Here is a 227,248-nt window from a genome sequence, read left to right as displayed (position 1 = left end):
CCGGAAGTGACCTTTTTAAACCGGAAGTGACCCCAAATAAACCGGAAGTGACATCAGCTAGACCGGAAGTGCCTCTTATCAAACCGGAAGTGACCCAAATAGACCGGAAGTGACCCAAATCAAACCGGAAGTGACCTTATTTCAACATTAACTGCCCTAAATAGCTACATTAGGCGCTAACTTTTGCATTTATTGTCCGATTGAACCCGTTTCAACATTTTAACCCCAAAAGTGAACCTCCTGAAGCCGTTTTTTATCGTTTTGTTCCAAATTTCAAAAAATTTTGGCGCAATTGTTTTTTCTTTTAATTCCCACTCATTCTCTATGGGGATTCAAGATTTGCTCTAACTTCTACATTATTTAACCGTTTCAACCCGTTCCAACTTTCAACTGTTCATCTTTTGCCTACCTATTCCACAATCTCCCACTTACCAAAAATTCCAAACTTTCAAATTTGAAATTCAACCAAATTCACCAAAATTTTGTATTACACTTCCATTTTCCACATTTCTCAAGAAATTCAACTAATTTCAACATCATTCGGCATCATTCCCCAAGAAGTGATTCAAAGTATTCGCCTTCACACGCAATTTCTCCAGAAATTGCATTTTCTAGTTATTGTGTGAAGGCGATGGCCTTCACACATATGTTATTCTACACCATTCTCTATTATTATTATTATATTTTATTCTCCACACTTTTTTGTCCCGCTTCTTCTTCCACATAATTCATCCGATTCACTCCATTCCACTTTTGACGTATTCCAAATATTCACGAGATGAGCGCTTCCATTTTTCTCGTTCCGAAAATTTTCCGATTTCGCAAAATTCGCGAATTTACGACAAATTTTTCCCCATTCATTCTTAATGGCAGATTCGACATTTCACATTTACGTCATTCCACTTTTAAATTCACCTGATTCAGCACATTCAAGCCATATTCGGAATGATTCTCGACATTCCCAAAATTGCCAAATTCAAAAATTTCACGTTTTCACGTTAAAATTTTCGACAAAATTTCACGAAATTTCGTTTTTCACCTCTAGTTTCTACATTTTTCAACCGATTCAACCCATTCCAATTTTCAATTGTTCATCTTTTGCCTGCCTATTCCACAACTTTTCACCTACCAAAAATTCCAAAATTTCAAATTTGAAATTCAACCAAATTCTCCAAAATTTCGTTTTTCTACTCTAACTTCTACGTTTTTCAACCGATTCAACCCATTCCAACTTTCAACTGTTCATCTTATCCTACCTATTCCACAACCTCCCATTTACCAAAAATTCTAAATATGAAATTCAACCAAATTTTTCAAAATTTCGTTTTTCTACTCTAATTTCTACATTTTTCAACCGATTCTACCCATACCAACTTTCAACTGTTCATCTTTTGCCTACCTATTCCACAACTTCCCACTTATCAAAAATTCCAAATTTGAAATTCAACCAAATTCTCCAAAATTTCGTTTTTCTAATCTAATTTCTACATTGTTCAACCGATTCAACCCATTCCAACTTTCAACTCTTCATATTTTGCCTACCTATTCCACAACTTCCAACTTACCAAAAATTCCAGATTTGAAATTCAACCAAATTCTCCAACATTTTGATTTTCTACTCTAATTTCTACATTGTTCAACCAATTCAACCCATTCCAACTTTCAACTCTTCATCTTTTGCCTACCTATTCCACAACTTCCGACTTACCAAAAATTCCAAATTTGAAATTCAACCAAGTTCTCCAAAATTTCGTTTTTTTACTCTAATTTCTACATTGTTCAACCGGTTCAACCCATTCCAACTTTCAACTTTTCATCTTTTGCCTACCTATTCCACAATTTCCCACTGACCAAAAATTCCAAATTTGAAATTCAACCAAATTCTGCAAAATTTAGTTTTTCTACTCTAACTTCTACATTGTTCAACCAATTCAACCCATTCCAACTTTCAACTCTTCATCTTTTGCCTTCCTATTCTAAAACTTCCCACTTAACAAAAATTCCAAATTTGAAATTCAACCAAATTTTTCAAAATTTCGTTTTTCTACTCTAATCTTTACATTTTTCAACCGATTCAACTCATTCCAACTTTCAACTGTTCATCTTTTGCCTACCTATTCCACAACTTCCCATTTACAAAAATTCCAAATTTGGAATTCAAACAAATTCTCCAAAATTTCGTTTTTCTAGTCTGATTTCTACATTTTTCAACCGATTGTACCCATTCCAACTTTCAACTCTTCATCTTTAGCCTAACTATTCCACAACTTCCCACTTACCAAAAATTCCAAATTTGAAATTCAACCAAATTCTCCAACATTTTGTTTTTCTACTCTAATTTCTGCATTGTTCAACCAATTCAACCCATTCCAACTTTCAACTCTTCATCTTTTGCCTACCTATTCCACAACTTCCGACTTACCAAAAATTCCAAATTTGAAATTCAACCAAGTTCTCCAAAATTTCGATTTTTTACTCTAATTTCTACATTGTTCAACCGATTCAACCCATTCCAACTTTCAACTCTTCATCTTTTGCCTACCTATTCCACAACTTCCCACTAACCAAAAATTTCAAATTTGAAATTCAACCAAATTCTGAAAAATTTAGTTTTTCTACTCTAACTTCTACATTGTTCAACCAATTCAACCCATTCCAACTTTCAACTCTTCATCTTTTGCCTACCTATTCTAAAACTTCCCACTTAACAAAAATTCCAAATTTGAAATTCAACCGAATTTTTTCAAAATTTCGTTTTTCTACTCTAATCTTTACATTTTTCAACCGATTCAACTCATTCCAACTTTCACCTGTTCATCTTTTGCCTACCTATTCCACAACTTCCCATTTACCAAAAAATCCAAATTTGGAATTCAAACAAATTCTCCAAAATTTCGTTTTTCTAGTCTGATTTCTACATTTTTCAACCGATTCTACCCATTCCAACTTTCAACTCTTCATCTTTAGCCTAACTATTCCACAACTTCCCACTTACCAAAAATTCCAAATTTGAAATTCAACCAAATTCTCCAACATTTTTTTTCTACTCTAATTTCTACATTGTTCAACCGATTCAACCCATTCCAACTTTCAACTGTTCATCTTTTGCCTACCTATTCTACAACTTCCAACTTACCAAAAATTACAAATTTGAAATTCAACCAAATTCTCCAAAATTTCGTTTTCTACTCTCATTTCTACATTTCTCTACCGATTCAACCCATTCCAACTTTCAAGTATTCATATTTTGCCTACCTATTCCACAACTTCCCTTTACAAAAAATTCCAAATTTTCAAATTTGAAATTCAACCAAATTCTCCAAAAATTTGTTTTTCTACTCTAATTTCTACATTTTTCAACCGATTCAACCCATTCCAACTTTCAACTCTTCATGTTTTTCCTACCTATTCCCCAAATTCCCACTTACCATAAATTCCACATTTTCAGATTCGAAATTCAACCAAATCCTCTAAAATTCCACCAAATTCTCCAAAATTCCGTTTTTCACCTCTGTTTTCTACATTTCTCAAGTAATTCAACTCATTTCAACATCATTCGGCATCATTCCCCAAGAAGTGAGTCAAAGTCTTCGCCTTCACACGCAATTTCTCCAGAAATTGCATTTTCTAGTTATTATTATTCTTCTATTTTATTCCCGCCACTTTTTTGTCCCGCTTCTTCTTCCACATAATTCATCCGATTCACTCCGTTCCACTTTTGACGTATTCCAAATATTCACGAGATGAGCGCTTCCATTTTTCTCGTTCCGAAAATTTTCCGATTTCGCAAAATTCGCGAATTTACGACAAATTTTTCCCCATTCATTCTCAATGGCAGATTCGACATTTCACATTTACGTCATTCCCCTTTTAAATTCACCTCATTCAGCACATTCAAACCACATTCGGAATGATTCTCGACATTCCCAAAATTCCCAAATTCAAAAATTTCACGTTTTCACGTTAAAAATTCCGACAAAATTTCACGAAATTTCGTTTTTCACCTTTAATTTCTACATTTTTCGACCGATTCAACCCGTTCCAACTTCCAACTGTTCATCTTTTGCCTACCTATTCCACAACTTCCCACTTACAAAAAAATTCCAAATTTTCAAATTTGAAATTCAACCAAATTCTTCGTAATTTCGTTTTTCTACTCTAATTTCTACATTTTTCAACCGATTCAACCCATTCCAACTTTCAACTGTTCATCTTTTGCCTGCCTACTCCACAACTTCTCACCTACCAAAAATTCCAAAATTTCAAATTTGAAATTCAACCAAACTCTCCAAAATGTCGTTTTTCTACTCTAACTTCTACGTTTTTCAACCGATTCAACCCATTCCAACTTTCAACTGTTCATCTTTTGCCTACCTATTTCACACCTTCCCACTTACCAAAATTTCCAAATTTTCAATTTTGAAATTCACACCAAATTCTACAAAATTTGGTTTTTCTACTCTAATTTCGACATTTTTCAACCGATTCAACCCATTCCAACTTTATTCACTTTGGTCACCTCATCCTTACCATATTCACCCCCTTCACCCCCACTTCCACTATGCTTACAAAATTCAACCCTTGACCCCCACTTCCAGTGTGGCGGCCATCTTGGATTGACCCTGAAGTGCTCCCAATGAACCTAGAATGAACCGGAAGTGCCCCAAATCGAACCGGAAGTGACCTTAGGTAAACAGGAAGTGACCTCAGGCAAACCGGAAGTGACCCCAAATCAAACCGGAAGTGACCTTTTTAAACCGGAAGTGACCTTTTTAAACCGGAAGTGACCCCAAATAAACCGGAAGTGACCTCAGCTAGACCGGAAGTGCCTCTAATCAAACCGGAAGTGACCCAAATAGACCGGAAGTGACCCAAATCAAACCGGAAGTGACCTTAGGTAAACAGGAAGTGACCTCAGGTAAACCGGAAGTGACCCCAAATCAAACCGGAAGTGACCTTTTTAAACCGGAAGTGACCTTTTTAAACCGGAAGTGACCCCAAATAAACCGGAAGTGACCTCAGCTAGACCGGAAGTGCCTCTAATCAAACCGGAAGTGACCCAAATAGACCGGAAGTGGCCCAAATCAAACCGGAAGTGACCCCAAATGAACCGGAAGTGACCTCAAGTAAACCGGAAGTGACCCCAAATCAAACCGGAAGTGACCTTTTTAAACCGGAAGTGACCTTTTTAAACCGGAAGTGACCCCAAATAAACCGGAAGTGACCTCAGCTAGACCGGAAGTGCCTCTATTCAAACCGGAAGTGACTCAAATAGACCGGAAGTGACCCAAATCAAACCGGAAGTGACCCCAAATGAACCGGAAGTGACCCCAGGTAAACCGGAATTGACCCCAAATCAAACCGGAAGTGAGCTTTTTAAACCGGAAGTGACCTTTTTAAACCGGAAGTGACCCCAAATGAACCGGAAGTGACCTCAAGTAAACCGGAAGTGACCCCAAATCAAACCGGAAGTGACCTTTTTAAACCGGAAGTGACCTTTTTAAACCAGAAGTGACCTCAGCTAGACCGGAAGTGCCTCTAATCAAACCGGAAGTGACCCAAATAGACCGGAAGTGACCTTATTTCAACATTAACTGCCCTAAATAGCTACATTAGGTGCTAACTTTTGTATTTATTGCCCGATTGAACCCGTTTCAACATTTTGACCCCAGAAGTGAACCTCCTGAAGCCGCTTTTTTTCGTTTTGTTCCAAATTTCAAAAAATTTTGGCGCAATTGCTTTTTCTTTTAATTCCCACTCATTCTCTAAGGGGATTCATGATTTGCTCTAACTTCTACATTATTTAACCGTTTCAACCCGTTCCAACTTTCAACTGTTCATCTTTTGCCTACCTATTCCACAACCTCCCACTTACCAAAAATTCCAAACTTTCAAATTTGAAATTCAACCAAATTCTCCAAAATTTTGTATTACACTTCTATTTTCACATTTCTCAAGAAATTCAACTAATTTCAACATCATTCGGCATCATTCCCCAAGAAGTGATTCAAAGTATTCGCCTTCACACGCAATTTCTCCAGAAATTGCATTTTCTAGTTGTGTGAAGGCGATGGCCTTCACACATATGTTATTCTACACCATTCTCTATTATTATTATTATTATTATTATTATTCTTCTATTTTATTCCCGCCACTTTTTTGTCCCGCTTCTTCTTCCACATAATTCATCCGATTCACTCCGTTCCACTTTTGACGTATTCCAAATATTCACGAGATGAGGGCTTCCATTTTTCTCGTTCCGAAAATTTTCCGATTTCGCAAAATTCGCGAATTTACGACAAATTTTTCCCCATTCATTCTCAATGGCAGATTCGACATTTCACATTTACGTCATTCCCCTTTTAAATTCACCTCATTCAGCACATTCAAACCACATTCGTAATGATTCTCGACATTCCCAAAATTCCCAAATTCAAAAATTTCACGTTTTCACGTTAAAAATTCCGACAAAATTTCACGAAATTTCGTTTTTCACCTCTAATTTCTACATTTTTCGACCGATTCAACCCGTTCCAACTTCCAACTGTTCATCTTTTGCCTACCTATTCCACAACTTCCCACTTACAAAAAAATTCCAAATTTTCAAATTTGAAATTCAACCAAATTCTTCGTAATTTCGTTTTTCTACTCTAATTTCTACATTTTTCAACCGATTCAACCCATTCCAACTTTCAACTGTTCATCTTTTGCCTGCCTATTCCACAACTTCTCACCTATCAAAAATTCCAAAATTTCAAATTTGAAATTCAACCAAATTCTCCAAAATTTCGTTTTTCTACTCTAACTTCTACGTTTTTCAACCGATTCAACCCATTCCAACTTTCAACTGTTCATCTTTTGCCTACCTATTCCACACCTTCCCACTTACCAAAATTTCCAAATTTTCAATTTTGAAATTCAACCAAATTCTACAAAATTTGGTTATTCTACTCTAATTTCTACATTTTTCAACCGATTCAACCCATTCCAACTTTATTCACTTTGGTCACCTCATCCTTACCATATTCACCCCCTTCACCCCCACTTCCACTATGCTTACAAAATTCAACCCTTGACCCCCACTTCCAGTGTGGCGGCCATCTTGGATTGACCCTGAAGTGCTCCCAATGAACCTAGAATGAACCGGAAGTGCCCCAAATCGAACCGGAAGTGACCTTAGGTAAACAGGAAGTGACCTCAGGTAAACCGGAAGTGACCCCAAATCAAACCGGAAGTGACCTTTTTAAACCGGAAGTGACCTTTTTAAACCGGAAGTGACCCCAAATAAACCGGAAGTGACCTCAGCTAGACCGGAAGTGCCTCTAATCAAACCGGAAGTGACCCAAATAGACCGGAAGTGACCCAAATCAAACCGGAAGTGACCCCAAATGAACCGGAAGTGACCTCAAGTAAACTGGAAGTGACCCCAAATCAAACCGGAAGTGACCTTTTTAAACCGGAAGTGACCTTTTTAAACCGGAAGTGACCCCAAATAAACCGGAAGTGACATCAGCTAGACCGGAAGTGCCTCTTATCAAACCGGAAGTGACCCAAATAGACCGGAAGTGACCCAAATCAAACCGGAAGTGACCTTATTTCAACATTAACTGCCCTAAATAGCTACATTAGGCGCTAACTTTTGCATTTATTGTCCGATTGAACCCGTTTCAACATTTTAACCCCAAAAGTGAACCTCCTGAAGCCGTTTTTTATCGTTTTGTTCCAAATTTCAAAAAATTTTGGCGCAATTGTTTTTTCTTTTAATTCCCACTCATTCTCTATGGGGATTCAAGATTTGCTCTAACTTCTACATTATTTAACCGTTTCAACCCGTTCCAACTTTCAACTGTTCATCTTTTGCCTACCTATTCCACAATCTCCCACTTACCAAAAATTCCAAACTTTCAAATTTGAAATTCAACCAAATTCACCAAAATTTTGTATTACACTTCCATTTTCCACATTTCTCAAGAAATTCAACTAATTTCAACATCATTCGGCATCATTCCCCAAGAAGTGATTCAAAGTATTCGCCTTCACACGCAATTTCTCCAGAAATTGCATTTTCTAGTTATTGTGTGAAGGCGATGGCCTTCACACATATGTTATTCTACACCATTCTCTATTATTATTATTATATTTTATTCTCCACACTTTTTTGTCCCGCTTCTTCTTCCACATAATTCATCCGATTCACTCCATTCCACTTTTGACGTATTCCAAATATTCACGAGATGAGCGCTTCCATTTTTCTCGTTCCGAAAATTTTCCGATTTCGCAAAATTCGCGAATTTACGACAAATTTTTCCCCATTCATTCTTAATGGCAGATTCGACATTTCACATTTACGTCATTCCACTTTTAAATTCACCTGATTCAGCACATTCAAGCCATATTCGGAATGATTCTCGACATTCCCAAAATTGCCAAATTCAAAAATTTCACGTTTTCACGTTAAAATTTTCGACAAAATTTCACGAAATTTCGTTTTTCACCTCTAGTTTCTACATTTTTCAACCGATTCAACCCATTCCAATTTTCAATTGTTCATCTTTTGCCTGCCTATTCCACAACTTTTCACCTACCAAAAATTCCAAAATTTCAAATTTGAAATTCAACCAAATTCTCCAAAATTTCGTTTTTCTACTCTAACTTCTACGTTTTTCAACCGATTCAACCCATTCCAACTTTCAACTGTTCATCTTATCCTACCTATTCCACAACCTCCCATTTACCAAAAATTCTAAATATGAAATTCAACCAAATTTTTCAAAATTTCGTTTTTCTACTCTAATTTCTACATTTTTCAACCGATTCTACCCATACCAACTTTCAACTGTTCATCTTTTGCCTACCTATTCCACAACTTCCCACTTATCAAAAATTCCAAATTTGAAATTCAACCAAATTCTCCAAAATTTCGTTTTTCTAATCTAATTTCTACATTGTTCAACCGATTCAACCCATTCCAACTTTCAACTCTTCATATTTTGCCTACCTATTCCACAACTTCCAACTTACCAAAAATTCCAGATTTGAAATTCAACCAAATTCTCCAACATTTTGATTTTCTACTCTAATTTCTACATTGTTCAACCAATTCAACCCATTCCAACTTTCAACTCTTCATCTTTTGCCTACCTATTCCACAACTTCCGACTTACCAAAAATTCCAAATTTGAAATTCAACCAAGTTCTCCAAAATTTCGTTTTTTTACTCTAATTTCTACATTGTTCAACCGGTTCAACCCATTCCAACTTTCAACTTTTCATCTTTTGCCTACCTATTCCACAATTTCCCACTGACCAAAAATTCCAAATTTGAAATTCAACCAAATTCTGCAAAATTTAGTTTTTCTACTCTAACTTCTACATTGTTCAACCAATTCAACCCATTCCAACTTTCAACTCTTCATCTTTTGCCTTCCTATTCTAAAACTTCCCACTTAACAAAAATTCCAAATTTGAAATTCAACCAAATTTTTCAAAATTTCGTTTTTCTACTCTAATCTTTACATTTTTCAACCGATTCAACTCATTCCAACTTTCAACTGTTCATCTTTTGCCTACCTATTCCACAACTTCCCATTTACAAAAATTCCAAATTTGGAATTCAAACAAATTCTCCAAAATTTCGTTTTTCTAGTCTGATTTCTACATTTTTCAACCGATTGTACCCATTCCAACTTTCAACTCTTCATCTTTAGCCTAACTATTCCACAACTTCCCACTTACCAAAAATTCCAAATTTGAAATTCAACCAAATTCTCCAACATTTTGTTTTTCTACTCTAATTTCTGCATTGTTCAACCAATTCAACCCATTCCAACTTTCAACTCTTCATCTTTTGCCTACCTATTCCACAACTTCCGACTTACCAAAAATTCCAAATTTGAAATTCAACCAAGTTCTCCAAAATTTAGATTTTTTACTCTAATTTCTACATTGTTCAACCGATTCAACCCATTCCAACTTTCAACTCTTCATCTTTTGCCTACCTATTCCACAACTTCCCACTAACCAAAAATTTCAAATTTGAAATTCAACCAAATTCTGAAAAATTTAGTTTTTCTACTCTAACTTCTACATTGTTCAACCAATTCAACCCATTCCAACTTTCAACTCTTCATCTTTTGCCTACCTATTCTAAAACTTCCCACTTAACAAAAATTCCAAATTTGAAATTCAACCGAATTTTTTCAAAATTTCGTTTTTCTACTCTAATCTTTACATTTTTCAACCGATTCAACTCATTCCAACTTTCACCTGTTCATCTTTTGCCTACCTATTCCACAACTTCCCATTTACCAAAAAATCCAAATTTGGAATTCAAACAAATTCTCCAAAATTTCGTTTTTCTAGTCTGATTTCTACATTTTTCAACCGATTCTACCCATTCCAACTTTCAACTCTTCATCTTTAGCCTAACTATTCCACAACTTCCCACTTACCAAAAATTCCAAATTTGAAATTCAACCAAATTCTCCAACATTTTTTTTCTACTCTAATTTCTACATTGTTCAACCGATTCAACCCATTCCAACTTTCAACTGTTCATCTTTTGCCTACCTATTCTACAACTTCCAACTTACCAAAAATTACAAATTTGAAATTCAACCAAATTCTCCAAAATTTCGTTTTCTACTCTCATTTCTACATTTCTCTACCGATTCAACCCATTCCAACTTTCAAGTATTCATATTTTGCCTACCTATTCCACAACTTCCCTTTACAAAAAATTCCAAATTTTCAAATTTGAAATTCAACCAAATTCTCCAAAAATTTGTTTTTCTACTCTAATTTCTACATTTTTCAACCGATTCAACCCATTCCAACTTTCAACTCTTCATGTTTTTCCTACCTATTCCCCAAATTCCCACTTACCATAAATTCCACATTTTCAGATTCGAAATTCAACCAAATCCTCTAAAATTCCACCAAATTCTCCAAAATTCCGTTTTTCACCTCTGTTTTCTACATTTCTCAAGTAATTCAACTCATTTCAACATCATTCGGCATCATTCCCCAAGAAGTGAGTCAAAGTCTTCGCCTTCACACGCAATTTCTCCAGAAATTGCATTTTCTAGTTATTATTATTCTTCTATTTTATTCCCGCCACTTTTTTGTCCCGCTTCTTCTTCCACATAATTCATCCGATTCACTCCGTTCCACTTTTGACGTATTCCAAATATTCACGAGATGAGCGCTTCCATTTTTCTCGTTCCGAAAATTTTCCGATTTCGCAAAATTCGCGAATTTACGACAAATTTTTCCCCATTCATTCTCAATGGCAGATTCGACATTTCACATTTACGTCATTCCCCTTTTAAATTCACCTCATTCAGCACATTCAAACCACATTCGGAATGATTCTCGACATTCCCAAAATTCCCAAATTCAAAAATTTCACGTTTTCACGTTAAAAATTCCGACAAAATTTCACGAAATTTCGTTTTTCACCTTTAATTTCTACATTTTTCGACCGATTCAACCCGTTCCAACTTCCAACTGTTCATCTTTTGCCTACCTATTCCACAACTTCCCACTTACAAAAAAATTCCAAATTTTCAAATTTGAAATTCAACCAAATTCTTCGTAATTTCGTTTTTCTACTCTAATTTCTACATTTTTCAACCGATTCAACCCATTCCAACTTTCAACTGTTCATCTTTTGCCTGCCTACTCCACAACTTCTCACCTACCAAAAATTCCAAAATTTCAAATTTGAAATTCAACCAAACTCTCCAAAATGTCGTTTTTCTACTCTAACTTCTACGTTTTTCAACCGATTCAACCCATTCCAACTTTCAACTGTTCATCTTTTGCCTACCTATTTCACACCTTCCCACTTACCAAAATTTCCAAATTTTCAATTTTGAAATTCACACCAAATTCTACAAAATTTGGTTTTTCTACTCTAATTTCGACATTTTTCAACCGATTCAACCCATTCCAACTTTATTCACTTTGGTCACCTCATCCTTACCATATTCACCCCCTTCACCCCCACTTCCACTATGCTTACAAAATTCAACCCTTGACCCCCACTTCCAGTGTGGCGGCCATCTTGGATTGACCCTGAAGTGCTCCCAATGAACCTAGAATGAACCGGAAGTGCCCCAAATCGAACCGGAAGTGACCTTAGGTAAACAGGAAGTGACCTCAGGCAAACCGGAAGTGACCCCAAATCAAACCGGAAGTGACCTTTTTAAACCGGAAGTGACCTTTTTAAACCGGAAGTGACCCCAAATAAACCGGAAGTGACCTCAGCTAGACCGGAAGTGCCTCTAATCAAACCGGAAGTGACCCAAATAGACCGGAAGTGACCCAAATCAAACCGGAAGTGACCTTAGGTAAACAGGAAGTGACCTCAGGTAAACCGGAAGTGACCCCAAATCAAACCGGAAGTGACCTTTTTAAACCGGAAGTGACCTTTTTAAACCGGAAGTGACCCCAAATAAACCGGAAGTGACCTCAGCTAGACCGGAAGTGCCTCTAATCAAACCGGAAGTGACCCAAATAGACCGGAAGTGGCCCAAATCAAACCGGAAGTGACCCCCAAATGAACCGGAAGTGACCTCAAGTAAACCGGAAGTGACCCCAAATCAAACCGGAAGTGACCTTTTTAAACCGGAAGTGACCTTTTTAAACCGGAAGTGACCCCAAATAAACCGGAAGTGACCTCAGCTAGACCGGAAGTGCCTCTATTCAAACCGGAAGTGACTCAAATAGACCGGAAGTGACCCAAATCAAACCGGAAGTGACCCCAAATGAACCGGAAGTGACCCCAGGTAAACCGGAATTGACCCCAAATCAAACCGGAAGTGAGCTTTTTAAACCGGAAGTGACCTTTTTAAACCGGAAGTGACCCCAAATGAACCGGAAGTGACCTCAAGTAAACCGGAAGTGACCCCAAATCAAACCGGAAGTGACCTTTTTAAACCGGAAGTGACCTTTTTAAACCAGAAGTGACCTCAGCTAGACCGGAAGTGCCTCTAATCAAACCGGAAGTGACCCAAATAGACCGGAAGTGACCTTATTTCAACATTAACTGCCCTAAATAGCTACATTAGGTGCTAACTTTTGTATTTATTGCCCGATTGAACCCGTTTCAACATTTTGACCCCAGAAGTGAACCTCCTGAAGCCGCTTTTTTTCGTTTTGTTCCAAATTTCAAAAAATTTTGGCGCAATTGCTTTTTCTTTTAATTCCCACTCATTCTCTAAGGGGATTCATGATTTGCTCTAACTTCTACATTATTTAACCGTTTCAACCCGTTCCAACTTTCAACTGTTCATCTTTTGCCTACCTATTCCACAACCTCCCACTTACCAAAAATTCCAAACTTTCAAATTTGAAATTCAACCAAATTCTCCAAAATTTTGTATTACACTTCTATTTTCACATTTCTCAAGAAATTCAACTAATTTCAACATCATTCGGCATCATTCCCCAAGAAGTGATTCAAAGTATTCGCCTTCACACGCAATTTCTCCAGAAATTGCATTTTCTAGTTGTGTGAAGGCGATGGCCTTCACACATATGTTATTCTACACCATTCTCTATTATTATTATTATTATTATTATTATTCTTCTATTTTATTCCCGCCACTTTTTTGTCCCGCTTCTTCTTCCACATAATTCATCCGATTCACTCCGTTCCACTTTTGACGTATTCCAAATATTCACGAGATGAGGGCTTCCATTTTTCTCGTTCCGAAAATTTTCCGATTTCGCAAAATTCGCGAATTTACGACAAATTTTTCCCCATTCATTCTCAATGGCAGATTCGACATTTCACATTTACGTCATTCCCCTTTTAAATTCACCTCATTCAGCACATTCAAACCACATTCGTAATGATTCTCGACATTCCCAAAATTCCCAAATTCAAAAATTTCACGTTTTCACGTTAAAAATTCCGACAAAATTTCACGAAATTTCGTTTTTCACCTCTAATTTCTACATTTTTCGACCGATTCAACCCGTTCCAACTTCCAACTGTTCATCTTTTGCCTACCTATTCCACAACTTCCCACTTACAAAAAAATTCCAAATTTTCAAATTTGAAATTCAACCAAATTCTTCGTAATTTCGTTTTTCTACTCTAATTTCTACATTTTTCAACCGATTCAACCCATTCCAACTTTCAACTGTTCATCTTTTGCCTGCCTATTCCACAACTTCTCACCTATCAAAAATTCCAAAATTTCAAATTTGAAATTCAACCAAATTCTCCAAAATTTCGTTTTTCTACTCTAACTTCTACGTTTTTCAACCGATTCAACCCATTCCAACTTTCAACTGTTCATCTTTTGCCTACCTATTCCACACCTTCCCACTTACCAAAATTTCCAAATTTTCAATTTTGAAATTCAACCAAATTCTACAAAATTTGGTTATTCTACTCTAATTTCTACATTTTTCAACCGATTCAACCCATTCCAACTTTATTCACTTTGGTCACCTCATCCTTACCATATTCACCCCCTTCACCCCCACTTCCACTATGCTTACAAAATTCAACCCTTGACCCCCACTTCCAGTGTGGCGGCCATCTTGGATTGACCCTGAAGTGCTCCCAATGAACCTAGAATGAACCGGAAGTGCCCCAAATCGAACCGGAAGTGACCTTAGGTAAACAGGAAGTGACCTCAGGTAAACCGGAAGTGACCCCAAATCAAACCGGAAGTGACCTTTTTAAACCGGAAGTGACCTTTTTAAACCGGAAGTGACCCCAAATAAACCGGAAGTGACCTCAGCTAGACCGGAAGTGCCTCTAATCAAACCGGAAGTGACCCAAATAGACCGGAAGTGACCCAAATCAAACCGGAAGTGACCCCAAATGAACCGGAAGTGACCTCAAGTAAACTGGAAGTGACCCCAAATCAAACCGGAAGTGACCTTTTTAAACCGGAAGTGACCTTTTTAAACCGGAAGTGACCCCAAATAAACCGGAAGTGACATCAGCTAGACCGGAAGTGCCTCTTATCAAACCGGAAGTGACCCAAATAGACCGGAAGTGACCCAAATCAAACCGGAAGTGACCTTATTTCAACATTAACTGCCCTAAATAGCTACATTAGGCGCTAACTTTTGCATTTATTGTCCGATTGAACCCGTTTCAACATTTTAACCCCAAAAGTGAACCTCCTGAAGCCGTTTTTTATCGTTTTGTTCCAAATTTCAAAAAATTTTGGCGCAATTGTTTTTTCTTTTAATTCCCACTCATTCTCTATGGGGATTCAAGATTTGCTCTAACTTCTACATTATTTAACCGTTTCAACCCGTTCCAACTTTCAACTGTTCATCTTTTGCCTACCTATTCCACAATCTCCCACTTACCAAAAATTCCAAACTTTCAAATTTGAAATTCAACCAAATTCACCAAAATTTTGTATTACACTTCCATTTTCCACATTTCTCAAGAAATTCAACTAATTTCAACATCATTCGGCATCATTCCCCAAGAAGTGATTCAAAGTATTCGCCTTCACACGCAATTTCTCCAGAAATTGCATTTTCTAGTTATTGTGTGAAGGCGATGGCCTTCACACATATGTTATTCTACACCATTCTCTATTATTATTATTATATTTTATTCTCCACACTTTTTTGTCCCGCTTCTTCTTCCACATAATTCATCCGATTCACTCCATTCCACTTTTGACGTATTCCAAATATTCACGAGATGAGCGCTTCCATTTTTCTCGTTCCGAAAATTTTCCGATTTCGCAAAATTCGCGAATTTACGACAAATTTTTCCCCATTCATTCTTAATGGCAGATTCGACATTTCACATTTACGTCATTCCACTTTTAAATTCACCTGATTCAGCACATTCAAGCCATATTCGGAATGATTCTCGACATTCCCAAAATTGCCAAATTCAAAAATTTCACGTTTTCACGTTAAAATTTTCGACAAAATTTCACGAAATTTCGTTTTTCACCTCTAGTTTCTACATTTTTCAACCGATTCAACCCATTCCAATTTTCAATTGTTCATCTTTTGCCTGCCTATTCCACAACTTTTCACCTACCAAAAATTCCAAAATTTCAAATTTGAAATTCAACCAAATTCTCCAAAATTTCGTTTTTCTACTCTAACTTCTACGTTTTTCAACCGATTCAACCCATTCCAACTTTCAACTGTTCATCTTATCCTACCTATTCCACAACCTCCCATTTACCAAAAATTCTAAATATGAAATTCAACCAAATTTTTCAAAATTTCGTTTTTCTACTCTAATTTCTACATTTTTCAACCGATTCTACCCATACCAACTTTCAACTGTTCATCTTTTGCCTACCTATTCCACAACTTCCCACTTATCAAAAATTCCAAATTTGAAATTCAACCAAATTCTCCAAAATTTCGTTTTTCTAATCTAATTTCTACATTGTTCAACCGATTCAACCCATTCCAACTTTCAACTCTTCATATTTTGCCTACCTATTCCACAACTTCCAACTTACCAAAAATTCCAGATTTGAAATTCAACCAAATTCTCCAACATTTTGATTTTCTACTCTAATTTCTACATTGTTCAACCAATTCAACCCATTCCAACTTTCAACTCTTCATCTTTTGCCTACCTATTCCACAACTTCCGACTTACCAAAAATTCCAAATTTGAAATTCAACCAAGTTCTCCAAAATTTCGTTTTTTTACTCTAATTTCTACATTGTTCAACCGGTTCAACCCATTCCAACTTTCAACTTTTCATCTTTTGCCTACCTATTCCACAATTTCCCACTGACCAAAAATTCCAAATTTGAAATTCAACCAAATTCTGCAAAATTTAGTTTTTCTACTCTAACTTCTACATTGTTCAACCAATTCAACCCATTCCAACTTTCAACTCTTCATCTTTTGCCTTCCTATTCTAAAACTTCCCACTTAACAAAAATTCCAAATTTGAAATTCAACCAAATTTTTCAAAATTTCGTTTTTCTACTCTAATCTTTACATTTTTCAACCGATTCAACTCATTCCAACTTTCAACTGTTCATCTTTTGCCTACCTATTCCACAACTTCCCATTTACAAAAATTCCAAATTTGGAATTCAAACAAATTCTCCAAAATTTCGTTTTTCTAGTCTGATTTCTACATTTTTCAACCGATTGTACCCATTCCAACTTTCAACTCTTCATCTTTAGCCTAACTATTCCACAACTTCCCACTTACCAAAAATTCCAAATTTGAAATTCAACCAAATTCTCCAACATTTTGTTTTTCTACTCTAATTTCTGCATTGTTCAACCAATTCAACCCATTCCAACTTTCAACTCTTCATCTTTTGCCTACCTATTCCACAACTTCCGACTTACCAAAAATTCCAAATTTGAAATTCAACCAAGTTCTCCAAAATTTCGATTTTTTACTCTAATTTCTACATTGTTCAACCGATTCAACCCATTCCAACTTTCAACTCTTCATCTTTTGCCTACCTATTCCACAACTTCCCACTAACCAAAAATTTCAAATTTGAAATTCAACCAAATTCTGAAAAATTTAGTTTTTCTACTCTAACTTCTACATTGTTCAACCAATTCAACCCATTCCAACTTTCAACTCTTCATCTTTTGCCTACCTATTCTAAAACTTCCCACTTAACAAAAATTCCAAATTTGAAATTCAACCGAATTTTTTCAAAATTTCGTTTTTCTACTCTAATCTTTACATTTTTCAACCGATTCAACTCATTCCAACTTTCACCTGTTCATCTTTTGCCTACCTATTCCACAACTTCCCATTTACCAAAAAATCCAAATTTGGAATTCAAACAAATTCTCCAAAATTTCGTTTTTCTAGTCTGATTTCTACATTTTTCAACCGATTCTACCCATTCCAACTTTCAACTCTTCATCTTTAGCCTAACTATTCCACAACTTCCCACTTACCAAAAATTCCAAATTTGAAATTCAACCAAATTCTCCAACATTTTTTTTCTACTCTAATTTCTACATTGTTCAACCGATTCAACCCATTCCAACTTTCAACTGTTCATCTTTTGCCTACCTATTCTACAACTTCCAACTTACCAAAAATTACAAATTTGAAATTCAACCAAATTCTCCAAAATTTCGTTTTCTACTCTCATTTCTACATTTCTCTACCGATTCAACCCATTCCAACTTTCAAGTATTCATATTTTGCCTACCTATTCCACAACTTCCCTTTACAAAAAATTCCAAATTTTCAAATTTGAAATTCAACCAAATTCTCCAAAAATTTGTTTTTCTACTCTAATTTCTACATTTTTCAACCGATTCAACCCATTCCAACTTTCAACTCTTCATGTTTTTCCTACCTATTCCCCAAATTCCCACTTACCATAAATTCCACATTTTCAGATTCGAAATTCAACCAAATCCTCTAAAATTCCACCAAATTCTCCAAAATTCCGTTTTTCACCTCTGTTTTCTACATTTCTCAAGTAATTCAACTCATTTCAACATCATTCGGCATCATTCCCCAAGAAGTGAGTCAAAGTCTTCGCCTTCACACGCAATTTCTCCAGAAATTGCATTTTCTAGTTATTATTATTCTTCTATTTTATTCCCGCCACTTTTTTGTCCCGCTTCTTCTTCCACATAATTCATCCGATTCACTCCGTTCCACTTTTGACGTATTCCAAATATTCACGAGATGAGCGCTTCCATTTTTCTCGTTCCGAAAATTTTCCGATTTCGCAAAATTCGCGAATTTACGACAAATTTTTCCCCATTCATTCTCAATGGCAGATTCGACATTTCACATTTACGTCATTCCCCTTTTAAATTCACCTCATTCAGCACATTCAAACCACATTCGGAATGATTCTCGACATTCCCAAAATTCCCAAATTCAAAAATTTCACGTTTTCACGTTAAAAATTCCGACAAAATTTCACGAAATTTCGTTTTTCACCTTTAATTTCTACATTTTTCGACCGATTCAACCCGTTCCAACTTCCAACTGTTCATCTTTTGCCTACCTATTCCACAACTTCCCACTTACAAAAAAATTCCAAATTTTCAAATTTGAAATTCAACCAAATTCTTCGTAATTTCGTTTTTCTACTCTAATTTCTACATTTTTCAACCGATTCAACCCATTCCAACTTTCAACTGTTCATCTTTTGCCTGCCTACTCCACAACTTCTCACCTACCAAAAATTCCAAAATTTCAAATTTGAAATTCAACCAAACTCTCCAAAATGTCGTTTTTCTACTCTAACTTCTACGTTTTTCAACCGATTCAACCCATTCCAACTTTCAACTGTTCATCTTTTGCCTACCTATTTCACACCTTCCCACTTACCAAAATTTCCAAATTTTCAATTTTGAAATTCACACCAAATTCTACAAAATTTGGTTTTTCTACTCTAATTTCGACATTTTTCAACCGATTCAACCCATTCCAACTTTATTCACTTTGGTCACCTCATCCTTACCATATTCACCCCCTTCACCCCCACTTCCACTATGCTTACAAAATTCAACCCTTGACCCCCACTTCCAGTGTGGCGGCCATCTTGGATTGACCCTGAAGTGCTCCCAATGAACCTAGAATGAACCGGAAGTGCCCCAAATCGAACCGGAAGTGACCTTAGGTAAACAGGAAGTGACCTCAGGCAAACCGGAAGTGACCCCAAATCAAACCGGAAGTGACCTTTTTAAACCGGAAGTGACCTTTTTAAACCGGAAGTGACCCCAAATAAACCGGAAGTGACCTCAGCTAGACCGGAAGTGCCTCTAATCAAACCGGAAGTGACCCAAATAGACCGGAAGTGACCCAAATCAAACCGGAAGTGACCTTAGGTAAACAGGAAGTGACCTCAGGTAAACCGGAAGTGACCCCAAATCAAACCGGAAGTGACCTTTTTAAACCGGAAGTGACCTTTTTAAACCGGAAGTGACCCCAAATAAACCGGAAGTGACCTCAGCTAGACCGGAAGTGCCTCTAATCAAACCGGAAGTGACCCAAATAGACCGGAAGTGGCCCAAATCAAACCGGAAGTGACCCCAAATGAACCGGAAGTGACCTCAAGTAAACCGGAAGTGACCCCAAATCAAACCGGAAGTGACCTTTTTAAACCGGAAGTGACCTTTTTAAACCGGAAGTGACCCCAAATAAACCGGAAGTGACCTCAGCTAGACCGGAAGTGCCTCTATTCAAACCGGAAGTGACTCAAATAGACCGGAAGTGACCCAAATCAAACCGGAAGTGACCCCAAATGAACCGGAAGTGACCCCAGGTAAACCGGAATTGACCCCAAATCAAACCGGAAGTGAGCTTTTTAAACCGGAAGTGACCTTTTTAAACCGGAAGTGACCCCAAATGAACCGGAAGTGACCTCAAGTAAACCGGAAGTGACCCCAAATCAAACCGGAAGTGACCTTTTTAAACCGGAAGTGACCTTTTTAAACCAGAAGTGACCTCAGCTAGACCGGAAGTGCCTCTAATCAAACCGGAAGTGACCCAAATAGACCGGAAGTGACCTTATTTCAACATTAACTGCCCTAAATAGCTACATTAGGTGCTAACTTTTGTATTTATTGCCCGATTGAACCCGTTTCAACATTTTGACCCCAGAAGTGAACCTCCTGAAGCCGCTTTTTTTCGTTTTGTTCCAAATTTCAAAAAATTTTGGCGCAATTGCTTTTTCTTTTAATTCCCACTCATTCTCTAAGGGGATTCATGATTTGCTCTAACTTCTACATTATTTAACCGTTTCAACCCGTTCCAACTTTCAACTGTTCATCTTTTGCCTACCTATTCCACAACCTCCCACTTACCAAAAATTCCAAACTTTCAAATTTGAAATTCAACCAAATTCTCCAAAATTTTGTATTACACTTCTATTTTCACATTTCTCAAGAAATTCAACTAATTTCAACATCATTCGGCATCATTCCCCAAGAAGTGATTCAAAGTATTCGCCTTCACACGCAATTTCTCCAGAAATTGCATTTTCTAGTTGTGTGAAGGCGATGGCCTTCACACATATGTTATTCTACACCATTCTCTATTATTATTATTATTATTATTATTATTCTTCTATTTTATTCCCGCCACTTTTTTGTCCCGCTTCTTCTTCCACATAATTCATCCGATTCACTCCGTTCCACTTTTGACGTATTCCAAATATTCACGAGATGAGGGCTTCCATTTTTCTCGTTCCGAAAATTTTCCGATTTCGCAAAATTCGCGAATTTACGACAAATTTTTCCCCATTCATTCTCAATGGCAGATTCGACATTTCACATTTACGTCATTCCCCTTTTAAATTCACCTCATTCAGCACATTCAAACCACATTCGTAATGATTCTCGACATTCCCAAAATTCCCAAATTCAAAAATTTCACGTTTTCACGTTAAAAATTCCGACAAAATTTCACGAAATTTCGTTTTTCACCTCTAATTTCTACATTTTTCGACCGATTCAACCCGTTCCAACTTCCAACTGTTCATCTTTTGCCTACCTATTCCACAACTTCCCACTTACAAAAAAATTCCAAATTTTCAAATTTGAAATTCAACCAAATTCTTCGTAATTTCGTTTTTCTACTCTAATTTCTACATTTTTCAACCGATTCAACCCATTCCAACTTTCAACTGTTCATCTTTTGCCTGCCTATTCCACAACTTCTCACCTATCAAAAATTCCAAAATTTCAAATTTGAAATTCAACCAAATTCTCCAAAATTTCGTTTTTCTACTCTAACTTCTACGTTTTTCAACCGATTCAACCCATTCCAACTTTCAACTGTTCATCTTTTGCCTACCTATTCCACACCTTCCCACTTACCAAAATTTCCAAATTTTCAATTTTGAAATTCAACCAAATTCTACAAAATTTGGTTATTCTACTCTAATTTCTACATTTTTCAACCGATTCAACCCATTCCAACTTTATTCACTTTGGTCACCTCATCCTTACCATATTCACCCCCTTCACCCCCACTTCCACTATGCTTACAAAATTCAACCCTTGACCCCCACTTCCAGTGTGGCGGCCATCTTGGATTGACCCTGAAGTGCTCCCAATGAACCTAGAATGAACCGGAAGTGCCCCAAATCGAACCGGAAGTGACCTTAGGTAAACAGGAAGTGACCTCAGGTAAACCGGAAGTGACCCCAAATCAAACCGGAAGTGACCTTTTTAAACCGGAAGTGACCTTTTTAAACCGGAAGTGACCCCAAATAAACCGGAAGTGACCTCAGCTAGACCGGAAGTGCCTCTAATCAAACCGGAAGTGACCCAAATAGACCGGAAGTGACCCAAATCAAACCGGAAGTGACCCCAAATGAACCGGAAGTGACCTCAAGTAAACTGGAAGTGACCCCAAATCAAACCGGAAGTGACCTTTTTAAACCGGAAGTGACCTTTTTAAACCGGAAGTGACCCCAAATAAACCGGAAGTGACATCAGCTAGACCGGAAGTGCCTCTTATCAAACCGGAAGTGACCCAAATAGACCGGAAGTGACCCAAATCAAACCGGAAGTGACCTTATTTCAACATTAACTGCCCTAAATAGCTACATTAGGCGCTAACTTTTGCATTTATTGTCCGATTGAACCCGTTTCAACATTTTAACCCCAAAAGTGAACCTCCTGAAGCCGTTTTTTATCGTTTTGTTCCAAATTTCAAAAAATTTTGGCGCAATTGTTTTTTCTTTTAATTCCCACTCATTCTCTATGGGGATTCAAGATTTGCTCTAACTTCTACATTATTTAACCGTTTCAACCCGTTCCAACTTTCAACTGTTCATCTTTTGCCTACCTATTCCACAATCTCCCACTTACCAAAAATTCCAAACTTTCAAATTTGAAATTCAACCAAATTCACCAAAATTTTGTATTACACTTCCATTTTCCACATTTCTCAAGAAATTCAACTAATTTCAACATCATTCGGCATCATTCCCCAAGAAGTGATTCAAAGTATTCGCCTTCACACGCAATTTCTCCAGAAATTGCATTTTCTAGTTATTGTGTGAAGGCGATGGCCTTCACACATATGTTATTCTACACCATTCTCTATTATTATTATTATATTTTATTCTCCACACTTTTTTGTCCCGCTTCTTCTTCCACATAATTCATCCGATTCACTCCATTCCACTTTTGACGTATTCCAAATATTCACGAGATGAGCGCTTCCATTTTTCTCGTTCCGAAAATTTTCCGATTTCGCAAAATTCGCGAATTTACGACAAATTTTTCCCCATTCATTCTTAATGGCAGATTCGACATTTCACATTTACGTCATTCCACTTTTAAATTCACCTGATTCAGCACATTCAAGCCATATTCGGAATGATTCTCGACATTCCCAAAATTGCCAAATTCAAAAATTTCACGTTTTCACGTTAAAATTTTCGACAAAATTTCACGAAATTTCGTTTTTCACCTCTAGTTTCTACATTTTTCAACCGATTCAACCCATTCCAATTTTCAATTGTTCATCTTTTGCCTGCCTATTCCACAACTTTTCACCTACCAAAAATTCCAAAATTTCAAATTTGAAATTCAACCAAATTCTCCAAAATTTCGTTTTTCTACTCTAACTTCTACGTTTTTCAACCGATTCAACCCATTCCAACTTTCAACTGTTCATCTTATCCTACCTATTCCACAACCTCCCATTTACCAAAAATTCTAAATATGAAATTCAACCAAATTTTTCAAAATTTCGTTTTTCTACTCTAATTTCTACATTTTTCAACCGATTCTACCCATACCAACTTTCAACTGTTCATCTTTTGCCTACCTATTCCACAACTTCCCACTTATCAAAAATTCCAAATTTGAAATTCAACCAAATTCTCCAAAATTTCGTTTTTCTAATCTAATTTCTACATTGTTCAACCGATTCAACCCATTCCAACTTTCAACTCTTCATATTTTGCCTACCTATTCCACAACTTCCAACTTACCAAAAATTCCAGATTTGAAATTCAACCAAATTCTCCAACATTTTGATTTTCTACTCTAATTTCTACATTGTTCAACCAATTCAACCCATTCCAACTTTCAACTCTTCATCTTTTGCCTACCTATTCCACAACTTCCGACTTACCAAAAATTCCAAATTTGAAATTCAACCAAGTTCTCCAAAATTTCGTTTTTTTACTCTAATTTCTACATTGTTCAACCGGTTCAACCCATTCCAACTTTCAACTTTTCATCTTTTGCCTACCTATTCCACAATTTCCCACTGACCAAAAATTCCAAATTTGAAATTCAACCAAATTCTGCAAAATTTAGTTTTTCTACTCTAACTTCTACATTGTTCAACCAATTCAACCCATTCCAACTTTCAACTCTTCATCTTTTGCCTTCCTATTCTAAAACTTCCCACTTAACAAAAATTCCAAATTTGAAATTCAACCAAATTTTTCAAAATTTCGTTTTTCTACTCTAATCTTTACATTTTTCAACCGATTCAACTCATTCCAACTTTCAACTGTTCATCTTTTGCCTACCTATTCCACAACTTCCCATTTACAAAAATTCCAAATTTGGAATTCAAACAAATTCTCCAAAATTTCGTTTTTCTAGTCTGATTTCTACATTTTTCAACCGATTGTACCCATTCCAACTTTCAACTCTTCATCTTTAGCCTAACTATTCCACAACTTCCCACTTACCAAAAATTCCAAATTTGAAATTCAACCAAATTCTCCAACATTTTGTTTTTCTACTCTAATTTCTGCATTGTTCAACCAATTCAACCCATTCCAACTTTCAACTCTTCATCTTTTGCCTACCTATTCCACAACTTCCGACTTACCAAAAATTCCAAATTTGAAATTCAACCAAGTTCTCCAAAATTTCGATTTTTTACTCTAATTTCTACATTGTTCAACCGATTCAACCCATTCCAACTTTCAACTCTTCATCTTTTGCCTACCTATTCCACAACTTCCCACTAACCAAAAATTTCAAATTTGAAATTCAACCAAATTCTGAAAAATTTAGTTTTTCTACTCTAACTTCTACATTGTTCAACCAATTCAACCCATTCCAACTTTCAACTCTTCATCTTTTGCCTACCTATTCTAAAACTTCCCACTTAACAAAAATTCCAAATTTGAAATTCAACCGAATTTTTTCAAAATTTCGTTTTTCTACTCTAATCTTTACATTTTTCAACCGATTCAACTCATTCCAACTTTCACCTGTTCATCTTTTGCCTACCTATTCCACAACTTCCCATTTACCAAAAAATCCAAATTTGGAATTCAAACAAATTCTCCAAAATTTCGTTTTTCTAGTCTGATTTCTACATTTTTCAACCGATTCTACCCATTCCAACTTTCAACTCTTCATCTTTAGCCTAACTATTCCACAACTTCCCACTTACCAAAAATTCCAAATTTGAAATTCAACCAAATTCTCCAACATTTTTTTTCTACTCTAATTTCTACATTGTTCAACCGATTCAACCCATTCCAACTTTCAACTGTTCATCTTTTGCCTACCTATTCTACAACTTCCAACTTACCAAAAATTACAAATTTGAAATTCAACCAAATTCTCCAAAATTTCGTTTTCTACTCTCATTTCTACATTTCTCTACCGATTCAACCCATTCCAACTTTCAAGTATTCATATTTTGCCTACCTATTCCACAACTTCCCTTTACAAAAAATTCCAAATTTTCAAATTTGAAATTCAACCAAATTCTCCAAAAATTTGTTTTTCTACTCTAATTTCTACATTTTTCAACCGATTCAACCCATTCCAACTTTCAACTCTTCATGTTTTTCCTACCTATTCCCCAAATTCCCACTTACCATAAATTCCACATTTTCAGATTCGAAATTCAACCAAATCCTCTAAAATTCCACCAAATTCTCCAAAATTCCGTTTTTCACCTCTGTTTTCTACATTTCTCAAGTAATTCAACTCATTTCAACATCATTCGGCATCATTCCCCAAGAAGTGAGTCAAAGTCTTCGCCTTCACACGCAATTTCTCCAGAAATTGCATTTTCTAGTTATTATTATTCTTCTATTTTATTCCCGCCACTTTTTTGTCCCGCTTCTTCTTCCACATAATTCATCCGATTCACTCCGTTCCACTTTTGACGTATTCCAAATATTCACGAGATGAGCGCTTCCATTTTTCTCGTTCCGAAAATTTTCCGATTTCGCAAAATTCGCGAATTTACGACAAATTTTTCCCCATTCATTCTCAATGGCAGATTCGACATTTCACATTTACGTCATTCCCCTTTTAAATTCACCTCATTCAGCACATTCAAACCACATTCGGAATGATTCTCGACATTCCCAAAATTCCCAAATTCAAAAATTTCACGTTTTCACGTTAAAAATTCCGACAAAATTTCACGAAATTTCGTTTTTCACCTTTAATTTCTACATTTTTCGACCGATTCAACCCGTTCCAACTTCCAACTGTTCATCTTTTGCCTACCTATTCCACAACTTCCCACTTACAAAAAAATTCCAAATTTTCAAATTTGAAATTCAACCAAATTCTTCGTAATTTCGTTTTTCTACTCTAATTTCTACATTTTTCAACCGATTCAACCCATTCCAACTTTCAACTGTTCATCTTTTGCCTGCCTACTCCACAACTTCTCACCTACCAAAAATTCCAAAATTTCAAATTTGAAATTCAACCAAACTCTCCAAAATGTCGTTTTTCTACTCTAACTTCTACGTTTTTCAACCGATTCAACCCATTCCAACTTTCAACTGTTCATCTTTTGCCTACCTATTTCACACCTTCCCACTTACCAAAATTTCCAAATTTTCAATTTTGAAATTCACACCAAATTCTACAAAATTTGGTTTTTCTACTCTAATTTCGACATTTTTCAACCGATTCAACCCATTCCAACTTTATTCACTTTGGTCACCTCATCCTTACCATATTCACCCCCTTCACCCCCACTTCCACTATGCTTACAAAATTCAACCCTTGACCCCCACTTCCAGTGTGGCGGCCATCTTGGATTGACCCTGAAGTGCTCCCAATGAACCTAGAATGAACCGGAAGTGCCCCAAATCGAACCGGAAGTGACCTTAGGTAAACAGGAAGTGACCTCAGGCAAACCGGAAGTGACCCCAAATCAAACCGGAAGTGACCTTTTTAAACCGGAAGTGACCTTTTTAAACCGGAAGTGACCCCAAATAAACCGGAAGTGACCTCAGCTAGACCGGAAGTGCCTCTAATCAAACCGGAAGTGACCCAAATAGACCGGAAGTGACCCAAATCAAACCGGAAGTGACCTTAGGTAAACAGGAAGTGACCTCAGGTAAACCGGAAGTGACCCCAAATCAAACCGGAAGTGACCTTTTTAAACCGGAAGTGACCTTTTTAAACCGGAAGTGACCCCAAATAAACCGGAAGTGACCTCAGCTAGACCGGAAGTGCCTCTAATCAAACCGGAAGTGACCCAAATAGACCGGAAGTGGCCCAAATCAAACCGGAAGTGACCCCAAATGAACCGGAAGTGACCTCAAGTAAACCGGAAGTGACCCCAAATCAAACCGGAAGTGACCTTTTTAAACCGGAAGTGACCTTTTTAAACCGGAAGTGACCCCAAATAAACCGGAAGTGACCTCAGCTAGACCGGAAGTGCCTCTATTCAAACCGGAAGTGACTCAAATAGACCGGAAGTGACCCAAATCAAACCGGAAGTGACCCCAAATGAACCGGAAGTGACCCCAGGTAAACCGGAATTGACCCCAAATCAAACCGGAAGTGAGCTTTTTAAACCGGAAGTGACCTTTTTAAACCGGAAGTGACCCCAAATGAACCGGAAGTGACCTCAAGTAAACCGGAAGTGACCCCAAATCAAACCGGAAGTGACCTTTTTAAACCGGAAGTGACCTTTTTAAACCAGAAGTGACCTCAGCTAGACCGGAAGTGCCTCTAATCAAACCGGAAGTGACCCAAATAGACCGGAAGTGACCTTATTTCAACATTAACTGCCCTAAATAGCTACATTAGGTGCTAACTTTTGTATTTATTGCCCGATTGAACCCGTTTCAACATTTTGACCCCAGAAGTGAACCTCCTGAAGCCGCTTTTTTTCGTTTTGTTCCAAATTTCAAAAAATTTTGGCGCAATTGCTTTTTCTTTTAATTCCCACTCATTCTCTAAGGGGATTCATGATTTGCTCTAACTTCTACATTATTTAACCGTTTCAACCCGTTCCAACTTTCAACTGTTCATCTTTTGCCTACCTATTCCACAACCTCCCACTTACCAAAAATTCCAAACTTTCAAATTTGAAATTCAACCAAATTCTCCAAAATTTTGTATTACACTTCTATTTTCACATTTCTCAAGAAATTCAACTAATTTCAACATCATTCGGCATCATTCCCCAAGAAGTGATTCAAAGTATTCGCCTTCACACGCAATTTCTCCAGAAATTGCATTTTCTAGTTGTGTGAAGGCGATGGCCTTCACACATATGTTATTCTACACCATTCTCTATTATTATTATTATTATTATTATTATTATTCTATTTTATTCCCGCCACTTTTTTGTCCCGCTTCTTCTTCCACATAATTCATCCGATTCACTCCGTTCCACTTTTGACGTATTCCAAATATTCACGAGATGAGGGCTTCCATTTTTCTCGTTCCGAAAATTTTCCGATTTCGCAAAATTCGCGAATTTACGACAAATTTTTCCCCATTCATTCTCAATGGCAGATTCGACATTTCACATTTACGTCATTCCCCTTTTAAATTCACCTCATTCAGCACATTCAAACCACATTCGTAATGATTCTCGACATTCCCAAAATTCCCAAATTCAAAAATTTCACGTTTTCACGTTAAAAATTCCGACAAAATTTCACGAAATTTCGTTTTTCACCTCTAATTTCTACATTTTTCGACCGATTCAACCCGTTCCAACTTCCAACTGTTCATCTTTTGCCTACCTATTCCACAACTTCCCACTTACAAAAAAATTCCAAATTTTCAAATTTGAAATTCAACCAAATTCTTCGTAATTTCGTTTTTCTACTCTAATTTCTACATTTTTCAACCGATTCAACCCATTCCAACTTTCAACTGTTCATCTTTTGCCTGCCTATTCCACAACTTCTCACCTATCAAAAATTCCAAAATTTCAAATTTGAAATTCAACCAAATTCTCCAAAATTTCGTTTTTCTACTCTAACTTCTACGTTTTTCAACCGATTCAACCCATTCCAACTTTCAACTGTTCATCTTTTGCCTACCTATTCCACACCTTCCCACTTACCAAAATTTCCAAATTTTCAATTTTGAAATTCAACCAAATTCTACAAAATTTGGTTATTCTACTCTAATTTCTACATTTTTCAACCGATTCAACCCATTCCAACTTTATTCACTTTGGTCACCTCATCCTTACCATATTCACCCCCTTCACCCCCACTTCCACTATGCTTACAAAATTCAACCCTTGACCCCCACTTCCAGTGTGGCGGCCATCTTGGATTGACCCTGAAGTGCTCCCAATGAACCTAGAATGAACCGGAAGTGCCCCAAATCGAACCGGAAGTGACCTTAGGTAAACAGGAAGTGACCTCAGGTAAACCGGAAGTGACCCCAAATCAAACCGGAAGTGACCTTTTTAAACCGGAAGTGACCTTTTTAAACCGGAAGTGACCCCAAATAAACCGGAAGTGACCTCAGCTAGACCGGAAGTGCCTCTAATCAAACCGGAAGTGACCCAAATAGACCGGAAGTGACCCAAATCAAACCGGAAGTGACCCCAAATGAACCGGAAGTGACCTCAAGTAAACTGGAAGTGACCCCAAATCAAACCGGAAGTGACCTTTTTAAACCGGAAGTGACCCCAAATAAACCGGAAGTGACATCAGCTAGACCGGAAGTGCCTCTTATCAAACCGGAAGTGACCCAAATAGACCGGAAGTGACCCAAATCAAACCGGAAGTGACCTTATTTCAACATTAACTGCCCTAAATAGCTACATTAGGTGCTAACTTTTGTATTTATTGCCCGATTGAACCCGTTTCAACATTTTGACCCCAGAAGTGAACCTCCTGAAGCCGCTTTTTTTCGTTTTGTTCCAAATTTCAAAAAATTTTGGCGCAATTGCTTTTTCTTTTAATTCCCACTCATTCTCTAAGGGGATTCATGATTTGCTCTAACTTCTACATTATTTAACCGTTTCAACCCGTTCCAACTTTCAACTGTTCATCTTTTGCCTACCTATTCCACAACCTCCCACTTACCAAAAATTCCAAACTTTCAAATTTGAAATTCAACCAAATTCTCCAAAATTTTGTATTACACTTCTATTTTCACATTTCTCAAGAAATTCAACTAATTTCAACATCATTCGGCATCATTCCCCAAGAAGTGATTCAAAGTATTCGCCTTCACACGCAATTTCTCCAGAAATTGCATTTTCTAGTTGTGTGAAGGCGATGGCCTTCACACATATGTTATTCTACACCATTCTCTATTATTATTATTATTGTGTGAAGGCGATGGCCTTCACACATATGTTATTCTACACCATTCTCTATTATTATTATTGTGTGAAGGCGATGGCCTTCACACATATGTTATTCTACACCATTCTCTATTATTGTGTGAAGGCGATGGCCTTCACACATATGTTATTCTACACCATTCTCTATTATTATTATTATTATTATTGTGTGAAGGCGATGGCCTTCACACATATGTTATTCTACACCATTCTCTATTATTATTATTATTATTATATTTTATTCTCCACACTTTTTTGTCCCGCTTCTTCTTCCACATAATTCATCCGATTCACTCCGTTCCACTTTTGACGTATTCCAAATATTCACGAGATGAGCGCTTCCATTTTTCTCGTTCCGAAAATTTTCCGATTTCGCAAAATTCGCGAATTTACGACAAATTTTTCCCCATTCATTCTCAATGGCAGATTCGACATTTCACATTTACGTCATTCCCCTTTTAAATTCACCTCATTCAGCACATTCAAACCACATTCGGAATGATTCTCGACATTCCCAAAATTCCCAAATTCAAAAATTTCACGTTTTCACGTTAAAAATTTCGACAAAATTTCACAAAATTTGGTTTTTCACCTCTAATTTCTACATTCTTTGACCGATTCAACCCATTCCAACTTTCAACTGTTCATCTTTTGCCTACCTATTCCACACCTTCCCACTTACCAAAATTTCCCAAAATTTTATTTTGAAATTCACACCAAATTCTACAAAATTTAGTTTTTTCACTCTAAATTCTACATTTTTCAACCGATTCAACCCATTCCAACTTTATTCACTTTGGTCACTTCATCCTTACCATATTCACCCCTTCACCCCCACTTCCACTATGCTTACACAATTCAACCCTTGACCCCCACTTCCAGTGTGGCGGCCATCTTGGATTGACCCTGAAGTGCTCCCAATGAACCTAGAATGAACCGGAAGTGCCCCAATTCGAACCGGAAGTGACCTTAGGTAAACAGGAAGTGACCTCAGGTAAACCGGAAGTGACCCCAAATCAAACCGGAAGTGACCCAAATCAAACCGGAAGTGACCCCAAATGAACCGGAAGTGACCCCAGGTAAACCGGAAGTGACCCAAAATCAAACAGGAAGTGACCTTTTTAAACCGGAAGTGACCTTTTTAAACCGGAAGTGACCCCAAATAAACCGGAAGTGACCTCAGCTAGACCGGAAGTGCCTCTTATCAAACCGGAAGTGACCCAAATAGACCGGAAGTGACCCAAATCAAACCGGAAGTGACCCCAAATGAACCGGAAGTGACCTCAAGTAAACCGGAAGTGACCCCAAATCAAACCGGAAGTGACCTTTTTAAACCGGAAGTGACCTTTTTAAACCGGAAGTGACCTCAGCTAGACCGGAAGTGCCTCTTATCAAACCGGAAGTGACCCAAATAGACCGGAAGTGACCCAAATCAAACCGGAAGTGACCTTATTTCAACATTAACTGCCCTAAATAGCTACATTAGGCGCTAACTTTTGCATTTATTGTCCGATTGAACCCGTTTCAACATTTTAACCCCAAAAGTGAACCCCCTGAAGCCGTTTTTTATCGTTTTGTTCCAAATTTCAAAAAATGTTGGCGCAATTGTTTTTTCTTTTAATTCCCACTCATTCTCTATGGGGATTCAAGATTTGCTCTAACTTCTACATTATTTAACCGTTTCAACCCGTTCCAACTTTCAACTGTTCATCTTTTGCCTACCTATTCCAAAATCTCCCACTTACCAAAAATTCCAAACTTTCAAATTTGAAATTCAACCAAATTCACTAAAATTTTGTATTACACTTCTATTTTCCACATTTCTCAAGAAATTCAACTAATTTCAACATCATTCGGCATCATTCCCCAAGAAGTGATTCAAAGTATTCGCCTTCACACGCAATTTCTCCAGAAATTGCATTTTCTAGTTATTATTATTCTTCTATTTTATTCCCGCCACTTTTTTGTCCCGCTTCTTCTTCCACATAATTCATCCGATTCACTCCGTTCCACTTTTGACGTATTCCAAATATTCACGAGATGAGCGCTTCCATTTTTCTCGTTCCGAAAATTTTCCGATTTCGCAAAATTCGCGAATTTACGACAAATTTTTCCCCATTCATTCTCAATGGCAGATTCGACATTTCACATTTACGTCATTCCCCTTTTAAATTCACCTCATTCAGCACATTCAAATCACATTCGGAATGATTCTCGACATTCCCAAAATTCCCAAATTCAAAAATTTCACGTTTTCACGTTAAAAATTTCGACAAAATTTCACAAAATTTGGTTTTTCACCTCTAATTTCTACATTCTTTGACCGATTCAACCCATTCCAACTTTCAACTGTTCATCTTTTGCCTACCTATTCCACACCTTCCCACTTACCAAAATTTCCCAAAATTTTATTTTGAAATTCACACCAAATTCTACAAAATTTTTTCACTCTAAATTCTACATTTTTCAACCGATTCAACCCATTCCAACTTTATTCACTTTGGTCACTTCATCCTTACCATATTCACCCCTTCACCCCCACTTCCACTATGCTTACACAATTCAACCCTTGACCCCCACTTCCAGTGTGGCGGCCATCTTGGATTGACCCTGAAGTGCTCCCAATGAACCTAGAATGAACCGGAAGTGCCCCAATTCGAACCGGAAGTGACCTTAGGTAAACAGGAAGTGACCTCAGGTAAACCGGAAGTGACCCCAAATCAAACCGGAAGTGACCCAAATCAAACCGGAAGTGACCCCAAATGAACCGGAAGTGACCCCAGGTAAACCGGAAGTGACCCCAAATCAAACCGGAAGTGACCTTTTTAAACCGGAAGTGACCTTTTTAAACCGGAAGTGACCCCAAATAAACCGGAAGTGACCTCAGCAAGACCGGAAGTGCCTCTTATCAAACCGGAAGTGACCCAAATAGACCGGAAGTGACCCAAATAAAACCGGAAGTGACCCCAAATCAAACCGGAAGTGACCTTTTTAAACCGGAAGTGACCTTTTTAAACCGGAAGTGACCCCAAATAAACCGGAAGTGACCTCAGCTAGACCGGAAGTGCCTCTTATCAAACCGGAAGTGACCCAAATAGACCGGAAGTGACCCAAATAAAACCGGAAGTGACCCCAAATGAACCGGAAGTGACCTCAAGTAAACCGGAAGTGACCCCAAATCAAACCGGAAGTGACCTTTTTAAACCGGAAGTGACCTTTTTAAACCGGAAGTGACCCCAAATAAACCGGAAGTGACCTCAGCTAGACCGGAAGTGCCTCTTATCAAACCGGAAGTGACCCAAATAGACCGGAAGTGACCCAAATCAAACCGGAAGTGACCTTATTTCAACATTAACTGCCCTAAATAGCTACATTAGGCGCTAACTTTTGCATTTATTGTCCGATTGAACCCGTTTCAACATTTTAACCCCAAAAGTGAACCTCCTGAAGCCGTTTTTTATCGTTTTGTTCCAAATTTCAAAAAATTTTGGCGCAATTGTTTTTTCTTTTAATTCCCACTCATTCTCTATGGGGATTCAAGATTTGCTCTAACTTCTACAATATTTAACCGTTTCAACCCGTTCCAACTTTCAACTGTTCATCTTTTGCCTACCTATTCCACAATCTCCCACTTACCAAAAATTCCAAACTTTCAAATTTGAAATTCAACCAAATTCACCAAAATTCTGTAGTACACTTCTATTTTCCACATTTCTCAAGAAATTCAACAAATTTCAACATCATTCGGCATCATTCCCCAAGAAGTGATTCAAAGTATTCGCCTTCACACGCAATTTCTCCAGAAATTGCATTTTCTAGTTGTGTGAAGGCGATGGCCTTCACACATATGTTATTCTACACCATTCTCTATTATTATTATTATTATTATTATTCTATTTTATTCCCGCCACTTTTTTGTCCCGCTTCTTCTTCCACATAATTCATCCGATTCACTCCGTTCCACTTTTGACGTATTCCAAATATTCACGAGATGAGCGCTTCCATTTTTCTCGTTCCGAAAATTTTCCGATTTCGCAAAATTCGCGAATTTACGACAAATTTTTCCCCATTCATTCTCAATGGCAGATTCGACATTTCACATTTACGTCATTCCCCTTTTAAATTCACCTCATTCAGCACATTCAAACCACATTCGGAATGATTCTCGACATTCCCAAAATTCCCAAATTCAAAAATTTCACGTTTTCTCGTTAAAAATTCCGACAAAATTTCACGAAATTTCGTTTTTCACCTCTAATTTCTACATTTTTCGACCGATTCAACCCATTCCAACTTCCAACTGTTCATCTTTTGCCTACCTATTCCACAACTTCCCACTTACAAAAAAATTCCAAATTTTCAAATTTGAAATTCAACCAAATTCTTCGTAATTTCGTTTTTCTACTCTAATTTCTACATTTTTCAACCGATTCAACCCATTCCAACTTTCAACTGTTCATCTTTTGCCTGCCTATTCCACAACTTCTCACCTACCAAAAGTTCCAAAATTTCAAATTTGAAATTCAACCAAATTCTCCAAAATTTCGTTTTTCTACTCTAACTTCTACGTTTTTCAACCGATTCAACCCATTCCAACTTTCAACTGTTCATCTTTTGCCTACCTATTCCACACCTTCCCACTTACCAAAATTTCCAAATTTTCAATTTTGAAATTCAACAAAATTCTACAAAATTTGGTTTTTCTACTCTAATTTCTACATTTTTCAACCGATTCAACCCATTCCAACTTTATTCACTTTGGTCACCTCATCCTTACCATATTCACCCCCTTCACCCCCACTTCCACTATGCTTACAAAATTCAACCCTTGACCCCCACTTCCAGTGTGGCGGCCATCTTGGATTGACCCTGAAGTGCTCCCAATGAACCTAGAATGAACCGGAAGTGCCCCAAATCAAACCGGAAGTGACCTTAGGTAAACAGGAAGTGACCTCAGGTAAACCGGAAGTGACCCCAAATCAAACCGGAAGTGACCTTTTTAAACCGGAAGTGACCTTTTTAAACCGGAAGTGACCCCAAATAAACCGGAAGTGACCTCAGCTAGACCGGAAGTGCCTCTAATCAAACCGGAAGTGACCCAAATAGACCGGAAGTGACCCAAATCAAACCGGAAGTGACCCCAAATGAACCGGAAGTGACCTCAAGTAAACTGGAAGTGACCCCAAATCAAACCGGAAGTGACCTTTTTAAACCGGAAGTGACCTTTTTAAACCGGAAGTGACCCCAAATAAACCGGAAGTGACCTCAGCTAGACCGGAAGTGCCTCTTATCAAACCGGAAGTGACCCAAATAGACCGGAAGTGACCCAAATCAAACCGGAAGTGACCTTATTTCAACATTAACTGCCCTAAATAGCTACATTAGGCGCTAACTTTTGCATTTATTGTCCGATTGAACCCGTTTCAACATTTTAACCCCAAAAGTGAACCTCCTGAAGCCGTTTTTTATCGTTTTGTTCCAAATTTCAAAAAATTTTGGCGCAATTGTTTTTTCTTTTAATTCCCACTCATTCTCTATGGGGATTCAAGATTTGCTCTAACTTCTACATTATTTAACCGTTTCAACCCGTTCCAACTTTCAACTGTTCATCTTTTGCCTACCTATTCCACAATCTCCCACTTACCAAAAATTCCAAACTTTCAAATTTGAAATTCAACCAAATTCACCAAAATTTTGTATTACACTTCCATTTTCCACATTTCTCAAGAAATTCAACTAATTTCAACATCATTCGGCATCATTCCCCAAGAAGTGATTCAAAGTATTCGCCTTCACACGCAATTTCTCCAGAAATTGCATTTTCTAGTTATTATTATTATTATTATATTTTATTCTCCACACTTTTTTGTCCCGCTTCTTCTTCCACATTCTTCATCCGATTCACTCCGTTCCACTTTTGACGTATTCCAAATATTCACGAGATGAGCGCTTCCATTTTTCTCGTTCCGAAAATTTTCCGATTTCGCAAAATTCGCGAATTTACGACAAATTTTTCCCCATTCATTCTCAATGGCAGATTCGACATTTCACATTTACGTCATTCCCCTTTTAAATTCACCTCATTCAGCACATTCAAACCACATTCGGAATGATTCTCGACATTCCCAAAATTCCCAAATTCAAAAATTTCACGTTTTCACGTTAAAAATTCCGACAAAATTTAACGAAATTTCGTTTTTCACCTCTAATTTCTACATTTTTCGACCGATTCAACCCATTCCAACTTCCAACTGTTCATCTTTTGCCTACCTATTCCACAACTTCCCACTTACAAAAAAATTCCAAATTTTCAAATTTGAAATTCAACCAAATTCTTCGTAATTTCCTTTTTCTACTCTAATTTCTACATTTTTCAACCGATTCAACCCATTCCAACTTTCAACTGTTCATCTTTTGCCTGCCTATTCCACAACTTCTCACATACCAAATATTCAAAATTTTCCAAATTTGAAATTCAACCAAATTCTCCAAAATTTCGTTTTTCTACTCTAACTTCTACATTTTTCAACCGATTCAACTCATTCCAACTTTCAACTGTTCATCTTTTGCCAACCTATTCCACAACTTCCCATTTGCCAAAAATTCCAAATTTGAAATTCAACCAAATTTTTCGTAATTTCGTTTTTCTACTCTAATTTCTACATTTTTCAACCGATTCTACTCATTCCAACTTTCAAGTGTTCATCTTTTGCCTACCTATTCCACAACGTCCCACTTACCAAAAATTCCAAATTTGAAATTCAACCAAATTCTCCAAAATTTCATTTTTCTACTCTAATTTCTACATTGTTCAACTGATTCAACCCATTCCAACTTTCAACTGTTCATCTTTTGCCTACCTATTCCACAACTTCCCGTTTACCAAAAATTCCAAATTTGAAATTCAACCAAATTTTTCTAAATTTCGTTTTTCTACTCTAATTTCTACATTTTTCAACCGATTCTAACCATTCCAACTTTCAACTGTTCATCTTTTGCCTACCTATTCCACAACGTCCCACTTACCAAAAATTCCAAATTTGAAATTCAACCAAATTTTCAAAAATTTCATTTTTCTACTCTCATTTCTACATTGTTCAACCGATTCAACCCATTCCAACTTTCAACTGTTCATCTTTTGCCTACCTATTCCACAACTTCCCGTTTACCAAAAATTCCAAATTTGAAATTCAACCAAATTTTTCAAAATTTCGTTTTTCTACTCTAATTTCTACATTTTTCAACCAATTCTACCCATTCCAACTTTCAACTGTTCATCTTTTGCCTACCTATTCCACGACTTCCCACTGATCAAAAATTCCAAATTTGAAATTCAACCAAATTCTCCAAATTTTCGTTTTTCTACTCTAATTTCTACATTTTTCAACTTATTCAATTCATTCCAACTTTCAACTGTTCATCTTTTGCCAACCTATTCCACAACTTCCCATTTGCCAATAATTCCAAATTTGAAATTCAACCAAATTTTTCTAAATTTCGTTTTTCTACTCTAATTTCTACATTTTTCAACCGATTCTACCCATTCCAACTTTCAACTGTTCATCTTTTTTCTACCTATTCCACAACTTTCCACTTACCAAAAATTCCAAACTTTCAAATTTTAAATTCAACCAAATTCTCCAAAATTTAGTATTACACTTCTATTTTCCACATTTCTCAAGAAATTCAACTCATTTCAACATCATTCGGCATCATTCCCCAAGAAGTGATTCAAAGTCTTCGCCTTCACACGCAATTTCTCCAGAAATTGCATTTTCTAGTTATTATTATTATTCTTCTATTTTATTCCCGCCACTTTTTTGTCCCGCTTCTTCTTCCACATAATTCATCCGATTCACTCCGTTCCACTTTTGACGTATTCCAAATATTCACGAGATGAGGGCTTCCATTTTTCTCGTTCCGAAAATTTTCCGATTTCGCAAAATTCGCGAATTTACGACAAATTTTTCCCCATTCATTCTCAATGGCAGATTCGACATTTCACATTTACGTCATTCCCCTTTTAAATTCACCTCATTCAGCACATTCAAACCACATTCGTAATGATTCTCGACATTCCCAAAATTCCCAAATTCAAAAATTTCACGTTTTCACGTTAAAAATTCCGACAAAATTTCACGAAATTTCGTTTTTCACCTCTAATTTCTACATTTTTCGACCGATTCAACCCGTTCCAACTTCCAACTGTTCATCTTTTGCCTACCTATTCCACAACTTCCCACTTACAAAAAAATTCCAAATTTTCAAATTTGAAATTCAACCAAATTCTTCGTAATTTCGTTTTTCTACTCTAATTTCTACATTTTTCAACCGATTCAACCCATTCCAACTTTCAACTGTTCATCTTTTGCCTGCCTATTCCACAACTTCTCACCTATCAAAAATTCCAAAATTTCAAATTTGAAATTCAACCAAATTCTCCAAAATTTCGTTTTTCTACTCTAACTTCTACGTTTTTCAACCGATTCAACCCATTCCAACTTTCAACTGTTCATCTTTTGCCTACCTATTCCACACCTTCCCACTTACCAAAATTTCCAAATTTTCAATTTTGAAATTCAACCAAATTCTACAAAATTTGGTTATTCTACTCTAATTTCTACATTTTTCAACCGATTCAACCCATTCCAACTTTATTCACTTTGGTCACCTCATCCTTACCATATTCACCCCCTTCACCCCCACTTCCACTATGCTTACAAAATTCAACCCTTGACCCCCACTTCCAGTGTGGCGGCCATCTTGGATTGACCCTGAAGTGCTCCCAATGAACCTAGAATGAACCGGAAGTGCCCCAAATCGAACCGGAAGTGACCTTAGGTAAACAGGAAGTGACCTCAGGTAAACCGGAAGTGACCCCAAATCAAACCGGAAGTGACCTTTTTAAACCGGAAGTGACCTTTTTAAACCGGAAGTGACCCCAAATAAACCGGAAGTGACCTCAGCTAGACCGGAAGTGCCTCTAATCAAACCGGAAGTGACCCAAATAGACCGGAAGTGACCCAAATCAAACCGGAAGTGACCCCAAATGAACCGGAAGTGACCTCAAGTAAACTGGAAGTGACCCCAAATCAAACCGGAAGTGACCTTTTTAAACCGGAAGTGACCCCAAATAAACCGGAAGTGACATCAGCTAGACCGGAAGTGCCTCTTATCAAACCGGAAGTGACCCAAATAGACCGGAAGTGACCCAAATCAAACCGGAAGTGACCTTATTTCAACATTAACTGCCCTAAATAGCTACATTAGGCGCTAACTTTTGCATTTATTGTCCGATTGAACCCGTTTCAACATTTTAACCCCAAAAGTGAACCTCCTGAAGCCGTTTTTTATCGTTTTGTTCCAAATTTCAAAAAATTTTGGCGCAATTGTTTTTTCTTTTAATTCCCACTCATTCTCTATGGGGATTCAAGATTTGCTCTAACTTCTACATTATTTAACCGTTTCAACCCGTTCCAACTTTCAACTGTTCATCTTTTGCCTACCTATTCCACAATCTCCCACTTACCAAAAATTCCAAACTTTCAAATTTGAAATTCAACCAAATTCACCAAAATTTTGTATTACACTTCCATTTTCCACATTTCTCAAGAAATTCAACTAATTTCAACATCATTCGGCATCATTCCCCAAGAAGTGATTCAAAGTATTCGCCTTCACACGCAATTTCTCCAGAAATTGCATTTTCTAGTTATTGTGTGAAGGCGATGGCCTTCACACATATGTTATTCTACACCATTCTCTATTATTATTATTATATTTTATTCTCCACACTTTTTTGTCCCGCTTCTTCTTCCACATAATTCATCCGATTCACTCCATTCCACTTTTGACGTATTCCAAATATTCACGAGATGAGCGCTTCCATTTTTCTCGTTCCGAAAATTTTCCGATTTCGCAAAATTCGCGAATTTACGACAAATTTTTCCCCATTCATTCTTAATGGCAGATTCGACATTTCACATTTACGTCATTCCACTTTTAAATTCACCTGATTCAGCACATTCAAGCCATATTCGGAATGATTCTCGACATTCCCAAAATTGCCAAATTCAAAAATTTCACGTTTTCACGTTAAAATTTTCGACAAAATTTCACGAAATTTCGTTTTTCACCTCTAGTTTCTACATTTTTCAACCGATTCAACCCATTCCAATTTTCAATTGTTCATCTTTTGCCTGCCTATTCCACAACTTTTCACCTACCAAAAATTCCAAAATTTCAAATTTGAAATTCAACCAAATTCTCCAAAATTTCGTTTTTCTACTCTAACTTCTACGTTTTTCAACCGATTCAACCCATTCCAACTTTCAACTGTTCATCTTATCCTACCTATTCCACAACCTCCCATTTACCAAAAATTCTAAATATGAAATTCAACCAAATTTTTCAAAATTTCGTTTTTCTACTCTAATTTCTACATTTTTCAACCGATTCTACCCATACCAACTTTCAACTGTTCATCTTTTGCCTACCTATTCCACAACTTCCCACTTATCAAAAATTCCAAATTTGAAATTCAACCAAATTCTCCAAAATTTCGTTTTTCTAATCTAATTTCTACATTGTTCAACCGATTCAACCCATTCCAACTTTCAACTCTTCATATTTTGCCTACCTATTCCACAACTTCCAACTTACCAAAAATTCCAGATTTGAAATTCAACCAAATTCTCCAACATTTTGATTTTCTACTCTAATTTCTACATTGTTCAACCAATTCAACCCATTCCAACTTTCAACTCTTCATCTTTTGCCTACCTATTCCACAACTTCCGACTTACCAAAAATTCCAAATTTGAAATTCAACCAAGTTCTCCAAAATTTCGTTTTTTTACTCTAATTTCTACATTGTTCAACCGGTTCAACCCATTCCAACTTTCAACTTTTCATCTTTTGCCTACCTATTCCACAATTTCCCACTGACCAAAAATTCCAAATTTGAAATTCAACCAAATTCTGCAAAATTTAGTTTTTCTACTCTAACTTCTACATTGTTCAACCAATTCAACCCATTCCAACTTTCAACTCTTCATCTTTTGCCTTCCTATTCTAAAACTTCCCACTTAACAAAAATTCCAAATTTGAAATTCAACCAAATTTTTCAAAATTTCGTTTTTCTACTCTAATCTTTACATTTTTCAACCGATTCAACTCATTCCAACTTTCAACTGTTCATCTTTTGCCTACCTATTCCACAACTTCCCATTTACAAAAATTCCAAATTTGGAATTCAAACAAATTCTCCAAAATTTCGTTTTTCTAGTCTGATTTCTACATTTTTCAACCGATTGTACCCATTCCAACTTTCAACTCTTCATCTTTAGCCTAACTATTCCACAACTTCCCACTTACCAAAAATTCCAAATTTGAAATTCAACCAAATTCTCCAACATTTTGTTTTTCTACTCTAATTTCTGCATTGTTCAACCAATTCAACCCATTCCAACTTTCAACTCTTCATCTTTTGCCTACCTATTCCACAACTTCCGACTTACCAAAAATTCCAAATTTGAAATTCAACCAAGTTCTCCAAAATTTCGATTTTTTACTCTAATTTCTACATTGTTCAACCGATTCAACCCATTCCAACTTTCAACTCTTCATCTTTTGCCTACCTATTCCACAACTTCCCACTAACCAAAAATTTCAAATTTGAAATTCAACCAAATTCTGAAAAATTTAGTTTTTCTACTCTAACTTCTACATTGTTCAACCAATTCAACCCATTCCAACTTTCAACTCTTCATCTTTTGCCTACCTATTCTAAAACTTCCCACTTAACAAAAATTCCAAATTTGAAATTCAACCGAATTTTTTCAAAATTTCGTTTTTCTACTCTAATCTTTACATTTTTCAACCGATTCAACTCATTCCAACTTTCACCTGTTCATCTTTTGCCTACCTATTCCACAACTTCCCATTTACCAAAAAATCCAAATTTGGAATTCAAACAAATTCTCCAAAATTTCGTTTTTCTAGTCTGATTTCTACATTTTTCAACCGATTCTACCCATTCCAACTTTCAACTCTTCATCTTTAGCCTAACTATTCCACAACTTCCCACTTACCAAAAATTCCAAATTTGAAATTCAACCAAATTCTCCAACATTTTTTTTCTACTCTAATTTCTACATTGTTCAACCGATTCAACCCATTCCAACTTTCAACTGTTCATCTTTTGCCTACCTATTCTACAACTTCCAACTTACCAAAAATTACAAATTTGAAATTCAACCAAATTCTCCAAAATTTCGTTTTCTACTCTCATTTCTACATTTCTCTACCGATTCAACCCATTCCAACTTTCAAGTATTCATATTTTGCCTACCTATTCCACAACTTCCCTTTACAAAAAATTCCAAATTTTCAAATTTGAAATTCAACCAAATTCTCCAAAAATTTGTTTTTCTACTCTAATTTCTACATTTTTCAACCGATTCAACCCATTCCAACTTTCAACTCTTCATGTTTTTCCTACCTATTCCCCAAATTCCCACTTACCATAAATTCCACATTTTCAGATTCGAAATTCAACCAAATCCTCTAAAATTCCACCAAATTCTCCAAAATTCCGTTTTTCACCTCTGTTTTCTACATTTCTCAAGTAATTCAACTCATTTCAACATCATTCGGCATCATTCCCCAAGAAGTGAGTCAAAGTCTTCGCCTTCACACGCAATTTCTCCAGAAATTGCATTTTCTAGTTATTATTATTCTTCTATTTTATTCCCGCCACTTTTTTGTCCCGCTTCTTCTTCCACATAATTCATCCGATTCACTCCGTTCCACTTTTGACGTATTCCAAATATTCACGAGATGAGCGCTTCCATTTTTCTCGTTCCGAAAATTTTCCGATTTCGCAAAATTCGCGAATTTACGACAAATTTTTCCCCATTCATTCTCAATGGCAGATTCGACATTTCACATTTACGTCATTCCCCTTTTAAATTCACCTCATTCAGCACATTCAAACCACATTCGGAATGATTCTCGACATTCCCAAAATTCCCAAATTCAAAAATTTCACGTTTTCACGTTAAAAATTCCGACAAAATTTCACGAAATTTCGTTTTTCACCTTTAATTTCTACATTTTTCGACCGATTCAACCCGTTCCAACTTCCAACTGTTCATCTTTTGCCTACCTATTCCACAACTTCCCACTTACAAAAAAATTCCAAATTTTCAAATTTGAAATTCAACCAAATTCTTCGTAATTTCGTTTTTCTACTCTAATTTCTACATTTTTCAACCGATTCAACCCATTCCAACTTTCAACTGTTCATCTTTTGCCTGCCTACTCCACAACTTCTCACCTACCAAAAATTCCAAAATTTCAAATTTGAAATTCAACCAAACTCTCCAAAATGTCGTTTTTCTACTCTAACTTCTACGTTTTTCAACCGATTCAACCCATTCCAACTTTCAACTGTTCATCTTTTGCCTACCTATTTCACACCTTCCCACTTACCAAAATTTCCAAATTTTCAATTTTGAAATTCACACCAAATTCTACAAAATTTGGTTTTTCTACTCTAATTTCGACATTTTTCAACCGATTCAACCCATTCCAACTTTATTCACTTTGGTCACCTCATCCTTACCATATTCACCCCCTTCACCCCCACTTCCACTATGCTTACAAAATTCAACCCTTGACCCCCACTTCCAGTGTGGCGGCCATCTTGGATTGACCCTGAAGTGCTCCCAATGAACCTAGAATGAACCGGAAGTGCCCCAAATCGAACCGGAAGTGACCTTAGGTAAACAGGAAGTGACCTCAGGCAAACCGGAAGTGACCCCAAATCAAACCGGAAGTGACCTTTTTAAACCGGAAGTGACCCCAAATAAACCGGAAGTGACCTCAGCTAGACCGGAAGTGCCTCTAATCAAACCGGAAGTGACCCAAATAGACCGGAAGTGACCCAAATCAAACCGGAAGTGACCCCAAATGAACCGGAAGTGACCTCAAGTAAACCGGAAGTGACCCCAAATCAAACCGGAAGTGACCTTTTTAAACCGGAAGTGACCTTTTTAAACCGGAAGTGACCCCAAATAAACCGGAAGTGACCTCAGCTAGACCGGAAGTGCCTCTATTCAAACCGGAAGTGACTCAAATAGACCGGAAGTGACCCAAATCAAACCGGAAGTGACCCCAAATGAACCGGAAGTGACCCCAGGTAAACCGGAAGTGACCCAAAATCAAACCGGAAGTGACCTTTTTAAACCGGAAGTGACCTTTTTAAACCGGAAGTGACCCCAAATAAACCGGAAGTGACCTCAGCTAGACCGGAAGTGCCTCTTATCAAACCGGAAGTGACCCAAATAGACCGGAAGTGACCCAAATCAAACCGGAAGTGACCCCAAATGAACCGGAAGTGACCTCAAGTAAACCGGAAGTGACCCCAAATCAAACCGGAAGTGACCTTTTTAAACCGGAAGTGACCTTTTTAAACCGGAAGTGACCCCAAATAAACCGGAAGTGACCTCAGCTAGACCGGAAGTGCCTCTTATCAAACCGGAAGTGACCCAAATAGACCGGAAGTGACCCAAATCAAACCGGAAGTGACCTTATTTCAACATTAACTGCCCTAAATAGCTACATTAGGCGCTAACTTTTGCATTTATTGTCCGATTGAACCCGTTTCAACATTTTAACCCCAAAAGTGAACCTCCTGAAGCCGTTTTTTATCGTTTTGTTCCAAATTTCAAAAAAGTTTGGCGCAATTGTTTTTTCTTTTAATTCCCACTCATTCTCTATGGGGATTCAAGATTTGCTCTAACTTCTGCATTATTTAACCGTTTCAACCCGTTCCAACTTTCAACTGTTCATCTTTTGCCTACCTATTCCACAATCTCCCACTTACCAAAAATTCCAAACTTTCAAATTTGAAATTCAACCAAATTCACCAAAATTCTGTAGTACACTTCTATTTTCCACATTTCTCAAGAAATTCAACTAATTTCAACATCATTCGGCATCATTCCCCAAGAAGTGATTCAAAGTATTCGCCTTCACACGCAATTTCTCCAGAAATTGCATTTTCTAGTTGTGTGAAGGCGATGGCCTTCACACATATGTTATTCTACACCATTCTCTATTATTATTATTATTATATTTTATTCCCGCCACTTTTTTGTCCCGCTTCTTCTTCCACATAATTCATCCGATTCACTCCGTTCCACTTTTGACGTATTCCAAATATTCACGAGATGAGCGCTTCCATTTTTCTCGTTCCGAAAATTTTCCGATTTCGCAAAATTCGCGAATTTACGACAAATTTTTCCCCATTCATTCTCAATGGCAGATTCGACATTTCACATTTACGTCATTCCCCTTTTAAATTCACCTCATTCAGCACATTCAAACCACATTCGGAATGATTCTCGACATTCCCAAAATTCCCAAATTCAAAAATTTCACGTTTTCACGTTAAAAATTTCGACAAAATTTCACAAAATTTGGTTTTTCACCTCTAATTTCTACATTCTTTGACCGATTCAACCCATTCCAACTTTCAACTGTTCATCTTTTGTCTACCTATTCCACACCTTCCCACTTACCAAAATTTCCCAAAATTTTATTTTGAAATTCACACCAAATTCTACAAAATTTCGTTTTTTCACTCTAAATTCTACATTTTTCAACCGATTCAACCCATTCCAACTTTATTCACTTTGGTCACTTCATCCTTACCATATTCACCCCTTCACCCCCACTTCCACTATGCTTACACAATTCAACCCTTGACCCCCACTTCCAGTGTGGCGGCCATCTTGGATTTACCCTGAAGTGCTCCCAATGAACCTAGAATGAACCGGAAGTGCCCCAATTCGAACCGGAAGTGACCTCAGGTAAACCGGAAGTGACCCCAAATCAAACCGGAAGTGACCCAAATCAAACCGGAAGTGACCCCAAATGAACCGGAAGTGACCCCAGGTAAACCGGAAGTGACCCTAAATCAAACCGGAAGTGACCTTTTTAAACCGGAAGTGACCTTTTTAAACCGGAAGTGACCCCAAATAAACCGGAAGTGACCTCAGCTAGACCGGAAGTGCCTCTTATCAAACCGGAAGTGACCCAAATAGACCGGAAGTGACCCAAATCAAACCAGAAGTGACCCCAAATGAACCGGAAGTGACCTCAGGTAAACCGGAAGTGACCCCAAATCAAACCGGAAGCGACCTTTTTAAACCGGAAGTGACCTTTTTAAACCGGAAGTGACCCCAAATAAACCGGAAGTGACCTCAGCTAGACCGGAAGTGCCTCTAATCAAACCGGAAGTGACCCAAATAGACCGGAAGTGACCCAAATCAAACCGGAAGTGACCTTAGGTAAACAGGAAGTGACCTCAGGTAAACCGGATGTGACCCCAAATCAAACCGGAAGTGACCTTTTTAAACCGGAAGTGACCTTTTTAAACCGGAAGTGACCCCAAATAAACCGGAAGTGACCTCAGCTAGACCGGAAGTGCCTCTAATCAAACCGGAAGTGACCCAAATAGACCGGAAGTGGCCCAAATCAAACCGGAAGTGACCCCAAATGAACCGGAAGTGACCTCAAGTAAACCGGAAGTGACCCCAAATCAAACCGGAAGTGACCTTTTTAAACCGGAAGTGACCTTTTTAAACCGGAAGTGACCCCAAATAAACCGGAAGTGACCTCAGCTAGACCGGAAGTGCCTCTATTCAAACCGGAAGTGACTCAAATAGACCGGAAGTGACCCAAATCAAACCGGAAGTGACCCCAAATGAACCGGAAGTGACCCCAGGTAAACCGGAATTGACCCCAAATCAAACCGGAAGTGAGCTTTTTAAACCGGAAGTGACCTTTTTAAACCGGAAGTGACCCCAAATGAACCGGAAGTGACCTCAAGTAAACCGGAAGTGACCCCAAATCAAACCGGAAGTGACCTTTTTAAACCGGAAGTGACCTTTTTAAACCAGAAGTGACCTCAGCTAGACCGGAAGTGCCTCTAATCAAACCGGAAGTGACCCAAATAGACCGGAAGTGACCTTATTTCAACATTAACTGCCCTAAATAGCTACATTAGGTGCTAACTTTTGTATTTATTGCCCGATTGAACCCGTTTCAACATTTTGACCCCAGAAGTGAACCTCCTGAAGCCGCTTTTTTTCGTTTTGTTCCAAATTTCAAAAAATTTTGGCGCAATTGCTTTTTCTTTTAATTCCCACTCATTCTCTAAGGGGATTCATGATTTGCTCTAACTTCTACATTATTTAACCGTTTCAACCCGTTCCAACTTTCAACTGTTCATCTTTTGCCTACCTATTCCACAACCTCCCACTTACCAAAAATTCCAAACTTTCAAATTTGAAATTCAACCAAATTCTCCAAAATTTTGTATTACACTTCTATTTTCACATTTCTCAAGAAATTCAACTAATTTCAACATCATTCGGCATCATTCCCCAAGAAGTGATTCAAAGTATTCGCCTTCACACGCAATTTCTCCAGAAATTGCATTTTCTAGTTGTGTGAAGGCGATGGCCTTCACACATATGTTATTCTACACCATTCTCTATTATTATTATTATTATTATTATTATTCTTCTATTTTATTCCCGCCACTTTTTTGTCCCGCTTCTTCTTCCACATAATTCATCCGATTCACTCCGTTCCACTTTTGACGTATTCCAAATATTCACGAGATGGGCGCTTCCATTTTTCTCGTTCCGAAAATTTTCCGATTTCGCAAAATTCGCGAATTTACGACAAATTTTTCCCCATTCATTCTCAATGGCAGATTCGACATTTCACATTTACGTCATTCCCCTTTTAAATTCACCTCATTCAGCACATTCAAGCCACATTCGGAATGATTCTCGACATTCCCAAAATTCCCAAATTCAAAAATTTCACGTTTTCACGTTAAAAATTCCGACAAAATTTCACGAAATTTCGTTTTTCACCTCTAATTTCTACATTTTTCGACCGATTCAACCCATTCCAACTTCCAACTGTTCATCTTTTGCCTACCTATTCCACAACTTCCCACTTACAAAAAAATTCCAAATTTTCAAATTTGAAATTCAACCAAATTCTTCGTAATTTCGTTTTTCTACTCTAATTTCTACATTTTTCAACCGATTCAACCCATTCCAACTTTCAACTGTTCATCTTTTGCCTGCCTATTCCACAACTTCTCACATACCCAATATTCAAAATTTTCAAATTTGAAATTCAACCAAATTCTACATAATTTTTTTTTACTCTAACTTCTACGTTTTTCAACCAATTCAACCCATTCCAACTTTCAACTGTTCATCTTTTGCCTGCCTATTCCACAGCTTCTCACCTACCAAAAACTCCAAATTTTTAAATTTGAAATTCAACCAAATTCTCCAAAATTTCGTTTTTCTACTCTAACTTCGACATTTTTCAACCGATTACACTCATTCCAACTTTCAACTGTTCATCTTTTGCCAACCTATTCCACAACTTCCCATTTGCCAAAAATTCCAAATTTGAAATTCAACCAAATTTTTCTAAATTTTGTTTTTCTACTCTAATTTCTACATTTTTCAACCGATTCTACCCATTCCAACTTTCAACTGTTCATCTTTTGCCTCCCTATTCCAAAACGTCCCACTTACCAAAAATTCCAAATTTGGAATTCAACCAAATTCTCCAAAATTTCATTTTTCTACTCTAATTTCTACATTTTTCAACCAATTCTACCCATTCCAACTTTCAACTGTTCATCTTTTGCCTACCACAACTTCCCACTGATCAAAAATTCCAAATTTGAAATTCAACCAAATTCTCCAAATTTTCGTTTTTCTACTCTAATTTCTACATTTTTCAACTTATTCAACTCATTCCAACTTTCAACTGTTCATCTTTTGCCAACCTATTCCACAACTTCCCATTTGCCAAAAATTCCAAATTTGAAATTCAACCAAATTTTTCTAAATTTCGTTTTTCTACTCTAATTTCTACATTTTTCAACCGATTCTACCCATTCCAACTTTCAACTGTTCATCTTTTTTCTACCTATTCCACAACTTTCCTCTTACCAAAAATGTCAAACTTTCAAATTTGAAATTCAACCAAATTCTCCAAAATTTAGTATTACACTTCTATTTTCCACATTTCTCAAGAAATTCAACTCATTTCAACATCATTCGGCATCATTCCCCAAGAAGTCATTCAAAGTATTCGCCTTCACACGCAATTTCTCCCGAAATTGCATTTTCTAGTTATTGTGTGAAGGCGATGGCCTTCACACATATGTTATTCTACACCATTCTCTATTATTATTATTATTATTATTGTGTGAAGGCGATGGCCTTCACACATATGTTATTCTACACCATTCTCTATTATTATTATTATTATTATTATTATTATATTTTATTCTCCACACTTTTTTGTCCCGCTTCTTCTTCCACATAATTCATCCGATTCACTCCGTTCCACTTTTGACGTATTCCAAATATTCACGAGATGAGCGCTTCCATTTTTCTCGTTCCGAAAATTTTCCGATTTCGCAAAATTCGCGAATTTACGACAAATTTTTCCCCATTCATTCTCAATGGCAGATTCGACATTTCACATTTACGTCATTCCCCTTTTAAATTCACCTCATTCAGCACATTCAAACCACATTCGGAATGATTCTCGACATTCCCAAAATTCCCAAATTCAAAAATTTCACGTTTTCACGTTAAAAATTTCGACAAAATTTCACAAAATTTGGTTTTTCACCTCTAATTTCTACATTCTTTGACCGATTCAACCCATTCCAACTTTCAACTGTTCATCTTTTGCCTACCTATTCCACACCTTCCCACTTACCAAAATTTCCCAAAATTTTATTTTGAAATTCACACCAAATTCTACAAAATTTAGTTTTTTCACTCTAAATTCTACATTTTTCAACCGATTCAACCCATTCCAACTTTATTCACTTTGGTCACTTCATCCTTACCATATTCACCCCTTCACCCCCACTTCCACTATGCTTACACAATTCAACCCTTGACCCCCACTTCCAGTGTGGCGGCCATCTTGGATTGACCCTGAAGTGCTCCCAATGAACCTAGAATGAACCGGAAGTGCCCCAATTCGAACCAGAAGTGACCTTAGGTAAACAGGAAGTGACCTCAGGTAAACCGGAAGTGACCCCAAATCAAACCGGAAGTGACCCAAATCAAACCGGAAGTGACCCCAAATGAACCGGAAGTGACCCCAGGTAAACCGGAAGTGACCCAAAATCAAACCGGAAGTGACCTTTTTAAACCGGAAGTGACCTTTTTAAACCAGAAGTGACCCCAAATAAACCGGAAGTGACCTCAGCTAGACCGGAAGTGCCTCTTATCAAACCGGAAGTGACCCAAATAGACCGGAAGTGACCCAAATCAAACCGGAAGTGACCCCAAATGAACCGGAAGTGACCTCAAGTAAACCGGAAGTGACCCCAAATCAAACCGGAAGTGACCTTTTTAAACCGGAAGTGACCTTTTTAAACCGGAAGTGACCCCAAATAAACCGGAAGTGACCTCAGCTAGACCGGAAGTGCCTCTTATCAAACCGGAAGTGACCCAAATAGACCGGAAGTGACCCAAATCAAACCGGAAGTGACCTTATTTCAACATTAACTGCCCTAAATAGCTACATTAGGCGCTAACTTTTGCATTTATTGTCCGATTGAACCCGTTTCAACATTTTAACCCCAAAAGTGAACCTCCTGAAGCCGTTTTTTATCGTTTTGTTCCAAATTTCAAAAAATTTTGGCGCAATTGTTTTTTCTTTTAATTCCCACTCATTCTCTATGGGGATTCAAGATTTGCTCTAACTTCTACATTATTTAACCGTTTCAACCCGTTCCAACTTTCAACTGTTCATCTTTTGCCTACCTATTCCAAAATCTCCCACTTACCAAAAATTCCAAACTTTCAAATTTGAAATTCAACCAAATTCACTAAAATTTTGTATTACACTTCTATTTTCCACATTTCTCAAGAAATTCAACTAATTTCAACATCATTCGGCATCATTCCCCAAGAAGTGATTCAAAGTATTCGCCTTCACACGCAATTTCTCCAGAAATTGCATTTTCTAGTTATTATTATTATTATATTTTATTCTCCACACTTTTTTGTCCCGCTTCTTCTTCCACATAATTCATCCGATTCACTCCGTTCCACTTTTGACGTATTCCAAATATTCACGAGATGAGCGCTTCCATTTTTCTCGTTCCAAAAATTTTCCGATTTCGCAAAATTCGCGAATTTACGACAAATTTTTCCCCATTCATTCTCAATGGCAGATTCGACATTTCACATTTACGTCATTCCCCTTTTAAATTCACCTCATTCAGCACATTCAAACCACATTCGGAATGATTCTCGACATTCCCAAAATTCCCAAATTCAAAAATTTCACGTTTTCACGTTGAAAATTTCGACAAAATTTCACAAAATTTGGTTTTTCACCTCTAATTTCTACATTCTTTGACCGATTCAACCCATTCCAACTTTCAACTGTTCATCTTTTGCCTACCTATTCCACACCTTCCCACTTACCAAAATTTCCCAAAATTTTATTTTGAAATTCACACCAAATTCTACAAAATTTCGTTTTTTCACTCTAAATTCTACATTTTTCAACCGATTCAACCCATTCCAACTTTATTCACTTTGGTCACTTCATCCTTACCATATTCACCCCTTCACCCCCACTTCCACTATGCTTACACAATTCAACCCTTGACCCCCACTTCCAGTGTGGCGGCCATCTTGGATTGACCCTGAAGTGCTCCCAATGAACCTAGAATGAACCGGAAGTGCCCCAAATCGAACCGGAAGTGACCTTAGGTAAACAGGAAGTGACCTCAGGTAAACCGGAAGTGACCCCAAATCAAACCGGAAGTGACCCAAATCAAACCGGAAGTGACCCCAAATGAACCGGAAGTGACCCAAAATCAAACCGGAAGTGACCTTTTTAAACCGGAAGTGACCTTTTTAAACCGGGAGTGACCCCAAATAAACCGGAAGTGACCTCAGCTAGACCGGAAGTGCCTCTTATCAAACCGGAAGTGACCCAAATAGACCGGAAGTGACCCAAATCAAACCGGAAGTGACCCCAAATGAACCGGAAGTGACCTCAAGTAAACCGGAAGTGACCCCAAATCAAACCGGAAGTGACCTTTTTAAACCGGAAGTGACCTTTTTAAACCGGAAGTGACCCCAAATAAACCGGAAGTGACCTCAGCTAGACCGGAAGTGCCTCTTATCAAACCGGAAGTGACCCAAATAGACCGGAAGTGACCCAAATCAAACCGGAAGTGACCTTATTTCAACATTAACTGCCCTAAATAGCTACATTAGGCGCTAACTTTTGCATTTATTGTCCGATTGAACCCGTTTCAACATTTTAACCCCAAAAGTGAACCTCCTGAAGCCGTTTTTTATCGTTTTGTTCCAAATTTCAAAAAATTTTGGCGCAATTGTTTTTCTTTTAATTCCCACTCATTCTCTATGGGGATTCAAGATTTGCTCTAACTTCTACATTATTTAACCGTTTCAACCCGTTCCAACTTTCAACTGTTCATCTTTTGCCTACCTATTCCACAATCTCCCACTTACCAAGAATTCCAAACTTTCAAATTTGAAATTCAACCAGATTTACCAAAATTCTGTATTACACTTCTATTTTCCACATTTCTCAAGAAATTCAACTAATTTCAACATCATTCGGCATCATTCCCCAAGAAGTGATTCAAAGTATTCGCCTTCACACGCAATTTCTCCAGAAATTGCATTTTCTAGTTATTGTGTGAAGGCGATGGCCTTCACACATATGTTATTCTACACCATTCTCTATTATTATTATTATTATTATTATTATTATTCTTCTATTTTATTCCCGCCACTTTTTTGTCCCGCTTCTTCTTCCACATAATTCATCCGATTCACTCCGTTCCACTTTTGACGTATTCCAAATATTCACGAGATGAGCGCTTCCATTTTTCTCGTTCCGAAAATTTTCCGATTTCGCAAAATTCGCGAATTTACGACAAATTTTTCCCCATTCATTCTCAATGGCAGATTCGACATTTCACATTTACGTCATTCCCCTTTTAAATTCACCTCATTCAGCACATTCAAACCCCATTCGGAATGATTCTCGACATTCCCAAAATTCCCAAATTCAAAAATTTCACGTTTTCACGTTAAAAATTTCGACAAAATTTCACAAAATTTGGTTTTTCACCTCTAATTTCTACATTCTTTGACCGATTCAACCCATTCCAACTTTCAACTGTTCATCTTTTGCCTACCTATTCCACACCTTCCCACTTACCAAAATTTCCCAAAATTTTATTTTGAAATTCACACCAAATTCTACAAAATTTCATTTTTTCACTCTAAATTCTACATTTTTCAACCAATTCAACCCATTCCAACTTTATTCACTTTGGTCACTTCATCCTTACCATATTCACCCCTTCACCCCCACTTCCACTATGCTTACACAATTCAACCCTTGACCCCCACTTCCAGTGTGGCGGCCATCTTGGATTGACCCTGAAGTGCTCCCAATGAACCTAGAATGAACCGGAAGTGCCCCAATTCGAACCGGAAGTGACCTTAGGTAAACAGGAAGTGACCTCAGGTAAACCGGAAGTGACCCCAAATCAAACCGGAAGTGACCCAAATCAAACCGGAAGTGACCCCAAATGAACCGGAAGTGACCCCAGGTAAACCGGAAGTGACCCTAAATCAAACCGGAAGTGACCTTTTTAAACCGGAAGTGACCTTTTTAAACCGGAAGTGACCCCAAATAAACCGGAAGTGACCCAAATAGACCGGAAGTGACCCAAATCAAACCGGAAGTGACCCCAAATGAACCGGAAGTGACCTCAAGTAAACCGGAAGTGACCCCAAATCAAACCGGAAGTGACCTTTTTAAACCGGAAGTGACCTTTTTAAACCGGAAGTGACCCCAAATAAACCGGAAGTGACCTCAGCTAGACCGGAAGTGCCTCTTATCAAACCGGAAGTGACCCAAATAGACCGGAAGTGACCCAAATCAAACCGGAAGTGACCTTATTTCAACATTAACTGCCCTAAATAGCTACATTAGGCGCTAACTTTTGCATTTATTGTCCGATTGAACCCGTTTCAACATTTTAACCCCAAAAGTGAACCTCCTGAAGCCGTTTTTTATCGTTTTGTTCCAAATTTCAAAAAATTTTGGCGCAATTGTTTTTTCTTTTAATTCCCACTCATTCTCTATGGGGATTCAAGATTTGCTCTAACTTCTACATTATTTAACCGTTTCAACCCGTTCCAACTTTCAACTGTTCATCTTTTGCCTACCTATTCCACAATCTCCCACTTACCAAAAATTCCAAACTTTCAAATTTGAAATTCAACCAAATTCACCAAAATTCTGTAGTACACTTCTATTTTCCACATTTCTCAAGAAATTCAACTCATTTCAACATCATTCGGCATCATTCCCCAAGAAGTGATTCAAAGTATTCGCCTTCACACGCAATTTCTCCAGAAATTGCATTTTCTAGTTATTATTATTATTATATTTTATTCTCCACACTTTTTTGTCCCGCTTCTTCTTCCACATAATTCATCCGATTCACTCCGTTCCACTTTTGACGTATTCCAAATATTCACGAGATGAGCGCTTCCATTTTTCTCGTTCCGAAAATTTTCCGATTTCGCAAAATTCGCGAATTTACGACAAATTTTTCCCCATTCATTCTCAATGGCAGATTCGACATTTCACATTTACGTCATTCCCCTTTTAAATTCACCTCATTCAGCACATTCAAACCACATTCGGAATGATTCTCGACATTCCCAAAATTCCCAAATTCAAAAATTTCACGTTTTCACGTTAAAAATTTCGACAAAATTTCACAAAATTTGGTTTTTCACCTCTATTTTCTACATTCTTTGACCGATTCAACCCATTCCAACTTTCAACTGTTCATCTTTTGCCTACCTATTCCACACCTTCCCACTTACCAAAATTTCCCAAAATTTTATTTTGAAATTCACACCAAATTCTACAAAATTTAGTTTTTTCACTCTAAATTCTACATTTTTCAACCGATTCAACCCATTCCAACTTTATTCACTTTGGTCACTTCATCCTTACCATATTCACCCCTTCACCCCCACTTCCACTATGCTTACACAATTCAACCCTTGACCCCCACTTCCAGTGTGGCGGCCATCTTGGATTGACCCTGAAGTGCTCCCAATGAACCTAGAATGAACCGGAAGTGCCCCAATTCGAACCGGAAGTGACCTTAGGTAAACAGGAAGTGACCTCAGGTAAACCGGAAGTGACCCCAAATCAAACCAGAAGTGACCTTTTTAAACCGGAAGTGACCTTTTTAAACCGGAAGTGACCCCAAATAAACCGGAAGTGACCTCAGCTAGACCGGAAGTGCCTCTAATCAAACCGGAAGTGACCCAAATCAAACCGGAAGTGACCCCAAATGAACCGGAAGTGACCTCAAGTAAACCGGAAGTGACCCCAAATCAAACCGGAAGTGACCTTTTTAAACCGGAAGTGACCTTTTTAAACCGGAAGTGACCCCAAATAAACCGGAAGTGACCTCAGCTAGACCAGAAGTGCCTCTTATCAAACCGGAAGTGACCCAAATAGACCGGAAGTGACCCAAATCAAACCGGAAGTGACCTTATTTCAACATTAACTGCCCTAAATAGCTACATTAGGCGCTAACTTTTGCATTTATTGTCCGATTGAACCCGTTTCAACATTTTAACCCCAAAAGTGAACCTCCTGAAGCCGTTTTTTATCGTTTTGTTCCAAATTTCAAAAAATTTGGGCGCAATTGTTTTTTCTTTTAATTCCCACTCATTCTCTATGGGGATTCAAGATTTGCTCTAACTTCTACATTATTTAACCGTTTCAACCCGTTCCAACTTTCAACTGTTCATCTTTTGCCTACCTATTCCACAACCTCCCACTTACCAAAAATTCCAAACTTTCAAATTTGAAATTCAACCAAATTCACCAAAATTTTGTATTACACTTCTATTTTCCACATTTCTCAAGAAATTCAACTCATTTCAACATCATTCGGCATCATTCCCCAAGAAGTGATTCAAAGTATTCGCCTTCACACGCAATTTCTCCAGAAATTGCATTTTCTAGTTATTATTATTATTATATTTTATTCTCCACACTTTTTTGTCCCGCTTCTTCTTCCACATTCTTCATCCGATTCACTCCGTTCCACTTTTGACGTATTCCAAATATTCACGAGATGAGCGCTTCCATTTTTCTCGTTCCGAAAATTTTCCGATTTCGCAAAATTCGCGAATTTACGACAAAATTTTTCCCCATTCATTCTCAATGGCAGATTCGACATTTCACATTTACGTCATTCCCCTTTTAAATTCACCTCATTCAGCACATTCAAACCACATTCGGAATGATTCTCGACGTTCCCAAAATTCCCAAATTCAAAAATTTCACGTTTTCACGTTAAAAATTCCGACAAAATTTCACGAAATTTCGTTTTTCACCTCTAATTTCTACATTTTTCGACCGATTCAACCCATTCCAACTTCCAACTGTTCATCTTTTGCCTACCTATTCCACAACTTCCCACTTACAAAAAAATTCCAAATTTTCAAATTTGAAATTCAACCAAATTCTTCGTAATTTCATTTATCTACTCTAATTTCTACATTTTTCAACCGATTCAACCCATTCCAACTTTGCACTGTTCATGTTTTGCCAACCTATTCCACAACTTCCCATTTGCCAAAAATTCCAAATTTGAAATTCAACCAAATTTTTCGTAATTTCGTTTTTCCACTCTAATTTCTACATTTTTCAACCGATTCTACCCATTCCAACTTTCAAGTGTTCATCTTTTGCCTACCTATTCCACAACGTCCCACTTACCAAAAATTCCAAATTTGAAATTCAACCAAATTCTCCAAAATTTCATTTTTCTACTCTAATTTCTACATTGTTCAACTGATTCAACCCATTCCAACTTTCAACTGTTCATCTTTTGCCTACCTATTCCACAACTTCCCGTTTACCAAAAAATCCAAATTTGAAATTCAACCAAATTTTTCAAAATTTCGTTTTTCTACTCTAATTTCTACATTTTTCAACCGATTCTACCCATTCCAACTTTCAACTGTTCATCTTTTGCCTACCTATTCCACAACGTCCCACTTACCAAAAATTCCAAATTTGAAATTCAACCAAATTCTCCAAAATTTCATTTTCTACTCTAATTTCTACATTGTTCAACCGATTCAACCCATTCCAACTTTCAACTGTTCATCTTTTGCCTACCTATTCCACAACTTCCCGTTTACCAAAAATTCCAAATTTGAAATTCAACCAAATTTTTCTAAATTTCGTTTTTCTACTCTAATTTCTACATTTTTCAACCAATTCTACCCATTCCAACTTTCAACTGTTCATCTTTTGCCTACCTATTCCACAACGTCCCACTTACCAAAAATTCCAAATTTGAAATTCAACCAAATTCTCCAAAATTTCATTTTCTACTCTAATTTCTACATTGTTCAACCGATTCAACCCATTCCAACTTTCAACTGTTCATCTTTTGCCTACCTATTCCACAACTTCCAGTTTACCAAAAATTCCAAATTTGAAATTCAACCAAATTTTTCTAAATTTCGTTTTTCTACTCTAATTTCTACATTTTTCAACCAATTCTACCCATTCCAACTTTCAACTGTTCATCTTTTGCCTACCTATTCCACAACTCCCCACTGATCAAAAATTCCAAATTTCAAATTCAACCAAATTCTCCAAATTTTCGTTTTTCTACTCTAATTTCTACATTTTTCAACTTATTCAACTCATTCCAACTTTCAACTGTTCATCTTTTGCCAACCTATTCCACAACTTCCCATTTGCCAAAAATTCCAAATTTGAAATTCAACCTAATTTTTCTAAATTTCGCTTTTCTACTCTAATTTCTACATTTTTCAACCGATTCTACCCATTCCAACTTTCAACTGTTCATCTTTTTTCTACCTATTCCACAACTTTCCACTTACCAAAAATTCCAAACTTTCAAATTTGAAATTCAAACAAATTCACCAAAATTCTGTAGTACACTTCTATTTTCCACATTTCTCAAGAAATTCAACTAATTTCAACATCATTCGGCATCATTCCCCAAGAAGTGATTCAAAGTATTCGCCTTCACACGCAATTTCTCCAGAAATTGCATTTTCTAGTTATTATATTTTATTCTCCACACTTTTTTGTCCCGCTTCTTCTTCCACATAATTCATCCGATTCACTCCGTTCCACTTTTGACGTATTCCAAATATTCACGAGATGAGCGCTTCCATTTTTCTCGTTCCGAAAATTTTCCGATTTCGCAAAATTCGCGAATTTACGACAAATTTTTCCCCATTCATTCTCAATGGCAGATTCGACATTTCACATTTATGTCATTCCCCTTTTAAATTCACCTCATTCAGCACATTCAAACCACATTCGGAATGATTCTCGACATTCCCAAAATTCCCAAATTAAAAAATTTCACGTTTTCACGTTAAAAATTCCGATAAAATTTCACGAAATTTCGTTTTTCACCTCTAATTTCTACATTTTTCGACCGATTCAACCCGTTCCAACTTCCAACTGTTCATCTTTTGCCTACCTATTCCACAACTTCCCACTTACAAAAAAATTCCAAATTTTCAAATTTGAAATTCAACCAAATTCTTCGTAATTTCGTTTTTCTACTCTAATTTCTACATTTTTCAACCGATTCAACCCATTCCAACTTTCAACTGTTCATCTTTTGCCTGCCTATTCCACAACTTCTCACCTACCAAAAATTCCAAAATTTCAAATTTGAAATTCAACCAAATTCTCCAAAATTTCGTTTTTCTACTCTAACTTCTACGTTTTTCAACCGATTCAACCCATTCCAACTTTCAACTGTTCATCTTTTGCCTACCTATTCCACACCTTCCCACTTACCAAAATTTCCAAATTTTCAATTTTGAAATTCAACCAAATTCTACAAAATTTGGTTTTTCTACTCTAATTTCTACATTTTTCAACCGATTCAACCCATTCCAACTTTATTCACTTTGGTCACCTCATCCTTACCATATTCACCCCCTTCACCCCCACTTCCACTATGCTTACAAAATTCAACCCTTGACCCCCACTTCCAGTGTGGCGGCCATCTTGGATTGACCCTGAAGTGCTCCCAATGAACCTAGAATGAACCGGAAGAGCCCCAAATCGAACCGGAAGTGACCTTAGGTAAACAGGAAGTGACCTCAGGTAAACCGGAAGTGACCCCAAATCAAACCGGAAGTGACCTTTTTAAACCGGAAGTGACCTTTTTAAACCGGAAGTGACCCCAAATAAACCGGAAGTGACCTCAGCTAGACCGGAAGTGCCTCTAATCAAACCGGAAGTGACCCAAATAGACCGGAAGTGACCCAAATCAAACCGGAAGTGACCTTATTTCAACATTAACTGCCCTAAATAGCTACATTAGGCGCTAACTTTTGCATTTATTGTCCGATTGAACCCGTTTCAACATTTTAACCCCAAAAGTGAACCTCCTGAAGCCGTTTTTAATCGTTGTGTTCCAAATTTCAAAAAAATGTTGGCGCAATTGTTTTTTTTTTTAATTCCCACTCATTCTCTATTGGGATTCAAGATTTGCTCTAACTTCTACATTATTTAACCGTTTCAACCCGTTCCAACTTTCAACTGTTCATCCTTTGCCTACCTATTCCACAACCTCCCACTTACCAAAAATTCCAAACTTTCAAATTTGAAATTCAACCAAATTCTCCAAAATTTTGTATTACACTTCTATTTTCCACATTTCTCAAGAAATTCAACTAATTTCAACATCATTCGGCATCATTCCCCAAGAAGTGATTCAAAGTCTTCGCCTTCACACGCAATTTCTCCAGAAATTGCATTTTCTAGTTATTGTGTGAAGGCGATGGCCTTCACACATATGTTATTCTACACCATTCTCTATTATTATTGTGTGAAGGCGATGGCCTTCACACATATGTTATTCTACACCATTCTCTATTATTATTATTATTATTGTGTGAAGGCGATGGCCTTCACACATATGTTATTCTACACCATTCTCTATTATTATTATTATTATTATTATTATTATTATTCTATTTTATTCCCGCCACTTTTTTGTCCCGCTTCTTCTTCCACATAATTCATCCGATTCACTCCGTTCCACTTTTGACGTATTCCAAATATTCACGAGATGAGCGCTTCCATTTTTCTCGTTCCGAAAATTTTCCGATTTCGCAAAATTCGCGAATTTACGACAAATTTTTCCCCATTCATTCTCAATGGCAGATTCGACATTTCACATTTACGTCATTCCCCTTTTAAATTCACCTCATTCAGCACATTCAAACCCCATTCGGAATGATTCTCGACATTCCCAAAATTCCCAAATTCAAAAATTTCACGTTTTCACGTTAAAAATTTCGACAAAATTTCACAAAATTTGGTTTTTCACCTCTAATTTCTACATTCTTTGACCGATTCAACCCATTCCAACTTTCAACTGTTCATCTTTTGCCTACCTATTCCACACCTTCCCACTTACCAAAATTTCCCAAAATTTTATTTTGAAATTCACACCAAATTCTACAAAATTTCATTTTTTCACTCTAAATTCTACATTTTTCAACCAATTCAACCCATTCCAACTTTATTCACTTTGGTCACTTCATCCTTACCATATTCACCCCTTCACCCCCACTTCCACTATGCTTACACAATTCAACCCTTGACCCCCACTTCCAGTGTGGCGGCCATCTTGGATTGACCCTGAAGTGCTCCCAATGAACCTAGAATGAACCGGAAGTGCCCCAATTCGAACCGGAAGTGACCTTAGGTAAACAGGAAGTGACCTCAGGTAAACCGGAAGTGACCCCAAATCAAACCGGAAGTGACCCAAATCAAACCGGAAGTGACCCCAAATGAACCGGAAGTGACCCCAGGTAAACCGGAAGTGACCCTAAATCAAACCGGAAGTGACCTTTTTAAACCGGAAGTGACCTTTTTAAACCGGAAGTGACCCCAAATAAACCGGAAGTGACCCAAATAGACCGGAAGTGACCCAAATCAAACCGGAAGTGACCCCAAATGAACCGGAAGTGACCTCAAGTAAACCGGAAGTGACCCCAAATCAAACCGGAAGTGACCTTTTTAAACCGGAAGTGACCTTTTTAAACCGGAAGTGACCCCAAATAAACCGGAAGTGACCTCAGCTAGACCGGAAGTGCCTCTTATCAAACCGGAAGTGACCCAAATAGACCGGAAGTGACCCAAATCAAACCGGAAGTGACCTTATTTCAACATTAACTGCCCTAAATAGCTACATTAGGCGCTAACTTTTGCATTTATTGTCCGATTGAACCCGTTTCAACATTTTAACCCCAAAAGTGAACCTCCTGAAGCCGTTTTTTATCGTTTTGTTCCAAATTTCAAAAAATTTTGGCGCAATTGTTTTTTCTTTTAATTCCCACTCATTCTCTATGGGGATTCAAGATTTGCTCTAACTTCTACATTATTTAACCGTTTCAACCCGTTCCAACTTTCAACTGTTCATCTTTTGCCTACCTATTCCACAATCTCCCACTTACCAAAAATTCCAAACTTTCAAATTTGAAATTCAACCAAATTCACCAAAATTCTGTAGTACACTTCTATTTTCCACATTTCTCAAGAAATTCAACTCATTTCAACATCATTCGGCATCATTCCCCAAGAAGTGATTCAAAGTATTCGCCTTCACACGCAATTTCTCCAGAAATTGCATTTTCTAGTTATTATTATTATTATTATATTTTATTCTCCACACTTTTTTGTCCCGCTTCTTCTTCCACATAATTCATCCGATTCACTCCGTTCCACTTTTGACGTATTCCAAATATTCACGAGATGAGCGCTTCCATTTTTCTCGTTCCGAAAATTTTCCGATTTCGCAAAATTCGCGAATTTACGACAAATTTTTCCCCATTCATTCTCAATGGCAGATTCGACATTTCACATTTACGTCATTCCCCTTTTAAATTCACCTCATTCAGCACATTCAAACCACATTCAGAATGATTCTCGACATTCCCAAAATTCCCAAATTCAAAAATTTCACGTTTTCACGTTAAAAATTTCGACAAAATTTCACAAAATTTGGTTTTTCACCTCTAATTTCTACATTCTTTGACCGATTCAACCCATTCCAACTTTCAACTGTTCATCTTTTGCCTACCTATTCCACACCTTCCCACTTACCAAAATTTCCCAAAATTTTATTTTGAAATTCACACCAAATTCTACAAAATTTCGTTTTTTCACTCTAAATTCTACATTTTTCAACCGATTCAACCCATTCCAACTTTATTCACTTTGGTCACTTCATCCTTACCATATTCACCCCTTCACCCCCACTTCCACTATGCTTACACAATTCAACCCTTGACCCCCACTTCCAGTGTGGCGGCCATCTTGGATTGACCCTGAAGTGCTCCCAATGAACCTAGAATGAACCGGAAGTGCCCCAATTCGAACCGGAAGTGACCTTAGGTAAACAGGAAGTGACCTCAGGTAAACCGGAAGTGACCCCAAATCAAACCGGAAGTGACCCAAATCAAACCGGAAGTGCCCCCAAATGAACCGGAAGTGACCTCAAGTAAACCGGAAGTGACCCCAAATCAAACCGGAAGTGACCTTTTTAAACCGGAAGTGACCCCAAATAAACCGGAAGTGACCTCAGCTAGACCGGAAGTGCTTCTTACCAAACCGGAAGTGACCCAAATAGACCGGAAGTGACCCAAATCAAACCGGAAGTGACCCCAAATGAACCGGAAGTGACCTCAAGTAAACCGGAAGTGACCCCAAATCAAACCGGAAGTGACCTTTTTAAACCGGAAGTGACCTTTTTAAACCGGAAGTGACCCCAAATAAACCGGAAGTGACCTCAGCTAGACCGGAAGTGACCCAAATAGACCGGAAGTGACCCAAATCAAACCGGAAGTGACCTTATTTCAACATTAACTGCCCTAAATAGCTACATTAGGCGCTAACTTTTGCATGTATTGTCCGATTGAACCCGTTTCAACATTTTAACCCCAAAAGTGAACCTCCTGAAGCCGTTTTTTATCGTTTTGTTCCAAATTTCAAAAAATGTTGGCGCAATTGTTTTTTTTTTAATTCCCACTCATTCTCTATGGGGATTCAAGATTTGCTCTAACTTCTACATTATTTAACCGTTTCAACCCGTTCCAACTTTCAACTGTTCATCTTTTGCCTACCTATTCCACAACCTCCCACTTACCAAACATTCCAAACTTTCAAATTTGAAATTCAACCAAATTCTCCTAAATTTTGTATTACACTTCTATTTTCCACATTTCTCAAGAAATTCAACTAATTTCAACATCATTCGGCATCATTCCCCAAGAAGTGATTCAAAGTATTCGCCTTCACACGCAATTTCTCCAGAAATTGCATTTTCTAGTTATTATTATTCTTCTATTTTATTCCCGCCACTTTTTTGTCCCGCTTCTTCTTCCACATAATTCATCCGATTCACTCCGTTCCACTTTTGACGTATTCCAAATATTCACGAGATGAGCGCTTCCATTTTTCTCGTTCCGAAAATTTTCCGATTTCGCAAAATTCGCGAATTTACGACAAATTTTTCCCCATTCATTCTCAATGGCAGATTCGACATTTCACATTTACGTCATTCCCCTTTTAAATTCACCTCATTCAGCACATTCAAACCACATTCGGAATGATTCTCGACATTCCCAAAATTCCCAAATTCAAAAATTTCACGTTTTCACGTTAAAAATTCCGACAAAATTTCACGAAATTTCGTTTTTCACCTCTAATTTCTACATTTTTCGACCGATTCAACCCATTCCAACTTCCAACTGTTCATCTTTTGCCTACCTATTCCACAACTTCCCACTTACAAAAAAATTCCAAATTTTCAAATTTGAAATTCAACCAAATTCTTCGTAATTTCATTTTTCTACTCTAATTTCTACATTTTTCAACCGATTCAACTCATTCCAACTTTCAACTGTTCATCTTTTGCCTGCCTATTCCACAACTTCCCGTTTACCAAAAATTCCAAATTTGAAATTCAACCAAATTTTTCGTAATTTCGTTTTTCCACTCTAATTTCTACATTTTTCAACCGATTCTACCCATTCCAACTTTCAAGTGTTCATCTTTTGCCTACCTATTCCACAACGTCCCACTTACCAAAAATTCCAAATTTGAAATTCAACCAAATTCTCCAAAATTTCATTTTTCTACTCTAATTTCTACATTGTTCAACTGATTCAACCCATTCCAACTTTCAACTGTTCATCTTTTGCCTACCTATTCCACAACTTCCCGTTTACCAAAAATTCCAAATTTGAAATTCAACCAAATTTTTCAAAATTTCGTTTTTCTACTCTAATTTCTACATTTTTCAACCGATTCTACCCATTCCAACTTTCAACTGTTCATCTTTTGCCTACCTATTCCACAACGTCCCACTTACCAAAAATTCCAAATTTGAAATTCAACCAAATTTTCCAAAATTTCATTTTCTACTCTAATTTCTACATTGTTCAACCGATTCAACCCATTCCAACTTTCAACTGTTCATCTTTTGCCTACCTATTCCACAACTTCCCGTTTACCAAAAATTCCAAATTTGAAATTCAACCAAATTTTTCTAAATTTCGTTTTTCTACTCTAATTTCTACATTTTTCAACCAATTCTACCCATTCCAACTTTCAACTGTTCATCTTTTGCCTACCTATTCCACAACGTCCCACTTACCAAAAATTCCAAATTTGAAATTCAACCAAATTCTCCAAAATTTCATTTTCTACTCTAATTTCTACATTGTTCAACCGATTCAACCCATTCCAACTTTCAACTGTTCATCTTTTGCCTACCTATTCCACAACTTCCCGTTTACCAAAAATTCCTAATTTGAAATTCAACCAAATTTTTCTAAATTTCGTTTTTCTACTCTAATTTCTACATTTTTCAACCAATTCTACCCATTCCAACTTTCAACTGTTCATCTTTTGCCTACCTATTCCACAACTCCCCACTGATCAAAAATTCCAAATTTCAAATTCAACCAAATTCTCCAAATTTTCGTTTTTCTACTCTAATTTCTACATTTTTCAACTTATTCAACTCATTCCAACTTTCAACTGTTCATCTTTTGCCAACCTATTCCACAACATCCCATTTGCCAAAAATTCCAAATTTGAAATTCAACCTAATTTTTCTAAATTTCGTTTTTCTACTCTAATTTCTACATTTTTCAACCGATTCTACCCATTCCAACTTTCAACTGTTCATCTTTTTTCTACCTATTCCACAACTTTCCACTTACCAAAAATTCCAAACTTTTAAATTTGAAATTCAACCAAATTCACCAAAATTCTGTAGTACACTTCTATTTTCCACATTTCTCAAGAAATTCAACTAATTTCAACATCATTCGGCATCATTCCCCAAGAAGTGATTCAAAGTATTCGCCTTCACACGCAATTTCTCCAGAAATTGCATTTTCTAGTTGTGTGAAGGCGATGGCCTTCACACATATGTTATTCTACACCATTCTCTATTATTGTGTGAAGGCGATGGCCTTCACACATATGTTATTCTACACCATTCTCTATTATTATTATTATTATTATATTTTATTCTCCACACTTTTTTGTCCCGCTTCTTCTTCCACATAATTCATCCGATTCACTCCGTTCCACTTTTGACGTATTCCAAATATTCACGAGATGAGCGCTTCCATTTTTCTCGTTCCGAAAATTTTCCGATTTCGCAAAATTCGCGAATTTACGACAAATTTTTCCCCATTCATTCTCAATGGCAGATTCGACATTTCACATTTACGTCATTCCCCTTTTAAATTCACCTCATTCAGCACATTCAAACCACATTCGGAATGATTCTCGACATTCCCAAAATTCCCAAATTCAAAAATTTCACGTTTTCACGTTAAAAATTTCGACAAAATTTCACAAAATTTGGTTTTTCACCTCTAATTTCTACATTCTTTGACCGATTCAACCCATTCCAACTTTCAACTGTTCATCTTTTGCCTACCTATTCCACACCTTCCCACTTATACCAAAATTTCCCAAAATTTTATTTTGAAATTCACACCAAATTCTACAAAATTTAGTTTTTTCACTCTAAATTCTACATTTTTCAACCGATTCAACCCATTCCAACTTTATTCACTTTGGTCACTTCATCCTTACCATATTCACCCCTTCACCCCCACTTCCACTATGCTTACACAATTCAACCCTTGACCCCCACTTCCAGTGTGGCGGCCATCTTGGATTGACCCTGAAGTGCTCCCAATGAACCTAGAATGAACCGGAAGTGCCCCAATTCGAACCGGAAGTGACCTTAGGTAAACAGGAAGTGACCTCAGGTAAACCGGAAGTGACCCCAAATCAAACCGGAAGTGACCCAAATCAAACCGGAAGTGACCCCAAATGAACCGGAAGTGACCCCAGGTAAACCGGAAGTGACCCAAAATCAAACCGGAAGTGACCTTTTTAAACCGGAAGTGACCTTTTTAAACCGGAAGTGACCCCAAATAAACCGGAAGTGACCTCAGCTAGACCGGAAGTGCCTCTTATCAAACCGGAAGTGACCCAAATAGACCGGAAGTGACCCAAATCAAACCGGAAGTGACCCCAAATGAACCGGAAGTGACCTCAAGTAAACCGGAAGTGACCCCAAATCAAACCGGAAGTGACCTTTTTAAACCGGAAGTGACCTTTTTAAACCGGAAGTGACCTCAGCTAGACCGGAAGTGCCTCTTATCAAACCGGAAGTGACCCAAATAGACCGGAAGTGACCCAAATCAAACCGGAAGTGACCTTATTTCAACATTAACTGCCCTAAATAGCTACATTAGGCGCTAACTTTTGCATTTATTGTCCGATTGAACCCGTTTCAACATTTTAACCCCAAAAGTGAACCCCCTGAAGCCGTTTTTTATCGTTTTGTTCCAAATTTCAAAAAATGTTGGCGCAATTGTTTTTTCTTTTAATTCCCACTCATTCTCTATGGGGATTCAAGATTTGCTCTAACTTCTACATTATTTAACCGTTTCAACCCGTTCCAACTTTCAACTGTTCATCTTTTGCCTACCTATTCCAAAATCTCCCACTTACCAAAAATTCCAAACTTTCAAATTTGAAATTCAACCAAATTCACTAAAATTTTGTATTACACTTCTATTTTCCACATTTCTCAAGAAATTCAACTAATTTCAACATCATTCGGCATCATTCCCCAAGAAGTGATTCAAAGTATTCGCCTTCACACGCAATTTCTCCAGAAATTGCATTTTCTAGTTATTATTATTATTCTTCTATTTTATTCCCGCCACTTTTTTGTCCCGCTTCTTCTTCCACATAATTCATCCGATTCACTCCGTTCCACTTTTGACGTATTCCAAATATTCACGAGATGAGCGCTTCCATTTTTCTCGTTCCGAAAATTTTCCGATTTCGCAAAATTCGCGAATTTACGACAAATTTTTCCCCATTCATTCTCAATGGCAGATTCGACATTTCACATTTACGTCATTCCCCTTTTAAATTCACCTCATTCAGCACATTCAAACCCCATTCGGAATGATTCTCGACATTCCCAAAATTCCCAAATTCAAAAATTTCACGTTTTCACGTTAAAAATTTCGACAAAATTTCACAAAATTTGGTTTTTCACCTCTAATTTCTACATTCTTTGACCGATTCAACCCATTCCAACTTTCAACTGTTCATCTTTTGCCTACCTATTCCACACCTTCCCACTTACCAAAATTTCCCAAAATTTTATTTTGAAATTCACACCAAATTCTACAAAATTTCGTTTTTTCACTCTAAATTCTACATTTTTCAACCGATTCAACCCATTCCAACTTTATTCACTTTGGTCACTTCATCCTTACCATATTCACCCCTTCACCCCCACTTCCACTATGCTTACACAATTCAACCCTTGACCCCCACTTCCAGTGTGGCGGCCATCTTGGATTGACCCTGAAGTGCTCCCAATGAACCTAGAATGAACCGGAAGTGCCCCAATTCGAACCGGAAGTGACCTTAGGTAAACAGGAAGTGACCTCAGGTAAACCGGAAGTGACCCCAAATCAAACCGGAAGTGACCTTTTTAAACCGGAAGTGACCTTTTTAAACCGGAAGTGACCCCAAATAAACCGGAAGTGACCTCAGCTAGACCGGAAGTGCCTCTAATCAAACCGGAAGTGCCTCTAATCAAACCGGAAGTGACCCAAATAAACCGGAAGTGACCCAAATCAAACCGGAAGTGACCCCAAATGAACCGGAAGTGACCTCAGGTAAACCGGAAGTGACCCCAAATCAAACCGGAAGTGACCTTTTTAAACCGGAAGTGACCTTTTTAAACCGGAAGTGACCCCAAATAAACCGGAAGTGACCTCAGCTAGACCGGAAGTGCCTCTTATCAAACCGGAAGTGACCCAAATAGACCGGAAGTGACCCAAATCAAACCGGAAGTGACCCCAAATGAACCGGAAGTGACCTCAAGTAAACCGGAAGTGACCCCAAATCAAACCGGAAGTGACCTTTTTAAACCGGAAGTGACCCCAAATAAACCGGAAGTGACCTCAGCTAGACCGGAAGTGACCCAAATAGACCGGAAGTGACCCAAATCAAACCGGAAGTGACCTTATTTCAACATTAACTGCCCTAAATAGCTACATTAGGCGCTAACTTTTGCATTTATTGTCCGATTGAACCCGTTTCAACATTTTAACCCCAAAAGTGAACCTCCTGAAGCCGTTTTTTTATCGTTTTGTTCCAAATTTCAAAAAATTTTGGCGCAATTGTTTTTTCTTTTAATTCCCACTCATTCTCTATGGGGATTCAAGATTTGCTCTAACTTCTACATTATTTAACCGTTTCAACCCGTTCCAACTTTCAACTGTTCATCTTTTGCCTACCTATTCCACAATCTCCCACTTACCAAAAATTCCAAACTTTCAAATTTGAAATTCAACCAAATTCACCAAAATTCTGTAGTACACTTCTATTTTCCACATTTCTCAAGAAATTCAACTAATTTCAACATCATTCGGCATCATTCCCCAAGAAGTGATTCAAAGTATTCGCCTTCACACGCAATTTCTCCAGAAATTGCATTTTCTAGTTATTATTATTATTATTATATTTTATTCTCCACACTTTTTTGTCCCGCTTCTTCTTCCACATAATTCATCCGATTCACTCCGTTCCACTTTTGACGTATTCCAAATATTCACGAGATGAGCGCTTCCATTTTTCTCGTTCCGAAAATTTTCCGATTTCGCAAAATTCGCGAATTTACGACAAATTTTTCCCCATTCATTCTCAATGGCAGATTCGACATTTCACATTTACGTCATTCCCCTTTTAAATTCACCTCATTCAGCACATTCAAACCACATTCGGAATGATTCTCGACATTCCCAAAATTCCCAAATTCAAAAATTTCACGTTTTCACGTTAAAAATTTCGACAAAATTTCACAAAATTTGGTTTTTCACCTCTAATTTCTACATTCTTTGACCGATTCAACCCATTCCAACTTTCAACTGTTCATCTTTTGCCTACCTATTCCACACCTTCCCACTTACCAAAATTTCCCAAAATTTTATTTTGAAATTCACACCAAATTCTACAAAATTTAGTTTTTTCACTCTAAATTCTACATTTTTCAACCGATTCAACCCATTCCAACTTTATTCACTTTGGTCACTTCATCCTTACCATATTCACCCCTTCACCCCCACTTCCACTATGCTTACACAATTCAACCCTTGACCCCCACTTCCAGTGTGGCGGCCATCTTGGATTGACCCTGAAGTGCTCCCAATGAACCTAGAATGAACCGGAAGTGCCCCAATTCGAACCGGAAGTGACCTTAGGTAAACAGGAAGTGACCTCAGGTAAACCGGAAGTGACCCCAAATCAAACCGGAAGTGACCCAAATCAAACCGGAAGTGACCCCAAATGAACCGGAAGTGACCCCAGGTAAACCGGAAGTGACCCATAATCAAACCGGAAGTGACCTTTTTAAACCGGAAGTGACCTTTTTAAACCGGAAGTGACCCCAAATAAACCGGAAGTGACCTCGCTAGACCGGAAGTGCCTCTTATCAAACCGGAAGTGACCCCAAATGAACCGGAAGTGACCCAAATCAAACCGGAAGTGACCCCAAATGAACCGGAAGTGACCTCAAGTAAACCGGAAGTGACCCCAAATCAAACCGGAAGTGACCTTTTTAAACCGGAAGTGACCTTTTTAAACCGGAAGTGACCCCAAATAAACCGGAAGTGACCTCAGCTAGACCGGAAGTGCCTCTTATCAAACCGGAAGTGACCCAAATAGACCGGAAGTGACCCAAATCAAACCGGAAGTGACCTTATTTCAACATTAACTGCCCTAAATAGCTACATTAGGCGCTAACTTTTGCATTTATTGTCCGATTGAACCCGTTTCAACATTTTAACCCCAAAATTGAACCCCCTGAAGCCGTTTTATATCGTTTTGTTCCAAATTTCAAAAAATGTTGGCGCAATTGTTTTTTCTTTTAATTCCCACTCATTCTCTATGGGGATTCAAGATTTGCTCTAACTTCTACATTATTTAACCGTTTCAACCCGTTCCAACTTTCAACTGTTCATCTTTTGCCTACCTATTCCAAAATCTCCCACTTACCAAAAATTCCAAACTTTCAAATTTGAAATTCAACCAAATTCACTAAAATTTTGTATTACACTTCTATTTTCCACATTTCTCAAGAAATTCAACTAATTTCAACATCATTCGGCATCATTCCCCAAGAAGTGATTAAAAGTATTCGCCTTCACACGCAATTTCTACAGAAATTGCATTTTCTAGTTATTATTATTATTATTATATTTTATTCTCCACACTTTTTTGTCCCGCTTCTTCTTCCACATAATTCATCCGATTCACTCCGTTCCACTTTTGACGTATTCCAAATATTCACGAGATGAGCGCTTCCATTTTTCTCGTTCCGAAAATTTTCCGATTTCGCAAAATTCGCGAATTTACGACAAATTTTTCCCCATTCATTCTCAATGGCAGATTCGACATTTCACATTTACGTCATTCCCCTTTTAAATTCACCTCATTCAGCACATTCAAACCACATTCGGAATGATTCTCGACATTCCCAAAATTCCCAAATTCAAAAATTTCACGTTTTCACGTTAAAAATTCCGACAAAATTTCACGAAATTTCGTTTTTCACCTCTAATTTCTACATTTTTCGACCGATTCAACCCGTTCCAACTTCCAACTGTTCATCTTTTGCCTACCTATTCCACAACTTCCCACTTACAAAAAAATTCCAAATTTTCAAATTTGAAATTCAACCAAATTCTTCGTAATTTCGTTTTTCTACTGTAATTTCTACATTTTTCAACCGATTCAATCCATTCCAACTTTCAACTGTTCATCTTTTGCCTGCCTATTCCACAACTTCTCACCTACCAAAAATTCCAAAGTTTCAAATTTGAAATTCAACCAAATTCTCCAAAATTTCGTTTTTCTATTCTAACTTCTACGTTTTTCAACCGATTCAACCCATTCCAACTTTCAACTGTTCATCTTTTTCCTACCTATTCCACACCTTCCCACTTACCAAAATTTCCAAATTTTCAATTTTGAAATTCAACCAAATTCTCCAAAATTTCGTTTTTCTACTCTAACTTCTACGTTTTTCAACCGATTCAACCCATTCCAACTTTCAACTGTTCATCTTTTGCCTACCTATTCCACACCTTCCCACTTACCAAAATTTCCAAATTTTCAATTTTGAAATTCAACCAAATTCTACAAAATTTGGTTTTTCTACTCTAATTTCTACATTTTTCAACCGATTCAACCCATTCCAACTTTATTCACTTTGGTCACCTCATCCTTACCATATTCACCCCCTTCACCCCCACTTCCACTATGCTTACAAAATTCAACCCTTGACCCCCACTTCCAGTGTGGCGGCCATCTTGGATTGACCCTGAAGTGCTCCCAATGAACCTAGAATGAACCAGAAGTGCCCCAAATCGAACCGGAAGTGACCTTAGGTAAACAGGAAGTGACCTCAGGTAAACCGGAAGTGACCCCAAATCAAACCGGAAGTGACCTTTTTAAACTGGAAGTGACCTTTTTAAACCGGAAGTGACCCCAAAAAAACCGGAAGTGACCTCAGCTAGACCGGAAGTGCCTCTAATCAAACCGGAAGTGACCCAAATAGACCGGAAGTGACCCAAATCAAACCGGAAGTGACCCCAAATGAACCGGAAGTGACCTCAAGTAAACCGGAAGTGACCCCAAATCAAACCGGAAGTGACCTTTTTAAACCGGAAGTGACCTTTTTAAACCGGAAGTGACCCCAAATAAACCGGAAGTGACCTCAGCTAGACCGGAAGTGCCTCTTATCAAACCGGAAGTGACCCAAATAGACCGGAAGTGACCCAAATCAAACCGGAAGTGACCTTATTTCAACATTAACTGCCCTAAATAGCTACATTAGGCGCTAACTTTTGCATTTATTGTCCGATTGAACCCGTTTCAACATTTTAACCCCAAAAGTGAACCTCCTGAAGCCGTTTTTTATCGTTTTGTTCCAAATTTCAAACAATTATGGCGCAATTGTTTTTTCTTTTAATTCCCACTCATTCTCTATGGGGATTCAAGATTTGCTCTAACTTCTACATTATTTAACCGTTTCAACCCGTTCCAACTTTCAACGGTTCATCTTTTGCCTACCTATTCCACAATCTCCCACTTACCAAAAATTCCAAACTTTCAAATTTGAAATTCAACCAAATTCACCAAAATTTTGTATTACACTTCTATTTTCCACATTTCTCAAGAAATTCAACTAATTTCAACATCATTCGGCATCATTCCCCAAGAAGTGATTCAAAGTATTCGCCTTCACACGCAATTTCTCCAGAAATTGCATTTTCTAGTTATTGTGTGAAGGCGATGGCCTTCACACATATGTTATTCTACACCATTCTCTATTATTATTATTATTATTATTATTATTATTATATTTTATTCTCCACACTTTTTTGTCCCGCTTCTTCTTCCACATAATTCATCCGATTCACTCCGTTCCACTTTTGACGTATTCCAAATATTCACGAGATGAGCGCTTCCATTTTTCTCGTTCCGAAAATTTTCCGATTTCGCAAAATTCGCGAATTTACGACAAATTTTTCCCCATTCATTCTCAATGGCAGATTCGACATTTCACATTTACGTCATTCCCCTTTTAAATTCACCTCATTCAGCACATTCAAACCACATTCGGAATGATTCTCGACATTCCCAAAATTCCCAAATTCAAAAATTTCACGTTTTCACGTTAAAAATTTCGACAAAATTTCGCAAAATTTGGTTTTTCACCTCTAATTTCTACATTCTTTGACCGATTCAACCCATTCCAACTTTCAACTGTTCATCTTTTGCCTACCTATTCCACACCTTCCCACTTACCAAAATTTCCCAAAATTTTATTTTGAAATTCACACCAAATTCTACAAAATTTAGTTTTTTCACTCTAAATTCTACATTTTTCAACCGATTCAACCCATTCCAACTTTATTCACTTTGGTCACTTCATCCTTACCATATTCACCCCTTCACCCCCACTTCCACTATGCTTACAAAATTCAACCCTTGACCCCCACTTCCAGTGTGGCGGCCATCTTGGATTGACCCTGAAGTGCTCCCAATGAACCTAGAATGAACCGGAAGTGCCCCAATTCGAACCGGAAGTGACCTTAGGTAAACAGGAAATGACCTCAGGTAAACCGGAAGTGACCCCAAATCAAACCGGAAGTGGCCCAAATCAAACCGGAAGTGACCCCAAATGAACCGGAAGTGACCCCAGGTAAACCGGAAGTGACCCCAAATCAAACCGGAAGTGACCTTTTTAAACCGGAAGTGACCCCATATAAACCGGAAGTGACCTCAGCTAGACCGGAAGTGCCTCTTATCAAACCGGAAGTGACCCAAATAGACCGGAAGTGACCCAAATCAAACCGGAAGTGACCCCAAATGAACCGGAAGTGACCTCAAGTAAACCGGAAGTGACCCCAAATCAAACCGGAAGTGACCTTTTTAAACCGGAAGTGACCTTTTTAAACCGGAAGTGACCCCAAATAAACCGGAAGTGACCTCAGCTAGACCGGAAGTGCCTCTTATCAAACCGGAAGTGACCCAAATAGACCGGAAGTGACCCAAATCAAACCGGAAGTGACCCCAAATGAACCGGAAGTGACCACAGGTAAACCGGAAGTGACCCCAAATCAAACCGGAAGTGACCTTTTTAAACCGGAAGTGACCTTTTTAAACCGGAAGTGACCACAAATAAACCGGAAGTGACCTCAGCTAGACCGGAAGTGCCTCTAATCAAACCGGAAGTGACACAAATAGACCGGAAGTGACCCAAATCAAACCGGAAGTGACCCCAAATGAACCGGAAGTGACCACAGGTAAACCGGAAGTGACCCCAAATCAAACCGGAAGTGACCTTTTTAAACCGGAAGTGACCTTTTTAAACCGGAAGTGACCCCGAATAAACCGGAAGTGACCTCAGCTAGACCGGAAGTGCCTCTAATCAAACCGGAAGTGACCCAAATAGACCGGAAGTGACCCAAATCAAACCAGAAGTGACCCCAAATGAACCGGAAGTGACCTCAAGTAAACCGGAAGTGACCCCAAATCAAACCGGAAGTGACCTTTTTAAACCGGAAGTGACCTTTTTAAACCGGAAGTGACCCCAAATAAACCGGAAGTGACCTCAGCTAGACCGGAAGTGCCTCTAATCAAACCGGAAGTGACCCAAATAGACCGGAAGTGACCTTATTTCAACATTAACTGCCCTAAATAGCTACATTAGGCGCTAACTTTTGCATTTATTGTCCGATTGAACCCGTTTCAACATTTTAACCCCAAAAGTGAACCTCCTGAAGCCGTTTTTTATCGTTTTGTTCCAAATTTCAAAAAATTGTTTTTTCTTTTAATTCCCACTCATTCTCTATGGGGATTCAAGATTTGCTCTAACTTCTACATTAATTAACCGTTTCAACCCGTTCCAACTTTCAACTGTTCATCTTTTGCCTACCTATTCCACAATCTCCCACTTACCAAAAATTCCAAACATTCAAATTTGAAATTCAACCAAATTCACCAAAATTTTGTATTACACTTCTATTTTCCACATTTCTCAAGAAATTCAACTAATTTCAACATCATTCGGCATCATTCCCCAAGAAGTGACTCAAAGTATTCGCCTTCACACGCAATTTCTCCAGAAATTGCATTTTCTAGTTATTATTATTCTTCTATTTTATTCCCGCCACTTTTTTGTCCCGCTTCTTCTTCCACATAATTCATCCGATTCACTCCGTTCCACTTTTGACGTATTCCAAATATTCACGAGATGAGCGCTTCCATTTTTCTCGTTCCGAAAATTTTCCGATTTCGCAAAATTCGCGAATTTACGACAAATTTTTCCCCATTCATTCTCAATGGCAGATTCGACATTTCACATTTGCGTCATTCCCCTTTTAAATTCACCTCATTCAGCACATTCAAACCACATTCGGAATGATTCTCGACTCTCCCAAAATTCCCAAATTCAAAAATTTCACGTTTTCACGTTAAAAATTCCGACAAAATTTCACGAAATTTCGTTTTTCACCTCTAATTTCTTCATTTTTCGACCGATTCAACCCGTTCCAACTTCCAACTGTTCATCTTTTGCCTACCTATTCCACAACTTCCCACTTACAAAAAAATTCCAAATTTTCAAATTTGAAATTCAACCAAATTCTTCGTAATTTTGTTTTTCTACTCTAATTTCTACATTTTTCAACCGATTCAACCCATTCCAACTTTCAACTGTTCATCTTTTGCCTGCCTATTCCACAACTTCTCACATACCAAATATTCAAAATTTTCAAATTTGAAATTCAACCAAATTCTACAAAATTTTGTTTTTGTACTCTAACTTCTACGTTTTTCAACCGATTCAACCCATTCCAACTTTCAACTGTTCATCTTTTGCCTGCCTATTCCACAACTTCTCACCTACCAAAAACTCCAAATTTTTAAATTTGAAATTCAACCAAATTCTCCAAAATTTAGTTTTTCTACTCTAACTTCTACATTTTTCAACCGATTCAGCTCATTCCAACTTTCAACTGTTCATCTTTTGCCAACCTATTCCACAACTTCCCATTTGCCAAAAATTCCAAATTTGAAATTCAACCAAATTTTTCTAAATTTCGTTTTTCTACTCTAATTTCTACATTTTTCAACCGATTCTACCCATTCCAACTTTCAACTGTTCATCTTTTGCCTACCTATTCCACAACGTCCCACTTACCAAAAATTCCAAATTTGAAATTCAACCAAATTTTCAAAAATTTCATTTTTCTACTCATTTCTACATTGTTCAACCGATTCAACCCATTCCAACTTTCAACTGTTCATCTTTTGCCTACCTATTCCACAACTTCCCGTTTACCAAAAATTCCAAATTTGAAATTCAACCAAATTTTTCAAAATTTCGTTTTTCTACTCTAATTTCTACATTTTTCAACCAATTCTACCCATTCCAACTTTCAACTGTTCATCTTTTGCCTACCTATTCCACGACTTCCCACTGATTAAAAATTCCAAATTTGAAATTCAACCAAATTCTCCAAATTTTCGTTTTTCTACTCTAATTTCTACATTTTTCTACTTATTCAATTCATTCCAACTTTCAACTGTTCATCTTTTGCCAACCTATTCCACAACTTCCCATTTGCCAAAAATTCCAAATTTGAAATTCAACCAAATTTTTCTAAATTTCGTTTTTCTACTCTAATTTCTACATTTTTCAACCGATTCTACCCATTCCAACTTTCAACTGTTCATCTTTTTTCTACCTATTCCACAACTTTCCACTTACCAAAAATTCCAAACTTTCAAATTTGAAATTCAACCAAATTCTCCAAAATTTAGTATTACACTTCTATTTTCCACATTTCTCAAGAAATTCAACTCATTTCAACATCATTCGGCATCATTCCCCAAGAAGTGATTCAAAGTCTTCGCCTTCACACGCAATTTCTCCAGAAATTGCATTTTCTAGTTATTATTATTATTATATTTTATTCTCCACACTTTTTTGTCCCGCTTCTTCTTCCACATATTTCATCCGATTCACTCCGTTCCACTTTTGACGTATTCCAAATATTCACGAGATGAGCGCTTCCATTTTTCTCGTTCCGAAAATTTTCCGATTTCGCAAAATTTGCGAATTTACGACAAATTTTTCCCCATTCATTCTCAATGGCAGATTCGACATTTCACATTTACGTCATTCCCCTTTTAAATTCACCTCATTCAGCACATTCAAACCACATTCGGAATGATTCTCGACATTCCCAAAATTCCCAAATTCAAAAATTTCACGTTTTCACGTTAAAAATTTCGACAAAATTTCACAAAATTTGGTTTTTCACCTCTAATTTCTACATTCTTTGACCGATTCAACCCATTCCAACTTTCAACTGTTCATCTTTTGCCTACCTATTCCACACCTTCCCACTTACCAAAATTTCCCAAAATTTTATTTTGAAATTCACACCAAATTCTACAAAATTTCGTTTTTTCACTCTAAATTCTACATTTTTCAACCGATTCAACCCATTCCAACTTTATTCACTTTGGTCACTTCATCCTTACCATATTCACCCCTTCACCCCCACTTCCACTATGCTTACACAATTCAACCCTTGACCCCCACTTCCAGTGTGGCGGCCATCTTGGATTGACCCTGAAGTGCTCCCAATGAACCTAGAATGAACCGGAAGTGCCCCAATTCGAACCGGAAGTGACCTTAGGTAAACAGGAAGTGACCTCAGGTAAACCGGAAGTGACCCCAAATCAAACCGGAAGTGACCCAAATCAAACCGGAAGTGACCCCAAATGAACCGGAAGTGACCCCAGGTAAACCGGAAGTGACCCTAAATCAAGCCGGAAGTGACCTTTTTAAACCGGAAGTGACCTTTTTAAACCGGAAGTGACCCCAAATAAACCGGAAGTGACCTCAGCTAGACCGGAAGTGCCTCTTATCAAACCGGAAGTGACCCAAATAGACCGGAAGTGACCCAAATCAAACCGGAAGTGACCCCAAATGAACCGGAAGTGACCTCAAGTAAACCGGAAGTGACCCCAAATCAAACCGGAAGTGACCTTTTTAAACCGGAAGTGACCTTTTTAAACCGGAAGTGACCCCAAATAAACCGGAAGTGACCTCAGCTAGACCGGAAGTGCCTCTTATCAAACCGGAAGTGACCCAAATAGACCGGAAGTGACCCAAATCAAACCGGAAGTGACCTTATTTCAACATTAACTGCCCTAAATAGCTACATTAGGCGCTAACTTTTGCATTTATTGTCCGATTGAACCCGTTTCAACATTTTAACCCCAAAAGTGAACCTCCTGAAGCCGTTTTTTATCGTTTTGTTCCAAATTTCAAAAAATTTTGGCGCAATTGTTTTTTCTTTTAATTCCCACTCATTCTCTATGGGGATTCAAGATTTGCTCTAACTTCTACATTATTTAACCATTTCAACCCGTTCCAACTTTCAACTGTTCATCTTTTGCCTACCTATTCCACAATCTCCCACTTACCAAAAATTCTAAACTTTCAAATTTGAAATTCAACCAAATTCACCAAAATTCTGTATTACACTTCTATTTTCCACATTTCTCAAGAAATTCAACTAATTTCAACATCATTCGGCATCATTCCCCAAGAAGTGATTCAAAGTATTCGCCTTCACACGCAATTTCTCCAGAAATTGCATTTTCTAGTTATTATTATTCTTCTATTTTATTCCCGCCACTTTTTTGTCCCGCTTCTTCTTCCACATAATTCATCCGATTCACTCCGTTCCACTTTTGACGTATTCCAAATATTCACGAGATGAGCGCTTCCATTTTTCTCGTTCCGAAAATTTTCCGATTTCGCAAAATTCGCGAATTTACGACAAATTTTTCCCCATTCATTCTCAATGGCAGATTCGACATTTCACATTTACGTCATTCCCCTTTTAAATTCACCTCATTCAGCACATTCAAACCACATTCGGAATGATTCTCGACATTCCCAAAATTCCCAAATTCAAAAATTTCACGTTTTCACGTTAAAAATTTCGACAAAATTTCACAAAATTTGGTTTTTCACCTCTAATTTCTACATTCTTTGACCGATTCAACCCATTCCAACTTTCAACTGTTCATCTTTTGCCTACCTATTCCACACCTTCCCACTTACCAAAATTTCCCAAAATTTTATTTTGAAATTCACACCAAATTCTACAAAATTTAGTTTTTTCACTCTAAATTCTACATTTTTCAACCGATTCAACCCATTCCAACTTTATTCACTTTGGTCACTTCATCCTTACCATATTCACCCCTTCACCCCCACTTCCACTATGCTTACACAATTCAACCCTTGACCCCCACTTCCAGTGTGGCGGCCATCTTGGATTGACCCTGAAGTGCTCCCAATGAACCTAGAATGAACCGGAAGTGCCCCAATTCGAACCGGAAGTGACCTTAGCTAAACAGGAAGTGACCTCAGGTAAACCGGAAGTGACCCCAAATCAAACCGGAAGTGACCCAAATCAAACCGGAAGTGACCCCAAATGAACCGGAAGTGACCCCAGGTAAACCGGAAGTGACCCCAAATCAAACCGGAAGTGACTTTTTTAAACCGGAAGTGACCTTTTTAAACCGGAAGTGACCCCAAATAAACCGGAAGTGACCTCAGCTAGACCGGAAGTGCCTCTTATCAAACCGGAAGTGACCCAAATAGACCGGAAGTGACCCAAATCAAACCGGAAGTGACCCCAAATGAACCGGAAGTGACCTCAAGTAAACCGGAAGTGACCCCAAATCAAACCGGAAGTGACCTTTTTAAACCGGAAGTGACCTTTTTAAACCGGAAGTGACCCCAAATAAACCGGAAGTGACCTCAGCTAGACCGGAAGTGCCTCTTATCAAACCGGAAGTGACCCAAATAGACCGGAAGTGACCCAAATCAAACCGGAAGTGACCTTATTTCAACATTAACTGCCCTAAATAGCTACATTAGGCGCTAACTTTTGCATTTATTGTCCGATTGAACCCGTTTCAACATTTTAACCCCAAAAGTGAACCTCCTGAAGCCGTTTTTTATCGTTTTGTTCCAAATTTCAAAAAATTTTGGCGCAATTGTTTTTTCTTTTAATTCCCACTCATTCTCTATGGGGATTCAAGATTTGCTCTAACTTCTACATTATTTAACCGTTTCAACCCGTTCCAACTTTCAACTGTTCATCTTTTGCCTACCTATTCCAAAATCTCCCACTTACCAAAAATTCCAAACTTTCAAATTTGAAATTCAACCAAATTCACTAAAATTTTGTATTACACTTCTATTTTCCACATTTCTCAAGAAATTCAACTAATTTCAACATCATTCGGCATCATTCCCCAAGAAGTGATTCAAAGTATTCGCCTTCACACGCAATTTCTCCAGAAATTGCATTTTCTAGTTATTATATTTTATTCTCCACACTTTTTTGTCCCGCTTCTTCTTCCACATTCTTCATCCGATTCACTCCGTTCCACTTTTGACGTATTCCAAATATTCACGAGATGAGCGCTTCCATTTTTCTCGTTCCGAAAATTTTCCGATTTCGCAAAATTCGCGAATTTACGACAAATTTTTCCCCATTCATTCTCAATGGCAGATTCGACATTTCACATTTACGTCATTCCCCTTTTAAATTCACCTCATTCAGCACATTCAAACCACATTCGGAATGATTCTCGACATTCCCAAAATTCCCAAATTCAAAAATTTCACGTTTTCACGTTAAAAATTCCGACAAAATTTCACGAAATTTCGTTTTTCACCTCTAATTTCTACATTTTTCGACCGATTCAACCCATTCCAACTTCCAACTGTTCATCTTTTGCCTACCTATTCCACAACTTCCCACTTACAAAAAAATTCCAAATTTTCAAATTTGAAATTCAACCAAATTCTTCGTAATTTCGTTTTTCTACTCTAATTTCTACATTTTTCAACCGATTCAACCCATTCCAACTTTCAACTGTTCATCTTTTGCCTGCCTATTCCACAACTTCTCACATACCAAATATTCAAAATTTTCAAATTTGAAATTCAACCAAATTCTCCAAAATTTCGTTTTTCTACTCTAACTTCTACATTTTTCAACCGATTCAACTCATTCCAACTTTCAACTGTTCATCTTTTGCCAACCTATTCCACAACTTCCCATTTGCCAAAAATTCCAAATTTGAAATTCAACCAAATTTTTCGTAATTTCGTTTTTCTACTCTAATTTCTACATTTTTCAACCGATTCTACTCATTCCAACTTTCAAGTGTTCATCTTTTGCCTACCACAACGTCCCACTTACCAAAAATTCCAAATTTGAAATTCAACCAAATTCTCCAAAATTTCATTTTTCTACTCTAATTTCTACATTGTTCAACTGATTCAACCCATTCCAACTTTCAACTGTTCATCTTTTGCCTACCTATTCCACAACTTCCCGTTTACCAAAAATTCCAAATTTGAAATTCAACCAAATTTTTCAAAATTTCGTTTTTCTACTCTAATTTCTACATTTTTCAACCGATTCTACCCATTCCAACTTTCAACTGTTCATCTTTTGCCTACCTATTCCACAACGTCCCACTTACCAAAAATTCCAAATTTGAAATTCAACCAAATTCTCCAAAATTTCATTTTCTACTCTAATTTCTACATTGTTCAACCGATTCAACCCATTCCAACTTTCAACTGTTCATCTTTTGCCTACCTATTCCACAACTTCCCGTTTACCAAAAATTCCAAATTTGAAATTCAACCAAATTTTTCTAAATTTCGTTTTTCTACTCTAATTTCTACATTTTTCAACCAATTCTACCCATTCCAACTTTCAACTGTTCATCTTTTGCCTACCTATTCCACAACTTCCCACTGATCAAAAATTCCAAATTTGAAATTCAACCAAATTCTCCAAATTTTCGTTTTTCTACTCTAATTTCTACATTTTTCAACTTATTCAACTCATTCCAACTTTCAACTGTTCATCTTTTGCCAACCTATTCCACAACTTCCCATTTGCCAAAAATTCCAAATTTGAAATTCAACCTAATTTTTCTAAATTTCGTTTTTCTACTCTAATTTCTACATTTTTCAACCGATTCTACCCATTCCAACTTTCAACTGTTCATCTTTTTTCTACCTATTCCACAACTTTCCACTTACCAAAAATTCCAAACTTTCAAATTTGAAATTCAACCAAATTCTTCAAAATTTAGTATTACACTTCTATTTTCCACATTTGTCAAGAAATTCAACTCATTTCAACATCATTCAGCATCATTCCCCAAGAAGTGATTCAAAGTCTTCGCCTTCACACGCAATTTCTCCAGAAATTGCATTTTCTAGTTATTATTATATTTTATTCTCCACACTTTTTTGTCCCGCTTCTTCTTCCACATAATTCATCCGATTCACTCCGTTCCACTTTTGACGTATTCCAAATATTCACGAGATGAGCGCTTCCATTTTTCTCGTTCCGAAAAGTTTCCGATTTCGCAAAATTCGCGAATTTACGACAAATTTTTCCCCATTCATTCTCAATGGCAGATTCGACATTTCACATTTACGTCATTCCCCTTTTAAATTCACCTCATTCAGCACATTCAAACCACATTCGGAATGATTCTCGACATTCCCAAAATTCCCAAATTCAAAAATTTCACGTTTTCACGTTAAAAATTTCGACAAAATTTCACAAAATTTGGTTTTTCACCTCTAATTTCTACATTCTTTGACCGATTCAACCCATTCCAACTTTCAACTGTTCATCTTTTGCCTACCTATTCCACACCTTCCCACTTACCAAAATTTCCCAAAATTTTATTTTGAAATTCACACCAAATTCTACAAAATTTCGTTTTTTCACTCTAAATTCTACATTTTTCAACCGATTCAACCCATTCCAACTTTATTCGCTTTGGTCACTTCATCCTTACCATATTCACCCCTTCACCCCCACTTCCACTATGCTTACACAATTGAACCCTTGACCCCCACTTCCAGTGTGGCGGCCATCTTGGATTGACCCTGAAGTGCTCCCAATGAACCTAGAATGAACCGGAAGTGCCCCAATTCGAACCGGAAGTGACCTTAGGTAAACAGGAAGTGACCTCAGGTAAACCGGAAGTGACCCCAAATCAAACCGGAAGTGACCCAAATCAAACCGGAAGTGACCCCAAATGAACCGGAAGTGACCCCAGGTAAACCGGAAGTGACCCAAAATCAAACCGGAAGTGACATTTTTAAACCGGAAGTGACCTTTTTAAACCGGAAGTGACCCCAAATAAACCGGAAGTGACCTCAGCTAGACCAGAAGTGCCTCTTATCAAACCGGAAGTGACCCAAATAGACCGGAAGTGACCCAAATCAAACCGGAAGTGACCCCAAATGAACCGGAAGTGACCTCAAGTAAACCGGAAGTGACCCCAAATCAAACCGGAAGTGACCTTTTTAAACCGGAAGTGACCTTTTTAAACCGGAAGTGACCCCAAATAAACCGGAAGTGACCTCAGCTAGACCGGAAGTGCCTCTTATCAAACCGGAAGTGACCCAAATAGACCGGAAGTGACCCAAATCAAACCGGAAGTGACCTTATTTCAACATTAACTGCCCTAAATAGCTACATTAGGCGCTAACTTTTGCATTTATTGTCCGATTGAACCCGTTTCAACATTTTAACCCCAAAAGTGAACCTCCTGAAGCCGTTTTTTATCGTTTTGTTCCAAATTTCAAAAAATTTTGGCGCAATTGTTTTTCTTTTAATTCCCACTCATTCTCTATGGGGATTCAAGATTTGCTCTAACTTCTACATTATTTAACCGTTTCAACCCGTTCCAACTTTCAACTGTTCATCTTTTGCCTACCTATTCCACAATCTCCCACTTACCAAGAATTCCAAACTTTCAAATTTGAAATTCAACCAGATTTACCAAAATTCTGTATTACACTTCTATTTTCCACATTTCTCAAGAAATTCAACTAATTTCAACATCATTCGGCATCATTCCCCAAGAAGTGATTCAAAGTATTCGCCTTCACACGCAATTTCTCCAGAAATTGCATTTTCTAGTTATTATTATATTTTATTCTCCACACTTTTTTGTCCCGCTTCTTCTTCCACATTCTTCATCCGATGCACTCCGTTCTACTTTTGACGTATTCCAAATATTCACGAGATGAGCGCTTCCATTTTTCTCGTTCCGAAAATTTTCCGATTTCGCAAAATTCGCGAATTTACGACAAATTTTTCCCCATTCATTCTCAATGGCAGATTCGACATTTCACATTTACGTCATTCCCCTTTTAAATTCACCTCATTCAGCACATTCAAACCACATTCGGAATGATTCTCGACATTCCCAAAATTCCCAAATTCAAAAATTTCACGTTTTCACGTTAAAAATTCCGACAAAATTTCACGAAATTTCGTTTTTCACCTCTAACTTCTACATTTTTCAACCGATTACACTCATTCCAACTTTCAACTGTTCATCTTTTGCCAACCTATTCCACAACTTCCCATTTGCCAAAAATTCCAAATTTGAAATTCAACCAAATTTTTCTAAATTTCGTTTTTCTACTCTAATTTCTACATTTTTCAACCGATTCTACCCATTCCAACTTTCAACTGTTCATCTTTTGCCTCCCTATTCCACAACGTCCCACTTACCAAAAATTCCAAATTTGGAATTCAACCAAATTCTCCAAAATTTCATTTTTCTACTCCAATTTCTACATTTTTCAACCAATTCTACCCATTCCAACTTTCAACTGTTCATCTTTTGCCTACCACAACTTCCCACTGATCAAAAATTCCAAATTTGAAATTCAACCAAATTCTCCAAATTTTCGTTCTTCTACTCTAATTTCTACATTTTTCAACTTATTCAACTCATTCCAACTTTCAACTGTTCATCTTTTGCCAACCTATTCCACAACTTCCCATTTGCCAAAAATTCCAAATTTGAAATTCAACCAAATTTTTCTAAATTTCGTTTTTCTACTCTAATTTCTACATTTTTCAACCGATTCTACCCATTCCAACTTTCAACTGTTCATCTTTTTTCTACCTATTCCACAACTTTCCACTTACCAAAAATTCCAAACTTTCAAATTTGAAATTCAACCAAATTCTCCAAAATTTAGTATTACACTTCTATTTTCCACATTTCTCAAGAAATTCAACTCATTTCAACATCATTCGGCATCATTCCCCAAGAAGTGATTCAAAGTCTTCGCCTTCACACGCAATTTCTCCAGAAATTGCATTTTCTAGTTATTACTATTATTGTTATTATTAGTATTAGTGTTCTTATCAACTTGATTTTGCATGCCTGCACTTTTAAGTTATATAAGCCTTGCTTGTTCAATATTCATTGTAAAATCAAAACTTGTTTGATTCCATATTCAAAGGTTCATTTGTTCAACCTTGGCCTGCGGCTTTGTTCAATTTAAAAATTTGGCCCACTGTGAATTTGAGTTTGATACCCCTGGTGTAGAGAGAGAAGAGCAGTGGGGAGAGGACGCACCCCTGAGGGGCTCCAGTATTGGTGGTCCGGGTGTCAGATGTGATGCTCCCCAGCCTCACACGCTGTCTCCTGTTGGTCAGGAAATTGGTGATCCACTGACAGGTGGAGGCAGGTACCGCGAGCTGGATGAGCTTCTGTTGGAGGATGTCAGGAGCGATGGTGTTGAACGCCGAGCTGAAGTCCACAAACAGGATCCTGGCGTACGTTCCTGGGGTGTCCAGGTGTTGCAGGATGTAGTGCAGTCCCATGTTGACCGCATCATCCACCGATCTGTTTGCCCGGTCGGCAAACTGGAGGGGGTCAAGCAGGGGGCCCGTGACATCCTTCAGGTGGTTCAGCACTGACCTCTCGAAAGATTTCATGACCACAGATATCAGTGCGACAGGTCTATAGTCATTCAAACCTGTGATGGCGGGCTTCTTGGCCACTGGAACGATGGTGGAGCTCTTGAAGCACGAGGGCACCTCACACAGCTCCAGGGAACGATTGAAGATCCGTTCAAAGGTGGGCGCCAGCTGCTCAGCGCAGACTTTCAAGCAGGAAGGTGACACGCCGTCTGGGCCCGGTGCCTTCCTGATCTTTTGTCTCCGGAACATCTGGCGCACTTCGTCCTCGCGGATCTGGAGTGCGGGCGCGGCCTCTGTAAGAGAGAGAGTCGGTGACCACGGTGATGGAGGTGAGGACAGAGCAGTTGTGGGGGGAGGTGAGTATGTAGATTGTGCTGCAGGAGGTCCCGTTGTGTGGGAGGACCGATCAAACCTGCAGTAGAACCTGTTTAGCTGGTTAGCAAGCCTTGGGCTCTCCACAGGACGGGGGGTTCGTTTCTTGAAGCCCGTGATGCTCTGCAGACCTTTCCACACTGTTGAGGGATCTGGATTGGCAGAGAGGTGTCTCTCCAGGCTCTCCCCGTAACACCTCCTGGCTTTCCTGACCTCTCGGTTCAGTGTGTTTCTGGTCTGCTTGAACAGGTCACGGTCCCCGCTCCTGTAGGCCTCCTCCTTGACTTTGCGCAGCCTCCTGAGGTTCGGTGTAAACCAAGGTTTGTCGTTGTTGTACGTGCAGAAGGTCTTAGTCTGCACACACAGATCCTCACAAAAACTCATGTATGATGTGACAGTGTCAATGAGTTCATGCAGGTCTGAAGTTGCAGCTTCAAAAACTCTCCAATCGGTGCAGTCAAAGCAGGCTTGGAGGTCCTGCCTTGACTCCACTGTCCACTTCCTCACAGTCCTCACCACAGACTTAGAAGTTTTTAGTTTCTGTCTGTAGGCCGGGATCAGATGAACTAGACAGTGGTCCGAGAGTCCTAAAGCTGCACGAGCCACAGAGTGGTATGCATCCTTAATTACGGTGTAGCAGTGGTCCAGTGTCGGTGCCCCTCTGGTGGGACACGTTATGTGCTGTCTGTATCTGGGGAGTTCGTGTGCGAGGTTCGCCCTGTTAAGATCATCAGATTTGACGGCGAGGCATCGTCAGAAGTCTTGGATTTTATGCCTAAACCAGAGCCAATGAAGAAGTGACCATCTTTAAGCTTCATGCGGAGGGATTATTTGTTTTTCTGATGACTGCAGTTGGTGAAAATATTCACCAGTGGATTATAATTGCTCTCCATGAGGACGACGGTTTGTCACAACAATTCTTTCTATAGCTTTTGTGGATCGTGGCTATTAACAGCTGGGGGCTCTCCGTGAGCCGCCAGAGCCTGTTGGCCACGATAGCCTGTGGGCTGCAGTTTGCCATGGCACACTCTTATCGAAGTATCCTTGCAGTGAAGACATTGCAACGCAAGAGGTGCATCCCGCCGTTGAGAGCATCAACCTGCGAGGCGTGGGTCCTCAGGTTGGTGTTCTTGTGTGAGTAGAGTCGACATGCGCCATCGAGTAACTAGGAAGCTGCCATCCCAGCCCCAAAGTACAATGGGGTGTATGTGTGTGTATGTTGTCTGTAGGTGTTATGTGTTGTAAGACTAAATTGGCTATAATGGTGCGCTAAAGAATTTGCTGTGTGGTTTGCACCGCAAAACGGGAAGAAAAAAAAAACGAGGGGGATTAGTTGTTGATAGAAACTTGTCCACACTGGTTTAGGGTCTAGCCCAGGGATGGGCAAACGTTTTGACGGGCGGGCCGAATTTGGTTCTAAATTTTGATCGGGGGGCCGAACCAGGAGCAGATGGATGTAGTGTTTGTGTGAAGTAATAGAAATGACATGGAAAGGTCATTGCATAAAAGGTTTATACTTTTAGTAGGTAGTAAAGAATGGATATTCAAATAAGCTTTTTGAAAACAAATGCATTTACACTACCGTTAAAAAGTTTGGGGTCACCCAAACAATTTTGTATTTTCCATGAAAAGTCACACTTATTCACCACCAAATGTTATGAAATGAATAGAAAATAGAGTCAAGACATTGACAAGGTTAGAAGTAATGATTTGTATTTGAAATAAGATTTTTTTTACATCAAACTTTGCTTTCGTCAAAGAATCCTCCATTTGCAGCAATTACGGCATTGCAGACCTTTGGCATTCTAACTGTTAATTTGTTGAGGTAATCTGGAGAAATTGCACCCCACGCTTCCAGAAGCTGCTCCCACAAGTTGGATTGGTTGGATGGGCACTTCTTGCGTACCATACGGTCAAGCTGCTCCCACAACAGCTCAATGGGGTTCAGATCTGGTGACTACGAAACTCATATTTTGCAAGTTACAAACTTCACGTTGTAAAATATGCAGCTGAAAACAGTAATCGAGCAACAGAAAGAAAGTTTGGAGAACTGTGATGTCTCAATGGATTACTATTTCAAGTGACGTCAGTGGCATGGCGCGGCGCGGCGGTTGTTTACATAAAGGACAAACGTACCCACGTAAGGACTACCGGCATCATTAGCGGTGATCATTTCTAAGTGACAACAAGGACAAAGAGTTTGAAGGAATTAAGGATTTGGAGTGACGTAGAAGGTTTGAAAAACTATTATGGCTTTTACGCATGCCCAGTCCTACTCTACTAAGTCGGGGGCCAGCGCTCGGCCGAGTGGCTGTCCGCGAACGGTGCATGGGGCTCGGACATGGCCATTACGCACGCCCGGTCTTATGCCATGGAGCTCTCGTGTCTGGAAGTCCACGCCGCCACACGCTTGGAAGTTTGTTTTGTTTAATAAAGAGCCGTTTACCAAACGCACGTCTATCCTTGTACTTTGTTAACGCTACAATATAGTTATATACTAGATCTGTGGAATAAAGACGAGGCTGACGTCAGGGCGCACGCGCGGCGATGTTGACAAAGGACGAGGAATTTGATCGATGGATTTAATGGATTTAAAGTGCACGGATGGTTTGATAATATTATTGCTTATATTATAGTTATTTGAAATATAGTTTATCTATCGTTATATGAGCCTGTGGAATATTTTGAAGTGCAAGCGCCCTCAGCCGCGCACAGCCATTGTTGACAAAGAAGGATCGATGGATTTAATGAATTGGAGTGACACGTTAGCAAACCTATCGTTTAGCCTGTTGCTATCGTATCGAATGATCGATGGATTTAATGAATTGGAGTGACACCGATGGTTTTATAAACATGTTATTCATGTAATAGTTGTCCTTAATCACTCTATATGTTACGTCAGGCCCGTTCTCAGCTCCTCATTTGTGCTTGTCACGTTAGCATACCTATCGTTTAGCCCAGGGGTGGGCAAACTTTTTGACTTGCGGGCCGAATTGGGTTCTAAATTTTGACCGGGAGGCCGAACCAGGAGCAGATGAATGTAGTGTTTGTGTGAAGTAATATAAACGACCTGTAAAGGTCATTGCATAAATGGCTTTGGCCTTTAGTAGGTAGTAAAGCATGGATATTCAAAAAAAGTTTTTTGAAAACAAATGCATTTATTAACAGCATTAAAAAAAAAAACATCCCTAAAAAACTGCTATCAGTGATTCTCATAAAATACGACACTGTTATTATGAATAACAGTCTCCATAACTTTAGTGCCTGCAGGTCAGATTAATGAAAGATGTTTATCTTATGAGATCACACCAAACGGCAAACATTCTGACCAAATACATCATCTTGAAGAATCGGTGAAAGTATACATCCAAAAAAAGTCATCAAAACGGCAACACGGTGAGGGGTATCTGAAAATCAGAGCAGAGTTTTAACTCACAAACACCTGGTAACAGAGGTCAGGAAACGGGAAACACTTCCTTAAAGTAAGCCTTAAGAACTTTACAGGTTAAGATTAGTCACAAACAGGTGGTGCATCAATGTCCTTGAGCATCCTGCATTGTTTGAAAATGAGAATTGTCGCTAGTTTCAATCCCTGCTATATGTACAGATCATATTAAAAATGCATTTTTTTACAACAAACTTGAAAGCCTCCCCTTCATTTTCAGTGGGAACAGTGTTGTTGGTCTCCCTTTTTTTGCTAGTGTGTTATAGTCTGGAGTAAAATTTGTTGTGGCAATTCTTAGGAGAGATCCGAGGTGTTGGTCCGTTTACCTAGATCTGTGACGGGTTGATGTTGATGTTCATGTGGCTGAACGTCACGTCGCGTACGTCGAGCCAAATTGGCCACTCTTTTTAAACACTCGGCACTCAGTGTCCACCTTGCTTTTCCTTGGGCGGCTCATTTTAATGGAAGGATTCCAGGGGAAGGTTTGTGGGTGGCTTTAGCATAAAACTGTATCCGAAAGCTCGGCGCGCAAATTACAAGAATGCTGTCGTCACAGCCCACGCTCTAAATTCGGCACTGATACAAATAGAGCGCGAGTGCGCCATTTCCGTACTACTGAGTACGTACACGCACTTGTGAGTGTGCACTGAGCTTTCTGACACGGCTTCCGGTAGTAAATGCAATGGGGGGTGGTTCCCCATCTACTGGAGAAACGCAGTCATTGCAGGCAAAATGACCGAAAAAAAATAAAAAAAATAATACAATTTATTTAGGGTTGGCGGGCCGGATTAAATGGTCCCGTGGGCCGGATGTGGCCCGCGGGCCGTAGTTTGCCCATACCTGGTTTAGTCTGTTGCTATCGTATCGAATGATCGATGGATTTAATGAATTGGAGTGACACTGATGATTTTATAAACATGTTATTCATGTAATAGTTGTCCTTAATCACTCTATACGTTACATCAGGCCCGTTCTCAGCTCTTTGTTTGTGTTTGTCACGTTAGCATACCTATCGTTTAGCCTGTTGTTGCTATCGTTTAGCCTGTTGTTGCTCGTTCATGACTGTTTTTGGTGTGGGATTTTGTTGAATAAATTGCCCCCCAAAATGCGACTTATACTCCAGAGCGACTTATATATGTTTTTTTTTCACTTTTTGGGGCATTTTATAGCTGGTGCGACTTATACTCCGGAGCGACTTATAGTCCGGAAAATACGGTACATCATCTTGAAGAATCAGTGAAAGAAATAAAGAAATCAATAGTTTTGTTGGTCTCTCTTTTTTGCTAGTGCATCATGGTCTGGAGTAAAATTTGTTGTGGTAATTCTTAGGATAGAGCCGAGGTGTCGGTCCGTTAACGTAGAGCTGTGACGGACTTTGTTGACGTTCATGTGGCTGATCGTCTGCTCACATACGTAGGTCGAGCCAAATTGTCCTATCTTTTTTTTTAAACACTCGGCACTCAGTGTTCACCTTTCTTTTCCTTGGGCCACTCATTTTCGTGGAAGGATTCCAGGGGAAGGTTTGTGGGTGGCATTAACGTAAAACTGTATCTGAAAGCTCAGCGCGCGAATTACGAGAATGCTGACGTCACAGTCCACAGTCGAAATTCGGCACTGATGGAAATAGAGCGCGGAGTGCGCCGGGTACGTACTACTTAGTACGTACACGCACTTGTGAGTGTGCACCGAGCTTTCTGACACAGCTTCCGGGAGTAAATGCGCGGGTGGGCGCTTCCCCATCTATTGGGGAAACATACTAATTGCAGGGAAAATGACCCAAAAAAGAGTTCAATAATACAATTTATTCAGGTTTGGCGGGCCGGATTAAACGGCCCCTTGGGCCGGATGTGGCCCGCGGACCGTAGTTTGCCCGAGTAGTTAGACTCTAGCCCTTATAGAAGTTTTTTTATTTTATTTAGAGACAGAGAGCATTTTGTCTGACATTGGATGAAGCAAAATTATGAAATAAAGACATTTCAATCTTAAAGTCAGGAGAACTAGTTGATTGGCTGTGTCAAGACTATACAAGTATTTGCACAGGAAAATAAGAGAGATTTAGTTATATAAAGTTGAGACAACAAGAATTTTGATTAATATTGGCAGTTGTTTTGTTGATCCTTTTTTCTTTTTGGGGAAGTGAGTGGGTTATCAGAATCTTTGAGAGAGGAAAAACAGGAAACAGCTGTCTCGAAAAAGGGAACTGTCGACAGCCTTGAGTGATACATCTGAGGCCAGCTGACTTAGAGGAAGCTGAACATTTTTGAAGTTTTTTTTTCTCTTCAGAATTTCAAACATTTTTGCTGTAAACAATCAGGAGGTTATTGGAAAGTGACTGAAGAAGATTTGCTAGCAAAAAAAGTTGTGGAGGCAGTCCGATTGCCACAAAAAGAAGCTATATGCATGTGTCCAGCGCACACACACACACACACACACACACAAGACTGATGAGATGTCAAAAGGAATCGAGTTGCAGACAGGCCCGCAGAAAAGGACACCGTGAAAAGAGACGGATCAAGAAAGGATGGAGACCAGAAAGCCCATTGGGGCTTCATCAATAAGAGGAGTTACCAACATCGAGGAAGAACGCCCGGCGATGCACAGGCAGGAGAAGTCGCTCCTACAGTGCTGGAAAGACTGTTGGACGTTGTGAACAGAGACGCAGGAAGCGTGACAGTCATAACCGACAGCCGTTATGGTGAGGAAGCCCTCAAAAATGTTCTGGCCATTTGGGAAGAACATGGCTACGGGGTTGTGAAAGGAAGACCGGATGGGCCCTACGAGGGTTAAGAATAAAGGTTCATCGATATGTCAGAGAAAGGAGAATTATAGTTGTAGGAGTTGAGAAATGGAACAAGACCCCTCGCGGAAAGTGGTCCCGGATGTGTCCGTGAAGAAAGTGGTGTCGGCCGTACAGTTAGCCCTAGGCCACAGGGGCCCCTTGCCTACACGGAAGTAGTTGAAGCTGGAGCTCTAGATTTCCGAAAATGCAATTCGTGCTGCCTTGCGTGAACTGTGTAACAGGTACAGCACAGGTCGCAGAGAACAGCGAACCAATGGATTGACTTTCAAGCACTGTTTCATGGGGGCCAGTATGTTGCTGGACCCATGCGAGTCGATGGCGCAAGAGGTGTGCTTGGGGACTCTTTGTCAAGACATGAAGGGCTGGAAGCTGTGAGAAGAGCCGACGCCAATAGTAATCGTGAGCGTGATCAAGATGCTAGAAGAAAATAATCCAGAGGGTGAGCGGTTGAAACCATTGCCAGCTGACCCGATTCGAGCTAAGACGTAATCAAAAGAACCAGATCACAATTTAGCTGTCCCCGCCTTGGTGTGTTTGGGTTAGGGTTAAGGTGCGGTTATCATACAAAGAACACCGAACGGAAAAGTGGCCGGTCAGGCCCTGGACCTGCTGAGAAGAGCCACACGGGGCTGTGTCCCTAGGCGACGTGACTCTTTTTATTGGAACAGGGACGACGAAACACCGTGTGAGCATCTGTGAGCATCGTTGTCTCCCTGATTCCTCGACTGGGGAAGTTGTGGACATTTTTGTGACTGTGAGGACAAGATGCCAATGTGGCTCACGACTGTGGTGGAGGGCAAGGCCTGTTGCCTGTCCCAAAATTCGAGGAGGGGGATGTCAAGTAACATGGTGGTACAGGATGGTGTAAAATTGGGTATCGAATTCGGCCCAGGCACATTGGCTATCCCAAAACATGTAGTAGTTCCAAAATTTCACCAGGAGATGGTGTTAAAGCTTGACATAGGGGTGACCTGATGGAAACTAACAAATCTAATAAATTAAATTGTTAGCAATTGGGAGGACACGACCTGTTCAAACACGTAGCAAAGCACAATTTTGGAATATGAGTTTGCTATGCCATAATTTTAAGATGTAACAGCTTGAGCAATATCAATATGTATGTTAAAGTTAGAAGAACCCATTATTATGGTTAAGTATGATTATGTGTTAAGATTGATCTTTACTAGACAAGATATATGTTATTAATGTTGCAATGTTTTCTCCAACGTGTATTTAACATTGGTGTTCCATCCATACTTGAATGTATTAAGTTGAGAGGAGACGTCAATGGCTAATAGTGAAAGAACGAGCAAAACAGGAAACAGCTGCATCCGGTAGCGGAGTACACTCATGCGCAATGGTTACTGCTTTAAACAAGGTTGCCAGGACAACCAGTGGTTTCCAGCTGACCTAGACAGGAATCAGCTAAGGAACATTCTCGAAACTTCCAGAAACTTCCAGAAAGGCCACCTCACGTGCCGGTGAGGTAATGTCGATGAGGTAATGCCAGGAGCCTTTAAAAGCTTGGTTCCGGACAGGAAACTTGCTCTCTCTCGCCAGTATGTTGGCACTGCCTGCCCGGAAGTAAAGAACGCCATTTAAACGAAGATGGATTTTTCACTCTTTTTGAGATTGGACCAAAATCTACTAAGATGAATTTCCAGAGTCTTCGAATTGGACTTGGTCAAATTTTAAACTTCGAATTGGACTTTGTCAAATTTTAAGCTTCGAGGAAGTCAGAGGAGACAGCCGCTTCGGGCAGAAAGGGGAAGACGCCAATGTTACGGCCTTGGCTAATCTCCTCATGGCCAGACCTTTCCTCTTTTTTGAACAGAATTCGGATTTTGGAACAAAGGCGAGTCGATCACTGGACTTGTTCAACCAAATAGGATTTTAGACCTTTTGTCTCCTCTTTTGTTCTGCGATGGGTGAGTGTTGTTTTTTTCGACTTGTAATTCTTTTTCTTGCTTATTCATTGAATTTCTTCTTAATCCTTAATTCGGTTATTTCGTATTAACTATGTTGAGCATGGTTTTATATGCAGTAATTAGAACTTTAAAATTTCTTTATTTCCCTATCATAGTCATTCTTTAAATCGATTCAATTCTATTTAAAGTGGAGACAGCTTTTATCGTTGACACCAGGAATTGTCAGATCTGGTTCGAAGTAGTTATCTTGAGCTCAGCTAGGGCGAGTGCCATCCATCCATCCATCCATCCATCCATCCATCCATCCATCCATCCATCCATCCATCCATCCATCCATCCATCTTCTTCCGCTTATCCGGGGTCGGGTCGCGGGGGCAGCAGCTTTAGGAGGGACTCCCAGACTTCACTCTCCCACCCCACTTCATCCAACTCATCCCAGGAGATCCCAAGGCGTTCCCAGGCCAGCTGAGAGACATAGTCTCTCCAGCGCGTCCTGGGTCGTCCCCGGGGTCTCCTACCGGTGGGTCTCCTACCGGTGGGACATGCCCGGGACACCTCCCCATGGAGGCGTCCAGGAGGCATCCTGATGAGATGCACGAGCCACCTCATCTGGCTCCTCTCAACGTGGAGGAGTAGCGACTCTACTCTGAGTCTCTCCCGGATGTCCGAGCTTCTCACCCTATCTCTAAGGGAGAGCCCGGACACCCTGCGGAGGAAACTCATTTCGGCCACTTGTATCCGGGATCTCGTTCTTTCGGTCACGGCCCATAGCTCATGACCATAGGTGAGGGTCGGAGCGTAAATCGACCGGTAAATTGAGAGCCTTGCCTTTTGGTTCAGCTCTCTCTTCACCACGATGGACCGGTACAGTGTCCGCATTACTGCCGACGCTGCACCGATCCGCCTGTCGAGCTCGCACGCCATCCTCCCCTCACTCGTAACAAGACCCCAAGATACTTGAACTCCTCCACTTGGGGCAGGATGTCATCCCCAATCTGGAGAGGACATTCCGCCCTTTTCCGACCGAGGACCATGGACTTGGAGGTTTTACCAAAGACAGATACATTTATCCGAGCGATAACAAATGCTTCAAATCAAAAAAGGGGAAGGAGCCGCTGGTAAAAAGGGCACGGCCTTCTTGATTCCGGGTCTCAAGTGGTTACTCTGCACCGGTTTCAGAGTGACTTTAAAGGGATTGGCGTCCTAAAAAGAATAAATTAATTCTGTCCGAATTGATATCTTAGAGGCGGTTAGACTTGCACGAATCTTTCCCCTCCCCGCCCCGACCTGGAAACTCTCGTCTCCCTGTGAGGGCTGCGTTACAGCAACGGGGTCGAAGGGAAGTTTAACCCTTTAAACGGAGGGTCGGGTCACTTACGGTCGATAAGTACGGATTTGACAGTGTAAATATATTTATGTTTTATGTTATTCGGGCCAATAAATGCAATTGCTATACTGACAACATATCATTTGTGTCATAACATATGACAATTGATACGCAAAAAAAACCCCAAATGTGACCTCCAAAAAAAGGTGTCCTCTTTTTCAGAAACTCAAATCTGGTCACACTACAAAAATATTAGGGCGGCACTTAAAGACATTGTAACCCAATCACACAGATAAGATTCTTGATTTTTTTCAGCGAAAACGGGCTGGATATTGCTAACGATCATCCCGCTTTGTGAACCCTACTTCAGTCAATCAGCGAGCACTGTTAGCATCATATAAGTAGCTTACCAAATTGCTCAGTGCAAAAAACCCTACACCATTACAGAAGAGCTGATACCGCCTGCAGCCGTGGGTATAGTTTCTGTCATGCTGCCTCATTTTGATTAAAAAAAAAGTTGAGTTTGCATGCTCTCCCCGTGCCTGCGTAGGTTTTCTCCGGGCACTCCGGTTTCCTCACACATCCCAAAAACATGCTTGGTAGGTCGATTGAACACTCCAAATTGTCCCAAGCTGTGAGTGCGAATGGTTGTTCGTCTCTGTGTGCCCTGCGATTGGCTGGCAACCGGTTCATGGTGTCCGTCGCCTACTGCCCGACTGCTGGGATAGGCTCCAGGACTTCCACGACCCCATGGGGACAAGCGATATAGAAGATGGATGGATGAACATGTTTTGTATATTGTGGTTCTGAGTTAATGTTGATTACTTTGAATTGAATATTATTTATTGCTGTTATTTAATATTAATTATGTTTATTATTTTATTGTATTTTTTCAGCATAAAATGACAGTTGGTCAAGAATGTTTATAGTTTAAGTAATCATAATCATATCCGTAGAGTCTTTTTTTCAGACAAATGAAAGAATTTTTTCGTTGTTACCTGCTGCTGACGTGTGTGTACGTCAGATGACGGCTCTGAGGAAGACTGGAGTGCGCAGTCGAAACTCAGCAGTAGGTAACAACAAAAAAATTATTTCATTTGTCTGAAAAAAAGAATCTACAGATAGCATTCAGAAGACATTATAAAGCTAATCGAAATAATCATAATCATAATTTTAGGCAAAGTGATGCACTTGGAATTGGATATGTTACAGACTAAAGAACATTGTTATTGATAGTTATTCTTTGTTGTAAGTTGTTCTTTCTTTATTTTTTTAATTTTTTTTTTTCCTTACAAGCATGGGGGGGGGCGCGAAATGTTTTCTACTCCCTAGGGGGGCATCACAGAAAATAATTGAGAAGCATTGCCCTAACTAAACCTCCCTGAAGTTCCAGTGGTAAGGATGCGGAGCTTTCACCGCCCAACTCCCGGTCAGGGAACCATATTCAACCATGGGGGGCACATGTCAGTGTGCCGGTGCCAAGCCCGGGTGAATGCAGACGGTTGCGTCGGGAAGGGCATACGGCGTAAAAACTGTGTCAAACACTTCTCATGCGGATCATCTGGACAAAAAAAAACAAAAAAAAACGGGTGTTTCGCTGTGGCGATCCCTTCGGGGAAAAGCCGAAAGAAGCCACCACTGCCCTAACTAAACCAGGGGTGTCCAAACTTTTTGCAAGGAGGGCCAGATTTGATAAAGTGAAGGGATCCGGGGGCCAATAGTTTTTTCTGACATTTTTTAACCCCAAAAATTTCATGCAAATACACACTTTTATAAAACAAATTTCATTGTCACAATTGTCTATTTTTTAAATGAGAAAAAAACTCTAAAAACACAAATTCTGCCTTTCATTCATATCTGAAGGGTCAGATAACATTGAACAAACTGTATGAAATACAGTCAAACCTCGGTTTTCGAACGTCCCGGTTCTCGAACAAATCGGAATTCGAACGAAAAATTAGAGATTTTTTTGTTTCGGTTGTTGAACAAAATTTGGAGGTCAAACCTCGCGAGATGAGCCGAAAGGACCCGAGAAATCCCGACCACACGGCCCGCATGCCGACTGACTTCATTCGTTATTGTATTTTCGTTACTTTGAAGATTATATTAACCCCTAATCATGCCTCCAAAGAAAGCAAGTGGGAGCAGTAAAGCCATCTGTTAGAGATTTGCTCACTCCAACTTATTTTGCAAGAACCACACGGGAGACAAGTAAGTCCTTTTTGACACCTGCAGGTGGAGAGTCCATTCGTCGCTGTGCGTACAGCGATGTTCGAATGGAAGTCTAAACTCTCCCAACTGCAAGGACATATTTATTAAGAGAAACAGAGTGGGGGGAAGAGTAGGCTGAATAGAAAGCCCTTGTGCTCTAGTCAAAACATATCAGGGGGTGTTTTACGACCTTGTGTAGGATCTTATTCATTACCGGTTGCATTCCAACATAATCATACGATAAGGATAATCTGAAAAACCCTAACACCATCCTAAAACACAAAGACGCTCTTAAAGCAATGCGACAGTAAGCGCCCGGCGCGCTGCGGTTGCGCGATCGGACTAAATTAAGCTCCCTGCGCACTGAGGTCCACTTAAATTTTGGAAAGTACATCAGGACTTTAAAAATATGATCTAAATTTCTGCGACGGTTCTGTCACAATAATGCGACCAACGCGGTGCAGTTGCGCGGTCGGCGGCGCGGTACGGTTGCGCGTTCGGCGGTGCGTTGCAGTTGCGCGATCAGACAAAATTAAGCTCCCTGCGCACTGAGGTCCACTTAAATTTTGAAAAGTACATCAGGACTTTAAATTTTTTTTCTAAATTTCAGCGACGGCTCTGTCACAATAATGGGACCAGCGCGGTGCAGTTGCGCGGTCAGCGGCACGCTACGGTTGCACATTCGGCGGTGCGCTGCAGTTGCGCGATCGGACAAAAATGCGCAAATGAAAAAAAAAAAACTTAAAAAAGGTGGGTTTTTTGTCTTGGAATGGATTAAAAATTATGAATTATTTGTAATGGGAAAAATAGGTTCGGAATTCGACTGATTCACTTCTCGAACCGCCTTCTAGAACAGATTGTGGTCGAAAACCGAGGTTTGACTGTACTTTACATTTACATTAGTTTAAAATTATTTTTGCCTCATGAACATTTCAAACAGGAGTTATAAGTAATGCAAAGTTGTCTGTTATTATTAAAACCTAAAACAAGTTAATTTTGCTCTTGTCATTTACAATATCTTTCAGAAACTAATAGTTTGTGTCACGTCTACAGGTTCATAACATCGACAGTATTAACATGGTCACTTCGTAGCTTGCTTTAGTAATATTTACTTTTGACTCACAGCCCCGCGGGAAGAATCGCTGTTGTGATGCCAGTTCAGCTTGGAGATGCTTCACTTTATCAGTGCGGTCACTCCCTGTTAGCTTGTCGCATGTGTTAGCAAGTTTAGTCTGATAGCGTCTCTTTAGGTTGAAATCCTTAAACAAGGCAACCGTCTCTTTACAAATTAGACAAGCACACTTGCCTTGGTTGTACTATGTTCATTTTGTTTTCACTTGTCAATTATTTAACTGGTTCTTTTATCACAAACAAGATATTTTGGTTGAATTACCTGACATGTTTCGGCTTGAGTCTCAGTGAAGAAGTATTGTAATTCCCATTTCCCATGTAATTCCCAGCGACGGCCCTCAACGTCAACTTTTCTCGTTTTCTTTGCAGTCGCCATGGCAGAAATTAGCGGAGAGGTGGTACTGCCACCCTTTGGTAATAGGAGGAATTACAGTTACAAGTTTCATGACTTTGTTGTTGTTGTTTTTTTTTAATTCAGTTTGACAGTGCAGGCGGGCCATAAATAATACATTATAAGACCGTAGCTGCGGGCCGCACGAAATCTGACCGGGGTCTGGATTTGGCCCGCGGGCCAGAGTTTGAACTATAACAAATGCTGCACATCTAGTGGGTGGGAACCATGTGACGTCTTTCCTAGTTTTTTTCTTTCTATTTAAGACTATCATAATAAAGCCTATAGTGACGTCCACATCCCCCATAGTACTTCAAGCAAAATTTTAATATGATTGATTTTGAGAATAAGACAACACAGACATTTTATTCATCTTGCTATCGTAATTTCAATTTATCTTACGATCGTATATAAATATATCGTGTTTTACTTTGAAAATAAAAACAGAAAGCGTAAACATAGGAGCGGTTCTGCTTGCTTTGTATACCGCGGTAATATTAGCTTCAACTATTTACTGAGACTCCACCTCTCCGTATCACCAGTAGGGGAGTGTTTATCAACATTTCCAACAACCCCAAAGATTAAAGCCGAAATACAGCAAACGCGTTGAGCTATGCCATTGGCTGGTTTGACCAAACGTAAATTCAATAAGCCGCCATATTGACGTGCCGTACCAACCTAGAAACGATAGAACATTCTCTATTTTGGTATTGTCTGTGGCCGGAGGAATCCCACAGACCCCATTATATCTACGCAAGAAAATATTTTTTTGTAAAAGAATATTTACGTTTTTAGTCCCACAATGACAAGCGTAACGGCATCTCCGACTGTCCAGAGGAGCACGTGTATCGGTGACGCACCGGTCAGCCCCACCAGAATAACCCGACTGCAAGAAAAACAGCAGCTCAGGAACCTTAACGACCGCCTCGCCGTTTACATCGAGACAGTCCGAAACGTAGAGTCTGAAAAAGACATACTAAATCTAAAAATTTGTGAGAAGGAAGGGGAAAGAAGACGGGAGTTATTTGGAATAAAAGCTCTATATGACAATGAGCTTGCCAATGCCAGAAGGTGCTTGGATGATTCCTCTAAAGAACGAGCCTGGCTGGAGATTGAGCTGGAAAAACTCCAATCCGAGCATGAGCAACTTTTACATGGGTAAGATTGTGACATGTATCTGCAATATTTAAAGAGTGGAATATCACCAGTCACAACAATTTTCTAAAGTCTCAATTCTGAGCCACTGGTTACCAATATTTTAATAGTTTAGGTCATATGTTGTCTCCAAAATAAAACCGTCAAAGTGATCTATCTCTTCAAATTAACTTTAATCGATGCAAAATGTTATGAAAAATATTAAATGAAACATATACGATTCCAGTAAGTGACGCATGTCATCAAGGGAACATGACGCAAGCCTCCGTGATTTCGATTGTTACATTGTGATTTCTTCTAATTAAACTTTAATCGCTGCGAAAAGTTAAGAAAAAGATTAAATAGAACGTATACGATTCCAGTAAGTTACGCGAGTTACATCAAGGAATCATGAGTTGTTATCATGTCAAATTGTGCAACTGGACTAATCACAAACGTTGTGCATTCTATGCAAAAAAACAAAAATGATGCAAAAATAAAGTAGAAGGCTTTTTTTCGTTTTCTTGTCCAGATACACTAAAAGTAGAGACAAATAACTTTCAAATAGTAAAATTTATGAAAATTATATAGAGAGCGTTCCCGTCATTCTAGATGATCCACGGAAGAGGATTAAGGCCAGTGAAGAAAGTAAAAAAAAAAAAAAAAAAAGGGGGGGGGGGACAGGATTCAGAGATTTTTCTCAGAATTTTGACTTAAAAGGCAGAATTCCCACTTTAAATTAAGAATTCTGAGAATAAAGTCAGAATTCTGACTTTTAAGCCCATGGATAAATTCTACTGTTTTATGCATTCAGTTGTGGTCTATAAAGTGGAACAACGATGCTTTTGTCTGAATTTCTCGTTTTGATACCATCACTTGTCCCTCTTTTTTACTTGTATTGAGGTGCGGCTCAGAGCAAGCCGTTTTGGTCTGGTTTCTTTAAATGCAAATGAGATACTTCACACCCTCCAACCCGCAAGATGTGCGCCTCCCTTTCTGGTCAAATTATTTGTAGTTTTTTAGCCAAGGTAGCGTTTACTTGCGCTGCAAACCTTTTGATTGATTATTGATTGATTGAAACCTTTAATGTCCCTTCTGGGGAAAATCAGTTGTCAAACAGCTCATGACGTTTTAAAAGAGGAAGACAAGCAGAAAAACAGAGTTCACAATGCAATAAATATATACACACTGCTGGTCCAATAAATATGCAGTGCAAGCTGGTATTTTGCTAAAGTGCATCATGTGCAGATAAAAAGTCCCAAGTCAGTTAGCCTATCAACTCTAGCTCCAGGTCTCCCCGTGCCTGCGGGCCTGATTGTAGAGTCGGAGTGCAGCTGGAATAAACGATTAAAAGATGTCAGTGGCAAAAGACGTCCATACATACATAACACGTAACAAAATAAACCCCCTCACAATATTTATGAAAATGTCTTGTAAAGATAACCTTACCTCAGCTAGACAGTTTCTGACAACACAGATATGATCGCTACATCGGATCAAGAAATATTTAGCATTTTATGCTCATTTTGCGGCTGTATATTTTATATAGTACAGGCCAGATAGTTACGATAACATTATTTTTACTAATTTACATTAAAAGTACTAATTTTGAGATGGTGTTTTTGAACGCTACTACCTTCTCCTGCAAAATGTTCGACATGACTTGTTCAAGTTTTTTCTCAAATGCTAACAGGGTCACTTGTCCTCAACCAGTTACTGGTATGTGGCCCTTTGGTACCAGGCTGCACTGATACTGCTGCTGTATTTTTACTTTTTATTTTTACTAACCCTCACCCAAGTCTCATTTTCCCCCTTTTCCTCTTTTCGCGTTCCTTAAATAAACAGTCCGTGTTGCACAAGGTGTCCTGCCTCATTCGTGACAGGCTGGCAGCCGCGTTTTCTGCGCTTTTCCGCTGTGATGCACATTGCTCAGAGGCACGCCCCGCGCTATCAGCGTGTATTTAAATGCCGGTCTCCGGTCACTTATAAACCCGCAAAGTAGCGCATTCGTGAAAGATGAAGCGCGAAGTGGCGAGGGATGTTGTTACTTTAAATACATTTTTTTTCACATAAGACCTTTGGAAGTCCGTGGGAATTTCAGGGTTAATGGGTAAATGTGCCCCTGTGGCCACTTGTGGCCACTTCAAGATTTGAACTGTAATTTCTGTGACATTATCTGACATTGTCATCCTCTGTACTCTTTCTCTCCAGCAACCATAAAAAAGACTTTGATGTGGCAGAAGCCCACGCCCAGTTAAAGGATTTAGAAGCTCAGCTCAATGCAAAAAATGTCATTCTTGCTACATCCTTGTCTGAAAAAAACATCTTGGAGGCCACCGTGGCTGACCAACAAGAACAGATAATTAAGGTTAAAAACAATTTTTCTTGTATCAATTACAAGCGTTAAATATCAGTGTACATCAACATAATGATCCATTTTTTCTGTTTGGTTCTGAAACATAAAAAAAAAAAAATCTGTGTGCTAGATGACTACAAATAATCTCTGTCTTTGTCAGTTGAATTCTGATCTTGCTCAAACTAAGAAGCACCTTACTGATGAGATGCTCGTTCGTGTCGACTTAAAAAACCGCCATCAGAGTCTGACAGAGGAGATGGAGTTTCGTAAGACCATGCACCTGGAGGTGAGGATGTAATTATGTTTAAGCAGTGATTGAGGTTATGCAATTATCGGTCTGTAAGTGTGTTTTTGATTTGGATTAACTTTCATAGCTGTGAATTTATTAGTGCGTCAAGTTCAAATAAATATAGCGTCACTTATAGTATTTGTACAAAGCTGACCAACTAGATTGACCTGCGTGAAGCTTCGTTTGTGCTGGTATGTGCTGTAAAATTGTTTGTTTCTGCTGGTTTGTTATTTATGAGAGATTGTTTTATAGGTCATGGAGAGTTCACCCAGACCCCCCCCCCCCCCCCCCCCCCATCTGCTCCAAATGAACCCAAAATGGTACCGTTTGTTTGTGCTTTGTTGCTGGTTTGTGCTGCAAAAACTTTTGTTTGTGCTGCTACGGTTCTATAGCTATTACACATTTAATTTCTAGTGATGATGTCACCCAGCCCCTCATTTATTATTAAGTATGTAATATCTACGAAACTGTAGCAGCACAAATTAAAGTTTGGCTTAACATATAATAAGGTAATCAACCAATGAGCATGAGAACAACATATTTAGAGAAATATGCTCGTACTAAAAGCCATTTCCCGCAGTGAAAACGGTAAGAACGTTTTCTATATGCTAGAAAAAAAGCTACAATAGTGTAACATATTTACCTAAAGTTTGTCTTGCATCAGTGGCATTCCAGGAGTTTGAAATACGCGACGAAACAGTGATGTAATCGTTAGAAATTAACGTAATTTCCGGACTATAAGTCGCGGTTTTTTTCATACTTTGGGTGGGGGGGCGACTTATACTCAGGAGCGACTTATATATGTTTTTTTTTCACAAATTTTTACTTGATCATTAAGACATCACTTAAAAGTATAGTTGACCACTTCCCATGTTATTTTTAGTATAGTTGATCACTTAGCATGCTTTTATATCTTTATCTTGAACATATTCAAAACATAAAAAATAGAGAAAACATCAAATAAAGCAATTAACACTTTAAAGCACCATATCCAAGTCCACTGTCTGTTTGCTCCTCTTATATTTATTATTATTATTTATTATTATTTGTTTATCATTTATTCAACACTCTTATTTATTCATTGTTTATGCCTTCTTGGTTTTTTTTGTGTTGCTTGTATGGATATGTGTACTATCTCACCGAGGGATGGTGGGAACGTAATTTCAATTTCTTTGTGTGTCTTGGTATATGAAAAAAAAATCGACAATAAAGCAGAGTTTGTCTTTGATAAAACAACCAAATAAACAAAACAAAAAACTACATCTGAAAAAATATATATTTTCAGACGAAACTGGATGAGGGCGCTTTAAATTTCACCGTTGGCCGTGACTCATCAACTGGGTGGGCTTAAGAAAAATGGCACCAAAAAGAAAGTCATATTTTGCAAGTTACAAACTTCAAGTTGTAAAATATGCAGCTGAAAACAGTAATCGAGCAGCAGAAAGAAAGTTTGGAGAACCGTGATGTACCAATGGATTACTATTTCAAGTGACGTCATGGGCACCGCGCGCGCGACCCACGTAAGGACGACCGGCGTCATTAGCGGTGATCATTTCTAAGTGACACGGAGGACAAAGCGTTTAAAGGAATTAAGGATTTGGAGTGACATAGAAGGTTTGAAAAACTATTATGGCTTTTACGCAGGCCCGGTCCTACTCTACTGAGTCGGGGGCCGGCGCTCGGTCGAGTGGCTGTCCGCGAACGGTGCATGGGGCTCGGACATGGCCATTACGCACGCCCGGTCCTCTGCCATGGAGTTATCGTCTCTGGAAGTCCACGCCGCCACACGCTTGGAAGTTTGTTTTGTGGAATAAAGAGCCGTTTACCAAACCCACGTCTATCCTTGTACTTTGTTAACGCTACAATATAGTTATATAGTAGATCTGTGGAATAAAGATGAGGCTGACGTCAGGGCGCACGCGCGGCGATGTTGACAAAGGACGAGGAATTTGATCGATGGATTTAATGGATTTAAAGTGCACGGATGGTTTGATAATATTATTGCTTATATTATAGTTATTTGAAATATAGTTTATCTATCGTTATATGAGCCTGTGGAATATTTTGAAGTGCAAGCGCCCTCAGCCGCGCGCAGCCATTGTTGACAAAGAACGATCGATGGATTTAATGAATTGGAGGGACACCGATGGTTTTATAAACATGTTATTTGTGTAATGGTTGTCCTAAATCACTCTATATGTTACGTCAGGCCCGTTCTCAGCTCCTCATTTGTGTTTGTCACGTTAGCATACCTATCGTTTAGCCTGTTGCTATCGTATCGAATGATCGATGGATTTAATGAATTGGAGTGACACCAATGGTTTTATAAACATGTTATTCATGTAATAGTTGTCCTTAATCACTCTATATGTTACATCAGGCCCGTTCTCAGCTCTTTGTTTGTGTTTGTCACGTTAGCATACCTATCGTTTAGCCTGTTGTTGCTATCGTTTAGCCTGTTGTTGCTCGTTCATGACTGTTTTTGGTGTGGGATTTTGTCGAATAAATTGCCCCCCAAAATGCGACTTATACTCCGGAGCGACTTATATATGTTTTTTTTCACTTTTTGGGGCATTTTATGGCTGGTGCGACTTATACTCCGGAGCGACTTATAGTCCGGAAAATACGGTAAATGTGTAATATCTACAAAACCGTAGCAGCACAAACGAAAGTTTTTGCAGCACAAACAAAACACCAACAAACGGTACCATTTCGGGTTCATTTGGGGCAGATGGGGGGCTGGGTGAACTCTGGATGACCTATAAAAAAAAAACGTTTCATAACTTAAAAACCGTTGCAGCACAAATTTTTACGGCACAAACCAGCACGAACGAAGCCCAAACAAAACAGACTATTTCCCTTAAATTTTGCGAGGGGTGGGGTGCTAGCTTCACGCAGGTACTACTAGATTGTCGTTCACTTCCTGTGGTCCCGCGACTTTAGAGATTTTTCTTATGTAATGTATCACATTGTCATTTTCCTACTACATTCTCCTCCAATATGATTCGAATGGCAAGGTCAATTCTTTTGTTTCAATGAAGCTATGAGTACGAGACAAATGTTTAGAATTCCAGCTGCTATTTCAGGACAGAGTACCTGTTGTCTGAAGCTACCTACTTCGCAAGTGGGCAAAAATATTGAAACAGCAATTATTCATTTAACTTGTGAATTACATTACATTTAATACACCTGAAACTCTGTTTTACACAGAGTGCAGGGTCCAGAATTTGGGAATGGCAATAAGCGCGTTATTTTTAGAAAGTCTTGAAAGTGTAATACAATCAAAGCCATACATACGAGTGTATCTGGAAATTGCAGCATAGGCAGTCATAAAGATCAAACAGCCCTTACCAATCGCCGTCTCTGTGGTGGCACAATGGAGTGCTGTTCCGACCTTTTATTACACGCCTTTAAATCAGTCCATCCATCCATCTTCTACCGGTTATCCGTGGTCGGGTTGCAGGGGCAGCAGCTTTAGGAGGGACGCCCAGACTTCCCTCTCCCCAGCCACTTCGTTCAGCTCATCCCTGGGAATCTCTAGGTGTTCCAGGCTAACCGAGAGACATTGTCTCTTCAGCGCGTCCTGGGTTGTCCCCGGGGTCTCCTGCCGGTGGGACATGCCCAGAACACCTCCCCAGGGAGGCATCCTAATGAGCCCAGGAGGCATCCTAATGAGCCCAGACACCTTGCGGAGGAAATTCATTTCGGCTGCTTGTATCCGGGATCTTGTTCTTTCGGTTACGACCCATAGCTTGTGACCATTGGTTAGGGTAGGAGTGTAGATCAACTGGTAAATCGAGAGCTGAGCCAAAACCCTAATCCTATACAACTCAACGTGACCGGTTTCTCTCAATCACGCCGCTCCAGGTCATTGCCCGCGTGAGCATTGAATGACCCAGCAGAACGACGGAGTCCCCAGAAAGAGCACTCTCCAGTACTTCTTCCAAGGACGCCAAAAAGGGTGGGTACTCTGAACTGCTGTTTGGTGCAAAGATACAAATAACCGTCAGGACCCGTTCCCCCCCACTGCCCACAGGCGCCCAGCCTGGGGACAATGAGTATGCCCACACCTGCTCAACGTCTCTCACCGTGGGCAATTCCAGAGTGGAAGAGAGTCCAGCCTCTCTCAAGAGGACTGGTACCAGAACCCAAACTGTCTGTGGAGGCAAGTTCGACTATGTCTAGTCGGATGTCTTCTGCCCGGCACACCAGCTCGGACTCCTTCCCTGCCAGAGAGGAAAGAGTCCATGTTAGCCAAGGATCGAACTGCCAAGGTCCCCAAGGTCCCAAGGCCTTTGGCTACCGCCCAGCTCACTCTGCACCAGACCCCATTGGTCCCTCCCACAGGGGGTGAGCCCGTGGGAAGGGTGACCTTCTCAGGGTGCCTTTTCAGGCAGATGCTCACTTCGAGCCCCACCTCCAGGCCTGGCTCTAGAGGTGGTGCCCCCGGTGACTTGCGTCCGGGCAAGGAAGAACTGAGTCCTTTGTCTGGCCACTCACCTAGAACCCATTTGCCATGGGTGATACTGCCAGGGGCATAAGCCAGGGGCATAAACCCCCAGACAACTTGGCTCCTAGGATCATTAGGACACCCAAACCCCCCCACTACAATAAGGTGACGACTCACGGAGGGGCTTTTAAATTAGTCATAGAAACTAAATCACTAGCATTAAGGTTTACGTGTTACTCATTTAGCTTTGTACGGTCTTTATAGCGTCTATTTGAAATAGAGTAATCCCTCGTTTATCGCGGATAATTGGTTCCTAAACCACCCCGCGATAAGTGAAATCCGAGAAGTAGGGTCACCTCTCATCTGTATATGTTTTTGTGTGTCAATAAATCTATATGAAACCATTTAAGTGCATATGTTATTAGAACATTAAATAATAGTTTGAAACACGTAAATACGGCACGGCAGTAATATCGCAGCAACACGGAAGTAACACAGCACTAATCGGGCTGTGTAAAAAAAAAAAAAATACCGGTAAAAGTCACTGAGACGCAGCGGGAACACAGCAGCAACACGGTAGCACAGCACTAACAGGGTTGTTTAAAAAAACCTACCAGTAAAAGTAAAAAAGAGCCGTCTTCATCTTCCTCCTGTGCACTGAAACCATTGAAGTCTTCCTCCTCAGTGTCCGATTGGAACAGCGTCAGATATCCTTCGCCACACACTTGGTCAGTCTCTCTTTCATCGTCGCTTTTATCCATTTCTTCTAGCATTTTCCATGATGAGGGTCTGTTCATGCAAATTTTATTCATGCACGAAGCGCTAGGTTACATTAAACTAGCGAGCGACACGTATAGCTCCAGAGTAGACGTGACCGGGAAATAAAGAGAAGGGTGACGCAACACAATGTCATCGACTGCCTTTAACTTAAAAGCGGCATCATATGCATTTCTTTTGTCCCCCATAATGATGGTTTGTGTATAAAAGCTTCCTTTCTTCAGTAATGTCAGTCTTGATCTCGTTCTGTCTATACTTTGTGTGAATTATACGGCACTATTTGCCTGGCGGACATGCGATCAACACACCACTCTTCTCCCCAGTGACCGTGTCACATATGTATCCCTCCACCTAGCAAAGCAGTTGCCGCACAACAGCGGTCCACAGCCTTTTTACGAGTGTATAAAAGTGATCAAGTCATCGCAAATATCACGGAAAAATCCATAGATAAGCTGCACTGGACTACAAGCCGCAGGGTTCAAAACTTGAGCAAAATGTAGCGGCTAAAAGTCCGAAATTTAAGGTATGTATAGTGGATTGTACAGATAAAATACAGTCGTATGAAAAAGTTTGGGCACCCCTGATCATAAGCAAGATTTTGGTTTATAAATAATTGGTTGTTCGGATCAGCAATTTCAGTTAACTATATCATATAGCAAAAAAACACAGTGATATTTGAGAAGTGAAATGACGCTTATAGGTTTTACAGAAAGTGTGCAATCATTACTTAAACCAGGGGTGTCAAACTCATTTATTTCACGGGCTGCATTGTAATCATAGCTTCTTTCCGAGAGCCATTATAACTGTCAACCCAAATAAATGTATGAGCACCTCATATTACATACAGTAAAAGCTACAAATCAAACTGACAAATAACTCGTTTTCAAAACAGACGAGTAAAAACTGGTCAAATATTTAAAAAATATATATTAAAAGTGAAGACAATTTGCAATTCTAGTAATGACACGAATTTCATGGACAATTTGTCTTCGAAGGCCACATAAAATGATGTGGCGGGCTGTATCTGGCCCCCCGGGCCTTGAGTTTGACACCTGTGACTTAAACGACCGCCTCAGTTAGGTTGGATGGATGGATGGATGGATGGATGATCCTTCTATGCAATGTTTTTCAGTAATCAAATGACAGTTTCTTTGCATTTAACATGAGCTTCTCAGTTGTGTAGACTACTGGTTTGTTTTACAGGAAGTGAAGGAAGCACAGCAGCGGTATGAGACGCGTCTAGCGGAGGTGGATTCTGGGCGCAAAGAGGAGTATGAGTCCAAATTGAGTCTGGCCTTGGCAGACACGAGGCTTCAGAATGAGGAGCAGATGAAAATCTACAAAGAAAGCATGGAGAGCACTTACATCGACAAAGTATGGATATGCTCCATGGACACTGTCTATAGTGTATTTTATATGCACAATATATTTTTTTCTACTATTGAAAAAAGAGTTCATTAAGAATAGGGCTGCAACTAATGATTTTTTAAACAATTGATGAATTGAATAAAAAATGAAGCAATTTCAGTTGCTTTAATTAAAATGAGCACATTTCTAATTGACTGCAGATATTGCACAAAATTGAACAACATTCAGCGACTTTGTTTGGGCCCTAAAGTTGGATCATTCTTATTCAAAGCATAGTTGAATTTACTTTGATTTAACACAAACATAAGGGCCAGATTAACAAAAGGTCACAGCACACCTGTTTTCTGGCTTTGGTGATGTGATGTTCGCAAAGCTAAGCCCGTGGGCACTGTGATGCCATTTAAGTTTACAGTAAATGGCACAACCCTGAGATGGATATAAATTTATGGATTTTGCTACTTAAGTTACATTTCATTAAAATAATATTAGACAGAATACTGTGTTTAGACGAGTGGGGCTGAATAGAACAAAGACATTTTGTTAAATGACTGCACCCTTTTAAAACATGTACCGTATTTTTCGCACCATAAGGCACACTTAAAAGCCTTTAATCTTCTTAAAAAACGAAGGTGCGCCTTTTGTGTGGACCAAATTCCAAAATCTGTCAAGTTGTTTTGTGTGGCTTCAGTATTATACAGGCGTGTAATATGAAGACCCGATGAACCAATCCAAGTACATTACGAATTACGTAGATTGGGGCAAAAAAAAATCAGGAGACTCTACGTAACACCATTGATATTAAATACTACCGTTTGTGCAAATCTGTAAAGTTATTTTGTGTGGCTTCCGCCACACAAAGACATATCAATCAGAGGACATTACGTTTTACGTAGATCGGGGCAGTAAACTAATCAGAGGACTGTATGTAACACGTTGAGTACGTACCTTTGCCGGCATTGATAAGTAAATACTATCGTTTATGCTGAGAAACAGCATTAGGACCCTCTAAATTGGCATAGACAACGAGACATGCCTACGAGGCACAATTAGAGCTTTCTAAAAAGTCAGGATCATTGCAGAAGAACGTGACGACGAGAAGGAACTTGGCATGTTTAATGGCGAATGTGCCCAACTGTTTAATTTGGATTCAGAAGATGAGGACTTGGATGGATTTGCATATGAATATTGATGAACAATAATGTGAGTACAGTAGTGTACATGGTTAAGCAGTAGAATAAAGTACAACTGAACTCACTGTCTTGCTCCCGTGACGTTTTTTTTGTTTTGTTTACCGTAACTCATGGCATGCATGCGCCCTATAATGCGGTGCGCCCTATGTGTGGATTAAATACAAAGTTGACCACGCAATTGAGTCTGCGCCTTTTAACCCGAAGCGCCTTATGGTGCGGAAAATACGGTAATAATAGGGCTGTATCCCTTATCGTAACAAAAATACTTAATATGTACTATCATTCTGCTCAGCACCTTTGACTGCAGAACTTAATGTACATATGCAGAACTTAATGTGCAAGGTTTCAGTTTTGTCTTGTTTGTGTCAATTTAAAAATTGATTTGACTTGCATGACTTGAAGTAGGGTATCATTTTTCTTCAACGAAACACAAGTCATACAGACAAACAAAAGACTGTGTGACCTGAGACTTGGTCAAACTACTGGCATCAGAGCAAATGAGGAACTTAGCTGACATAACCAGTACTTAAAAAAATTAATTTCCTGCCTGCCTGCCAGGAAGAAAGCCGTCCAACATGCTTCCTCTTTTGTGTCAGTTAGACCAAACTACATTAAGTATATGTTTGTGCTTGAAGATGGATAATATGCGTCGGTTGTCTGAAATGAATGGAGCGTCGGCCAGCATTGCCCGAGAGGAGCTGAGAGAGTCAACCTTAAGGATTGAGAGCCTCACTGCCCAACTGGAAGGACTACGGAAAGAGGTTGAGTCAAATTTACTTGTTGGGATTTTCCCATGCTTTCCAAATGGACAACCCGTTTTAGCGCTTAGATGCCTTTAAGGCATAAGCTATATGGGTTGCTTTGCATAATTGAACTCACCAATTGATTACATGCTTGAAACCAATGTATCCTGCAGCTGTACAAATAATGAAGAATATAATTTAGAAAGACCAAAGCCAACATCTATAGATTTGCTTTTAGCTTCTGAATACATTGAAACAGTAGATTTGGAGTTGTTGGAGAACCAGTGTGTAACAAGTCATATACATTAACCACTTCACACTTTACCATGCAGGAGCTGAAAAAACAGACACAAACAGACTCTAAAAATAGGAGCGCACCGCTCACTATTATAGCTTACTGAAACCGATAATGGATGATTCCATTTAGCAGAAATTCATATCTAATTGAGTTAGCCAATAAATTGATACTGTTCATTTTGGTTGCGTCACACTATTATTGCAGTCTATGTATGAAGATAGGTATTCTCAACATACAAAAACTGCATCTTAATGGACATTTTAGTGATGGATGTAATTCGCACAGAATAACATTCTGTCAGCCACGTGTCTCCTTTCCTTCCTGCCGATATCCACTGAACAGAATTCACTGTTTGATGAGAAAGTGAGGTTTCACTGGCGCTGGCTGACTATTGTTACTTTGAAAAGGCCTAAAATCGGCTGATAAAATAATTTGTGTGATAGTGAAGTCGTTCGTGATTGGGGACCAAAGTGTTGATGGTGTTTAAATTTTGGATTATTATGCAATTGTAAGTCTGATGTGTACAACTTGTATAATACGAATTGTCACCGCACTCTGATCTGTAGACTCGTAGTTGGCGTGGTCGCATTGCAGAACTGGAGGCGGCACTTGCTAAGGAAAAAGATGCAAGCCGTAAACTTCTGGCCGAAAAAGACCTCCAAGTGGCTGAGATACAGGCAAAGATGCTGCATCAGTTGAATGAATATGAACAGTTGCTTGATGTAAAATTTGCTCTTGACATGGAAATCAATGCGTATCGCAGACTTCTGGAGGGAGAAGAGGAAAGGTAACGACCAGATAAAACCACTTAACCATTTTCTGTCTGGCTCAACCTGTGTAATGAACCACCTCTTTCTTCAATTCAGATTGAAGCTGTCTTCCAGCCCTTCTTCTCGTGTTACTATGTCTCGAGTATCTACCAGCATCCAGAGTGTTCGGACGACTCAGGGGAAAAGGAAACGTGTCGATGTTGAGGAACAGGAAGCTAGCAGCTCAGTGTCCATTGCTCATGCCTATTCCGCCACAGGACCCATTGTTATTGATGAGATTGATACTGACGGCAAGTTCATCAGCCTCCTTAACGCTGGTGATGAGGTAAGAGCTAATCCTATGTTTTTCAACATATGAAGAAAAAAAGATTACACACTTGTCTGGATAAACTATAAACCTCTATCTTTGTTTTAGGACCAGGCCATGGTGGGCTGTGAAATGATGAAAACTATTGGAAGTGTGACGGCCATTTTCAAATTCACCCCTAAATATAGCATGAAAGCTGGACAGAAAGTCACGGTAAGATTTGAAAGTCAGTGATATAACAACTGACCACGCCAGTAGCATGCTCAAACTTCCCACCATACCGAGTTTAGCTAACATGGCTTTCTGTCCAAATGTTTGTAATAAAATGTAAGTAGATGTGAATCTGTACAATAATTAGGGTTTTCCTACTCGATCATTGATAGATGGCATGGGATAAATTTGGGTTATGTAGGAAAGAATTTTGTCATAAATAGAAGACCCACCGTCATAAAAATTTGTTTTATTTTGTGGTTCAAATATTATAAAAAACTGGCCTGGACAGGAGTTATCTTTAAGACATGCACACTGACCAACCAATATTTGTAACTCTGTGAGAACCTCTACATCTGGTGTTCTGACCCACTCGAACAGCTCAGCTTGCCTCGGGTTTGGTTCTCCAGTTTCTTTGCAGAAACTAAATAGGATTTTGTTCAGAATAGTCAATTTTTTTGTTCTTTGTAATTTTAGCGTATTTTAACTCTGTTTTGTGTTATCCCGCTGGCATAAGGGTTGCAAATGAGGTTTGAACTCAGAAATGATGCGTGATTAAGTCATATTTTTTCCAAGCAATTTTGGTAAGATATAAATTGTATGAATTCAATGTTTCAGGTTGAGTATAATTCAGAACAATGTGATTTTGATGACACTTTTAGAAGGCACAAACACTCAAGCACGCCCTCTCTGATCGCAGTTTTGGGCCTCTGATGCTGGTATGAGCTATAAATCCCCCACTGATCTGATTTGGAAGCACCAGTCTTGTTGGAGTTTTGGAGAGGACGTCCATGTGGTTTTGATCAATGCACAGGGAGAGGTGAGACCATGGGTGAATCTCAATCATTTGCAAGCACCTCTGTTTACATATTAGGTGCTCTACCAGCAATTCAAGGAGTCAACACAATCACTCAAGTAGTGAGTAGGGCCCAACTGATCAATCGGCCAGACGTCAGGCAAAGAATCAAATGGCTGCTGATGTTACCGTAACCGTCCTAGAAATTATTTAGTTATTTAGTTATACACACACACACACACACACACACACACACACACACACACACACACACACACACACACACACACACACACACGCACACACACACACACACCTCATCATTTTCAAGATTTTTCTTTATAAATCATTGGTTGTTTGGATCGGCAATTTCAGTTAAATATATCATATAGCAGACAAACAGTGATATTTGAGAAGTGAAATTAAGGCAAGTGCATACATTTCCAGAATCCAGACTCTTATTAGAAGCTATAGGAACCGTTTAGACTTTAAAGGCTGTTGTTTCTGGAAAAGGAGGATCTACTAAATATTGATGTCGTTTTTCTGTTGGAGTGCCCAAATGTATGCACCTGCCTACTTTTGTTTAAGTAATGGTTGCACACTTTCTGTAAATCCTATAAACTTAATTTCACTTCTCAAATATCATCGTGTTTGTCTGCTATATGATATATTTAACCAGCTCAGTTGCCTTGTGGTATGAGTGTCCGCCCTGAGACTGTGAGGTCGTGGGTTCGATCCCCGGCCGAGTCATACCAAAAAAAACTATAAAATGGAACCCGATGCCTTCCTGCTTGACACTCAGCATTAAGGGTTGGATTGGGGATGCTGTAAGTAGCTGCACCCCACAGTCATTATTAGCAATGTATAGCTTCTACTATGGAAGCTCGTCTGAGGACGACCTAACTACCGTAATTGCCGGACTATAAGCCGCACCGGATTATAAACCGCACCAGCTAAAATTCAGGGATATTTCAGTTTTTTTTCTTACATAAGCCGCACCGGACTATAAGCCGCACGTGCACACGAGTATTTTACAAAGAAAGACAGTACATAGAAAGCCTTTCTAAACATTGCCTGTGACGCAGCAGTAGTACCGCAGCAACGCGGAAGTGTGCACGTGAGTTATTAGCAAAGAAAGACTGGACACAGAAAGTTTTTTTAAAGCTTCAATAACATACCTTAACATTTCTTTCCAAACACTGCCTGTGACGCGGGAGTAATACCCCAGCAACACAGAAGTAACACAGCAAAGTCACTGAAACGCGGCGGTAACACAGCAGCAACACGGTAGCACAGCACTAACAGGGCTGGTTAAAAAAAACATACCAGTAAAAGTAAAAAAAGAGCCGTCTTCATCTTCCTCCTGTGCACTGAAAACATCGAAGTCTTCCTCAGTGTCCGATTGGAATAGCGTTAGATATCCTTCACCTCACACTTTCTCAGTCTCTCTTTCGTCGTCGCTTTTATGCATTTCTTCGAGTGTGAAGAGGGTCTGTTCATGCTAATCTTATTCATGCACGAAGCGCTAAATTACATTAAACTAGCGAGCGACACGTATAGCTTAAAAGCGGCATCATATGCATTTCTTTTGTCCCCCATAATGACGGTTTGTGTATAAAAGCTTCCTGTCTTTGTGTGAGCGCGGGTGTGTGCGTGATGCGCGAGACGATCAAAACACAAACTAGCACGTCTTCTTCGGCGCATTATCTCTTCTTCGTCTGTCTCGCTCTTGCTTCCTGCTAGAGCGCCCCCTGGAGACCGGAGGCCGTAAAAATCCATAAGTATGCTCCAGAGTAGACACAAGATAATGTCATCAACATCGACTGCCTTTGGCTTAAAAGTGGCATCATGTGCATTTCTTTTGTCCCCCATGATGACGGTTTGTGTATAAAGGCTTCCTTTCAGTAATGTCCGTCTTGATCGCGTTCTGCGTGATGCGCGAAATGTAAACACAAACTAGCGCGTCTTCTTCGGCGCATTATCTCTTCTTCGCCTGTCTCGCTCTTGCTTCCTGTAGAACGCCTCCTGGAGGCCGGAGGCCGTAAAAATCCATAAGTACGCCGCGCCGCCGTTTAAGGTTCAAAGTAACCTTCTGAATAAAATGCATTAAAAGTTCACATTCATTACAACTTGTTTTTGGTGAGCAAAATGTCAGAAGAATTTAATTTAAATGCTGATTGATTGGGTTTTAATACAATGCAGATGGTCCAAACAGCGCCACTGCTTTGTGTAATCTCTGAGTGACATGGCAGAGTAAGAGAAAGGGTTTAGAGCACAGGTGTCAAACTCAAGGCCGGGGGCCAGATACGGCCCGCCACATGATTCTATGTGGCCCGCGAAGACAAATTGTGCATCAAATTCGTGTGTCATCACTAGAATTGCAAATTGTCTTCACTTTTAATAATCTTTTTTTTTTTAAATATTTGACCAGTTTTTACTCGTCTGATTTGAAAACGAGTTATTTGTCAGTTTGTTTTGTAGCTTTTACTGTATATAATAGTGTTAAGAGTAAAAGTGATCAAGTCATCACAAAAATCACGAAAAAAATCTTATATAAGCCGCACCTGACTATAAGCCGCAGGGTCCAGAATTTTGGAAAAAGGTCGCGGCTTATAGTCTGGAAATTACGGTAACTAATGGAAATTGCTGATCCGAACAACCAATGATTTTTAAAGGAAAATCTTGAAAATTATTAGGGGTGCCCAAACCTTTGCATACGACTCTATATGCAGGCCCACGCACGCACACACACTTGTCATTTAATGGACCTGTCATTCAAAATAAAGGATTTTTACTTTTCTAATTTTTAGTTCCTGATCGTAACACGGATACAATATATTGGTATTGGCCAACGTCGCGAGTGTTGATACCGTGAAATATAAGGCTGGTATTCGGACCGATACTGATACCTGATATGGATACTCACCCATCCTTAGTGATTCATGACTCATTTGGTCAATGGCATTTAGAAGCACTGCTCGGTTAAATGTTAACTTCATGTTGCTCTCTGAGGGCTTCATAGCACAACTGTACTTAATTCTGTGATAGCTGAAGGTAATTGATAATTGCTTGAATACTTTTTGAGCGCTTTTACAAAACAAGAAAACCATGCATCATCATCACTTTTTGGGAATTCATCACAAGAAATACACCATCACAAAATGTGGAATACTTTTGTAAGCCACTTCTGACGCTTGCCTGTTTCAATTACCGTAATTTCCGGTGTATAAGCCACACCCGTGTATAAGCCGCACCAGCTAAAATTCGGAGATATTTTAGTTTTTTTCTTACATAAGCCGCACCGGACTCTATGCCGCACGTGCACACGAGTTTTTTACAAAGAAAGACAGTACACAGAAAGCCTTTTTGAAGTTTGAATAACATGCTTTAACATGTCTTTCTAAACATTGCCTGTGACGCAGCAGTAGTACCGCAGCAACACGGAAGTGTGCACGCGAGTTATTAACAAAGAAATACTGGACACAGAAAGCTTTTTTAAAGTTTTAATAACATACCTTAACATTTCTTTCCAAACACTGCCTGTGACGTGGCAGTAATACCGCAGCAACACGGAAGTAACACAGCACTAATAGGGTTTGATTAAATAAAACATACCGGTAAAAGTCACTGAGACGCGGCGGTAACACCGCAGCAACACGGTAGCACAGCACTAACAGGGCTGGTTAAAGTAAAAGTAAAAAAAAAAAAGCTTCTTCATCTTCCTCCTGTGCACTGAAACTGTCGAAGTCTTCCTCCTCAATTTCCGATTGGAATACCGTTAGATATCCTTCGCCACACACTTTCTCAGTATCTGTTTTGTCGTCGTTTTTATCCATTTCTTCTAGCATTTTCCATGATGAGGGTCCAGAGTAGACGGGACCACGAAATAAAGAAAAGGGTGCCGCAACACAATGTCATCAACATCGACTGCCTTTAGCTTAAAAGCGGCATCATGCATTTCTTTTGTCCCCCATAATGACGGTTTGTGTATAAAAGCTTCCTTTCAGTAATGTCCGTCTTGATCGCGTTCTGCGTAATGCGCGAAATGTTGTAAACACAAACTAGCACGTCTACTTCGGCGCATTATCTCTTGTTCGCCTGTCTTGCTCTTGCTTCCTGCTAGAGCGCCCCCTAGAGGCCGTAGGCCGTAAAAATCCATAAGTACGCTGCGCCGCCATTTAAGCCTCAGGGTTCAAAGTAACCTTCTGAATAAAATGCATTAAAAGTTCACATTCATTACAACTTGTTTTTGGTGAGCAAAATGTCAGAAGAATTTAATTTAAATGCTGATTGATTGGGTTTTAATACAATGCAGATGGTCCAAACAGCGCCACTGCTTTGTGTAATCTCTGAGTCACATGGCAGAGTAAGAGAAAGGGTTTAGAGCACAGGTGTCAAACTCATGGCCCGGGGACCAGATACGGCCCGCCACATCACTCTATGTGGCCCACGAAGACAAATTGTGCATCAAATTTGTGTGTCATTACTAGAATTGCAAATTGTCTTCACTTTTAATAATGTCTTTTTTTTTAAATATTTGACCGGTTTTTACTCGTCTGATTTGAAAATGAGTTATTTGTCAGTTTGTTTTGTAGCTTTTACTGTATATAATAGTGTTAAGAGTAAAAGTGATCAAGTCATCACAAAAATCACGAAAAAAATCTTATAAACCGCAGGGTTCAAATTTTTGGAAAAAAGTCGCGGCTTGTACACCGGAAATTACGGTAGATAAAAGTAAATTCTGAGCTAGTCATCGTTGAAATAGGGCACCCTATAGTGTGCTGTTTAAAAATTATAATTTGATGTTGACTAGAAATTAATGAATTAATGAATAAGATTCAGTCTGTTACAAATATAAATGTCTAGCATAATATGTATTAAAGGAGTCTTAATTTATGTATTAATTAATTAATGTATAAATGGTCTCTGTGCACGAGTGTTAGGAGGTGGCAAGGAGAAGCATTATTTATAAAACAGCCGAAGAAGGGGATGATGGTGTGGAAGATCTTGATGCTGATAATGGAGAGGAGGTGATGAAAGACGACCTCTCTCAACATGTGAGTACAAAACCAACAGGATTAATATTGAATATAAACAGTATAACTACAGAAGAGACAGTGTCTCTCACAAAAGTGATTACACACCACAATTCTGCATCATTTCGTGATTTTTTTTTTCTTTTCTATCAAGTACCTTACACCACTTGTTAAATGCCTTTCAGCAAAATGCAAGCTCATAGGTAATGATTCACACTGTGTTAGAAAGGTTTCTATGTTGATGTTGAAAATCAATATATATTTTGTGTTGAATGTTGTCGTGTGTGAAAGGTACGTACCGTTCCTTAAGTCTATAGGAAGTGTTTAGACTTTAAGCGATTTAAGCAATCTGTTTATCGCGATTGTTGCAGCTTGTGCGCAGCGGTATCTTACAGACGGGAGTTAAAAGTTGCTGGTATCGACTGAGCAACAATTACCATGCAGGTACAGGATATACGTAGATATAGACCCGGAAAGCAATTTCTTTGACTATGTAACTAGCAACTGATGTTATTACACTGAAAATCAATTCAAGGAGAAATTCAACTTAGAGCAAGATATATCAATAATACACTTCAACAGTAGGAGTTTAAACGCAAACTTTGATAAGATTAAAAACTATTTACAGCATTACATCATGCAATTCAATATAATTGCCATTTCTGAGAGTTTGCTTAGCCACGACAAAGGGACCGATTTTGAATTAGAAGGATCTAATTTCAACTTTGTGAATAGGACAAATAAAAAGGGTGGAGGAGTTGCACTGTATATAGACATTAGGTTAAAGTATAGGATTGTAGAAAGCATGACAACTAATATTGATGACTTATGTGATGTATTACTGTTGAAATTGATATGGGTAAAATGAAGAATGTCATTGTTAGCTGTGTTTATAGGAATAGCAAAGTAAACATACAAAGGAGATTAAGAACAAATGGCACTGAACGCATTTACAAATGATCTGATAGCTCAAGACTGGAGGAATGTTTATGAAAAAGAGGATGTTGGTGCAGCCTGTAATTTATTTCTAAATACTTTTTTGACTCTATATCATAAAAACTGTCCAACTCATCGACCAAAGAAAACTTCAAAACGACCAGATAAACCGTGGTTCACTGGGGGTCTGTTGAATGCCTGCAAAAAAAAGAATGAATTATATAAAAACTTTATTAAACACAGAACTGAGGAGAAAGAAACTAAATATAAAAGATATAAAAATAAACTAACAGAAATTCTTAGAAAATGTAAGAAAGATTATTGTAGTAAACTGTTGGAAACAAATAAAAATAATATAAAGAGCACATGGACTCAATTATAAGAAGAAAAAAAATAAATGAATTCACAAATTAATTCTTTGACAATGGTAAGATAATTAAAAATAGTGATGAAGTGGTGGCAGCATTCAACAAATTCTTTGTGAATGTAGGGCCCAAGCTGGCAGATGAGATAATCCCTCCACAAAGGGGAGGTGTATCACAATTTTTGGGGGAACGAAACCCGGCTACCATCTTTCTGAGAAATACAGATAAACTGAAATAATTGATATTGTTAAACAATTGAAGAACAAAACATCAAGGGACTGTGAGGATATTGATCTATACCCGATAATTAAATATGTAATAGTAGCTATAGCAGATCCCATAGCACACATCTGCAACCTCTCGCTGAAACTGGGCTCCTTTCCCACAAAAATGAAAATAGCCAAAGTCGTTCCCATCTATAAGGCCGGTGAGAAGAATCTTTACACCACCTACAGGCCAGTCTCATTGCTTCCCCAATTTTCCAAAATCTTAGAGAAGGTATTTGCTGTTAGATTGGACAATTTTATTGATAAGTGTGAGATATTAACTGATAGTCAATATGGTTTTAGGCCAAAGTGATCTGCATCTTTAGCTTTAATTGACCTTGTGGAAGAACTGTCAACAAGCATTGACGACAAGAAGTTTGCCGAAGGAGTTTTTATTGACCTTAAAAAGGCCTTTGATACAATTAATCATGACATTTTGCTTCAAAAACTGGATAGGTATGGGATTAGGGGAATAGGGTTCAGTTGGATAAAAAGCTACTTAGAACATAGGCAACAGTTTGTGCGGATGGGACAGAAAATGTCAATGCTTTTAAATATAAACTGCGGTGTTCCACAAGGATCAATATTGGGACTAAAACTATTCATATTATATATTAATGATATATTTAACACCTCTAATATTTTGAAATTTGTCATTTTTGCTAATGACACAAATATCTTTTGTGAAGGCGTGTCAAACGCACCTCTTTCAATAAGGTGCCCCTGGCTTCCCGGTAACGGGTTTGTCTTAGCCGGGTTCGGAGATTCGTCCGTAATCTAACCACCCGAGTTAAATTAACCCCACCGGAATCAATCTAATTTCTGTACGACGCCAATCCCTCTCAAGTCACCCGAAGCTCGAGCCGAGTAACTCAATTCGAGGCAAGACTTCGAAGTGACCGCATCGTATTGATGGCTCCCCGCTAATGTTTGAAGTTCTTATTATGTTACGGATATTTTTAGATGTCTTTGTTAAGACCTCAGGGATTCGTTTGTATAGCGCACCCAAGCACTAGTTTTGCCGAAGTAAATGTTGATATGGGTCCGTTCCACTTGGTCGCTCATGCAGCGAGCCGACCAACTTGTTTATTCGAAAGAGAATCGAATTAATAATAGTGTGACAATAATAGCATTTAAGAAGAAATTTAATGCACTTTATATTATTAATTCTAACTCCTTATATGTAGATCTTGCACTTAACTGTCGGAGTGCTTCACCCCACTTAATTGCTTTAAAAAGAGTAACAACTTTCTTAAAACGAATAAAAATGTCTTACTGTATTCAGATTTGCCCAGTAATTAATTTGGAAGGCAAGTCTATTTTTCGATCGTGTCCTTTTTAACTTTTGACGCGGCCCGACAAATTTAGGAACTGGGCCGCGCCCGACGGACAATCGAAATACTTTTATCCTTCACCAACTCTAATAATCTATTTTAATCATCGTCGTTATTTTATTTAGAGGAAGTAAATTTTCAAACGAATTCACTTTTAACGAAATTCACTCTTTCCTTAATTATCTACGAAAGTTATTTAATTCTCTAACATGTTCGGAGTTACTTTTTACGCGGCCCGTCAAAAGGGGAAACGGGCCTGCGCCCTTCAAATAATTAAATTACTTTCAGTTGTACACCAAACCGAATAATCCGATTTAAACACTTCCGTTAATTCATTCAGACGAAGCCAACTTTCAAACGGATTGAAATTCACTCGTGTCTCAAATAACTACGAAAGTTATTCAATTCTCTAAAATTGTCTGATGTTACTTTTGTTTATTACGGTCCTATGTTATACCATAATAACCCCCCGCACATTAATCAAATCGTCAAATCAACCCCAAACCATCGATTGCACATTCAGTACAAATCAGCGCACAACGAAGTAAATAATATACAAAACACATTTATTGAAGAAACATGAAATAGAATTACAAATCTCAATTACTCCAGAAACCGAACAATTTCACTCACTGATACCCGTGTTAATAAAATCATTCAATCCCAGAACAATTCGATTGCAAAACACAGTTCATGAAAGAGGGAAAAGGTAGACACCAGCTGCTATTTTGGTGGAAGCAAAGTCGAGTGATCAATTCGATCTTACTTCTAAAATCCAAATTAGAGAAACAGGCTGGCCTCGAGGGAGCCGGCGGCCCGATGACTATTCCCCACTCTCGCTAAAATACATAAAAGTCGTTTTCCCTCACCTAGTTTCTCCTGTAAAGTTGTCCAGTCCAATTCTTTGGAGTAAATCGAAGTTAATTTCAGACCAGCGATCCTGCGTCTCACACAAAGATCCCGGGACTCTGGAAAAAATCTTGAAACTCCTTCGGGCTTCTTCACGTATGAGCGCTCTTTGGGGGAAAAAGCCCCGTAGCTGCCCCTGCAGGACTTTTTATAGACTTGTCTGGTACCTATATCCTCTCTATAGGGTAAGACCGCCTAGTTTCCCACGCTCTATAGAATTTGGTCAGTTTTCCCACGCTGTATAGGGTTTGGACAATTTTCCCCCGCTCGTACACCTGCTGTCCTTCAGCAGATGTTTCCGCTTTGACCACGCATTACTTCCCACCAATGTACAGCTAGCCCCTGGTAAAGCCTTTCACTTCCCCTTTTCTTCACTTCCTGTTTCATGAGAATAACTTTTTAAAGTTACGCTTCAATTAACTCTGAAATAAAAATCCAAACCTTTGATCTATTTCTTTAACCAATTTATGTCACGCCACTATTCTCATAGTGGCGGGCCTCTTGATCAAATTGACTAACAATATTGCTTTAAGCTGTTACAGAATACATTTTTAGCCAAGCAAAGAAATCAAAAAGTAAAAATCACATTTGTGCTTCTCCAAACAATTTATGTCACGCCACTATTCTCATAGTGGCGGGTCTCTTGATCGAATTGACTAACAATATTGCTTTAAGCGGTTACAGAATACATTTTTAGCCAAGCAAAGAAATCAAAAAGTAAAAATCACATTTGTGCTTCTCCAAACAATTTATGTCACGCCACTATTCTCATAGTGACGGGTCTCTTGATCGAATTGACTAACAATATTGCTTTAAGCGGTTACAGAATACATTTTTAGCCAAGCAAAGAAATCAAAAAGTAAAAATCACATTTGTGCTTCTCCAAACAATTTATGTCACGCCACTATTCTCATAGTGGCGGGTCTCTTGATCGAATTGACTAACAATATTGCTTTAAGCTGTTACAGAATACATTTTTAGCCAAGCAAAGAAATCAAAAAGCAAAAATCACATTTGTGCGTCCATGCGTGACTTACACTCTGACACCGTGTTCCTGTTTTATTTCTATTTTAACTTGCTTAGCTTATTTTGGCCCCTTTTTTGGTCTCATGTTTTGGTCTGGCGCCATCTTTTGGACAAATTTGGAGTTTCAGCTGTGCCAATTTATTCCTGTGAACAATCCATATTTTACCATTTGCACCTTCTTTTCCCCCCATGTTACATGACAGGAGAGAACCTACAACAACTAATGAAGACTGTCTCTGATGAGCTTGCCAAGCTAAAACTGTGGTTTGACTCAAATAAATTATCTCTTAACATAAAGAAAACCAATTTTATGATCTTTGGGAAACGAAAAATCCCAGAAGACATAACTATTGAGTGATAACACCAGATTTTTTTAGTTTAAGAAAACTCTTTTCTGGGAGTAATAATTGACCACAGTCTCAGCTGGAAACCTCAAGTCAAACACATCTGTTCAAAATTGGCAAAGACCGTGGGTATACTTTGTAAAGTCAGACGCTTACTGAACCAGAAAACAATGTACACTTTATACTGCTCGCTGTTTCTTCCTTACATATCCTACGGTGTTGAGGTATGGGGCAATACCTACAAAACCACCCTAAAGACGGTATGTACAATGCAGAAAAAGGAAATTAGAATTAACAATGTTGGCTATTGTGAACATACAAATAATTTATTTATTAAATTACAAACATTAAAATTTATGGATTTGGTAGATTTCAAGACCGCACAAATTATTTATAAAGCTAGAAAAAAATACTCCCTAATAATATATAAAAATGGTTCATAGAAAGAGAAAGTGTTTACAGTCTAAGAAGGAGAGGGAATCTTTTACAACCTAAGGTGCGCACCACCCTCAAAAGCATGTGCATATCTGTCAATGGGGTAAAGCTATGGAATAAGTTACCTGTAACGATCAAAGAAAGTAAACACATTGCTCAATTCAAAGAACACTTTTACACTAGAAAATTACAGTAATTGAAATCTTTTGCCTGTCTGTTTTCAGCTGTATAGTCCATATCTCATTTATTTATTTTTCTTTCCAGAATATTATTGTATAAACTGCTTTTTATTTCTAAAATTAGCTTCCTCCGGTAAATCAAGTTTCTGTACTTTGTAAAAAACTAATTAGCAACCATGTTAAGAATTATGATGTATAAAAAGGGTACGAAAAAACAAGCAATAGCTTCTTCCTTCTCCTTTTTTGAACATGTTGATTTATGTGCCTTATTGGCATAACATGAAATTATGTGAAAATGTGAAAAAATGATTTTGTGTTTGGTCGATCTTAAGTTCAAAAATAAAATTCAAACTTCAAGATATTAAGATGTGATAGACAGTTTTTGCATGATTTGAATGAGGCAAAATAACAAGCTTTTTTTCTCGAATATATTGTTATAATCATTTGTTTTAGATGTACTGTAATTATTTTCTGTATAAAAATGTAATTTGGTGTTCAAAAAGTATTTTTTCAAACTTGAGTCAAAATGTATTTTTTCAAACTTGAGTCTTGAAAAAGAGGGGGTCATCTTATAATCAGGGTCGTCTTATATTCGGGCCAATATGGTACATTTAATTGTTACTACTGTCTACTTTTGTGCCTTTTGTCTGATTGCGGTTTGTTCCGTGTGTGCGCCCTTTGATTGATAGCTTCGGCGCACTCATTTAAGTTTGCCTCACATCGTACGAGCAGCCGTTACGCAGCGCCACGTCTCGATGACTTATGTTTGGTGTGTTGCCTAGAGTATTTCATTTATGGTTATTTAGTATAGTGGAACAGTTACGTCCAGTCAGTTATGTAATGTGTACCGTCTACCAGTGTTGTGTGACGTCAGAAGTTGAGCGTTGACTTACATGCTGTATTTCTATCTGTTGCAGAACCGCACGCACACACCACACACCCTTCACACAAGAATCACACACACATTAGTCACACACACAAGGACCACATTCACAAACCCAAACACTTGGTCTTAACCACGTGCTCTCACATCCTTACGCCATCGCAATGTGCCTATACCCTTTTGCCAGTTTGCCTGTATGCCCATATGAGCCACAGTGTCTGTTCCTTTTTGCCAATTATCCATTAAAGCAATCAAACTGAACCACATCTTCCCTCCTGTGTACTGACCGACACCCGGGGGTGAAAAGAGCATAACCTTCTGAGCCAACCCCCTATACAGTCCTCAGCTCCCCAACATTGTGATCCTTCGAGCTGGACCCACTATACAGTTCTCAGGCTCCCCAACACCAAAAAAAAAGATGATTAAAAGTGAAGACAATTTGCAATTCTAGTAATGACACGAATTTGATGCACAATTTGTCTTCGTAGGCTACATAAAATGATATGGCGGGCCCTATCTGGGCTGTTTTGTCACTAGCCCTTTAAACAGTCAGACTCTTTTGACAATATTAAAATCTTTAAGGCAAACTTACAGGCAAATACATTATGGATACAAAATTTCTGACGTGTGTGTGCAGGGTTACCCACGGCGTATCCAGAGAGTCTGCTACATCATGTGATCATCCCTGTGATCAATTGAACCACCGGTCTTTTTCAGTGCAATTTGAATTTTACCTGTAAGCGCAGTTGCTTTCATCACGATGTTTTTCTTGAAGCCCCAAAACTTTTTTTTAGCTCATGTCGCATGTCTTCAGGAGAATTGCTTCTGTGAATTTTGCTTTTATTTATTAAGTCTTATTTTGTTTGTTTTAAAGTGATTAATTATCTATTTTAAAGTGATTGATTAAAATCTTGTAGTATGTCACGTTGAAATCAATGTTTTACATGACATTTCATTGAAAATTTCCATTCAGAGTAAAACTTCAGTACACTGAAAAAATTACTGTGAAAATTAGTGTCATCTGTAATAACAATAATTGTATTTTGCTAAGTCAGACCACAATTTGAATTGGTCAGTAATGATCTCTTTGCAACCACATGTGCTATGTATGATGAGAAAAAACAAGATATAACTTTGGGCTTTATTATAAAATTGCCAATGTGAGTTCTCACTGATTTTGAAAGGATTGTACAACAGTTGATGATATCATCATATTGTCATTGTTTTCACCCATTTCATTCACAATAGCTATCACCTTACAATCTCAAATACAAGAGAAGATTGCTTGAATTGTATTTTTCTTTAAATAAAATGAAACAAAAACACGACTGAATGTGCAAACAATCTGCTGTAGGTGCCAGAATAAGGGAGGAATCAAAGGGAATGTACAAATGAAGTGCAAAACATTTAAAGTAACATGATATTGGCTGTAACTAACTTTTCATTTTTATTGAGTGCATTATTTCTTAACTTGTTTGCCTAAAGAACCAGCAAACGTTTTGATAAAAGTGCAAAGCCCAAATAAATTAAAACCACAGCAAAACCCCAATCTTATTAAAAGTAATTTGTGATTCAATGCCACTGAGAGCACTACAACTTTTCATAGAACTCCTGCATGCTCATAAGATGGTAGTTTATTGTTGCTGTAGAGGTTTCTTCTGACCACGAGAAGGCATTGGGCTATTGCACCTCTGGTCTGCTGGATTGCTGCCCAGGTGGCTCCCAGGTGGCCAGAAAATTACCCTCGCCGGTTCTCGCTTTCTGGCGTCAGCGGAACAACGCTTTGCCACCATCGAGAGTGAGGACCTCGTCATGGCCTGGGGCCGCGAGCAGACTAAATACTTCACCCAAGGTTGCAACAATTACTTGGCGGTTACTCACCACAAGCCTTTGGTGAAGATCTTTGGCGAACGCACATTGGATAAAATCACCAACTCTCACTTTTTTAGGCTCAAGCAGTGTACCTGTGGCGATTTGACACTGCCCACTTGCCTGGCAAGAGCAACCTTATCGCTGACGCCGCTTCGAGGCATTGCTCCGGCGATGGCCAGTTGTTTTCTGGCGTGCCTGATGTGGTGAAGGCCTTATGGCCTTCATTCGTAAGGATGCACAGGATATTGGTGCCATCTCCTGGACACTCCTTGCGCAGTAGACTGCAGTGAATGCATGTTTCGCCCACCTGCGCATCATGGAGCACGAGGGTGGGGTTGATGCTGCCGACTCTGCCGTAGATGGCTTTTCTGCCACCTATGAGTCCATCAACACCTAAAAACGCATCCTACTTTTATCGTGACCGTGTTGTCGTCACGCTGTTGCTTCAGCTGCAGTGTGCAAACCAAAACCGCACATAGTGGGCAGAGTTTACATGTTTGAAAAGGAGTGGGAGAAGTAGGACTTATTTAATCCCACCCACTATCCAATTTAAGACTAAACATTTTTAGTTACCTGTAACAGAGTTGTTGCTTTACATACAGTGGGGGAAATAAGTATTTGACCCCTTGCTGATTTTGCAGGTTTGCCCACTTACAAAGAATGCTCTACTATTTTAATCAAATGTACATTCTAACAGTGAGAGACAGAATCCCAAAGAAAATTCCAGAAATTCACATCATATGAATTTATAAAAATTGATAACCGTCTGATGAGGAAAAACAAGTATTTGAACCCCTGGACAAACAGCATGTTAATATTTTTTAGAAAAGCCATTATTGGCCAGCACAGATGTCAAACGGTTTTTATACCGTATTTTCCGGACTATAAGTCGCTCCGGACTTATAGCCATAAAATGCCCCAAAAAGTGAAAAAAGACATATATGTCGCTCCGGAGTATAAGTCGCATTTTGGGGGGCAATTTATTCGACAAAATCCCACACCAAAAACAGTCATAAACGAGCAACAACAGGCTAAACGATAGCAACAACAGGCTAAACGATAGGTATGCTAACGTGACAAACACAAACAAAGAGCTGAGAACGGGCCTGACGTAACATAAAGAGTGATTGAGGACAACTATTACATGAATAACATGTTTATAAAACCATCGGTGTCACTCCAATTCATTAAATCCATCGATCGTTCTTTGTCAACAATGGGTGCGCGCGGCTGAGGGTGCTTGCACTTCAAAATATTCCACAGGCTCATATAACGATAGATAAACTATATTTTAAATAACTAATATAAGCCAATAATATTACCAAACCATCCGTGCACTTTAAATCCATTAAATCCATCGATCAAATTCCTCGTCTTCATTCCACAGATCTAGTATATAACTATATTGTAGCGTTAACAAAGTACAAGGATAGACGTGGGTTTGGTAAACGGCTCTTTATTAAACAAAACAAACTTCCAAGCGTGTGGCGGCGTGGACTTCCAGACTGTCACGACTCGTCACCGATCGTGTCATAGTTTTGTTCGTGTGTCTGTGTGCTCGCCCCTCCCCTCCTGTGTGCCCATGATCAGTGTGATTATTCCCACCTGCCTCTCGTTACCTGTCGTGTATATAAGTCCTGTCTGCCCCTCACTCCCTGTCGGATCGTCGATGTCGTCACGTTTGCTGTCCTTGTGGTTCCTGTCTGTTTCGAGTCTGTTTCTGTTTGCCATCCCTGTCGGTCAGTCTGTCATGTTATTAGTTTGCCAGTTCTCGTCTGTTTCCCTCGATGCCTCATTCCACTTCCCTTTTCCCTCAATAAACCCTGGTCCAAGCTGCACTTGGTAGTACTGCTCCATGCTCCACCCCTGAACCTGACACAGACACGAGAGCTCTATGGCATAGGACTGGGCGTGCGTAATGGCCATGTCCGAGCCCCATGCACCATTCGCGGACAGCCACTCGGCCGAGCGCCGGCCCCCGACTCAGTAGAGTAGGACCGGGCGTGCATAAAAGCCATAATAGTTATTCAAACCTTCTATGTCACTCCAAATCCTTAATTCATTTAAACTCTTTGTCCTCTGTGTCACTTAGAAATGATCACCGCTAATGATGCCGGTAGCCCTTGCGTGGGTACGTTTGTCCTTTATGTAAACAACCGCCGCGCCGTGCCACTGACGTCACTTGAAATAGTAATCCATTGGTACATCACGGTTCTCCAAACTTTCTTTCTGCTGCTCGATTACTGTTTTCAGCTGCATATTTTACAACTTGAAGTTTGTAACCTGCAAAATATGAGTTTCTTTTTGGTGCCATTTTTCTTAAGCCCACACAGTTGATGAGTCACGGCCAACGGTGAAATTTAGAGCGCCCTCATCCAGTTTCGTCTGAAAATATATTTCTTTTCAGATGTAGTTTTTTGTTTTGTTTATTTGGTTGTTTTATCAAAGTCAAAGTCTGCTTTATTGTCGATTTTTTTTTTTTTTTTTTCATATACCACGACACACAAAGAGGTTGAAATTACGTTCCCACTATCCCTCAGTGAGATAGTACACATATGCATACAAGCAACACAAAAAACCCCTAGAAGGCACAAACAATGAATAAATAAGAGTGTTGAATAAATGATAAATAAACAAATAATAATAAATCATAATAATAAATATAAGAGGAGCAAAAATGGAGCAAGTGTACATAGAGCAGACAGTGGACTTGGATATGGAGCTTTAAAGTGTTAATTGCTTTATTTGATGTTTTCTCTATTGTTTATGTTTTGAATATGTTCAAGATAAAGATATAAAAGCATGTGAAGTGATCAACTATACTAAAAATAACATGGGAATTGGTCAACTATACTTGTAAGTAATGTCTTAATGATCAAGTAAAAATTTCTGAAAAAAAACATATAAGTCGCTCCTGAATATAAGTCCCCCACCCAAACTATGAAAAAAAAACGCGACTTATAGTCCGGAAACTACGTTAATTGGTGACAAGCTTTGTGCACATTTCGGCAGGGATGTTGGCCCACTCCTCCTTGCAGACAGCCTCCAAATCATTCAGGTTCTGAGGTTGTCACCTGGCAACTCGAATTTTAAGCTCCCTCCAAAGATTTTCAATTGGATTCAGGTCTGGCGACTAGATTGTTGATCTGCACAAGGCTGGGATGGGCTACAAGAGAATCGGAAAGCAACTTGGAGAGAAAAGCTCAACTGTCGGTGCAGTTATCAGGAAATGGAAGAAGCACCACACGACCGCCAACCTCCCTCGGTCTGGGCCTCCACACAAGATCTCACCTCGTGGGGTCTCCCTGATCATGCGAATGGTGAGGAATCATCCCAAAACCACAAGTGGGGAACTGATGAATCAACTGAAGGCAGCTGGGACCACAGTTACAAAAGAAACGGTTGGTAACACACTCCGCCGTCATGGATTGAAATCTTGCCGCGCACGCAAGGTCTCCCTGCTCAAGAAGAAACATGTACAGGCCTGCATGAAGTTCGCCATTCAGCACCTGGACGACTCAGAAGATGCCTGGAATAAGGTGATGTGGTCAGATGAGACCAAAATAGAACTTTTTGGCCTCAACTCAACTCGTCGTGTTTGGAGGGCAAAGAACACCGAGTACAACCCAAAGAACACCATCCCCACCGTCAAGCATGGTGGTGGCAACATCATGCTTTGGGGGTGCTTTTCAGCCAAGGGGACGGGAAAACTCCATCGTATTGAGGGGAGGATGGACGGGGCCATGTATCGTAGAATTCTGGACCACCATCTCCTTCCCTCAGTGAGAGATGTTAGGGTTTTCCAGGTTATCTTTATCATAGGATTATGTTGGAATGCAACAGGTAATAAATACCTTACCTTGTCCTCCTTATCACAAGGTCGTAAAACATCCCCTGAGATGTTTAGACTAGAGGACAAGGGCTTCCTATTCAGTCTACTCTTGCCCCCACTCTTTCTCTTAATAAATATGTCCTTGCAGTTGGGAGAGTTTCAGACTTCACTCCTTCAACGTGTGAGCTCTCCACCTGCAGGTGTCTAAAAGGACTTACTTGTCTCCCGTGTGGTTCTTGCAAAATAAGTTGGAGTGAGCAAATCTCTAACAAGAGAGCTGAAGATGGGTCGAGGATAGGTGTTTCAGCACGACAACAATCCTAAGCACACCGTCAAAGCAACAAAAGAGTGGCTGAAGAAGAAGCACATCAAGGTTCTGGAGTGGCCTAGCCAGTCTCCAGACCTGAATCCAATTGAAGATCTTTGGAGGGAGCTTAAAATTCGAGTTGTCAGGCGACAACCTCGGAACCTGAATGATTTGGAGGCTGTCTGCAGGGGGGAGTGGGCCAACATCCCTGCCGAAATGTGCACAAAGCTTGTCACCAACTATAAACACCGTTTGACATCTGTGCTGGCCAATAATGGCTTTTCTACAAAATATTAGCATGCTGTTTGTCCAGGGGTTCAAATACTTGTTTTTCCTCATCAGACGGTTATCAATTTTTATAAATTCATGTGATGTGAATTTCTGGAATTTTCTTTGGGATTCTGTCTCTCACTGTTAGAAAAGTCAAAGTCAAAGTCAGCTTTATCGTCAATTTCTCCACATGCCAAAGACACACAAAGAAACCGAAATTTCGTTCCCCCCTATCCCACGGTGACAAGACATGGCTCACAACAGACAAACAAGTAAACAAGTATAACAAAAGCGTGCTGAATAAATAATGAATAAATAACACAACAAATAAATAAATAAATAAATAAATAAATAAATAAATAAATAAGACGAGCAAAAAAAAAAAAGGAGCAAGTGCGCGTACAGCAGACATTCCCAAAAATAGCGCAACAGTGCCGCACGCTACGCAGAAGGGGGTAGCGAGTTCAGGGCCCTAACAGCCTGGAGAAAGAAGCTGTTGGCGAGTCTGGTGGTGCGGGAGCGCAGGCTCCTGTACCTCTTCCCAGAGGGCAGAAGGTCAAACAAAGAGTGAGCCGGGTGACTCACATCTCTCGTAATCGAGGTTGCCTTGCGAGCGAGATGGGAGGTGTAAATGTCCTTCAGGGAGGGGAGCGAAGCATCAATAATCTTACCAGCCGTATTAACTATGCGCTGCAGGGCCTTCAAGTTCTGTTCAGTGCAGTTACCACTCCAGACAGCGATGCAACTGGTGAGGACGCTCTCAATGGTGCCACGGTAGAACGTAGACAGGACTGCCTGAGAAACACATGCACGCCTGAGCTTCCGCAGGAAGTACAGGCGGCGCTGAGCGTTCTTTGCCAGTGACAAAGTGTTTGCGGACCAGGAGAGGTCCTCACTGATATGCACCCCCAGGAACTTGGTGCAGCTCACCCTCTCCACCACAGCACCGTCGATGATCAGCGGCAGGTGTGTTGTGTGACCCTTCCGGAAGTCAACAATGATTTCCTTGGTCTTATTGACGTTCAGCAGGAGGTTGTTGTCCCTGCACCACGTGGTCAGAAGGTCAACTTCCGACCTGTACCGAGTCTCGTCGCCCTTCGTGATGAGACCCACCAGAGTCGTGTCGTCAGCAAACTTCACTATGCGGTTGTCGCTGTAGGTCGCAGTGCAGTCATGCGTCAGCAGGGTGAAGAGCAATGGACTGAGCACGCAGCCCTGGGGGGCCCCCGTGCTCAGCGTGATGCTGGCGGAGATTTTGTCGCCAACACGCACCACCTGAGGCCTCTGACAGAGGAAGTCCAGTAGCCAGTTGCAGAGGGAGGTACTGAGGCCTAGCTCGTCGAGTTTGCAGATGAGTCGCTGTGGCACAATGGTGTTGAAGGCAGAGCTGAAGTCCACAAACAGCAACCTCACATATGAGTCCTTTCTCTCCAGGTGGGTGAGGGCCGAGTGGAGGGCAGAGCAGATGGCATCCTCAGAGGACCGCTTGGCATGGTACGCAAACTGGAAAGGGTCAATGGTGGGGGGGAGAACGGACTTGATGTGCTCCATGACAAGCCGCTCAAAGCACTTCATGATGATGGGCGTCAGTGCCGCGGGGCGGTAGTCATTGAAGCAGGACGGTGCAGGTTTCTTCGGCACAGGAACGATGGTGGCAGCCTTGAAACACGAGGGGACGATGGCCTGCTGCAGGGAAACGTTAAAGATGTCCGTGAAGACACCCGACAGCTCCCCAGCGCAGTCCTTCAGCGCTCGACCCGGGATGTTGTCAGGGCCCGCCGCCTTACGGGTGTCAATAGCGGCAAGCGCCCTCCTCACACCGTCGGCAGAGAGGCGCAGGGGCTGCTCGTGTGGGGGGGGAGCAGTCTTCAGCGGGCAAGTGCTGTTCTGGGCGTCGAAGCGAGCAAAGAAGCGGTTCAGATCGTTCAGCAGACGGACGTCGCTCTCACAGCTCCTCGGCGCGGGTTTGTAGTCCGTGATGGTCTGAATGCCCCGCCAAAGGCTACGTGCGTCCTTGCTGTCCTTGAAGTGGGTGGAGACCTTGCACGAGAACGCCTTCTTCGCTTCTTTGATGCCTCTGGACAGGTCGGCCCTCGCTGTCCTCAAGCCAGCCTCATCCCCCGCTCTGAAAGCCTTGTCCCTGGCCCTCAACAGTCTGAGGACAGCCCCCGTCAGCCACGGCTTCCAGTTCGCGCGAGTGACGACGGATTTCGAGCAAGTCACATCATCGATGCACTTCGTGATGTAAGAGGTAACAGAGTCAGGATACTCCTCTATGTCCGTCCAATCGTTGTAGGTGGCTGCCTGCTTAAACAAGTCCCAGTCAGTGGTGTCGAAGCAGTCACCAAATCATTTGTAATTGCAATCATTTTCTGGAAGAAATTGAGCATTATCTGACAGAATTGCAGGGGTGCCAATACCTTTGGCCAGAACTGTAGACTTATTGAAACATTATAAACACAAGCTCACTGAATATTTTCTTAACATGATGTAGTATAGTTTAATGCTATTTCCAAGAATTATTAAACCAACAGGATTTACTAAAGCCAGTGCATCCTTCATTGACAATATCTTTTTCTATCTATCTATTTTATACAGCGATATTAGTGACCACATGCCAGTTTTTATAATTATGCCATACTCTACAACAGCAAGGCACAGCAAGGACCCTAAAACCATACACAAAAGAATAATCACAACCATACAAACACATTAAGAACATAACTAGAACTGAGTTTTTTCACCTCCCGTAATATTGCTAAGATTCGTCCGATTCTTTCAACTCGTGATGTGGAAACTATTATGCGTGTGTTTATTACGTTGCCCCTTGACGACTGTAACGCATTATTCTCTGGTCTTCCTAAGTCCAGTATTAAAAGTCTATAGTTAGTACAAAATGCTGTGGCGAGACTGCTAGCATGGATGAGAAAATTTTATCACATTACCCCAAAATTAGCAAACTTACATTGGCTCCCGGTCTATTTAAGATGTGACTTCAAGGTTCTCTTATTAACCTATAAATCACTAAGCACTAAATTGTACTGTACTGTGAGCTGCATCAAAATAGGAACAGAAGTCATATCAGCAGTTGGTGAGAAGGTGTCATTATAGTCTAATCCTGCCACTTGACTACAACCTCTTGCTACATATCTGGTAAAGTCGTCAAAGTAAAACTGTCGTTCTCTATCGTCTAATCCTGCCACTTGACTATAACCTGCTCGTCAAAGTAAAAGTATTGGTCTCTATTAGAGACTCCATTTCCTCTTTCATAGTTGTGGCCCACTGCTCTGATTTAGAAGAGCTCAAAGTTTCTTTTGGGGTCTGTGGGACATCACAAGTCACACAATAACAATAATCAATACTTGTGAATGCCTCATCACATTTAACCTCATAATCACAATCTGTATAATATTGAGGGGCTCTCCTCTCTCGCTTTGGATAATGACCACTCTGGCTGCTCTCACCATCACATTTTAAGTTTGAATCACAAACCTCTATTTTTACATCGGGTGAGATTGGTTGTGTCTCATCTGCTTTTGGTTGTGGGGACTCCACCCTCTTTCTAGACTCAAAATGTTCATACAGGTCATCTGTCTGAGTGTCACATTCAACAGAACTTTTTGTAACAAACTTCACCAGTCTATTTTTGGTTATCGTAATTGCCGGACTATAAACCGCACCGGATTATAAACCGCACCAGCTAAAATTCAGGGATATTTCAGTTTTTTTCTTACATAAGCCGCACCGGACTATAAGCCGCACGTGCACACGAGTATTTTACAAAGAAAGAGAAAGCCTTTTTAACGTTTTAATAACATACTTGAACATGTCTTTCTAAACATTGCCTGTGACGCAGCAGTAGTACCGCAGCAACGCGGAAGTGAGCACGCGAGTTATTAGCAAAGAAAGACTGGACACAGAATTTTTTTTTTTTTAAAGCTTTAATAATATACCTTAACATTTCTTTCCAAACACTGCCTGTGACGCGGCAGTCATACCGCAGCAACACGGAAGTACCACAGCAAAGTCACTGAGACGCGGCGGTAACACAGCAGCAACACAGCAGCAACACGGCAGCACAGCACTAACAGGGCTGGTTAAAAAAAACATACCAGTAAAACTAAAAAAAGAGCCATCTTCATCTTCCTCCTGTGCACAAACCATCGAAGTCTTCCTCCCTAGTGTCCGATTGGAATCGCGTTAGATATCCTTCGCCTCACACTTTCTCAGTCTCTCTTTCGTCATCACTTTTATGCATTTCTTCGAGTGTGAAGAGGGTCTGTTCATGCTAATCTTATTCATGCACGAAGCGCTAAATTACATTAAACTAGCGAGCGACACGTATAGCTTAAAAGCGGCATCATATGCATTTCTTTTGTCCCCCATAATGACGGTTTGTGTATAAAAGCTTCCTGTCTTTGTGTGAGCGCGGGTGTATGCGTGATGCGCGAGACGATCAAAACACAAACTAGCACGTCTTCTTCGGCGCATTATCTCTTCTTCGTCTGTCTCACTCTTGCTTCCTGCTAGGCCGTAAAAATCCATAAGTACGCTCCAGAGTAGACACAAGATAATGTCATCAACATCGACTGCCTTTGGCTTAAAAGCGGCATCATATGCATTTCTTTTGTCCCACATGATGACGGTTTGTGTATAAAGGCTTCCTTTCAGTAATGTCCGTCTTGATCGCGTTCTGCGTGATGCGCGAAATGTAAACACAAACTAGCGCGTCTTCTTCGGCGCATTATCTCTTCTTCGCCTGTCTCGCTCTTGCTTCCTGTAGAGCGCCCCCTGGAGGCCGGAGGCCGTAAAAATCCATAAGTACGCCGTGCCGCCGTTTAAAGTTCAAAGTAACCTTCTGAATAAAATGCATTAAAAGTTCACATTCATTACAACTTGTTTTTGGTGAGCAAAATGTCAGAAGAATTGAATTTAAATGCCGATTGATTGGGTTTTAATACAATGCAGATGGTCCAAACAGCGCCACTGCTTTGTGTAATCTCTGAGTGACATGGCAGAGTGAGAGAAAGGGTTCAGAGCACAGGTGTCAAACTCAAGGCCCGGGGACCAGATACGGCCCGCCACATCATTCTATGTGGCCCGCGAAGACCAACTGTGCATCAAATTCTTGTCATTACTAGAACTGCAAATTGTCTTCACTTTTAATATCTTGTTTTTTAAATATTTGACCAGTTTTTACTCGTCTGATTTGAAAACGAGTTATTTGTCAGTTTGTTTTGTAGCTTTTACTGTATATAATAGTGTTAAGAGTAAAAGTGATCAAGTCATCACAAAAATCACGAAAACAAATCTGACTATAAGCCGCAGGGTCCAAAATTTTGGAAAAAAGTCGTGGCTTATAGTCCGAAAATTACGGTACTTTCCCTGTCTCTGGATAGAAAATAAGATATGCTAAACTGTTTTTGTCATAGCCAACAAATTCATATGAATATCAAAACCCGTACCATTTTCATGGATGAGCTGATTCTGTCCCTCCTTGAAGATGACTGTCGCTCCTTGAGCTTTAGCCGCTTTAACAGAAAAGATGTCCTGGGAAAATGATGGCACATAGAGCGCCTCCATCAGGAATATATCCACAACGCAGCCTTTACCGTCTCTCAAGCGCAACTTGGCAGAGCCTTTCCTCTGCGCAATCCCGGTGGCACGATCTCCATCAGCCAACTCCAGAATAAAGTTGGGTCAAACTGCACAAATCTCCCGATGTCAGTGATCATGTGCTTTGTCGCTCCTGAGTCGACCAGAAGACCCTTCGCCTGGACTCCGACCGGGGCATCCTCCAGTTGGACCTTGAATGCAAACGTATGGTCTTCCTCATCCACCGCTTGCTTCACCTTGTCCCTCTTTCTGGGTCGACAGTGCGCGTCTTTGTGCGTGGCGCTTTTGCAGAAGCTGCACCACTGCCTCGGCTCGCTGCGCTCTCCAGCAGCTGACACACAGTCCGCGGCTTTGTGGCCCTTCTGACCACAGGTGTAACATGTAAGCTTTATGCTCCAATTGTCTCTTTCTCTGACTTTCATCACACTGTCCTCTCCAGAGCCAGAAGCGCCAAACTTCTCTGTGCTCTCATAGCTCCACAGTTTGGTCTTAAACTCAGCAAATGTCATCTTCTCGTCACTCTGCGTAACGTGTACAGAGAATGGTATATAAGTATCAGGCAGGCCTTTTAAGATCATCGCCGTTAACAAGCCGTCACTTAAAGTCTCTCCTGCATTACGCAGCGCTGTAATAGCAGTCTCTGCACGGATAATGTAGTCCGTGACACTTTCATTCACACCTTTTTGGAAAGATGTGAGCTCAGTGTACAAACTTATTACGCGCGTCTTTCCTTTACCTGCGTAATGGTCACGGAGGATCTGCAGCGCCTTCCTGCCGTCATCGGCAGCGTCTCTCATTACAAGGGACAAACTTTTATCATCCAACACCTTCGTCGTCACCTTCATCATCCGCCTCGGGGGGTTCACTCAGTATGGTGCTTTTGATGTCAAGCAGACGCAAGCATGCCAAAAACTTGGTTTCCCACAGCTCATAATTATTTTCATCTCCGTCAAACATAAACGGTTCCATCGGCTCCCAAACTCTGTACTGGGCCCATAACTTGTTGGCGCAGCCATCGCGGTAAGAGCTGGTGCAGCTGGATAAAGACAGAGTACAAATATAACGCGGAGACATTAATTTGGTATAGCCTGCATGTGATCACCTTTGTTAATTAGCTGCTGCCATTTATTGATTGCACACAAATATGTAGCCACGTCCACACTCACTGGATCACAGGGTCAATTAGGGACATGATATATCAACAGCTATATGTCTATTATTAAAATAATTAAGTAGGCTACAAATACAAAGCAACAAAGCAACGCAAAACGTCGCCCCTGGATAACCAGCAGACTTTGTTGTGCAGCAGGAGATCGGTATATTCGCTCTCAACTTCATATAGCAATTCAAAGAACTCGCGGTGGTTTGATGCATTTGCGATTATTTTCTTCACAATATGGATGACAAGGTTCATTAGCTCCATACATTCCGGGGGGAATGTTTACGCACACAGCGCCTCTCTGTTCAATATGCAATGGAATGCAAGCAATTTTCAATCCAATGCTTTCCATCGTAAAATCACAAACTTTTGCGACCCTCTCATACTCGGTGCGCGGTCCGTAGCGACTGAAATCAGGTGGCCAGTGTGTATCGCTGTCATTTAAACACTGCAGCACAGCCTCGCAGATGTCCTCCTCCCATGTTTGGCCTTTTAGCGTTATCAATTTCTTCTTGCCGTGGAATGCTGCCTCATTTTGAATAAAAAACAATACAAATTGTTTTATTTATTTTTGTTTTGTAGGTTACAATTTTTTATATATTGTGCTCCTGAGTTAATGTTGCAGACTACTTTGAATTGAATATTATTTATTGCATTATGTATGTTTATTATTATTTTATTGTATTGTTTTGAGCATAAAATGGAAGTTAGTCAAGAATGTTCATAGTTTGAATAATTATAATTTATTTTTTAATTTCAGGGAAAGTTGATAAACATTGAATCTGTTCTGTTACAGACTAAAAAACTGTTATTAATCAAGTAATTCTTAATTGTAAGTTGATATTTTTCTTTTATTTATTTTTTTCTTTAATCTTAATAACATGGGGGGGGCACGAAATGTTTTCTTCTCCCAAGGGGGGCATCGCAGAAAATAATTGAGAAGCACTGGTCTAGAGCATTTTCTATTTGCGCTTCAGAGCTTTGGAATGCCCTACCAATGGATATTAGAACTGCTACCTCAGTAGAAGCATTTAGTACACGTTTAAAGACACATTTCTATGATACGGCCTTTCATTAACCTGTAGTGGCCAATTCGGCTGGAGTTTGTGTTTTCGCGCTCTTCCCCCCATCCCACCTTCCCACCCTGGTGGTTTGGTGATACCCAAGCTGACAGCGGTTGTCTGGATACTCGTGGACCAATCAAGATGAGGGAACTGCAGCTTATTACCCCCTTGAAGACACAATGGCCGATCGGAACGGCGACGCCCACTGGACGATCGCCTTTGCCGCATGTAACGGCCGCTCCAAAGCCACACTTTCAGTTGTAATTGCACAAAGTGTAAAAGCCCGTTTATTTAATTTTGGGCGTCAGCCGCTGAAAACCTACCCCTTCCCTCCTCTTGCAAAATGCACGAAATCCGAACGATGAAGCCAAAAAGAGTCCAGCCGAACGGCTGGAGGTGCACTCGGGCATCGCGTCCAACCTCCAAATGACCCCTCAAAAAGCCCCAACCATCAGTGCGTCGCTGATTGTGTAAGGGTACACTTGCCTGTCTTGTTTCCTGCCTTGTGTGCTTCATTGCATATGACGCTGTGAATACGTGCGTGTGCGCGCGCGTGTGTGTGTGTGTGTGTGTGTGTGTGTGTGTGTGTGTGTGTGTGTGTGTGTGTGTGTGTGTGTGTGTGTGTGTGTGTGTGTGTGTGTGTGTGTGTGTGTGTGTGTGTGTGTGTGTGTGTGTGTGTGTGTGTGTGTGTGTGTGTGTGTGTGTGTGTGTGTGTGTGTGTGTGTGTGTGTGTGTGTGCGCGCTCACGCGTTCGCGCTTGTGGGACGTCCCTGGTACAATCATGCACCCAGCGTGCAACGGCCGCGTGCAATGATCGCGCACAACGGCCGCGAGGAACCACCGCGCGCAACAGCCACGCGCAACAGCCGCTCAAAAGTCACACACTTCCTCTCGGTTATAACTGCAATGGCCGATTGGAAGTGCCGTGCGCAACAACCGCGCGCAATGGCCGATCGGAACGGCCGCGTGCAATGACCGCGCACAACGGCCGCGAGCAACTGCCGCGCGCAACGGCCACGCGCAACAGCCGCTCAAAAGCCACACACTTCCTCTCGGTTATAACTGCAATGGCCGATCGTAATTGCTGCGCGCAACAACCACGCGCAATTGCCGATCGCAACGGCCGGGCGCAACAACCGCTCAAAAACCGCACACTTTCTTTCGGTTGAAACTGCAATGGCCGATCGGAATTGTCGCGCGTAACGACCGCGCGCAATGGCCGACCTCAACGGCCGCGCGCAACGGCTGCTCCCAAGTTGCACACTTCCTCTCAGTTAAAATTACACAAAGTGCGAAGGCCCATTCATTTACTTTTGGGCATTGGCCTGAGGGCGACATTCCCACAGCAGCAATCCAACAGGAGAGCAATGACCACGCACAATGGCTGATCGGAACGGCCGCGCGCAACGACCGCGTGCAATGGACGATCGGAACGGCGGCCCACATTGGCGGATCGCATTAGCCGTGAGCAACAACCACTCCAAAGCCGCACACTTCGTCTCGGTTGAACTTGCACAAAGTGCGAATTCACATTCAATTACTTTTGAGCTTAGGCCGGAGGGGGACATTCCGACAGCGACGCTCCAACAAGAGCGCAATGACCGAGCGCAATGGCCGATCGGAACGACGACACACAACTACCGCGCGCAATGGTCAATCAGAACGATCGCTTGCAATGGCCGATCGGAACGGCTGCGGGAAGTGGCCAATCGCAACGGCCGCTATTGTTCCCCGGTCGGGCTGAAATGACGAAAACCCCACCTCGTGCACATTATGTGCACAGCTCCTCGCTTGCTTCAGCCGCTGAAACCTCCCCTTCTCTCTTCTTTCAAAATGTAAAAAGTCTGGCAGATGAAGCCGAAAAAACTCAAGCCAAACACGTGGAGGTGCACTCGGGCGTCAGGCTGCGGTTCCCCGGTCGGGCAGAAATGACGAAAAATCAGTCACTCTCACACGGAATTCCATTTAAATTTTTAATTATTTTCCGTCTGTTATTGTGACAATAATGCTTCCGGCGCGCTGCTGTTGCACGGTGGGACGGAAATGTCTTTAAATTAGCCTCTCCAGCCTGGAGATCAACTCAAATTTGCGACGGCACTATAAAAAGAATGGGTCAGGCGTCCTACAGTTGCGTGAACGAACCACGTGGTCGGAACGGCCGCGCGCAACGACCCCGCGCAATGGCCGATCACAACGGCCGCGCGCAACCGCCGCTTCAAACCCGCACACTTCCTCTCGGTTGAACAAAGTGCGAAGGCCCATTCGTTTACATTTGGGCTTTGGCTGGAGGGTGACATTCCCACAGCAGCACTCCCACAGGAGCGCAACGACGCGTAATGGCCGATCGGACCGGCGGCGCGCAACGGCCGCGCGCAATGGCCGATCCCAACGACCGCGCGCAATGGCCGATCACGACAGCCGCGCACAACGGCCTCCACAAAGCCGTACACTGAAATTGCAAAAAGTGCGAAGGCCCATTCATATATTTTTGGGCTTTGGCCGGAGGGCGACATTCCCACAGCGGCGATACAACAGGAGCACAATGACCGCGAGCAATTGCAGACCGGAACGGCCACGCGCAACGGCCGCTTCTAAACTCCACACTTCCATTCGGTTGAAACTGCGATGGCCGATCGCAATGGCCGCGCGCAACAGCTGCTCCAAAGCCGCATACTTCCTTTCGGTCGATATTGCACAAAATGCTGAGGCCCATTCATTGACTTTTGAGCTTAGGCTGGAGGGCGACATTTCCACAGCGGCGCTCGAACTTGAACGCAATGACCGCGCGCAATGGCCCATCGGAACGGGTGCGCGTAACGACCTCACGCAATGACCGATCGGAACGGCCGCGCGCGTTGGCCGATCGCAACAGCCGAGCGCAACAGCCACTCCAAAGCCGGACACTTCCTTTCGGTGTAAACTGCAATGGCCGATCGGCATTGCTGCGCGCAACAACCACGCGCAATTCCCAATCAGAACGGCCGCGCGCAATGGCTGATCGCAACGGCCGCACCAAAGCCGCACACTTCCTCTCGGTTGAACCTGCAATGGCCGATCGGAATTGCTGCGTGCAACGACCGTCCACAATGGCCGATCACTATCGTTCCCGTCGGGCATTGATGACGAAAAACCCGTCTCGTGCACACTAAATGCAAAGCTCCTTGGTCCCTGCAGCCGCTGAAAACCTTCAATTCCCTCCTCTTTGAAAATGCACAATGTCTGACCGATGAAGCCGATGAAGTGTAATTTGGAATTCCCTCTCTATTCCTGTAGGTGGCCTTAGAATGTCCACCTGGCGTCAGTGATGTTGGAAATAATATAGTTTTTATCATTGGATTCTATGTAACTACTTTTGTGTGCAAGATTCTCCGCAGTATGTGACCATCTGGCCTCGTGAAAATGACTTGGGGGCATATGGCAGTCATTAGCCGCGCTATACAATAAGCCCCACAGTTAGCTAGACATGTGCAGATCATGTGATTGTCATGGGACGGCTGAAGCAGACAAAGGTCTTATTTAAGTTGAAGTCATGAGTACGGCACAGCAATGTATTCCCAGAGGCACTAAAGACTACGTCTTTGTTGAACTAATGGTCATGAGACGTCCATACTGCCCCGTCCATAAGAGTACCCCCTGTGTTCTGTGGTAATGGGATATAGCTATGGAATGTTCTTCCTGTCTGGAAACCTACTCGACCATGTACACTTGCCCCTTTGTTTCTCTCTCAATAAAGGCACGGCTAAACTCAGAGCAAAGCGCGAATCTCAGCCACACTTGCTGCGTGTGTCTGGGGTGCGCCCTTCTGCGCAGGAGAAAACGCTAAGCCAAGAAAAACCTACCGTCCTCGAGATTGATTTCAGATAAATGTTGTCAACCCAACAAGTGACACGATTCTATTCTATATTTGCTGGTCAGGGAGAATTCAGTTTCAGCAATGTGTGCAATCCTATAATAAGGTAAAGTGGCTGTTGTCGTCCATCACCAACAGCGCTGGTCAAGATCTCCTTTTTAGGACTGAAGTAAACGAGTAGATTGAAAACCACAGTTGGTGCACAAAGCCATGACATCAGCTCCTTGCCAGGTATAAAAGATACGGGCCTGACAGGGGTTGGGGGGCTTTTTACATCCATGCCTTGGGCCACTCAACTTTTTGGAAAGACTTCACTCTGACATTGGTTGAATAAAATCTTTTCCCAATCAGCCGTGGTCCCTGAAGTGCTCATTCGTCGGGAAACAGCCTCCGATCACCGAGTGTTTTTTGAAGACCAGCGAAGCAGCAAAAACCATATACCACATTTTTGGCGTCACGAACAGGATTCGTGTTCTCCAGGGGACCGTCCCGTCCGCTCTCTCCGCGAGCATCCAGCGGCCGGCCGACGACCTGTTTTGAGGTGAGTTGCTTGCACTCAAAGTCGCCGCAGCATGCTCGCTCTTGGAAAGGGGGGGAGGGAGCGTTGTCCCCCGCACGGAGGGCAGTTAAACGGATCTGATGGGGCCACGGCGGGCTCCAGGGAAAATTGTCTCTCCTAGTCAAAAGCCGTCATAATGCGACTTTTGAAGGGGGAGTGGCCCCAAATAGAGACAGCGAAAGTAAAATAAAAACAGGAAAAATAAATAAAAAACAATAAATAAAAAGGGAACAGTAACAAAACGTTTTGGGAATTGTATGAATGACATGTCTGGTGAGAATGATAAACGAGAAGAAATAAACGCTCCAGGGAGGGCGAATGTGAAACAGGACAGGTTGTCGAGAACAACGCTCGTCGGCTGTCACGAGAAGAAAATAGTAGGAAGTCCCATAAAACGTGGACGTGGAAATTAGTCGTTTCAATGGTCCGGCGGAGGATCGAAATTTTAGCTGTGTGATTGTGGCGGGAACACAGGTACGATTGAACTATGTTGTGACAAGAGATAAATCACACCATCTAGATCCCAGACGGCAAATTCCTGGGGCAAGCGGGGACACTGCAAGCGCCAAGTGCGATTGTCGAGATGTTCGGTGGCCGTGCTAGTCTCTGCCAAAGTCCAACGAAAAAGGGAGGTTGCGTCGACCGCGTTTGGCTAATAGGAACGAGCGCAACCTTGGCATCCGTACCGTGAAGAGTGAGAGTGGATGAAGGAAATATCCGGCCAGGTCACGGACCTGTGGGCCGAAGAGAATGATGCGCGCGAAGCCACGTCGTTTGGGCACTGATCGAATTAGAGGTGTATGTGAGTTATAAGGCTTGTCAATTTAAATGCTGGTGTAAGAGGCCCCCAGGTAAAACGAAGGACTGGCGGTTTTTGAATATTGATTAAGCTGATACGATCTGCTTGCGGTTCGATTCCTCTATGGGGACGTGTCATAATAGCATGCACATCTGTCAAAGTTTGATAAATTTGAGCCTGTACAGACCGCGTTTGGGAAATAGGTGCTGGACGGCTTTTGTGTGTAGAGAAAATCCCTCTGTGTGAAAAGGGAAAACGTGGCAATGAGGCCTCTTGAGTGCAAGGATTGGTATACCTTGGGAAAAAGTAATTTGTGCACACTTAAGTTAAATTCTGCAGAAAATAAAGGGGAAAATATAAAGCGCTATTAGAAACGAAACGAAACGAAAGTTAAGTAAGACGTGCGTATTTGTCAGTGCATATCTGCACTGTTAAACACCAAACTGCATAGCAGCAGTTGGCAAGCAGCAAAACGTGGAATGGATTCGAATCCTGCTCTGTCTTCTATGTTTGTGCGTGAGCGTTTATCGCTCAATGGCGTCTGTTTGTGATTGTCTGCGCGTGCAGAGACGTGTGGGATCCCTGTGTGTGTGTGTGTGTGTGTGTGTGTGAGTGTACCCATGGGTGTGTGTATGTGAGCGTGTGTGTGTGCGCGTGTGCGCGATCGTGAGTAAGTGTGTGTGTGCTCTTGAGTGCGTGTGAGTGCTTGTAGAAGAAACAAAGGGAATGGATAGGATAGTGTGCTTCTCGGTGCTCTGGGGCGCGTGCCCGCCTGTGGTGCCCGCTCGGGGAGGGGAATCTGGCTTCGGGGGCGGGACAGGGAGTGGCCAACCTGTACCTGCCCACCGTGTTTCAAGGCTAGGCACTCCCCGTGTGGGTGACGTGGGGGCAGGGCGTGGGGCCGGAGTTGTGCCCATTTTGGGGCCTACCTTGCTGGTAGCGAGAAAATGTGACAGGATGATGGGGGACGGCATGCTGAAGGAGCAAAAGAATGCATGACCAACTGTGGAGGTCCTGAGGTAACTGAAACCCAGGAGAATTAATGTGCCACAGCTGTCTAACAAGAAACTAGAAGCACGGGAATGCTACCTAATACGACACTAATATAGATGTGCATGTATGCATCTCAAGAAGAGGGACCCTACGAGGGTCAGCTGGCGCCCCCTAGACCCTCTGGGAGCAATGAGAAATTGGAGTTGCAGGAAAGCCCGACTTGTTAATTTAAATTAAAGACAGAATGATAAAATTAAAAACCAATTATTGATATTGCTCTCTGGGGCTCTCCTCAATACTTCTGATTTTCTGTTTACATAAAAAACCTGAGACGGCGGATACATCCGTTTCTCCAGGGGGACAAAGAGACACAGACTGAACTTCCAAGTCGTCTGGAGAAGAGCTTCGTGGAGCGTCGCATTCAAATTCATAAGGCCAGTGTGATTTTGTCCACAAACTCTTGCATTTCACTCTAACCTGAGAACAGGGATTGGATAGCAGACTGACTACAGACTGATCATCATAAACTTGTGAACAATTGTTTTTCAAACAAGGTGTCATCTCCAACATAAGTTGAGTGCGGGTACAGAAATAGCGCGGACGGAATACACCGGATCGAATATCAATTGAGACAGCCGGTCTTAAGGGGTCCATCTGAGGTTGGCAAAATCGTATGTGCATTGTTTATTTGATATTGTTACCTGCAATCAAAAAAAAAAAAAAAAAAAAAAAAAAAAATGGGAGAAAGGAACTATGCTAGTCCAATGGTGACCACCCCCATCGAGGTAGTGCTGAGAAACTACCCGCTCATTAAGGGGGTTAAAGAAATATCCAAAAAATGGAATAAAAGATGGCCTGACATCGAGAGGCCTTGGCCGGTGGAAGGGACTTTTAACAGGGAAGTAGTTGAGACTATACGTGTACTAGTATCAGCATACAAGGCAGGACATAAAAAAGGAAAAAGAGGAGAATAGAGGAAGGAAAAAAGAGAATGGGAATTGGGATTGTTAAAAATATTTGACGAAGAGGGACTCAAATTGAACCGAGAGTTCCAACAGAGAAAAGAGAAAATTAAAGCTGAAGTGCAGAAAAATATGGAAGAAGCTAAGAATCTAATGGAAAAAGCAAACATGCCTTTTTCACATGTGTCCCCTGTTAAGAATCCCCTACCGTATGATGTGAGTGAAGACCGTGGAAATGTATATCCACAACTCCGATAATCAATCAGGAAGAAAGTTATCAGCTGGAGACGGAGGATAAGGACATTGTCGAAACAGGAAGAGCAAAGACCACCATCATCATGCACCCTAGCCCTGCCCGCAAAAGAAATAAAACACGATTTGCAAAGCATGGCACTTTTGACTACACCAGAAAGGAGCTGCAGTATGACAGCCAGAGTGATGCTGAAGGAGCAGCGGGGGGCTATGACCCCACAATCAAAACCATTTTGAAAAAAGCGGAGGAAAAAGGACGCACTCCGGGAAAAAAGATTAGAACAAGGACATATTTTAGTAGTACCGACAGTGGAAGCGACAGTAGTGATGATGACGGGGGAGACAAGGATCCTACCCCACCCCCACGGCCATGGAGGATTGAAGAAGAACCGCCTTAATGAGCATTAAGAACAGGAAAAAGCAATGCCTGGAGGAATTGGACTGGAGTGTGGAACCAAAGGAGCAAGAGGAGCTGGAGGAACAATTGCAAAGGTTGGAGGTCGCTGAACGCAAGCTGAAGAAAGAAGCGTCCAAAATACCAGCGTCCCTTTTGAGCCAGGAGCAAAGATCAAGGCGGGCAAATACAATCCTACCAGTTTTGGTGAGAGGACAACAGCTGGAATACAAACCATGGCAGAATTCTGACATGTCAGCCATCCTTGAGAAGCTGCCCACCATTCAAGACGGAGCACACCCTTGGATATCCAAATTGGAGGAGTGCATAGTGGGAACCCAGTTCGCGGTAGGAGACATTAAGAGGCTTCTGGCTAACGTGGTAGGAGTCCATACCATGAAAGACATTTTGGGAAAAGCAGGGTTACATCGCTTTGCTACAACATCAGCAAATGACTCTGACCTGTTTGCAGCAGTCCGAGGCCAGATGTGGGGAGCACTGAAGGCAGCGTACCCGACCAATGTAAACCCTGATAATATTGTGCTCGAACCCCTGGGACTGACAGAGAACGCACGCTCATACGTAGCAAGAGCATATCAGACTTGGAGACACATCATAGGAAATGATCTAGATACAACCCAAATGGAAAAATCTATCTTGCGGGATAAGATCCAAAAGGGCCTGCCCGTGCAAGTGAGGAGCAAACTGGCTGAAGTGGTGGGACTGGGAAGCATGACGACTAATGTCTACACTGATCACATCGCTCATCAAGTTGATTGGTTCCGCAAGAAGGAGATGGCTCAAAAGGAGCAGGACCAAGAAGTGGTGAGGAGGCTGAACCAAGTGCAGCTCGTGGACAATAAAAAGGAAAAGAAGCAGACAGTCGTGGTGCAAGCTCCACCGCAACAAATCATTCTACAGCCCACGTCCCCGCATGGCCTAACTCCGCAGGCAGCCATGGTGGTGCCCTTCAGCCCAGCCCCTCAATGGGGAAACAGACCGGCCCATCTCTGGGGAGCCACGGCCCGTGGAGACAAAGGACGGGCAGGAAGGCCTAATCTCCCGGGGGGCCTACAACAGAGACCTAATGCGTGCTATAATTGCGGACGACCAGGCCACATATCTCGCCAGTGTGATAGGCCCTATAACAACTCCTCTGGAGGTGGCTTCAGAGGGGGAATCAAACCACAAGGCCAAAGGCCTCAGGGCCCGGTAAACCCCTTTGGGGGCCCGGAGCCTGGATTTTAGGGATGCCCAGAGTGCCCTAAGGGGGGATGTCAGCTGGTAGTGTCAGGTCCGGAACAGGAGCCAACAATAACAGTGAAAGTAAATGATCAGCCTTTGACAGCTATGGTTGACAGCGGAGCGGCTTTCACTTGTATCCGGCCCGAAGACGCTACACATCTCCCCATGTCCGGTCATTTTGTGCGGACAATAGGGTTCGAGGGTGTTAAACAGCTGATCCCTTCCACAAGACCAGTAAAGCTCTGCTGGCAAGACCACACAATAAAAATTCCAGTCCTGGTGTCAAACCGTACACCTATTGCCCTCCTTGGCAGAGATGCCCTGTGTGGATTGAACTGTACCATAAAGTGTTCTCCCGATGGATGTGAGGTTGAAATACCAAACAAAACGTGCCACAAGGTGATGATGCAGTCAAGGCCCGGGAAGTCAACGCCCACTGTATTTTGGGTGGGAGATGTCAGCGACAACCTGTTGGAACCATACAAGAAGTGGGAGAAGTTTATCCGCTCCAATAGACCAGGAGTAAGGACCCCAGAGTACCCAGTCCACTGCACGCTACAATATCACAAAGCCCTAACGCAGGCACAGGCAGAAGAGTGGTTGCGTCAACAACCTCAAGAAGTGCAATTGAACGGCACTTGCATTATCCTGGGACCACAGGGAGTGGCCATGAAAATCCAGAGAAACGGATTCATTGACAAGGAATTTAAAGTCAAGAATAGCATCCCACATGTGACTTTGTTGATAGCAGAAGACTGGGAGCAGCAACATGTAGGAGAAATGATGGCGGAGGCGGAAACACTCAAGTTTTCCCCGCTGGCAGGAAACAATGCTCTGTGGGTGAGTGTTGATAAACGGTTCATGAAAATCATGGTTTCAGCGCATGGACATGGACAGCCCCAAACGGTACAGCTGTCACACGACTCCATCCTCAGTATGACGACAGATCAACTTAAAGAAGACATGCTACGACAGGTACCTGACTACCTGTGGTCTCGCCATAGTACGGATATTGGACTTGTAAAATCAGCACAACCGGTAACAGTGGATCTTCGGCCAGGCTGCAGACCCCCATGGAAAACACAGTACCCCCTGAAGGAGGAAGCAGTGCGGGGGATTGAAACACAGATCGAAGGATTGCTCGTGGCAAATGTGTTGAGGGTAACGTAGACCCCCCTTAGTAATACGCCAATACTGCCCTTAAAAAAGCCTGACAACACCCACCGGCTAGTACATGACCTTCGAGCCGTGAACGAAGTGGTGATTGACAATGTAGCCGATGTGCCAGATCCGCACACCCTGCTGGCACAGATTCCGCCGGACGCGGAATGCTTTTCAGTGGTGGACCTTTGTGGCGCCTTTTTCAGTGTCCCACTCAGTAGCGAATCACAAGGACTGTTCGGGTTCACGTTCAAAGGACAGTTTTATCAATATCAGAGACTTCCTATGGGTTACAAACATAGCCCTCATGTGTTTAACAAAGTGTTAAAGGATGATCTCGAAGGGCTCGAAAGACAGGTGCAGAGCACTGTTATTCAATATGTGGATGACATTATTGTCTGTGCATCGGATGTCGAGACGTGCCACAAAGACTCGATCAAACTGTTGCAAATTTTGGCAGAAAATGGTCATAAAGTGTCACAAAAGAAATTACAATACTGTCAAAAACAGGTTGACTATTTGGGCCAGAAAATATCGTATGGACAGAGACGTATCTCAGATGGCCATTTGGAGGCGATACGAACGGCTCCAAAACCCAGAACTGTTCGGCAAATGTTAACCTTTCTTGGAATTGCGGGATATTCAGCCTCTTGGGTCGAAGAATACGCCAAATTGGTGGGGCCGCTAAGAGCTATGATCAAAGACACAGGCAATAATGATCTCCACGCCACTCTGGATTGGACACAGGATGGCCATGTGGCGTTTGAAACAATCAAAGCAAGGTTGCAAGAGGCTCCAGCATTGGCTTTACCAGATTACTCCAAAAAGTTTGTGTTATTCGCGTCAACCTCGGCGGGGGGTAGGTTTGCATGTGCAATTCTTTGTCAGCCTACAGGTACGGGGTCTGGACCCCAACCTGTGGCCTATTATTCGACGTCCTACTCCGAGGTGGAGATGGGCCTGCCGCCATGCTATAGAGCAATGGTTGGAGTCTATTTGATGTATGACAAAGCCTCTGCTATCACCATGGGCTATCCTGTGACAATTCTTACTCACCATAGTCTTCGGACTCTGTTGAACCGTGGCAAGTACACCTTGACAGAGCCCCGGCTCCGGGACTATTACAGGCTCTTGGAGCAAGAGGATGTCACTCTAGCAAGGTGTACTACTGTAAACCCAGCTGAGTTTTTGCCAACTTCAGAGGATGGGGACCCCCACGATTGTTTGCATGAGTCAGAAAAATACTCTAGACTGCGGTCCGATTTGCAAGCTATCCCCCTGAGGGAAGCGGATCTCGAACTTTGGACAGACGGCTCTTGTTATCGAGTCGGAGAAAATTTATGCGCAGGCTATGCGGTCGTGCAAGCGCAGGGACCTGAGTTTGTAACGATCAAAGCCGAAGTGGTGCCACAACCGGCCTCGGCCCAACTTGCTGAACTGGTGGGGTTAACAGAAGCATGCCTGCTCGCAGAAGGGAAAAGAGTGACAATCTATACAGATTCGGCATATGCGCATAGCGTGTGCCACCTGTTCGGTGCTGTGTGGAGGAATCGGGGGTTCAAGAAGACTGACGGTTCCCCCATCCAGCATCATGCGCAGATAATGAAGCTGCTGGTGGCCATAATGAAACCTAGAGAAGTAGCCATTGCAAAATGTGCTGCCCACAAGTCCGATGCGTCCAGAGTCACGCAGGGAAATAGAGTGGCGGACGAAGCAGCCAGGGCTGTCACGAAAGGCAGCCAGAAAGGGAAAGTTTTGTTGGTTACGCATGAGGTCGACCTCGAAGACAGGGTCACACTCAGAGATGTAATCTTAATGCAGGCAGCCGTTAACCCGATGGATAAACACCTTTGGGAGCAAAGGGGGGCGAGTCAAGACCCTACTGGACTGTGGAGAAATCACGAAGGTCTGGTAGTGGCGCCGCCAGATTTGCTGGGACTGTTAATCCAGGAGGCACATGGGTTGGCCCATGTGTCAAGGGGGGAGGTAAAGAGAAAAATAACCGCAGAATACGGGTTTTGGGCGCCATATTTACTCGAACAAATCGACCAGGTAATTGGAAAATGTGCAATCTGTTTGAAAAACAATGTGAGAAGAGGGGTAGCCACCCCCACGGGTTACATCCCGACTCCTAATGGCCCCATGAGAGAACTAGTGGTGGACTTTGTCGACATGATACAACCTGTCGAAGGGAAAAGATACATGTTGGTGGTCGTAGACCGGTTTTCAAGATGGCCGGAGGCCTGTCCAACTAAACGGAAAGATGCTCAGTCTGTGGCCAAGTTTCTGTGCCGCGAAGTTATCAGCAGATGGGGTCTGCCGGATAGGATTTTTTCAGATAACGGGAGAGAGTTTGTGGATAAAACGGTCAAAATCATAATGCAAAAATTGGGAATTAAACAGCGGCTCGGAGCAGTGTATCATCCACAAAGCCAAGGCATTTGTGAAAAAATGAACGGTGTCATAAAAAATCGAATTTCCAAAATTTGTCAACATACAGGCTTGAATTGGATAGCTGCCTTACCACTGGCACTGATGGTTTGCCGGTCGAGTGAACTACGCGATTTGCATCAGACCCCACATGAATTGGTAACCGGTAGACGCATGCCTTCGCCGTGTTTGCGTACCAGTGGGAAAGGCCCAAGCCTGTCAATTTTGGAGGACGAAATGAAAGCCTATGTCAAACATTTAACCACGATACATAGGAATATTTCCACCTATGTTGTTGACAGGCAGAAACGAGAAGAAGCACAAGAGAAACTCGAAGCAAATACTAAAGACACAGTTCAGCCAGGAGACAAGGTGTATGTGAAAGTGTTCCGCCGCAAGTGGTATAACGAAAGATGGCAGGGGCCATTTGAAGTTGTCCGCTGTACCGGAACAGCGGTGCAAGTAAAAGGGTCGCCAACTTGGTACCATCTGACACACTGCGTCAAGGTGCCCAAAGATGAAGAACCCCAAAGAGGGAGTCGCGGCTGCGAGAACTCCGAACAACTGCCAGAACAAGAGTCGCCCAGGGGCCCAGATCGGGAGGAAGACGGGCAAGGTCGAGCTGTGGTGGATAACGTGTCTGCTGTATCTGTTCCTGAGGACATCGGGGGCGACACAGCCGACGACCGAGGAAGCCAACAATTCGACAATGTCAATCTTGACGACGCGCCCTCCCCAGATGCAGGTGACTCTCCTCCACACAGCGACACCGAGCCAACGACCACCGGAGATGGTGTCCCCGATGGACACGGTCACCCTACAGGACCCAGTGACGGACGCCCAGTCCGCCACAGAGTCCGGCCGGAGTGTTACATTGAGCAATGTTGAGGGAGTGTTGGGAAGAGCTGTCATACTGCCATGTAATTGCGCAAGGGCAGGAAGGTCCCTGTGCAGACACACCGCCAAATGGGAAGACAACACCGGTAACATCCTTGCCCTGGCCCAGCGAACACATGTGGACAATGTACTGTTACTAAATACATATAGGCGATTTGAGGTGTTAGGAGACTGCGCTCCATTTCTGACAAAAATTGGCATGACTGATTTCGGAAACTATACGTGTACCTGTTTCAAAATGGGAGTGGGAAAGGCAGAACGCATGGGCGACCAAACGACGGTAGACAGTGTTACTTTCGTGACATTGACGGAGAAAAAAGAAATTGATGACGAACAACCAGACAGCACAGTCACGGAGTATGTTAAGACGGAGAAGGCAGTCACAATCAAAATTGACATTGTATCCATGACAACGATTGGCGACAACATTGAAACGCAGTCGGCCGCGTCGGGGACGCTCATGACAACGGCGGAGGCGGTAAAGCCGACGCCTGACGTTCCAGGACCTGTCCACGAAGCGTTTGCGGACTCGGACTGGTCCCCGGCGGAGGTGCGAACCAATTTGCATGCTATGGCAAGACGAGAAGCTGCTTGGAAGGCTTATGGGTTCGATGCTTTGGCATTACCGGGGGTTGATGAATGGGCAGGAAGAAACATGTGGTATCAACTGATGGTGCATTCGATCAAGTCGTCCATGGCAGTGAGTGGGCCGTGCTTGGTAAGGGTAAAATCACCAAGTACGCTGAAAGCTGTTTTTCAGACTGTTCCGGTGCCGGTATCCGACGATTGCCAACTTAGGCTACTGCTTTGGTTGGTGTACGAGCAGTCGTGGAAAGCACCTGAAACTGACGCTCAGGTCAGGAAGATTTTTAAGCCCACAGGGGTGTGCGCGTGGATAAGTGAACTTCCCTATTTGGATATGCTCGCCGTGCATGAGGACATTCAACTTGCGGTGCCAGAATCCATAGATGTGCCATCTATAAAGGTGCCCGCCTGTTTTTGCTCTAACGTGACTCACGGTGGTCCGGGGGTGCCTATGGGGGTGGCAGATTGCGACTATTACTCTATGCAATTCCTAGGGGAAGCATGGGGGGAAAGGGGAGCCATCCATCCGGTGACCTTTCCTCTACCCGACTCCTATAATGCGATTACGGTGATGGTGGAGAATCGCACGGTGCCTGGAAACACAACCATAGGTAACCTTAGAGACATCTGGTGGATATGTGGGACTAAAGCTTATTTGTTTTTGCCTTATGGATGGTTGGGTTGCTGCTATTCTGCTACCCTGAAGCTCCCGTTTGAGGTGATGACAATAAAGAGGGGCCACAAGCCAGAGGGGGAGACTTATCAGGTGGTCCCAAGCAGGGCCAAGAGGGAGATGGCGGCGTTTCACACTACGGATGCGTACCATTGGAGAATTAGCTTGGGAGAAAAATGGGGCCTTGGGATCTTTCCCTGGTATGGGGTGACATTTTTGGCAGATCACATAGATAATATTACGTATACCCTCCAGGGATTTGCGAATGAGACGATCAAGGGCTTCCGACAGTTGTCACTTACCCAAAAGAGCCATCGGTTGACCCTGCTTAAACATGACATGGCTTTGGATTATATCTTGGCGAGGCAAGGGGGGTTGTGCATAGCCCTAAACTTGACAGATGACGCTTGCTACACTTTGATCCCTGATAACACCGACAACATTACCAGTATCATCGACGCGCTTAAAGTTATCCGAGATTCTTTTGGACCGTCCGAGGGCGCTGGTTGGTCAGCAACCAGCTGGATACAGGATAGACTGGGACCTATAGGGACGATAGTGGCGCAGGTGTTGGGGGCGCTCGGGATATCACTATGTGTGATGCTTTGTTTTTGCACTGTGATAATGACATGCGCAAAGGCCATGATATTACGGTGGATAGGCGTGGTAATGCCAAGGGACCAGACCCAGATGCCGCTGCTCCCGATCGACTGTAAGACTGATCTGACGTACTCTGGTGAAATGATAGTGACTGACAGGTACTCGGATTAAACATAACAAAATGATAAGGGGAGTGCATGGGAGAGGAGAATTAATATCAGAAAAATACAAAAAAATAGAGCTATACACGAAAATGAAAACCCAAAGTTAGGGGATGAAGGAGTGGGACCATCGGCGTAGCACCACTTCCTTGGGTTTTCATTTTCCTTTTTGTGTGACGTGTTGCATGATTCCACTGGAATGTGATCCACCGTATGTTGCTGCCCAGCCCGCGACCAGTTACTATCATTATTGTGTCAAAGTTGCATGAGTTTTGCGTTGAGTGCCATTGTCATCACTCGATACTGGCAGGAGTTCTTATTCGTTCCTGAACCTCTGAATGCTGACCGGGGCCGTGCAAGGGACTCTATGGACAGTGACCTGGGCATAAGGACTTTGTATGGACAGCCGGCCCTGGGCAGTGATACCCAGCACGTTCTATCGCTGAAGATTCGGGGAATGGACTCTGCCTCGGCACGCACTTACACATGAAGAAGGGGGCAACATTTCGGGGGCTTGTTTTGATAGGATGTTTTGATACCTCATTACTATATACCTCATTGTTTATTCCAATATTTTTACCTCATTTTGTTACCTGCTGGCCTGCTGATCATGTGTCGGTACAATTTCACTGTTTGGTGATAGGTGGACATGTCATTCCATTTCCATACTGTTTGGCGAGCTCATACTGTTTTGTGGATTGTAATGTGCCAGGGCTCCTTACACCTGGGTGACACCAGGTGAGGGGAACCGCTGGGGTTAGTAGAAGGGGCCTTCCTCTTTTTCCTTGTCATTAGACTGGCGAGGTTTTTTCTTGAGGAAGGGCCGGCAGCTTTTTGGGGCTTCTAACGGGCCACACCAAATTTATTACTTCGCAATTTGTCACCGTTGTAAGGGTATTACCTAAGGGGGGTGGTATCGTCGTTTGAATAATGTGGACTTCAATTTTCTTTGCTTGTGGTTCCTGAGAGGCCTCAGATTGTTGTCAGGGAGCAATTGGCTAACTAAATAGTTTGAGCTTTCCTAGTTAAAATAACCTTACGTAGCATGCCTTGAGCGTGATTTAGGCCAAATTGTAGACGTGAGCATATATAAAATTTGGTTGGGGGAAGATGTTGGACCTTTGCCGATGTCATCTTTTGTTAGTTCGTTTCCGGGACTATTACTTTGTCCCGGAAGGGGGGAATGAAGTGTAATTTGGAATTCCCTCTCTATTCCTGTAGGTGGCCTTAGAATGTCCACCTGGCGTCAGTGACACGATTCTATTCTACATTTGCTGGTCAGGGAGAATTCAGTTTCAGCAATGTGTGCAATCCTATAATAAGGTAAAGTGGCTGTTGTCGTCCATCACCAACAGCGCTGGTCAAGATCTCCTTTTTAGGACTGAAGTAAACTAGTAGATTGAAAACCACAGCTGGTGCACAAAGCCATGACATCAGCTCCTTGCCAGGTATAAAAGATACGGGCCTGACAGGGGTTGGGGGGCTTTTTACATCCATGCCTTGGGCCACTCAACTTCTTGGAAAGACTTCACTCTGACATTGGTTGAATAAAATCTTTTCCCAATCAGCCGTGGTCCCTGAAGTGCTCATTCGTCGGGAAACAGCCTCCGATCACCGAGTGTTTTTTGAAGACCAGCGAAGCAGCAAAAACCATATACCACACCGAAAAAAGTCAAGCCCAACTCGTTGAGGTGCCACTGCTGTTTCAACCGAGTGGAAGTGTGCGGCTTTGTAGTGGCTTCTGCGCGCGGCCGTTGCGAATGTTGCCCTCCGGCCAAAAGCCCAAAAGTAAATGAATGGGCCTTCGCACTTTTTTCCAATTTCAACCGAGAGGAAGTGTGCAGGTTCTGAGCGGGTGATTGCGTGCGACCGTTGCGATCGGCTACTGCGCGCGGATGTTCCGATCGGCCATTGCGCGCGGTGGTTGTGTGCGGCATTTCCGATCGGCCATTGCAGTTTCAACCAAATGGAAGTGTGGGGCTTTTAAACGGCCGCTGTGCACGGGTGTTGCGATCGGCCATTTTGCGTGGCCGTTCCGATCGGCCATTGCAAACGGTCCTTGCGCGTGTAGTGAATTCTCAAGAGAACTGTTCGTGACGCCAAAAATGTGGTGAATTCTCTTCGATGTTCTGCCGGTCTCCAAGATCAAACGGTGGATAGGTGGCTGGCTCAGGGGGGGGAAAACTTCAGTGACACACGGCTGATTGGGGAAAGATTTTATTCAACCGATGTCAGAATTGAAGTGTCCCTCTCTAGCCAAAAAAAGAAGATCCCCTGTCTTCTCCCGCCTTGAGTCTTATACCCCGTGCCCCCCCCCCCCCTCCCCCCTTACTCGGGCACACGCACACGAGGGCTGCTGGATGTCCTCTAACCCCCCAGCCTGCCTTGTTGATTCTAACCAAATGGTCGATTCCTGTATCCTGGTGCCAGGAAGTCTGGATTCCTGGCCCAGGCCCCAGAAAATCCAATGCGCGTGACCACTTTTTGCAACTTCAACCGAGAGGAAGTGTGCGGCTTTGGAGCGGCCGTTGTGCGCGGCCATTGCCATTGGCCATTTCGCGCAGCTGTTTGATCAGCCATTGCGCGCGGTCGTTGTGCGTTGGCGTTTCGATGGGCCATTGCGTGTGGCTGTTGCAATCGGCCATTGCGCGCAGTCGTTGCGCGCCGCCGTTCCGATCGGCCATTGTGCGTGGTCATTGCTCTCCTGTTGGATTGCTGCTGTGGGAATGTCGCCCTCCGGCCAATGCCCTAAAGTAAATGAATGGGGCTTCGCACTTTGTGTTATTTTAACTGAGAAGAAGTGTGCAACTTGGGAGCGGCCGTTGCGTGCGGCCATTGAGGTCGGCCATTGCGGCGGTCGTTGCGCGCGCCAATTCCAATCGGCCATTTCAGTTTCAACCGAGAGGAAGTGTGCGGTTTTTGAGCTGTCGTTGCGCGCGGCCGTTGCGATCGTCCATTGCGCACGGCCGAGCCATTTGGCCGTTGCGCGCTGGGTGCATGATTGTGCCAGGGATGTCGCACGCACAAGCGGGAGCGCACAAGCGCACACATAAGGAACGACTAGGTCGACGAGATATGAAGGCGCTAAGCCATGCAGTGATTTATAGATTAGTAGAAGAACCGTGAAGTCACATCTTAAATGGACCGGGAGCCAATGTAATTTGGCTAATATTGGGGTAATGTGATCAAATTTTCTTGACCGTGAGAGCAGCCTCGCAGTGGCATTTTGCACTAACTGTAGACTTTTGATACTGGACTTAGGAAGACCAGAGAATAATACATTACAGTAGTCCAGGCGCGACGTGACGAACGCATGTATAATAGTTTCCGCATCGCCGGTCAAGAGGATAGGACGAATCTTAGCAATATTACGAAGGTGAAAAAAACGCAATCCTGGTTATATTCTTAATGTGTTTTTGAAAGGAGAGCGTTTGGTCAAATATTACCCCGAGATTAGGTACCGTATCACTCTTAGTGATAGTACGGTTTTCTATAGTTATAGTGGTTTCCTTAAATAAGTGTTGATAACGAGTAGGACCAATTATCAACATCTCAGTTTTATCTGGGTTAAGATGAAGGAAGTTGAGAGACATCCATTGCTTGATCTCCGCAAGGCACGCCTCGAGATTACAACAGTCCCGTGGATCTGGCATCGATGACGGCATATATAATTGGGTGTCATCCGCGTAGCATTGAAAGCTAATAATATATTTACGTATTATGTCCCCAAGCGGAATCATATAAATATTAAATAAAATCGGTCCGAGTACCGATCCCTGTGGGACACCACACGTAACATTATAAAGCTCAGAGGACGTATTGCCATGGACCACTCGGTGCGTCCTGTCTGATAGATAGGAATTGAACCAGCTTAGTGCTGACCCTGAGATACCAACACAACTTTTAAGACGCCCTAATAAAATATCGAAGTCTACAGTGTCAAAGGCAGCACTAAGATCGAGTAGTAACAATACAGACGACGTATTTGAATCCATAGCTATGAGGAGATCATTAGTCACTTCAGCAAGTGCTGTCTCTGTAGAATGATTAGCTCTAAAACCAGACTGAAAAGAGTCATATCGATTATTAGCGACCATGTAATCAATAAGGTGCTGCGCTACTACTTTTTCGAGAAGTTTTGCTATGAATGGGAGGTTTGAAACTGGCCTATAATTACTGAGACAGTCCGGGTCAAGATTTGCTCGCTTAAGTAGCGGTTTAATAATAGCGGTTTTAAAGGCTGTTGGCACTATCCCAGAGGAAACAGACAGATTGATTATATTTAAGACGGACGGTCCTAAAATTGGAAATAATTCTTTAAGTAGTTTGGCTGGAAGCGGGTCGAGTAAACATGTTGTTTGTTTAGCCGTACTAACCAATTTTGTAAACATTTCAAGGGACACGCTTTTAAAATTTGAGAGGGTTATTGCATGATCCCCAGCGCTAGTAACCGGCGGAGCGATTGGAATGGTATTCTTGATCTCGTCCCTAATGGACTCAATCTTTTGAGCAAAAAAATTCATAAACTCGTCAGCTGAGTGGAAGGAGCTATCGGGGGTCGGCTGGCGCAGAGTTAGCTTTGCCACTGTATCAAATAGGTATTTAGGATTGTTTTTATTAAGATTAATGACTTGCGAAAAATAACGAGTTTTTGCTAAAATAAGCGCATCTCAGGAGGCTGTCCTTCCATGCCTGATGGAAAACCTCAAGTTTGGTTAAACGCCATCTGCGCTCATGCTTTCTACATAATTGTTTAAACGTACGTGTTTCATCTGTGAACCACGGAGTTGGCCATCTACGGCGAGTTTTCAGACGTAGCGGTGCCACAGAGTCGATGGCTTTTAATAATGTCGCATTGAATTCATTTGTAAGATTATCAATAGAGCCGCTGTATGCGGGAAACATGCCGGTTGCCGGCGACATTAACTCAGATAGCGCAGTTGCAGTCATGGAGTTAAAATTACGGCTGCTATAATTCTGATTGCTCTCTTGTCTTTGAGAAGGAACTAAAATTTCAAATTTTATTAAGAAATGATCAGACAGAACAGTAGTGTATGGCAGTACTGCTATATTTGAGGTTGCTAGTCCTCGGGATAATACCAGATCTAAGGTATTTCCATTCTTATGCGTTGCTGCCTGTACAGCTTGCGTAAAACCAAACGTATCGGTTAAAGTTTGAAATGCCAAAGTCAGTGGTTCTGACGGTGAATTCATGTGGATGTTGAAATCACCCATGATAACTATATTATCTGCATTTGTCACTAGATCAGCCACAAATTCTGAAAATTCATCCAGGAAGCCAGAGTAAGCCCCGGGTGGGCGGTAAATAACAACAAGATAGAATGACGGTAACGCAGTGGATCGCACAATGAGAACTTCAAATGTTTTAAATACGTGAATTGAACGAGGCCTAAATCTAAGCTCAGAATTTGAGATGAGGGCGACACCCCCACCCTTTTTTCGAGGACGTGTCACATGCGAGCTCACAAAATTTGGAAGCGAGGCCTCGTTAAGTGGCAGCAGTTCATTAGCCGAACTAGTTATATTTGTACTCTGTCCTTATCCAGCTGCACCAGCTCTTACCGTGATGGCTGCGCCAACAAGTTATGGGCCCAGTACAGAGTTTGGGAGCCGATGGAACCGTTTATGTTTGACGGAGATGAAAATAATTATGAGCTGTGGGAAACCAAGTTTTTGGCACGCTTGCGTCTGCTTGACATCAAAAGCACCATACTGAGTGAACCCCCCGAGGCGGATGATGAAGGTGACGAGGAAGGTGTTGGATGATAAAAGTTTGTCCCTTGTAATGAGAGACGCTGCCGATAACGGCAGGAAGGCGCTGCAAATCCTCCGTGACCATTACGCAGTGAAAGTAAAGCCGCGCGTAGTAAGTTTGTACACGGAGCTCACATCTCTCCAAAAAGGTGTGAATGAAAGTGTCAAGGACCACATTATCCGTGCAGAGACTGCTATTACAGCGCTGCGTAATGCAGGAGAGACAGAGAAGATTGGCGCTTCTGGCTCTGGAGAGGACAGTGTGATGAAACTCAGAGGAAGAGGCAATTGGAGGGTAAAGCTTACATGTTACACCTGTGGTCAGAAGGGCCACAAAGCCGCGGATTGTGCGTCAGCTGCTGGAGAGCGCAGAGAGCCGAAGCAGCGGTGCAGCTTCTGCAAAAGCGCCACGCACAAAGACGCGCACTGTCGACGCACAAAGCGGGACAAGGTGAAGCAAGCGGTGGATGAGGAGGACCATACATTTGCATTCAAGGTCCAACTGGAGGATGCCCCAGTCGGAGTCCAGGCGGATGGTCTTCTGGTCGACTCAGGAGCGACAAAGCATATGATTCAAGATTCAAGAGTTTTTTATTCGCCATGTTTGAGCGTGCCAAACAAGGAATTGGACTTCGGTAAATCACAGCCTCTGTTCAACATTTAGGTGACTAACAACAACACCCAGGACATGTGAAAAATGAAAGATATTCTCAAACATCCCCTGATCTTAAACTGATCTTAAACTCCCAAGAGGGCAAGGAAAAACTCAAAACTCCAGCTAGGGGAAATGAGAAACCTTGAGAAGAGACCACAGATGGGAGGGTCCCTCTTCTAGGATGACCAGGCTGCAATGGATGCAGAGAGGACACATAGTACAAACCGTGTAGACAAAAAAGGTGTGGAAAGCGTTATTGCACAGTAATGACTCTGAGACTCTAAGAGTGGTGTGAGTTCATCAGAGCAACAGCCTGGGGGAAGAAGCTGTCTCTGTGTCTGCTGGTTTTAGCGTACAGAGCTCTATAACAGCGTCCGGAGGGGAGTAGTTCAAACAGGCTGCAACCTGGGTGCGAAGGGTCTGTTGAGATGTTACTTGTACGTTTCCTGATCCTGGACAGGTACAAGTCTTGGATAGATGGGAGGTTGATTCCAATGATCTTTTCTGCAGTCCTTATTGTCCGTTGCAGTCTGTGCTTGTCTTGTTTGGAGGCCGATCCAAACCAGACAGTGATGGAGGTGCAGAGGACAGACTGGATCATGGCAGTGTAGAAGGTCTTCAGCAGCTCCCACGGCAGGTTGAACTTTTTGAGCTGTCTCAGGAAGTACAGCCTCTGCTGGGCCTTCTTCCGGACAGAGTCTATGTGGCCGGTCCATTTCAGGTCCCGAGAGACTGTGGTTCCCAGGAACTTGAAGGTGTCTGATGAGAGAATAGTATTACTGCGGATAGTGAGGGGTGAAAGTGGTGAAGGGCCTCGCCTGAAGTCCACTGTCATCTCCACGGTCTTGAGCGGGTTCAGGTCCAGGTGGTTTTGGCTGCACCAGTGGACCAGCCGCTCCACCTCCTGTCTGTACGCAGTCTCATCACCGTTCTGGATCAGTCCGATGAGAGTGGTGTCGTCTGCATACTTCAGGAGCTTCACAGAAGAGTCACTTGCGGAGAAATCGTTGGTGTAGAGGGAGAAGAGCAGTGGGGAGAGGACGCACCCCTGAGGGGCTCCAGTATTGGTGGTCAGGGTGTCAGATGTGATGCTCCCCAGCCTCACACGCTGTCTCCTGTTGGTCAGGAAGCAGGTGATCCACTGACAGGTGGAGGCAGGCACGGCGAGCTGGATGAGCTTCTGTTGGAGGATGTCAGGAGCGATGGTGTTTAACGCCGAGCTGAAGTCCGGGATCCTGGCGTATTTTCCTGGGGTGTCCAGGTGTTGCAGGATGTAGTGCAGTCCCATGTTGACCGCATCATCCACCGACCTGTTTGCCCGGTAGGCAAAATGGAGGGGGTCCAGCAGGGGGCCCGTGACATCCTTCAGGTGGTTCAGCACTAATTTCTTGAAAGATTTCATGACCACAGATGTCAGTGCAACAGGTCAATCATTCAGACCTGTGATGGCGGGCTTCTTGGCCACTGGAATGATGGTGGAGCTCTTGAAGCACGAGGGCACCTCACACAGCTCCAGGGAACGGTTGAAGATCCGTGCAAAGGTGGGCGCCAGCTGCTCAGCGCAGACTTTCAAGCAGGAAGGTGACACGCCGTCTGGGCCCGGTGCCTTCCTGATCTTTTGTCTCCGGAACATCTGGCGCACTTCCTCCTCGCGGATCTGGAGTGCGGGCGCGGCCTCTGCAAGAGAGAGAGTGATGAGGTGATGGAGGTGTGGACAGAGCAGTTGTGGGGGGGAGGTGAGTATCTAGATTGTGCTGCAGGAGGTCCCATTGTGTGGGAGGACCGATCAAACCTGCAGTAGAACCTGTTTAGCTGGTTAGCGAGCCTTGGGCTCTCCACAGGACGGGGGTTCGTTTCTTGAAGCCCGTGATGCTCTGCAGACCTTTCCACACTGTTGCGGGATCAGGATTGGCAGAGAGGTGTCTCTCCAGGCTCTCCCCGTAACACCTCCTGGCTTTCCTGACCTCTCGGTTCAGTGTGTTTCTGGTCTGCTTGAACAGGTCCCGGTCACTGCTGATCACTGACATCGGGAGATTTGTGCAGTTTGACCCAACTTTCAAGGCTCCGAGCCATATTCTGGAGTTGGCAGATGGAGAGCGTGCCACCGGGATTGTGCAGAGGAATGGGACTGCCAAGTTGCGCTTGAGAGACGGTAAAGGCCGCGTTGTGGATATGTTCCTGATGGAGGCGCTCTATGTGCCATCATTTTCCCAGGGCATCTTTTCTGTTAAAGCGGCTAAAGCGCAAGGAGCGACAGTCATCTTCAAGGAAGGACAGAATCAGCTCATCCATGAAAATGGTACGAGTTTTGATATTCATAATAATTTGTTGGCTATGACAAAAACAGTTCAGCATATCTTATTTTTTATCCAGAGACAGGGAAAGTAACCAAAAATAGACTAGTGAAGTTTGTTACAAAAAGTTCTATTGAATGTGACACTCAGACAGATGACCTGTATGAACATTTGGAGTCTAGAAAGAGGGTGGAGACCCCACAACCAAAACCAAATGAGACACAACCAATCTCACCTGATGTAAAAATAGAGGTTTGTGATTCAAACTTAAAATGTGATGGTGAGAGCAGCCAGAGTGGTCATTATCCAAAGCGAGAGAGGAGAGCCCCTCAATATTATACAGATTGTGATTATGAGGTTAAATGTGATGAGGCTTTCACTAGTATTGATTATTGTTATCGTGTGACTTGTGATGTCCCACAGACCCCAAAAGAAACTTTGAGCTCTTCTAAATCAGAGCAGTGGGCCACAGCTATGAAAGAGGAAATGGAGTCTCTAATAGAGACCGATACTTTTACTTTGACGACCAGGTTATAGTCAAGTGGCAGGATTAGACGATAGAGAACGACAGTTTTACTTTGACGACTTTACCAGATATGTAGCAAGAGGTTGTAGTCAAGTGGCAGGATTAGACTATAATGACACCTTCTCACCAACTGCTGATATGACTTCTGTTCCTATTTTGATGCAGCTCACAGTACAGTACAGTTTAGTGCTTAGTGATTTATAGGTTAATAAGAGAACCTTGAAGTCACATCTTAAATAGACCGGGAGCCAATGTAAGTTTGCTAATTTTGGGGTAATGTGATCAAATTTTCTACTTTTACTTTGACGAGCAGGTTATAGTCAAGTGGCAGGATTCATTCCGACACGTGGTGACAGCTTCCTGGACCTAGTCTACTCGGCGCAAAAGGGAGCTTTCAAAGCCACCCCCCTCCCCCATCTTGGGCTTTCTGACCATCTCACCGTTTTGCTTTTGCCCGCATACAGACAATTGGTAAAGGTATCCAGGCCGGTTCGGAGGCAGGTTCGAGTGTGGCCTGAGGGTGCCTCCGATGCACTTCGTGACTGCTTCGACACCACTGACTGGGACTTGTTTAAGCAGGCAGCCACCTACAACGATTGGACGGACATAGAGGAGTATCCTGACTCTGTTACCTCTTACATCACGAAGTGCATCGATGATGTGACTTGCTCGAAATCCGTCGTCACTCGCGCGAACTGGAAGCCGTGGCTGACGGGGGCTGTCCTCAGACTGTTGAGGGCCAGGGACAAGGCTTTCAGAGCGGGGGATGAGGCTGGCTTGAGGTCAGCGAGGGCCGACCTGTCCCGGGGCATCAAAGAAGCGAAGAAGGCGTTCTCGTGCAAGGTCTCCACCCACTTCAAGGACAGCAAGGACGCACGTACCCTTTGGCGGGGCATTCAGACCATCACGGACTACAAGCCCGCGCCGAGGAGCTGTGAGGGCGACGTCCGTCTGCTGAACGATCTGAACCGCTTCTTTGCTCGCTTCGACGCCCAGAACAGCACTTGCCCGCTGCTCCCCCCCACACGAGCAGCCCCTGCGCCTCTCTGCCGACGGTGTGAGGAGGGCGCTTGCCGCTATTGACACCCGTAAGGCGGCGGGCCCTGACAACATCCCGGGTCGAGTGCTGAAGGACTGCGCTGGGGAGCTGTCGGGTGTCTTCACGGACATCTTTAACGTTTCCCTGCAGCAGGCCATCGTCCCCTCGTGTTTCAAGGCTGCCACCATCGTTCCTGTGCCGAAGAAACCTGCACCGTCCTGCTTCAATGACTACCGCCCTGTGGCACTGACGCCCATCATCATGAAGTGCTTTGAGCGGCTGGTCATGGAGCACATCAAGTCCGTTCTCCCCCCCACCATTGACCCTTTCCAGTTTGCGTACCGTGCCAAGCGGTCCTCTGAGGGTGCCATCCGCTCTGCCCTCCACTCGGCCCTCACCCACCTGGAGAGAAAGGACTCATATGTGAGGTTGCTGTTTGTGGACTTCAGCTCTGCCTTCAACACCATTGTGCCGCAGCGACTCATCTCCAGACCTCGACGAACTGGGCCTCAGTACCTCCCTCTGCAACTGGCTACTGGACTTCCTCTGTCAGAGGCCTCAGGTGGTGTGTGTTGGCGACAAAATCTCCGCCAGCATCACGCTGAGCACGGGGGCCCCCCAGGGCTGCGTGCTCAGTCCATTGCTCTTCACCCTGCTGATGCATGACTGCTCTGCGACCTACAGCGACAACCGCATAGTGAAGTTTGCTGACGACACGACTCTGGTGGGTCTCATCACGAAGGGCGACGAGACTCGGTACAGGTCGGAAGTTGACCTTCTGACCACGTGGTGCAGGGACAACAACCTCCTGCTGAACGTCAATAAGACCAAGGAAATCATTGTTGACTTCCGGAAGGGTCACACAACACACCTGCCGCTGATCATCGACGGTGCTGTGGTGGAGAGGGTGAGCTGCACCAAGTTCCTGGGGGTGCACATCAGTGAGGACCTCTCCTGGTCCGCAAACACCTCGTCACTGGCAAAGAAAGCTCAGCGCCGCCTGTACTTCCTGCGGAAGCTCAGGCGTGCATGTGCTCCTCAGGCAGTCCTGTCTACATTCTACCGTGGCACCATTGAGAGCGTCCTCACCAGTTGCATCGCTGTCTGGGGTGGTAACTGCACTGAACAGAACTTGAAGGCCCTGCAGCGCATAGTGAATACGGCTAGTAAGATTATTGGTGCTTCGCTCCCCTCCCTGAAGGACATTTACACCTCCCATCTCGCCCGCAAGGCAACCTTGATTGCCAGTGATGTGAGTCACCCGGCTCACTCTTTGTTTGACCTTCTGCCCTCTGGGAAGAGGTACAGGAGCCTGCGCTCCCGCACCACCAGACTCGCCAACAGCTTCTTTCTCCAGGCTGTTAGGGCCCTGAACTCGCTACCCCCTTCTGCGTAGCGTGCGGCACTGTTGCGCTATTTTCGGGAATGTCTGCTGTACGCGCACTTGCTCCTTTTTTTTTCTGCTCCTCTTATTTATTTATTTATTTATTGTTGTGTTATTTATTCATTATTTATTCAGCACGCTTTTGTTGTACTTGTTTACTTGTTCGTCTGTTGTGAGCCATGTCTTGTCACCGTGGGATAGGGGGGAACGAAATTTCGGTTTCTTTGTGTGTCTTTGGCATGTGGAGGAATTGACAATAAAGCTGACTTTGACTTTGAAAAAAAAAGGATTAGACTATAAGTAGTGGGCCAAGCTTTGAAAGAGGAATTGGACTCTCTAATAGAGAACGATACTTTTACTTTGACGACTTTACCAGATATGTAGCTAAAGGTTGTAGTCAAGTGGCAGGATTAGACTATAATGAAACCTTCTCACCAACTGCTGATATGACTTCTGTTCCTATTTTGATGCAGCTCACAGTACAGTACACTTTAGTGCTACATCGGATGAATGTTAAAACAGCATATCTCCATGCTCTATAGACTGTGTGATTAACATGGAGCAGCCTGAAGTGTTTGAGGTTAAATCTAAAACAGGAGAGAATCTAGTGTGTAAACTCAATAAGTCACTGTATGGTTTGAAACAGTCAGGACGAAACTGGAATAGGATGTTACACGATTTCCTTATTGAAAATGGTTTTGTTCAAAATATTGCTGACTATTGTGTTTACTGTAAAAATGTTGGAAATGACAGAATCCTATTGATTATTTGGGTTGACGATCGTCTTCCAGCGAGTAATGTTGAAATGCTCAGTGAAGTGAAGGAAATGTTAGGGTACAAATTCAAAATTAAAGATCTTGGGAAACTAAGACATTTCCTTGGCAATGATTTTACCCAGACAAAAAGAGGAAGTCAAAATGAATCAAAAAAGGTATATCACAAAAATTATTGGCAGGTTTGACATGACTCACTTCAAGCCAAGGTCAACACCATGTGAAATGAAATTTACATTTTACAATGATGATCTACCTACTGATGCTGTAAAATATCGTGAAGTGGTTGGAAGTTTGATTTATGTAATGACATCTACTCGACCAGATCTACGTTTTGTTGTTGGTAAATTATCCCAATACTTGTCTGAACTTAAAGAACAGTTGTGGGTGGCAGCTAAACATGTTCTGAGGTGTTTGAAATGCACTCTGGACCAGGTGTTGTGCTATAAAAAGCAAAATGTAAACTTGAAGCTTGTTGCCTATAGTGATGCAGACTGGGCAGCTGACCAGAATGACCGGCGCAGTGTTACATGTTACTGCTTTAGTTTGTCTGAGGCTGGGGTTAATGTTTCCTTGAAATCTAAGAAACAGCCCATAGTCGCCTTATCTACATGTGAGGCCGAATGCATGACTCTGTCTGCAACAACTCAAGAAAGCTTATATCTGGTTAACCTATTGAAAGGAATGGACACTACTTTGAACTTTATACCTGTGACTGTTTTTGAGGACAATCAGGGTGCTTTGCTCTCTCCAAAAACCCTGTGTGTCGACAGCGATGCAAACATATTGACATCAGATACCATTTTGTTCTCTCTGTTATTTCAGAAGGCAAAATTGTTCTTCTCTATTGCCCTATGAGTGATATGGTTACTAAGTCTGTTGCTAAAGTCAGGATGGAGAAATTTGTATGTTTTCTATTTGGTAACTGGACTATGGATATGTCATGTCCCTAATTGACCGTGTGACCCAGTGAGTGTGGGTGTGGTTACACACCTGTGTGCAATCCATAAATGGCAACAGTTCATTCAAAAAGGTGATCACACGCAGGCCAAACCAAATTCATGTCTCTGCCTTATATTTGTCCTCCGTATTTATCTGTCTGCACCGGCTCTTACCGCGATGGCTGGGCCAAAAATAGTTCATGTATTATATGCTTATAAAAAGCATTTACATTTTTGATGCTCCAGACAGTTATTTCTTTTTTTGGGAGAGGGGGAGGTCAATATGGCTCTTTGAACATTTTGGGTTGCCGACCCCTGATCAAGGTGGTCAAAGACAAGCTCCAGACAGACAGGTCCGCCAGGAAGTTAACCTAGAATGAAGCCAAACAGTACCACATCCATCAAATTTTGTGGTTTGCTGCAGAATGTGCACAATATCAGAGCAAATCTTGAAAGAAAATGACCGGAGAACAGCGGCAGCAAGTCGCGCCAGCGTTCGCTCACATCCGGTTCGCTCCAATATATTTACTGTTACAGTCAAACCTCGGTTTTGGAATTTCCCGGTTATCGAACAAATGGTAATTCGAACGAAAAATTCGAGATTTCTTTGCTTCGGTTGTCAAACAAAATCCGGGGGTCGAACCTCGCGAGATGAGCCGAAAGGACCCGAGAAAATCGGACTGCACGGCCCGGATGCAGACTGACTCCGTTCGTTATTATATTCATACTACTTTGAGGATTGTATTAAACCCCAATCATGCCTCCAAAGAAAGCAAATGCGAGCAGTAAAGCCATCCTGATACACAAAGACGCTCTTTGTACATCAGGACTTTAAAAATATTTTCTAAATTTCAGCGACGGCTCTGTCACAATAATGCAGTGTTGCCGTCGGCGGCGCCCTAAGGTTCCGCGTTTGGTGGTGCGCTGCAGTTGCGTGATCGGACAAAATAGCGCAACTTAAAAAATGCTTAAAAAAGGTGTTTTGTTTTAGTCTTGGAACGGATTAAATATTTTTCCATTATTTGTAATGGGAAAAATATATTCGAAATTCGACCGATTCACTTCTCGAACCGCCTTCTGGAACGGATTGTGCTGCGCTGAGACGGCGCCGCGCCGAGTTGGCTATCTCAGCACAGCGCCAACTGCGCAGCGCCAACTGCACTGCGCTGAGCTGGCCAACTCGGCGCGGCGCCCTGTCGGCGGAGCGCACGGGCCGTTTTGGCGCAGCGCGCGCACCCTCTCGGCACAGGGCCCTCTTGGCACTGCGTCTTCTTGGTGCCGGGAGGGCGCGGAGAGGGTGACGCAAGGGCGCTACGAGGGTGCTGCAAAGCCTGGAGGGTGCCCCAAACGGGCGAAACCCTCATGGTGCAGCACCCTCATTGCGCGTAGTCCTCTCGGTGGAGTGCCAACTCGGCGCGGCGCCTTGTCGGCGGAGTGCGCGTTCCCTTTTGGCGCAGCGCGCGGGCCCTCTCGGCGCGGGGCCCTCCCGGCACTAGGTCCTCTTGGCGCCGAGAGGGCGCGGGTGTGTGCTGCGCCGAGACGGCGCTGCGCCGAGTTGGCGCTGCACAGAGACGGCGGAGAGGGCGCCACGAGGGTGCTGCAAAGGGTGCCGTGAGGGTACCGCGAGGGCGCCCCAAAGGGGCAGCGCCCTCATGGCGCAACACCCTCATGGCGCGTAGTCCTCTCACCGCAGCGCCAACTCGGCGCGGCGCCCTGTAGGCGGAGCGTGTGGTCCCTTTTGGCGCATCATCCTCTCGGCGGAGCACGCAAACTCTCTCGGCGCAGTGCCCACTTGGCGAAGCTCCCTCTCGGCGCTGTGCCAAGAGTGCTATGCCGAGTGGGCAATGAGCCGAGAGGGCACATGGGGTGCACTGAGAGGATAATGTGCCGGGTCTCGCTGCGGCGTCCTCTTGGCGCGGTGTGACGCGGGGCCTTCTTGGCGCTCACTCGTGTCTTCTCGGCGCAGTTCGCACCCTATCGGTGCAGCACCCTCTCGGTGCGGCGTCCTTTCAGTGCAGTGTCCAATTAGAGCGGCGCACTCTTGACGCAACACGGCGCCTTCCCGGCGCGGCGTGACACGGTGCCCTGTTGGAGCAGTGTGGCGCCTTCTTGGTGCGGCACGGCGCTCTCTAGACACCGTGCAGCACGCTTGATCTGTCAAAACAGTGCCCTCTCGGCGCAGCGTGCCTGTGCTGTCAACGTAGTGCACTCTTGGTGCAGCATGCTTGCGCCATCTTGACACTGCGAGGGCGCCCTCTCGCGGCGCCTTTGCAGCGCCCAAGCGCTGCGGTGCAGCACCCTTTCGGCATGGGGCGGCGCCCTGTTGGCCCGGGAACCTCTTGACTGGGCACGGCGCCCACTCGCCGTAGCACCCTCTCGGTGCAGTGCGCACGTGTCCTCTTGGCGCACCCTCGGCGCAGCCTCTTGCAGCAGCGCTTGCAATGCGGGATCCCTCTTGACAGCGCTCTCTCGACGTAGCGTCCTCTTGGCGCAACACCCTCTCGGCGCAGCGCCCTCGCCGCACAGCTCCATCTTGCTGCATCGCACCCTCGGCCTGCAATCAAAGCGCAGCGCGCGCAATGCGCGTATTTTGCGCAGCGCAAGCAGCGCGCGCACCCCCTCGACACAGAGCGGCACCTTCTTGGCGCGGCACCCTGTCGCCGTTACCTCTCTCGGTGCGGCGCCTTCTCGCAGTGGCTCCCTATATCCGCGGCGTCCTCGCGGCGCCGTGCCGTACACTTTTGCCGTGGCGCGGCGCCCTATTGGCGCGGCTCTCTGTCGGTGCGGCGCAGCACGGCACCCTCTCGGCGTGGCAACCTTTCAGCATCCTCGTGTCACTCTCTCGGCGCGACACAACTTTCTCTCGGCGCGACGCAGCACTCTCTCGCCATGGTGCCTACTCAGCGCGGCGCTCTCTCGGCGCGTCACAACCTCGGGCCACTCTACCGGCGCAGCGCGCGAAGCGCGCGCAGGGCTCGTGTCTTCTTGCCGCAGTTCGCACACTGTCGGTGCGGCGCCTTCTCGGTGCGGCGTCCTCTCAGCGTGGCGTCCACTCAGAGCTGCGCCCTCTTGACGCAACATGGCGCCTTCTCGGCACGGCGTGACGCGCCGCCCTGTTGGCGCAGTGTGGCGCCTTCTTGTTGCAGTACGGCGCCCTGTAGAGACCTTGCCCTCCCGGCGCAGCGCGTGCACGTTCTCTGGGCGCGGCGCACACTCTGCGCAGCGCGCTTGACCTGTCAGCGCAGCGCCCTCTTCGCGCAGCGTGCCTGGGCTGTCGGTGCAGTGCCCTCTTGGTGCAGCACGCGTGCACCATCTCCGCACAACCTCGGCCCGCCCTCTAGGCGCAGCGCTCACAGCGCTCACAGCGCTCACAGCGCGCGCACCCTCTCAGTTCAGCGCCCTCTCGGCGCCGCGCCCTCACGATGCGCAACCTCTAGATGTGGTGTGTGGTGCCTTCTCATCGTGAGGCCCGTTTTGCCGCGGCACAGCTCCCTCTTGATCCCTCAGTGACCACTCGGTGCGCGCCCTCTCGGTGTAGTGCCGAGAGGGCCCTGTGCCGAGAGGGCCTTGCACCCAGAGGGCCCGCACGCAGTGAACGCAGCGTCGAGGGGGTGCACCGAGAGGGTGCCGCAACAATAGGCCGCAGCGCCGAGTGGGCACCACTCTCGCCTCGCGACACCCTCTCGAAACAGTGCCCTCTCGGCACAGCGCAAGCGCGCAACCTCTCGACGCGTTGCCCTCTCCGTGCAGCGCCCTGTCGTCGCAGACCGGTGCAGCTCGGTGCAGCGCGGTGCAGCGTGGTGCAGCTCGGTGCAGCGCGGTGCAGCGTGGTGCAGCGCAATGCAGCGCGTTCCACCGCCGCAGCGCGGTGCAGCGCGGTGCAGCGCGGTGCAGCGCGGTGCAGCGCGGTGCAGCGCGGTGCAGCGCGGTGCAGCACGGTGCAGCGCGGTGCCGCGCGGCGCCCTCTCGGCGCCCTCTCGGCGTGGTACCCTCTCTTCCTGTCACGGCGATCCTCTTGTCGCCACGCTGGGCACTCTCATCGCGGCGTCTTTTCAGCGCTGTGCACATTAGCCACAACGCCGAGGGTTGCGCACTGCGCAGAGAGGGCTTTTGCCAAGAAGGAGCGGCTCCTGGCAGTGCGATGCCCTCTCACGGTGAGGCCCTTTTAAGACAGCATGGCTCGCTCTCGTTATGGCACCCTCTTCGCGCGGCGCACTTTGGGGGATGCGCCATCTTGGCATGGCACCCTTTCGGAAAGGCGGCCTTTCGGGGCGGTTCCCTCTAGGCGCAGCGGTCTCTCGGCGAAGTGCCCTCTCAGCACAGCCCGCAGGCCTTCTCGACACGACGCCGTCATGGCGCGGCGCCCTTCTGGCACCCTATCGTTGCAACAACTTTTTGGCGCAGAGTTCTCTGGGCGCGGCTTTTTCTCGATGCCCTCGCGTAGCCTCGTGGCACGGCACCCTCTTGGCGCGGCTGACTCCAGGGATGAGAATGGCAAGTGTGAAAAACCACTGAAAAGTAGCCGGGGTTCGGGGTCCGCATGACCCCATTGGGGAGCCGCATACCCCAGTGGGGAGCCGCATGACTCCATTGGTGTATTCGAATGGACAATGATACGTGCCTCCATTGTTGAGACAGCCGACCTGAGGTGTGGCCATAAGGTTGTCGGTGCCTGTCGTAGCGACAATCCCCGAACCCGCTGGTGGAACTTGGCAGTAAGGGATGCCGTCAAGCTGAAGAAGGAGTCCTATCAGGCCATTTTGGCCTGTGGGACTCCGGAGGCAGCCGACGGGTACCAAGTGGAACGTGGCTTTGGCAGTTGCTGAGGCATGGGAGGAGTTTGGCTAGGCCATGGAGAATGACTTCCGGATGGCTTCGTTTTTACTTGTCTGATTTGAAAACGAGTTATTGGTTAATTTGTTTTGAGATTTTACTGTTAAAGGGAAATGTGCTTTTGGGAGTTTGCAAAGTGTCTACTCTTCGCGGGGGGTAGATGCGTCCCATGCGAGGTACCAGATCGCGCTCCACGGTCAGCAAAGCCGCTTTTGGTGGGCTAGCGGCCCACTGGAGTCTAAAAACGCTTCGTGATCTCCGCCGCGTTTCCTCGTCAGCTTTTCCAGGAGGCGAAACTCGACGCATTTCTCGCCGTAACTATCAATTAAGAGTTGTACTAAGTTCATTTTGTCTTCACTTATAAATTAGTTGATTGGTTCTTTTATCACTGACAATTTATTTAGGTAGTTTTAATGCCCAGGGTGAAGAACGCCGTTTAGAAGAAAATTGATTTTTCATTCTTTTTGAGATTGGACCAAAATCTACTAAGATGAATTTCCAGAGTCTTCAAATTTAACTTATTAAAGGTTTAGTTGCATTGTTCCACAAGAAAGCGGCATTCAACGTGCTTCAAGTTATCTGATCACAGTCGAGGACAAGTCCGCCATCCATGGAGAAGACAGCTGGTTGAGGAAACAGGACAGACTCTGCAATTCCAGTCCTGGGGTCATGGGCAAACAATTAAATGCTGAATCACACCACACGACATTCCTTAGATAGAAAGTGTTGCTACAGTTCCAAACCCCCTCCCTTTAGTGTAGCAATGCCTCTGTAACCAGGGCAAGCAAAACATTAAAATGAGGAAGGACTCAGAATTGATGAAGATTGTAACTGAGCTTCCTTTCTCTATCATTTTCCTCGCGAGTAAACCTGTCCTGGTTTTCTTCTCTTTGTTCCAGCGTGTGGTTTAATGTCTGATGGTACTTAAACCTGACAGGCAGTGATGTCCCCCCCCCCCCCCCCCCCCCCCCCTCCCCGGTTGAATTTGTCCGTGTCACCTAACCGTGTTACAAAAAACATTGGGGAACGCTGCTCTAGAGTGCCTTATTCATTATTTAATTTGAGCTATTTTAACCTTTGTTTGGTGTTCGGGTTTTCATTTTTTCTTAAAAAAAATTATACCATGAATTAATTTTTCAACTGAGACTCACTGGCTTTGGTTAATTTTTGTGAAGAACATATATCAGAATACATATTTAATGACCACACACCATACACCTCCCCTACACATTTCTATTACACATAAGATGTCCACTGGACCCTGGGCTAATAGAAGTGTAGAAATTGATGTTCTGTATACCACACGCACACACACAAATGCACACACACCCACACACGTACACACAGGCACAGCAGGCCTAGAGAGGAGGAGGACAAAGTGTCGGTACACAAAACATCACTGGGTCTAATGTGCGAGAAAATGAGAGCGGACAGTGTTAACAATCAATGTTGCAACCTTGTGTGGGAACCATAGGTGCAGAAACACAAAAGAAACAGTTCCCATACATTGTTTGTCAACACTGTTCGTAAATGAAAGAAAATGACTTTATAATACAAAGAATTGAATTTGTTTTTTTCCCCTATGAATGATGACAGGGGAGGCATGGCCTCCCTTGCCTCCACTGACCACATGTCCCTGGAAGCCATAGAAAGTCAGTCGGCATCCGGGCCGCGCGGTCGGGTTTTCTCAGGTCCTTTCGGCTCATCTCGCGAGGTTTGACCTCCGAATTTTTGTTTGACAACCGAAGCAAAAAAATCTCGAATTTTTCGTTCGAATCCCGATTTGTTCAATAACCGGGATGGGGTAATGTTCATACAGTATCTCACAAAAGTGAGTACACCCCTCTCATATTTGCAATGTTTTGATTATATCTTGTCATGGGACAAAACTGAAGAAATTACACTTTGATCCAACGTTAAGTAGTCACTGTAAAGCCTGTATAGCAAAGTATATTTATTGTTACTTTTAAGTCGATATACAACAATGAATGTGTTTAATGCTAGCAACAAAAGTGAGTACACCCCAACTGAAATTGTCAAAATCGGACCCAAATATCAATGTTTCGAGTGGCCACCATTATTATTTCCATTGTTTACTCATCTCACTGAAACATTTAAGCCTACCAAGCAGAAACATATCCATTCTTGACGTAGAGTCTCTCCTAAAATTGATCACAGTGACTAACTGACCTTAATCATGATTGACAAAATCAGTCAATTGTACATATTTTGAACAAAATGGCTGGGTGGGAGAAGGGGTTAGGCCCTAACCCCTTCTTCTCTGCAGCTGCCAAGACATACAGTTTACACAGCGCTGTGAAGCCATAGCTGAGTATGTCATTCAGCAAATTTAGAAGGATAACAGTGATTGTGTTTTTCACTGCAGTTGGATGAATCTACTGACGAGCGTGACACAGCACAGATGTGCATTTTCATTCATATAGTGTTAAGTGACCTCACTGCAAGAGGAGTGGACAATACTTCCCATGAAAGAAAAAAAGCGAGAAGAAAAATTTCAGTCATTTAATTTAAACTCCCAGTATACAAATTGGCGTCTATTACGCTTGATGGAGCACCCGCAATGGTTGGCCGCGTATTACCAACTGCAGGCAGGACAATGCTTTTGCAGTTTTCTTGAACTACCACTGCATAATGCACCAACAAACGTTTTAGCGCTAAAATGCTCAAATTGAAAGAGATCATGGATGTGACAAGAAAGATTGCCTGTTCTGTTCGAGCCAGATCTCTTCAAAGATGGTTATTCCGTGAATACCTACCTGGAGAAGGTTGACGAGCTGAAAATGTGTGAGCACCCCTGCTCTATATGATGATCATCACCCATTAAGAACATTTGCTAAGAAGAGCTATAGTCAAAAACCATGAATGACACTGACTATATAAATGCTTGGAAAAAGAAAACATTAACATTTTTGACATTCTGAACTAAAGAAGCTGATTTACATTCAAAACTTCTACATGTGATGATCTTTCAATTTAACTAGGGACACATTTTCAATATTTCCACAGCAAAATGTTTGTATTTTCACCACCATAATAGACATTCTAACAGATTCCAACTGAATTCCCTACTCATATGTGGGTTTGGATTCCGGACGTGCCGTGTTTTTAAGATTGTGTGGTACCTTCTCCAAGGCCGGAAAGCCTTACAGGAGTTCCTTGGCATGGTTAACTTTTACCACCGTTTTCTCCCCAGGGCTGCCCAAACCATGTGACCCTTGTATGAAGCTCTGAAAGGTGGCAAGCCAAAACACCCTGTGGACTGGAACCCAGAAAGGGACAAGGCTTTTGCAGACGCTAAGACTGCCCTGGCTAAGGCTGCCATGTTGGCCCATCCTGCCTCCTCTGTCCAATCGCACTTACCACAGACGCCTCAGACTACGCAGTTGGTGCGGTTTACAAACTATGGGTGGGTAATGCTTGGCAGCCGCTCGCCTGTTTCAGAAGGTAGTTGTGTCCCAGTGAACGGAAGTATAGCACCTTCGACCGGGAGCTACTTGGTGTGTACCTCGCCATCCAACACTTTCATTCACTGCTGGAGGAACGGCGGTTCACCGTTTTTGTGGATTACAAGCCTTTGACTTTCGCAATGTCCGAAGTTGTTCAACCATGCTCTGGCAGGCAACAGCGGCAGCTGACTTACATCTCGGAATTCACAATGGATATTGCACACCTTTCTGGAAAACACAACCAGGTTTCAGACTGCCTCTACTTACTGTTGCGGGAGCGGTCCACCTCGGTTTGGACTGCAGCAGCATGGCAGCAGAGCAGGCCACTGAGCCGGACATGGGAAGTGACCAACCATCGACCAATGTAAGTAAAATGTGTTAAAAAAAAAGTTCGAAAAAGAGCTCATACAATATAGAATTAAAAACACCTCAGGTAGTCTGAATAGCTAGTTCGCTAACATTGTCTTATTAGACGCATGTAATTTGCACAGACCAAGAAAACTAAATTTCTAAAGAAAGCATGCTTGATACATTCTGCTGTCAAAATAGTTTTCCCTTTGCATCATTTTCCGTTCATGCATAGCAATTATAATGAACACACGTGTAATTTTAATTATTCAAGCAATGAATCCTGATTATATTTATCTGTCCTTCAACTAGATGCCCAAACAACCATCAGTAGACAATGATTTAATTGTTGCAGTTCTCTGCTCATCAAAAGAGGCTATACTTGAAAATGGTAACGTAGCCACTCCAAGTGCTATGGTGTGGAGAGATCTGAGTGACCAGTTGGAAAGGAAGATGTCTGCAAAGGCTCTGTACACCTTTGTTAAAACAAACAGACACAATATCTGGTCAGCTCTGGGATTCAGTCATGATGAAACTAATCATGAAACTAGCAGTGAAGCAAGCTCGGAATCAGGCCCTGAACGGTCATTTCAGCTTCATATTCCTTTTGACAAGTGGATGGAATTCATTCCGGAAAAGGCTGAATACCTTAAGAACCGTCGAACCCAAAAAAGAGAATATAGAATTTTGAAGCCTGGCACCTGGACCCACATCATAAATGAACAAATCTGGAAAACAGTCCAAATTCCTTGCACATGTGTTTTTAAAAGAGCCAAGGTCTAGCCATTGGTCTCAAATAATTATATCGAAATCAGAGGCTACTGCAAGGAGTGTCATGGCCTTCTGAACATTAACTGTGGCGAAGAGCCAGAAATGAACAGTCCAATAATATTGAACTGTTTCATTAAGAACAGTGATGACTCTCTACACACTGGTAGCTCAAAGCGGTTTCTATCTGGACAGTTGCGTGTCCAGGTAGCCAAGGAACTTTGTGAGGGCAGGATGGAACCACATGTATGGCGAGCATCACAGGCAAATAAACTGATGACCTTCGGAGACCCTGAGCCAAGCCACCTGCCAAATTTGGCCACCCTGCGCAAGGCAAAGCAAGAGAAGAATGATTTGCCATTAGGTGACAAAAATCCAATTTTATCATTGCAGATGTTGAAATACAGTGCACCTCACAGTGACAGCATCAAAGACATTGGACTTGACAAGTTTTTCTGTCACTATTGGAGTCAAACACAAATGCATATGTACAAGAGCTTAAAGAAATCCCACCCAATATTATGTGTTGATGCAACGGGCTCAATATTTAAAAAACTGATGAGGCCGAATGGCATGTCTGGCCATATCTTCCTGTATCAGGGTGTTATGACAGGGCATACCAGCTCCAGTGTCCCAGTCGTGCAGATGTTGTCAGAGAAGCATGATGTTAATGCTATCACACAGTGGCTGAAGGAATGGATCCATGCAGGTGCATCTGTTCCTAAAGAAGCAGTAAGTGACTTTTCTCTGGCGATTCTTGGAGCTCGAGTCAAAGCTTTTACCCCCCATCCTGATTTGAAGAGCTACATCAATGAGTGCTTTAACATTTCACATGGGAATCAGCCTGGACATCTACCCCCATGTTTTGTCAGGGTAGATGTAGCACACTGTATTAAGATGATCTGCCGATAGGACTGCCTGAAAAACAAAAGAACTTGTGTTAAGGATTTTTTTTGTCAGGTCAATAGCACAGCTTCTTAAGTCAGAATGTTTGCAACATGCAAAGTAACTTCTCCGTGCTATCACGGTGGCACTGAGTGAGACCGAGGGTAATGACAGTTCTGGAGCCCCTATCCCATCAGAAAACTGCAAGAAATACTTGAGAGCGCAAATCGTGGGGGAATTTGTCCCCATTTCAGATGAGGAAGATGAGGGACAAGAACCAGGTGATACATTAAACCAACACATCCAGACTAATGTCCGACAGTGGGTGACAGAAATATGTGAGGAGAGCAGGTCACTTGCCATGGCTATGGGGATAGAGACAACATCCACTTCCTCCCTGAGATTATTCCCCAAATAACAAGACTTGGAAGTTACTTGCCACTCTGGACAGCAATAATGGTCCCTCTCTTCAAAAGCACCAGCATCACTGCAAGTTCCGCAGCTGTTGAAGCAGAGTTCAAAAACATAAAAAAAGGCCTTTTCAAGCATGAAAGCCTACCCATTCGTGTGGACCGGTTTGTTGCTCGTCATCTTTCCTTCATTGAAGGAAACATGCGGATTTGCTTTGCAAAACAAAAAAGTGAAAAGGATGAGTGTGATGCCACGACTGTCAAAGAGCCTGACAACATCTGCAGTACTTCTCAAACTGAAGTAGTAAACAAAAGGGAAAAAAAATCTCATCCTGAAGCGGAGCCAGATGCATCTACTGACAGTGCAGTTGAAAACTGGAGAGGTTTAGCGGTCCCACCGAAAAAAAGAAAGATCACTTATATCTTTCTCCTTGTCCTGAATGGCTGCATATTGATACACGAGTGGGCTGGAAAAAAGTCAAGATACCATTGTTGAAAAACGGGAGCCATCAACAGCCTGTTAAACTTCGCACATCAAAAGTGTTTGTGCTTAATACCTGTGCATTTGATTCTGTCTTGCAATGCTTATGCTGTTCTTTTTGTGAAAGTTTTTCATTTGAAAAGATTGTTCTGAACTATGAACATGGGAACCAATTCCTCCACGTGGTGAAAACCATCACAACACAGGGTGTGAACCAACAGGTATACTCACAGAGGGCAGAACTGCTGGGGGAAATATTCAAACCTGTCCTCCTGACCTCTGGTGCTCTCCAAATTGATGCACAATGCCACATCACCACTCTAATTTAGAGCGCAATGAGGAATATCCCAAGTGTTCATTTGATAAAACAATGCTCCTCACAGTACTGCAGTTTAAGCCAACAAGTAACAAGGCATGTTTCATTTGTTTGTGTAAACATTGCTGTCCTGCAGACCTGTGGCATGGCTTATCTTCAGACTGCTGCTGTCAGTCTTCCTGACTCTCTCTGCCTCAGGCCAATAGAAAACCCTTCCCAGTGTCCGTCTTCATTCGAAACACAGGACGACAGTACAGGCAAGGCTCTGTGTTCAGGTAATGTTACTCACAGCTACAATCTGGGAGAGTTTGTGTGGATTGACACTGACCTTGGTAGCAGGTGCAAGGAAGTTGACTTGCTTGAATTTCCCTCCAGTCTGGAGCTAAAAGAGAAGACATTTACTTTAAGAGCTGTCATTGTCTTTGAACCAGGTCTGACCCAGGATTCTCTTGGCTATTATGTGGCATACTGCAGGAGGACTGCATACACTGTAAAAAAATTCCTGTAAACTTTACAGTAATTAACTGGCAGCAATTGACCAGCAACTTATTGTAAAAACATTTTACAGCAATTAACTGGCAGCAATTGACCAGCAACTTATTGTAAAAACATTTTACAGCAATTAACTGGCAGCAATTAACCAGCAACTTATTGTAAAAACATTTTACAGTGATTAACTGGCAGCAATTAACCAGTAAGTTATTGTAAAAACGCTTTACAGTTATTAACTGGCAGCAATTAACCAGTAACTTACTGTAAATACATATAACAGTAGATGAACTTTACAGTATTGGAGTATTTACTGTAAAACAAAAAACAGTCAAATACTGTGGTCTTGGTTGTATATACAGTATTAGGTAGTTTAACTGTATGCTACATAACAGTTAAATACTGTGATGTCAGTTGCATTTACAGTATTAGTTGTTTAACTGCATAATGAATATCAATGAAATAATGCGATTTCAGTTGCGTTTACATTACTGCTTTATTTAATGTACAAACATGAAGTGGTCATTACCACATACAACATACAATGTAACATACAATACATACAACAGCATTGTATATGGCAATGCAGTACTATGAACATTAGGTAATCATAGTAAATTAAGTTTCTCACTGTACAATTTAAATGCTGAATCAGTGATTCAATATTAATCATTAATAGAATGACCCATATTCTAAAATAATTCAATTAACTACAGACAAAAAATTTGTTAACGGGATCATGTATTTTTTGGTGAACAGGAACATAAAGCACATTACCAAACCTTTCAGACAAAACTTTCTTGGGCTTGGACAAAACAGGAGCCCTGAAATTAAAGAAGAAAACACATTAAGAATTATGATGGTGATGTCGGTGTCATGTTAAGATAGTTGTTCCTGATAGGAAGTGTGTCACTGGCTGCAGGAACACTCATGCAATTAGCAAGGTTGGAGTTATATTATTAGTAGGGATGTAACGATTACTGGTGAGACGGTTAAATATCGATTGGAATATGTCGCAAGATAAATCGGAGAGAAAAAACAATTTCAAACTGGTACGACGTAAATGTGAAATGTTGAATGTGCCATTAAGAATTAATGGGGGAAAAAACAACCACATGAGTTAACATAACTATTTGAGATGACTTCTTTCAATAAACCATCTTGAACTTTCTATGCAAAAGTTATTATCTGAACCTCACCTATATCTAGTCAGTTAGCCAATTGAAATCCATGAAGCCCCTGATGAAGGAGATCACATGGGGGTTCATGTATGACGTCTTCCTCTTCACCACTCTCCCAGTCTTCCGGCTCATCTGCTCCTTGGCACTGCACTTGGTGGAGTCAGGATTAATTCTGACCAAAAACCTATGAAATGAGTATAGGAGTTAGAGGTTGAGACATTATGTACATGTCAACGAGTAATCAGTTAGCAAATCACAACTGTGATTGCGGGGGGGATTAATTAAAATAATCGATAAAAATAAATTGTTTTAATTGAATAAATACAATATTGCAGTATTTTATCCTTGCATTACATTCATTTTACTATTAAGGGGTGATAATACTGCCTGAATAAGACTTGTTACTCTAGGTAGTTACATAATTTCAGTTATGATACAAGTAGTTAGTTGTGAACACAATGGCAGCCAGCAAGAATTCAAACGCTGTGTTGCAATTATCAGAGAGATATAGAAAATGCCAGTGAGAATAAAGTTAGGTATATAATTTCATCAGTTAATACCTCTGAATAAACTCCAGTGTTGTGCAGGCTTCCACCTGATACTCCAGGTTGAAAACATAGTAACAGGCGAAGAGAGTGGCCAAGGCAGTGGTGAAGTCAGCCAGGTGAGCAGCAGGTGGGATGATGACCCTCCCTTCGATCGACAGCATCCACTTTTTCGCAGTCAGGATTGTCTCTCCTTAAAGTCAGACATCACAAAAATCATATTTCACAGCAATCCATTTTATAAATGATCTGCTTCAGGTGAATGACTGTAAAAACAGGGCAGGGAGCATACATATCTTCCAAGCAGTACATAAAACAGATAAAAGGAGCAGATATAGTAACTGAGTTGGTGAAAGATGAACAAAAAGTGACATGTATAGCAACCAATCTGAAATAGCAGCAATGACAAACGAGTTGGCTACTAGGGATGAGTGAGTACACCATTATCTGTATCTGTTCAATCAACTAAATTATCAATATCCGTACTCTGAATGGGGCTTAACCCGGAAGTGGGTGTGGTTCAACCCAGAAATAGACTGATCCTGCCCCACAAGTTGTCTTTTTTGCCAGAAATGTATACAAATTGATCAGAAGTTTCTATATGTATTGTTTATTAGAAAACTATTTACATAAAAGCCTCATATTTAGCTTTAGATAAGCGTTTTTGATCACAAGAGTCAGAGAAGTATTTACAGAGAAAAATGTTCATAAACAGAACATGAATAAACTCTGGAAAATTAATGAACATATGTAGGAGTATATAGGTATGAAGTAAAATGCATGAACTTGAGTTTTCGCACTCAACATAGCTTTTTTTGTGTGTGTTTAGTGTTTCCGCAAGTTGTTTTTTTTTTTTTCAAGCGGGGCAGGACAATGTCAAATGCAATGTTCATTATGTGGTCTGAGCGCAAGCGTGAGAGTATCAGTTTATGTGTGTGTGTTCAGGTCTTGAAGTCTGTGTGAGCCTTGTATTACAAGCTGAAAATCCTGACCAGTGAAGAAACAGTGAATGAAGCGAGACGAGCTGCATTCACTACTGTTTCCGAACTAGACTTTCTTTGCTTGTGGCCTCTATGTTCAAAGGATTCATTAACATTGTGTACAATGTGAAATTTACCAAGCATGATGATTCTTGGAGTGATGGGGAGAGACAGCTGGGCCTCTGCATCTGCTGGAGTGGTTGTCACCTATGAATGCCAGTAAAGGGTGTCATGTAACATGGGGGGTAGAGATGGTGCAAATGGTAGAATATGGATTGTTCACAGGAATAAATTGGCAGAGCTGAAATTCTAAATTTGTCCAAAAGATGGCGGCAGACCAAAACGTGAGACCAAAAGAGGGGCCAGAATAAGCTAAACAAGTTAAAAAACAACAATAAAAGAGGAACACGGTGTCAGAGTGTGAGTCACGCATGGAAGCACAAATGGGGTTTTTATTTTTTGAATTCTTTGCTTGGCTAAAAATGTATTCTGTAACCGCTTTAAGCAATATTATTTGTCAATTCGATCAGGAGACCCGTCACTATGAGAATAGTGGCGTGACATAAATTGTTTGGAGAAACACAAATGTGATTTTTATTTTTTGATTTCTTTGCTTGGCTAAAAATGTATTCTGTAACCGCTTTAAGCAATATTATTTGTCAATTCGATCAAGAGACCCGTCACTATGAGAATAGTGGCGTGACATAAATTGTTTGGAGAAGCACAAATGTGATTTTTATTTTTTGATTTCTTTGCTTGGCTAAAAATGTATTCTGTAACCGCTTTAAGCAATATTATTTGTCAATTCGATCAAGAAACCCGTCACTATGAGAATAGTGGCGTGACATAAATTGTTTGGAGAAGCACAAATGTGATTTTTATTTTTTGATTTCTTTGCCTGGCTAAAAATGTATTCTGTAACCGCTTTAAGCAATATTATTTGTCAATTCGATCAAGAGACCCGTCACTATGAGAATAGTGGCGTGACATAAATTGTTTAGAGAAGTAGGTCAAGGGTTTGGATTTTTATTTCAGAGTTAATTGAAGCGTAACTTTAAAAAGTTATTTTCATGGAACAGGAAGAGAAGAAAAGGGGAAGTGAAAGGTTTTACCAGGGGCTAGCTGTGCATTTGGTGGAAAGTACTGTGTGGTCAGGGCGGAAACAGCTGTTGAAGGCCACAGATGTCCAAGCGTGGGAAGAAAACTGGGCACTCCTACCCTATAGTAGGCGTGGGAAAACTGACCAGTTCATTCTATAGGCGTGGGAAAACTGGGCAGTCTTACCCTATAGGGAAGGTATAGGAACAAAGAAAGGGGAGGGGGGGACAGAGAAGTCTATAAAAAGTCCTGCAGGGGCAGCTTCAGGGCTTTTTCCCCCAAAAGAGCGCTCATACGTGAAGAAGCCCGGAGGAGTTTCAAGATTTTTTCCAAAGTCCCGAAGATCTTTGTGTGAGACGCAGGATCGCTGGACTGAAATTAACTTGGATTTACTCCCAAAAATTGGACTGGACAACTTTACAGGAGAAATAGGTGAGGGATTACCATTTTTATGTATTTTAGCGAGAGGGGGGAATAGTCATCGCGCCGCCGGCACCCTCGGGGCCAGCCTGTTTCTCTAATTTGGATTTTGGAAGTAAGATCGAATTGATCACTCGACTTTGCTTCCACCAAAAATAGCACGGAGCTGGTATTTACCTCTTCCCTCTTTCATGAACTGTGTTTTGCAATCGAATTGTTCTGGGATTGAATGATTTTATTAACACGGGTATCAGTGAGTGAAGTTGTTCGGTTTCTGGAGTAATTGAGATTTGTAATTCTATTCCATGGTTCTTCAATAAATGTGTTTTGTATATTACTTACTTTGTTGTGCGCGGATTTGTACTGAACATGCAACCGATGGTTTGGGGCCGATTTAAATAAAATAAATTAACGGAAGTGTTTAAATCGGATTATTGGTTTTGTGTAGAACGGAAAGTTATTTAATTATTTGAAAGGCTCAGGCCCGCTTCCCCTTTTTGACGGGCCGCGTAAAAAGTAACTCCGAACAAGTTAGAGACTTGAATAACTTCCGTAGTTATTTGAGCCACGAGTGAATTTCGATCCGTTCGAAAGTTGTTTCGTCTGAATAAAAAAACGAAACTGTTTAAATCGGATTATTGGTTTTGTGTAGAACGGAAAGTTATTTAACTATTTGAAAGGCTCAGGCCCGCTTCCCCTTTTTTGACGGGCCGCGTAAAAAGTAACTCCGAACAAGTTAGAGACTTGAATAACTTCCGTAGTTATTTGAGCCACGAGTGAATTTCGATCCGTTCGAAAGTTTGTTTCGTCTGAATAAAAAAAAAACAAAAAAAAAACGAAACTGTTTAAATCGGATTATTGGTTTTGTGTAGAACGGAAAGTTATTTAACTATTTGAAAGGCTCAGGCCCGCTTCCCCTTTTTGACGGGCCGCGTAAAAAGTAACTCCGAGCAAGTTAGAGAATTAAATAACTTTCGTAAATATTTAACGGAAGAGTGGATTTCGTTAAAAGTGAATTCGGTTGAAAATTTTCTTCTTCTAAATAACATAACGACGACGGTTAAAATAAATCATTGGAGTTGGTGGAGGATAAAAGTATTTCGATTGTCCGTCGGGCGCGGCCCAGTTCCTAAATTTGTCGGGCCGCGTCAAAAGTTAAATGGGACACGATCAAAAAATAGACTTGCCTTCCAAATTAATTATTGGGCAAATCTAGACAGAGCACGACATTTTTATCCGGTTTAAGAAAGTTGTTATTCTTTTTAAAGCAATTAAGTGGGGTGAAGAACTCCGACGGTTAAGTGCTAGATCTACGTATAAGAAGTTGGAATTAATCATATAAAGGGCATTAATTTTCTTCTTAAATGCTATTATTGTCACACTTTTATTAATTCGATTCTCTTTCGAATAAAAAAGTTGGTCGGCTCGTTGCATGAGCGACCAAGTGGAACGGACCCATATCAACATTTACTTCGGCAAAACTAGTGCTTGGGTGCGCTATACAAACGAATCCCTGAGGTCTTAACAAAGACATCTAAAAAAATATCCGTAACAAAATAAGAACTTCAAACACTAGCGGGGAGCCATCAATACGATGCGGTCATTTCGAAGTCTTGCCTCGAATTGAGTTACTCGGCTCGAGCTTCGGGTGACTTGAGAGGGATTGGCGTCGTACAGAAATTAGATTGATTCCGGTGGAGTTAATTTAACTCGGGTGGTTAGATTACGGACGAATCCCCGAACCCGGCTAAAGCAAACCCGTTACCGGGAAGCCCGGGGCACCTTAATGCAAGAGGTGCGTTTGACAAGGGGAAAGTTACTTGAAACAAACGAGATGGCATATTATCTCTAGGAAAAAAGAAATTATTTTTTAAATTTGTTGACAAGGAAGCAATGTGCCATATTTTTTGTTTTTCTGATGGTTTGTGCACATTTACATCCCTTGAAAATAGAAAATAACAAAGTGCCAGGCGATATCAGTTTTCTCTTAATTCAAATATTGTGTACACAGTGGAGAAGAAACTACACTCAACATGCTCTACAAAATTATTCAGATGGAACCATTGTGGGATAGATGTGGGTTATAGTGTCAGGTGAGGTATATAAATGAATGAAAAGGAAAAAGTGCTTAATCAACAATAACGTAAATGTGCCTTCTAACAATATACCTGGCCTGAAACCCACTGTATCAAACGATTAACAAACTTAAACTACAAACGCCTAGGAAGACAGGATTTAGTACTTGAACCCAAGTACAAGATGCCATTGAAGGCTCACCAAACTGCAATAAAGTTGGGGGGGTAAAATGTTTTCGTAATTAAGGCGAATTAAGTGAATCTTCTTGCTCTTTGAAGTGTGCCAACATCACAAGCATCGCTGATAGGCCATCAGTTCCTTCTTGGTCCTCCTTTCGAGCTTCCTTCAGGACAGCTCTTACTTCCTTCCCCGACCTTGTAATCTGACTTCTGAAGAAATCCAGAAGTCTTTTACCTTTTTTCTCCAAGTCTTCATTCAGTCTTGTGTATATGTCAACATTGGTGAGAGTGGTGAAATGTGATAATAAGAACTTATGTGAAAAGAGAAATGGCCACTCTTTACCCACATTCAGAATATTTGGGGGAGGGTTTGCGTTGATACATTCCCGCTGTTTGGCATAAGTGATTGCCATTAGGTCTTCGACTCTTCCTCTCTCACTGCCCTTGAGTCCCTCTTGGCTGAATATATCCAACATCTCAAGCTTCTTTTCTTCTAATGATGCTGATGTTTCCCCATCTGGATAGTTCTCTGGCTGCCAACGAACACACCCATAACTGTCGACTCTTAAGCATGTAGCTACTGTTGGCTGGTCATCATCACCATCCTTATCATCTCTCTGGGTGCGTTTGGGCTTCCTCAGACGGGGAAGAGTGTTGCCACGATTTAAATATTCTACTCTGGTCTTGAGCTGATTTAAAACACTGAAATACCCACATCCAATTAGCTCCCCCTCTTCATTTTTGTCTAAAAAACTATTTGGATATTTTTGAGTTATAGCTTTTGCCACTACCACACACTCTCTGCGAGTAGGGTTCAATGAATGCTCTCTCATTGCATCAACGGTGACTCTTATCAAGTGTCGGCGGTCCTCCACAGCTGGCCTCTCACCAGCATCTACTGCTCTTCTAAGAGTCGGCCTCACTTTGTTCCATGGCACCTCAAAACTGTCCACCCATGCAGAGATGGGACTGGTGGGTGATATGGGGCATGTGCTGGAAGAGCCAACTGGCCGTGGCTCAGGCGATGAAGGGCTTAGCTGGGGGTCGGCGGGACTTGCATTACACACGAGTGAAAGCGCACAAATGATTGTGACCAGTTTAATACCACAAAATAATATCCTTCAAATTTTGTATATAACCCCATATTAACATATACAAGTCTGCAAGTACCGTAATTTCCGGACTATAAGTCGTGGTTTTTCTCATAGTTTGGGTGGGGGGGCGACTTATACTCCGGAGCGACTTATATCTGGTTTTTTCACTTTTTGGGGCATTTTATGGCTGGTGCGACTTATACTCCGGAGCGACTTATAGTCCGGAAAATACGGGTATATAGGTTTTTTTCTACAAATTTTTACTTGATCATTAACACATCACTTACAAGTATAGTTGTCCACTTCCCATGTTATTTTTAGTATAGTTGATCACTTCACATGCTTTTATATCTTTATCTTGAACATTTTCAAAACATAAAAAATTGAGAAAAAAATCAAATAAAGCAATTAACACTTTAAAGCGCCATATCCAAGTCCACTGTCTGCTGTATGCACACTTGCTCCATTTTTGCTCCTCTTATATTTCTTATGTTATTTGTTTATTTATCATTTATTCAACACTCTTATTTATTCATTGTTTGTGCCTTCTTGTTTTTTTTTTGTGTTGTTTACTTGTATGTATATTGTGTATATGTATGTTACGTCAGGCCCGTTCTCAGCTCTTCGTTTGTGTTTGTCACGTTAGCATACGTCGTTTAGCCTGTTGTTGCTATCGGTTAGCCTGTTGTTGCTCGTTCATGACTGTTCTTGGTGTGGGATTTTGTCGAATAAATTGCCCCCCAAAATGAGACTTATACTTCGGAGCTACTCATATATGTTTTTTTTTTTTCACTTTTTGGGGCATTTTATGGCTGGTGTGACTTATACTCCGGAGCGATTTATAGTCCAAAAATTACGGTACTTATTTTGATTATTGAATAATCCATCAATCACTACCTGGAAGAGATTTAAATTCTCTGACATTAAAGTCACAAATTAATGAGCAAAAAACAAACAAAATTGCAGGAAAACTGTCTGCTGTATGCTCAATTGCTCCTTTTTGCTCCTCTTATTTATTTATTTATTTGTTGTGTTATTTATTCATTATTTATTCAGCACGCTGTTGTTTACTTGTTTTACTTGATTGTCTATTGTGGGCCATGTCTTGTCACCGTGGGATAGGGGGGAATGAAATTTCGGTTTCTTTGTGTGTCTTTGGTATGTGGAGAAATTGACAATAAAGCTGACTTTGACTTTGACTTTAATATGCTTTGACATTATGAAATCATAATTCAGTGATGTTTTTTTCTGTTTATTTATTTGTTTACATCTTTGAAATAAGGATTACTAAACTAAACTAATGTTAATTGAAGCAATGTAATCTCACCTTTCAAGGAATGAAGAATCTTTCTGCACTGAATGGGTGTGAGCAGATGTTTCATGTCATCTTCTTGAATGAACTGCAGATCATCTGGTACTTCAACACCTACTTTGGTCACCAACTCATTGACCAAAGTTTCAAGTTTCACTTCATCTAGCTGTGGTAGTGCCGTCTGTATTGCCTTCTTAATGGAGTCCATTACTCATTCTTCTGAAACACAGAATGATGCAGAGCAACAAGATTAAGACCAAATCGTTTATATACAGAAAGAGGGTAATAATCTGCAAGCGTGTCCACAGTCAAACACTGATACTGTGCTTCAGAGTTGCTTTGTAAGCAATACACACCAAGATCCACAACTGGTACAGATTGATAATGCTCGACAACAAAATATATGTTTGACTCATTTATCAGTATCAACAGTATTTTCCCAAATAGACACCCTGTGTCATTTTGGTCCACTACAACAGTTAAGCCTCTTTTGTACAGAGTGCCTTTGAAAGTGACAGAGGGTGTTTCAATTGTGTGTTCCGGGCAGAGACCCTTAAGACTGACAGCTCTCTGAATGCCTATCTGGTACAGTTGGTCATCAAATCTACTTGGTTGGCCCATTTGCAGAGTTGGTGGAAATAAGCTACCAGTATGTAAATATGCTTGTAGCAACTGGTGTCTTTCTGCTACGGTACTGCAGAGATTTTTAAAGTTATGCAGTTTTCTTGCACATTGCTTGAAATACGAGTGCTTGCTTTCAAAGCGCAATGTCCACAACCTAATGAGGGGACCAAACCGAAGAATGAGTTCTGGGTAATGGACAAGACAGTGGTGCTTGGCCTTTAGTGTATTTTCTGGGAATGTGGCAGTTCTAAGATGGATGTATTCCTCAATGAGAATCTTAAGATATACCACTTGGTTGGTATGGATCTTGGGTGCACAAATCAAATCCACAATTTCTCTGAGCTTTAAGCATAACTGCCACACCTCATCATCAAGTGGATTTTTGATTCTGTCTCCAACCAGAATAGGAAGGAGACGTAAGAGGCCCCAGTTTTGAGCAGCATGCCCTCCCAACTTCTCTCCATCAGATTTTACCTCACATGGTTTGTTATTTGAATCACTGCCTAGGTATGTGAACTGAGATATAGTCTGATTCAGTTGACCATAGGTGAAGTGTTTTCCCACATTCACCAAGTGTTTAATGTACATTGCAAGATCAAATGAAACAACACCTTCGAACAGGTCATGACCCAGACATGGAGGGAGTCCTGGCTGGCAAACATGATAATATTTCAACTGATTGAAAACTGAGTCAAACTTTATTCCATTGGTCATTTCCTGGTTTGAGGCTACCTGTGCCACACTCTTTTTGTAACTCTCAATGGTTCTATTAGGACCAGATTTGGTGGGATCTGTGTGGAAAGATTCTCTATCTATGACACAGTACCGGCAAAAATGTGTGCTTTTACTGAAGTTTTCAGTAAACCCACCAATACTGTGTGACCCCAGATTATCTCCAGTAATGGCAATCACAGAGCCTTTTATCTTCTCCCCATCACCATAATCAATTCCACTTTCCTCGATTTGTTTTAAGTCACTGACTAAAGTGGAGAATACTTTTTCTTGTCCGAAAAATTTGAAATCCTCCTCTCTGCACAACATAACAAGTTGCATTGGATCAATGGAAGACCGGTTGTGTGGCGCAATCTCTGCAAGTGTCAAGTACATAGCCAATATTTTGTGTTTTTTTCTGCCTGAGCCCAGCGGGTTCACAACTTCAAACGAATCCTGATACAAGATGATCGACAATGAAGATGGTGATTCTTGAAAAAGTACATTATCTTTAACGTTTCTACCATCTCTCACGTCTTCAAGAACATCAGGAGTAGTTCCTGTGTTAGCTTTAGCTTGCTCTTTAACAGAGCTTTGACTGATGAGTGATTTGATTGTATCCTTGATGGGCACATACTGATAGAACCTCTCTTTGCCTTTAGCATCAATGCCTAAGTAAGTCTTTGCTGGCTCAACATACTTAAATCTGCTCTTAAAGAAGGTTTTACGAAGTTGATCTGTTCTAAACACTCCTTCATTGCACATTTTCAGAAGGTTATCTTTTGAGATATCTTATCTCTTATCATCAAGGAGCCTCTTAATATCACTTTCAGACACATTCAGCTTTGTTAATTCTTCATGCATCCTGGACAAAAGATAAGTCAAACCAGTGTTGTGGACCTCTTGTATTTCCTCTATTATGGTCTGAATTGTACTGGCTGGTAGCAGCATTTTAGCCTGCATTCGGAGATAAAACATGGCCAGATTGTTCATAAAATCATGTGTGTCCACTTCATCATGTGTGTCATCATCAACAATTGTCTCAAAAGTTTGACCAAGTTCACAGTCTGATGGCGTATTCATGCAGGCACTAGTAATGTTAGTAGCACTGGTAGAAGTATGGCCACTACATGGAGAACTAGAGGTCTTTTTGTGCTTCCGGCTCAAGTGTGAAGAAAAGGATGAGCGGACATGAAAATACCTTGAACAGTTAGTAAAGGGGCATGACACTTTTTTGCCATCTTTGATATGCCAATGAAGATGTTCACATAAGGTTGAAAAATTTGCTGACATAAAGCTACAACCTTCAACAGTGCAAGCCAAGTCAACTCCATCAATTTGCCTTTCAAGTGCTGGTTTAGCTGTCTTCTTGTGACAGCGGTACATGTGAGCTTGAAGGGCGCCACGTGTGTGACAAGTGGCAAAGCATTCTGCTACCCCACATGGAAATCTGAAGTTAGCTAAATGTCTGTGAATCCTCAAATGACGAACAAATGCAGGGATTGAAGCTGTGGTGAAATTACAGTACTTGCATGAGTAATTCATTTTGATGTATTACTATTTTATTTTATTACTTATAGTGAAAGTGCTGGTAGGCTTACTTATCGAGTGTCTGGATGTCGCGGAGTGTGCTTGGTGTGCCGACGAAAACCCACACGAGGCAGAAGGTGGAGAAAAAAAACAGGCGGTAAAATACTCTTGTTGTGATCGTGATTTGTCCCGTTTAGTTTGACGTGATTGACAAACCGAAGCAAGACTGCTGAAATCTCTTGATCCTCATTAGATAAATTCAGGTCAGCCCATATCAGCCCATGTCTACGGAAGATGATTAGGGTCAGTTAAGAAAAAAAACAAAAGGGGTGACAGGATTCTGACTTTTTTTTCTCTTCCGTACATGTCCGCCAGTGAAAAAGAAAAGAGAAAAGAACTTAATGTTGATAATAAACAAATGCCATGGTGAGTCATTGAGTTAAAAGTCATAATGATTATATGAAATGATATGATAATCATTGATTTTATTATGAGATATATTATATATAATATATATCTGTATACATATATGTATATACATATTAGACAAATAATTTTAATATGAATATAAATTTAAATATCAACTTTCAATGTTCATTCATCAACGACATTGACAATAAAATTACAGTAGTTTACTTTTCCAATTACAGCACTATACAGGCTATTGTGATTTTTTTACAGTAATGCTTCGACTACTGTGTTTTTCACTACACTACTTATCCTACTGTGATTTTGTCATGTTTACGAGGTTTAACTGTAAAAATTACAGCATTCAACTGTAATAATCATACACAGTACGGTTACTGTGTTTAATACAGTAAGTAACTATAGATTTCACAGCCAATTTTAACAGTGGACATTGACAATAAAATTACAGTAGTTTACTTTTCTGTTTACAGTACTATACTGGCTATTGTGATTTATTTACAGTAATGCTTCGAGTACTGTGTTTCTCACTGTAATACTTATCCTACTGTGATTTTGTCATGTTTACGAGGTGTAACTGTAACAATTACAGCGTTCTACTGTAATAATCATACACAGTACGGTTACTGTGTTTAATACAGTAAGTAACTATAGATTTCACAGCCATTTTTAACAGTGTACGCCTGGGAGATCTATAATGACCTGGGAAGTGGAGTGAAAGCAGCATCAGTAAATACTAAAATCTTCCCGCATGCTGTGTTCTACACATTGTAGTGATACATTGTTTGAATTGTTGTAAAAAAATGTCAATGATGTTCCCTTTAACAAAGAAAGTTATTTTTTCACGTTTTCAAGTTTCTTTTTCTGGCTGTCATCAACTTCACATACATGTTTTAATTAATTAATTTAATTGTTGCATTAATTAATGTTTTGGAACAAACAGACTCACCAGGTATTTAGGTTGCAGTGAACCTTTTACATGTCAGATTTAATTGAAACTAATGATTATATAGGCGTAATGATAACAAGGGAATTAATCAATAAGCACAATAAAAACATAAGTACGGAAATATCCTCGTACCAAAAGCCATTTCCCGCAGTGAAAGTTTTCTGCAAGATAAAAAGAAGAAAAAAAAGACGAAGAACATATTTACCTTGTATTCGTCCTACATCAGGAGCATTCCAGAAGCTTGAAATTTGCGACGAAATACGGTGACGTCATTGCTATAAATTAAATGTGTAATATCTGCAAAACCGTAGCAGCACAAACGAAACTTTTTGCAGCACAAACCAGCACAAACGAAGCCCAAACGAACGGCACTTATTTGGGTCTATTTTGAAGTAAATAGGGGGGCGGGGCTACGTGACGTCATTGCTATAAAAAAAATGTGTAATATCTCCGAAACGGAGGCAGCAGAAACGAAACTTTTTGCTGCACAAGCCAGCACAAACGAAGCACAAACGAACGGTACCTCTTTGGGTCCATTTGGGGGTAAAGTAGGGCTGGGTGACTTCTGGATACCTGTAAATTAATCGTTCATAACTAAAAAACCATAGCAGCACAAACGATGATTTTTGCTGCACAAACCGGGACAAACGAAGCACAAACGAATCTGACTATTTTCCTTAAATTTTTTCGTGGGTGGGGGGGCCAGCTTCACGCAGGTGAGGGGCACAATTTAGAAAACGTGCTCAGCTCGGCGATAAAATGCGAGTTAAGCAATAAAATTAAAAAAGCGCAAAAAACCTAAACCAAACCTTGCAGGTAGTCATTTCTTCATGTGCCGTGGTCAACTTGGCACTCTAAAGCCCCCAAGAGCACTTTTTACAATGCAAACCTAATCGGAGCTACGGGAGGGGCACTAGTCAGAAAATGTACTCAGTTCGTCGAGAAAATGCAATTTAAGCTATAAAATAAAAAAATAAAAGAAGCCTAAAACCTGAACCAAAAGTGCAGATGGTCATTTCTTCATGTGCCGCGGTCAACTCGGCACTCGAAAGCCGCCAAGAGTACTTTTTACGATGCCAACCGAACTAGAGTGACGGAAGGGGCATAATTCAGAAAACGTGCTCAGTTCGTCGAGAAAAAGCGATTGAAACAATACAAATAAAAATGCGCCTAAAACCTAAACCAAACGCGGCAGATGGTCATTTCTTCATGCGCAATCGTCAACTCGGCACTCTAAAGCCCCCTAGAGAACGTTTTACTCTGCCAAACTAACCACAGTGACGGGAGGGGCACAATTCAGAAAACGTGCTCAGCTCGTCGAGAAAATGCGATTTAAGCAACAAAATTAAAAATGCACCTAAAACCTAAACCAAACGCTGCAGATGGTCATTTCTTCATGCGCAGTGGTCAACTCGGCACTCTATAGCCACCAAGAGCACTTTTTACTATGCCAACCCAACCAGAGTGACAGGAGGGGCACAATTCGAAAACGTGCTCAGCTCGTCGAGAAAATGCGATTTAAGCAATACAATTAAAAATGCACCTAAAACCTAAACCAAACGCTGCAGATGGTCATTTCTTCATGCGCAGTGGTCAACTCGGCCCTCTAAAGCCCCCAAGAGTACTTTTTACTATGCCAACCTAACCAGAGTGACAGGAGGAGCACAATTCAGAAAACGTGCTCAGCTCGTCGAGAAAATGCTATTTAAGCAATACAATTAAAAATGCACCCAAAACTTAAACCAAACGTTGCAGGTGGTTATTTCTTCATGCGCAGTGGTCAACTCGGCACTGTCTAGCCGCCAAGAGCACTTTTTACTATGCCAACCCAACCAGAGTGACGGGAGGGACACAATTCAGAAAACGTGCTCAGCTCGTCGAGAAAATGCGATTTAAGCAATAAGTTTATAAATACTTATAAAACCCAAACCAAACGTTCCAGGTGGTTATTTCTTCATGTGCAGTGGTCAACTCGGCACTCTAAAGCCGCCAAGAGCACTTTTTACTATGCCAACCTAACCAGAGTGACGGGAGGGGCACAATTCAGAAAACGTGCTCAGCTCGTCGAGAAAATGCGATTTAAGCAATAAATTTAAAAATGCACCTAAAACCTAAACCAAACGCTGCAGATGGTCATTTCTTCATGCGCAGTGGTCAACTCGGCACTCTCTAGCCGCCAAGAGCACTTTTTACTATGCCAACCCAACCAGAGTGACGGGAGGAGCAAAATTCAGAAAACGTGCTCAGCTCGTCGAGAAAATACGAATTAAGCAATAAAATTAAGAATGCACCTAAAACCTAAACCAAACGCTGCAGATTTTAATTTCGTCATGCGCAGTGGTCAACTCGGCACTCTCAGGCCCCCAAGAGTACTTTTTACTATGCCAACCTAACCAGAGTGACGGGAGGAGCACAATTCAGAAAACGTGCTCAGCTCGTCGAGAAAATGCGATTTAAGCAATAAAATTAAAAATGCACCTAAAACCTAAACCAAACGCTGCAGATGGTCATTTCTTCATGCGCAGTGGTCAACTCGGCACTCTCTAGCCGCCAAGAGCACTTTTTACTATGCCAACCCAACCAGAGTGACGGGAGGAGCACAATTCAGAAAACGTGCTCAGCTCATCGAGAAAATGCAATTTAAGCAATAAAATTAAAAAGGCACCTAAAACCTAAACCAAACGCTGCAGATGGTCATTTCTTCATGCGCAGTGGTCAACTCGGCATTCTCTAACCGCCAATAGCAGTTTTTACTATGCCAACCCAACCAGAGTGACGGGAAGGGCACAATTCAGAAAACGTGCTCAGCTCTTCGAGAAAATGTGATTAAAGCAATAAAATTAAAAATGCACCTTAAACCTAAACCAAACGCTGCAGATGGTCATTTCTTCATGCGCAGTGGTCAACTCGGCACTCTAAAGCCCCCAAGAGTACTTTTTACTATGCCAACCTAACCAGAGTGACGGGAGGAGCGCAATTCAGAAAACGTGCTCAGCTCGTCGAGAAAATGCGATTTAAGCAATAAAATTAAAAATGCACCTAAAACCTAAACCAAACGCTGCAGATGGTCATTTCTTCATGCGCAGTGGTCAACTCGGCACTCTAAAGCCTCCAAGAGTACTTTTTACTATGCCAACCTAACCAGAGTGACGGGAGGAGCACAATTCAGAAAACGTGCTCAGCTCGTCGAGAAAATGCGATTTAAGCAATAAAATTAAAAATGCACCCAAAACTTAAACCAAACGTTGCAGGTAGTTATTTCTTCATGCGCAGTGGTCAACTCAGCACTCTCTAGCCGCCAAGAGCACTTTTTACTATGCCAACCCAACCAGAGTGACGGGAGGGGCACAATTCAAAAAACGTGCTCAGCTCGTCGAGAAAATGCGATTTAAGCAATAAAATTAAAAATGCACCTAAAACCCAAACCAAACGTTGCAGGTGGTTATTTTTTCATGCGCAGTGGTCAACTCGGCACTCTCTAGCCGCCAAGAGCACTTTTTACTATGCCAACCCAACCAGAGTGACGGGAGGGGCACAATTCAGAAACTGTGCTCAGCTCGTCGAGAAAATGCGATTTAAGCAATAAAATTAAAAATGCACCCAAAACTTAAACCAAACGTTGCAGGTGGTTATTTCTTCATGCGCAGTGGTCAACTCGGCACTCTCTAGCTGCCAAGAGCACTTTTTACTATGCCAACCCAACCAGAGTGACGGGAGGGGCACAATTCAGAAAACGTGCTCAGCTCGTCGAAAATTGCGATTTAAGCAATAAAATTAAAAATGCACCTAAAACCCAAACCAAACGTTGCAGGTGGTTATTTTTTCATGCGCAGTGGTCAACTCGGCACTCTCTAGCCGCCAAGAGCACTTTTTACTATGCCAACCCAACCAGAGTGACGGGAGGGGCACAATTCAGAAACTGTGCTCAGCTCGTCGAGAAAATGCAATTTAAGCAATCAAATTAAAAATGCACCTAAAACCCAAACCAAACGTTGCAGGTGGTTATTTCTTCATGCGCAGTGGTCAACTCGGCACTCTCGAGCCGCTAAGAGCACTTTTTACTATGCCAACCCAACCAGAGTGACGGGAGGGGCACAATTCAGAGCACAATTCAGAAAACGTGCTCAGCTCGTCGAAAAAATGCGATTTAAGCAATAAAATTAAATATGCACCTAAAACCTAAACCAAACGCTGCAGGTGGTTATTTCTTCATGCGCAGTGGTCAACTCGGCACTCTCTAGCCGCCAAGAGCACTTTTTACTATGCCAACCCAACCAGAGTGACGGGAGGGGCACAATTCAGAAAACGTGCTCAGCTCGTCGAGAAAATGCGATTTAAGCAATAAAATTAAAAATGCGCTTAAAACCCAAACCAAACGTTGCAGGTGGTTATTTCTTCATGCGCAGTGGTCAACTCGGCACTCTAAAGCCCCCAAGAGTACTTTTTACTATGCCAACCTAACCAGAGTTACGGGAGGAGCACAATTCAGTAAACGTGCTCATTTCGTCGAGAAAATGCGATATAAGAAATAAAATTAAAAATGCACCTAAACCCTAAACCAAACGCTGCAGATGGTCATTTCTTCATGCGCAGTGGTCAACTTGGCACTCTCTAGCCGCCAAGAGCACTTTATACTATGCTAACCCAACCAGAGTGACGGGGGGGGCACAATTCAGAAAACGTGCTCAGCTCGTCGAGAAAATGCGATTTAAGCAATAAAACTAAAAATGCACCTTAAACCTAAACAAAACGCTGCAGATGGTCATTTCTTCATGTGCAGTGGTCAACTCGGCACTCTCTAGCCACCAAGAGCACTTTTTACTATGCCAACCCAACCAGAGTGACGGGAGGGGCACAATTCAGAAAACGTGCTCAGCTCGTCGAGAAAATGCGATTTAAGCAATAAAATTAAAAATGCACCTAAAACCCAAACCAAACGTTGCAGGTGGGTATTTTTTCATGCGCAGTGGTCAACTCGGCACTCTCTAGCCGCCAAGAGCACTTTTTACTATGCCAACCCAACCAGAGTGACGGGAGGGGCACAATTCAGAAACTGTGCTCAGCTCGTCGAGAAAATGCAATTTAAGCAATCAAATTAAAAATGCACCTAAAACCCAAACCAAACGTTGCAGGTGGTTATTTCTTCATGCGCAGTGGTCAACTCGGCACTCTGTAGCCGCTAAGAGCACTTTTTACTATGCCAACCCAACCAGAGTGACCGGAGGGGCACAATTCAGAAAACGTGCTCAGCTCGTCGAGAAAATACGATTTAAGCAATAAAATTAAAAATGCACCTAAAACCTAAACCAAATGCTGCAGATGGTCATTTTTTCATGCGCAGTGGTCAACTCGGCACTCTAAAGCCCCAAAGAGTACTTTTTACTATGCCAACCTAGCCAGAGTGACGGGAGGAGCACAATTCAGAAAACGTGCTCAGCTCGTCGAGAAAATGCGATTTAAGCAAAAAAATTAAAAATACACCTAAAACCTAAACCAAACGCTGCAGATGGTTATTTCTTCATGCGCAGTGGTCAACTCGGCACTCTAAAGCCCCCAAGAGTACTTTTTACTATGCCAACCCAACCAGAGTGACGGGAGGGGCACAATTCAGAAAACGTGCTCAGCTCGTCGAGAAAATGTGATTTAAGCAATACAATTAAAAATGCACCTAAAACCTAAACCAAACGCTGCAGATGGTCATTTCTTCATGTGCAGTGGTCAACTCGGCACTCTAAAGCCCCCAAGAGCACTTTTTACTATGCCAACCCAACCAGAGTGACCGGAGGGGCACAATTCAGAAAACGTGCTCAGCTCGTCGAGAAAATGCGATTTAAGCAATAAAATTAAAAATGCGCCTAAAACCCAAACCAAACGTTGCAGGTGGTTATTTCTTCCTGCGCAGTGGTCAACTCGGCACTCTAAAGCCCCCAAGAGTACTTTTTACTATGCCAACCTAACCAGAGTTACAGGAGGAGCACAATTCAGAAAACGTGCTCAGCTCGTCGAGAAAATGCGAGATAAGAAATAAAATTAAAAATGCACCTAAACCCTAAACCAAACGCTGCAGATTGTCATTTCTTCATGCGCAGTGGTCAACTTGGCATTCTCTAGCCGCCAAGAGCACTTTTTACTATGCCAACCCAACCAGAGTGACGGGAGGAGCGCAATTCAGAAAACGTGCTCAGCTCGTCGAGAAAATGCGATTTAAGCAATAAAATTAAAATGCAACTAAAACCTAAACCAAACATTGCAGATGGTCATTTCTTCATGCGCAGTGGTCAACTCGGCACTCTCTAGCCGCCAAGAGCACTTTTTACTATGCCAACCCAACTAGAGTGACGGGAGGGGCACAATTCAGAAAACGTGCTCAGCTCGTCGAGAAAATGCGATTTAAGCAATAAAATTAAAAATTCACCTAAAACCTAAAACAAACGCTGCAGATGGTCATTTCTTCATGCGCAGTGGTCAACTCGGCACTCTAAAGCCCCCAAGAGTACTTTTTACTATGCCAACCTAACCAGAGGAGGAGCACAATTCAGAAAACGTGCTCAGCTCGTCGAGAAAATGCGATATAAGCAATAAAATTAAAAATGCACCTAAACCCTAAACCAAACGCTGCAGATGGTCATTTCTTCATGCGCAGTGGTCAACTTGGCACTCTCTAGCTGCCAAGAGCACTTTATACTATGCTAACCCAACCAGAGTGACGGGGGGGCACAATTCAGAAAACGTGCTCAGCTCGTCGAGAAAATGCGATTTAAGCAATAAAATTAAAAATGCACCTTAAACCTAAACCAAACGCTGCAGATGGTCATTTCTTCATGTGCAGTGGTCAACTCGGCACTCTCTAGCCGCCAAGAGCACTTTTCACTATGCCAACCCAACCAGAGTGACGGGAGGGGCGCAATTCAGAAAACGTGCTCAGCTCGTCGAGAAAATGCAATTTAAGCAATAAATTTAAAAATGCACCTAAAACCCAAACCAAACGTTGCAGGTGGTTATTTCTTCATGCGCAGTGGTCAACTCGGCACTCTCTAGCCGCCAAGAGCACTTTTTACTATGCCAACCCAACCAGAGTGACGGGAGGAGCACATTTCAGAAAACGTGCTCAGCTCGTCGAGAAAATGCGATTTAAGCAATAAAATTAAAAATGCACCTAAAACCTAAACCAAACGCTGCAGATGGTCATTTCTTCATGCGCAGTGGTCAACTCGGCACTCTAAAGCCCCCAAGAGTATTTTTTACTGTCATGCGGTCACGTTTATTTTTCCGGATTTCTGTCCTGTCTGTGTCGTAACTTCACTTTCTGTTTTATTTTGTCATCCTTTCCGTTTCAGTTCGTGTTTCCTTCCTCTGTTTTTGGTTGTCTTGTATTCCCCGATCCCGATTGTGTGCACCTGCGTGATTGGCGCTAATTGTCAGCACCTGCGTCCCAGCCCTTTTGTGTGTATTTAGTCCGTGTCTTCCCCTTGTCTTGTGCCAGTGTGTCTTGCCTCGTCCCGACCACCAGCGATTCTTTGACATCCGAACTCTCAGTAAGATTCCTCCTTTTTGTCTCGCCACAGAGCGACGCTTTCTGTTAGTGCCTTGCTCCCCATAGCCCTTTTTGTCTCGCCACCGAGTGACGCCATTTGTTAGTTCCTTGATCCCCATAGCCCTTTTTGTCTCGCCCGAGTGCGACGCTTTTTGTTTGGACTTTTTGCCAAGTGTTTCCCTTGCAAGAGGCGCCTTGAGTTGTATTTTTTGATCATCGTGTGCTGGAATAAATCAGAGAAAAGAAAGACTCTGCATCCGAGTCCTCCGCCTTGTTCCCTGCCTGACATTTACTATGCCAACCTAACCACAGTGACGGGAGGAGCACAATTCAGAAAACGTGCTCAGCTCGTCGAGAAAATGTGATTTAAGCAATAAAATTAAAAATGCACCTAAAACCCAAACCAAACGTTGCAGGAGGTTATTTCTTCATGCGCAGTGGTCAACTCGGCACTCTCTAGCCGCCAAGAGCACTTTTTACTATGCCAACCCAACCAATGCGATTCAAGCAATAAAATTAAATGTGCTCCTCCCGTCACTCTGGTTGGGTGCGCATAGTAAAAAGTGCTCTTGGCAGCTAGAGAGTGCCGCGTTGACCACTACGCATGAAGAAATAATCACCTGCAACGTTTTGTTTAGGTTTTAGGTGCATTTTTAATTTTTTTGCTTAAATCGCATTTTCTCGACGAGCTGAGCACGTTTTCTGAAATGTGCTCCTCCCGTCACTCTGGTTGGGTGCGCATAGTAAAAAGTGCCCTTGGCAGCTAGAGAGTGCCGCGTTGACCACTGCGCATGAAGAAATAACCACCTGCAACGTTTGGTTTAGGTTTTAGGTGCATTTTTAATTTGATTGCTTAAATCGCATTTTCTCGACGAGCTGAGCACGTTTTCTGAAATGTGCTCCTCCCGTCACTCTGGTTGGGTGCGCATAGTAAAAAGTGCTCTTGGCAGCTAGAGAGTGCCGCGTTGACCACTGCGCATGAAGAAATAACCACCTGCAACGTTTGGTTTAGGTTTTAGGTGCATTTTAAATTTTATTGCTTAAATCGCATTTTCTCGACGAGCTAAGCACGTTTTCTGAAATGTGCTCCTGCCGTCACTCTGGTTGGGTGCGCATAGTAAAAAGTGCTCTTGGCAGCTAGAGAGTGCCGCGTTGACCACTGCGCATGAAGAAATAACCACCTGCAACGTTTGGTTTAGGTTTTAGGTGCATTTTTAATTTTATTGCTTAAATCGCATTTTCTCGACGAGCTGAGCACGTTTTCTGAAATGTGCTCCTCCCGTCACTCTGGTTGGGTGCGCATAGTAAAAAGTGCTCTTGGCAGTAAAGGAAAATGTGTTTTTGGGAGTTTGCAAACATATTTTTTAAGGTTGTGTTAAACTTATAATCATATTAATATCTAGTATTGAAGTGCTCGTGTGGATTGGTGGGGGCCGAGGAATGTGCAGGCAAACTGCATGAACTTGTTTTCTTGGAAGTGTTGTGTATAGGCCCAGACAGGGAGTACCGGACGAGATAATCTCAAGGTCGGTGAGAAAGGAGAACAACAGCACATCTATGGGACTGGGCATCGAGGGGAAAACCCAACCGCCTGACCTCAGCGACACCTGGACGGGGAGGAGATGGCCATCCACCAATCATCTCACAATATTTTGCATGCTTTAATATTCATATTGTGTTTCTTTAAAACTGGGCAACCCGGAAGAATGTGTCGTCTTTTGGTGGTCACAAAAACGCACGAGTTTTAGTGTGAGGGACCCGGGACCCAGGCCTGTATTAGTGCGCTTTGTCAGGAATAAATAATTGGTAAATTTGGTCTGATTGATCTACTGGTCTTCTCTTTGACAGAACGAACTCGCAAAATTGTTAGGTGCGCCAGTGTGTGGATTAGGACATAGCAATTTATGTGTTAAGTGTTGATCGCAATTTGGAGTCAGATCAATAACTAGAATCCGTAACCTAACAGCAGCTAGAGAGTGCCGAGTTCACCACTGCGCATGAAGAAATAACCACCTGCAACGTTTGGTTTAGGTTTTAGGTGCATTTTTAATTTTATTGCTTAAATCGCATTTTCTCGACGAGCTGAGCACGTTTTCTGAAATGTGCTCCTCCCGTCACTCTGGTTGGGTGCGCATAGTAAAAAGTGCTCTTGGCAGCTAGAGAGTGCCGCGTTGACCACTGCGCATGAAGAAATAACCACCTGCAACGTTTGGTTTAGGTTTTAGGTGCATTTTTAATTTTATTGCTTAAATCGCATTTTCTCGACGAGCTGAGCACGTTTTCTGAAATGTGCTCCTCCCGTCACTCTGGTTGGGTGTGCATAGTAAAAAGTGCTCTTGGCAGCTAGACAGTGCCGCGTTGACCACTGCGCATGAAGAAATAACCACCTGCAACGTTTGGTTTAGGTTTTAGGTGCATTTTTAATTTTATTGCTTAAATCGCATTTTCTCGACGAGCTGAGCACGTTTTCTGAAATGTGCTCCTCCCGTCACTCTGGTTGGGTGCGCATAGTAAAAAGTGCTCTTGGCAGCTAGAGAGTGCCGCGTTGACCACTGCGCATGAAGAAATAAGCACCTGCAACGTTTGGTTTAGGTTTTAGGTGCATTTTCAATTTTATTGCTTAAATCGCATTTTCTCGACGAGCTGAGCACGTTTTCTGAAATGTGCTCCTCCCGTCGCTCTGGTTGGGCGCGCATAGTAAAAAGTGCTCTTGGCAGCTAGAGAGTGCCGCGTTGACCACTGCGCATGAAGAAATAAGCACCTGCAACGTTTGGTTTAGGTTTTAGGTGCATTTTTAATTTTATTGCTTAAATCGCATTTTCTCGACGAGCTGAGTACGTTTTCTGAAATGTGCTCCTTCCGTCACTCTGGTTGGGTGCGCACAGTATAAAGTGCTCCTGGCAGCTAGGGAGTGCCGCGTTGACCACTGCGCATGAAGAAATAAGCACCTGCAACGTTTGGTTTAGGTTTTAGGTGCATTTTTTATTTTATTGCTTAAATCGCATTTTCTCGACGAGCTGAGCACGTTTTCTGAAATGTGCTCCTCCCGTCACTCTGGTTGGGTGCGCACAGTAAAAAGTGCTCCTGGCAGCTAGGGAGTGCCGCGTTGACCACTGCGCATGAAGAAATAAGCACCTGCATTGTTTGGTTTCGGTTTTAGGTGCATTTTTAATTTTATTGCTTAAATCGCATTTTCTCGACGAGCTGAGCACGTTTTCTGAAATGTGCTCCTCCCGTCACTCTGGTTGGGTGCGCATAGTAAAAAGCGCTCTTGGCAGCTAGAGAGTGCCGCGTTGACCGCTGCGCATGAAGAAATAACCACCTGCAACGTTTGGTTTACGTTTTGGGTGCATTTTTAATTTTATTGCTTAAATCGCATTTTCTCGACGAGCTGAGCACGTTTTCTGAAATGTGCTCCTCCCGTCACTCTGGTTGGGCGCGCATAGTAAAAAGTGCTCTTGGCAGCTAGAGAGTGCCGCTTCCACCACTGCGCATGAAGAAATAAGCACCTGCAACGTTTGGTTTAGGTTTTAGGTGCATTTTTAATTTTATTGCTTAAATCGCATTCTCTCGACGAGCTGAGCACGTTTTCTGAAATGTGCTCCTCCCGTCGCTCTGGTTGGGTGCGCGTAGTAAAAAGTCCTCCTGGCAGCTAGAGAGTGCCGCGTTGACCACTGCGCATGAAGAAATAAGCACCTGCAACGTTTGGTTTAGGTTTTAGGTGCATTTTTAATATTATTGCTTGAATCGCATTTTCTCGACGAGCTGAGCACGGTTTCTGAAATGTGCTCCTCCCGTCACTCTGGTTTAGTGCGCACAGTAAAAAGTGCTCTTGGCAGTTAGGGAGTGCCGCGTTGACCACTGCGCATGAAGAAATAAGCACCTGCAACGTTTGGTTTAGGTTTTAGGTGCATTTTTAATTTTATTGCTTAAATTGCATTTTCTCGACGAGCTGAGCACGTTTTCTGAAATGTGCTCCTCCCGTCGCTCTGGTTGGGCGCGCATAGTAAAAAGTGCTCTTGGCAGCTAGAGAGTGCCGCGTTGACAACTGCGCATGAAGAAATAACCACCTGCAACGTTTGGTTTAGGTTTTAGGTGCATTTTTAATTTTATTGCTTAAATCGCATTTTCTCGACGAGCTGAGCACGTTTTCTGAAATGTGCTCCTCCCGTCACTCTGGTTGGGTGCGCATAGTAAAAAGTGCTCTTGGCAGCTAGAGAGTGCCGCGTTGACCACTGCGCATAAAGAAATAACCACCTGCAACGTTTGGTTTAGGTTTTGGGTGCATTTTTAATTTTATTGCTTAAATCGTGAAGGAATGAGGTCGAAATACAAAAAGTCCTGCCTCGCTACAAAAACAGATATGCTCAAACCTCATTGAATAAAGTACATAAGCAGACAAGTATATTCACATATTAAATAAATAAAAGAAACATTTGAAGCATATAATTATACCTACACACCAAATCAATAAAGAAGACATAACTAGACATTTTTGATAAGTGGTGATGAGAAAGGTTTTTATAACTTTATGATCTGATATATATATTTCTGAGGACTTTGAAATAACAAATGACTTTTGATATATTGCCTAAATAGCTCAATGACCCTTAAGGAACTGTGGAATGCATGCCTGATGTTTTTTCTGTGAATCATGGACACGGCCAGAGTCGTCTTGACCGTTCAGTACTTGATTGTATCTTATGTTTTGACTAATGCTAGACGCCAGTTTTTGATTACTACTGAACGCTCTGCACAGAGGGAAATAGTTTGCCTAACAAAGAAAAGATACGGTTGAATGCGGTACGACAGTGTATGTCCAAGATTGGAGAAGAATGTTCACAGGAAGGTCACGTGGAGATAAAACCAGTGGGTGCCAGAAGGAGCCACCCGAGAACTCGGCCAAAGATGATCGCCAAGGCCGAGAGACGGGATGGAAGACAACAGCCCCCTCCACACACACACACCAACAGCCCCCCACCAACACACCGAATCGCCCATAACCAGCACCACTCCCATGGAAGCAGACTCTCCTTCGAACTTGCCCCACCCCGAAGACTCATCGCCCATCAATCCCAGCCCACAATGTGCTACTGAATATAAAACTGATCTAACAACCTTGGACTTTGCCTTTTCTGAATGGAGACTTTCCGCTCTTGAAGGGCCCAGCGCTGTATTGCACTTTCCTGAAAACAGAGCTTTTTGAACAAGAATTGTGATTGAACTCAACCAAGCTGTCTAAGTCTAATTTCTGCTTCAGTGTCTTTGCATTTTCCTAAATCTGAAGAAATCAAACGAGCACGCAGTGAGTAAATTGAATAACAGGTGATTGGCAAAGGCTTTTGCCGTGAGGCGCAGATAACGCGCTCCCTAAATTGTGGACAGAATCCAACAAATGGTGACCATCCGACGTGATTTCTTCAGAAGGGAAGGTGCACGCTCCACAAAGGATTGTTCCTTCTCCGCTCTTGCTCAACAAAATTGCAGTCCGATCGGCACAAAAGGTAAGGGGGAACCTTTTTTCTCTCTCCCAGTGCAGCAATGTTGTGGAGTGAAAGCGGAATACAAAAATTAATCATTTCAGCTCTGTGTTCAGGAATGGTGGTTGTATAGAAGTGTGTGTTTGTGTGGAACTTGGTAAAAGTGATTTGTGGAAAAAATTAAAAATACAAAAACAGGTGAAGGCGTCGCTGATATAGCAGTACGGATGCCGAGCGACTCCAATAGTGTGACCTTAGAACATTATAGGGCAGTCTGAGGCGAGGGACATCTGGGATGTCCGAGTCGTGGTGAATTAAGAGAAAGGTGGTGAGGACTTTGTCTGATCAGCAAAGGGCGCTCACACCGCTGGAACTTGTGGGATGCCAGTGACTAGCATATGGGCACCTGAGTGGCCTCAATAGTAGACACTTAGGAACTTATACTGTTGCCTAAGGTCGGGGTCGATTGGATCGGCCAGGCCACCAATACGAGTCAGGGACTCGTGAAAAAAAATAATTAAAAAAAATAAATAAATAAAAAGAGAAAAAAAATGGTGACGGCATCGCTGATATAGCAGGACAGATGCCTGGCGACCTCAATAGTGCGACCTTAGAGACTTATATTGTTGTCTAGGGCGAAGGGTAACTGGGTTAACCAGGTCGCTACATAATTGTTGAAGTGTGTCTATGATGATATTGTGTGGAAAGCAGGCTTGGCTGTCAGATGGGACAGCGGCGCAGCTGAAGAAGTGAGTGATTAGTTGTGGTGCTGTTCATGGGATGGAAGTGATGATTTGTGGTTCATGAAGAACAACGAGTTGATTTGTATAAAATTGTTGATTTTATTTTGATTTCGCATGAGAGTTGGAGTCAGAAAAATGGCTTAACAAGAATTTGATAAAGAATGTATATTTAATTAGCATGAAGGTTATATCCCATTGTGTGGTGGGGTTAAACTGTAACCATTTTTGTTTTCAAAAGGGTGCAGCTCTAAAGTTTGGGCCAAACGGTCAGGTGGGCACAAATGCACCTTTTGGACAGAGGTGGGGGGTTACATTGTGCGACGTGGTGATGGCGAGGCTCTCCGCACTTCAGTTGCCCCCCCCCACCCTTGTTATCAACTGGGAAGATTGTCATGTCTATGTTGTGGGCCCGTGTGTTTGTTTATGTGTATGTTTGTCTTTGTGTATCAGTTCGTTATAAAGGATGGAATTGCGTTAAATTGGTGCACGGAAACGGTGTGCTAGACAATGGTTTATCAGATTTGCATTGTTAAATGTAAATATTAGAAGTGATAGAATAATCTGAGGGTTGTGGTCAGAAACTCGTCCAACGAGGAGAGTGCCCAGCCCTCATAAAAATGTGAGAGTAAGAGAGAACATACATTGTAGAATTGGATAAAATTAAATTATGATTGCAGATTTTAAATTTAGGGGGAATTATTGATTGGTTATGACATAAGACTATACAAGGACACATGTAAGGATAAGTCAAAGATTTGAATCACTTAGAGTTAAAAACAACAAATAAAAACGACATTGCAAGGGGGCACTTTTTATTAAAAGAACACCAAGTAAAGTAAGTAAGGGGCATTCATGATTGGGATTAAAGTAAGGATAAAATTAGGTCAATGATTAGAAATCAATGGTGCTCTACACAAAAAGGCTTAAATTTTTAATGGGGAAATATTTGGAGTACTGTGTTGGTCTACATAGGTCATGGGCCGAGTTTATTTGGTTTTGATTGTGGTTTGGGTTTATTTTGTTTATTGTTAGGTTTTCCTTGTGTTTATTGTTAAGGTGTTCCTTGTTATTCTCTTATCCCCTGCATTGTCTTCTTTATGCAGATAGATTAACAGGCTAGGAATTTAGTGAGGAGAAAATTGATCAATTGATGGGGGTTAATAATTGTCCAAATCCTAGTTACATGTTTTGAGGGACCAGAGCAACGACATTATATTTAATTTGCAGGCCATTATTTCGTATGTGATGACAGTTTCTAGATAAGTAGACTGTTTTATCAAAAATGTGAGAGTGAAGGAGGAGGTTTGATTTGTAATCTGGCATTTGGGTGCCACTTTTAAGAGTCTGTGCAGGAGCATAGATTGTTTTTGTTTGTTTTTAAAGATATATTTGACAGTTTATCTCGGTGCAGTAAGGATATAGCAATTTTGAAAGACTTAAAATTAAAAGCAAAATTACATTTTAATTCTGACACATGCCAGCTAACATGAGGATGGCAAATAAATGAATAAATACTCGCTCAAATGCGGCATGTGTTTTAAATTGGGCGATAAGACATTCACTTTCAAGCACTATCATTTAGCGCTGCTGACAACAATAACTTATGAGATGGTAAACCAAGGAGGAGTGTCATAGTTGGAACACAGGCGCTGTATGACCTATAGATTGAACAATAACATTCACCGCATATACAACCATGTTGGTAGATTGTTAAATTACATTACAGTTTATTACAAAGGATTTCGGAACTTTATTTGATGATAAACACTGGAACCAGGATTTTAGCCGTGTTAATGGGTAGGGTGGATGGATTACTCAAAAAAATAAAAATAAAAAGCATTTGATAAGGGCGGCTTGATCGTAAGAGTGCGCAATGAGCAATGAGTGTGCGCAACTGATAGGATACAATATGTTAATGGGAAGATTTGGGGTGTAAGGAACAAATACTACACAGGAAGACTGATAACACGAAGATAGTTTTGTGAAATTTGTGGCCAAGTGTGTTCTGCCCTAGCGCATGGCACAAGTCCTGAACTGAGTCCTTGTACTCTACTGGCTGCCTCAAAATCAACAGAGGACTGTCCCTGGTCATGAGACACCTTTGACCTTTGGGAGAACAACAGGAACTATTATCATGCTTGAAGGGGGCAAGCACAGCTCTTCACAGGACAAGAACCATATAGTTGGTGGAATACACACAGTTGCAGATCAAAAAGAAAATGGACTGAAAGAACAAAGACAAGATGGACGCATTTGAGAATGGCGGACGGTCCAGCCCTGAATCATCATCATGAGAATCTAAGAGGAGAGGCTGCTAAAGACTTGCACGAGTCACATGAAGTCAAACTGGACACATTGCTAAAGACTGCTGAAGCATTACAAAGTTGGTGGAGTGTGGGACAAAAGGGATGGAAGTGTGTTTGCGTGCTGGGGCAGACATAACTGAGGAGTTTTGATAAAAGTGGGAATAATAAGGTTGCTTATTGACACTGAAACGGGGATAAAAAAAATAAAATACATAGATAGGGACAGTGAAGATGCACTGACAAATTACACAACAGCGTGATCAGAAACTTTGCAAAGTGGACATTGATCAATAGAAATTAAATCTTTTGAATCATAAATTTTTATATGTAACTTAGCATTTCGAAGACATAATTAATCTAACTGAAATAATGAAATTTTGTAATAGGACCAGTGAAAATTTGGATTCGGGCAACAGAAGGCTGAATTGCTCAACTTAATTGACCTTTATCAAAACAACAGAATTTAATTACACATCGACTGCGACTGACTTATAGGATGCATATTTCAGCTTGAAGGGGTGAGGGGCCATAAGAAAGTTGGAATTCTGGATAGTCGGCAAAATAGTAAATACAGTAGGGCTTTAAATAACAAATACATTGACATGACCCTTGCGACAATTGATTTAAATGGCAATTTATGATAGGCATTTGGGGTTAGGATTAACAATCCATCCATCCATCCATTACTGGTGCGGCTTGTCCTTACAAGGGCCACGAATGATTAACAATAATAACTTGAATTATTAATTTCCGTAGAAATTGCGTGTGAAAGCGAAGAGGCTGAATAAAAATTCAGGGAAAGCTACAAGATTATGTTTAAATTTGGAACGTGTTGAATTGGCTAGAAAATTGATAAAAATATAAAATAATTTTGTAAAATTGGGCGTGAATTTTAAAGTTGAAAATTTGAAATTTGGGGAGTGGGAAGTTTTGGAATAGGTAGGCATAAGATGAACAGTTAAAAAAAAAAATTGAAATGAGTTGAGTCAGTGGAAAAAAAAAAAAAAAAGAAGAAGAAAAAAGGAAAACTAGAAGAAATTAGAAGGGAAAAAAATAAAATTTTGCAAAATTTTATCGCAATGTTGGAAGTGAGGATGTGAAAGAAGATGAATGGAAGGTATTGTGTGGAAGTGGATAAGGGATATTGGAGGTGCCATGAAGAATGGATGGTGAAATATTGGATTGGGGTTTCTGAATTTCTCGGGGACCGTGAATGTTCAGAATATTTGGCATGGGTATGTGGAGTGTGTTGGGAGTGGAATGAAGTAAATCAGATGGGTTACGTGGAAGTGGTTAAGCTATGAATGAATACATAAATAAAAAGAGGCAGAAGAATGCAGAAGAAGTTAAATAATAAAGTCAAGGCAAGTGAAGTTTATTTATATAGCCCACAAGCAAGTCTCAAAGGGCTTCAAATGTACAAAAATTGCCTATTTAAAATACAAGAACAATAAGTGTGAGGGCCACAATGATGATCATGACAGCAAAAATATTTCTAATTGGTTTTGATAGGAACAAAGGGGGAACATGGAAGAAGGTTTTCAAAATTTGTGATATAGCGTCACTCAATTATCAAGGGTAAGTATTTCTTTTTAATTCTAAGAATTGGCATTGTCAAACGCACCTCTTGCATTAAGGTGCCCCCGGCTTCCCGGTAACGGGTTTGTTTTAGCCGGGTTCGGAGATTCGTCCGTAATCTAACCACCCGAGTTAAATTAACTCCACCGGAATCAATCTAATTTCTGTACGACGCCAATCCCTCTCAAGTCACCCGAAGCTCGAGCCGAGTAACTCAATTCGAGGCAAGACTTCGAAGTGACCGCATCGTATTGATGGCTCCCCGCTAGTGTTTGAAGTTCTTATTTTGTTACGGATATTTTTTAGATGTCTTTGTTAAGACCTCAGGGATTCGTTTGTATAGCGCACCCAAGCACTAGTTTTTGCCGAAGTAAATGTTGATATGGGTCCGTTCCACTTGGTCGCTCAGGCAGCGAGCCGACCAACTTTTTCATTCGAAAGAGAATCGAATTAATAAAAGTGTGACAATAATAGCATTTAAGAAGAAAATTAATGCACTTTATATGATTAATTCTAACTTCCTATACGTAGATCTAGCACTTGACCGTCGGAGTTCTTCACCCCACTTAATTGCTTCAAAAAGAATAGCGACTTTCTTAAACCGAATAAAAATGTCGTGCTCTATTTAGATTTGCCCAATAATTAATTTGGAAGGCAAGTCTACTTTTTGATCGTGTCCCATTTAGCTTTTGACGCGGCCCGACAAAAAGGGGAACTGGGCCGCGCCCGACGGACAGTTGAAATACTTTTATCCTCCGCCAACTTCACTGATTTATTTCAATCGTCGTCGTTATGTTATTTAGAGGAAGTAATTTCTCAACCGAATTCACTTTTAACGAAATCAACTCTTCCGTTAAATATTTACAAAAGTTTTTTAATTCTCTAACTTGCTCAGAGTTACTTTTTACGCGGCCCGTCAAAAAGAGGAAGCGGGCCTGAGCCTTTCAAATAGTTAAATAACTTTCCATTCTACACAACCCAATAATCTGATTTAAACACTTCCTTTAATTTATTCAGACGAAATAACTTTCGAACGGATCGCAATTCACTCGTGGCTCAAATAACTACGGAAGTTATTTAAGTCTCTAACTTGTTCAAAGTTCCTTTTTACGCGGCCCGTCAAAAAAAAGGGGAAGCGGGCCTGAACCTTCGGTTGCATATTCAGTACAAATCCGCGCACAACGAAGTAAGTAATATACAAAACACATTTATTGAAAAAAAACATGGAATAGAATTACAAATCTCAATTACTCCAGAAACTGAACAATTTCACTCACTGATACCCGTGTTAATAAAATCATTCAATCCCAGAACAATTCGATTGCAAAACACAGTTCATAAAAAAGGGAAGAGGTAAATACCAGCTACGTGCTATTTTTGGTGGAAGCAAAGTCGAGTGATCAGTTCGATCTTGCTTCTAAAATCCGAATTAGGGAAACAGGCTGGCCACGAGGGAACCGGCGGCCCCATGACTATTCCCCCCTCTCGCTAAAATACATAAAATATGGAAATCCCTCTCACCTATCTCTCTTTATAAAGTTGTCCAGTCCAATTTTTGGGAGTAAATCCAAGTTAATTTCAGTCCAGTGATCCTGCGTCTCACACAAAGATCTTCGGGACTTTGGAAAAAAATCTTGAAACTCCTCCGGGCCTCTTCACGTATAAGCGCTCTTTTGGGGGAAAGAGCCCTGAAGCTGTTTCTGCAGGACCTTTTATAGACCCCTCGGTCCCCCCCCTCCCCTTTCTTTTCTCCTGTACTTTCCCTATAGGGTAAGACTGCCCAGTTTTCCCACGCCTATAGAAGGGACTGGCCAGCTTTCTCACGCCTATAGAGGGACTGGCCAGCTTTCTCACGCCTATAGAGGGAACTGGCCAGTTTCCCCACGCTTGGTGCGTGTAAAAGTCAGCCGGGAGAAAGCGATGAGGAGCGCTCACTGTCAAACAGCGCCCACATTGCCAATGTGAAGTGACGCATCGGGTGCCGTTCTGTTGACGCCAGGTCATGTGAATCAAAGGCCAGATAGTGCCGTAGGTTCTTCCTGCTCCATGCACGAGAACCGTACGTGCCATCAGGGGCCCTGTGGTTGTCTCGAGCAGAGTCGCGGTGGTCATCAAATCCGCACATCCTTCCCAGCCGAGATGGTCCAAGCTGGACTGCTCTCCCTCTTTTACATACAGACCGTCAGGGACCAGCCAAGCCAAACTAAAGCCGGTCTGATAACAACAGCTTCCCATATAAGATCTCCCGATCACCCAGGCCAATTTCATATTGGTCATTCCGCATAGGATGCATTTAGGTGCATCCGCAATACGGTGTATAGTCTGTAACACATGGAAGCACAAATTTTAACATTTTTCAGGTTACACTTCAAACAATCACCCCTCTGCCAGCCTCTCTTCTATACAATAGAGGGGCTTCTCTGCGGCTGCCCTCCCGCCTCTCGGGGCGGGAGGGGAAAAAAAACAGAGTATGTAAAAAACCAGGTTATCATTGCCAATTGGTCCACCACTTCGGTCCAAAGTAACACAGACAATGACCCCCATACTATGCACCAGAGTACGAGTTTGGCCGTACGCCATCTCCACGCGACAGAGGTGCGGGCATGCTGGTCAAGTCTGGCTACCATCTTTATAACATACATGGCCATTCCTATCACTAATATTGCTTCTAATATGACAACCCCGAAAACAACATAATAAACAAAAATTGACACCACTTCCAAAACACTCCACAAAATAAGCAATACAATTTCGGCAATACCTCTGGGTGTATTAGGGTCAACATACATTCGGCCATGCATGTAGACTACAAAAAGACCCAAACCCATCGTGTGTCTTGTGTATAAAAATCTCAAAATCAAAACCTTAAATATTGATATGACCAAAATCACGGGGCGAGTGAGTTGTTGCAAATCCCAAGACCCAGAACAGCAGTAGGCTGTCCATATACTAAATAAAACCCAATATTGAACTTCGTTACTCACTCTCATCGCTCCTGGCCTCCCTCTTGGATTTAAGAACCCACTTGAGCTGTTTGTTGCCATTATTAGTTCTCCTTTTTGTTTTTCTCTTTTGTCTCTTGAAGTTCCGGTCTCTGAGCTGTCAGGCTCAAATGCCCTACTGCCGCCCGACTTCTCCTTTTAATAAGACGTTCCGACCACCCCTCTTGTGGGCTGTCATTTGCCTAACTAAAGACGCCCCACTCTCGCGGGGGTCGAATAAAATCTTCTTAATACTTCCTTTTATGGCCATGCACAGAGTCGCTGCTATTCCTATCAATGCAAACCCTACTAGCACCCACGCCCAGATTGGCCCCAGTACTACCTCCAAGGCACCGGCGACCACATCACCAAAGGCCTCAACCGCGGCACTTGTTACTGACTGCAGCGCCGCCCCTATTTTCTCATACCAAGTGCAATCATGAATGTTTTCTCCATGGCCACATTTTATCCAATGCTCTGAAGGGGAAAAACATGTTCCGTTATTGAAAATTCTATTGGGGCCAATCCAATCAAAACCCATAAACTGCCGCCCCTCACACAGACTCTTTCGGAACGCACGCCCTTCAGCAATCTGTATCAGCGCAGGCAGCCGATAGGGGATAGACACTGGCTCGCTTAAATTTAGCAACCCTTCATTTTGTACCCAGGTATTACAAGGCGCCCGGTTTCTAGCGGGCTGACGCCTCCACCTGTTTTGTGGCGAGACGTACTCCCACAAAGCTCCTTCTACACTCCTGTATCCTTCATCTTGATATTTATCTAAACAATATTCTTTCCAATTAGGCAGTGTAACACATTGTTCACGAGCTAAGGTAATCAAACATTTTGTTTTCTCAGTGTTACAAGTCATCGCCCAGGGCCGAGGATTCACATAAATATATGGGGAGTACATTCCTGTGGGCTTGATATCAGTCTCTTTTGAATATACCGTTGACATAAATTGGTATTGAACCCAGTAATTTGTTGTTACATTTAAACAGGGTATAACCCATTGCTTCATTTCATACCCATTAAATCCCCACCATGTCTTGGCGGGGTCTCGAACTTTTATTTCAGACCATGCCTGTAAAATTCCTTTCACTGTTTTGTTTGCTAAGAGACTGGCACAGTTGTGAACCCACCTGGTGCCCAAGACGGATCGCTTGATCTCATCCAGGTCACATCTTGGCGACTTCCCAACTGTCCAATCCCTCCCATGCAATCCAGCATAAATTTTCCCCACTACACATTGGTCAATTCTGTCAAATTCTCCCGGAGTTACCGTCAACAAATCGGCAGGAGTGGGTAACCGTTGAACCCATAAGTGCCTTGCTGACGGGTATAACCGGTGTCTGCCCTGGTAACTGCTGGGCACAGCCATCCGTGTTTCTACCTGCCATAACCATGGAAATGAACTATTTAGCCAAAATTCAAAATCTACTGGTTCCTTATTTGGGTTGAACTTCCTCCCTCCCCTTGTTGACACTGCGACAGGGGACTTCATTTTTTGGAATTTAAAGGCCCACATTATCACATGATAATTATTCTCACAAAATTGTCCCACGTTAAAGTAACACGCATTTAACCTACTAAAAACTCTCTGACAGTCCCAAAATACTGACTTCTGGCTGTCGGACAAACTTCTCGGCACCCGGTTAAGGCGACGCTTACTTGAATAATCCTGAGTTTTTTCGCAAACCAAATCTAAACAACTCCAGCACGGCTCCCATCCGGGATAAGTGCCACGGCACGTGAAGTTTTTCATTGGGGCCGGGAATGAAAATTCATCCGGCCTCTTTCCACTCTTTTCCCAATACCCTCCTTTTGATTCGGGCAACGGGACACACGAGGCATTGCTATACCATTCCGCATGCTCTTTGCCCATTTTCAAAATCCAATTTCTTTTAACAATTTTCTCTTCACGTTTGTTCTTGCAAATCAAGCTTATTGTTAGGTTAGCAAAGTTTTCTGGCGCTTTGAAGTACCTCATATCACAAGCACTGATGTTACTTCTTATTTGCCCTGTCCAATTCACGTGACCCAAATGTTCGGGAAAGTGAGTTACTTCACTCACTATTTCCCTTTTTGTCTTAAACCGTCTTTCCTCCTCGTCTCCTGCGCGCGGAATTGCTCCTGGTTCCAGTGGCAAGGCGATCATCTTCTCTCGTCGTCGCAGCACCGATGTCCAATATTGTCTGGTAGCGATGTCTGGTGCTATGGATGTATTCCATTTCACGGTGACGCTTCCAAAGTCCACTGCCCAACAGGTTTGATTGAAGAGCTTCGTTCCATCGTACTCGACATTGATCATCTCCATTGGGTCATAGCGGGCCGCGCTCTTCCAAAATGTGAAGCTGAGTAGGATGCTTGTTAAAATGACTGAAAGTATTATAGCTGTCAGCCAATCCGTCACCAGGGTCTTCTTCCATGATATCGCCGGCTGAGGAAAAATAGATGGTCTCCATCCAATTGTGCTCCAATCCATTGGAGGGTTGTCGGGTAGATTCGGTGGTTCGTCGCAAAAAGGCGAAGCGCTAAAAATCTCATACCCGCTGTCTGCAAATAAAGTTGCTCCTCGACTTTCAAAGTTCGGCTCTGGATTTCTGCTCACGGGAACTGTATTCGCGTAAATTGGCTCCAGAGCTATCCATCCCTGGTTTGCATAAATCTCTTGCTCTTCCTCCACAAAAAACGGATTCCTCCAGTTCTTTCCATCGTTGTCTGTGGAAGCCCCGGTCCCGGGGCTCAGCCCAACCGCTGGTCCCGCTAGGTCGCCACCAGCGGGATCATCCGTGTAGCCTGGGAGGGTCATTGGTGACCCCCCACTCTCCAGGCTCATTGTTCTCCTTCTCTTTGCTCCGCGCGGGAAGTTCATGGTTGGTCACTCCTCAGGGCTGAATGAAGATCTGGTTCTTCTCTTCTGGCTTTATAGGAGATCTTCCAGCCCCTCCTCCTTTCCTGACTCCTCCCTTGTGCCAAAGAAACCGTCCTCCTCTTTGGCTGGGCCCTTCTTCCGGCGGTCTCCTGGTTTTCTTTCTGTTAGTAGTTATGTACAGTCCATTAACAATACATTGTTATAGTACTTCTATATACACCTGTATACATACACCGCTATATGCACACTCATTTTTATATACACATATGTACACCTTCTTCTTTTTTTTTTTTTTCAGTCGTTCTCCCCCTTGGAATCTGGCCGGCTCCACAGCCTAGTCAGTTCCTCTACTGCGGCCCGACCCCTTTTTTTCTTTTGGGGTTCTGTTTTAGTGGACCACACTGCATAATAGGAGGCCTTTTGAGCCAACGTTCCCAGCGGCCTATTGGATGCAGACGGTCCTGGTTCCTCGGGCCTGGTGTCTACCGCATCATTCGACATGTTGTTCTCTTGGCTACCGACTTGTTTCCTGGTTTCGGCGGCTTTGCGCTTCATTTCTGCCAGCACTGGACATGTCTTAAGGGTGCGGTGACGCTCCGGACCCCATCTGGTGTTTCCTTTTCCATCACATCCAGGCGTGGGACACACCTCGAGGCTTCCCACATACACCGGGCAAGCTCTAAATGAGCGGTGGTGAGTTGCCCCTGGTCGGGCGCTACCGCTCCCGTCGCAACCAGGAGTAGGGCAATTTGCCGGATACAACTTCGTCCAATCAAAGGGGGTCCAGTCCAGTAGAATCTTCCCGGGTCGGTCACTTACGCCACCGCCCTCTGCCTTTGGACATGCTACTAGGTTTTCCCCCGGGACTTCTGTTTCCGGGGGGACAGAGGTGATTTGACTCTCCACTTGGACTCCTGCTTCTGGCAGGAGTGAAGTGGTTTGACTTTCCACTTGGACTCCCGGTTCTGGCGGGAGAGAAGTTGGTTGAATTTCCACTTGGACTCCCGGTTCTGGCGGGAGAGAAGTGGTTTGACTTTCCACTTCAGTGCTGCCTTTTTCAACGTTATTCTCTTCCCTCAACACTGACCGGAGCATGTTCCCTACAGCTGGACTTTTCTGTGCCAAGCCCTGGCCGGGATCTTCTTCCCATTCTTTTGCTTCTGACCGGTCAAGGTCATCCGTCTGTTCGGCCTTCCCTCGAGGTTCCATCGCTGCTACTGTGTCTGGCTCTTCCCTTGTTTGTATTTGTTCACTAGGAATATCCCGTACCTGGGGCCCAATGTTTCCCATGACTGCAAGCTGGCCAAGCCTTTTGGCCTCCAATTTGATTCCCAGGGAATATATTCCTTCGTAGGGAATGATTGCCATTTTCACTGTAATCCCTACCAGTGCTGCTTCACCCTCATTCACTATAAGGACTGATCCGACTTTATTCCCAGGGGCAAAACAGTACATTCCTTTTTTCGTCACATACTGGAAGTCTTTGTTACTCGTGTCCAAAACACTTCGATAGCAGTACATGTTGCTCACTGTCGGGCTTGTTTCCGCAGGGGCTGCCTCCACTTTGACCAATGGTGCGTCCTTGCACGCCACCAACTGGGCTATAGCCCGAGCCCAAGTCATGGGCCTCCAAGGTCCTTCTAGCAGGTCTCCCAGGGCGGCTTTCCCCCCTGCCGAAAGGACCGACGCACGAGCAAACAAGGCCATTTCGTTGGCCTTTCCTGTACAACTGTTGGGGGCAGGCTGGCCGTCTGGCCCTGGCCACGGCCAACAATGGCCCAAGGCTGCATAAAGGTTCTTCATAGCCTGATTATTATCATACGCCGGCCAAGATGCTCCTCCCAACACTGGATAGAGGGTCGCCAGGGGGGTCATTGCCCTGGTGATTTGCCATCCCTCTGCTTCTCCGACTTTCAATAATTTTCCTCTTGTCATGCGATCTAAACACATGAGGCAATATTTCAGCTCCTCGCCGTCCCACACACACGTGCACGAGCTAATTTGTCGAGCCCGTACATCCGTAGTTGGTCCGATCTCCCACTGTGAAAAAAACACCATTCGTGCCAAGATGGTAATTCGACACTGGTGGCATACCATGGCATCTAATACTTTGACTGGAAGCTTGTCCTCATTTCTCTGGGCAAATTCCAGCTCTCTTACTTCGGTGGTCAGTACAGGTGGCATCATGAAGCCTACTCCTGACCACATAGTAGGCAACAAGTTGGGTGTCAAACAAATGACACAAGCTTCGTCGACCCATGTCCAGTGAAAATGTTCTGGTCCACCGGGTGTGCAACCCCGCTTGGCCAATCTCACCAGATTTAGGGCCCTTCCGGTCTGGATCCCATTTGGTGTTCTTCTTACGATGACCGCACCCTTGTGTGCGGCCATGCGCACGAAGGCCGGGATTGTTCTGTAGTCCGTTGCCATATGTTTTCTTTGGATTACTTCTTGGCTTGAATTGGGTCAGCCGATAACGGCTTCAGCTGTTCAACTCCTTGGATACCTTTCTTCCTCAAACGTACTGTGTTTTTATCCAACACTTCACTGACGATGTCCGAGCAGTCGTACTTGGCCTTCACAGCTGTTTTGCTGTTCAGGTCCCTCGACTTGATCCACACCTTCTGTCCAACACTGAACTGGCACTTCTCTTTATTCTGGGACGAGCCGTCTTGGGTTCTGCCCACTTCCTGGGACACAAAGAGTCGTTGATTGAGTTCTTCGGACGGGGAGGGCCGGCTGCTCCTACTCCTCCCGTTCAGGTCTGCAACCAAATCAAGTAGTTTAGTACTCCACTCTTTCCCGTTTGCATTTTTTCCCAACCAGGTTTTGACTAGACCAATACTTCTTTCAGCCACCCCGTTTGCTTGTGGCGTGTAAGGGGGCGAATAGACTCTGACTATTCCCCACCTACGACACCACTCGTCCACCTGGGCGTTTTTGAAACGAGTTCCATTGTCTGTTCTCAACTCTCTTGGGATTCCTAGCCACATGCACCCGTCTTCTAGTGTCTTGATCACACTGTTTGCATTGGCTTTTCTTACTGCTTTCAGCCCGACGTGTCCTGACATCGAGTCAACCAGCACAACAAGGTATTTCTCACCCTTTGCGCCACTTATTCCCATGGGGCCAGCTACGTCCATACAAACCGAGCCCCACGGCACAGTACTCCTGATCGTCAATCCGTCCGTGCGTCGTCCTCTTCGCCCTGCGTTGTATTTGTTGCACGGATTACAATCCCGCAGAACCGCACGAATCATTCGGTCAGGGACCCAGAGTTCCAGCTTCTCTAACTCTTTTCGCGTAGGCAGTGGACCCGCGTGGCCTAGTGCTTCATGCACTGCCGACACGACTTGCCTCACGCTCTTGTCTGGGACCACTTTTCCGCGAGGGGTCTTGTCCCATTTTTCTGCTCCTACAACTATTATTCTTCTTTCCTGGACGTATCGATCAACTTCGTTATTCCCTCTCCAATGAGCTCCTTCTTTTACATGAGATTTCTGGTGAACCACATCCAGACTCAAATTTAGCCGTAACTCGGCTATTTTTTTCCACACTTCATAGTGGGCCACTAGTTTTCCTTTCGCGCCCTCAAAGCCATTCTCTTCCCAAATGGCTAGATCGAATTTGAGAGCTTGCGCGCAATAATGACTGTCAGTTATAAGTCTTACGCGTCCAGCGTGATTTTTTTTCCGCTTCTAACAGTCCTTCCAGCACTGCCGTGGCCTCTCCTGCTTGCGCGCTGCCGGGTGTCTTTCCTTTGCGGCGGCAACGCTCCACTCCATTTTGCTTCAGAATAAAACCCCAGTGGGCATTCTGCTCTCCTTCCTTTTTTGACCCATCGGTGTAAAGAGTCCATTCATAGGGCTTCTCTTCATCCATACTCTTTTTGAGTATCGGCTTCTTTGTGGAGGTTGTAGTTGGTCCAATTTCCAAGTCGGGGTCTAGTAGGATGTCCTCCCATCTGCCCCATCGGATGTTGGTCGCTTTAGTGCTCTCAATTGTAGTCTTTCTTAGAAAACGATGCACGTTACTTCCCGTCTGGACTTTGATACCTTGTCCTTGGGCCAGGTCTTTTAAATTACTCCAGTACCTTGCCAACACTGCAAGTTCTTTCTCCTCCTGGGGGAATTTTTTCTCGACGCTGGACAGGGTGTAGGTCCACAAGGCCACCAAACCGGCACCTTCGTTGCTAACCGACACCATTGCATCATTTTCTTCGCACTGCACCTTTGCGACCAGTCTTACTGTCAAACTTCGTGGCTCCAGCCGCACGGCTTCTCGGACGGCCTGTTTCAAATTATTCAAGTTCTGATTGTCACTGTCTGACCACTGCCACTTTGTTGGTTTTTGGCCCTCCGGAGTTTTCTTCAAGCGGCTGTACAGTGGCCTTGCATGCTTCTGATAGTGAGGAACATGATCCCGCACATAATTGCACAGTCCAAGTATTCGCTGCAACTCTGTTTCTGATCTCGGGGGCGAGATCTGTTCGATTTTCTGTTGAAATCCTTCTGAGATTCCTAGGTTTTCAGTCACTTGAAATCCCAAGTAATCCACTTGGAATCGGGCTAGTTGGCATTTCTTGAGGTTCAGCTTGAGGCCGGCAGCGGAGACTCGTTCCACCACTTTCTGCAGCAAGTCCAAATGTTCCTCCTCTTCGTCATTTGAAACAAACACATCATCGATGTACACCGTAACATCCAAACCACTCAGAACTTGTAAAACCGCTGATTGAAACACATTTGGGGAGTTTTTGTATCCTTGCGGCAATCTTTGCCACACGTATGATTTCCCTTTGTGCGTGAATGCTGTTTTTCCTTGTGATGTTTTGGCCAGTCGTAGTGAAAAGAACCCGTTTGCTAAATCAATGCATGATTTGTATTTCTTCACTCTTAAAGTCTTTAGGGATGCCTGGGGATTTATGAGGCTCGCTCGATTAGCCACCGTCCGGCGGTTAAGAGCTTTAAAGTTTATAACTGGCCTCCATCCTCCCCCTGACGCCTCTGGTTTTTTCACTGCCTGGATTGGGCTGTTGGTCAGTGGATTTGATTCTTCCCGAATGATGCCAAGCTGTAGGAGTTCCTTTACGATTGTTTCCATTTCAGCCACTGCTTCGGGATTCAAGGGATATTGTCTCACCGGTGGATGTACTCCTCCTTCAATTGTGTGGATGTATTTTGATCCAAGGTCACCACAGTCGTTCTTGAAATGCGCCACAGCTGCCTTCTCCAATATAGCGGTCAATTTCTGGTTCCCATCTGGAGACAGGTCGCTGTTTTGGACCAATTGGACCCGGACGGAATCCACATCCACAGGTTTGTACCAGTCATTCAGTGGCATGGTTTTAGTTGGACCCACTCGGACTGTTTTTGCTTTGATGTTTTCCAACCTTGCTTTTACTGGCTGACGCTGATGTGCTGGTTTTTTCAGATCTTCGGCGTCTCTCAATGTCAGCAAATTGTGGGGCCCTTTCACCCAAACGATTCTTTTCCAGACTCCAATCGGCATGTTGGTCACTGATCCATCTGCCATCATAACAGTTAGGTGTCCTATCACTTTCAAGGCTTTGCGGGTCATCGACACCTCGGCTCCGGTATCTACTAAATATGGAGCTCCATCAATATCAGTGTAGAGATTGTCTCCCTCTCTGTACACGCCTGACAGGGTGACCCGCGCCTCGTTTTCACTTATTTTCTGGGCCCAGCAGGGGCCGCAGCCTTGCGAGCCTCTGCCAGGGCCTTCCTTTCTTCTGGTGACATTTTGTCATACACATCTTTTGCCACATAACCAGTTGAGTTCACTTTACCATAAAGTGGTTTGGGATTATTTTGGGTGTTCTGTCTCTGATTATCATTAAATTTTTGCCCCTTCCCATAAGTTGGCCGTGGTGGTGGTTTCCGACCTGCTTGTGTATCCTCTGTGCGAGTGCGAGTGCTGCCCGATGGATTCGGCTTTTGTCTCTCCATGTAGTGTTTTGTTACTCTGTCCCATTTCTTTATGGATTCTTCGATTCGTGCCAGAGTTGCCTCCGCACCCAGCTTCACAAAAGTGGTGTCCTTGTCCTCGGTTACTGCTCTCAATACTCGCACGTATCTGTTTGGGCTTATCACTTGCTTCAACTTATGCCACACATTCAGCAAGGTGAGACCCTGTTTTAATGCTTCTTTAGCTCTGGTTATATGTGCATCTTCGTCATCTTCTTCATCATCCACCCACCTCTGGTAGGCTTCCTGGGCTGTCTCATCCCTTCCAATGGGCTCGGCTGTAATATATTGTAGCCACAACTTCTTTGACAACTCTCCGCCCGGACCGTCTTTAATTACTGGCCAGGTTGCCAATAAATATTCTTTGACGCTTTCCTTTTGGTACTTTACGCGCACCATTCCTTTCAAAGTTTTAAAGGCTCGTGTCTCTCTTTCCAGGTCATTTCCAGGCATCCCTGTATTTTCCAAATACGTCACTCCCAGTTGCATGGTGCTCGGCTGAGCTTGTTGGGTGAAGTTTCCAATTGTGTTGGTTTGTGTGGACATTGCGGGATTAACAGTGTGTGTGTCCAAATCTTCACACGCTCTCAGTTCTGCTTGAGCGGCATCATACACACCCTGCTTCATCCTCCGCAACAATACGTCATACATTACGGTCACAAAGCCTTCCCTAAAATTTTTTGTCAAATCTGTGTAACTTACTAGGGTGTGGTAGGCTGGTGTGTTTAACACATTCATTGCCTCCCTGTAAGTTAGTTTCACCGGGACGTCTAAATTTCTTTCTATTTTTTCCCACCAGGCCGGCGGGAAAGGGTATTCTTTCTGTTTGACTTCTGGGATGTAGGTTTTCCTTCCATCCTTGGTTTCCACCCATCCTAATTGAACTTCCCTTGCCAGCCTTTCCGAAGCCTGGAAAATGCTTAGCACTGGCTGTTGCTTCTTGGCTCCTTTCCGGGTTGCTCCTAGCACAACTCTCGGTGGGGGGTCATTAGGATCAGGAGGGCCCACTGCCGACATCACCGAAGCCTGATTTTCCTCTTCGGAGACCACGTCATCACTTGAGGTGGCCGCCTCCCTGCCTTCTCCCTCTCCATCATTATCACCCTCTTCCTCGTTGGATGTATGAGCATGTTCAGTGGCCCCAACTTCGGTGTTCCTCGATCCTATTTGTTGACGTGGGCCCTGAACCGTGGAGGGTCTATTTTTGGGAGTAGACGTCAGGCGTGCTCGGTAAGAGGTACCAGCCACTTTTCGGTTTGATTTTAAAACCACTCTCTTCTCTCTGGCCATTCTTCTCCCTCTTTCCTGAGGTGGTTTCTCTGGAGCCGGGACCTCGGTTGGTGCCGGATCCGGCCCCCCTGGTTTAGTTATCTCTGGGTTGATTTCGTTGGCCACTGTCTCGTCCTCATCCCCTGCCGTTGGGGATGGTGTCCTTGACCGTACGGTCCTCACTTGCAATACTGGGGTAAAACTTGAGGCTGCCCCTTTTTCCTCTTCGGTTCGAATTACTCTGACCGATGGATGGGGCAGGACTGTCACCTTCTGTTGTGTTTGCTGTTCCATTTTCTGCTCTTTCCGAGCCACCAGTAGAGCTTGGTCATATGTGGCTTCCAGAGCTACTAATTCCCTCTCTCTTCTTTGAGAGGCCGATATTGCCAACACAAACTCCAGCCCTTCCACCGCTGTGATCGGGGTGGCTATCTGCAGCTTATAAGCCCCTGCAATTGCTGTTTCTGCAATTTTCCATGACATCCGTCCAGATCTGACGCCATTCACTTCCGTAACTATTCTTCTGGCTCCCCTCTCGATGGCAGCATCCACCGCTTTCTCCAAAATTTTTGTCATCATCTTCAGGTAGTCCTGCTGGTCCAGGTCTGCACTCCACTTCTGCACGACGGCATGTATTATCATGTGGTATTTTGATCTTCCCCCACTTGTGAAGATGAAGGTAAGATCCTCCGGGTCATGTTCCATTTGTCGTCTTGCATCTTGTAGGTCCTCAATATATTTTTCACCGGCCATCAACCTCAGCCGTGAATCAAAGGTCTGGTTCCAGGCACGGAATTTGTCGTTGGTGAAAACAATGAGGGCGTCTCCTGTCAGTGACCAAATATCTCCGACAAACTGGCACATCAGCACTCCGTTGCCCACAATCACTTTCTTGGTTGATTCTTCCGGCAAAGACGGTAGGGGGTCTTTTCTAATAAGGGGATTGAGCTTCGGTGCAAAGGCGCCTCCGCGCCTGGTGTCCTTGGCCTCCCATACCTCCTCTGTGTCTCTGCTCGTGCCCAGCCCTTCTTCCTCGTTAGGCACTTCCTCTTCTTCTTCACTGGAGAATACCGGTTGATTCGTCTTTTTCTCCAAAATACTTCTCATCCTCGCCAGGTGCTGCATGCACTCGTAATAGCGAGGCACTGCCTGCACTTCTCCAGGTAATGGAGTTGCAAGCTCGCTCTGGATGCCAGATTCGTTGGTCAGCATTTTCACTATTGAGTCCAGATCTGTGCTTGTGCTTATTATTTTTATCATATTCCATTCCTCCACCATTTTTGCCCCCCATTCACACCAGTCAGGTGCTTCTCTTCGAGTGTAGCCCCTTTCAGGGTGGGCTGACACTATTATTGAGAGTCCATCTTCTCCTGGCTGCTCGGCAAAAAATCTTCCATCTTTCTCGATGGCTTCTTTCATCCGCGTCGAGAGGCATTCCGCCTCTATTGACGGGTTAGATCCCACTATGTATTCAGTCCATTTTTGAGGCCACTTCTCCAAGCCTCCTCCATACAATATTACACATG

At 41.9% G+C, this 227,248-nt stretch overlaps 5 protein-coding genes and 1 long non-coding RNA gene across 15 annotated transcripts; 3 read left to right on the top strand and 3 right to left on the bottom strand.

The window, feature by feature from the left end:
• The first annotated feature begins 94,759 nt into the window (after positions 1-94,759).
• Positions 94,760-186,329, top strand: lmnb1 (lamin B1). 6 transcript variants are annotated; one of them, XR_015861904.1, is made up of 12 exons: positions 100,733-101,539; positions 103,727-103,883; positions 104,032-104,157; positions 110,591-110,761; positions 112,581-112,706; positions 113,553-113,773; positions 113,853-114,081; positions 114,172-114,276; positions 114,974-115,093; positions 120,013-120,126; positions 177,898-178,514; positions 181,495-186,329. XR_015861904.1 is itself a non-coding variant. In XM_088392723.1 (11 exons), the coding sequence occupies exons 3-11, from the start codon at positions 104,077-104,079 to the stop codon at positions 127,459-127,461; spliced, it is 1,209 nt and encodes a 402-aa protein (XP_088248849.1). In that variant the 5' UTR covers positions 94,760-95,321; positions 103,727-103,883; positions 104,032-104,076; the 3' UTR covers positions 127,462-128,110. The 6 variants fall into 6 exon arrangements, 5 of the variants coding, with proteins under 5 accessions (XP_088248849.1, XP_088248848.1, XP_088248847.1 ...); XM_088392723.1 differs by lacking the exons at positions 100,733-101,539; positions 177,898-178,514; positions 181,495-186,329 and adding exons at positions 94,760-95,321; positions 127,420-128,110; XM_088392721.1 differs by lacking the exons at positions 177,898-178,514; positions 181,495-186,329 and adding an exon at positions 125,145-126,260 and having other exon boundaries at positions 100,734-101,539.
• Positions 102,308-109,632, bottom strand: LOC148390088 (uncharacterized). 2 transcript variants are annotated; one of them, XR_015861907.1, is made up of 4 exons: positions 109,225-109,632; positions 108,249-108,386; positions 107,512-108,138; positions 102,308-102,849 (listed from the first exon to the last, which is right to left on the bottom strand). It is a non-coding gene; the product is annotated as an uncharacterized LOC148390088 (long non-coding RNA). The 2 variants fall into 2 exon arrangements; XR_015861906.1 differs by having other exon boundaries at positions 107,512-108,386.
• Positions 128,656-139,871, bottom strand: LOC148390087 (uncharacterized). The gene is made up of 8 exons (XM_088391618.1): positions 139,846-139,871; positions 139,519-139,715; positions 139,096-139,358; positions 138,850-139,041; positions 138,529-138,594; positions 133,960-135,367; positions 128,789-129,029; positions 128,656-128,683 (listed from the first exon to the last, which is right to left on the bottom strand). Exons 1-8 carry the CDS (start codon positions 139,869-139,871, stop codon positions 128,656-128,658), a joined length of 2,421 nt encoding a protein of 806 aa, XP_088247744.1.
• Positions 154,064-157,963, top strand: LOC148390086 (uncharacterized). The gene has a single exon (XM_088392718.1). The coding sequence runs from the start codon at positions 154,065-154,067 to the stop codon at positions 156,471-156,473; it is 2,409 nt and encodes an 802-aa protein (XP_088248844.1). The 5' UTR covers position 154,064; the 3' UTR covers positions 156,474-157,963.
• Positions 158,935-167,229, top strand: LOC148390085 (uncharacterized). The gene is made up of 2 exons (XM_088392634.1): positions 158,935-165,192; positions 166,027-167,229. The coding sequence occupies exons 1-2, from the start codon at positions 165,066-165,068 to the stop codon at positions 166,794-166,796; spliced, it is 897 nt and encodes a 298-aa protein (XP_088248760.1). The 5' UTR covers positions 158,935-165,065; the 3' UTR covers positions 166,797-167,229.
• Positions 182,325-195,328, bottom strand: LOC148390083 (uncharacterized). Of its 4 annotated transcripts, XM_088392727.1 has the most exons (6): positions 195,178-195,328; positions 190,748-190,951; positions 184,691-184,760; positions 183,589-183,766; positions 183,047-183,212; positions 182,325-182,671 (listed from the first exon to the last, which is right to left on the bottom strand). In XM_088392727.1, the coding sequence occupies exons 3-5, from the start codon at positions 184,695-184,697 to the stop codon at positions 183,053-183,055; spliced, it is 345 nt and encodes a 114-aa protein (XP_088248853.1). In that variant the 5' UTR covers positions 184,698-184,760; positions 190,748-190,951; positions 195,178-195,328; the 3' UTR covers positions 182,325-182,671; positions 183,047-183,052. The 4 variants fall into 4 exon arrangements, with proteins under 4 accessions (XP_088248853.1, XP_088248851.1, XP_088248852.1 ...); XM_088392725.1 differs by lacking the exon at positions 184,691-184,760; XM_088392726.1 differs by lacking the exons at positions 184,691-184,760; positions 195,178-195,328 and adding an exon at positions 191,089-191,210.
• Between the last annotated feature and the right edge of the window lie 31,920 nt (positions 195,329-227,248).

This window comes from Syngnathus floridae, chromosome 12 (genome assembly GCF_059516105.1).
Source record: "Syngnathus floridae isolate MCC-2025c chromosome 12, RoL_Sflo_1.0, whole genome shotgun sequence".
Classification (NCBI taxonomy): Eukaryota; Metazoa; Chordata; class Actinopteri; order Syngnathiformes; family Syngnathidae; genus Syngnathus; species Syngnathus floridae.
Note: the sequence above shows the minus strand (reverse complement) of the source record. Positions and strands in the feature narration are given on the sequence as shown.

Coding starts and splice junctions, on each gene's coding strand:
- lmnb1 (XM_088392719.1), top strand. CDS start 101,184: ATGACAAGCGTAACGGCATCTCCGACTGTCCAGAGGAGCACGTGTATC. Junction 113,774..113,852: donor CTGGAGGGAGAAGAGGAAAG/GTAACGACCAGA, acceptor TCTTCAATTCAG/ATTGAAGCTGTCTTCCAGCC. Junction 114,277..114,973: donor AAGCTGGACAGAAAGTCACG/GTAAGATTTGAA, acceptor CTCTGATCGCAG/TTTTGGGCCTCTGATGCTGG.
- LOC148390087 (XM_088391618.1), bottom strand. CDS start 139,871: ATGTCCCTAATTGACCCTGTGATCCA. Junction 139,042..139,095: donor GAGAGGACAGTGTGATGAAA/GTCAGAGAAAGA, acceptor ACCTGTGGTCAG/AAGGGCCACAAAGCCGCGGA. Junction 138,595..138,849: donor TCCAACTGGAGGATGCCCCG/GTCGGAGTCCAG, acceptor TTTCTGTTAAAG/CGGCTAAAGCTCAAGGAGCG.
- LOC148390086 (XM_088392718.1), top strand. CDS start 154,065: ATGAAGAACCCCAAAGAGGGAGTCGCGGCTGCGAGAACTCCGAACAAC.
- LOC148390085 (XM_088392634.1), top strand. CDS start 165,066: ATGTTCCTGATGGAGGCGCTCTATGTGCCATCATTTTCCCAGGGCATC. Junction 165,193..166,026: donor TCAGCTCATCCATGAAAATG/GTACGAGTTTTG, acceptor TTTGACGAGCAG/GTTATAGTCAAGTGGCAGGA.
- LOC148390083 (XM_088392725.1), bottom strand. CDS start 190,940: ATGGACTCCATTAAGAAGGCAATACAGACGGCACTACCACAGCTAGAT. Junction 183,767..190,747: donor GATTCTTCATTCCTTGAAAG/GTGAGATTACAT, acceptor TCTGACTTTAAG/GAGAGACAATCCTGACTGCG. Junction 183,213..183,588: donor ACACTGGAGTTTATTCAGAG/GTATTAACTGAT, acceptor CTCATTTCATAG/GTTTTTGGTCAGAATTAATC.